At 37.9% G+C, this 233,284-nt stretch overlaps 2 protein-coding genes across 4 annotated transcripts; both read right to left on the bottom strand.

Annotated features, from left to right (window-relative positions):
• Positions 1-21,270: 21,270 nt before the first annotated feature.
• Positions 21,271-137,022, bottom strand: ITGA8 (integrin subunit alpha 8). The gene is made up of 30 exons (XM_027695673.1): positions 136,838-137,022; positions 136,496-136,620; positions 125,284-125,384; positions 122,721-122,844; positions 120,438-120,499; positions 119,406-119,451; positions 118,319-118,444; positions 117,162-117,206; positions 115,207-115,250; positions 114,179-114,235; positions 113,940-113,992; positions 108,303-108,508; positions 105,971-106,162; positions 95,326-95,371; positions 93,298-93,405; positions 87,406-87,461; positions 86,716-86,870; positions 85,442-85,579; positions 84,912-84,979; positions 83,793-83,940; positions 78,435-78,527; positions 71,675-71,754; positions 68,569-68,649; positions 62,827-62,932; positions 60,865-61,023; positions 55,796-55,921; positions 52,452-52,565; positions 32,464-32,565; positions 24,252-24,374; positions 21,271-22,995 (listed from the first exon to the last, which is right to left on the bottom strand). The coding sequence occupies exons 1-30, from the start codon at positions 137,020-137,022 to the stop codon at positions 22,909-22,911; spliced, it is 3,156 nt and encodes a 1,051-aa protein (XP_027551474.1). The 3' UTR covers positions 21,271-22,908.
• Positions 137,023-142,139: 5,117 nt separating this feature from the next.
• MINDY3 (MINDY lysine 48 deubiquitinase 3) lies at positions 142,140-195,116 on the bottom strand. Of its 3 annotated transcripts, XM_027695624.1 has the most exons (16): positions 194,950-195,080; positions 188,392-188,490; positions 186,670-186,749; positions 184,699-184,756; positions 184,085-184,258; positions 180,456-180,507; positions 178,436-178,550; positions 177,948-178,021; positions 177,419-177,498; positions 172,010-172,080; positions 170,731-170,811; positions 153,343-153,415; positions 152,460-152,532; positions 147,334-147,421; positions 144,070-144,141; positions 142,140-143,192 (listed from the first exon to the last, which is right to left on the bottom strand). In XM_027695624.1, the coding sequence occupies exons 1-16, from the start codon at positions 195,044-195,046 to the stop codon at positions 143,043-143,045; spliced, it is 1,437 nt and encodes a 478-aa protein (XP_027551425.1). In that variant the 5' UTR covers positions 195,047-195,080; the 3' UTR covers positions 142,140-143,042. The 3 variants fall into 3 exon arrangements, with proteins under 3 accessions (XP_027551425.1, XP_027551426.1, XP_027551427.1); XM_027695625.1 differs by lacking the exon at positions 188,392-188,490 and having other exon boundaries at positions 194,950-195,116; XM_027695626.1 differs by lacking the exons at positions 188,392-188,490; positions 194,950-195,080 and adding an exon at positions 186,848-186,941.
• Positions 195,117-233,284: the final 38,168 nt, after the last annotated feature.

Genomic DNA, 233,284 nt, shown 5'->3' with positions numbered 1-233,284 from the left:
GGGGCGGGCGCCCGAGGGCAGCGCAGCGCCCTCATGTCCCCTGTCACTGGGCGGCCTGGGCCCGCAGAGCTCCCCCGGGGCGGTGCAGGCTCCCCCTGCCCGGGGGTGGGCGCAGCCCGGGCCTGGCGGCAAAATGTAGGCAGAGGCGGGGCCCTGGAGGGCACCAAGGACAGCTCTGGGCCTCAGGGCAGGCATCCCATTTTGTTGGTTCTGGTTTAAAGATAAAAGCAAATTCTTAGGTCTCACCGAATCCATTTAGAAATTATTTTATAGCTTAACATAGAACGTTCGTGGAATTGTCAAGGTTGAAAGGGACCTTTAAGGTCATTTCCCCTCTTTCAATTTGTACCCATCACTCCACATCCTATCACTACAGGGGGAAGTGCTCTAGTCCTCTTATCAACTTCGTGGCCCTCCTCTGGACTTGCTCCAACAGTTGCATACCCTTCTTATGTTAGGAACACACTTCTGTGGGTTTTTTGCCCTCCTCTGCATTTTATATCTCACTCCAACTTTCTTGCATTTTTTATTTCTACTCTCAAAGCAAACAGAGAACGTGCTTTCTTCTGTTTTGTGTGCACTCTCCAGATATCGTTCCAAGTATTTTTATTTACTTTTTTTAAAATTCTGCATATTTCATCTGTTTCTTATTCAGAGTGAAAACAAATACTTGAATATTATGTCAGTTCCTCTCAACTCTGCTGTTTGACTGTGATTACACAGCACTATCCGAAACATCCTTGAGACAGTGAAGTGGCTCAAAAGTGCTGTTTACAGCCCCTGACAGAGGCCCCGTTCCTCTTACAGTCCCATTTCCACAGCTGATTAAATCAAACACAGCATAAAATGGAGGTTGGGGTCATTTGTGCTACCATCCTGGTCAAACTATATGTGGTCCAGAGTTAGAGAATTCTAACTTTCTGGATATTGTAGTCTCCTCCGAGAGCGAGTTGAGAGACCCACTAGTCCTGGGCAGCTGGCTACAGCTGACAGCTTGGTTTGTGGCCAAAGCTGTTGTTCAGCTTTTTATTTTAAATGTAACATTTAAATATTATACATAAATATTTAATAATTATTTTTTTGCCCCTGAAACTTCTTGAAATGTCACAAACAGGTAGAAATGAGATCATGTGTTGCTTGCTATTTCTAATCTTTAGGCAGTTCTGCTGAGTGTTTACTTTAAGCTGGGCCAAGGAAGCACTGACTGGCACATTGTGCCTGAGGCTATGCCAACCTTTGTGGAAGACAGCATCATCTAAAGAAGAAAGCTTCAAACTTTCTGTAACTGAGATTACCTTTGTGTGAATTAAAATATTTTTATTTATACTACCTACCTGCCGTGAGTTACATCATCAAGAGGTACTAAATCAGAGTAAACGTTTAGAAATATCAAGTTCCGGTGTTTCAATTCTGATTTTTTTCTCTCTTTCACAACAATCATAGTATCAATTAGAGAATCCTGAGAGTTGTCCCTTGAAAGAAATCTGAAATTTCCTACAGTTAGGAAGAGTTTTCTACTTATGTTTTACATTGGAATATCATGTTATATTTGCTGTCTTTTTATGGTGAGACTGTACAGGTGACTGGAGAGCGAGTAGGACTAAACCTTGAGAAGCAAGCTGAAAGCAGGTGAGTCAAAAGAATAGCCTTGAAGAGATGAAACTTTAATTAAAAATATTAAGACCTTTTCTTCTTTTTCCAACTTAATATTGGCATGTGATTAACTCAGCAATGTGTGATGCTGATGTATTTGATGACCTTGCAAAGAAGGTGTATCCATTTCCTATGTTTGACTGGAGTCATGGGGCCTTATAGTGAACAATATGGGACTGTAACACAGACCAAGTGCTGGGAGGTGGGTGTGTGCATTAGGTGTGTCATGGTGTCACACTACTGTGATGGTGCAACTTCCAGACAGGAGCTGGCTCCTCTCTTGCCAGCTCAGAGTGCAGGCAGAAAAAACACGTGCACTCCACTGCCCAAAGTCTCTCCAATTTCCCTGAAGGTAAGCAAATGCATTATCACACAGAACATACAGATTGCCCTGTGCATTCTGGTTCACATTTGTGCGAAAGGTACGAATTTCCATATATTCCGGGTTCATCAAAAACAACAAATCTGCAGAGTTTACTAGCTGAAGCTCAGCTTCTAAAATAGACCATCTTGCTGCTGATTTGCTGGAGTTCATATGCATTTTCCTTCTCCTGTAGTGTTTGGGGAACTGGTACTTCACTTGTTTGAAGAGGCTATTTAGGAACTGAGCGACAGTGCTAAGATGATATGAAGCCATTTTTTTCTTTTGTGCTGGGTGCAATGCAGCGTATGGGTTATGCCATCTTGTGCAATGCACGACCGCATATTAATATACACAGAAACAAGCTGAACTGGATTTCAGTTCCCCACACTCCCATCTGAGAAACACAAATGAAGCCCAACAGAACATGATTTTACCCTCCTGACTATACCAATAACCATCCCACATCCTCTAGAAAGTTCTTTCAGAGTGCATTTATAGGATAAAGTTTTCCCACTAAAAATTGCTGCAGGAATATTCTTATTCATCAAAACAAGAAATCAAGTGGCTGCTGCTTCTTGAAAAACATGAAGACATTGTTGTGAACATTGCTCTAGTATTTACAGGGGGAAGAAAAAATAGCAGCCTTTTAGAGAGATTTAACTCAAATCATCAAGAGCAGCAGTGTTGCCTCCAGCCTAAAGCCAATGTCGTTTTTGATCCTAAGCCTTGCAATCTGAAGCTATCCTGTGGTTCTGCAGTTGTGTTTGTTTTGGAAGATACACAACAAATAACAAGAGGAAGGATACATGAGTTAGCACAGAAAGCTACAGGGAAAGTGGTTGCAGCTCCAAGGAGGGGGGAACTTTGTGCATGTGGCCTCTGAAAACCAAAAAAATGTCTGTAGATAATATTTGCTTTTTCTACACTTCCTTGGGCAAACAAAAATAAAGGGCAGAGGGAAATGATGTTTTTTTAAAACTATAGCCCTTGGCTACTGCAGATCAGATACTGTTTTAGTCATTTGATCTACTGAGGAGGAGAGCAGAAAGTTTTAGCCTCAAACTCCTAATGAAGGTTGTAGAGCAGACAGGAAATCCACACTGTAAATGGGAATCTGCTGTAAGCTAGTTGAAATGTTGAAGTTCTGTTCTGGGAGAGAAAAAATATTAGCCATCTGAATTTGCTTCCATCTCAATAGGATGAAAAGTTAGAATTCATACTCCCCCATATACCAAGTATTCCCCAAAGTTGAGTTCTGGAAATACCAAAGTGGCGTTATCAGAACATTTCATTTGAGTGAAGTCACAGCATTTTGTCTTGATAAAGTCAGCAGACTTTGTTTCAGCTTTTGATCTGGAAGTTCTTTGACACAGAGAATGATGAAAGCTTGTTCTTTGGAGGATGTGTTGCTCCCTGAAAAATCCCATGAATTGTTTTTGCAAGCAAGCTGAGGCAGGAGGAGTTAATTGGAATCTAACTCTGCAATGATGAGCAGCTTCATAGTAATCCAAAAGCCACTAAAGCATTCTAGTAAGGGTCAGTATTAAGAGTGGCAGCTGCTTGAAAATCCTTAGTGCTGGCAAGGAGATCAGTAATGGCATTTTATATGTATATATCTACATATATCTATATAGCTATATATATGTCTCTCTATATCTTTTTTTCTGCTATAATATCATGAAGTCTATTGAAAAACTGATATTTTTTCAGTTGCATTTTAAATAAGCATAATTAAGGTCAAAGAAAGCTAGTACCTGGGCAGTTAAATGTGACTAGTCACTCGTTTTAAGTTGTAACTAGCAGTTGTTATCCTGAGGTCAACTCCTTTAGAAAATGCCAGTATAGCCTTGCCAAGCAGCCAACAGCCAGGGCTGTGGGAAGAAAATAAAAGTGTTACAAGAAATAATGATGAAAATATTACAAGTAGATTAAATGTTCATCAGTGGGAAGAAGGTGAGAAAGAGGCCTCAAGGGAATTATAAAGACAGCAAGCTAAGGAACCTGCAAGCAAGGAAGAGCAGGATTCTGACTAAGAACAAGTGAAAGCCCATTACCTTAGCCCAAGAAGTCATCACTGCTAACTTTCATGAAAATAAAATCAGAAGCAGATCCAAATATTCACTAATTATTAAAGAGATGATTTAAAAAAGGTTGTGTGACTAAGTGCAAGTGAAATTTCACAGGTGAGTGGGTAAGGGAGAGAGGGACTATTTGCCACAGCTGATAAAAACAAAGTGCACAGAACAAGCAGAAAAAGAAGATTGAGGACAACAGTGAATAACTGCAATCGAGCTCTTAGTGGAAACAGATTAATTTCATGTTCTACAAGGGAAAGACATGAAATATGTACTCTATTATCTGATCTGATACTGAGAGGAGGGCAGTTATTTTAAAGGAGATTCATATGGTTGATAGGGAGGAAGGAAATAAGGACAAGTTTAAATTAAGACATGGGAAACCAGGGAGGAACAAAACAACAAACGCTGTCAAGGAGATGGACTGGATGACCTTGCAGGTCTTCTCAATCACATGCTTGCTGGACTGCTTATGAAGAGAGCAGGGTCTCAGTAGCAGATATTTAAGATATCACGTTAGTAGTCAACTTCGGCAGACTTGTCCAGCTACAAAGAATCTGCTTTTCTGCAACCTCTTTGTAGTTTTAGAGTAATGAAGTTACCAAAATGCAGCTCTGAGTTTCATCAAATCATCTCTTTAAAATACTGGCAATGAGCAGAGGTGCAGCTTTTCTTTTCTTATTGTCTAAGTGTGGTGGTATCTGAGTTGTAAATAATTTTGGTGTTTTTCCAGCTACTTTGCATGCTTTTGGCATAACAGGCATTACTGCTGGAAAACAGAGCTGCACTTCACCCCCTAATTTCCTTCTCTGTTGGGCAACCCTCTTACTCAAGCCCCAGAACCTGCACAAGAAGAATTTTAGAATCCCCCTTCAGGGAGGGTAGGTGGCCAGAAGGACCCTTAGCCAACTATTTCTGTCTTTTATTTTCATGCAAAGGCCAAAGTGTTTCAGTACAGTGGGAAATAGTCTTATTAAAATTCATGTCCAGCTCTGCACATGTGTGGACTAATCAAAAGTAAAGCAAGTGCTTGTTCTCTCTCACCTGCATTAGCACCAGCCGGAGCAAAGGGTGATTCCATCTCATAGCACGTGGTCTCCCTCCCTTTAGAGGGAAGATAAACTGTTACGAATAGACAGATTGGGTCAGAGGCTTTCAATAGCCCCTATTGAAAGCCGACAGAGAGTGCAGCTCCCAGACTGAAATTCACTGAGGTGTAGAAGGATGCAAAGCAAACCATGCACTTCTAGGACTATATACTCTGAAAGCTGTGCTCTCCACCATGGTGTAAGGCCAATGCCAGCACCAACATCTTGCACAGTGAAAGCATATGTAGGACGTCAGTTGACATTGGCACTGCTGTGTGTTATTAATGATAACGGTACCTGTAGTTACTGATACCATCCTCTGCAGTTTTCTCTGGTTCTACTACCATCATCATCATCATCATCAAAGAATTGAGTACCAGGTATGTCTTCTAATGAAGGAAATACAGGAAGTGGTCAACCACTGAAGGACAACAGGACTGTAGTGTCAGTTTCCTGCAGGAGCCTGTCCCTGTTTTAGTTTAAACAACAGACCTTGATGATATGGAAGTTGTTTTTCCAGAACCCTTTGGAGAGAGGGGTTCTGTACTAACAAACTCCAGACAACCACTCCAGGCAATGTTTACTAGTTCTGTGGTGCATTGACTTGCTGGTCAGTGTTTGTAAACTTCAGTCAGTTCCTCTTGGGTCTCTGAAAAGCTGCTGCAGCCCTCCAGTGGTGCAGTTGACACCCAGCTCCTCCAGTCTGTCCCTTGCTGGGACAAATCTCAGTAGCAAACTAATTTGAAACACCAGGATCAACTATCAGAGAATTTGTGAGCAAGGTGGAGGCACAGGCTAATCAGTCTATTGCAGACAGTTTGTCCAGCTTTAGCTTTATAAACAGTATGCACTCTGCTTCCTACCACTGTGTGAGGGTGTGGGAGACAATGTGTACAAACAGAACTGGAAAAGCCCTTGATATATACTGTCTTGTAATTGAGTATGTCCTAGAGAGGGAAAGAATAAACATTAGCAAACAATTCTGACTTTCTCCTAACCTTTGCAATGAAATCATCCTATAATTTATGGCTTGATTTTTTAAATTACTTTTTATTGGATGAACAAGCTCATGTGTGCATAAAAGTTCATCAGTCAAGAACATATATATATATATATATGCACACATAAGTCTTAAGGATAGGAAAAACAGGCTCCTTCTTTTTATTTTATTTTAACCACAAAAAAAAGCAGAAAGTCATGAAGAATACCTTGTGTATGAGTTGGAATTCAGACAAAAGTGGAAAAAACCTGCTCTTTTTGTGTTTTATGGCAGTCTGGTATCTTTTTAAAGATATGTTTTTTGTGTCAGCACTCAGCAGATTTTAGGTGAGATAAACTGCCCATTCTTTTCTTTCTGCCTCCTTTTTTTCCACCATAGCATCTGAGACCTTAAAACTGGAAAAAAAAACCCTGCAAAAAAACCCCCTTGTGATTTATCAGCCCTAATTGTCTTGCAGTGGGGTTTCAGAGAGGAGATCATTAGCACACCCAGACATAAGGCAGATGTTCCAGTGATGACATGTCAGCAGAAGGAGTGCGTTTCTCTTTTGCCTCCTCCCTCTTTCTTATTCCTTATCTAATCTCATTCCCCTCAACACATTTGTCATTTATATCGGTGTGATGTTTGCTGGTGGGAGTGGAGGGGCGGGAGCAGCTCTCGCAGCTGTGAATCCAGCCCATGCCTGGCCGTGGCACATCAGCGCACAGCATAGTGTGGATCAGGATGTTAGCAAGGATTAATAAGACTGCTGTGGATACACTGGCGAGTGGCTTTGTTTATGTGTCACACCTGAGAAAACCATTCCACCACAGTTAGTAAACATCTCAGCTGCTGTCCTGGCTTCATGTCCCAGCCCTTTCCATGAGGCCGTTCATTCGCAGGCTGCCTGGGTGGAAAAGGCTCAGAACAATTCAGTTTCTGCAGCACATTTATTTAAGCAAAGTATTATTTATGAAGATTTTCCATTAAAAAAATAGATGTCCTCTGGCATCAGGGAAAGCAATAAAGGCTCTAAATTATGTTCTCAATCCAGAATTAATCTGGGTGAGTGGACAAGGGAGTAAAGAAAGGAAGAAACTTGAACTTCAATTTATAAAGAAGCATTTTTCCCCCAGCTGCCTGGCAGTTTATGTTGAGTAGTGTAGAAACTAGGGCACCTCTGAGTTTGTAAAGGTAAAGAATAAAAAATTGTGATTATACCTAGAATTTTAAAACATTTTCTTTAAGAAAAAACTCCAAGGAACAGAAAAGATGAGATAGATCCCAAAAACCATCTTGATAAGAAATATTTCCCAAAGAAAAATCAATGGAAACCCAGCCAAATCAGGATCCTTAGAGCATGGTTATATATAAAATCCTTCTCCTTTCCCCCTTAAACCTACGCTGCATGCAAGGTTTATTTTATTCTTGTCATGGTAAATAATTACATGGCTGCTTTCCATTTTAGGAGTAAAGGCCAAACTTTAAGTATGATTGCACCAGTTTTGTGTCAGTATATCTGTATGCACAGTTATAACACTTAACACATTTACAACAGAAATGTCATACAGAGGCATGCTATCTTTCACTACATTTTGCGTGTTTCTAATATGAGGAAGCCAGAAATGGGATAAGCTAAAATGTTTATCAACTTCCAGTTTTCAATTTCCCTTTCCTTGTTCATTTAGAAAGCTGTGGAAGGCTTTGAGAAGAGCAGCTGCTTTCCCACACCAGTCAAGATATCCACAAAGACATACTCATCCTTTTTCTTCCAACCCCTACCACATGTGGAGAGAAGAAAGGTTTTGGTAGCAGCTCTGACTTTTTGATGACAAAGGGATGCAATTTTCTTTTCAGTGCTCCTGAGTCTTTTATAGCTTTTATAGTATTACCATTAAAATCAGTGCCTCCAAACAGGAATTCTCTGTTACATTTGACTAACAAGTCCAAAATTAACTTTTTGTAGCATAAATGCTCACATGCTTTTCCTGCTCCCTCTGCACACCACACCACCTCCCTGAATTATTTTCCTCAGAACACTCTCAGCATTGGTTTCAGAACAATGCATTTCCCATCTAAATGCATTTCTTTAAAGCAGAAGAGACAGCTATAAACTCAGGGCTCAGACATGACTGATTTGGGCAGGGGAACCAATCTCCTGCTAGACAAGGAAACAGGGTTGTCTTTATCACTGGGACTGACTAAAACTGTCACTGTCAGTGGTACATGTTTTCTAAATGTGGATAAAATGTAGTGATTTGTCCCTTCCTTGCTGAATGTCACCTCAGTAGGTCAAGAAAAGATTCTGCATTAACTGTCAGGGTTAAGTTAGTACCTCAAAAGGAGGTTGACATGGAACAGTTCCATCTGGAATAAATCCTGTAGTTTCCTGAATAACTCTGTATTCTCTACGGCTAATGGCTCTGGCTTCACATTAGTGTGGTAATAATGCAGTGCAGGTAACATATTTTTTTGGTCTATCAAGAAACATTGATGGCAAATCTGTTCTTGTGTACCTGTATCTCAAAAATCAAACTATAAATGTGTTTGATAAAAGCTGCAGCAGTGATGAAAGGCAGAGTTCTTTAAAACATTTGATTTTGTAGGGTTCTTTGGCTGCAAAGTAGCTTCAATTAGAATCAGCGTGGCTCAGATTGAGTGGATTACCAACTAAATAGACAATATATGACAAATTATAATTTGGAAGCAGGACAACATTGGCAATGAAGTGTCTTCAATGAGTGGGTATATTTCTAGAGGTATCCAGTTCTGCTCCTGTGTTATTTGAAGTTTTTTATCAATAATTCCATAGGAAACACAAGCATTACTGTAATATTTATATAAAATATTGATATAACATTGATACCAAACTCCCTGTTCAAAAGTAAAGTGTAAGAAGAGGAAGTAACTGCTATGTGCTGAAGTAAAATAAATCTGGACTGCAATTGAGACATGAATTTTCAATAATGAGGACAGCTAAATAGCTGGCAAATCAGAATATCTCTCAGATGAATTTAACAATTAATTCTTGCATAACTGGATGCTCAGGAGATGCAAATAAGCACTCAAGCATGAAGAATGGTAAAATCTGAGGTACAGCATAGTCTTTAGATTCATCATGATGGACTGTCAGCCCCGTGCTTTCAATAGGGACCACTGGATTTGTTCCAAGATTGAGCAAGGAGATCTCCATGTCTCTCTGCAAGCTTTTCCACAGTGATTTTCACTGTTTTCCAACATAATTTCTCCTCTACATCCATTCTCGTGACACATATAACTACCAGGAATAGTTGCTGGAGATGCCAGTCAAGCACACATGGAAATGTTTGTAAAGTCAGTTGCTAGATGTACTACAGATGTTGCTTGTTTGGAACACTGGTAGCTGTTCTGCTCATAGTTCTTTTCAAAAATACACTAAACATCATCGTGAATAGCAAATTCTTTTTTTAATCAATACTTTCACTTTGGCGTAGTTTTGTTCTGTATTAGAAAATTCAGAAAGGAAAGAAAAAGCGACTGCAGAGAGAAGCTAGAATATCTCAGGCAAAAAAGGGAAGATCCACAATGGGGAATGGTAGTTTTTGTTCTCCACTGAATGGCATTTTTAAAAACAAGTAGAATTCAACATTTCTCACAGAACCTTGTCCTGACTCTGGCATGCTGGGGAAAAGCAAAACAAGAAGAATGTGCAGGATATTGTATATTATAAACACTCTATGCCTTACGAATGGATAAAAATAAATCCCTCACTCTAGATGTTACTGCCTCATAGTTTGTTTTATTATCTTCACTGATTTTCATTATTCCAAAATTAGTTTGTATATGAACCAACAAACTTATAAACTCTGTGTAAAAAAATTAAGAGGCAATAGTTTTACAGATACCACATGACTTTAAAATAGCTTTGTAAATTTTGCTTAAATAAATATTAATGGTTTCAAAAATTGAGCCTTCTTAAGTATCTGGGTGAGTTTCTTCTTTTAAAAACTGATTTAAAAAATAAAAGCATATGCAGATAAAACTTGAATTTCAGAACAAGAAATCAAGTTTTTGTTTAAAAACAATTTAATGACAAACTACATCAGCTTGGAAAGGGAGTGGTTTTGAACTGCATATCGTTCACCTGTGTGAAAGAAAAAAAGACAACCCCAACTCTTGAGAAATGAAGTCAGAGGGAAATCCTAGACATGCAAGAGATGTGGGCTGGATCCTCTCTATATATACTTCCCCATCACTAATTTACACTGAAAAAAAGCATTTTCCTTTCTTCATTCCACATGCTCCTCGAAATTTGGAGTTGAGCTTGAAGGTGGAAGATGTCACCCTCCAACCTAATACCTGTAACAGGTGAATGAAGCTGTGAGGCTGTGGTGGACTTGGTGCCGCTGATCTCAGAGTTAAAATCCGGGCAAAGGGTCTTTACCTCTGCCAACACCCCCAATGCCAGCTGACTTCAGTGGGGTCTGCAAGCACTCAGCTTGTCAGAAATATGTACCAAAAAGTATCAGAATTAGCCAATTATAAAATTTGCTGCTACTATTATGGCTGTGGCTTATTGTAATTAGTTTCAACACAGGCAGAGTTTCTGATGCTGAGATGCTCCTGATGGTGTCCATGAGGCTGAGTGGGTAGCACTGCTATAAATCACCACCCGTGCTCTCAGTAGGGATGCTGTTGGCATCCCTCACTGGAATTTGCACTGGGGCTATGCTCTGAACAGCAGCAGCCTGTATCTGTACTTCCCAAGATGAGGAAAGAAATGGCTTTGTGGAAGGAACTTCCGCATTACAGGCATTCCAGTTGTTCCTTTGAGCCACAGCCATAACTCTTTCCAGATGTAACCCTTCACTTCTCCCTCTTTACAAGTTTATTTTCCTTGTAAGGAAGAAAAACATGGAAAAGATTTTTGGTTGGTGTAAACCAAACTGAGATGTACTGAATGTAAAGAATGAAAGAAGGCTTTATAGAACATCTGACAACAGCCAGTGAGCTGAGTCACACACACAAAGCCATGGAAGTGCTAAACCCCATCAGATGCTTCTGTCTAGGTGAAATTCATCTTCTTGCCTAATATTGTATGGGAAAGGAGCATGCATGTGCTGGTGCAAACACAGGAAGGGAAATCTTTGCCTAAATTTATGGCTTGAGCAAGGAACTTTGTGGCCTCTGTAGCTCCTGCTGCAAACTCTGGGCCGGACTGAAATCTGAAGGTTCTGGACACATCCTGCTTGGGAGGATTTTATCACAGCAAACATGTATGTAGAAGGCTATGGCGGCTCCACAGCTCTCATGCTTCTCTGTAGTTTCTCTCCAGAGTAGGAAGAAGGTACACAGTGAAAGCACTCAATTTTCACGCTTCTTAAATATTCTTCTGTTGAGAGTATGGTGATAATTCTGAATTTCAGTTAAAGTTTTGGGCATAGGCATATACCCTTCCAGTCTTTGTGTGAAGAACACTTCCTGCTTTTCATGTCTGGAGGGTCACAGCAGCTGAACCTCTTCCTAGGCATGATGAAAGAGTTCCCCAGCCTGGGAGCCCTGTCTGACACTATGACTAAGGGCAGGAATGAGGGGATCACAGCTGGGTGCTATTTTGGCCTTTTTGGTGAGTAACAGCATCGTGGTAAAAGCTGAAGTGCTGATCAAGGTGCTCTGTCTTTTAACGGAAATCCCTAGCCTGTGCTCTCCTCCCAGAGGAACTGTGGATGGACCTGCCCAAACATGCTCACAGCTGTGCTGTTCACCACAGAACCAACTGTGGAGAGACAGGAGTTGCAGGAAAGAAGTGTAGTCCCCAAAAGAACTTTGGGGTTTTTTGGACTTTAGTCTACTGGATGGAGAAATCACAGCAGCAGTCTCAAATCATTCAGATAGTGTTTCACCACCCCATTGTATTGACTCCGCTGATGTGGTGGTGTGCTGTCTGCCCCTATTGATGAAACAAAAAAATATGGGTTTATTTTTCCTGAACAAGCTTAAAGCACGGCTCGTCAAGGGACCTTCAGGCAGCTTTTTTCTGATGTTGAAGGTAATCTGATGAGCCTACCATATTTGTAAGTTTAAAATCAAATCCCATCGGCAAATTGCAGATTTAAAACCGAAGTAATTTCTGATGCCAGCAACCCTGGGCATCTCCTCTGTGCTGCCAAATGTGGCATCATACCATTAACTTTTTCTTCACCCAGAAGCCCTCCTGAAGCTGTCAGTTTGCAGAGTGGGCCTGATGCACAGAGCTGCAGCCCACTAAGACAACAGTGTAAGAACAGAAAACGTGAAAACCTTCACTTATCAGTGACACCAAAATTCATCTTTGAGGAATGCCAGGAAAATAAGGTAAGGACATGGGAGCAAGTGAAGACCTTCTGTTGAAGCACAGTGTGCACCTGAATTCCACTGCAAAACATCTCAGTGTGGAGCCTGCTGTTTTGGTAAGTGTGAGATACAGTAGTTCTCTTCCAAGGACCGTCTGAACTACTGATTCAATAATTCACATTTGAAAGAAAACTCTGCACACACAGATGCAGTAGGCAGGGACTATTCCATATTTTATGTCAACACATAGATATCCTACAGAGCATTGGTGTTTTTTTTCCTTCCCCTCACTTCTCTCTTTTTTGGTCTGGTTTATGTTTAGATTGTTATTAAAAACACGTGAGAGTATCACAAACATGAATTTGGCTGCCAAAACTTAGGTTCCTAAAGCCATATGTAGGTATCTAGAGCGGCTGGTTTTCAGACATGAGGCTTCAGAGCATGGCAGAGCAAGGCATTGATATACAAATACAGGTGCTTGTTGTAAGTGATCAAGTTTGAAAAATTTTGCCTGGTATATTCAGGAAATTTAACATGAAAATGGTGAATCTCTGAGCATCTGACAAATTAAATGCTTAAATGATCCACAGAATGTGGAAAGGTTGTAAACCTTCCAAGACATTCACTGGGGATCTCAAACAACATAGTTGGAATTCCAGACTTCTTCAAGTTCATTTATTGACAAGGGTCCACATTTAGACTAATTGTTAGCAAACCTAAGGCTGATTTAAGAGGAATTTAGGAGCCTTACTCAACAAAGTAATTTGGACCACATACCATTTGGGGCAGCAGTCTGTGGAAGTATCCAGCAGTGCTGCTTCTGCTGCTGTTTGTAGATGCTCACGCTTTACTGCACATACTCAGAAGTGTCTCAGCATGAGCACTTCATTGCCAGAGCTTTTGCAACTGGTGCAGAATAACTTAAAGTTTGTGGGAGGCCCAAAGCCACTGAGCCTGTTTAGATGATGCCACACATGGGCAGGCTCAAGAAAGGACCAAAGGAGAAAGGGACACTCCGCATATAACAGCCTCTTGGCTACTCTGCTCAATCACAAAGCAGTGCAAGTGAATGCTAGAAGTTATTCAACCTTTCAGGATCTGAACAACCTGTATTTTTCAGAAGAGCATAACTGTGTGATGGACATGTCTGGAAAGAGATATATGCTTCATCCCTCTCATGGTATTAGTGTCTTTGATGCAGAAAGGGATACTGGACATCCGTGAACCACAGGAGAGCAAGCGTCCTTCTGGCACTTAGGGAGAGGGGACCATCCTAGTCCATGCTTTGGGCCTGTTTGTGCATTTTTGTAATACAGACGATGCAAACTGCTCACTACTGTGGGCACAGATCACAACTTTCCAGTCCCAGAATATCACTCCATTTGGGTGACTGCAGCCAGAGACCCCCACTACTTCTACCTGCAGCTCTGTAGTCCCACTGCACCGTGGGCTGCTGTGAACTGCAGCACAGCTGAGAGCAGAGCAGGCAACACAGGGCTGAGATGAGGTCTGCACAGACTTTGGCTGCTTGTCTACCCTACCTTGCACACCAGTGCTCTTCTGAAAAGTGGCTTTGAGACAGCACCCAGTGCCTCAGCCCTCAGCATTGCAGGAAAAAAAGCCCAAGTTGGTGCGTGCTGTTTCCTCCTTGGCACCAGACTCGAATGTTGCTGGATGGGCTCAAGGGAGTTGCTGAAGAGTAAACCCACAGCTGTCACTTCTACTGGCTGTGTAAGACATTGGAGTAACTAGGAGAGATGCCCTGGATTGCCTTGATGGGCCAGATGGCTTCTATTTAGGTATTACGATGCCCAATTTAGGAATCCAGAATAGGAAGTCTGCTTATGGCCCTGGCATGCTATGACCATTGCTTATTATGCTGTTCATAATTGTGTCATTGTTTCCGTATGGTTCTGTTTTATCACATCCATCTGCTGCTCCATATTTTATATTTGAAGTGCAGGCTTTTGCTCAATGCTTAGCACATAGTACAAGCATGCCAACACCCCAATCCTGCACTTCCCCCACTGGTCCTGGTGGAAGCCTTTAAGAGTTGAATGAAGCAGTTAAGACAGTAGATCGTATGGAAAAATGTTTCATTACTCCTTAGAGCACCAGCATTCAAGGTGTTTGTCTGCTGGTGTCTGCTATTTAGTGTAGCAAAAATTCAGGACTTGGAGGGCAAATTGAGAGATTGATTCTTTGACCAGTTTTTTAAGCTGTAGACATCCACGGAGTATGTTTTCATGAAAGCTTTACATGTCATCTTTACATCTGTGACACAAGCCAGGCAAATCAAGGAACTGCATTGTTAACACACAGGCTCCACTGCCACCCTCTTCTACTCATGGTGGTTTCATGGCAGCTTTGGATGCCAATATGAAGTGATCCGCCTGGGTTTCACAGAAGGCCATGCCTAGGCCAAGATTTTCAAGTGTTATAGTTTCTGACTGCTCAGCTTCAGGCAGGTCTGATTTTTTGGAGGGCACCTAGGGACTCAATGCTCTTTAACGACTCCTTAATTGATTCAACACACCAGCTTGCCTGTTGCTCAGGGACACATATTTTCATTCCTCCAAAGCCTCTTCCATGATCAGATTCATGGTTGCTTGTGTATTTGTATTCCCATTCTCTGCTGTGCATCCCTTCAGTTACAGAAACAAAGAAGGTGGTGCAGTAGAGCAAAGGCAAGGCTCTACATTTCTAAGTTGTTGCTGAAAAGCTCCAGAGTAATTCGTGAGAAGTTCTTCATGTGACATGTAATTCCTAGATAATTCTATGTTCAAAAGAAATACCAGCTTCATCCTTTTAGTGTTCATGGATCCAAAGCTGAAAAGAGAATTATTTTATATTAATAGTTCTTCCCACCTGAATTGTTCTACACAGCAGCTTGGAAAACTATTATTTATATGACATTTCAGTGGCTTTATATGTACTGGATTGATGATAATGGAATATGCACACTTTTTCTGCAGGCCTGGGGTGAATAAATGGCTCCAATCACAGTACCCACTACTACTTTCCTCAGCAGTTTGGTTTTACTTTATTCTACCAGTTATAACCAGTGCCTCTAATAAAGCAAGCATAAGCTGCTAAAAAATAACCCTATATGGTTTCATGGGTCTGTGGGGAAAGAACAGGAGCAGTCACATGCTTCTCCAATACAGGCACTTGAACTTGCACCTGGTCCATGGATGCTGATGTTACTCGGTACTGATATGGCATTTTAAGTTTGCTTCAGCCTTGGAGAAATAGGAGAGTCCTGGTTTCCACCTGAGGAGTTTATTATTTACAAGATGTACCTGGCACTGTTCTTTGGTGGTCCCACTGCAGATGACAAAGCAAGGAATGAAGTGCTTTGCCCAAACTTACGTGAAGTTTTTGGACAATCCAACTGCCCAAGTTCAGCCCAGCACCCAACCACAAGGCCATCCCTTCCCTCCCATGTCCCTGATGTACAGTGGCAACAAGCTGGAGAGCCTGGGGTGGTGATGAGGAAGATATTATAAAGATACAAGGTACATGGGGAGATTTGGGGACTGGTCCTGCCTTAGCAGCCAAGAGGAACAGGCAGAGCTCAACTAAGAAAAGATCACTGGGAGAGGTTGTTTTGAGAGGTGGTCTGCAAGGAATGGGCCAGGGCATTGTTCTGGGAATTGGGGGATCAGTCCAGAAAGAAAAATGGGTCACAAGACAGTACATGGAGCAATAAGAGCAGACCAGAGAGATGGTTTACCTTTGAGAAGGCATATGGGTGTGTGAAACAGCAGGATATGCGTGACTTGGGGATGCCATCCCCGATGTGTTCTTGGGTACCTGTGATGAAATGGCAATTAGAAGCTGCTCCTCATGTATCCATTCCATAGCCCTGTGAGAAGCACATAGTTGTTGTATCCTCTCTGACTGGACTGAGCTCAGCCCAAGCCTCCCTGGAGAGGAGGCAGGGAGTAGCCATGGGGTGAGACCAGTCTTTGGGAGACCTGTGGTGCCCATCACAGTGCCAAAAAGCAGCTGGTGAAGTCAGAAGTGGGGAGAGAGAGGGAGAGCTGGGGAGCTGGTGCCACTGTGGTGGTGGTGGGGATTTACACCTGGAAGCGCAAGGAGGATCTGCGAGGCAGCTGGAGGGTAGACAAGTCAGCAGCCTGCAGGAGGGAGCAAGGTAGGAAGATGAAGAGAGTGCAGGGAGGAAAAAGGGAGGCCAAGCACAGAGCCTCTCAGTCCTATGGCAGCTGAGGAAGCCCCTCTTCATGCCAGTCTGGGGAAATGCTGTATGCTGGAGTCAGTCTGCATCTTTCCAGGCACTGCTCCTCCTTGGTGCCACCTCCCTTTCTCCTGCAAACCTGCCCAGAAAGCTCACCATCTCTTTCTGAGCGTCCTTGCAAAAGACAACTCACAGTTTTTTCCTGCACTTCATTCCCACTCTCCAGATAAAGCATTTTTGAGATAATAAAATGAGCTCAACACGATCCACCTAAGATCAGTATATATTTGATACAACATACCAGCTGTAGTGATGACACTGAGAAGTCCACAACATGTTATGCAAGAAGTTTTTCTCTTAAAGACATTGCAGTGAATCAATGTAGTGGAAACCTAATGGCTTCACACAGATGTTGTTTGCTTAAAATGGCTGGAGGGTCAAGTTCAGGCTTACTTTGTTCTACTAAATTACAGAACAAAGACTTGGCTGGTTGCTTAGTGAAATAATCTGTAATAGATACCACAGGACTGATTTTTTGTGTATATATGGGCATTAGAAAAGTGGGGTGGAGACTAAACATGCCTTACCCTCAAAATCAAGTAGAATAGATTCTCACCAGTCATATGGGAATCAGTGAAAAGTTGCAGACATGTTCACGAGATGGGAGATATCCTCAGCATTTTAAACAAGAAGCAGATGCAGAGGAGATGGCATTGATTATCTGTGATTCAAACCCGTTGATAGTGGAGGAGCCAATGGATCAAATAATATTAAATAAGCTGCACCCAACAGAGGCAATCAAGATGCTCCAGAAATCTTTGAGGCAAAAGGAATATGTCCAAAGGACTGAAAACTGTTATGGTGTCAGCATTTTCCCTTCTTGTGGGAGTAACTGCCCTGTCTGATCTGTTAGCAAGTATCTCGTTACATTAAACACAAATATCACTGTTTATAATGTCTAAGTGCTTCATTAGTACCGTAATATATTAAATGTAGAATTAAAGAAAGAGTAAACCTAGAAAATATCAAGCAAGACACTCATTACAGCCAAAATTAAATAGGACTGTCATCTTCACTACATCAATTAACTTTTCAATTCCATTGCTGACTTAGTTGTGCCTCCTTCATCTGTTACTTCAGTTCAACTACTTAAAACTGTATATAAGGACTGAAGCTTCCTACATGTATGTAGAAGCTTCTTAGTGTATGTAGCAACAATTGATAAATAAAAAAAATCCCACTTAAATACCACTTTATTCCTCGGGTCTGCTGGGTAAGCCAGACATAGACAGAAAGTTTCCACAAAAGATTCAGTTTTTACTGGTTTGAAAGAAATGTCTTTCTATTACCTTCGGATAGCACAGTCTGTACTACTGCAGTGAAAGCTGTCACACAGACTCAGCAAATACAGAAGTCATTCTGAAACAGTAATGAAGCCAAAATCTGGAAGAAATTCAAGTGTCATGTCTTTACACCTCCTTCCCTCTCTCAAAGTCAATGAATATGGCCCTTCATTTAAGAATGAGAGAGATTCACAGTTAACTCAATAGTCCTGTCACAGCTGTAGATATTTTTTCTTTTCGTTATCTAATTACTAGGGAAATGGTCTTCTTTAAACTTTGCATGAGCAATGAATCATTTGGCCATGGTGAAAAAAAAATATTATTGTACTAGATCATTAGTCTCATTATTTTCTGGGGTCAAAACTTCTCATATCCTGTAGCTGAGTGTTATTTCCAAGCCATCCATTCTAGTAATCAACCTTCTTGTTGTTTCTGATCTACTCTGTGATAACATCTATGTGTTTAAAGGTTTGATTTCTCCTCTAGAGCCTCCTACTCCTTCTCTCTGTCATTTATAGTTAATGCAGTATCCTGCAGCCTCCTTAACTGCTTGATATCAAGTCCCTTGTGCCCAGACACCTTGTGTTTATGCTTGTACCCGTGGCGCTTGAAGGACAGGACTTCCGTGGTGTCATGTTCTCCTCAAGAAAAAAAAATCTTTCCTGATTTTAGGCACTGAAAAAATTTAGTCTTTGTCCTTCTCCACAGGGAAGTTTCTTCCTGGCGCACCAAGTCAAACTGTGAATGCTTCATCCTACCGCTGGTTTAATTGTGCCATTTACCCATGCTCTGCCTGTTCTCATAAACAGGGCACATAGGAGGGGATGACTGTTGGATCCTTAAAAATAAAATCTTGGTTTTCTTGTAGTTGGCATAGGAGTAGTTGTTACAAAAAAGCTATAACATTCTTAGAAGTCTCAGCAGACATCTGAGATAACTCCTGATGCCTCTTCTGTGCCTAAAATGGAAAAAGATTAATCCAGATCTAAGCCTGTGTCTCCTGTGAGACTTCACTGAAGTTCACTTTACAAATCTTTACTGAACCACAGAACAATACACAACTGAATGAAATGTGGTGCATTGGTTAAGTAGAGAAACATGTTGAAAACAAATGAAACCATCTGAAAAGTGAGTTGAACAATTATTTCCATTCTTCTTTTCTAAAAATCACTGTGTACAGTAGCATAGCATCTTGAATAGTTAAGTACCCCTCAAATACAACACACGGGCAAAACAAGACCAGTCCTTCAATATTAAAAGCATTCCTGCTGTGTCACATCATGGCGCCTGCACGAGCTGAATTCAAGACTTTTTATTGTCAAGAGGCACTACCATTACACTACATTTTAATACGGATCTTTGCCAACAATCATAAATAAAACACACACTCATAAAAAATTCCTAAATGCAGTGTGTCAGATGGTATTTCATTAAAAAAAACCCCTTGCTGCAATGTAGTGGAATACTGTAGGCCATGGCTGGTTGGGGTTTTCTTTCCCCTTTGTATGCTTAGGTGTTTTGTTGGTTCCAAAAGGCTTTTTAGGTAATGTATGCCGTGCCTACCAGAAGATCCTTCATGCTAATGAATGAGAAATTCACAGCTAAAAGGCAGAGAGAATCAGTGCCATTTTCAAGAGCTGTCTAATGTGGGAAACCTGCAAAAGCTGTCAGCAGAACATAGAAAAAACTGTAAACGAGTTACAGAATGGTGACAACAAAAAATTAACCTGTGGTAAAATGAAAACTGTATTTGCTAAATACCTTTAAAGATTAAATATGTAAGTGAAAACATATTCAAATGTACTGATCCCTGTTATGTAAATTCTGAAATTTTCATGAAACAGAAAATGCCACTTGACACTAGATACAGTCTGTTGCATGGATTAAATAACCCGACAGCCTTTCTCAAACTCAGCAAGAAGCACATGAAATAAAAGACGAATGTCTTTGTGTTTACTAGAGTGCTGTGGTGGTCATAGCAATGAGGAGTTTTAAAAGACTTTAATTTTTAAAGTAACCTTCTGCTTTTCCTGCTCTCTGGACTTCTGCTGTGTTCCCAGCCATCAGCAGCTCACCACATACACTGAGAAGCGTAAGGCTGAAGTACCAGTACACAAAGCTGCATTTAGTAACTCATTACAAGGCTGACGTCACTGAAACAAAAGTTCAGTCACGTAGGGATGTGGCAGAGGTTATCATGCAGCACATTACTAATATACTGGGGGGAAAGATTATGTCAACTGCTTGCTAGTGTCCACATCCAGGATGCAATCTCCCCAGGGAATAAACACTCTTGGCAAGCACTGAAACTCAGAAATCTTCACAAAGCTGTTTGCAATTTGCAGCCAAAGCTATCCACAAATGCTGGGAATAAAGACTACAGTCCTTGACAGCACACAGCTCCAGACATTTCCATTGGGGAAGTTTAATCTACAAGGATGTAGAAATATAAAACAAAGTATTGCTCAAAGTAACTGTTTGTCAGATCATGTGCCTCTAATTTGGTTTCCAGTGACATTACACAGCTGCAGCCAATGGATTCCAGCCAGGCTCAACAGTCACTGAGGTTCTTTATTGTTTAAATTTAGTATCTGAACACGTTTTGTCCATCATTAAAATGGAGAGTAATTGTTCAAAAGTGAACTATAGATGTTACAACTGCAAAGAACTTATTAGGTCACCTAGTCCCATCCTCAGAGCAATGTAGGATTGAAAACACATTGCAACAAATGCTGAACAGAGCTATGTTTGTTTTCATTTTTGTTCCAATCCTTTTTTTCTTTATTGTAATCATTATCACTATATCCAAAAGTTTAAAAAACAAACACAAATGCCAGTGTAAACATGCTTCAGGTATATAAGTAATATAAAGTATTGCACATACAAAAGTCCTATGTTCGGTATCTCCTTATGGTGCTATCTCATCAGAGTAAGAGTTGTGCAGATGATGTGATTGCAATGAGCTAGCTAATCTTATTTCAGAAGCTGCTACACACAACAGTTAAATATTTACAAAAGCTAGAAGCTCACTGTCTTTCATGGAAGGACAATTTTGCCTGGAATGCATGGGATACAGAGGTGTGCAAATATGAGATAGGCTTGCTTTGTGGTGATATTTGTCGGTTGATCTCTCTAACCTACAAGGGGTCAGCTCAAACCCATTTAGGTGAAGGAGTCTGTTTAATGGTTTTCTGGAGGACTGGGAAGTGGTCAGGCCTCCCCAACCTTAGAAAACGGAGGTTCTTGCTTACTGTAAAATCTCGTGTCAGACTGACAGAAGTGACAATGTTTCATGGCTGCTCCTGTCCTGAAGTATTAGGAAGCAGAAGGGCAGTTTTCTAAAAGTGGCAGAATGGATGAGGCCATTTGCCAATTGAGAAGCTGAGATAGAAAGGAAAGAAGAGGAGCTCAGGAGAAGGCAAGTGTGGTGTAGATTTCAGAAAATGAACAATTCCTCATGAAGTTTACACAATGTAGTTAATTTCACACTCACAGGCAGCACTGGAAGACTCAAGCTTTCAGGTACAAATTTGCACATATCAGAGCTTAAAGCTCATATTGAGATAAGGACCATTTGCAGATAGAACAGAAATAATGAAACATTTCTTCTTCAGAACCCTTAACCGCGAAAAAAAAAATCGATCCTAAATGTATTTTTTTACTCTTTACCTCAAAATATTTTCCCTCTTTTTATGTTCATGTTTGGTTGGCTGGCATCCTCTTTTTCTGCATAAATACAAATTCTGCCCACCTTCCCTGCAAGACTTTGCTTAAGAAATAATTATATTCAGCCCTAAATTTTGCTGAAGTCATCACTTTAGAGATGCTGTCAGCTTGTAGACTGTAACATAAAAAAAGGCAAAGATTTCAAGTTACAATTGTGAGTAGCCATTTTAAGAGGCAATTTCAACAAAGTAACAGAGCAATGGAAAAGAAAATTTACCCCAGCCCCAAACCCCCTAAGACTTCACAACATCACCAGTGTGGCTGTGATAACTTAAAACAGTCTTTCAGAAATGACTGTATCCTGTGTTGTCTGTACAGCAAGATAAGAACAGGGTACCTCATCCCCTGCTCTATGTTGTGCATGGATTTAGTTATCTGGGTGGGATACTGCCAGCTCTGGGCTGAAAGAGATACAACATGTAGCTGTTTGTCATATGTCTCATCTCGTAAAGCGTTGCATAAATCTTCTGCTTTGCAAAACTCCTTGTAGCCAAGAAAGTTGTGTTCTGTGTATACAATGGGCTTACTTTTCTATTTACATGTAAAGTAAGGACATGATTTCTACTTTTTTTTACTTTCCTCTCTCAAAATCTATGTTGATTATTATTACAGATACTTATTCCAAAAAGGTGGAAAAATAAATAATTGTGCCCCATCTATAAAGTTTTTTATAGACTACCTTTGTTTTTCAGAAGTACTGTCACAGTACTGATACATTGCTTGTCTCCCTGAGCAATAATTTCATAAAAGTTCTTATTCTTAGGGAGGTTTCAAAGGTATTCCGTATGATACAGTAGCATTCAGAAGGTTTGTCCTGGTCCATCTGCTAGACAAAACAGCAATGAAGGCATTCTCTCCTTGAGAGATTTGGGCTTGTTCTGGAACCATCTCAGTATACCACACGTGTTCACAGGCATCTGCTGAAACGTAGACTGACTGGAATTGGGATAAACATTCTGTTCAGGTGCGAATAGGCAGTGATAAAGCTGCTTTCTTTGGCAAGGATGGCTGTCATGTGGCACGTTAACAGAACATTGCATAGATCAGATTAAGACACCATGTCACTTGCAGGTACAAAGGAAGGCTGGTGGAAGGAATCCTCCATTTAATCCTCATTGTGTTTCTAGTCTCAGGCAGGATTCTGACTTTAACTGTCGCTCTCTTCCTTTATGCATCAGTAGTCTTGTTATTTGTCAGCTGTTGCCTGTCAGCCATGTCATCTTGAGGTGGTCTAGCTCTGTCAAAGAATCCACACTGCAGAAAACAATCAACAGAAACAAAGGTGTCATGCTAAGACAACCACAGGAAGACTCAGCTGCAGTTTGATTCTTCACTCAGTCAACCTGAAAGGTCAGACACAACCTATGGCAGGCAGATAGACTGTGAAGATATTGCATTTTTATTCAAACCATTCCCTATGAAAAATTAGTTCTATGTACAAGGCATTGACTTCCAAAGTATAGCTTTAAAAATTCAAATTATATGAAAGATGTCTTTGCAGGAGATGTAAAGTTGGTCTGAATGCTGATACGGACTGATGCTAATGAGAAAATTGCTAATTTCAGTTCAGCAAGATGCTCATTCAGAAAAGGTATTTAGATTGACAAGCAGTAACAATAACAGAGGTGGAATGTGTGTTGGGAAATGTGCACAGGACAGTATTGTAAGCTAGGCTAAAGATCACTAAAGATGAGATCCTCTCACCTAACTTTAACTGCAAAAAAGTTACCCTTCTAGTCACCAGGTTGAATGTTCACATGAGGTCAAAGAAAGGTACTGCTGAAATTTGTCTCATCCTTGCATGTTTTAGACATAGCTTTTTGCTGCTGTTACCTGACTAGATGAATTTGGGAAGTTAGCAGAGACTGCACACCTAACCATAACCTTTAGGCTGCTAAAGACAGATGAGCCATATTCTAACTTAAGGAATTATTTTGAAGTTATTTTTTAATGTGAAATGAGAGGATGGCCAAAAGCTACACTGGCTCCCTGTAATAAAGCAGTTTCCAGTAACTTGTCTTAAAACTTGTGAAGGGAGTGTAACAACAACACAGAAACAGAAAACTTTAAAGCCAGAAGATATGATATACTAATATAAACTGAAATCTTCTAAAAATTAATTCTCAGAGCTGGGAATGTTGTTCCATGCTGACAAAAACTGGAAATCCCTGAATTATTCAGAGAAAACAAAAGTTAGAGTAACTTCTTTTTGAACCTAAACATCCTGAGAAAGAGGATCATAGGTCTTGGGAAACAGAGCCAAGCTCTGTATGCCCATTTATAACCAGACTTCAGTAATAAAGGAGGACTTTGAAAACAAGTTCCCTGCAAAAAGGTCAGTGACACTAGCATGTCAGAAATGCCAAAACAAAAAACCCACATGTATTGTTGCTTTTGCTCCAAACTGCTAAAGATTACACAATTCCAGCCTTTCTTTATCTTCTCTTCTAGTATCTTCCAGTATCTTTCAGGGTTTTTTAGGCAACAGTAACAGTAATAATACAGCATACCTTCCATAAAGCTAGGGTCAGCAGCGCTAGTACTAGTAGTCCAAGAAGTATGGCTAGTATTATAACCCATAAAGGGATTTCAAAGGAGACATTTGGGGTGGACCAAATAACAGATGTTCTGATCTGAAATGAAAAGAATACATTAAATGAATAAAAGTGAAGCAAGGAAAGCAAATCTGACAGTAGAATACAAAGGTTAAAAGCATTCACTTCAACAGCATTTTGCAGAATAGAAATGCACATTCCCTGAAATTCTCCCATGTTGGCTTCTTTTACTGTAAGTTCCTTTCCACTTGTTCATGGTAACTTTTAGAAATGGAATTCACACATACACAAAATTCATGTCATATCAGACAAACAAACCATTTTCCCTTAATACAGCGTAGCAAAAAATACCCTTCTGAGCAGATGCTTCAAGAATATTCAAGGAGCAAAGTTCTGCTCACATCCATGCTGGCACAGCCTAGGCCAGTGTAACTGAATTACACCGAACTATTCTGAAACAATGGTTGACTTCGGCCCAAACTCGTAATTCAAACCACAGTAGATACCAGTTACATTTTTTTAATTTAATTTCTGCTGACATACCAGTATACATTTTATCCGATGATTTGCATTTCAGCTAAGCAGTCCAAAAATGAAACTCAAGTAGCAGTTTATTGTCCTTGTGATAAAGCCTAATGCACTGAAAGATTTGATGTTCCTTAAGCCAAGCATACAGATTATTACCTAAGTGGGAAATAAGCATAAAATGCACTCTTTCCTTGTAGGAGGCTCTAGAAAGCAGCAGGTGCTAACATGAGTTATCAAAGGTTTTAACTGACTTGGCAAAATTCTCTCTTTAGACCTTCATGTGGACAAAGAGTAATAATAATCTTCCTGTTTTCCCCTTCTGGGGCCCTCCACGCTCTCGTCCTCACTCTCCCTTCCATATCTTTTACCAAATGTATTTTATGCTCTCAGACTCTGCTTGGAAGGCTCCTTGTCAATCTCACTGAATGTTTGCTCTGTCTCTACTTCTCCCAAGTGGGAAGGAATGAATTTGAGCTTTCCTTAGCTCTTTGGTCTTGAATATGTCCCTTCAATCTCAGTTTATTTTCTCAAATTTTCCTCTTTGTTGTTAGTCTAGGAAGTTATTTCTCTCTCAGGTTTTCTGTTGGACTTCTCTCATCTACTCCTAGTCTCCCTTAAACAGGGTAAGTATGTGATAGATGGAAGTTATTTTCTTTATGACATGATGAAATCAGTTACACAAACTCTCAAATGATCTTCCTCTTCAGTGCTCAAGGTACAGCTGGGAAATCTACTTTTCTTGGCTATTGCCCAGTCTCTGAGCTGCAGTCATCGCAAATTCTCTTTTTTTTTTTTTTTTTTTTTTTTACTGGTTGATGCACCCAAAATTTAACATAACACTGTTTTCTAATTTGTTCATTCATGGAACAGCAGCCTAAGTTTGAAGACTGGACACAACTCTCTAATTTAGCTCAAAACTGATTCCATTCCTGTGCCTCTCACTCCTCTCCCTGTAGATGGCCAATTTCAGTTTTTCTGCGACATCCAGCCCTTTCCTCTCTTCCTCTTTCTTTTGCTAGACTTTTCGTTCTGCAAGCACCAGTAGATCTGTCTCTAAGCTACTGTCATGCTTAATTGGAAGACACTTTGGAATAGTCCTTTGCACTCTGCAGCCAACTGCTCCATCCTCTGACATGATGTTTGCAAAGATGGCAGTCTGGTGAGCGTTACTGATGTACATGTTTTTTTATAGTATTCCTCATCGTTATGGGGAACAGAAATTAGTGACAACTTTATATGTAGGATACCACTTGCCTTCTACCAAAGCTTACCCTGAGAGTTACACAGAAAATTCCAAGACACTGCTGAGTCCTTCTGCTGTCAGCACTTTAACATTGGCCTGTACCCTGAGGATGAAGTGCTTGCAGTGCTGGCCATACCATCATGGATGTAACAAACACACTCACCTAACATGCATCTCTGGACCAGCTGTAAATACTTATTAGTATAAAATGTTTCAAAAGAATTGCATATACAAAGAATAAATGTTAGCTAATTAAACCAAGAAAAAATTATTTCAACACATGAAATCCCACCCCTGTGTCCCAACAGATATCCTGCTGGTGTGATCAAGTGATCAACTATGCCACTGTAGGAACACAGTTCCCTTCCCCAGCCTGTTCTTTGGGTCACTTCTTAACCACTGCAGAACTCCATAGGCTCTCTGTATCGTTAGATTCAGCAAGAGCAGTGCTCATTTAATAAGGACAAAATGTTTTTGAATAGCTCTACTTGTGGCTCAGAGTGGCATTTAAATACAAGGGCAGAGAAAATGAGAAAAAGGTCATCTGAACTGTCTGCAGAGATTCCTCCCAGAGGAAAGCCAGTTAGGGAAAATGATGAATGCAAGTAAGAGGTTAACTGGCCAGGGAAAACAGAAGGGATGCAGTTATGATGGGCTGCATGAAGCCTGTAGAAAGTAATGAGCTCAGCTGTACCAGGAAGAAAGCATCTCCCTTCTACTGCTTGAAAATTCTCATGAATGGTGTCCTGAAGCAAGCCTTGAAGGCCTGATCACATACAGCACAAGAGCTGGGAAGTGCTGATGAAAATTTATGGGCTCTAAGACAGCAAAACCAGATTCATTAAAAAACCCCAACTCATCCGTGCTGTGCACTTACTCTGTTGGTAAACTCTGAGGTACCACATGGAGGAAGTTACAAATTTTAATTATGGTTTGGAAGGAACCTGACATTGTCAACATACAGATTACATATCTTAACATTGTTGTGAAGCTGGAGCAGTAAAGCGATAGACCAGTTACCAAAACCATCTTAACAAATATTTGTAAAACAACAGCAAAAAGCAAACCCCAGCAGTACTTTTTGTCCTCTCAAGTTTGACAAAGTGACTCCATTTTACAGCAAGATCAAACCTGAGGGAAGATGCAAAGATTTTATTTCATCATTTCTGGTACTGATAGCTTCAGCCAAAGTCTTCTGAAATTGTTCATCCTGAATGTGGAAATTATCAGAATGGGCAAGTACTTCGTGGAAGAGGTTTTGGTTTACATATTTCTTCAGATAGTATTTGACTGAATCACTCCTGTCTCCTTGGGTACCAAGTCTACTCTCATCCAATCTAGGGGAACTACTTCAGCTCCACAGGTGCTCTCAGACAGGAGTGAAGTAAACTGCTGCCTGGTGTTTGAATATTTCACAGGACTACTTACTGATAGCACAGCAACAAGACTCATGTGCACCAGTTCACTGTTCAAAATTAGGTAGAGTCAATCCAGACTTCAAAGCCTGATTGAGATACTGCTGAAATCAAAGGAAACAGCCTCTTTCATCAGGGTCGGTGGATTTCATTAGGTTTTGGACAAAGCTGATAGCAGTGTATGCAGCTACAAGTATCTCTGCTGCCATTCCATGTCTTCTTTTATGTGCCACATCCTAGAGGTTTGCTGTATTTGTGTGTTGTTTTCTTTCCTCTTAGGCTACGAAAACAATAAGGGGAGTTAGCTCTTATGATAGCTATAGAGCACCTATCAGCATGGATCCAGATAAGAACATGTGGATCTTCCTGAGGATGCTAACCAATTATGAGTGCTGCAGTAGCACTCAGCCTTGCTTGTCCTGCCTGCATTCTGAATCCTTTCTCCCTTCTCCCTTCTTCCTTCTGTTGCTCTGCCTTTGCAGATAGTCGAGTGAAATTTGCAGTGTAATTTCAGTAGCTCAGCTGGAGCCTGACAAATATTGAAACATAAACAAGAAACTGTAATCTTATAGAAGTGCAGAGCATCATGTTTATAATCCTTAGATTATCAGCAATGAGCCAAACAGACAGCAGAAATTAGGTCTATCTTGTGTCAGGTAGAATGCTGCTGCAAAGCTGCCACATCTCTCTGCTCTTTTAGCCTGAGTGGGGCCAATGCTAATGAAGTATTTGCCTGCTAAAATCTTGAAACCATCCTGTCACACCCCTACCCTTTTTCCATGAATCCTTCTTTGTCTTAGGTTTTGAAAGTAAGGAAGGGTTGTGCTAAGTGCTTGAGATTTATTTCCTGAGCAGTGTATTATTTGTAGACATCAGTCTCACTCCTGCCTATATACCAGTAGAATACGCAGCCCCTGGGCTGCCCCCTTTAAACTCTACACAAAGACTTGCAAGGCTACTAATGCAATTGCTGGTGAACAGTTTGACAGGACAAGTCCTGAACACCCACAGAGTTGAGGCAGAAGCTGGAGGGGAATTAAAAAACAAAGCATCCCTTCAGTTTTGCCTGCTGTGTTTCACCATTTCCACAGAAGACTGTCCCTCCTCCACCCCACGCTGTCCACAACAGTATTACATATGATTTTGATTAAAGACAAGTCTGCATTATTCAGCTTGGATTTCTGAAGTTCTTCTCCATGTGGTAGGTTTAGTACTGCAGGATCAGAGCCAGAGAATTTTTTTAAGGGAGATTTATATGTTTTCATCTAAGGTGGCCAATGTGAAGAAGTGGAATTTTTACACAAGTGTAGCATATTGGCATTGTACTTCAGATGCATGTTGGCTTTCCTCTCTATTCAGGACAAGATTTTCTTATGCTGAACACTGAAAACAGTGCTTGCTTCTCTGTCAGGAGGATGAAAAGCACAGCTCACACACTTCAGAGGAGCCATCTGACTTTTGGTCTTCCATACTGCTGAATGTCTCACACCCTTTCGTATGGAAAGGGTGCCAAAGAATGCCATCTGGCTCAGGCACTGAGATGAGGGTTAAGCCAACCCAAGAGTTATGGACAGAGCCTTTGTTTGCAACTGGAAATAAAATCCACACACGGATGCTCTCTGATAGTCTTAACTTCAGAATCCCTGTTGTGGTTCCATGAAAGTCACTTGTTGGTCGTCAAAGTGTTTCTATAGGGGCTTTTCTTTTCTTTTTTTTTTTAAATGTGACATGCTTAAGCACATTGTAAGTAGATAAAATAATAAGTTTTTTGCTGCTGGTTTTTGTACATTTTGAATTATGCTTCTGATTTTGGTGCTACTCAGTGCCTTAAAATTGTCTTTGATTCCTTTGGAAGGCAGCACAAGGCAGAGAAGAACATATGTGGTAAGCTGCTGGTTCAATGGCAGTCCCTTGTGGAAAGATAGGAATTAAGTTTCACTGGTGCAAACATCCAGCATCTATAGTCAGAATTCAGTGCAAGCTAGTGGGATTGTCACAAAGCTATTCTTTTCTCTCTGGTCCTTTAAAAGACACACTTTAAAATATAAAAATAACTTCTCCATAATTTATTCTGCTACTTTAAGAAACAGTAGCTAAATTGATTATTATTCTAATGCTACTACTTTTACTGCCCATGATGACCTTTCTCTAGTCTTCAGCAAGTTTGGTTACAGAGGCTGAGAAACAGGAATTCCTGTGTACTCCTACATGACCCAAGCCAGCCTTTGCAGCATGATGTTCTTATATGCTCTGAAAAAAATATCAAAATAGAATGTAAAAGCTCCCTTGAGCTTGGAGTCATAATTAATATTGAAATTTATGTTTACACTTTACAAATGTTTATACAAATATATTTCATAAGGAATATAAGCATGTCTAAAATGAAAGTACTATCACTGTATAAAAGCTAAAAAAGGAGGTATAAGCCTTAGTCTGAAACAAGTTTTACTCACTGTAGGACACTAGTCAAACAATTTACATTAAAGCATCCCCCCTGAAGATCCTATCAAATATTTAAGAAAAGCAATTATATTTTATTAAACTCCCAAACTGGCTCAAGAATCATAAAACAAAATAGAACAAATTGCTGCTTATTGTAACTCAGTACTTCTTGTAATAAAAAGTACTTTCAAGTTCCCCATGAAATTCATCAAGTAAGATAGTATCATTTACCATAACAATACTTCTAAGAAAAAATGACAATTTTCTCTTGAATGATAGAACTGTTAGCAAGAAAATCCATTCAGTTGTATAATATATAGCTGCAATTCCCAGCATATGAAAATTAATAGACATACTATTATTGATGTCAGTGGATTCTGGTTTAAGCTCCACTAAATTTCATGCCAATTTTCCATTTGATGCATTTTCACTCTAATGTTTTACTATAAAAGATTAAGATTTTCTTACATTTATATAACCTTTCACACACCTTTGTATCATGGCCCTCTCTCTGTTCGAGATAAAGACCTACATTCCATGACGATGGAAATAAAGACTTCAGTGCTGCACATATGACTACATGACTCCGCAGATTATTGAGTATGGGATTATTCATGCCATTAAAACTAAAAATAAATATCAACTTGCATAATTGGAACATGGCATTGTATGAGTTAAATGAAGGACATATGCTCTGTTCTTTTAACTACATTATCTTCTCTATATAAACTTTAAAGTGTTAGCTGATTATTAGATACATACTTTTGACAATTAATTTTGAAATATTAAAATCTTTATTCCTCTTCCATCCTTTCACTGTCTAAAAGAAAACTGTAAACTTCCAAATAAATCTTTGGAAACTTTTAAAACACAACTAGTGATCTTTTTCAGAAGGAGCAAAAATATTAAGCTTTGCCCAACTTTAAGCAAATATTTCTTCTTGCAAGTGGAACATCAAAGAACTGGTGCATATAACACATCAAGCTGTAGAGCTGGCAAGTATCCACTGCCATCTCCACATACGAAACGACATAAAAGCACTATCATTTTTCAACATTTTACAGTTGCCATTACAGGCATTTTGCTGTAAATCATCTGCAGCAAATAACAAGCATTATACTGGCTGGAGTAAGAGAATAAAATGCTTATCTGATCATTTGGTAGATCATCTGACACTTGCTGAGAACAGCAGGCTATCACCTGGGATAAAGCACTTCAGTCCAGATGAAGGTACCACTACCAACAGAATTCTGCATAACATGTGTTTCTGGTATGGAACACATGCTGCAAGAAAATAAAAAGAGCCTGAGTATATCTGTCAGCTTGGAGCCTTTGAACCTTTCTGGATGAATACTGCATTAAGCACCAAATCTCTGTGGTGAAATCATGGTTCTCCTGATGATGGAGGTTGTAGTCACTGTGCGTACAGGACCAAGATTTTACCTTGTGTCTTGCTAGAGCACGTATCAACCATGTAATCTGTGCATATTCAAAAAACAACTTTATACCTTGTATCCTCTAAAATACACTCAAAGTAAGCTATAAAGTGTTTTATTCTGTTTTCCATATAAGAAAATATTTTGCCCCTACAACCACATCTCAACAGACCAGTATGATGTATTTTCACCATGATTTAACTTGGAAAAGTTTGAAAGGAGCTTCAAAAAAGAAGGACTGTAACTGATAAATCTTCAAAGAGATAAGAACAATAAGCCTTACAGTTTCAGATTACTCATAATAGATCCAATTTTTGCACTCATATTTTACTTGTTTCTACCAGTAATGACAAAATAGAGCGAATTTTAACCATGGTATTAGATACCATAAGGAGCAAATTCCTTTAAAGTTCTCCCAAAAGTCAATGCTTTGTCACAAGAAAACAATTAAATCAAACTTATGCCTCCAAGGTTAATTTTTCATATAGTAATTGAGGGCCATACAAATCTCAGTCTGCAAATAAGGCAAGTACTTTAGCACCTATCTATCACATCAGTTGGTAAACTCATATCTTGCACTTGATGTGCTGTGAGGTTGAAACCCTAGAGAGGTATGCAAACCTTTCTGAAAATCAGAGTATCAAAGAAGCTTAATACAGATAGGAGAGAAATTGCTGTAGATAATCCATATGCTTGTGTGAGAGAACTGCTGATTGGGAGAAGAGTGAGATCTTTAAACCTGACAGAAACATGATTTTGGATTTTGCACAAAAATCTCCTCCAGACTTATTTTACCCCAAACAAAGTAACTAGACACTTGCTTTCACAGTTCTGTTGTTTTCTTCTGGGTGAAAAATCCATCCTGATTGCAATAAAGCAGTCTGTACATTAGTGCAGCAAGAAGTTATTTAAAAATGTAATCAGTATCATATATCACCACCTTCCACAGGAAGCAATAAAGGTATTTCCTTTAGATATTATTTCAGGAATTTACACTAGAAACACAGGAAAGACCAATTTTCATCTCCAAAAACTTTCACAGCTGTGATCAGAATGACCAAATACATGTACTTCACACAAAGATATAATTTTCAGTTACTTACTGCTATGCTTCCTGTGGGGAGCTTTGCTGGTTGCACCTTGTATGGCATGCTCTTAACTTCGAAGGAAACATTGGAAGAAAGACTATAGAGATCATTCTTTCTCTGGAATTATAGAACAAAAGAAATTATTAAAAACCATGCTGATATTTAAAAGCATTAAAAAAAATAAGCAGAGAAAAAATACAGAGCACTGATTTCCTAAGGCAAAGATGGTTTCTTTTGGTAAAGAATGTAGGAACACTGGGACTTGTACATGTCCATGGGATAAATACAGCACAGAGCTGCAACACAAAGGCCACATGTTCAAATGGGGAAGAAGGGTTAGATATGCAGAAAGACACATACAGTTGTCTCTCTTATATCTCTCTGAAATAGGTGAGTTAGAAGCATGGGCCCAGTTGATGGGGTGTCCATGTTTTAAAACCTTGGCTCTGCTCACCAAGCCCGACAACCGACATGCGTATCTTGAGAAAATTTCCTGGCCTACATTGAGACCAGGTTGGTAGAGCTTCCTGATAGCATCAAAGAAGTGGCTGTGCCTTCCCATCAAAGAACAATAGGAACAAGCATCTTTGCACTTCATTTACACAGGGTCACAGGATCACAGAATCACAGAATAGTTTGGGTTGGAAGGGACCTCTGGAGATCATCTAGTCCAAATTGTCTGCCAAGGCAGGGTCACCTAGAGCAGGTTACTATTAGAATGTGATTCATTTCCTATTGCAGTAGAGCTCAAAAAACCCCACTCACCTTGCTTGTTTACTAAATTGTACCACTGTGAGAGGAATGTATAGCAGCCAGTGTTTAATTGGCTGCCTAGTAAAATATTTATATAGCTGTCATTAAGCACTTCAACAAACCCAAAGATGCAAAGATGAAACAAAATGCATCTCTCTGTCAGTTCTCTGTGTTTCATTTATACTTCCTTATATTTATAAAACATTATTAGATTAGATTCGATTAGGCATTACCTTACCTAGTTTACAATGACTAAAAACTGTTACATCATGTATCTCATGCAGTGATTTAATTAGTGCTTTCACCTCATTTGGTGCCAGGTAGGCAGTGACACACTACACCTGACCAATTGTGAGTCTCATTGTGTTGTTCTTACCTTGACAATAACCTCCCACTCTGTGAAAACTGCCTTAAATGATAGTTGAGTGCTGGTATGTCTGCTGGAAAAATACCTGCCAGTATTTGCTATAAACTGACTTAAGCTCTGATATGTGGAAAGTGCATATCCCTTAAAGGAATGGTTACAACATTTACTGCAATGGATACAAATATTTTCCACACCCATGTTTTGAATCCCATTGAGCTCTTGGCATCATCAGTATCTAACTGGAGCTAGTTTTGAAGGCTATATCCATCAGGTATCAAGTAAATCTTTCAGACAGAAGATCCTGCACTTAGAACATCCTCTTTTTCTTTGTTTTTTCCCAAGGAAGGATGGCTGAATAGTTAACCATTCTCTTCTGGTAGTCAACAGATCTAATTTCATCTCTGCAACTGATTTTTTGGGTGGCACTATTATCTTGTATATCTCTTCTCATGTAAATTTGGGGTACTGATATGGATCTGCTTCGAAAGTGCTTTGATATTCACTGAAAAGCATTAGACAGTTAAGTGCTAATATGGTCAATGGAATCCAGATGGCTAGGAGTTATGGTTGTTAATATATCTCTTTTCTATCTCATTATTATTATTATTAAAACTATTATGTTCCATTTTTGCTACCTATATCAATTCTTTCTTAAATATGATGACCAGATCTGAACAGAAAGACAGAGCCTTGTTAGTAAAGCAATCTCTCATTTTGTCACCAGATTCTTATCGTATTTGGAACATTGCTGTCACTTCCTAAATGCCCTTCTGCAAAACTCTTTCTCCTTCCTTCTATTTCTCACACATTTAGGAGTTCTGTTTCATTGAGAAGATTTGGTTTCTATATGATTACTCAACATCTTTTCCTCCCTGGTGTTTTCTCTGATATTCTCTCTTGCATCAAAGGCATAAACCCTCCCTAAGAATTGCTTTTCCCCTTTCAGCTGTCTTGCTGTTTTTTCAGCTGAGGTAAGAAGATCCCTTGATAATCTGGGCTACTATTTCTTCCCTTCACTGATGGAGAAAGGTTTGTTTGTGAAAATGACCTGAAAGAAGCATAATCTAAACCTGGGAGTCAACTTGGATGAAGTTGGATGACCATGGCCCAACTCAAAGTTTTCACAGAACTCCTGTGGTTTGAGAGCACATCTGGAGATTGTCTACTCCAAGTACAAACTCAGAGCAGAGTCAACTAGAGCAATATACTTAGGACTACATCCAGTTGGGTTCTGAATACCTCCACAAATGGAGACTCCACAAACTCAAGAAACAACCTTTTCCAATATTTGACTACCCTCGCAGTAAAAAGTGTTTTTTCTTATGTTTAAATGGAATTTCCTGTATTTCAGTTTGTGCTTCTTTCCTGTTACTGGATATCATTGGAAAGAGCCTGCCCTGTTATTGATGATTGGTTAGAATCGCGAGGGCATATGAACATGACTAAAGCTATGGATGAGCTGCTAAAGTATAAGATGCAGTCCGACTAGGCCCATGAGAAAGTCTGAGATAACAGGGCCATGAGAAAGCAGCAATGACCTTGTGTATTCTAACTTGGGCTGAAAAACAGGAGCTTGGAATTTGAAAAACAAAAGCACTTAACAAGCCACCTGTGTAAACAATGGAAAGCAGTTGGGATGATATCACCTATTAGTCAAGTGCCAATTAGGAGCCTAATCTCTGTAATATGTAAGAGCCTATTATGCAGTGTATATTAAGTTGCTTTCTATCCTCAATAAACGGAGTTTTTGGATCCTTACATTAAGTTTCCAGAGCTTTCCTCGCCGACAAATTTGGCGCCCGAACAGGGACCAAGGGGGGGTCCCTAGAAGCCAAGTCGGGCTTCTGGGCTGGAATCAAGTCGGATTCCGAAAGAACCAAGTCGGGTTCTCGTGGCCGCGGTCGGACGAGTAACTTCGGTCGGTCTTGTCGTGCAGCGCAAGTAGGCGAAAGGGTTGGACGAAAAAGAGCTCAACTTGCCGCCACCAGACGCCTCCTTTTTCGGGGATTTTGGACGGCGAAAGAGTTACGCTCCGCGTCCCACGTTGCGAAAAGAGCTCAAACCTGCCGCTGCCGAAAGCCTCTCGTTCGGGGATTTTGGACGGCGAAGGGATTAAGTTCCGCGCTTCCGGCAACGAAATTGTTGGACCCAGCGCCCGGGAAACTCCTGAAGAAGGGGACCCGCCGACAAAGCCGCAAAGTCTCGTGGAAAGGCTGCACAGCGTGGTAACGCGTGGTTTAGGTAATGGAGAGGCAGGCGGCACTTTCATTACTCCAATGCTTTCTGGGAAAGCGGGGAGTTAAAGGGTTAGATTTAAAAAAGGATTTACCGGAATTGCTTAAGGTGGGGTTTGCGAAAGGGTGTTTTGCGGACCCCAATACGGTCTTTGATGAAAGTGAATGGAAACGGTACGGGGATAAGTTGTGGGAGGATTTACTGAATGACGATAAAGTGGCTAAAAAGTTGGGCAAGCAGTGGCAGGCTGTTTCTAATGCTTTGCAACAACATAAAGCCGAACAGCAGGCTGCTCGAGCTGCTGCACAGCGTTTGGGAGACATCGGCAATCCTTTTGCTGAGTCTCCGTGCCCGCTGCCTCCCTCGACTAATGTTATACATATCCCGCCTGACTCCCAGAGGCAGGCTTTTATTACTCCCACTGCCCCTTCCCTAGAATTCCCTAGCCCGTCCCCTGAGTCCCAGCAGATCTCGTCTACCGGGGCTGCGTCACCCCCCTCACCCGATACATCAAATAATGTCGCGATAGAGCGACGAAAGCTCTGGCAAGGCATTGCCGCAGACGCTTTGCAAGCGGGAGACAAAGAAGCGGCAGAGGTTTTAACTAATGCCTTCCCGGTAGTTTATACTCCGGCACGGGAAGGTGGTTGGGTAGCGACTATCACTGCCCTCGATTGGAAATTGTTGTCGCAATTGCGTGCTACCGTTAGTGACAGTGGAATCCAGGGCGAGCCTGCCCGACAAATGTTGAATTATATTTGGGGTAGCAACTTGCTTTTGCCAGCAGACATTAAGAGTATTATGAAGTTGGTTCTTTCACAGCACCAGCAAATGCTTCATAATGCACACTGGCAAGCACTTTGCCAGGAATCTGTAGCGATTCAGAGACCGGCAGATGACCCTTTGAACGGGGTTACGCTGGACGAATTGATGGGTTTGGGACCGTACACCAGGTTGGAGGCACAAACGTTGATAGGGCCCGATAAGATCAGGGAATCTATGCGCCTAGCCCGTCTCGCTCTAGATCAGATCAAAGCTCCGGGAGGAATTCCGTCATATATGGGGATCAAGCAGGGAAGAGAAGAACCTTTTGGATCTTTCGTAGACAGAGTTGCTAATGCCATTCAGTCAGCAGGGGTTCCTGAATATATGTACGGAGCGCTGCTAAAACAGTGTGCGCTGCAGAACTGTAATTCTACAGCTCGCAGTGTCATTGTCACACTCCCGGGTAATTGGTCAATTGAGGAGCTATTAGAGCGAATGGCGCACGTACCCCAGGGGCCTAATGCCATGTTAGTGAACGCAGTTAGGGAGCTGGGTGAAGGCTTAAAGGAGCAGGCGAAGGCTACTAGCTCTCAGGTTTTAGCCGCGCTTGCACCCTTACAAGCTCCGTCCGGAGCCACGCAGCGAAATAGAACAGCACAAAGACGATGCTTTCGGTGTGGAGCGTACGGACACATGCGAAGAGAGTGCCAGGCCGGTCCGGTGTGGTGTCCTCGTTGTCAGCAAAATACGCATGTTCCTGCTATGTGCTGGCGTGGATCGGGAAACGGGAAAGCCAGCGCGAAGGGGTCCCGCGCCAAGACACAAGTGACGGCTCCAACCACTCACAGCTTCCCGGCTCAGACTTCGCACTGCGACCCGCAACCAGAGGGAGTCTCGGCTTGGACCTGGCGACCACAATAGACTGCACCCTCATAGATCAGCGTCCTCAAAAGCTACCGACAGGAGTGTACGGACCAGTGTTAATTGATGGCAAACCGGTGGGGGCTTTGCTAATCGGTCGGTCCTCGGCCACAATGGCTGGATTAACTGTTTTAGTAGGACTGATTGACGCCGATTACACTGGAGAAATATTGATTATGGTAAACACACTATTTCCACCTTTGCATATCCCAGCAAAATCCCGTATAGCACAACTAATACCACTACCTCAAATCACATCTGGACTATCGGACAAGCCCGAACGTGGAGATCAGGGCTTCGGATCTACTGGTGCATCGGCTTTGTTAACAATAGACCTGGCCAGACGACCACGAAAAGCCATCCAGCTGCAGTGGAACTCGCAAACTGCACATTTAATTGCTCTTCTGGATACGGGAGCTGACGTCAGTATTGTTGCAGCTCGCCGGTGGCCCACATCGTGGCCTTTAGAGAACGCAGGAGCAACAGTTGCAGGTGTGGGTGGACTGACTCTGGCAAAAAGGTCCCCTCCGATAACAATCGTGTTAGATGGAATGACTGTGAACTGTAGCGTGTCTATTCTCCCCCTGCCCGATGGAGTACAAGCATTGATAGGGAGAGACATTCTTGCACAGATGGGGATAGTTCTGACCAACGAACCAAGATCCCCTTTAGCATGACGGCCATTGCCTGGACTTTCCCGATCCCACTCCAATGGAAGACAGAAACGCCGGTGTGGGTAGAGCAATGGCCCTTAAAAAGGGAAAGTCTTCTACAGGCACATGCACTGGTTTCGGAGCAATTACAACAAGGACATTTACGTTTGTCAACAAGCCCGTGGAATACTCCTATTTTTGTGATTAAAAAGAAATCTGGGAAATATAGGCTTCTGCATGATTTACGTGCAGTAAATGCCCAGATGCATACGATGGGGGCATTACAACCAGGACTGCCAAATCCAGCTATGATCCCACGAAATTGGTTTCTGTTAATAATCGATCTTAAAGACTGCTTCTTCACTATTGCATTACATGAACAGGATCGTCAGCGTTTTGCATTCACTGTTCCTGCTATAAACAAAGAAGGACCAGCACAACGTTATGAGTGGACAGTGTTGCCCCAGGGAATGAAGAATTCTCCGACGCTTTGTCAGCTCTATGTGGATGCTGCATTACAGCCAATCAGAAAATCATGGCCCTCGACAGTAATTTACCACTACGTAGACGATTTATTGTTTGCCCAGCCGACTAACTTTACAAAAAATCAGAAACAGCAGTTGGTTAGTCAGTTGCAACAGCAAGGCTTAGTCATAGCCACTGAGAAAATTCAAGAATCCAGTCCCTGGCATTATTTAGGCTGGCAAATCACAGACTCTGTCATTCGACCTCAGAAATTGTCCATCAGTATAGAGATTGCCACCTTGCACGATGCTCAGAGACTCTTAGGGGATTTACAGTGGTTGCGTCCAGTAGTGGGAATACCTAATGAGTGGCTAGAACCCCTCAGACCGCTATTAAAAGGTACAGATCCTTCAGCAGCAGTGACTGTCACCCCGGAACAGCGAAACATCTTGCATCAGATTGCAGCCAGTATTGCTGATCGTGTCACACACCGACGGATAGAGGGTGTACCTGTCGACCTTACTATCTTGGCAGGAGAAAAGCATTTTATGGGAGCCCTCACGCAGCAAAAAATAAAAACGGGGGACAATCAAAAGCAGCTTGCAACATCGACTGAGGGGCAACAGATCGTGTTAGAATGGCTGACAACATCATTGCAACCACGCAGAACAGTCCAAGAAAGGATTCGGACTTTAGCAGACCTCATCAGAAAAGGCAGAAACCGGATTGTGCAAGCGACCGGGTCAGAACCACATGAGATTCAAGTGCCGATAAAACAGGAGGACTTGGACTGGTATTTAGTCCATTCTCCTGAGCTGCAAGGAGCGCTACTCGTGTCAGATGCCGTCATTAACATCCGTCCTTTGCAGTCACCGACGCTAGCCTGGATGACTAATCAGGCGTGGCTGCAAGTTCCAAAGCGATCTACAACACCGCTCCAGAATGCAATCACCGTATTCACCGACGCTGGAAGGAGATCGCAACGTGCCGTAGCCACCTGGAGGCACGAAGGGCGATGGCATCAACACTTCCTAGATGCGCAGTTAAAGGACTCTTTGCAAACATTAGAGCTTGCAGCTGTTGTGTGGGCATTGTCTCACTGGCTAGATCAAGCACTTAATGTGGTGACAGACTCGATGTATGTTGCAGGAGTGGCTAATCGAATTGAAGATGCTAGCATTAGGGAAGTTAAGAATGCCAGACTCATGCAACTATTACAGCAGCTTCACAAAGCAATTGCTTGCCGGTCAGCCAAATATGCTGTGTTGCATATCAGAAGCCATCAATGGAACATAGGGCTGGGAGAAGGAAATGCTAGAGCAGATCGTCTAGTATCAACAGTAACAGAAGCTCCTATATCTCCCTTCCTTAGAGCACGTGAGGCTCATGCTATATATCATCAAAATGCAAAAGGCCTCAGTCACTCATATGGACTGTCAATCGAGGATGCCAGAGCAATAGTGAAAGCATGCCCTATATGCAGTCAGCAAAATAAAGGAGTAGGCCTCGGAGTGGGAGTTAATCCCAAAGGACTAAAAGCTAATGAACTGTGGCAAATGGATGTCACACATGTTCCTGCTTTTGGTCGATTGAAATACATGCATGTGTCCATAGACACCTACAGTCACTTTGTATGGGCTACGCTGCAACCAGGAGAAAAAGTCCAAGATGTGAAACGTCATCTAACAAATTGTTTTGCTGTTATGGGAGTCCCTAAGACATTAAAGACAGACAATGGACCTGCCTATGCTAGCAGGATTCTGGGACAATTCTTGCAGCAGTGGGACATAAAACATGTCACGGGCATAGCTCATTCGCCTACTGGACAAGCTATAGTGGAGCGAATGAATGGAACAATTAAAAGCTATCTCGAAAAGTATAATGACATCAGGGATGCCCGAGAGAGAGTTAGCAAAACTCTTTTTGTCCTTAACCATTTGTGTATTTTCGGAGATGATTCAGTACCTCCTGTTGTCAAACATAATCAGAAGGAGCAGGTGTCAAAAGGACCACCCATGAGGGTTCACTATCGGAATCCTAAAACTGGGATGTGGGAAGGTCCGGCAGAAGTCATCTTTATAGGTCGAGGCTACTTCTGTGTATCTACTTCTACAGGTACCCTGTGGGTTCCCAGTCGTTGGGTCAAGCCAGCGATTGAGAGCCCTGGAGGACGAGGAGGAAAAACACCTGCGGTGCCTGCAGCCTCACCTGACCTTGAACCACCACCTCCAGCCTCTTCAACATCTGATTCCCCTGCACCTGCTGACGAAAGAGACACTGGGACAGCATCTGAATTGACTGAATAACTGTACACAAAAGAACTGCAGGACTTACGTGCCCAGACTTGATTTACTGTTTTGTATTCTAGCAAAGATGTTAAGATTTCTGTCTATTTTATTGCACGGATATAAAATAAGTTTTCTTCTTTTCACAGCTGTGATTGGCAGTGTTGAGACCCTTCATACCATTAACCCTCAGAAAAACATGTGGGTCACCTGGGCAAATCAAACAGGACAATCATCCTTTTGTTTGTCTTTAGCATCTGCCTCAGATCCTTTTCGTACTTGTTTATTTGGTCTGCCTTTTAACTCGGTGTATAAATTGAATTTAGTGTTTGCTGGATGGGTATCATCATCATGTAGAAATGAAATAGCTATCTCTAATACATCTGCGTGCCTTATAAAAGCTCTTAATATCTCTTTACCCCAGAGTCCCCAAGAGTTAGACTTAATGGGATCACTGTCTGTACGTAATACAAGTCAAAATGGGACTCAAACCTGTTTTATGCTGGGAACATTTCATTCTAGGATAGGTGCACATCAAAGCCACGATTTATCTAGATGGACTAATGTCACTTCACGTACCCCAGGGTTTAATTATAAAAATGTAGGAGACTATTGTGGCACTAACAATACTAACAACCAAGGCCTTGGGGCGTATGGAGCTGAAGTCAAACCTTCCTCACCAGGTATTTGGGCTAACAACACTGCACGCGCCTTACCACCAGGTGTATTTCTTATTTGTGGTGACAGAGCTTGGCCTGGCATTCCTGTACGTGCCTTCGGAGGACCTTGTTATATAGGGTCACTTACGCTGCTATCCCCATCCTTTTTACAGCTTCTTAATCTAACCTCATTACGCAGACAAAAGAGAAGCTTAAAACAACTTTCCTCAGATTGTGATGACAGAGTAGAACTATGGGGCAAAACAGCTAGTGTTTTTGGATCTATTATCCCAGGTATAGGCACGGCACAGGCACTAACATCTATTCGCAAACTTGCATGCTGGGCTGTCAAACAATCAAATGTCACCACCCGAGTAATAACAGAACTTGCACAAGACGTTAGTAGTTTACGTCATGCTGTCCTACAAAATCGAGCTGCTATTGATTTTCTGTTGTTAGCACAGGGCCATGGCTGTAAGGACTTTGAAGGTATGTGCTGCTTTAATCTTTCAGATCACAGTAACTCCATACATAAACAACTACAGTGGTTAACAGATCACACAAGGAAAGTGACAGTAGCAACTAGTCCTATAGACTCATGGCTTCAATCTATCTTTGGTTCTATATCTGAATGGGCTCTAAGTTATGTTAAAGAAGGCCTACGATGGCTATTGACAGTTATTGTAATTTTAGTGATAGTTCGTGTTGCCTTTTCCTGTATTACTAGACGTGTGAAAACTACAACAAAGAAAGCATTATTGCGCCAAAATAAAAACGGGGGAATTATTGATGATTGGTTAGAATCGCGAGGGCATATGAACATGACTAAAGCTATGGATGAGCTGCTAAAGTATAAGATGCAGTCCGACTAGGCCCATGAGAAAGTCTGAGATAACAGGGCCATGAGAAAGCAGCAATGACCTTGTGTATTCTAACTTGGGCTGAAAAACAGGAGCTTGGAATTTGAAAAACAAAAGCACTTAACAAGCCACCTGTGTAAACAATGGAAAGCAGTTGGGATGATATCACCTATTAGTCAAGTGCCAATTAGGAGCCTAATCTCTGTAATATGTAAGAGCCTATTATGCAGTGTATATTAAGTTGCTTTCTATCCTCAATAAACGGAGTTTTTGGATCCTTACATTAAGTTTCCAGAGCTTTCCTCGCCGACACCCTGTCTTCCTTACTCCTTCCTAACAGATGTTTATACATACTGATGAGATCCTACCTGAGCATTCTTTTCTCCAGACTGAACACTCCCATCTCTCTCAGCCTTTCCTTATATATCGAATGCTCCAAGCCCTTAACCATCTTTGTGGCCATTGGCTCCAGTATGCCCATGTTTCACTTGTCCCAGGGAGCCCAGGACTAGACTCCAGATGTGTCTCACCAGTGCTGAGTGGAGAGAAAGAATCACCTCCCTTGACCTGCTGGCAATGCTCTTTCCGTTGCAGTCCAAGAGGCTGTTGACTTACTTTGCTGCAAGGGCACACACGGTGGGCCACACATGTTCAACTTTGTGTCTAGCAGGACTCTCAGATCCTTTGTTAGAACACAGCCTTCCAGCAGGTTGGCCCCCAGCCTGCACTGGCGCATAGGGTTATTCCTCCTGTGGTATAGCACTTTGCATTTCCCTTCGTCACTCTTCATGAAATTCCTGCCGACTCACTTCTCCCACCGGTTGAGGTTCCTCTGAAGGGCAGTACAAACAACTGCTGTATCAAAGACTCTTTGCACTTTTCTATCATCTCCAAACTTGCTGAAAGTGTACTCTGTCCCATTATCCAAGTCATTAATGATGTTAAACAGTATTGGCCCCAGTATTGATCCCTGGGGTATACCACTGTTGACAGAATGACAGCTGGACTTCATGCTGCTGATCAAACGCTTGAAGTTCAGTCAGTTTTGAATCCACCTCTCTTCACTCATTTTGACAGTGTCAAAAACCTTGCTAAATTTGAGATAAAAACCAATGACTTCTCTTGCCTTGTCCACCAAGATGAACCTCATTTTTCTTATTGAAGACTATCAGGTTTGTCAAGCATGATTTCCCTTTCGTAAATCCACATTGACAACTCCCAATCACCTTCTTGAGCTTCAGATGTCTGCAAATGGCTTCCAGGGCTTTTTTCTCCATCCCCTTCTCAAGGATTGAAATGAAGCTGACTGGCCTGTAGTCCTCTGAATCCTCCTTCTTGAAGATAGATGTGACATTTGCTTTCTTCCAGTCCTCAGGAACTTCCCCCAATCACTATGATTTTTCAAAGATAATTGAGAGAGGTCTCACATTGCCATTATACCTCCTTCAGCACTTGTAGGTGTATTCCATCAGGTTCCTTGGACTTTTGTATGTCCAATTTGTTTAAATGTCCCCCTGATCTGATATTCCTCCATTGAAGATAAATGTTGATGGCTACAGGTTTCTTCTCTGGTTGCAGAGGCCTCGAATTACTGTATGCAGATTTTACCAGTAAAGACCAAAGCGATGGAGGCATTAAGTAACTCAGCCTTTTCCATGTCCTATTCAGCAGAAGACCCATTTTTTCCCTAGTCTTCTTTTGGCTGCTGATATAGAAGGCTCCTTAATGCCCTTTAAACCCCTTACTAGGCTCAGCTCCTGGTGGGTTTTATCTTCCTAACTCTGTCCATGCATGCTCAGAGACTGTATCTATATTCCTTATCCAGCCCCTGCACCGGGTTAACTGACTCTGCTTACACCTCCTTTATGTTTCATAGAATCATAAAGATTGGAAAAGACCTCCAAGATTGAGTCAAGCCTTTAGTCAATGACCACCTTTTTACGTTTGATTTTTACCATGTCAGGATGGACAGTTCATGAGTTAAAGGAGGTGATGGTGATCCTGGAGAGTCACTAGTTCTTCTGGACTCCTCTTTTTTTCCGGGATCATCTCCCACAGAGTTCTCCCAAGCAGATACCTGAAAAGGCTTCAGGCTGCTCTCCTGAGGTCCAGGGTCTGGTATTTGCCTTGTCCATTCTGTCTTCTTTTTAAAAACTACTTTTCTCTGCAAATATGTGAGTGTTTACTGGTGATATAAAGCCAGCACATTTATTGCCTTCTGGAACTCATTTGGCTATGCCATAATTTTGTTCTTTTAAAATATTGAGAGCAGTGGAATGGTTATTATCAGAATATTCAACCTCTCCTCGGGGCTTAAACTAGGAAAGAGTAACATGAAAAAACTGTCTCAAATGACTACATAGGGATAGTCAAATCAGCTCTTTAACACAGATGGCATCTAATGAAAGGGAACTACCTTTTCTATCAACAGTGTTTGAAATAAAAAATTAGACTTTGTAAATAAATACTTTTATACACTTTCATGGTGCTGAACATTTATGAGATGATATTCAGAAAAATAATTTTTCCTTATCACATTAATTATTTTCCATTTTCAGCCTCAGGCCATTCTTCATCTTTTATTCTTCAGCACTAGACTTCTCACACAAAGTTCCAGCATGTTTATGTGGTTGTGCAACAATTCGCATTCAGAAAAAAAGTCTGAAAAAAGCTTTATGTTTTCAATTCTAAGCAACTGATATTAAGTAGGATTCTGGATATGATTTGTATGGTTTATAAATGTAATCTGTAATGGGGAGAGCAGAATATGTTATATTATTAAAGAAGTAGGCATTAGATATTCAGCCTGATTGGCTTAGGTACAGTAAAGGCATTAACTCTCTTGAAACTTCATATAAAGGAAACACAGCATTCATAGAAAAATAAATCCTTTCACCTACTAGACATGGTTTATTTAATTTTCAGCTTATATCAGCAATAAGAACATCAGAGTAAGGTACTTCCTGTGGATTAATGGTTGGCTGGGGTTAATAAGCCTGGGTGTGATCACAGCTATCAACTCGGCTCAACCCTTGATTAGGCTCCTGAAAATGCTGGAATACAGGAATGAAGAATAAAAAAGACTAGAGAGCATTTTTCTGCATTTAAAGACTTATGCGTTTGTGCAAAGGGCTTCCAAACAATGACTGTGGTCAACATCAGTTGCAAACAGGATTCTTACTTATACCAACACCTTGGATATACAGGCAGCTGTCTTTCCTACAGCCTTGTTTATAATTCTCAAGCCAATTGTAAGAAACAGCATTTCTTTACCATATCATTTTTTAAATAGCATATGTTTAAATATTCAGTGTTTACTGGAAGCAGCAGGACCTGTGGTTTGAAATTCAAGCTGAGGACTTATGGCTCAGAGGAAGGGGAAGAAAGAATTTGGTATTTGTGTCTGTGCCTAATGACCAACAGTAGGGAGTCCAGCCCTAGTACACTGACCTTTTGAGGTTCCCCTTGTGTTAGAACAAGCAGAGCCTGCTCTTGTACACGTCGCTGAGACAGTAGTTTGCAATATTCTGGAAAGCAGGCAAAGCATGGCCATTCCCTCTGTTGCCTGGGTGGTAGATCCTGCTGGTGTATCTATTAAGGCTTCTCTCTCCCTACATGCTTTTGTTTTACAAATAGATTTTTGAACTGAAGCCTTTGTTTTCTTAAAAGTTTTGAGACAAAAAAGCAGCCAGAAATGAAGGAAAATGTTCCCAATAAATATTCAGTTCAGTGTTTCCCTAAGTACAATTGGGACAGAAATTACGTGAGAAGTGCTGGAAAATCTTCGACAAATCGAAGGACAGTTTTCCAGGTTCCAGTGGAATGCTGGTGCTTTCTGCAGGAAGCTCAAGTACAGACCTGAAGTCCCCCCAAAGTATCTTTAAGGCATGTGGTCATCCTGGTCAGAGAGCAGACTGAAATGCAGGAACAAATCTGGCTCACAGGGAGCTGGACTGAGGGTAGATGAAACAAAACCTTTAGCAGCTTAAAGTCTGACAGATCATTACTGTTCTGCAGGTTTGAAGAGTTCAGCTACTGGAGAGACTCCCCAGAATGATTCTGTTCCATTGCCTCTATGCAGAATTGTTTAACCTCACAGAATTTTTTTTCTGGTTAGATGTAGTCCAGTGAAGCACCCCTAACTGAAGGGCACATACTTTCTCCATGGCAGGCTACGTGTTGTGGTGGAATTTTCCCCCCAAGCACTTATGTCTATTGCATACGGAGTTCAGTGCTGTTACAACAATATTGGTCATACTTGATTAAAACTTGTTTCCCTTTGTGTCTGCTGGAGTATGGCACACTTTAAAGACAAAGGGGTAAGCAATACCTTTTAAATATATGCTTTGGGAATTCATTAGCTTGCTTTCTTTGACTGATACCTTCAAAAATCTGAACTACTGCCATTAGAGTAGCTTACATAAATGCTGAGAGTAGAGGTCATATAACTACCTGTTCTTGTATTAATCTGTTTAAAAATGTGTGTATGACTCTGCACATGGTCAAAAAGTATTTGTGCTATTTGTAGCAAGAGGGTATGCCCACACAAATGTATCTGTGACCAAAGACAAAATTCTGAAAATCAACACATCTTCCTCTCAATCATTAACTTTGTACACTTCACATATTATATCTTTTATATTCATTTAAACAGATTATGTTAAATTATAATAGAGACAGATATTTTCTTGTGATTCCAGAAGACTTCAGTATACAGATTATAATGGTTATTTATTTAAGATGCTTATTTCTTCATAAACCTAACATTACCTATACTTTAGCACATCTAGCAAAGGTCTCATGTTCTGCTCTTGTTAACAGTTAAAATATTTTAAATAACAATGACTGAAAACAAAACTAGCCCACACCCAAAAAACTTTCAGTTAGTTCAGCCCCATGCAAATGTCTCTTTCTTTGTAGCCTTCCTTCCACATAAACAATGAAATCCACTATAATATAGTATTTTTGGCCACACACAGTTTTGTTTTTTACTTATTCTGTTTTTTCAAATAACAACAGTTGTTTGACGTAAAGGAAAATTTTGTTGACGACTTCCTCCTTTTGTTTTTATATGGCTCGAAGGGCAGTGCATCAAATTTTTGGCTTTTAATTCTCAGTCTGAATTAAAACAATCTACTTAAACTCCCATATATGGCTTAGATATCTCAATGAATGAGGGAACAAGATGTCTCTCTCACTAACTTCTCTGCTTCCCCACTTCAATCCATGGACAGAGAATTTAGGTTGGCTGCAGAATTATTCTTTGAAAACACTAAGCAATCTTCCTTTGACTGAGATGTTTTCCACTGGGCACAGAAATAGGTTCTGTTCTGGGGGATACTGAGGATAGAATTATTGTTCCTTGGGGTCATATCCCACTTATAGGTGGAATAATCGCTCCCATAGTAAAGATGAGAGGAAGAGAAGTGATTGAATAAAGGATCTCATACAAGAGCTGGATCTCTCAGACCATCTCCGCCAATTCACTTCTGTTATGAGTTCCAAGTCTCTACCAACAACATGTGCTGCACAGTCTGTGTGGCCCCACCGCACAGGCTATGTGCATTCTGCCTCCAATGGCCTTTGTGCAGCTAAACTGAATCCTTGTCCCACAAACATTGCCTGGCCTAAAGAACTTCTATCACACTGAAGAATCTCTGAGTTCACCAGTAATAAAATGCAGAGATTCTCAACAAGATTTCTCATCATGGAAATACAATTAGAGCATTCACTCTAACAGTGACGACAGCTCCAGGTCCCAGGCAATGAAGGCAAAGGTGGATGAGAGGACTGGAAGGACTTGTAGCTGATGGTCCAAAATAACAAGGTATTGTATCAGGCTTTTCCTCATTTTCTATACCTTTCCAGACGTCTCAATTTCTTTTCATGTTCCTGCAGAAGTGTAACTTCAGCAGAAGGGAACACCATCATTTTTTAAAGCAGGCCTCTCAAGCTGAAGAGAAATTAATTTTGAGTCTTCTAGTCATGAATTCTCTAATCACTAGACTGCCAGCTCTAGCTTCTCACACAGAATATTGAATAAAAAAAGTCCTCCTTAAGTCTTTCAACTAGTTCCACAGGTACCTCCTAAGTAGTCTTTGGATTCTGTGTTCTGAGAGGGTGGGCATATTCGCACTTAATCCTGATTTGGGTGCCTAGTCCCCTGATAAGGGATAGCTGTCATGCATCACCCTGATGATTAGATCAAGTCAATTTATCTGAGGTACCTCATTGCCTGCATGTGCTGAATAGGGAGCCTAGGTATTTAGTTTCAGGTTTTAGATACCAGTCTGAGGCCAGGCACTTAAGCTATTAAAGTTCGTGCAGTCAGGAGGGCCAAATTCACATATCTAGAACTGTCTAAAAGTCAAGAGAGAAACAATACAATTATATTCAATAACATTAAAAGAAGATAAAATAAACTTGAAACCTCTTGGGAACTTCACACACCCTCTGTGGTTTTTTTACATAACTGTCTCCCCAAGCTCTCCCAGAAAGAGATTTGTATCATTGTAAGGTATTTTCAGTACAGGCTGAAATAATAGCTAAAAATGAGCTGAGTTCCAAATCCCACAGTGTTAGAAGTTCCAAAGAGCTTGGAGCCTGAAGGATGTCAAAAATCAGACAGATGGTACAGATTCATCACTTAGAAATTCATTTTCAAAACAGATGTTTTACTAGACAACTCCCAAGTCTTATATTAAAAAATACCCACCAGAGTTCAAAGAATGCTGGGCCAGATCCCCTCAGGTCTCCCTCTGATGACTCAGAAATATCATGATTAGACAAATGGGGACATAATGGAGCCCCATCAGAACACAACGTAACATAACCATGTAAGGTTGTTTCTCTTTTGCACGAATCAGGCTATTATTTGCTCGATCAGCAAGTCTGAATCCAAAAGTCAGCTTTACTAGAGGGTTCATATTTACAGCCAGGCTTTGAAGTTAATCCAAAAAAGTCTGTGATTCTTCTTGCCCTTTGCACAATGTCTGTCTCTATCTTTGCTGGTTGGTTGGGAAATTTGGGCTGCTTTATTTACTCAAACATGTCTAATCATTGCACGTCATTTAACTGTTATTTGTTATGGGAGTTTGGGTTTTAAGGTGACAGATTACAACTGTCAAGAGACAAGGGGTCAGCTGTTGTCAGTTAAACTAAGTGGAAGAGGAAGGAGTCACTCAATACATGACAGATATTTTGTGGCAACAAAATATACAGGCTGATCCATATAACTTTGATGAAAAACATGAATTATTTCATCCTAGCATAAATCAATCACTTTCAATAAAATCCTTCTCAGGTTTGCATTAACATGTCTATAAGAAGAAAATACATCATGACAGTGTGTTCTTGGCTTTAATGAGCACAAACAATTTCTTCTGCAGATCATCATGTCTTCATTTAGATTATAACACAGTTGAGGAATGTTGTATGTCACCATTATCCTGCTTTCTTTGGCATATGAAAATTTTGTACATTAATTGCATGTGCAAAAGAGGTTGGGATGTTGCTGTAGAGACTTTCCTCTAAGCTTCTTTACAAAACCATGACTGTGAGGTTCAGTGTGGCCCTTGAACAGTCCTTCCCGGTTCACAATCACCACATCCTGATTATTTTGACTGCATTTTAATCCTCAATTTGAATCTGCAGATTTCAGCCTAAGTAACAACAGTTGTTTTTTAAATATACTTCAGTTTACTTCTGGAATAACTTCAGGAACTACAAGTTTGCAGACTTACTAGGAGCAGATTGTGTCCTTTTTAGGAAACTGTGCTCTACAGTCTTTTATGGTGATGGCTGTATAACTGTTAATTTTAAAAGGAGCTGTGAAAATGGGAACTGTTTTGAGGCAAGTGGGAGGAAGGCAACCAGACCCTAGGACACTATTTACTGCCTCTCTCTCAGCTTGCATGTGAAGCAGGGATCATGTTATTCCAGCAGCTATTTAGACATAAATGGGAGGATACAACAATTCTCTGGGGACTACCTTTTCCTACTTAGGAAAAAATCCTGTTGCTTTAAGTGAAGTTTTCTGAGTCTTTATAAGACTTGCAAGTTACTATTCAAAGGAAACAGAAATATTAACAGAGAAAAGGTAAAATCACCACCCATAAAAGCCTTGTTTGATACCAAGGGTATGTAAGGCCAGTGGAGTAAGCAGATGTTCTTGTAGGAGTGTTTCGCATGAGGTCTCTGCACCCCGGGAGTGTACAGGATGGCTCATCCTTGCCCCTGCCCACAGGCTGGTGTAAGGTTCCACCTCTGCCTGGAGCTCACTGAGTGAAGGGAGGTACAGGCATAGCAAGCAGGATTTATCAAGGAGCAAGGAGAAACTAAAGGGACTGCAGTGCTGGCATTGCCTGGTGTGTTTGCGCACACCCATGTCCCAAGGCCCAGCTTTGACCATTCTCCCCTATACAGATCAGAAAGAGAGCAGAAAAGACGTTTCAAATCAGCTGGATAATGCACCTTCTGAAGATACCTTTCTGTCTTGTCACTGTCTACAGTCAGGCAACCAGTTTTGGCATCTAACTTTCAGATTACTAAAATTATGTGAGGTGAGTCCCACTGCTCCTGCTTTAAACTGCCACTGAATTTCATGCAATTATCCTTGTTCTGAACCGAAGTCAAGCTAACGAAGGTTACATCCAAGAAAAAGATTCTGTTTTTAGTAGGAATCATTAAGAAAAGGAGATTTCATGTCTTCTGTAGCTAGCTTGATCCAACTGTTACATATCTTCTGTCACAGCCAAAAACTCAGAGAAAACTCTGTTTCTCATTACAATTGTTTAGCTTTAATCTCTTACAGTTATTTCTTGTTATATACTAAACTGGACTTAAAAAAATCTTTATGAGGTTAATTCCCATTGAAATAGCTGTAAATAGCCTAGAAAATTGGCATCTAAGGATCTGTGCACAAGGTCTCATTTATGAGTTTGTTTTTTCACAAGACCTTGCTTTTGCCCCTTATGGAGTTAGATTTCACCAGCAGAATCATGAAGAGAAAGACTTGACTGGATTGGGAATAGGTCAGGTTCAGTTCCCAATAAGGTAGCTAGCTAAAGGAGCTAAGCTTTATCTTTTACTTGGTAAAAAAAATTATGAAGGTTCACTGTGTTATTGCTTGCACAATGCAGTGCTCAAAATTGTCACACATTGTTCCAGTCAAAGATAATATCTCTGCTCGTCTCTGTGTGTTAGGAACACTGAACTAGTGCAGTTAAGTTCTTACCTGAACTTAACAGGGACTAGCCAGTGTGCGACTGTCAGTCTCTTAGTGGAATTAGAAAAACTGGAATAAAATTCCTGTCCTATTTTCCAACAGATACATTTTTCCTATCACTGCAGAGATGCTTGCATACTGGCATTTTCCATGCAAAATTTTGTAAGACCTTTGCAAAAGCTTGCACCAGAAGATGTCCATCCCAGTTCTCAGATTTGGAAGGACAGAGAGACATTCAAGATGTCATGCTTTTGCATTTGAACCAGAGTATGCCCTTTTGCCACACTTTTTCCATGGTCTGCACTGTCCCTTCTCTTTAGTAACAAGACACAGATTGTCACTGTGTGAGTGTTGTATATCACATGAGTTTGATACATATTACTCTTCCCTAGATTAACAGAGAATGAATAACAATGAATTTTTAAGATGGACACAGTGTACTGGACATAGTGTATGCTGTTTGGCTCCAAGAAAAAATTTCCACTGGGAAAGATGTTACGAATACAGAGCATATCATGGCGACCTAAGAGATTATTGATTTGGGCCAGTCCAGGAAAGGTGTTTAAAATAATCTTGGGATTTCCAGGTAGGATTCAGGACATAAATTTGAGAGGGAGTGCTAGGGAAAAAAGAAAAGTAAGCAGCATGCATACAACCTGGATAGGAACCAGTGAGATGTTACCTTCAAAGAAATTGGTAGCAAAAAGCATTTGCATTTGACCCATTTAATTTAATAATTTATATTTTTAAATATCTGGTCAAATAAAATATACAGGGGTCTTTGTGTATAGACAGAGAGTTTTGTGTGTATTACCTCCAGGAATGTTTGTGCCCAGAGCCGGGACCTGATTTTTAGCGCGGCACTCTTTCCTCTTTCCAGTTGTCCCACAGTGCATGAAATTAGGACACACTTCACATTTGTACAGTTCTGTGCACAAAATAAACGGAAGTCATACTCATGCTTTGAAAATGTATAAAATCATAAGTAAGCAAAACCAAATCAACTTTCCCTTAAAGAGCTAAGTAGTCTGAAATCATTAATTTCATGTAATATACATGAGTCATCGTGAGAACTGTAAACCAAAGGGGAGATCCTTTTTGCGTCGCCAATGGGTAAAACCACCTATCTGTAATAATGAAGATAAAAGTAAAAATTTTCAATAATATCTGCTCCAAAGAACTCTTAAGATGTCCAAGTATTTACCAATCCTTTGAATCATGTGCTTTGTCTTCACCTACCAGTCATTTTATGATTTCAACACTTTTTTTCTGCTCTTATCCATGAAAAAGTGTTTATTTATGTTCCTAAATATTTTCTAAATCTCCTGATTTTCCCATTGATATTTTCATTATAGCAGCCAGAACATTTGCTGAGATTCATTAGTTGCTTTACTTCAAACTTATTGTCCACGAAACATTCCTGATGAGCAGTGATTCTGGCTCGTATACAGAGTGGAAAGCAAAAGCCAAGCAATGCAACTCAAAACTATACACTCTTAAAGTCTGCCAGAAAAACGTTACAAAAAAGGTTAAAAGCTGACTGGAAGCCACTGAAGGGAATGAGCAGAGTCTTGTGGGGTAACCACAGAAGTTCAGTGCGTAGAAAGGGAGAAAGATCTCAAAGAAAAATGATTAAATGTGTGTACAAAAAATTAAAAATGTTTTATATATACCAATGGGTTTTATCTGAAAAGTTTTTGTTTAATTCAGGAGGAAGGCTGAGGTTTTAATTGATTCCTATTTTTATAACAAAGCAGAGAATCCCTCCCATGACAGAAGGCCTTGTGACCTCAAATGCAAAGCTAAGTTTTCACAAAGCTAAGTATATTCCCTAGTGAGAGTGAGAATGCACTACCAATGCCCATATTTCAGGAAATGAGATGATGATGTATGGAACCGATCTGAAAACACCCTTAAGGAATACTCTATCTTTATAGACAGCTTTCCCACAAATATCTATCTTATTGCAGGATAAGCAGAAGCTGTATGCTTAATTGCTGTCTTCTATATCTGCCTGAAAATGAAACTGTAAACTCTGGAACTTGCAGCTATAAACTTTTTTTTTTAAATGAATAATTTAAAGTATTTGTTTATTTGGCCTTAAATATCCTCCAACCAGATTTATTTATGTTGTAGGAAGGAGAAGAGCTGTTTTCATTAATCATAGTGGCCAAAAACACATACTAACAAAATAAATCATTAGTATGCAAAAAGTCTACTTTTGGCTGACATTTTAAGACCTGAACACATATTTCTGTTTTTTTAAGTAATGCATTTAGCCTGTAGTGATTTTCAGAACAATGTAACATTAGAACTAATGGAAGAGAAATCAAATGTTTAATAAACAGTATGAATAGAATAAGAGGTTCTCAGAACATTTTGTCTCTCTGTGAAAATGCTTTGATGAAAATAACAGAACTTCTAAAGAAAAATATAAATTTTAACAAATAATTATCTTTGGCCAATCAGTCTTTTCCAAGAGCAGCATTCATTTTTCATGTATACTTCTAAGGTGTCAAATAAAAAAAATTTTTTTTTGCATCCGTAGCATGTAATGCTGAAGGCACACAGAATTGGAACACCTTCTAACTAAACTAATGACATTGCTGTTCTATGCCCATCTTGAAAAAGTCCTGTTATATATCCAGTGGTAAGCACTATACCCAATCCTATCCTAATTTGTGCTGATCAAAAGCATATTGTAGTAGAAGACTGCTCATCAAAGTGCCAATTTCACATTATTAAGTACTCAGCTAAATATATTTGATCTGTCTACATCAAGCAGCTGAAAATTCTCTGCTTCATATTTTAAGTTGCAGGCACAGTGCATACTTCAGAGCTTTGTTAACCACTTCCAGTTGCTTCAATAATTTTTATGTTCGCAGCCTATGGGCCTAATCACTAAGAAAGATAACTGATAATTAAGGTATTACTGGAGAATAGATTATGTGTTCTGTGATATTGACTGGCAAGTCTTCGAAAGCCCAGGCATTTTTCCTTCAGCCCCAGTGGAATCAGATTCTTTCCAGGGTATTGGGTTGATGAAAGAATGACAGAGTTATTATTGTTTAAAATGAGTTCATCTGTGATTTTGTTCTTAACAACATTATGGTATTTATTACTTTCAGATTCTATCTTCTTCCTGTTACAAAAATTGCCAAATTAACTTTCAGAAGCACTCTAATTATTCTATTACTCCAGAAGACTTAGGTCTGTGAGGTTCTTTTCTTCCTACCAAAATTCTAGTCATGTCAAGGAATTCAAACATGAGCTTGCAGTAAAGAGCTTAATAAGAGACTGGAAAACATGAAAGAAACTCTGCCTGAGGTTCATAAAAATAGATGGAAAGCACGGACTGCATGAATCCTTCGACTGACCTTAAGGTCACCAAGTTTGAATGCTGCCTCTAGGCAAGGGGAGCTGATACCTACAATGCTGAAGTATGCTAAGGATGGGACTTTGAATACAGGAATGGGAAAAAAAACTTCTCAAAATACAGCCAAGTCTAAATACTCAGGTACCAGACTGACTAATTAAAACTATTTACCTGGGAGAGAGAGTATTCCTCTTGCTCCAGCATTGTCTGGATTGTTAAAAATGCAGTGACCTGTCCCATTTGCCTTGCTTGTGGTACTGTAAAGGGAGAGAGTCTCACCTTCCCATGTGTATGTAAGTAGTTACTGGGGGGAACAAATATACTGCAAACTATTTATCTGTCAGAACTGTTATTTTACATGAAAATGTTAAAGCGTGAGCTACTCCTTAGGAAAGAGCCAGAATGCTAGGAGTCAAGTTAAGAAGAGGAGACCTACTTTTCAGAAGTAAGAACCTGAAATTTATTTTGTGGATGAAAGCCTCATTCTCTAAATCAGTGATTAAATTCCCTGTGATAAGTGTGCATGACCACAGAGGTTTGTCTGCAAACAGCCTGGAGTAAGACAGCCAAGAATTTGGCATGCTTGATCTCTAACATAAAAATCTGTCAAACAAATTCTCTAACCTGGGGAATGGTGATATGTAATAAACAGCATTTAAAATTGAGAGGTTAAAATTGCTTAGAAAAATATTTAAAAGTTTGTAAATAAATTGCCGTCAAATCAACAGCCACCTTGATACACTGCATGCACAGTCTCAGTTTATAGTTTCTAGACAGCTCACCAATACTTTTGCAGAGTTTTTCCTGTGAGGTTCTGCCACTGCAACATCCCTTCTTCTGATGTAATGAGAAATTGTGGAATTATACAAAAAAGCAGCAAGTTCAGGAGTGTCTTGTGGAATAGCAAACTGCAAAGAGAAAAAATGTGAATAATAATGACATGCTTATGGAATATATAACAGATTTGTTCCCTCTCAGAGGTCTTGAATTTTGGATTAACACTGTTTATTCAATTTAACAGCACAACCATGAGAATATACTATCTTCAACTAGGAGCACAATGAGTAATAGCACAGCAAGATATTGCTCATTTAGAGGAATTACAGTAGATAACTTTTTTCCACTTTTTACTGATGTCAATTTCATTGTTTTACTTAATTTTATTAGACTCTTGGGGCCAGATTCTGATATATATGACAGGATAAATTCCAAGTTATCACCCAGAAATCTGATCATCAGTTCAGATAACAATCTGCCTATTGAAATATAATGATTTTACCAATTTTAGAAGCTAGAAAAAAAAAAGGAAATCTTACTTCAAACAACATAATTTTTGATCATTATTTGTTACAGATCTCTTTTCTTCAGCTTTATATTTACAGATTTTTATTCTCCAATTAAAACCTACTTTTTTTTTTGTTGGCAATTTGTCTTTAATTTCTACACAGAGCATTTATGGCTTCTTTCATGAAGCCTCAAACAACTCCTGGGAAACAGAGGGAAAGATAAATTTCAATTCATGACAATCTAATCATGTAAAATCACAATAAGATAGATGTGGAAGTTTGCAGTAAGATTTCAATAGGAACTCACCTAAACATAGCCAAGACTATTTCTTAAGGATCTCAGATTATCAAGAGTTACATCACATCCTTCTTATCAGTTCCTTTAACCTTGGAACACAAAATATCTTAAACAAATTCCTAAAGAAAATGTTTGTAATTGTAATAAATGTTGTAGCACTAAAGGGAAGAGAAGAGCTGTAAACACACAAAACCTTCCACACATTAATGCCGTGTAGTATTAGATTTGGAAAATTTGTACCTTTCATCTCATTAAAATTATAATGCTAAAAATGGATCTTTTCTGACATTGTCTGAGATCTTCAGTCAAAGGCATTCTAAAAAGTGAAAGATACTATAATTCATTAACAGATGAAAACCCATTAAGCAAAAGTAAGAATCCTCTTTTTTCTGTTGTTTAATGAGGTTAACATTGTCTATTTGCAATAAGGGAACACTTAAGTAGCTAGTATATCTCTGCTTTTCAGTGTGGTAATGTGGGAATTCTCCTTCCAGGATTCTTTCACCAGCATATATAGGCTTCCTCAACAATGAAAAATTTAAAAAACACAATATAATGATATGCCTGTGTAGAAGCCCACAACATATGATCAGAACTGATGTATATGTAGATCCATTTGAACACAAGATGATTTTCATATTTACTTTTTTTTCATATATCCTAGTGTGTTATCATCTTCAGTAATGAATTATTACGGCAAAGGTTTGAAAACAGCTCTCTGTGGTTAAGAGAAAACATACCTGTCTCCTGAAACAATTTAAAATCAGAATTTCTACAGTGGCCTAGATGTTCAGGTTAAAGATATTATTTTATCCTTCTTGAGCCAATAGCATGGAATTGTACAACTCTTTGGCTATTTTATATAGCACACTATATCTTATATGGACTATCACTCCCTCCCTTTAACTACAACAGACTGTCTCAGTTTCCCCATCATGGAAAACTGTACTGCTTTCTTATCCTGAGCCTTATGACTTTGAGCAGGTTTACAGACCTCCCCCGTTTTTCACTTTTCATTTCAAAGCACTGTTTAGTTTTTCTCTTTTTCTAGCCAGGCAATACCCTCTGCTGCAATGTGTAACTCCATCAGAAATGTTCTGGAAGAGGACTTTAAGTAGAAGCTACGGTACAAGAGGTGTCAGTGACCATTGAAGAGCAATGCATTGGATGGTATTATTTTGTTCCGAGACCAAGACTTACACACTATAATAACAATTTTGCGGCATAAGGAGGCAGTGGCTCTGGGAGAGGTTAGCTCCTGCCAGTCATGCTGGTGGATGTACCTTGCCCATGTGGTGGATTTTAACTGCTATTTCACTGCTTCCCTGACAGGTGCCTCACTCATGGTACTTCAGTGCTCAGCTATTGAGAATGTGCCATGTGTGTCACCTTGTATAGTCTACCATAGCTGGAAACCCATGGAAGCTGGAAGCCTCCATTATACTTGTGGTATTAATAGGTATAGGTTTCATAAAATTGCTTTTCGCCATCAGTCTGGGACTAAAAAACCAACTCATCAGGAATACTGGCTCAGGCCATCTAGCCGAGCCCTCTTCTCACCTCAGCTGCCTTTAGGAAAAGTAAGAACAGGGCATACATACACAATACTCTCCTAGTAACTTTCAGCTCCCAAATGTTTTCTGCTTGGGGACTTACTTATTAGTATGAAGTTTTTATTAATTTACTAATCTTCACTGGACTTCTCTTCTGTGAATTTGTTCAGTTTCCTCTTAAAATCACGTAAACTTTTAACCATGACTAATTCCCTTTGTCCACAAGTTCCAGACACTTAAGATCTGTCATCATGAACTACCACTTCCTTTTGCTTGTTTTGAATCTGGCTCTCCAGGCTTCATTAAGTATTCTAGTTCCTGTGCAGGAATGGGCAGAGGACAGTAAATCCACAGCCATGCTCTTCCCACCACTACTCATTTTGTGGATCATATTTGTGCATAGTCACCTCCTTTCTAGATTGATGCATCCTACTGTACTGAGTTCTTCTGCAACGGGATTCATTCCATATCTTTGATAAGTACTTTTGCTCCTTTTTACACCTTTTTCAGGATTCATAATTTTATTATCCTTTCAAATCCCTTGCTGCCTTCAGAGAAAGCTAAGCTACAGAAAGGGAAAAGTCCCCAGACAAGAGTCTTCCCATGTGTGCATAGGTTTGATTCATTTTTGTGGATGAAACAAAAAAGCACACAGGAAACTTTTTTTACAAGACGAGAAATTCAGCAATGGGGAGGAATACACTTCTTTGACTGAAACTGAACAATCTAAGTAATTTCAAAGGGGAAATGCCCGAGTGCCCTAAGTGAGCTAGCTTCAGAAATCTAAGAGAAAGCAGGCACATAACATCCTCAGCCTTATTTGGAAATCTGAGCCAAGCATCTTGCTGTTTATACAAAACCTGAAGGAAGCTGTCTCTGCATCCCCTTCCCATATGAAGCATTACATATTTAAAACCTGATTGGTGTATTCATGCTGTTCGGTGCTTTGAAAAACTGAAGTAACAAAAGGATATTTAAATTCTTGAAATAATGATTGTGAATCTAAAGCCATATTCTGCTAAAACAGATGGACCATTATTACAGGAAAATTTCTCACAAGCGTCACAAGAATTTAGTGTTGTTTATGTAACATATGCAATCATTATCAAGTAGGAGAAGCAAGAGCAAACTAAAAAACAAACAAACAAACAAACAAAACAAAACCAAAAAACCCCACCAAAAAACATTGCCTGAAAATGTCCTTAAGAACTGTGGCAGTATTCTACCCAGCTTCTTAATTCAAAACTGAAACAGAACACAGTGGCTAGGGAGGGAGGATGCTGAATTTCTTTACTCCTTTTCTTGTACTTGCAACCTGATCTGAGCAGTGAGATTGAGACGCTATGCTTGCAAACATAAATGCAGCACCTCAGCTTCTTCTTTCTTGCCACTTTGAAAAACATGTGGAAATGAGGTAGAAAAGATAAATTAAAAAAAATTCTGTTTCCAAACTTCTTGTGCTTTGGGTATAAAAGGCAAACATTTCCTGTCCTCTGTTTCCTATCACTCATATCTCCTCTAGAGAGCTAAATAAAATGGTGGAATCCTAATCCCTCTCTGGTTTCCTAGGTGAAACACAAAAAGCTAGCCATAATGTATTTGGTATACATAAGTTTTTCTTTATTCTTTTAAGTATGTATTGTTGTTCTCTGTCCTTAAGCTAAAGATTTGACTTGTAGCTGCTGTGGTTATGAGCAATCCCCATCACTAGAATGATGTCTCCACTTTCATCCGTTATATCGAACTCAAACCCCTCCCCATATGCAAAAGACGTAAAGCACTTTTAGCACTTGGAATGCAGCTCTCCCTGTAAGATGTTTAACAGGCTACTGGTTAAACTTGAAAAATGTTATTTACTTCAGAAATGTCTGGCATCAGTTATGCTTAATAAATTGGATACCTTGTTTTTGATGGGATAACATGTAGAGCTGTGTTTTGCTTAATCTTCTGACTTTGAGCCAAAGTCAGGGGGATCTGCCATCACAAACATAGATCATAAAACAGGAAATTGTCCAAGCAGCCAGGGATCAGGTTAGAAAACTAAAGCCCTGACAGAATTAAATCTGGCAAGGAACATCCAGGGCAATAAGAAAACCTTCTATGTGTACATCGATGAGCAAAGGAAGATAGGGAAAAATTTAAGCCCTCTTCAGAAAGAAATATGAGACCTGGTTACCCAGGATGGGGAGGAGGCTTAGGCGATCAATGCCTTTCAGTCCCAGTTTTCATCGGCAAGTGCTCCAGCCATGCTGCCCAAGTCACAGAAGGGAAAGGCAGGGACTGGGAGAATAAGAACTGCCTGCTGTAGGAGAAGGTCAGGTTCGAGAACATCTAAGAAGTCTGAAAGTGCAGAAGTCCATGAGACCTGATGAGACACATCCACAGATCCTGAGGGAATTGGTGAATTCATTAGCTAAGCGATTATACATATTTAAGAAGTTGTGGCAGTCTGGTGATGTTCTCACTGACTGGAAAAGGGGAAACATAACCCCCTTTTATAAAAAGGGAAAAAAGGAGACCAAACATATACCATACAACACAACTGTCACACTAGAAACATTATAGATTCATCTATATCTTGCTTCTTACCCAGGAAAATGATCTTAGGGTCTCTGTTAAAAATTCCCCAAAAGCTCCATCCCACCGTGAAGTGTAGGCAAAAAATAAAAAAAAATCAAGCATGTTACAGGCAGAGATAGAAATGAAATACTTACCTTTATTTGCATTGTATTAATGGGAGAGCTTGTTTGACAGTGCAATGGTCCATGTGTCTGAACGTGAAGAATATAAAGAAGAAATTCTTCTTGACTGGACACAGGCCAACCGACATGGAGAACTGTATTGTTGATGGTACTTGGTCCTATATTGTGCAGCTATCAAAGAAATATCATCAGCACATTCCAAGGCAGTAAATAAAACAACAATCACAGCAAAAACCACTTAGGTATTTTCAAATTCTTAGTGTCCACAGCCATGGAATATTCTGGAAAGAATGTATAGATTATTAACATCGCTTTATTGATGGAGAATCTCTGGCAGGTAGGGGATGAGGACCTCTGCACATTAGTCATAAAGCCAGTGGCAAATCTGGGAGAACAGCATTTTCTGTCAGTCTGTATTCAAGAAATCCAAACCTTTTCTCATTTTATCCTACATATGAAGAGTTGAAATTACCTAAAAAAAAAAACCCAACACAAAACACACTAGCAAAAAACCACTAAAGAACTATGAACAATTAACCATAACAGATCATACTTGAAAATAGTAGCCAAAACTTCAGAATACAAAAGAATCATGTTTCAGGGCACAGGAATAGAAGGTACAGTAGAACTTCCACTTCTCTGGTTAAGAACTCCATTTTCAATACTTGTCAATTCAAATTTCCTCAAAAGAAGAAAAGGAACAAGTTTTCCTAAGGTGACATGCCAGGACACTATTTTTTCTTGGAAAAAGAGCAAAGTTAGAAATAATAAAATTTTAAAAATCTGGGCTATTAAAATAGTTTCCTTATATCACTTTACAATTTGAAAATATCTGATGATCACAGAAAGTCTGGACATGTGTTATCACTGGGCACGAAAATCTAAAGAAGCTGAACACCATGGAGATTTATGCAAAGTTTCTAGAGATGTGATAACCTCCTTTTTTTAAATGTGTAGAATTTTTGTGACTGATGAACTTTATTTAGAACTAAATAAAACCCATTTTCAATCTTACATCTTCTAGGAGGGTGTTTGGCCTTTTTTATGCTTTGCTGATATAAACCATGAAAGTGGTTTCCTAAATAAGTGTAACTAATCACTGTAACTATTTTAATAAATTTGAAGCCACATATATAGTTTCATAAACAATCCAAATGCTTGAGACAGGAAGATTTGTTAGGGATTTCTCAGTTTAGAGAAATGTGTTAAGATGAGGAATTCACAAATGATAACTTGTATTTTACAGTCTGATTCATTACAGTTTAGTATGTCATGCAAATTGTAATCTTACATTGCTGATTAAGCTCAGTTGCTTATATTTTCTTGAGGGCTGGTTTGTGAATTATAACCACATGTGAAGCACTCTGTTTTACCCTCTCGAATAAAGGTCATTTATCAGATTCTAAGGATGGCCTGTATTCCATGTAGTTTACTCAATGCCCTTTTTCTATGCTGAACTCTTCTCTTTTAATTGACAAATCATCCAAAGGAAAAGATCAACAACAATAAAAGGTAGAAACATGTGTTCTTGAAATATTAAGGGTTATTTTCAACAGACCATTTTCTGAGCAATGAGGTAACAAGTTACATGTATGCCTACAATTTTTTCTCAGTTAGCTAAATGTCAAAGGAAAAATTTTTTCCTGTGCACAGCACTCACAGTTTCTAATGAGAAGGTATTTGACATCGATTAGAATGAACTTTTAAGCACTGTTTTTAATTCTTGTCAAACACCCAAAATGTTTATAAATCCCTTAAATATCAAAGACAGACTCCTAACATAAACCAACATCTGCTCCACTCACATGAACAGATAATGGGGTTGTGAATTCCCAGATTAAATTTAGGTCATGTGCTAAAGTCAGAATATTTACATTTGTGGCTTTATCTTGCTGTAGATAAAGAAATTAAACCAAATTCATTAGGATTTCAATGGGGGCAGTGATGTCCTGTGGCAACATATATAATTTTTACCTCATAAATGTGTTCTACTAAAGGACCAACTTCTTCTTCTTTTGTAGGTTCATCTTTGGGTTCCCAGTTGTGAAGTGGCAAAATAATTGTTGGGGGGTGAGACACTCTGTAATATACAAAACAGGTTAAAAGAGTAATTGTTACCAGTGACTGACTGTGTCACTTTTAGAAAAAAACTAAGACCAAAACTGAGCTCTCAAGGGCTTGTTATTTGGGCACATTAATTAGAGTTAGGTGAGGTGAACACTACATTGCTTTCATAGAGTACTATCCAGTCCTTACAGATGACTGGGGGTGTGCATTTATTTTCATACTTCCTCTGATGGATGGTCCTTTCCAGACAAGAGAGTAACTCTGTTGGGAGAGAGGACACCAGTCCCTTGGGTATTTACATCATTCTCACTGATATTCAGATATCTGAATACATTATCCAAAAAACTGGAGTAATGATGCATAAATAAATGTATTTTCTCATTCCCATTTAAAGCCTGTAGATGTTTAAAGCTATGCATCTTTCTTCCCTGCGTAACATTTTTAGGTATTTAACTTTTCTGATTATAAATTTCTATAACCTCTGTTCTTATTCCTTTAAAAAACCTTGTAAAGTAGTCTATCTCATTTTACAGGTGGGAAACTGAGATACTGTGACTTCCATGAAGTCATATTGGAAATTGGTGTATTGAGAAACTGAACTCAGAACTAGAGCCTGAAATAGTGCTCCAGGCTTTCCAACTGCTTTGCAAATGAAGCGACAGCTAAGGCATTCCCTGAAATCCTGTTGCAACTGGCAACATGTGAATAAAGCATAAATGAAGAAAACAGTGACTTAATATTTGATATCTTTCTTTCGGTCTGCTATTTTATCTTTCCTTCTCTATCCGATTGCAAGAAAGTAGTTATCTGTTAACATTTCTATTTGAATCACAAACATTTTACTTCCAATAAAAATTGGAAGTTCCTTGTACAGATCCCATTCAGATGCCAACTTAACCTCACTCAGGTGTTCAGAAGTTGCGGTATCAGAATCCAAGAATTTCTTTCAGCATGGTAGGTGAGTTCTGGCTCAGATATCTGTCATCTGCTAGTACTGCAAGTAGATCTTGGTGCTAAAATGGTATTACCCTTTCTTTGCAAGGGTGAACTCTCACTCAGTTTTGCTGGTTTACAGAGTCATAGAATAATAGAACCATAGAATCATAGAACCAGCAGGGTTAGAAAAGACCTCCAAGATCATCAAGTCCAGTCCTTGATCCACTACCACCACGGTTACTAGACCATGGCACTAAGTGCCACATCCAGTCTCATCTTAAAAACCTCCAGGGACGGAGAATCCACCACCTCCCTGGGCACCCCATTCCAATGCCTGATTACCCTCTCTGTAAAGAATTTCTTCCTAACTGCTAACCTAAACCTCCCCTGGCACAGTTTAAGACCATGCCCTCTTGTCTTACTGATAGTTGTCTGGGAAAAGAGACCAACTCCCACCTGGCTACAACCTCCTTTCAGGTAGTTGTAGAGAGTGATGAGATCTCCCCTGAGCCTCCTCTTCTCCAGGCTTTAGCTTAAAAGCCATACAATTTCAATGCTTGTTCTGCCCAAGCAGGAAGTTTGCTGACATAAGACTGTTAAAAAAAATCACTAAGGACTTTTTTTAGAATATAACATTTGAATAAAATGATGGACATCTAGGCACTGAAGTTAATCAAGGGGCACTGCTGCAGATTGCCCCTTGAAGAAGAGATTATTGGATGGTTCTGTTGCAAATGCTGACAAAATACTTTAGGAAGAAACAAACTGTTCTTGCTTACAGTTCTTACATCACATACAAAGAATGAAATGTCTGAAAGAAAGTTTCCTACAGCATACAGTTTCTCAAAGCAGCAAGGAAACCCAGAGAACAATTTAATATCATCCAGTTAAAGTACAACTCTTTGTGAAATTTAGGGTATCCTAAACAGTTCCTCAGACTTCAAAAGGCCAGCAGTTTGTACTAACAAGTATGCCAGAGGACAAATTCACAAGCTAACCCAAATAATAAAGGAAATCAAACATATTTATTAAAAAAGACACTTCAGAATAGGTACTGAGCCTAACTTGCTTTATTTCACAAATGGTCCTGTTTCCAATATGAATTTTAATTATTGATCGTTGTTGGAGAATAGGAACTTTCCTGTGTTGATACAACAGCCAAGACACATAGACCCCCAAGCTACAGCAAAAATTTGCAAATCAGAAACTGTACACAGACAAAAAGAAGCAGGCATGGTTTCAAAAACTACTGGTTTCTATTGCAGTCCCTGGGAAGTGTTTTTCTTATCCACAGAATTATTAAATTCAGAGTGTAAATGTAGACATTCAATTAAAATTGTTCTAAAATATAAAAGGACGTTTATTTTAGCAGATTTCAAAGTTATTTTGAGAACTTCTGCTATTGACATAAAAGTAGAAACACCAGGTCAAATGAAAAAGAAATCCTTTCTTTTGACTATTTTATTTTGCATTTAACTGAGAATATTTTTAACATTTGAATGATTTGTTAGGCAAGGATTTTTCCTAGACTTTTGTGTGACAATTATCAGTCAAACAAGAGCATTGAAAAATAAGATAAACAAAGTATGGTCTACAGAAAAGGCTTATGTGGGATATACAATAAGAATTCTGCCAGCTGCAAATCCTCCTAATCCAAATGACTTCCTTCCTGAATTCCTCATTCCTCTGGTGCTTTTTCAGCAGTGGGAGATAACAATTACAATACTAAAACTCTTACATTTTTATAGAAAAAAAAGATAAGCAAAATAATCAAATCTCAGTTATCAAAGCAACTGCTCATTGAACTATCTACGGAGTTATCTTAATTTTCTTTAGAAGAGGATATTGGAGAAGATTTCTTCCTTTTTCAGAGAGGAAGTATTTTCATGGTTCCACTGTACAGGTACACATGCATGTATGCATATTCAAAATTTCCTAACTCTTTACTTTTCCTCAGTAAAATGTACAACATATCCAGTTCCACTTCATGCAACTTTGTGCAGAGCAGTAGAGAAACCAATGCAAGATATTTTCCTGTCCAAAAGTGGACATAGTCTGTTTTATTTTTATCTAGGAAATAGTGAGCAATTCCCCTTGGAACTGCATGTTTTAGCATCTCTGAGTAATTAGCAAAATCTGTGAACAAAGCACTTTGTACATGCATGCTATAGCTAAGAAAATGAAAAGACTTAAGAGGAAAGAAACTGGAAGTCATTCAATTAAGTAATTCCTCTGTCTTTAATGACCTTTTTCTTAGCATTGCAGGCAGCAATTCAAGACTCTTTTTCTGCTTGTTGCCAAGCCCTTAAAAACCGAGGATGTTTTGGTCATTTTCGGTCTATTTACCTGTTACAGAACTTTTCATTAAAAGGAACACACTATGGTACAGAGAGAACATGTTGGAGGCAAAAAGTGTCCAGAAAGTTTGCGAAGAAAAAATGGTTTGAAAAATTTTTCTATGAAAGTGACAAGAAACCTCACTAAAAAAACAGAATCCACAGCACTGGAAGCAACCCTTACTGAGAAGTCCTGTGTGTGTAACCACAACTGTTCCGCTGATACACTGAGACTCCAGCCAGCCTGTAACCTGGGTGTTCACCCATGGCAACATCTGAGCTGCTGGCTCCCAACATTTTCTCACACATCTGTAGCCCATTAAATAACACCTTTGATTTTTATTTCCTCAGCCTCTACTTCTCTTTCTGTGTTCCCCTCATTTTGTATTTTTCACCTCTCTTCCTATCCAGCTCATTTCCTTAGGTCACCAGTAAATACAGAAAATGAAATAATATTCTCACTTCTGTTCTTATTAAACATGTTGTCTTTCAACTGCTCCTTTTCAAAGTTCAATCATTAACATATATCCACACAGTCTTTGAGTGCCAGTCCTTTTTTCCACCTAACTCTAGTTTTAGGATTAGTTTTCTTTACCTGGAATAAACTTACAAAACATGATGAAAAATACTTTTAAAATCTCACTGATTTAGCTTGAATATTAGAGCAGAAAACATGGTCTCTGTGATCTGCACAATTATTTGACTTATTGCTGGCACTACATAGTTATATTGTCTTAAAAGAGGTAACAATAAATAGTTTTTATAAATACATACATTTTTATTTGTTTGCACCTAAGGTAGCCCCTTGAGGTGCATTGTATAAGAGACATCTAGCCCTCTAGCATCAGCCAAGCCTCATGGCCTGACTATGGAAATGAAGCTGGGCCATGAAGTTCCTGTTTTCCCCTTGCAGAGCTGATAATGGTTAAGGTCTTGATCTGTACTTTGGAAGAGGAGATGTAGGAGATCTAATATCTCAGCCAAAAAAGCATTTGGGGCAATTATGTGCTTTAAAAGAGTATCCCGCCAAATTCCTCTGGGATACCAAGGATAGAAGTCTAGTTCCAAGATTTTACAGGGTAGTCTGATATTCTTATAGAATTATATAATTTTTTTAGGTTGAAAAAAAATCTTGAAGATCATCAGGTCCAACCATAAAATTAGTACTATCATGTCCACCACTAAATCAGGTCCCTCAGTGCAACATCTACACAGCTTTTTAACACCTCTAGGAACGATGATTGAACCACTTCCCTTGGCAGCCTCTTCCAATGCTTGACAATCCTTTCTGTGAACAAAATTTTCTTAATATCCAACCTAAACCTCCCCTGGTGCAACCTGAGGCTGTTTCATCTCATCTGATCTCTTGTTACTTGGGAGAGGAGACTGATCCCCACCTGGCCACAACCTCCTGTCAGATAGTTGTCTCCTGAGCCTCCTTTTCTGCAGACTAAACAACTTCAGCTCCCTCATCCACTCACAAGACTTGTGCTCCAGACCCTTCACATACTTTGCTGCCCTTCTCTGGACACGCCTCTGTATCTCAATGTCCTTCTGGTAGTGAGAGGCCCAAAAAATGATCCCAGTATTTGAGGTGTGGCCTGACCAGTGCCGAGTACAGGAGGAAAATTAATGCCCTAGTCTTGCTGGCCATGCTATGTCTGATACAGGCCAGGATGCCATTGACCTTCTTGGTCACCTGGGCACAGTGCTGGATCATGTTCAACTGGCAATTATCAACTAATTGCATTTTATAGTTTCCAAAACCAAGCTGTATCTGAAAATAGAGATAGAAATAATAATCTTTTTCATATCTTGTGCCTGTTTAGTTTTGGTATCCTTTGTGTCAGTGGATACGCACTTGCTTCGGGCAGAAATGAAAGAATCCTACAGTAGTAGCTGGTTGACTTGTTGTCATAACTCATTCCTTACTCATCCTTTCTCCAAAGGTCTCACTCTGATCCCTATTGGTATATGCCTTGCCATAATGTGTTTCACATTTCCAGTCCCAAAAACAGTAGATTCTGCTTTAGTATTCAGCATTAAATGTCCAAGTGGTTGCACAAGCAGAACTAAACATATGAAGAGGCATTTTGTACTAGTAACATCCATACACAATTTGAATGCCCATTTAAAATGTTGGCTCTGAGTAGTGTTACTACAATGTGAGATTGTACAGGTTGCTGTATTTGCACAGAAACTACGGAAGTCCTTAGTAGCTCCATCCTGCAAGGCTTGCAGGGGTGAGACTCAGGTGTACGAGGTGGATAAGGTATTTGCAATTATAACATGGCAAATGATTCACCACATGGGATTATGCAGAAAGATTCAATAAGAAAGTAGTTATCATAATGAGTTGAAATAGTTGAATACTTACCCTCTGATCTGTACTTGAGCCACAGCACTGACATTGATATGGAGGTTAACTAAATTGCTGGTAGGATTTATCTTGTTAGAGCTGGAAAAGATATGTACAAGTGTTAACAAAGGTTATTTATCAGAAGTCTAGATTGTTACAGATACAGCACTGAATATCACAAGGTCCCAATTAGGATGCAATGCCATTGGACATGTTACAGCATGGGCTTCCCATTGCCACTCTTTAGTCTCGCAGGACACTGGTATTTAAGTTTGATATTACTTGAGCTCATCACATGCTTAATAATATAATCAACTCAAGCTTCCTTTACAGAATCCTATGATGAATATGATGATACAAACTTATGCAGCTCAGAATATCATGTAAATTCCCTTGTTCAAGTTGGCTATCTGTCTGGATAGAAGTATCTTAATAAAATCCAAGTTTGTTTCATGCACTGGAAAAAGACAGTGTTAACAAACAAGACAGGCTTTTAATAAAAAAAATTGGTTTTATGGCTCTCCAAACTTGTGACTTCTGCATGACAGAGTCTTTGAGGAAAAAGAACACAGATTGACTGTTTCTTTACTTTTCTTATTTTCTTCCCTCCCCTCCCCTATTCAGAGAGTGTTTACACTCTTAATCCCACTAACCAGTGAAAACAGATCCCTATGTTTAAAGTCTAGTGCTCTCACTCACTTTATTGTCTGTCCTTATTGCAAATCCTTAGTAATAAAGGTAGTTACTCTTACTTCAAAAGACCATTCCTATGACTATAGCGCACTTACGTAAAGGATGGTTTTCAGGTTCAAATCCATAAAGACAGAGAAAATAAGTAGACAGAATTTATTTAATACTAAGTTTGGATGGTTTTTTTCAAGCAAGTGTGTACTTCCTTGCTTCATGAAGACTAATTTTCTACTGCTGTCACAATTTGCTGTTATCACATCTGGGTAGCATCAGTCAAATGGAAACATTCAGAGGAGGCCAGCATTCCCAGTGACTGACTCTTGAGAATTAAAGTGCAATACTGCTTTGATCCAGGCTTTCTGCTTACAGATTTCTAAAATTAAGAGCAGCTCTAATTTGTTTGTAAACTAATGCAGATTCACCTCAAACATTATTTGAACTTTTATTGTGATCCTCTATAGCCATTGTTTCAAGTACAAAAGTAAAGAAATTGCTAAAGGTATAAAAATTACTAAACCACTACTTTGTTAGAATAAGCTGGTCTCTGATTTGTATAATGGCCTCACTTTCCATGGAGCTAAAATACAAATTTTGAGCATATATATATATATATATATATATGGTATTTAAATCTTGGTCATGATTTATGGTATTTTTTTAGAGAAGAAAATAGTTTAAATAAAAGTGCCAGGACATATCCCTTTCTAAGGAGTATATAATTGTCTAGTAAAGTCCACATCAGAAAAGGAATCAGATTTCAAGACACTACTCAGACTCTTGCTTGTTTACTATAAGTAATGAACTTCAGTCTTGCAAACCAAAATATTTATTTTCCACTTGATGTTTTGAAGTAAAGGAGAGGTCTCTCTTTTGAATAAATTAGACTAGGACACAAATTCAAATGTGTTCTTCCTTTTCCTTCCCTTTAGATAATTTCCTCTTTCTGCCTCACGAATTTCTGTTCTCTTCTCCTTTCAGGATTCTTTTACCTGTTCACTAAGGACACAGAAATGCTCAAACTGTAGTGCTGCTTGAGAAAGAATGTACCAAGCAGTGAGTTTTAAGTGTAGGGTACAATCCCCATGCAAGATGTTTTACTCTTTCTTTTGGTTTTAAAGTAGCTGGGTGCTCTTCAGCACTATCATACCAGTTTCTGAAAATCTTTGATTTTGGTAGCCCAACAGATTTCCTCCCTTTTCATTTTAGTGACCCACGCTCATGGAAGAAGCATGAGATCCTGTTTTCTCCTGAAGTTCAGACTTATTCCTCAGTAAATTCATGTCACTTTTTCTATAACAGTGACTTACCCTCAACTCTTATCACCTAGACAGATTTAGCTATCCAAAAAGCTCTGAGCCTCCCCAATTTCGTAGCATGAAAAAGGTTTAGAGGCATGAGCCATACCCATCTAAAACTGTATTGCTTGCACTAAGAAGTGACCAGTGACACAGACAGGGGTCCTACAAGTTATTTGCTGTATCTCTCTCTGGAGTAGCCCATGTCCAGGTTTGCATGATTTCCAGCTCACCAGCTAGATCTCTGGGAGAGGTCTGAGGCCTGACTGAGCACCTCATTGACTTCTGTGGCATTGCTGTGCCCTTCCAAATTTCTGCATGCCCTTTCCTTCAAGGGTTACATTAGGGAAACATGACTTAAATATTTTAAATGTCTCAGTTATTTACCATAATGAACATGATCAAGGCCCTCATTAAAGGCCAGACATTAGCATTTAAGTCTGTGTGTGTGGGGCAGAGAGGGTAGGAACTCCAGCATGTATTTGATGAGAACAGATGAAGCAGAAGCCCTGCCACCTACAGAAAAAGTCCCAGGTTTGTTCTTGCTTTTATCCTAACCCAGCATGCCCTGTGCTTTTTTGTCCCTGTGGAAGAAGTACTGGTCAGCATAAAACAGAAGATTCTCCAGCAGTATGTGAGGCCCACAAGGGAGCTGAGGGAGGAAAGTAATGGAAAAATGACAGAGGTTCATCAAACTGAAGCAGTTCTTTCTCTTCATGCCTGCAAATCCGTTGAGCAGATTTTAACTGCTCTCCTTTTATTTTCTAAATTGCTGTGAAGAAGAGGCATGTCTTTTTTCTAAATTTCATAGCTGATATGTTTGTACATATACAACTTTGTTACAAAGTTATCACCGTTCATTAATTTGGAAGTGGAAAACAAGGTAAAATTTTGGCAAAACTGCAGAAGATCCTTGGATTACTGACCAAAGTCAATTAATCTGAATTTTAAAGAAATGATTTGGCTAAAAGCTAGCAAGGTTCCAACTTCACAAATCCTCCTGAAGTAAGCTACCACAGGAAAGCCCATGAAATTTTTACTGACACTCAAGAGTTAGAGTGACCTTCTTATATATTAATGTTTATGTATCAACAGAAATTAATAATTTAAATAACCATGTTCTTGATAAAATATCTAACCTTTTTATTTGCAGCTCAAAACTGATGCTGGACTCTGCATTTTCAAAATGCTGAACAGAAAATCGAATGCCTGTGGAGAACTGAGGAAGAAACAAAACAGCAGGTTATTAAAAATGGTTGATCTCCCAGATCAATAAAGCAGTACTGTTCAACATTGCATTTCACAGACATACTGGATACCATCCTGTATATGTGTATGTGACCAGATGGAAAACTTGGCTGGACAGAGGAAAGATCAGAGGAACAGAGATGCATACTCCCAAGAAAACAGTGGTGGGTCCTTCGTCATCCAGACAGTCTTCGCTTTACTTTGCTGAGCCAAAAGAAAATAATGGCTGTCTGGCACCTCTCATCCCTGCCTCCATCCATGCACGCCTTTGTCCAAGTCTCCAGGGCTTCCTGCTCCCCACCTTGTCTCTGCAACTGTGACCTATGAGATGCATGCTTTAGGTGTTGTGGGGCTGACTGATCACCTAAGGCTAAATTAGCAGCAGTTTTAATTTAATTTGATTTGGTTTTATTGCAGTTCTGTTAAGAGGAATACAGATTCAAAGTTACACTTGCAATTTAGTTTGCCACAACTTGCAGTGTGTGAGCAGAGGAGATAGAGGGTAAAACACACAGCTCCCAAAACTGAAGGAGATAAGCGCTTCCACTGGTGCTCCCCTGTGTTTCTGCAGACGTGGCTTCCTCCCTTTGACAATTTCCATTTGCTTCTCACTCCCCGTCTACCTCTCCTATGGCTAATGGTAGAATTTTGTGTCAGATAACATGCATATTGTGCTTTAATTTTTTTAAAAAGGATGGTTACATATAGACATATCCTCCATGTGGAGAAACAATCTCCCTGAGAAATTCATCAAAAGGCATTAGGAAATGAGGACATCATTCTCTCATTTCTGCCGATATCTGACTAGATTATGGGGGGGGGCAAAAGAAAAGGAAAAAAAAGTTGTCTGCTTGGCATAATTTCCTTAAAATACTTGAGGGAACCTTGTCAGCAACAGGACAGGACACAACAATGTAGGATTTTGTGTTTGGGACTTACATTCAACATCACTGAAAAGGAGGAATTTTCCTCTGTGGATGTCATTTCATATGTTTCAGTGATTCTTCTTCTTTCTTCATTTGCAGGGGTGCAACACTGAATCTTAATCCATCTCCAGAACAAGACTTAACCTAACATGTTTCAACTACTACTTTCAGCTGGCCTATGCTGAAAGCAATATTGTCATCATAAAGGAAATGGCAAGTTCAAATCTTTGAATTCTGATTATTTTAATGTCACAGTTATAGTTGATCTCTCTCTTTGGAAGCAGAATCTTTCAGATGAAAAGACAGTGCTCATTAAATTACTCAGAAGTTGAAAACTGACTTGGAATAGAGGTGTAAGCTCTTTATAAGGTCTCTTTTTGGAGATGATGTTAACAACTGTATTGAAATTCCATTCACCTTTAAAATATAATGACTTTCTTTAGTCTTTTAGACAAAAATATCCAAATATTCAATTCACCATTTCTCTTACTGTTTTTACTAACCAGTCTAAATAAATTTATTTCCACTTACAGAAGAAAAAAGATATGATGAACCAAAGATAAAATTTTCATCAGACAGAGCAGACATGAACTGTAGTTTTGATGATCTATTACTCCCCTGAGGCTTAATCCCCTATTTAATGGTGAAACACACTCCTACTGTACAACTCTAATAAGCTGCAGATGTTGCCTTTGTATTGTTGTATGACTTTGTTAATGTCAAGTAACCCTTGACACTGCTACTAATAATGGGGCAATGCCCTTGCTGAAAACCCACTGAGGCTAAAGCAGTTTAATTTGCTTGAACTTGTAGCTTAGCAATCACTCAACCTCCTTATTTTACTAGGACATAAATTTTATCAGAATAGTTTAATTTTATTTAAAATTTTCCAAGTGAAGTTAGTTTCATTAAAATTGCAATTTTTCCATGTTTGTAACATCATGTATCTTTGAAATACATGACATTCCTGCTATTAGTGATCAGCCTTAATCTGTTACCATGTTTGACAGGATTTAGAAGTATGCTGGGAGACAGAGGGAAATCTTTTTTTAAAGTGTCTTACAGTGCATAAGAAAGATAAAACCTCTGTGCTCTTGAAGAATTAGTTTGATACATATCAAGAAACAGGCAAGATCTTCCAAGCCTCCAGTCTTCTAATCTTATTACTATTAATTTCTGTTAACTTCCTGATTTTTCTACCAGAATTTTTAATAAAACCTATATTTCACTTGCTAACACCACTGAACAGGCATTAGGAAGCTTGCTGGTCTGATCCATTTAAGAGTCATAAATAAGTACATTGAGCACTCTTTGCCAGTGAGATGGTATCAGCCATTTAATTTGCATTCTGGGTCATGTGGTATTCTGATTTTCCTTACCTTTTTATATTCTTTTTTACTTTTTCTTCTTTTTTTAACCTCAATGATATTACTGAAAAGGTTGAGTATTTTTTTGTGGTCAGTAAACAGTTTTAAGGACACAGATGACAATAATGCATCTTGAAGATGCAAAATGTCAGTCAACCCTGTAGTCCACTATAGTAATATCCCATGGGTTACATCACAAAATCCCAACATAACCCTCATACCCAAAAGTTGATCTTAAAGAGTTCAAGAATTCTAGGATTTCAGGGTGCCGAAAAGCCATGACAGTGACTCAATAGTTAAGAACTTTAGGAATGTTCGATTTTGACCTTACCCTTCCTTTCCACTCACAACTTTCACAAAGAGTCCCTTTCTGACTGAGTATTTTGAGAATAACTGATCTCCTGCCAGAGCAGAATTGTTTTGCAAAATTGGAAATAGATCAGAGTAACCTTTTGTGATTTATGCAATTTGTAAAAAGGGCTGGTATTTTGCTTTTGGAAGTACATTTGCCATCATAAATATGTTTGGACTGAAAAAGCAAAAGTCCTTTCACCTTTCCTGAGTGTCCAGGAGAGCTGGTTTCAAAGACAAAATTCGGATTAAAGATTTCACTCACTATAATCAAACAATTTACCCATCTGTCTTTGTAATGCTCTATCTTCGCATGCCTCAATTTTAAAGGGTTGGATTACTTTGTTATAAACCATAACATCCTTAAATATATTATAAGCTCTGTTGTTTTATTCTGCTACTTCTAAGTCACTCTTTACAAAGTATTTTGCTTAACAATATTTGGTAACAGCAAATCATAAATGGCAACCCTAGAATTGATTCTGAAGAAGAGAAGGATCAGTTACATTGTGAAAATTCATAAGGACACAGGTGAGAGTAGTACTGCTTTAATAGCCACCAAAGGGCATTCCTGAAGTCTTCACACTGCTAGCATTTTGAGTCAAGGATGATGTGGAAACATGGCTTTGCATTCAAAGGGAGGAGTGTGAGGGTCTGCAGTCTAACATGTGAGAGTCTCTTGTGTTTAGTCTTCCTTTTCTCTTCCAAACCCAAGGGGTTTTATGCTCTCCTGCCTTTCTTCACTGCATCCTGATCATCCACAAGATTCTTGTCTACTTCCATCTGTATCTTGAGAATTTGCTTCTGCCTTGAGACTAACTGGGAAACCACTAAGCAGGTAACTAAAATTGCTGGTTTCTCGATACAAGAGACTACAGAATCAGAATTACAGAATATGCTGAGTTGGAAGGGACCCACAAGGATCATCGAATCCAACTCCTGCACAGGAGTCACATCCAAGAGTCACACCATGTGCCTGAAAGTATTGTCCAAACTCTTCTTCAACTCTCTCAGGCTTGGTGCTGTGAACCACTTTCCTGGGGAGCCTGTTCCCTGTTTGGGAATCCTTGGATTCCCAAAAATCCTCTAGGTGAAGAACCTCTTTCTAATATCCAACCTAAACCTCCCCTAACACAACTTCAGGCCATTCCCTTAGGTCCTGTCACTGGTCACCACAGAGGAGAGATCAGTGCCTGTCCCTTCTCTTCCCCTCATGAGGAAGCTATAACTGCAATGAAGTCTCCCCTCAGTCTCCTCTTCTCCAGGCTGAACAGACCAAGTGACCTCAGCTGCTCCTCATATAGTTTCCCCTCCAGACCTTTCACCATCTTCATCCAAAGGCCCTCCTTTGGACACTCTAACAGCTTAATGTCTTTTTTATATTGCAGAGACTAAAACCGCACACAATATTTGAGGTGAGGCCACCACAGTGCAGAGCAGAGCAGGACAATCCCCTCCCTCGCCCGGCTGGCGACGCTTTGCCTGATGCCCCCAGGACATGGTTGGCCCTCCTGGCTGCCAGGGCACTGCTGACTCGTATCCAGCTTGTCATCAACCAGGATCCCCAGATCCCTTTCTGTAGCACTGCCTTCTAGCATCTCATTCCCCAGTCTGTACGTACACCTGGGGTTGTCCCATTCCACATGCAGAATCTGGCACCTTCCCTTGTTGAACTTCCTATGGTTGGTGATTGCCCAGTCCTCTAATTTGTTGAGGTCTCTCTGCAGGGCCTTCCTGCCTCTGAGGGAGTCAACAGCTCCTCCCAGTTTTGTGTCATCTACACACTTGCTTAGTATCCCTTTCAGTCCTGCATCCAAGTAATTTATGAAGATGTTGAAGAGCACAGTGACCAAGATGGAGCCTTGCAGAACTCCACTAGTGCCAGGTCAGCAGTCTGATATTACTCCATTCACTATTACCCCCTGTGCTCAATCTGTGAGCCAATTGCTCACCCATCACAAGATGTGTTTATCCAGCTGTGTGCTGGACATTTTGTCCAGAAGGATCCTGTGAGAGACAATATCGAAAGCTTTACTGAAATCCAAAAATGTTACATTAACTGTCTTCCCTTGGTCAACTGGGTGGGTTACCTTGTCTTGGAAGGAAATCAGGTTAGACTAGTAGGACTTTTCTCTCATGAAGCCGTGCTGGCTGTGACCAGTGGCTGCGCTGTCTTTCATACTTCCCAAAATAATCTTCTCCATAACTTTACCAGGTGCTGAAGGGAAACTGACAGGCCTGTAGTTACTGGGGTTCTCCTTCTTCCCCTTCTTGGAAATCAAGACAACATTCTCCACCTTCCAGTCAGCTGGGACCTCTCCAGCTTCCAAAGACTGCTCAAAAATCCTTGAGAGCGGTTTGCGATGACATCAGCAGCTCTTTGAGGATTCTTGGATGAATTCCCATTTTCATTTGACTTGACTTGGAATTTATCCAGTGCTTTGGCCCATCATTGCCTCCCATAATCCCATTATAAAAATTCCATTCCTCAGAAATGTTTTCAATTATTCTTACCCTTAAGGAGTTTCATTCAGTAGAATAAAACAAAACCTTCAAAATCTTTTATCCCTCTTGTCTATGTCCTTCCCAGAAAATGTTTGCAGTATTCTCTTCAGACTTCTAGTTCACAGTGGTTCTATGGAGAAAGAAACTCACCAGGAAGATTCCTCTTCCCAGGAGGTCCATTACCAAGAGTCCAATTTTCAGTGATTTCCAGCTCCTTGTAATCCCAAAGAGTCCCTGGGACTGTTTGTTACCATGCAAGCAGATGACTGTATGAAACACCTGTTTGCATTCACTTTCAGTTCTGTGGCTGATCTGAGGCTATCCCTAGGATCCAAACAAACTTATTCTAGTCCCAGTCTCCCATGGGGAGTATGACTCTTTTGGTTCTTTTATCGAGGGTCAGACATGAACTGCTTCAAGATCATAAGAGACCAGGAAAGATCTCCTCTGTAGAGAGTCTGAAGAGTGAAATACTGATCTTCTGCAGGACAAACCTTAACTTTGTAGGAATTTTGAAAATACTTAGGAAATTTGCTTTGGTTTCTTTTGCAAAGCCACAGGCCCAATATGAAATTCAAGCAGTGGTAGTTTTCAGTCAAAAACTGTTGTTTATTCCTGATATATGTTCATGTTGCTGACCACTTCATTTTTATTAGGACAGTTTTTTATCTAGATATAAATGTTTGGATTATTTGCTTTGAGTTAAATATTCGTAACATCTACAAATTTATAAGAAACACTAAATTCCTCTGCAAGAGCATCCATGGCTGAACATTCCTGAGTTTAACACTTCTGGGATTTCACAGACTGTTTTGTCATGAAATAGGGACAAAGGATGAAAATTGTGGAAAGGGTAGTTCTTTTTTATCTCCAAACCTATTTTTAATTCTTACCTACTGTCCATCATTAGTCATTATTCAGTTCCACTTTTGCCTAAAAACAAGGCTACCAACATTCCATGTTATGTGTAGTCTGATTAATGAAAGGCTGTCTTAGGAAAATCTTTAGATTTACAATAATAACTTGAAGTCAAACTTTATTCCAACCCCATTTTCCTGGATATAAATTGTGATATAAACAGATAAGACAATCCTTATGCACTGAAGATAAGAATCAGGCTAAAGAAGTTGTCATTTACTATACATATCTTAAGTAAAGGGAATACTAAAAAAGAAAAATAAACAGATCACATTACAGATTGGGATTCTCTTCTCATTATACTAGTGTAACTTCTGTGACTTAAACTGAGTCACTCATTTTCTTTACAATAAATGAAACAAAACACAGGTTCTAGCATAATTAATCTTTTAGAAAAACAAATTATTAGTTCTTCAGAAGCACAGTTCTGCCTCTTATTACACCAACAATTTCCTGTCCAACTAAATAATTTGGTTTACGTGCTGCTTATTGGGACTCCTTCTGCCAATTGAATAGATTTCCATTTGTTCCCCTTTAAAATTCAATTAGATAAAAATCAGTAAATGCATCTGGTTTTCCCTTACATTTGCGCCAGCCACCATGGGGTTCCCAAGATCACAAACCACCATTCTAGTTTCATTTTCCATCTTGTAATCACAGCTCAATACACGCAGTGCCTGCAACAAAAGGACACCAATATGGAGGTCAGAGATCACAGTGAAATGTATCCAGTTGGGAAAGTGATGCCTTTTTGACTGTGACATTTCTTTTGATTTCGGACACCTGCTCAGTGCACTATCAAAACATTTACTTGCTTATTGTCAGAAAACAGGGGAAAACTGATGCCAGGGAAAACCGAACAGGATAGTTTCCCAGAACCTTAAGAATCAGGATGAGATCACTCTATGTCTAGTTTTAACATACTGGTCTGTTTTTGTGAATCATTCCTATAGCCATAATGACTCAACAGAGAAAAATGAGCAGCAAACCTAGGTGAGGAAAAAGGTCTCATGCTAATTGAAACAGTTGTGTTATCCATCACCAGAAGTCTCTATAGTGAATTTCTGGCATTGGCAGAACTTTATAATGGATCAAGTCTAGACCCTTATTTTCCAATCTATGTTAAAATACTTAGAACATTAAATATTGTTGTAAAAACATAAGCTGTTATCTGTGTTTATAAATTGGCAACAAAGGAGATAGGTTTTCACATTATCAGATATTAAGGTTTTTGTTCTTTATAGCAATCTTTATCACTAGTAGTGTCATCTGTAAACAAAACAGACTCTATAAAAGGAGGAACAGCTATAGAATAGTGCAAATTAGGAGATACAGAATAAGACAAAGCAACAAAATGTGGGTGGTTTTTTTTCTGTTTTCCTCTTTGACATATTCAATAAAAGAAGGTATTTCCATAAAAGTGTAGAAATAAACAAGCTTTGTAAAAGCAGGATCCAGCAAGTTACACTACATTTCCTCTCATCTGTGATTTTCATGGATGAAGCAGTATGTGTAAGTTATATAAAAAGACCTGGGAAATCTCCAGACTACTGACTACCAATTTGTCTTATCTGTAAAAGCCAGCATGGACACGCTGTCCTCATCATTTCCTGAATTTAAAAGAAAAGATAGGGCATGTCCTAAACAGAGCCCATATGAAGCATGCCCTCAACACACACCTCATTGTACACTGACACTTTTACAGTTTGCTAGGAGGAAACAAATTTGGTTACACAGCATGTCCAGTTCACTAATAGCCTTCCCAAGCCTCTCTAGGGTTGGGAGGGAAGGATTTTTACACTCTTTCCAGCTGGTTAATTAGAGGTGGGAAGCAACACGTGGGGGAAGAGAGGGTGTTAACACAGTTGAAATCAAACTTGTCTGGAAAACTATTCATTTTAGCTTGATGTGTGGGTTTATAGTTTTGCTTTTGCTGGGCAAGAAGAGTTGAAATTGAGGTCTAAATGTTATAAAATAAATATTCATCGATATAAGACATTTGGCAGTTTCTTTAAAAATGCTGTATCATAGACCTGCACAGAGTAAATTAGCCCTTATCACACATTTTTTTTGTCCCTCTAAGGCTGAGAAAATAGGGGAGTTTTGTGAGTAGGTTTTCTGCAGTTTGCATGGTATGCTCTTAAGACAGAAAATGATTAATGGTACAGAATTTATATGACCAGCACCACAAAAGCTAATTTGTGCAGCATAAAGATGTGACAAAGGGTCAAGTCTGGTAGAATTCCTTCAATAATGAGATTTACTGCCTTCATTTTTGCACTGATCACCTTTTTGAGGTGGCTAAATACAAAACAGGAAAATTAAAACCAGGCAGGAAGCAAGTAAGCTCAGAGACTTGTACACCTACTATTGTCAGTATCAGTGGGTTCATATGTAACTCAGCCAGATGGAAGTGTTTGCCACAAAACCCTTCTACCTGCCAGTGGTAGCAATTTATATTTTTATAGCAACACATGGTTTTTTTGGCAGTCTTGAGCAGAAATAAAACCCCAACAATTAACACGTGTGCTCCCAGGGTGCTTTTTAACTAGAAAATGATTGGATGCTTTAAGTAATCCAGGCAGTCTACAAACTTGAAACTTTTTGGTGGTCATAGTGATGAGTTACTAATTGATGCCAGAATAGTTAAGCACAACAGGCTGAAGAGTAAAACACCTCCTCTCCTTCCTTGATCATCACATTCCAATTTTATTTTCTGAAGAGAAGTGGATGGATTAGGTACCAGGTGCTGGAATTTAGCTTCTCTTCTAGTCAATGTATAAAGAAGTAGTGTTTGTCCTCATAAGGCTCAAATCACATCTCATCTAGCCAGCCATTATGTACTTATTCTAAGAATTTTCAGGTAATATAAGAAGGTTTCAGGTATTTTTTTTTTATTTTATGAGTGTCATGCTTTAGTTCAGAAAGAAAGTGGCTCAGACCTTATCCATTGCAATATGTATCTGATGTGAACCCACCATTCCGCAGTTTCCAGCCTGAGCAGAGACAGTTCTGCCAAAATACATAATGTTTTTTGGTGTGGAACAAATATCTATTAGGGCTTTGCATTTGCCTAATTTACTTCTAGTTGCATGAGGTAATATAATGTAGTTATACGTTTTTCATTGCAGCTAATTCTAGTAACTCCACACCTTATCCATATGAACAGTTATTACAAGCCAATTGGTTTCCAGTAACTACTAAAGCTGTAGTAATTTATTCATTTACCTCTGGACCTTCTAAGTGTTTCCACAATACAACTAACAAACAACACATTTGATTTCATTGTAAGTCATTCTACTTCAATAATCAGCTTCTGCCTGAAGGAAGTGTCAGCATCTTCAGGAAACAATGAAGCTCCAAAATCACATCCTTGACCTCAAACTTTAAGATTATGTACATTCACTTGCCACTCCACTTTCATATGATCACATATATCCCTGCAAAATGTTACTCATTTTGGTACAGTTGCACAGTCCGTGTACAATATTCTACAGAATCAGTCCTGAGATAACAAGGTAATGACAATTAGCTTGTTACAGGTCAAACACTGTATCGCATAAAGCTGAACACAGGAGGTAGAAGGCAAGTGAATTTTCAGTTGTTGTTGACTTCAACAGCTTCTGAGCGTAATTCAAATGATATAGAATAGCCCAAAAAGTAGTTGAAATAAAAAAAAAAAAAGCAGGTTGGACAGGAAACACTTAAGGGATAAATGTGTTTCTCTATTAGGTAGACTAAATCCAGAGTAGCCCCACAATTAAGTGGACAAATATCCTCTATGAGTATCATAGAGGAAATTATTTGATTCTAAAGATTTTTCAGTTCATCAGAAATGTATCAAGTGATTTATTCAGCTGATTACATTTCATATATTCTGGTCTCAACTATCTGTTTTGCTGGCTGAGGTGAATATTATCTCTGCCTTAACACCAGGAATCTGCAGTTCGGAGAAAAACAGCTACACAGATGACTGTAAACACAGTAGAACCAAAAGTCAATGAAATGTTAGAGGTAGAGCTTTAAGAGCATGATTGCAACAGGCTCTACCACAAATCCACCTGTCTGCTGAAATTACTCTGTATTAAATTAAGTGCAAAGCAGAGAGGAACAATCACTTCCCTGACTGGCTGGCGAAGCTTTGCCTAATGCCTGGGCTTTTATAATTTTCTATTCGAAAGAAAAAGAATGTTAGCACTCTTTCCTAACCCATTCTAGCTTCTCTTTATTCTTCCAAAGTGCCAGAATATTTCATGCCTTTTTTCCTTCCTTTCTCCATAAGTCTATCCTGCTGACGCTATAAAATTCAAATTTTCCTAAAATAATATAAAGCCCTTAATGATCTCTCTCCAGTCCAAATCATAGAATGGTTTCATTTGGAAGGGGCCTTAAAGATCACCTAGTTTCAACTACTCTGCCGTAGACAGGGACACCTTCCACTAGACCAGGTTGCTCCATCCAACCTGAGCTTAAACACTTCTAGGGATGGGTCATCCACAGCTTCTCCAGGCAACCTGTTCCAGTGTCTCACCACCCTCACAGTAAAGAATTTTTCCCAATATCTAATCTAAACCTACTCTCAGTTTAAAATAATTCACCCTTGTCCTGTCACTACGTGCTCTTGTAAAAACTCTCTATCTTTCTAGTAGACTCCCTCTTGGTACTGGAAAGCTACAATTAGGTCATCCTTCTCTTTTCCAGAAGTCTGTACAAACCCAGTTCTCTCAGCCTTTCCTCACAGGAGAGGTGCTCCATCCCTCTAATCAGACGGTGGCTTTCTCTGGACTTGCTCCAACAGGTCAATGTCCTTCCAGTGCTGAGGACCTCAGAACTGGATGCAGTGCTCCAGGTGGGATCTCACCAGAGCAGAGTAGAGGGGCTGAGTCACCTCCCTCGATCAGCCGCCCACACTGCTTTTGATGTAGCCCAGGACACGGTTGGCTCTGGCTGCAAGTGTGTGTTGCCGGCTCATGTCCAGCCTCTCGTCCACCACCACCCCCAAGTCCCTCAAATGATAGACATGTGCCAATATGTGCTGTGAGTTTTGGATTAAGTGCCTCCCCTGACATCCTTTGTGATGTCCAAAAGAGCAGCTGAATATTCCTAAAGAGCAACAAATGAAAAATGTAACCATGTGTAGTATATCAAAGAGAACTTTTGTTTTGTAAATCACAGTCAAAAGAATCAGACGCTTTGCTAAGAGAACAAAAGAATAGGCAATAGAAAAAGGCTGGTTTCTTTAACATATGCTTCTGAGATGTGAAGTTGCAGAGAATTTCCATATTGTCATCTTCAATGACATCATTACCTCTTGTAATTTTTTTTCAAATTAGATTAAAAGCCCATTAATAAAGTCACTGACAGAAGGAGAATAAGGAAATACCTTGTAAGTTACTTTCAGCTTCCTTAAAAACATTTACCTTTAGAAAGGAAATTAACTTGCTTTCTCCCACTCTCACCCTTGAGGCCCTTCTGAACATTCCAGGCACTAACAGAAAAAAGCAGGCTCATGTTGCAACAGCTTGGGAGATTTATGTGCAGATGAGGTGATTCAGACTTGCTGTCCAACAGAGAATACATGAACACTCTGCTTGTTTGCAGGATAGTGTTTCATCTTTGCTCTTAAAAAACAAACAGACCCCAAAAGGAAACACTGCATGTTCAGTACAGCTCAGCAGGACTTCAGTCAACATTAGTCCTTCTGTGAACACTGGCACATTTTGCATTATGACTGCGTTTTTGGCCCATCCATAACATAAAATAATTGGTGACAAAGGAAAACAACTTTGTCAAGTTTATACTGCAGTTAATGTTCAACTATTGAGGATAGCAGACTGAGGATAGCACCCCTAATAATGGTAAAACACTGCTGTGCTGGGAGCATGAGACAGTAGTGTCCAAGTTTCTGCTTTATTATTGCTAATATTTTGATTTTCATTTACCTTATTGTTGCGTTCAACGCCAGTGTAATCTGCTTCAGGCGGAATCTTTATATGTAACTCAGCTTCATAGGCTCCTTCCCCATCATTCCTTGGATTTATTATGAGCATGACACAGTTTTCTTCTCCAATTATTAGCTGATCTGTATCTCTGTATAGAAAATACTACTTGTCAGGAGTTAGAACACGCACAATTTTTATTTACATATGAATAAGGCAGAAGGACATTTTGCTCTCCTAACATCTGTTCTGGAAAATATTCTGTGAAACATAATAAAACATTTTCCATAAGAAATGACCCCATGGAAAAGTATGCCAGCACCTGTGTAGAAAAGAGGTAAAGAGAAAACACTACCGTGGACAAACAAAGCAGACTACCACAGAACTTCTCAGTTACTGGTATAAAATTTCAGAGTCTGACTAGTTTCTAACCAGTAAGAAGTATCTAGTGGAGTAATTACTTGCCACAAGGGTGCCATAAGCATTGTTTCAGCAGGGTATAAAGGTGGTAGTTTTTCTGTCATGTCCATTGTAAAATGAACAATGACAAAAATTCTTCTGAGATCTGCAACAGTGCTGTGCCCTTTCCTTTTACAGGAATGATGGACTGATTTTGATGGCACAGAGTCAGATAACTGTCAGAGGTTCCCATTTTTCCTGCTTAGCCTACTTCTCCCCCCACACGAGAAATTGTTGCCAAGTTTTGAAATCTTTTTAGTCTGAAATTCATTTACTTTACTTTATACTCTCACTGTATACTGAGTTCAGGAGGATTGTGCCCCAAGTTCAAAGTCACTGGCACACTGAAATAAAAAAATTTGAAACCTCCTATGAACAACAATTTGCATTATCTCTTGGCATTCAGAGAACTAGAACCACCTCTAATGAACACCTGCAAAGTCTGTTTTCTGGGACAACCATTAAACACCATAAATGTGATTTGTAAGTGTATATTTCTCCATTTCTTGGTTTTCTAGATGAACTGGATGCACAAATTAAAATCTGGAAAATTATTAGCTCTAGCAAACAACAGAACCGTGTTCTGCATACTTCATTCTGTTACAGCAGTTAGCAGTGTTTGGACTTCCTTATTCACAGCATCATTTATTTTATTTAACTTACGGCATAGCAGAAAGTTGCAAGTCAGGAATGCACAAGTTGTCCTCTCCACAGTCAACTAGAATGTAAGCCTGTATTATTGCAAAATAAAAAAATGGTAATACAGTTTGTACATGCCTCAAAGTCCAAATCACTTCCTTAAAAATCACTAATCTAAGTGTCTAAAATATCCCTAGCGCTGACTTCATGAGTTAATTCTCTGTCTCCTTTCTGTAAGTTCCTTTCCACATGGTAGTTGGAGACTAGACTGTCAACTACATCCTTAGCAGAACAGTATCATCTTTCAGGCCTTTTCCCACACTAACTTGGCTTACGTATTCTAGAAGGCAATCATAACTACGAGCACAACAAAGTTTTGGAAATACTTTAAAAGCCTGTCGGTTCTATATTTATATTCAATTTACGTTTTGAATTAATTAAATCCTTGCTGTGTAATTTCTGGCCATAATTCTCTGTTTTAAGGAAAATGACACACAGCATTTGTAAATGCTTTCACGTTTATATACAGAAAATGTGGCATGCAAAATTCGTACCTGCTCTGTTAATGAGCTTTTCTGGTAATAGTTCAGTATTGGCTTCACAGTCAAACTATCTTCAAAACTGGATTCATCCAAACTATAATTGAAGTTTATATTAATGGGAGATAATTTATCTCTAAATTCTGTTTCATCCTGTGAGTGACATAATAAAAAACAATGGTTTAATACAATTATTTCAGATTAGTATGGCATGTCAACAGTTTCAGACTTCAGTCTTTACTGAATGTAAAGACATGGTTCTTTGAGAGCTGCTGGCCAAATTCTGGCTGCATGAAGTGTTATTAGGAAAGTAAAGTGACTCAGCAGTGACTGGAATGCCCAGAACACATTGCCTCCACAGCCCCTTCTGGAAGAAGCTGGCTTAGCTTAGTAGACTCAGAAATTTTTCAAAGCCATTAGCCTAAAATGAAGCTGTTTAAAAGAGACACACAGAACCAACTCCTATCAGCTGCTGCCCACCTTCCTTCTGAAATGGAGGTAGGACGTGTGGATTTGTGGAGGTAATACTGGTGGTTTGTACCATAACCAAGAATTTATGTGAGTTAGCAATGGTAAAACTCAAAAACTTAATTGCCTAGGTACTTCCTTACATAGTGCTTGAAACTTCTCCACCTCAACTCCCACTGCATTTTTTGGACCAGACTTGGAATCTACTTCAATTGCATGAGGTAATTCCAGCTGCAACTGAGTAACCATTGACCCTTTCTTCTTTACAACTTCAGATCCATGGTTTTATTTTTTCTAAAAGCATTTTTAAATACCTTCAAAATATTTTTTAAAATATATGAATTTTAGGCCAATATTTCTAGTGAGGCTCCTTTGAAATATCTGTTGCAACTGAATTGGCATGACATCTAACATGACTAGCTGACTATCCCACTGTGAGTACTAAAAAATAAAGGGATACTGAAAATGGACAGTAATCTTGCATTTTTGTATCAGGAGATGCAGTATTTGATCAAAATTTCCAGAAGACCATGAAATTAATGTATTTTTACAAAGAAAAACTGTACAGTCTTCAAAAGAAGTCTTTATTTTATACTTATATTGAAAAAAGATCAGCCAAAGATTTATATAGGGAATTTTTTTCAAGGTAGCAGTATGTTCTGGACATTCTGGACATACAAATAAGGCCTATCTTATCTCACATTTCTGTAATTTCGGAAATTGTTCTTCCTTTTCTAGTGGCTACTTTTTTTACTAGTATCTTTAGATCCCTCGTATTACTCAAAAGATGATGACAGTCCAAAATATTTTAAACTACTTACTCTGAGATAAACAAGGAAGTCCTGGCAATGGAGCTGTTTCTGTCTTTCTATCACAATGGAGAAGTAATGATGTGACTGATGGTAGTCAAAGAAAAGGGTCCTCTTAACAGCTCCTTTCTGTTTCAATGAATCTAATTGCAATTCACCTTTCAGCACTAAAGGATACAAACAAATCAAACATTTATTGATTTAATATAGAAACAGAAAGTACTAGTCAATTAGTTATTATTGTATTATAATATTATAGTATTATAACATAGTATTACAATTGATTAATCTAACAAAGTCTTCCAAGGAAAACCAATACATGCTTTAAGTGCCTGTCTCTTTAGCAGCCAACTAGTTTTTGATGCAAAGTATGGAAGATGTGTAATTTAAGCTTTCTGATTACACTGACAGGTCATACGTGTACAGGACTTCTATTGCTTTAAAGTAGTTTTTTTTCAAAACAGAACATTCTCCAACAAGGTACATTCTTGGTTTTATTTGGAAAATGGCTTAATCTGAATCAAAAATCCTTTAACTCAGTAATAGAAGCTTTGTGTCATATATATACATATACATTTTTTTTAAGTGCATTTTCTTGCCTTGGGAGGATCTCATTCCTATCATCCTTCAAAGTGTAAGAAAAAACTACACCTGAAATGGAGCAGGATACAGTAAATTATATGAATAGAAAACATTTCTTACCTATCTTATGTGAAATACTTTGACCTTCAAAATCTGCGCAGAGTCTTACAGTAAAGCTACATATAAAAGAGTAGAAGTAATTATTAGGAGAAAGAAAACTCCCCTAGGAATCAGCAGTTCCCAAGTCATATCTTTAAGTTGTATTTTAGTTTTCTTAAAAAGATGTTATTGAGATCTGTATTTAGCTACCTATTATATTAATTAAGTTAGCAAGTCTCCTAGGCTTCGGTAACCACAGAAGAGCCTCTGAGTATCTTCCTGGCAAAAGTATGGAGAAGAGCCTCTGTTACCAGTATTTCTTGAGACATCCTACAGAGATTACCCTTCTAATATTATTGCAAAAGTTGGGTTCTTTATGCTGACTTTCAGCAAACCACCTTTGTAAGATGCTGTCTGCAGAAGTCCTTCTGGTTCATCACGGTCAAATCAGAAAAATCTTTGAGCATGTAGTCAATACTCAAGCTGTTTTCTAGCAAATCAAAAAATACACAGGATAACAATGTGTTTCACTGGCATTATTATAATATTGTTGCTATTTCAAGAGGTTAAATAAAAAAAATTTGCATTAGCCATTGCTCTTCATCTCCTCACTATTGTTATGCTATATACTAATGTCCCCATGCAGTGGATGCAAAACCAGTAACATAACCTTTAAAATAACCTGTAATCACATTCTAATTGCATGTTTGCTTCCTCTGACAAACGTAATGGAACTGTGCCACATCTGGGATACATGTCACTCTCATGAGCTTAATAAACACTTTTTTATCATGGGGTTAAAAAAAGGCATTTATTCTTGAGGAAACAACGTCGACATGCCACTAAACTACTAAACTGTAGCTTTCAAATGACAATCCAGTCCATGCAGAAATTGCAAATTCAGTCATATTCCTACTTCTTTACAGAAGGATGAGTTAACACATGAAGAACCAATTATTTCCTAATACATAAGGACAAAATAACAACATTGAGGAAAGCTTGTGCAATTGCACAAATAAAATTTGGAAATCAGGTTTCACAGGCCAGTCTTGTATGTCAGAGCATAAGTGTATTTTCTCAAATGCAGACTCAAGAAAAATATACTCAGTGATCTTGATTTGGAGAAGGTAAATAATTTTTGCACTACCATGTCTGAAAAAAGGTTGGGTTAAAACATCCAGGTTGGAATGCTTTACTTGTTCAACAGAACAATTTCAGTGTACATTTTATTTACTACAATGAACAGAATAGTTCATCATACATATTTGAAAACTGAAGTCATATTCTTAAGTGTTATTGAAAGAGTCAAGATTTACTCCTTTGGCTCCAGGCAGAGCATGTCAAAAAGGGAATGGCAGTGCAAAAGAGCAAATACGTGAAGTGAATAATCTCCCAGATTCTGGCCACACAAGAGGCAATGCTATGGCTTTAGCAGAATTCTGCCACACATTTGTGATTTTATTATTTAGTTCAGAAACTGTTCTAAAGACATCAAAGATTTCAATCACAAACCCAGATGAATTTAGACATCCTCATCACTTCGACAGGAAGATGCTGTGGAGAGGCTGAGGGATGCTTCAGCTTCAAGAAAAAGAAAAGCAGGGGCAAAGACCACAAAAGAGGACAGCAGTCTAAAGGATTTATGGAGATTCAAGATCTGAGTCCTAGACACAGTAAGAAATAAAATAGCTGAGCTTTTGTGCTTTCTCATAGGAACAATCAACCAAACAATGCAATTAACAATCAAAGGAAGAAAATTTCAGCGGATAAGAAACAGCTGGGAAATAGTCCATCATCCTAAGGCATATGAATTTTTTATGTGCTATCAATCTTGTCTCTCCAAACAGATCCCCACATCACATTTATTCTGTGCTGAGTCTATCATCACTATAAGCTCACGGTTTGAATATTATTTGACTGTAGTTACAAAAGCAAGGAATTACGAGATCATTTGTCATTGTCGAAAATTTCTTTAGCACACAGGTTTGCAGATGGAGAGAAAGAATGGATAATGCTTTATCAGAAAGGCCATTTAAACTTTAATGCTAGGGACTTCCATTCTGTTTGAGGATGATACCCATCCTGCAAGGTCACAAACCTCTACAGAAGAAGGCAGAGACTGTTATTGTCTACTGATAAATGACCTTTAAACAAACTGTTTCCTCTTTGAGGTATAATATGTAAAAGCAAGTCAATATATTTTTATTATGATGTTCTAATACTTGCCCTGCTTTTAGATTTTGCTATGCCAAAGTCTAAAACAGTGACCAACATAGAGCTTTAATGCCGAAGGTATCCCATGGCTAAGCTACACCATGTGGGCAGGCCATGGTAACACTAGGGCTGCTGGATAGCTCAAAAGACTGCCTTTTGGATGTCTCCAGGGCTACTGAAACTAATACCTGGCTCAGAGATCTCCCACACAGCAATGCAGCTGTGTTGGTAGCAACTGTCACTACCTGCCTCTTTCCTTCTGAGAGCTGACTCTCCATCTTCTGACTCTGGGCCACATGCCTTTGCTTTCTGACCCATGGAGTCGGGACGGCCAACAGTCTATGGAAAATCTCACACAAATCCATCTCAACAATGGTCCTTAGGTCCATATCCATGGGGTACCAATCACATCCTGTTTCAAATTAGGTCAATGGGAAAAGAAAATACTAGCAACAGAAAGGAGCCAAATTAGAAAAATAGTCTGATCTATGCAGTTAGGATAGGCTGAAATATTATTATATTTGGATTTTACATTTTCCATAGGCATTTTGTATTCAGGTTTTTTTTAAGTGTATGTAGAAATGTCTCATTTACTGAATCTAGCTGACCCAAGATTATAAATGTTTTATTACTACTCTAATAGTAGTACATTTGGAGATTAAAAAATGACAATTTTTTCAGAGTATTTTTAATAGTAGGAACTTGAAGATCAGAAATTTTAAACAGCCTACCTCTGGTTTAATGGGTTTGGAGAAAATGGATAGCTGGGTTGCCTAAAGAAGCCTACAAAGAGCATCTCAAATCAGACATCCAAACCCAAAAAGTGCTTACAAATAAAAAATATATTCTACAACTTGACTATTTATAATGATTGGACACTTCTGTGCTACTTTTGGTAAGTCAGGTAACTTCTCCAACCTCTTGCTCCTCTAGGAATTGGACATAACAATATTTACCTTAAATTAGTGCAAAGTGAGTAAATAACAGTTTCAGGTACAATTTAAGCACAAAGTAGCAATAAGGTAGCCAGGGGATTATTGGACCTCAAATAGTAATAAAAATACCAATGCATGGGTAAACTAGACATCTCAATAGCTAGAACCCAGTCTTGGACATAATAAATCACATGATGCGGAAACAGCGTTTGAAAACTTAAAATGTTTGGTTTATTTACCCCTTTTTACAGATATTAACTTGCATCTCTCACATTTTGGAAAAAAAAAAGGTCTTTTTCCCATATTCTTTAATAACTTCAAAGTTGCAGAATTTGTTCCAGATTTGCTAGTTTTGGGAACATAGAAACAGTGCCACTTTACACACAGCAAAGAATGAATTATATGCTTCTACAAGTTCAGGACAAGTCCCTTAGGGCTGTGTATAAAAATGACTTTTTGTGCATGTTTCCTCTGTGCTTCAGCTTTTCAATCATGGCAAAAATAATATTTTCCTAATACTTGGAAATGTACAATAATCCACATTATTCACACACACACTTCCTGGAACTTTTCTGGTAGGAGGTTTCCTTTCATTTTAACTTTGCAGTGTCAGTCAGTAGACTTTTTATACAAGTTGCGCAGCTGACTAAGAGATACACAAATTCATCCCATGGGACTGAGGAATTCTTTGCTTATTGGAGTTTCCCTACTAATTGTTTTAATATGTACAATACAAGCTTATATCAACTAAGGAGAAAAATTACAGCTTGGAAAATAGCAGCTGCTCTTCAGTCATTTTGTAATACAAACTAAATCTTTAGGGAACAGTATTTTAGAATTAAGCAGACAGAAATTAAATTATGCTCCTATTAAAGCTCTTGTAGATATGAACCAAACATCTTCTGGCTTACTGTAGCAGAGAAATTAAAAGTAATGAAAAAAATATGCTACAGGAGTATTCGTTTTTTACTCCCTTTTTTAAAAAATACCTCACAGCAGGAGTATTTTTTTTAAAGAGATATTTTTATCTATTCCTCTTGTGCAAAAAATCACCCTTTTTCTTTCAATACTCTCTTGGTAAATGTTATGGTTCCAAAATCTTTCTCAGTATGACATTAAGCATTTTTTAAAAGTCTTAAAACCTGAAGTTGTGAAAAAAACATAATTTCGATCAATGAACATGCTTCAGCCAAGTGTTGATATTTTAAATTCCTTATTACATTAACTATTAACACAAAAGGTACTTAAAAAATTAGGGTGGATCTTGATCTCTCCTATTCCATGTCTTGTCCTTAATCTTGATCCTATTCCATAAAGGCCAAAGCTTTGCGAAGTTCTGGGACTGTGTAGTTCTACCAAGTGCCTTCTACATTGCTCTGTAGATGGGCAATTTTCTACACTGGGTGTAGAAATGAAGAACATTATGACAAATACGAGAAGTCCTATAAAGTGTAAAAGAAAAGTGCAAGAGTGAAAATCTCTTGACAGCCCCATCCCAGACACATTGAAAGCCCACATATATAGGGGTTTAAGTGTACCAGAGTTTAGTTTCTTTATGGCTTTTAAATGAACTGCTTCTGGTCATGATTATTTTTTATGGTTCATATTTATCAATGTATTCTAAAGACTCTTTTGCTGACTTTTACATTTGAGATGATTTTCGGAACTCATCTCCTATAAAGAACATCTCCAGTGTGAGGAATCCCTCTGACCATCTCTGGTTTAAAAGCAGTGAAAAAATCTGCAGTCATGTATTTTCTGGAGTCCTCCTTTACACTTTAATATTGTTTTCATCCAGCCCACGTCCTGGCAGACTTTCTGTTTCTAATGTTTCTATGTCTGAGAAATCTGTTCCTCAGAGTCTCTTTGGCAAGATGTACTACTATTTTATATTCAACATGCACATGTTTATGCTCTGTTTTGATTTTAGCTTCCTCATTTGTTATCGTTTCCACTTTTAAACAGTATCTTTTTTTTGTATTTGTATTTGTAATAGCCTCTTTTATCAACTGTTCTGAGGTCCTTTCTAAGCGACCTTTTTCTAGTGCAGTAAACGTGCCTTTATGTGGTATTATGTGCTATTAGATAGCCTTCAACTGTCCTGCAAGCATTTTATATTTGTAACTGATCTTAAATTGTTTTAATTAGCTTCAAGTTTCTTAATGTTCTTTTTCTTTTTAAAGTTAAATGCTACTGTGGTGAAAGGTTTCTCTTTTAAAGATAGATGAAACATTGTCCTGCGTGGTGCACTAAAAAAAAGCTTTCCTCTGACCAAAACCAACCAGAAAGAACATCCTGTGAACTTCTCTCAGAATTGTCAGCCAGATATATTCTCTCTTCCACAAAGGACCAAGATCTGTCTTTCTCCATCAGAAAATGGTGAGCCCACAAGGCCTGCATCATTTTTACTGTTACATTTTCTCAACAAAGGTATGTTTTTTCACACATCAGTGCTTATGTGTTTCATCCATTTTAGCTGTTTTATCTTGCATATAATTTTGCAGCTTGACCATAGGAGAAGCTAAGCAGAAGGAGACTCAGTATATCAAAGGACTTAACTTTTAGCTATGACACAGTTTGACAATCTGTGAAGTATTGGAAGATATAAAAAAGAACTCTACATAGGAGGTTTTTTGTCGTGCTCAGAGCATGTTTGAACATTTTGAACTTTGAACATGTTCAAAAAAAGCTGCAATAAAAGTTATTAATAAGAAGTTATTTGAGAAAGGGGATAAGGATGGTTTCTGAGTAATCATGAACTTACCAGGCCACTAAAAGCTGAGAGTCAGGGAGCTGACAAGTTTTGTTGTCTGGATTCACAATCATAGGGTTCAGAATAAGATAAGCATTCACTGTAACAACAGGTCTGGCTCTGGGGGACAGAAATAAGGTTCACTGCACACAGAAAGAGCACATAAGTACCTAAGTTGAAGCAGAGAAAACACTTAATTGAGGTGGCCACAAAGAAGCCAGAAATGCAGGGTTACTTGGGAGAATGCATTATTTCAATGCTTCTCCTACCCAAAAGAATTTTTTTTTTTTTTTGGTTCAGAAGCTGTGATACGTCCTACTGAGATTTTGACAGTTCCTCATGAAAAAAATCACAGGTAACACATCACTGAAACAGTATCCTATAGTTAACCAATAGATGTGTCCCAGGACTAAAGTACATCAGATGCATTTCATCACATTGGGTTTTCACAAAGGGACAGAGCCTGCCTTTTTGGGATTTACAGCAGTCCTTTGGACATTTGTTTTGTACTCTCTCCACTAACAGTGACATATTCAGACTTGCTAGCTCTGTTTAAGATTCTTAAAAAAAAATAAAAATAATTTGGTTAAAGTAGAAGTTGATGTAGGATATCCTGAGTAAACAATGAAGTAAACTCTGTCTGATATTTCTTGAGAAAATTGGCTTTGTAAATCAGGAATAATCATCAGTAAATTCTGCTGAGTACATGGATATATAGTTGTGGTAATGGGAACCACCCCTCTGAAACTGTTATGAAGTAATGAGATAATCTATAAGCACAAGTAATTTAGAAGAGAAATGAAAACAAGTAAGGGTCCAGATTCTGTTTTTTTTAAGGCAGAAGTACTATTTTACAGTAACTTACATAATTCTGGCTAACTCAGCTTATTACAAAATTACTTTCTTCATATTTTAATACACATTTGAGCTTTTATGATTACTTATCTATATTACTTCAGCAAGACACTGAAAAATAAAATTACTCTCTTCATTTTTGTGCAACATGGAAAACCTTTTTTTCTAGCAAATTTTGGTTAACAATATTCTATTTCACCAAAATGACAGATTGCATATTTGCTACGCTCTGGCCAGGAAATGGCCACCTGCTATTCACTGTCTTAAACTAAATAGAACAGATTTTATTGTTATTGAAAATACACAGTGGATCTAATTCTCCAATGTTTCACACCCTGTGCAGTCATTCATGGCACGGCAAAGTGATGCACTGCAAAGTATTTGCATGATTCTTTAACAGGGAGGTAGGAAAATCAGGTCTATTCACTGCATTCTACAGTGTTAGTTGAAATGAGCTAACATTCCTGTTTTACAAAATTCTTATGCTTTCACAAGCATTCAGTTGAGAAGTAGAACATGCCTTCTCTCCAACAGAGAGAACACAGACAACATGAAGACAGGAATCAAGAAACATGACTACTTGGTTGTAGCAATGGATGGTGAATATTTAAATGTGAACAATAAGCCTGGCTGGACAAAGAGAGCAGTAACAGATTTTTGTTTATGTACTTGGTTTAGTTTTAAATTATAACTCTAATTAAAAAGTGCATTTAGTGGAATTCCATAGTCAGTAAGAAGTTTTTGTTTTGTAAAATGGAATCTTGTGCAATTTTTTTAAACTGAGGCTAAAAGGAGCAGTCTTTATTTTCAATAAATAGTTCATCTCAACATATATGACCACTGAAGAATCAGAGTCACTTTGAAATTTCTTACTAGCATCATTACCTCTAAAAAGAAATTAATTTTCAATTCTATGCCTTTTAATTTTTTTATTTAAAATTAACTGAGGAGTCAAACATTCCAGAAGCTTCTTAAGCTACGACTAAGTATGGAAATTTTCCACTGAAAATTACAAGTTCTGAGCATGAGAAAAAGCATTTGTTTCTCACAAGATGTTTAATTTATCATCTCTAATGATCTGCTTTTACGTATTGCAACAGGGAAACACAGGAATCTGAAATTTGTTTATTTGCAAATCTCTCACCAAAGCTGTAAAATATAAAATCCATTGTATTTACCACATACCTGTAAACAACGGCTTTCCCAGCTCCAAATGCACCCACAATTAAATCTGGAAAAAACAATGGCTTCAGAAGAGATATATAGATGTCTCTCACACATTTTTTCCTGCCTAAATTAGATTATTTACATTAAAAATGCAGTAACATAAAACAAGTACAATATTCCTTTCCATGCAATTTTTTTCAGAAGTGTACCTGAAAGAAAGCATTTCACATTGTCAGAGATCGCCTCAGAAATGTCTCGGTTGTACCCAGTAAGTGCCAATCTATTTAATCCAAGGTCACCCAATCCACAATCTCGCTTCTCTCCAACTTGTATCTCAAAGAGATGCAAACCAATTTCTTCTCACTTTCATACAAGTCATGTTGAAAATTTATGATGTTCCTTCCTCATAATCCTTCCCATCCTGCTTTGTGTTTTAAGTAATTTGTTCATTAATTTAAGCATTACATCTCTGTGCACATAAAGACAATTCAAGGTCAGAGGATGGTTATTTTCAGAGTTTCTAATATTTCCAGTATTGCAGCAGCGTGTACTAAGGCTTACAACAGTTACCCATCTAAAGCCGTCTTTTTCCCCAACAGTCACCACTCCAAACAGATGAAGTCAACAACCCAAATGCTATACTGGGACTTGGGCACTTCTTTGTTAGTGGTCATTGGCTTGGGTTTGGGAATCTACAGTGTGAGAAATAAAGAATCGGTTTTATTACAAGCAAATGAATTTAGCAAATCACTAACATAAGAGTTTTTCTTTACTAACCTATAGGGCCTATCGCGGAGCTGTAAGACGCCGGATTCAGCCTGGAACCGGTGTCAGGGAAACATGCGAACGGGAATAGGGAACTGTAAATGAATATTGGTAAGGAAACCCCTTATACCACATGGCTGGTCCTGGAAGCTGCCATGCTGCTGGACACTCCACCTCCCAGCACGACACAGCCAACCAGAAAGAGGGGAACGCCTCTTCTATGACGTAAACGGGGTTGAACCTTAAGAATGTTTAAAAAGCGGGACTTTTGAATTGAAGGGGGTGTTCCTGGGAATCCTGCGTGCCTAGGACACCCAACACGTGTTGTAATTTTTCCTTTTCGTTTTATTCCTTTTGTTTTGCAAACTTTTGCCGTCTTTCTAAATTCAATAAATGAGATTTTTCTCACATACAGGACCAAATATTTCCTCTTTTTGCCTCGAGCCCTCACACAGGGTTCCCCAGAAAGATGCAGACTGGTTTGCTGGATCCATTCAGGCCTGCTGGAGAAAAACTGGAGCCAAGCAGTGACTTAAAAAGATCAACTTTCCTGCTGCCTCTGACTTTGTAAAGAGCTTTGTTTGATTTTCAAAGCCCCCAGATGTCCATCTGGGCACTCTTTTCACTCCACTGTTGTTACTATTCGATTTAATTGACACGTGTCCAATTCTGTACACTGAGTTTTACAACAGACCTTGCAGTGGTACAGACTGGAAACCTAAATGGATTTAAATAAGTTAATTAAACCAGTACTCAGGGTTGTAAACAAACCCTTATTTGCTGCTTTTATAGTTTTAGCACTGGTTTGCTTAAGAAGCCCAGGAGTAATCGAGCATGATGCAAATACAAAGCTTTGATGTTAATTAGCTGGATGGGTTTGATCCAGGGCTGGCAGCATGTTTTCTAGTGCTCCTTTGTCTTTCAGATGGCCAGGATTTCACAAGTTTAAACAAGTACTTCACATGGGCATCAGCTGGTCCTACACTGAATTCCACTGAATAATGTACTAATAGGAGAAGGCATGGACAGTTTACGGGTCTGATCCTCTTTTTGTACAACATTTACATTTTTCTAGTTTCATTGGCCTTAGAGAAATATGCTTCAGGGTCAGGAACACTTTAAATAGCAGAAGAAAATGAGTGTTGTTTTTAACTCCTTTTTGGGACATTTATGTGTTCTTTTAATTAGTAGCTTTTTTAGACAACTTGCACACAGTACCAAAATCTAAAGATGTTTAAATAAACAACTATTTGAGACAAAGCCATTGTCATAAAGGCTAGAGTTCACAGAGCTTAATCCTGAAACAAGTGTCTTTGGCATGTATTTAACTGATGTCAAAGGGCACAAAGCTAAGCAATCCTAATGCTTACTTCAAATTTTACTTTGCTCTGAAGAGAAGGGTTCCAAGATGCCCTCTGGTGAATCCATTTTCTGAGATAAAATTATCATAAAAAGTTAAGGAGATGGCACTGAAAGGCACACTGGAATTTGTAAGCTGGTCTATTTACCTGCACCTTCTGCCATGTGGCTTTTCCAGACCTGAAACACCATGTGATAAAGAGCAGAAACTTGCCATGATGCTCCCTAGATCTTCAACCAAATGAAGTAGGAAGATCAACAAGGTCTTACTTCCAGTCTCAATTAATATATTCATTTATTAACTTGAGAAAATTCTTTGATACCCTGTTATTTTTAAAGGACATCTCCATTACCTGTGAGAGACACAGGCTCAGGAAGGAACATGCATCGTGCTCAGCACCCTAGATTTGGTTTGAGTTTGTCCAGCAACCCTAAGAGAAATTGCCAAGGCATGGTATCTCATCTTGCTTCATGGGGGACAGTGACCAAGGAAAACTGCCATGAAACTGGCACTCACCTCACTTCTGAGAAACATAAAAATGAAACGACAGCTGGGTCACCTCACTAATGCAACTCTATCAGGATAGACAGGAAAACATTACTTTGGGGAATCAGAATGATTTGCCGACAGCTTTAGATATAACTTTGTGTAGTCTGTCAGTTTAACTGGACAGTATAAAAAGGGACCGGAAAATAATTAGTATTATACTCTATCTGAGTACGGGTGCTAATAGAAATTTCATAAGAGTGAGAAAACTGCCTAGCTGCAAACCCTGTTAAAAAATCTTTGTGAGCCTTTTTGCTTTTTATTTTCCTCAGCAGATCAGCTGCCAAAAAGGCCAATGATCATGTTTCTATTTGTTTTCTAGGATTTCAGCGTCCATTATGACCCCAAATCTCAGTAGGAAAGGTCCAGAATAAAATTTCCTTTAAATGGCCATCACTTCAGACTTGACCATAGTAAAAAACACAGGACCGTCCAGTTTAGCCAGCTTTACTCAAGAATTTCAGGTAAATACTACAAACAGCCAGCAAACAAAACAGAGTCACTTTCTTCCAATCCTACCATTCTCAACTGCCTTGATCCTACTCTGTTTTTCAGTCATTCTGGTAGCAGGTCTGTAAGTATACCACCTAAGGCTAATTCATATCAACACTTCTCCCTTTTGTCTGAATGAGTCTCTTTTATAATACAACTATATTAATTATTATATTACAAATAAATCCCAAACAGAGCAGTTAGTGTACCATCACCTCAGTAAAACACTCTTTATTGGGATCAATGGCTTTACTCTTATATTATAGTGGGCCCAGTACGGTGATTTCTTTAAGTATCTCGAAGAATTTTAGAAAAGCACACCTATAAATTACACGGATATTAATTTGCCATAAAATGAACAAATTTATAGGAAAATCTTAGGTTCTCTCTACAGTTTTGATTGATTACTCATGTGAAAACATAATTAACTGGTAGAAGCAGTTCAGCTTTTCTGCATTTGCTGGCAAAACCCAAGCCGTTGTTCTGGCTCCCACACACAGCAGTCTGCTCTTGGCAGAGCAGACGCAGCTTCTCATTGATTTAATTTGTTTGTCTTCCACAAAGCTCCTGGACCAACTTCATAATTTAATCATGACTAGATTCCGATTTGTGATATTTTTGGCACAATGCCTATTGTTCACAAAAAAATTTATGAATCTGAAGAACCCTTGCCTCTAAGAAAGAAACTTGAGGATTTTCTTCCTGCTGTTTGAGTTAATGTACTCAGCAGATGGAGCTGTTAAATACTCCTATTTTAATAAGATTAAACTGGATTACTGAAGCTCTGAGGAAATTTTGTCTGATTATCACACTTCTTTCCTTCTCAAAATGTTTCTAGAGTAATCTGTTTACATTAACTACATGATATTCTTAAGCTAATAACGGATTCCAAAATAAAAAGGCATGAAGATGCCCTACCCATTTCCCTTTGCTGACAAAGGCTTGACTAAAAAGAGCAACCAAAAGAACAGGCCAACAACTGTGTTTGAACTAAAGCAGAACACCTTGAAGATGAAGCTTCAGTGGCACTGACTCCAGAATGACTCTCTAAATTACTAAGGAAAAGTTACACAAACATCTAAACAGCTAGGGAGCAGAAACAATAGTGCATAATTTATTTGAGCAATTAACTAATTAACTAATCAACAGCCTTTGAACAATGATTTCATCCAGAGCATTGTTCTGAATCCACCCACACGGTTAAAAGAAACTGGATAAATCATCCTGGTTCACAAACACATTTGAAGAAACCACAGTCTGCGGGAGGATAGGCCACAAGAAGAAAGTAAGTTTAATGAGTAAGTTTTTCATTATAAACTATTTGCTCAGCTATAATCAGCCATCAAGTGACTGAACATATGCTGAAATGTGAGGGTGGAAACCTTACAGCCTCCAAATGCCTGAACTGTGCACAGATAGATGAACCAGCTGGAAGTGCGGCACCATCACCTAGATAATCACAGGCTCCAAGCACTCAGTGGGGACTAGCTTTGAACGGATGCCCAGAAGCCAAAAGAAACAAATTTCTTTCCCATTAAAGAGATTTATGGATTTCTTTGGTTTCTATGAAAATTGAACTATGCTAATAGAAAAAGACAAAATTATAAATAAAATAAACTATAATGCAAAATGCATGCCTTTGCTTCATTCCCTGCTCCAGGCCTTGATGACACACATAAAACTCAGGATGGAGCAAAGGGGCCCTAAAAGTCCCAGAATTACAGGAGAGTGGAAGCTGTCTTGGAAAATTACCATCATGGGGTTCAGATGTCCCAGAGGAGAAGGGAGCCAGGAAGATTGTGCTGAGGCAGGAATTTCATAATACCTTTATGCAAACCTTGAAGAGCTCTGTCACAGAGAATCCCATGGTTATATAAAGTGTGTTACGGGCCTCGCCAGTACGACCTCAGACACAGCACAGTGATGCTTTGCCATATCCTAACCTCAGCACTGAAAACAGCAGCACAGAATCTCATGCAGAATTCCAACTATCACTGTATTTGCACTTAACTGATGGAAAAAGCCAATCTTTTGCACTTTTTCACTCCATTCATCTCCCTTTTTTTAAATCCCATTTATTCTTTTTACATGACTGACAATCCAGAGTAATGGTGTTAAGTTAGTATTTACTATGGAAGCAGAAGTGAGATCAGATCCCCTTCTTTGAATGTGACCTTAAAACATGAGCTGTCAGAAAACAGTAAAATGGATCGTCTGTTGAAAGATGTTACAATTATGTCAGTGTTAGTAAATTAGTGGCAGAGAATGTGCCTGTGTGCTGTACCTTTACTGCCTGCAGTGGTATCATTAGAATGGCCCTAAAGCAGTTGGCCTATGCCAATTATTAGTCTCCAAAAGGCAGCACTGTTTTGGCAAAAAAGTGAGTTTGATAGTATGGACAAGAAGTGTTCAGTGACAGTTCAGAACCAAAGACAGCATATTTCATTTACTAGTGTAGATGGATTATTTGGGCTTTACCTTTTAATTCTTACGTGACTACAAAGATGGGGGCATCCATCCATTAATTGCCACCATCACCACTGTTTGGCACTGCAATCCTTCTAGGTGGGGAAGAATACTCTATTTGGGGCTGAAGGTGATGAACACCAACACAGAGAGAGGGCAGCTGCAGCTGCATGTCTTTAGAACTGTTAGGATGATCAGCACAGCTTTCTGCCTCTGCTGCTTCCCAGGGTTGAAAGTTTCCCACTATCTCCAAGCCTGCAAAGCAGTGACTACCATGTTATCACCCCTGTCTGTGTTGATAAAGGAACAGATTTGTGCACATAACATCTGGAGTGTCTGTAAGTATGACACAATTTACAGAACTCCTTCCCTGGAAAGCTGTGGAGATGTACACCAAAAGTTGTGCTTAGTAACAAAAACTCAGTCTTCCCTGTTGAAAGGCTAGAAAAATCTCCATATTTTCACAATGCTGAGAGTAGAGGTCTGTTACTGTTGCAGTGGTAACATCTGTGCCAGGACAGCTGAAGACAGATGGTCATTACACTGACAGGACTGCTAATGAGAGGGAATTCAGCCCTGTCTGCATGCTGACCCTACCAGAGAAGGTTCCATTTTAAGGTACGATGTTGAACAGGTAGTCATTCAACTGTCTGTATCCTGTGCTTTGTACAGTGAGTGGCTACACAATGAAATTAAAGTCAGGGCATGAACTTGAGCACTGTGTTGGGACTGTCCATATTTTTGTATTGTTAGTACAGATTCAGCTGTGATTTTAGCATGTGCAAGCTAGTACTCTTCCAGATAGTAGCCAGGAAAGGTCTGAAGAATAGCCTGGGCCAAAGACCTTTCCCAAAAGGCAGTTTGGGTATGGTCATCCTGTTCCAGTGGGTAGGAGATTTCATCTGAACAGTGAGTTGTGCTGCGCCATGTAACCTCAAGGCCAGACCACAGTTCCCAGCTCACTTAATTTTCTTGTACAAACATAATTACTGATACCAAGGAAAAATACTTGGGACTGCTGTTTTGTCAAGCACTAATTCTGATTTTCTTCTCAGTAGGGAAGATACAACCTTTTTTTATGTCGGTTAAGTCTGAAATCCAGGTCAATGGTAAAATCTTTACTAGAAGCAATCTTTTACTCAGATATAAGTCACATATTACTAACTGTTCTTTACATATGAAGAAGAGGCAGCAGTGGTGGCAAGACTGAACCATCACCTGGTACAGCAGGATGGTTGTGCCATTTTCCATTGCACAAGGAACAACTAAATAAATTAGGGTTCCTTTCATAGGATTGGTAAAACACATGGCTGAGGGAGGAAATATGGCAGAAATATGTAAAATAACAGTACACTAAAGAATTGTTTACTATCTCTTCACTATCAGAACTACGGCACATCCACAGAAACTGTCCAATGGAATGTTCAAGACTTGAATGGGACACAGTGTTTGTCTTCACAAAACATTCTGCAAGGTGTGGGGTTCCTTGACGCATGTTGCATGTGTCATAAGTTTACATGAGTTCTACAGCTGACTGGTCAAATTAATGGAAGAAAAGCCTGTCAAGGGCTACTAAATTTGGATATACCACCTCTGATTCGGAGCCACCTTGCTCCTCTGGTTGATTAGTGCTGGATGAATATTCTGGGAAATATCACAATAACTGTATGTTTCCCTGGATATCTGTTGTTGGCCACTGCTGGAAACATGCTACAGTGCTAGACAGATCTTTCATCTGTATAAATATGGCTGTATTATGTTCTTTCCTGCCCGCTCTCCTACTCCACCATTAAACCTGTCCGTGGTCTGTTTTCTCCCATATTTATTATACAACTGGGCTCACAGGGGACGAGAGATTCTTCCTCTTCTTTTCCTAAATAAGAGCAAGAAGTAGGAAGGGGACTCTCTTCTTTTGCTGGCCAGGCATTGCAGGAAGAGAAGGAAGGAGAAACCACTCCATCCACAGGAAAGCTGGAGGATATGAACAGCACTGTGTACTAGAGATCCTTCATCTGTTCCCTCTTTTCTTCTCTGTCCCTGAGCTTATACCGGAATTTGGGTGAAGAGAGAAAGATATCACCTCCTGTACCAAATGGCTGCTGTTCTCCAGAAGGCTAACAGGTTAAAATCAGACTGAACTCCAAGCCAAGAGGGGCTTTAACCTTTGTCCAATGGGAGAAAAATTAGACTGTGGTCCACCCTCACTTTTTAGGAACTGTATTTATTCCTCAACTTGTAATCGAAGAGCACTGGTTCATGGGCTCAATACAGTGATCCCAGGATGAATGTCAGTAGTTGTGACAAGAAGCCATATAAATATGTGGTATCTTCTGGCCTCCAGGTCAGTGACCTGGTCCAAAACCATGAATACATGATCTGAACTAATGAAGGTCTGAACCTCTAAAAGCTCTGAAAATGTTACACAGTGCATTAAAAATGAAATGGAAGATTAACTCCCATATCTCAGCCTCTCACTTCCTAGCAGACATATGCCTGGCTCATGAACAATGTGAGGCACAAGGGCTAGAGTAAATTATACAAGAACAGTTACAATTATACAAGTCAGTCCTGAACACTTGAACTCTAGCTGTGGAAGAGCTAAATGCTTGGAGAATCTCACCTTAGGCAGTGGCAATACATGTTTATGCCTGCAGCCAGACGTTACAGCTGGCTCTCATTTCCCAGTCTATAGGGTCAGAACTTCTGAGAGTGATGTGTCAGCATAATTTGGTTTTATTACATTGTTCTTCTTATAAAATAGAAACATTAAAAAGCTTTAATTAAAATTTTTATTATATTTTTCCCTAATATTTCAAAATCCTCTTTGAATTACAGGCACAAACTGTAAGTAGTTTGGGAAGCATGGAATTAAAGGCTAGTTTTCTAGACCTTCTATAGTCAGCAAGACTCAGTTTCTCTAAAATAAAACTTACTTCTTATGCCTTCCAACTTCAGTACCTCACTTCCTCCTTGTACAAGGGTTGCCCTTCAGCATTTCCATCAGGAGGTAAAGAAGAAAAGCTCTTTGACACAAGAAGGATTACTTATTTCATTGCCTAGCATGTTTGTTCTGTGCTCCCATTTCCCCATATTATTTCCTTTCTTTTTTATCCCTTTTTCCCATAGGAAGGCTATTTTTGTGCTAGTACTGTACCATGTTTGTGCTATTTTTACAGCTCTGTTTTGGTGCTTCAAGACTTTGTGAATTAAGGAAGAGGTGGTTGACTGACAGCAAGGGCTTTTTCTTCTCATTTTCTGAGAGATCCTCCCCAGTACTCTGCACTGCTCATCCAGATATTCAGCTGAGGGATGGAGGGGAAAACTAGTTACAGTAAATGCAGGGTGGTGGATTTTTACTTTTTTTTTTGAAAATGAGTAATTCGTGTAATAAAACCAAACCATCTAACACACAGTGAGCTAACACCACAATGTCAAATACTGGTAGTAGGATGCATGGTGGAGCCAACAATGACAAGTAGAGTAATTCCAAGAAATCTCACAACTATAGTAGTTCCTCAGTACATATTTGGAAGATCAAGACTCATTACCCAAACTTTCCACAAGTTAGCTGAAAAGATGCTCCATATAAAGTATGCTAATACAGTAGTGAGATTTCTACTCCACTTTCTTCCCTATGTGAGTCAAAGAATCTCTCCCTTCCCTCTATCTTTTCAATCTTAGAAATGTCAGGAATGCCATATCCTGTTTTCTTTGGTTTTGCTGGGGGGCCTTGTGGGTGCTTGAGGAGATGTTTAAATGCTGAAACTTTAATAAAGAGCTCTGTTGTCCAAAAGAACCTCATTAGTCATGGACAATGAAAGACTATTAATAGCAACATCAACAATATGCATACAAAAAGTCAAAACAGCATTTAAAAACCCTTTCTTCTCTCAAATGCTAAAGATCCTCTTACTGCAGTCTTGTGATAGCCTCACTTTATTACTCTGTGGTCAGCTTTTCTGTTTGTAAAACTGTGATTTCTATTGTAAACACCCCTTCCCAGAAATTCCCTTCTGCTTTTGGAAAGGCACCCTTTTCAAGGCTTTTACAATTCATCACAAAAAGGTAAAGAGATCCCATTTTTGTCCTTTTGAAAAATTTTTTCTTTTGAAATAATACAACTTTTAAGAACTTTAGCCTTGAAATAACCCAAGCTAACAAAAGTGATTTCACAGTAAGTCAGGGAAGTGCAGACTATTTACTGTGGATGAATCTTTCACAATAACAAAATATGGCGTTTTACTGCACACCCTTGCTAAGGCTTCTGAACTGTGATGAAAAGAAACAGAACGTATTTGCTTCCAGAGGAGAGAGAGTAAATACAAGTACACTCACACTCAGACTACTTAAGTGCTAGAAAAAAATTTCTTTAAAAAATAAATACTTCCCTGTGAAACTTAACTTATCAAGTTACAAACTTGACAAATGTAAATACCTACTTTATTAGATAAGCTAATAAGGAAGAATCAAAGCTAACCTAAAAATGAGGAGTCCATGTAGCAAAATGAAAACAGAGACAGAAAGGTCCAAATAAAGTATTTACCTTTAAGCAATTCGTATTCTCTCTGCTTTTTTGTAGTGCAATCCAAGCCATTAACTATATACAGTTCAGTGTCTCTTCTGACAGCAAAAAATAACTTAGCAACACAACCAAGTCGATCCCTTATTTTACAATACAACATGTTTTTAATTAAGAAAGAATGCCAGGATGAAGGAGACCTTACAAGTTCAATAAGCTGAGAGCTTTCAATTTTTGGAAGTGGGGGGAAAGGGTTAAGCTTTTTATTGTAAACTTCACATGTTTTATGTTAATACAACTATTTAAGCCCTTTCTTGACTTTCTGATCATGTCTTTTGACAGGAAAGGGAGTGTTTGTTTTTGTCTGATTTTAACTCTCAGGAAAGCAAACAAGAACTGTCCAAAAATGTCTGTCCTTTATTCTGACCTCTGCCTTCCAAAAGGAGCAGTGTAGGCATGATGCATTTTCCAGAGAATGGAAGTATAAAATTCCATTTCTAATGGAAAAATCTTACCTGGATAATCATTCTTGTCTACATCTGAGTCTCCCCTTAGAGTGAAGCCAAATCCCGAAGGCATGGACTGTGAGGCCCAGGCTCCATTGAGAACCTGCGAAGGGTTAGTGTTTAACCCATTACTGTATCCATTGTAAATGAGAACTTTCCCTCTTCTGTCTTCTCCTGCAAATGGTGCACCAATAGCAATGTCTGCAGTGCAAAAAAAAAAAAAAGAAAAAAGAAAAAAAAAAAAAGAATGGGCACAATTAAAAATTGTGGGAAAACTGACACAAACGGCTTCTGCTACAAACATGCAAGATCTTCAACATTCTGTACTTCTAGTTTTAAGGCAAATATTCAAAAATGTTTGCAGTGTCTTTTCTGTGTCAAAGTTTCATGACAAAAGCTTATAAAAGAATCCTTTGAAGATGTTATTGAATTATACTAAATAGCCAGTCCACACTGGATTCCTCTACATATTTCCAGGGCAGTTAACTAGCTTTAATAAACCAAGATTTAATGAATGCCTGCTTCTACTTTAATATTTTTAAACGGGTACAAATTTTCCTTGATTTCCTCTATCACCTAATTAAAAAGGAACAGCTGTTAGATAAAACTAATTTTCTTTTTCCAGATAAAATATTCTACATAGACAAAAAAATTCCACCCCTTAAATATGCAATGCTTTAGTATACAAAAGAGAGCAATGGAATATCATGTTTTCATTTATACCAAGCCATCATCTTATTGAGAAATAAGAATACTTCCAAGTCAGGAATATACAGGAGGGTTTGGGCACTGTGCAATTAAACACTTCAGTCCTTAAAAATGAGGTGCCATATCCAAGAAGCAGAACTCACAGCACTCTTCTTATTTCCTATGCATGGGATATGGAGACAGTCATGTTCTAGACTGAGATTCAACAGCCACACTATCGGAGCTAGCCAATAGAAAACACCCAAGGATACACATCTACAACTCTAATTTTTAGGTTCTGATGTAGAAGCTGATGCTGAACTTCTTTATTAAACTTAAATTGAGCACCTGGAATCTGTAGCTTCACTGTAAAGGCAGAAATGCACCAGTGCTCTATAACTGGCATCTTCAGTTATGAAGCAGAAGACTTTGGCTCAAGATTCTTCTTAGTCTTCACACAGTGACAGAGAAAAACAGCAGTTTCTCCTGCCTGCCTTATCTGAATTCTGGAGAGCAGACCAACATTCCCTGCCCAGAGTAGCTGAGGGCATCTGCTATTGCTCACAGGTAGAAAACAGGAAGTCTCCACCATGGGGTTCAGCTGTCTGAACTCCACCGTGGGATTCCAGGACAAGCCAGTGAGAGTATTTGCAGCAGTCACAATCCAATGGCTTCTACCCACAGGATGGCTTTCGTATTTTGTGCAGTCTGAATCCCAATACAATCCTATGACTCCCAACATGACTTTTTCCTTGCACAGCAGCCACACAATGAGGACCTTGCCCTAGAATCTAGTGGCTAGAACACTGTGAAAAAACACCCTCAAGTTATGAAGGAGCAAAATCCATTAATTTTTCCTATGTGGGCCAACTATCTTAAAGGCTACTGTGCAAAATAGCTCCTCTAGGAAAAACTTCTTGCTGTTTTAGACGCAGAGATTTCTGCTTTGAAGGTCTCTAACACCCTGAAAATAAGTAAGGAAATGCATGCAGGGAAAACCAAGGTGCTACTGACCATGTCTAGGAGGCTAACTCAAGGTGTTCAAGGCATTCCAGCCATCTCAGGTGATTAGGTAGTTACTTGTACTGTTTTCTCGAATGTAGGCTGCCAGTTAACTTACATGAACATTTTGTTGTGTGCATGCGCTATAAGCATTTGAAAAAAGGACCCATTATGCAAGTGTTTCTTTTGGTGCCTAAGTACCAATGGAAGGTTGATTCCAAAATACTACTTCTGTACTTGTCCAATTCTTTCATTGTTGACAAAATGCTCCATGTGCTGAGCCTCATTCAATTCTCAAACTCTTCCCAGCATTTGTGAACTCTGCTTTTAAACAAGTGCAAACAGCTTAACTAAGTAAATAAATGTAATTATAGTCATAAACCAAAAAATAATATTTTTATTCAAATGAACTCACTAATATTTAGTAAAAATAGCACCATAGTCAATATGACTGCCCTCTTATTGGGAAGCTTTTCATGATTTGGTTTTCAATATCAATTTCATTAACATTAGTGTAAATTCTCATGACCTTCAAAGGCTGTTACAAGTTAAAAAGCCTTTTTCAGCCACTGCACAGACACTTCATATTCACTGCTTAGCCATTTTTAATTTCAACGTTATACAGGGATATACTACATTACATACAAATTACCATTATATCCATCTTGATTGAGGTCTCCAAGGTGTGTGATTGCACTGCCAAATCTACCAAACACTTCCACGCCTGTCAGAATTTGAGGATCTCTGAAGAGGAATGCGCTTTCTTGCAGGTACAGATAAACTTGCCCAACTTCTTTAGGCTTGCTCTCGAATTCTCGTTCCATAAAGAGAGGGGCACCAACTAAGATATCATCTAAACTGCAACAGTCAAACAAAAAGCAGTGTCACTGAGAGATTCAGTGCAAACAACACACTTTAGGCATTTGCTAAAGAGGAAGCTGATAATTATCATTGTCATATTCTAACTGAGGTAAGAAGGCAATTCTAGATTTCTAGTCCAAACACTTGTTAAAAAAGCATGGTCAATTAGGGAAGGCTGCCCACAGCTATGCCAAGTCCAGTTCTGAATATCTCCATAGATGGAGACTCCACAACCTCTCTGGGCAACTGCTTCCAGTGTTTGATCACCATCACAGCAAAAGAAATTATTTTTAGATTTAAACAGAATTTCTTGCACTTCAATTTATACTCACAATAGACACTGAAAACTTATACTTTGCACTTAACAATCCTGAAGTCAGCAATTTAACTAATGGGGAATCTGTGTTACTAGAACAAATTCTGTAGATCTGTTCTGCCAACAGCGCTAGTGAGAGACAAATCTTAGAATAAAATCTAGTTTCTGCAACTTATACATCAGTAAGTGAACAATAGAAAAAAAATCCCTGCCACTTTATAGCCAATTTTTGAGTAATATACATGAAATACAAGGAGAGTATCAATTAACAGAGAATGCCTCATCACTAATTCCAATAAAAGTTGGGAGACAAAGCCACAGCTTTATTTCTGAAAACTCTTCTGTTCAATATTAGGCACATGAATAGTTGCACAGCTCACATAATTTGCTATATGGAGTTTTAAAGAGAAAGGACATCATCAAATCACAAAAATATGATACTTAAAGGGAAAATAACAGAAAATTTCTGTCCATTTTGTTACTCCATATCAGTCAAAGAATACAAACTAATTAAATATAAACAATATTTTGCATGTTGTTGTTTTAAGTAGGCATGTTTCAAAACATGTTATCAATATTTATTTAGTGGGAAAACAAGACATAAAGAGTGAAGAATAAAATCAGTGAGACTGATAGATACATAACAAGCATAAGTATTTTTAATGGATAATTCTGAGATATTAAATGAGAGTATAAAACTGCTGAAGGCTTCTCAAGCCCATGCAAACTAATAAAATAATTCCCATTACATTCAGTGGACATTGATGATCTGTATTAACTAATACTATTTGATACCAAAATTTTTAATTTGGAAAAGCATTTTCTCTTGCTCTAATATGAAACTTTGTTCAAACTTTGTAAAACTCATAGAAAAACTTTTATTCCCAATTAATCTTATTCCCAATACCAACATTTTCCCGAGGATTTACCTATTAGTAAGCCAATTTAGTAAAATTGCACTACATTGTTTTTCCCAATCCTGGTAAAAAAAAAAAATCTGTATGATTTAGATCAGCTACTACTTTACCAGAAGTATATATTATGATTCTAAGATATATACTACAGAATTTAGCACAGAATATCTCATCTAGAAGCCTTTTAATCACATTGTAGAACATACACATTTTATAAGATATGACAAAGTACTTCTAGAAATGTTATTTTTTATTAAGTTTTATAGAATGCTTCCATAAAGGAAACTGTATTTCAAAATGTCATGTCACTTTGATACAGCTGTTCTTTTTTTATGTTGGATTTTTACCCTAAGGCAAGAATAACTAAAAAAGGAAGGAAGCAGATGCTGACTTGACATCTGTGGTGGGAATTTTCCTTTCACACCAAACATCAAAAGTCCTCCTCTACTAATGGAAGATGTTTGTGCTTGGGACAGAATATCAGCTGAAATGAAACAATAGCATGAAACAATAGCAATAACAAAACCCAATCACAAATACTATTTTTAAAATAACTTATTTTATGTATGCCATGAACTGAAAACATTACACAGTAGCATTATCAGCAATTACTATTGTATTACATTGCAGTCCACATATTCCCAGTAAATTGGGACTCCATGGAGGTATGTGCTTTATAAACCATAAAGTAAAAGATGAGCTTGGCTCCTATGAATATTCTACAAACTAACAATGGTAAGACTAAGGGAAGATTTTTTCAGAGGTGGTAAGGAACCAAATCATTGAATCTGAAAGCTCCCAGTACATTGATGTAAAATATATAGATACCCAGGTAACTTTATAGTTCATAGAGCAATATCCAGAGTGCCTAAAATGGTGAAAAGAGAGATAGACTATCTATCATGGCCTAAAATTCTCTAAGCAGAAGCCTAACCCAGAACACAAGATCCACCAGCTGAGACAGAAAACAAGCAGACAGGAGTTGGAGCTTGTTGTGCAGAGAGCACAGCATCTCAGCTAGAAGGGCACAGTGCTGGGTTATTTTTCTAGGAAAATTTGTACTTTGCTAAAATAAATGACAATGACTGTAAAAAATGCATGAATAGTCCAGGGAGCAGGGATCAGAACCCAATAGATAAGATGGCTCATCATCTGATGTACTGAGGGAAAGATGGAAAGAAGGCAGACCTATTTCTAAACTGGTTATGGGCAGCAGAGCTCCCTGGAACACCCGCAGGAGTTGGTTTGCCTTCCCTCCAGGTCTTCTCATGTACCACCCCTACCAAAGCCTTCCTTTCCTTATTCTCTTGATTTTTCTTGATTTTCCATTCTCTGCCAGTGCTGAACTCTGTAGGTCAAGGCGAGCTGCTTCAGCAAGTCCTCTGCAAGATGGAATTCTCCCTCAGGCAATTCTAGGGGTTTGTGTTTAGAGTTCGGGGTTTTTTTGAGCTAACACAGAACTGTACTGTAGCTAAAAAGGAAGGATTTGTCAGCTACCCAACTCTCCCTAATCCTCATTTACTTATTTCTCGTTCCTCTCCAAGTAGATAAAATGAGCAAGGAATTGCTTCTTACCATTCTTTGGTCAGTTTTGCCTCCCAGCTTCTACAGTTTAATTATTTCGATAACAAGCAGCCAAGGAGGTGTGTGTGGGGGGGTGTACTTGTGTTCTAAGTACCTATGTGATCAGTATTATGCATTTTTGTTGGTGAAGGAGGGTATTTCAATTGGTCTTTTAAACTGGAGGAGTTTATGTTTACAAAATTGAGAGTTTTGAGCCAAATTCAGGTTGATGTGATTCCTTTTAAAAAGTATAAGAGTAAAGCAAAAGCAAAAGCCCTTGGACAACCATGAAGTGCTGTTCAGTTTGCAGTGGTATTTTGAAGTGGTTCATTGGATTTATTTCATTACTGCATTAAGATGCTACAGTTAACATAAATTATATATTATTTTTTGTTCCACCACAGAAAGGTAACCAGCCAGTATGACTTCCCTTCTGATAAAAAAAAAAATCTTTAAAAAGCACAAAGCTGACCACCTGCTGAGACTGTATGCCATTCCTTTGTATCCTGCCGAGTAATAAAAAGCAGGAGTATGGGAAATGTCAAGAGGTCAAAGTATAACTATGGAAAGCTTTGATATAGGCCAAATAAAAAAAACCAGTAAACAGTTTATTTCACTATTTTTATTGGACTGTTTCAGCCTAAATTGAAAGTGTTCTCTTTTTCCCTCTTTACTAGGAATGTAGCCTGTGAGTTGACAGCAAAGCTTGATTTGTTAAGTTTCATTGTGGATTTCTCATTATTAGCAGGAGACAACTAAACAGTAGTTCAAACAGTATCCTCAATTTCCCTGTCCTGCCTGCAATCCTGATGTGGTACAGATAAAACTGCAAGAGTCACCATAGCGTACCTGCAGAACTGCTGGAGTAGAAGGTATACAGAAGGCTTTTTTTCCTAGGATGAGCCTAATCTTTGAGCTACAGCAAAGCGCCATTCCTATTAATTTTTTATTAATCTTTTCAGCAAATAATTAGGTTTCTCATACTGATAAGGCTATCACTACCTTCTTACATTTAGCTGCAAAAAGCCTAAGTGCATTTGAAGTGCTAATTTCCCTCTTGCCTTTTTTTTTCTCTCTTTTACTCTTCAGATAAATATTTCAATTGACAATATGTGCAAACCACAAAGACAGACTACATATCTAATCAGACATGTTTATCAAGTAGAGCTTTTTGTGTTTTGTTTTCTGTGGGATGTTTGGATCTCAGGAAGAGTCATTAGATTTCTTTTAAGATATAGACTGGGAGACCACACAGGCCTCAACAACAGTTTGATTATATTATTGACATAAACTGTGGTTTTAGAGGTATACAGAAAATATGAGACCTGGCAAGCAACCCTACGGTTAACAGGAAATAACCTGCCAAGAAATAGTTTGGTTCAGTGAGAAGTTAAATAGCAAGTTCCCTGGAAGTCTAATGAGTGTCTATTGAAACTTAGATTAATGTTTCTCCACCCTTTCACATTCGTAATACATTAGTAGGACAAAATTAATCCTGACTCTCTATACAGTCACAAAAATACGAATTTTCAAAAGCTGTGGTACTACGAAAATTTGATCTCAGAAACTTGAAAGATTTGAGTACAATGAACCCACCACTGAAACTGCTGAAACTTCTGGTTTTTTGTTGTTTTCTTTTGTAACTGCAATAAGATTTTACGACCTTTTTACTTTTCTCTTTTCTTGTATCCCTCACTCTTTAAAGGGTCGCTAGTCAATGATGGGAAGCAATGATTTAGCCCAGAAAAATTATTTAATGCTCTATATTTAAGAACCTATTAAGAAATGATCACAAGAAAAAAATATGAGGTAGACACATCTGAGACACTTTGCAATAGACAAGAGTATGCCACATCTCTAAATTACAGTCCTGGCTCACATTTGTGCAGCCTACCAAGACTCTGAGCTTTAGGGATCTTTACCTTTTTGCTAAAAAGCCACTATCAATATTACCTCACTAAAGTCCTAATCTTCTGAAATACTTAATCAAACTTTACATGAGTTGAAAGTTAACAAATGTTTTGTTCAACAGGGCCTGAAATACCCAAGTGTCTGAGGCATGACCCTGGGAGCTGAGCAGTGTTCTCCCTCAGACACGCAGAATGCCTGCCATAACAGCTATGGGACATAGATACTTGTTAGTCCTTGGGATGATAAAAATGGATGGCCAAACAACAGGTGCTGGAATGAGGAATGAGGAGCTGATGATACTGGAAAGCTTTTAAAATTGAGAAGTGAAGCTATGGATGGCGCACATGTGAGAAGACTTACCTGCTTTTGAGAATGGGAGAATGAACTTTTCACTTTCACCTATCTCTTCCCTGTTGTAGCTAGTGCTGGTTATTCATTGTTTTCCTACCGGGATCTGTTTCCTAAGACTTTGGACATTCCCACTCTTACACACTCCTATGAATAAATATTCCAAAAGACAAACTCACCCAAACTAGGCCTGCAAATACTTGTGCCACTGTGATTACACAAAAATAAGCCTATGTGAACAATTAAAATTAGAAAAGCAGAGAAGCCAAGAAAAGCATTTTGAGGTATGAAGCACCTGAAAACCTGCATTTATTAATAAATATCAGGCATTGCTTCTATGAATGTTCAGTGGAGCTGAATATATTTGGTAACCTACCCATCATTGTTAACATCAGATACTGCAACTGTGTACCCAAAATAAGACGCCATCTGGAAATAAAAAACAACAGATAGGCTTTCATATCAGATATTAATTTTAAAATGTTTTTACTGATAATCCCCTTTGTTTTTATGGTCATTAATACCAAAAATTATTTTATATATTCTTGAAACTATGTTAATGAAACTATATCCTCTAGAGATATAATATTTCATCATGTAGTTGCTTGACATTACCTGTTCACCAGTGAAGTTCTGGATAAAGGTCAAGTCTGAAGAATTAATAATTGAGACCTGGTAACAGAAAAATATGGAAAGTTTCAAGCACACATGGAGATGCTACAACACGACATCAATGCAAAACAATTTGACACACTGCAGGATGGTCCAAGTGGCCAAGAAGAAACAATTATTTTCTATATCACTATGGTTTTCCTGTATGATCTTGAACAAATCACTAAGATTTTATGACTCAGGTTCCCCATGAATAAAATAAGGAAAAGACTACTTCCCTTCTTTACTAATCACTGAACAGCAACAAATCACAAGACTATCAGCTAATCAGTAACTAGGCACAAAAACATGAACTTAAAACATAAAGAAATATATACATACATACATAAATACATATATACATATACACCTTTCTTCTGAAAATTTTTAAGAGCAAGTTCCAGAGATACAAGGAATTCTGGGTCCACAAAACTAGAGAATACGTCTGTGACTGGGATCTCTTTTCCCAATCAGGTTAATTGTGAAACTTTTTTCCTATGAGGTAAAAGTTGTATCCACAAATGTGTATTGTTTTCTCCCTTCACTTCTAACTTCCTATCATGATTCTTTGCATCTGGTATGCAGTGTATATACTTTCAGCACTGAAAGTAAACAGTGGGTATGAATAATCTGAACTTGGACTCCTTTCCACTGCAGACACAGCCTTGGACATGAAATGTGCTAACCTAAGGGTAAACTTAGGTCTGATAACACTAGGTGAGTATAGAGATACTAGTCACACTCTAAGCATTCTTGTAATTGCCTACTGAAAACAGACTTTGGAAGGTACTAAGTGCTTACCATTCAAAGCCTAAACCAGTAAGGCATTTCAACCCAGCCAGGTAAGACTGAGGGTGAAAGTCAGTGACAGTTTTCTCTGATTTAAAAGTGTTTTATTAAAGAGACAGAAAATATAATGTAGCTTTTAACCTTTCAAATAGTCTAATTGCTTTCTCACTATAAAAAGGAAAAAATGAGGGTCCAGTACATACATAGCCAAAGTTCTGTGCTCCCCTCGGGACTCCAGCAACCAGCTCTGAAAGGATAAATGATCAACAGTAAACTGGTTATGCTATCTGAGTGGTGCATGCAACATGCATCCTGTGCCACTTAAACCTTCGATATCTATCTATCTATCTATCTATCTATCTATCTATCTATCTCAAACCCCTAAGGATTTTGATTTGTGATATGTATCAGATCTGTAAATCACTTCAAGACATTAATTAATAAGATTTTAACATTCATTCAGTGCATCTACTTGCATAAAAAGTTACACCTTGACTTTTGAACACACTCATCCATAGGTCTCCTTCTGCCTAGCATTACTTAGCATAGCACAGCATAATAAAACTTTTGGTACAATTCAGCTTGCTACCTGACAGCTGTGGATTGCTGGAACCAGAATTAGTCCTAGCATCCCATACTAGAGTACAGAAGCTGAAAACAACTGTCCTTACAAATACTTCTTTTTGTTTTGGCTACACAACAATCTGTCTCATCCGTTATTTCGCTTGATGCCATGGAAGTGTTTGACAAGTTCTGCACAGGCTGTCTAAAAGTGTTACCAGGAAGTTTTTGTGAGCAGCACTGGAGACATCCATTGAACAAGAACATGAAACATTGGACCAACCTGCCTTCTATGAGTAAATCTGCTCAATGGCGAAATTTTAAACAGCTAGTAGAAAAAACAGGTAAAAAAATCAGAAGGCAAAAGCCAAGTCACAGCCTGCAGCCTTATTGTCTAAACTTTCCCTCATTAGGATATCCATGTCAGAAGACAGCTGAAGGAATTTCAGTTAGAGCACCGCAGACATCCATATTGATCTATCATTCCTCTATTCCTCTCTGGGTTTATATATTTCCCTGTGATTGAACGTGTTTGGTCAAGGGGAAACAGAAGTAATAAAGAAGGACTGAACAGGACGCTGGCTCGTGTCAGCCAACTATGCAATTTTCTGTGCCAGTCATTCACATGACTTACTGATTCAGGAGTCATCCATTATAAAACTTTGAGTATGCATTAAAAAAAACAAGAAAAAAAATGCGGCCTTCCATTACCAGGGATATATCATTTCACATATCATAGTGTTTGGCTCAAAATTGTGTCTTTTTTTACTTATTTTTTTAAACACTTCTTAGCACAGGACAGGCAATTCTAACTTCAGAGGGATTAAGCAGCAGTAGTTCTGGAGAGCTGGGTTCATTTGTGGAAATGTACCATATCTCTATTGGCTTTGTGAGTCTGGACCACATAGCTGCTCACCTGCTCAAGAAAGGAATACTTAAGGAATACTTTCTGACTGTCGGCCTTACACAAGAAACACAGCTCTTCAGGTATGAAACACAAGGGATCACAGTTATTTTTAGCTAACTACATGTTTTTAAATCCTTTACAATATCAGAACATCTGAAAATAGCTAAATCATGAGCAAATTTCTATTTATAAATTATTATTTTTAACATACTTTACTAAACACACAGCTGTGACAGGAGCTTTTCTTCTAAACTGGATCCAACTTGCAGAGACATAGGGAAAATACTGTTCAATTTCTAAAACACAAGCAAAACTTACTTTGCAACTTAAAAATTAGACCATGTTCAGCTTGGTTATAGTTCTCCTGCCACGACACTTCATGTTATGAGTTCAGCACATCAAACTGGCTAAATTAAGTGAGACTGAATGGCTCCATCTACAATGTTGTCACAGCACTAACTTCTGACCACATGCATGAGCATGATACCATAAAAACAGATTCAGATTTTTGTGTACATACATTCTATTTTGTTATGCTACACTGTCTAAGGAAATATTTGCCTTACAGACAGCTTAAATCTCACCAGTGTTTCAAATGTATAATAGGTATGTTCCTGCGTAGAGACCCAAAACCAGGAATTTAATAGGTGCACGGCCGTATGGTTTTCATTCAACTACATAGCTTCTTACCTTGTTCAGAATCACCAGTAAATTCCCCAGCAGCTACTGAGTATCCTGTTTAAAGATAAATTAAAAAAAAAAAACTTGATAAATAATTTCTTTCAAAAAATATGCAAGGCCAATCAAATTTGTATGTTCAGGTGATCATCTGAATGCAAATTTTCTATCATTAGTATACTAAAACTGTGGGGAAAAAAGGAAAATTTTTAATCACATAATTATGACTAAATTAATGGAACGTCTGAATGTATAATAAATTGATCCCTCTTCTCCAAAAATGAGCTTCTAAATCATCAATAATTTATCTGAAAAAAACAGCAGGTCCTATGTGTTTTACCCTGACACCTGTTGACACAATTTAGGTCTTCATTACTGTACTATAATGTGTGAGTGTCCTGATTGAGCTTTATATGGAAGATAGATTTCCACAGATGCAGTGAAGCACCTCTTGGAGCGTTAGTAAAACTGTGAGGTAGTTGCTATTGTCACAGTAAAGACTTTTGGACCGTATCAGGGAGTGTAATTTCAAATCCATGAGCAGGGGTGAAAGGATGCATCTTTGCCTTCCAATTCCACTGACTCTTTTCTATAACTATGTGAAGAAAAACCTGCCTTACATGAAGAGACATGTGAATATCATGAAAATTCTTGAGATCAGTACTAATATAAGGTAGATAAGGAGCCTTTTTCCTATTTATTACACAATATCTTCAAACTGACTTTTATTATTGCTTACTTCAATTGTATCTTTTAAATACCAGTAAGAATAAATTAGGTATGTGTGCAGTACTGTACAAAATACCGCAGAACTGAATTTTCTTTTATCTATTAAAAATTAAAGTAGTCTTTAATTAGTTTAAGTTCAATCCATCATCTTGGAATGAAAAAAAATTTGTATTTCTGATCAATTATTTAAGATCAAATAATAAGAACCCTAATAAGTCATTTAAGATCTCAACCCTCAAACCCTGTTGCTCTGCATAATTTTAAGAATGTTAATAATCTCACTGAAGTTACCAGCAAACTACTGGTTTGCTATTGTGCTTTAGGCAAAACATGTTGAAACCCTCTCACAATTGTGACAGTAGTAATTTAGGGCTTGTTTTCATATACATATGACTTATGCTTTTAGAACATATTGCTATCTTATATAAAGCTTAGCTTACCCATGTAATTGTCATCATATGAGGGTGGTGCCACTCCTGTTTGTTTCTCTCCTGCCAGTTTCCTCAGAATATCCTTGAAGGAATAATTTGCAATGATGTCCGCAATACTTGCAGTGATTACCTGACCTGGATTCAAACAGCTTCATAAATAAAAGGAGCATAAAAGAGAGCCAGATTCCACAAAACAGGGCTTGCAGAAGATCAGAACAGAGTTGAAGGGATAATACAACATGGATGCAAAGAATAGATACCTTCTCTCAATCTTTGTCCATTATTACTCTGAAAGTCTCAAGAGTACACATAAATCCATACAAGAAGGCATTGAATTTCTATTGAACCATCACAAAAACATCTCCAGATCCATTTCAATGTGCTGATTCAAACTAAAGTCACTGCACCGCATGAATGCAGTAGACCAAGGGAAGCAATTTCTCAAGGGAGAATTCAGAGCTATGAATTCCCTACCGTAACAATCAATTAGGTCTTCCTTCTTTAAAGACAATGCAAAAACACACATCAAAGAGGCTGAAAACGGGCAAGTTGGGAGGCAGAGGCTGGGAATCAGCTATATCATACCCGTCAAAACAGGTTAAAACAAAAATAACCTTTTAACCCTTTACCAAAACAACTTTAGGTTTTATCTACATGAGAAACTACATCTTGGAAACGACAGTGATGCCACAAATGAACTTCAAATATATGCAGATAATTCTAAATGGTTGTGCTCAGCAACAAACAGTAACAAAAACTTTTTTAAAAGTACATTTGCTGTATAAATACTAGGTATTTTTAAATCTGCATTATTTCTAGGGAAAAATTAAATTTATTAATTAAATTACAAGTATGCTTAAATGCCAACATAAAAATAGTTATTTGTATTTGTTTCACTTGCTATATAACCTACATCCTGAATTTTCCCTGACTTATTTTTATGCTCAGTTGCTTGTTAAGCATTTCTTCTGATTTACATTTGTTGAAAATAAGATCAGGGACCGGTTATCTTAAACCGACAAAACAATGGAAATCTAGAACAACAATACTTTCTGCTTCACTTCTTAGATCAAGTTACCCAGCCAGATGAACATACCTTGCCAATAAAAACTACCGGGCCCGCCTACGATCAGGTCTCCATTCTACAAAAAGCAGAATTGAATAAAATTACACAACAAAAGAACATCACAAAAGTAAGCATGCATGGGTTAAAACTATTTAAATGACCAAAATAATATCAGAATCATGATAGAGGAGAATAGCCATGTTCAAGGAAAGCATGTACATGGATGTACAGAAAAATCCAGAGTTAAAAAATGTTAAGATTACCCTGTGCAACTTGAATGAAAGATGTAATTTTTTTACTGCTAACACAGCACTCTAAGAATTGCTGCTTATTTATACCAAAACACAGTTATCATAAAAGAGGGTCTTTATATTCAATGAAGCAACAGTAATGTTTTATAGAGAAGTATACTTTTGTCTACCCTACAAGGAGGTCTTAGCCCCATAGCTATTAATAATGTAAATAAAAATGCAGCTGCAGAACACTGAAAACAATGACAATGGTCAAAGTTATGTGAGGCCCTGGTGCTGTAATAATGGCACAGATAATAACAATAGCTGCAAAGTTTATCCTTTGTCCCACAATATTGGTATTAAGAAAAACTAGTTCTTTCCCTTAAACAGTTTAACAGCCACATGAATGGTCTTACTCAATGACTACTCTGCCTCCAAAAGCATCATTATACAAGCTGTTTAAACTTCTTAAAACTAGCTGGTGCCTGCCCATTACTTTCTGAAAGTCAAGTCCATGTAAAGCATTGTAAGTGGGACAGACTGAGATCGAAGCACATACAATTGTTTGCCTAATTATCTGTTAAGATAGACTGAGCAGAGTTAGATTGGAGTGCTGCAAAGAGATAAACAGGTGCTGATTGAGTATTTCTTTTATTAATGAAACCAAATGTTTGGAACTTGAAAAGGAGGAAAGACCTTGCAACAACTTAACAAAACTTTCCATATGCAACAGCATGGGGATAAACTCATGATCACTGAGGCAGCGTTTGAACACTAGAGATATATGACAACTACATTTGGTCAAAATACTTCAGAAGCAGAATCTCACCTTGTAAAAATCTAAGCTGAAACCTGCTTGACAAAAGCCTTGTCCTTCAGGATCTGCATTGCCTGCAATTATGAAGGTAGAAGCATTTTATTGATTTCCCAGTGCATGTGGAAGATAGCATACACACCTCTGGAGCTATAAGGCTGTAAATGCAAATCTCTCAAAATATGTGAAAATATGTATTCTTTTTGAGAAGAGGCAGAGCAAATCAAGACCTTCTACAGTACCCTGAACATGCAGCCCCTTGTGAAGATTTTGAAAAATAGGACCTGCTACTTGGGACTTTCTCCCCTCACTGCCAAGGAAGGACCCTTGCAACAGCTATCAGGGAATAAGTTTGAATTTGGCTGGAGATGAAAAAGTAAACAATAAGAAATTGTAGAATGTTCATCACAGTCTGATCTGCTATAAATACAAAAGTGTTTACTAAGGCATTCTCAGAAAATGTTGACATAGTAGATGGGTCAGGATGGGTCAATATACAGACAACATCCAGCTTATCTGTACTATGGCATGGGACACATGTCCTTTGCAAGGGTCAGCCCTTTAACTGATGCACATTTGCTCAATGAGGACTGAAGTGTAATATAATTTTGGATGCACATTTGTACGGGCAAAACCAATCTTCCTGCTTCTTTCTACTCTTACTTCTAGTCTACAAATCCTTATGTTATTGTACAAAGTGTGCTGGCATGCATTTTAGGGCAATTCTGTCTGTGCCAGAATGCTGAAAGACTGCAGGAATGGTCACTTGAACTCTGTCTTCAAAAGACATAAGCCTTTGTCAAAGCCCCAGTGAGACATTAGAAGTACATGATGCAGATCTTATGATCACTATTTCTTACAGATTCAGCTTTCTTCTCCACCTGTCCATCCAGGGACAAGGATTAAGCTTTAAAGGAAGATGTAGCACAACTCTGTTTAGTGCTATACCTCAATATGGGAAGAGGAAAACCAGAGAGCGATGTGATATCTCATGTCACTATTGGTGTGCAGATTTCTGATAGACCACAGAAAGCATTATTGGGCTACATTATCACACATCTGTCAGATGTCTCAAAATCCAGCTACAAGATCTGATGCTATCTTTAGATCTCCACAGGAAAGAGACCTTTTAATTATGCCTACTTTTTCTGCAAAATGCCTGTTGCATTCTTGGCAAAATAATCCATGAGAAAGTTTATGGCAGGAGCACAGTTTGCAGCAGAGGAACAGTTAAAAAGTGTGATTTCAAATTAGCCCATGTGCACACAGCAAGAACGTTATCCATAATAGCACAATCTCTTACAAGGGGTCTCATGACAAGGAACTACATTCAGACTCCCTGTGTTATCAGCTGGTGCACACAACTTGAAGGAGCTACTCATCAGTGAGACTGAACACTGCCACAGTTTTGCTGTGAAGGGATAGGTAAGCCCATCATATTTGGTATCTTACACATGCTACCTTTAGAAAAAGTAACTGAAAGAAAATTCTCTGATTTGTACTGTAGAAATTGCCATAGATTCAGCTCAAACCAAAGCTCAGTAAAGTCATCGGATATTTCATATTGCTTTTAATGATATGGAGCACTGAGGTAATGAGGGTATTAATAACCATCATAAACAATTAGTCATAGGGTGCTGAATGAGATGAATGACTGATACAATCTAATGTGTGGTATTTTCTCCAGGTTTCTAGGTAACTGAATGTGGTTCTAAATATACATGCAGTTTTTCCCTATTCCCCAAGAAGCAAGGCCCCGGGATGGCTACTGCATCCTCGGAACAGGACAGAGAAGTGTGTGTAGCAGCAGTGCTAATTTGCATGCCTTTCTTCCATGCTGAAAGTTCTTCACAAATGAGCTATTGTGGATGGTATTGGCATGAATGGTGATACAGGCTTGTGTGTTTCTGTGCAGGGTCTGGTCTTCAAATGATGATCTTGTGATGAGAGATTTATACTCAGCATGAGTAGGAATAATTGGTTTAAAATGCTGTCTGGTTCTTATCTAGATCTGTCTTATCTGGCTGCATTTTAAAGCCATTCAAATTGAACCAATTATAGCTCATCACTATAACTGCACGCAATTTACTTAATTTCTCCTCTTTCAATTAATTATACAATAAAGCATCCAATTACAGGGATATAATTTAATGTTGATTTTTCTTTACACTCTCATTTAATGCAATAACATCATATAGCAACCTTCATTCAACTAAGACTGTGTGAAGACTGAAAGGATGAAAACATTAAGCACAATATCAGTTCCTTCAACAAAGGATTGCTCATATTAACACTTACTGTTACGACAAGGTGAATATTCTGCATAAGCACTGAAGTTCTGAATTGCTACATAGCAGGTGCCAACAGGGTCCTTCTCAGGGCTATCTTTAAGGGTTCTCCAATGATACAAAGGAGCACAAGCCTATCAAAGTAGAAACAATGTCACACATACCTTTCACACGCTCACACATCTGGCAAATGCAGTTTTTAATAAACTGTGTACAACGATTCTCTCTGGTACTGAATCATTCATACAGCAATGATCACAAGACATTGACAGAAGAAAATGCAGGACCACTGCTTCAGATAATTTCATTATTACCTGAAAAGCACACTGATTTTTTACTTACAGCCCTTGGCAGGCAAAATCTGTGAGGGATTAAAAGGCACATTTAAGCATGCTACAAGTATGCTCTAAGCCTGCTCTACAAGTAATATCTTTGTTCTATTACTGCTCATTGCACAGGACTTGATTCTGTAGCTTAAGATGCAAATCACATATATGTGGCTTAAGGCAATCCCAGTTCTGTCCTGGTATGTCTTAAGATAGAAGGTATTGCAGCACAACTACTCTACTCCACTTAGCAGAAGGAGATTTGTCAGGGTGTTGTGTCATAGTATCTATGACAATCATCAGATTGTCTTCCTTCTTATAAATCCCTGGTTCGAATCTTTGTAGATATGATACAGCTATAATGCATTCAAAAGTCTGAGTAAACAGTTTTTTGCTACATAAGTTTTGGCTAGAGAACTAATATTTAATCTGTGTTACAGTAGTAAGGATAAATGATATACAAGTTGTGTAGAGAGAGGTATCTTTTTTGGAGGTAATCCAGATAATTAGAAAAATAAAAATAATAAACTATCAGGTCTGCAAGTCATGCTTCAGGGGGTCCTGTGCCCTAAAACGTTTCACTTCCTGGGAGGGTGAAGACACTACCTCTCCCTACAACCTTGCCTCTGCAAGATACAAATAAATTCTTCATTCATGTCCTACCTTGTCCTACTTTTCCAACGAGAAATCTGTCTGCCTCTGGAAAAGTATTGCTATTATTTACACTACTGTATAAGCCTTCGATCTGCAATCAGTTCCAGCTGGATGAATCACTGTGCTACTCAGAGCTTGCCATAAAAGTCAGGGCTTCTGGAGCAATCGCTTAAGGAACAGATACTCTTAACATGCCCCTGCCTAGAAAACCTTACATATTAAAACAGAGAGTAAAACTGGAGGCAGGAAAGAGGAGTAAGTGTCATGTGTGGGTGATTTTAGGTCCATTTGATAGTTGTAGCTTTAAAAAGTTCCTGACAGTTTGATGTCATTTTCTTTTTCTCTCCTTTCAGCCTACCAAGATTAACAGACAAGGTTTTCGAGCTTTGCTGTCCAAATTTTTGCCTGAAAAGTGTTGATTCTATCTCCATTTCATTCGGAGAAGAGTTATCAGAAATAAAACAGTGTTGTTGGTACAGAGACAGCACATCAGACTGTCTCAGGTGATGAGGTTTTCTGCTCACTTAATTAAGACTTAGCAAATGCTGGTAAAGAAGTACTTTATTTTGATTGGTGAACTGTTGTACTAAAATGAAATATCTTCAGCTATTTCTATAATTTTTTAGAATTTTTATGTTTACTTAGCTCTATAACAGAATAGGGTGATGTTTTATTCATTATCTGTTTTATGTCAAAATCCTTCCACGAGGTTAACCACAAGGCATACGATACAAGGGAAAGCATTTCCTTTTGATACTTCCTCCCTTATGACTACTTTTTAAAGTAATAATTGGAAGTTTTAAGCAAATCCAAAACCAAATTATTGTTTTTGTAATAGTCAAAACTAATAACACTAATGAACAAACTAATTTTTCTTATCACAATTACTTCAATGCCATTATCAATAAGTGCATAAATTGGAAATATAAAATCTCTGTGTATAAGATGCATCATCACCACTTTACTAAGCAATAAAAATACTTGCTCACTGCTAAGGGCCTCTATCAATACAGGAAAAATGTTCAGGGAAACTGGAAACCAGACATTATAGTTTGACAGCCATCTTGTTTAGAGCGTTATTTTGATGACTTTTTTCATGACTATGACATAGCTGCTGAAAACAATGTAAATGTGACAAAAGAGATCAGTGCTTTCTCTTACTAACTGAACTTCAGCAGAGGTTCTTGGCTTTCATTACATTTCATTACATTGCAATACATATAATTTCTTTATATTCTGTACTTAACATTCCAAATATACCTTCGTAATACAAAACATTTTATAGCATAGAGCTATCAGTAACTTTGTATCTCTAAAGTATGTCCACTATCTGTTTAAAAAAATATCATCATTGACTTCCATAACAATATGGCATTCTGCTGTTTTCATATGGCAGCAGAATCATCTTCACTCGATCAGTTCAACCTGATTCTTTAAGTTGCTTTCATTTTCTGAATTATATACATCATCTGTTTTATAATTCATGCATAATCAAAGTTATTTCCACAATATACACATAGAGAGTTATTAAAGATACACATTTGAGAAAAATAAATGTTATCTCCAAATGAATACTAAATGCATAAGACTTACCACAACTTTTTCTTTATGAGCTTTGACTGTTGCTCCAAACCACTGATTTGTCTTAAACTCAATAGGTTCCCTGGTGCCATTGACTTTAATTTTCCTGTTGTCTGACAGAGGAAGAAGCAGTATATTGACAGTTTATTTTTAAAAAAGTATTACCCTGTGAGTTACAGACACAAATGAACAGACTAATGGATATGTTACACTGCATCCACTGCCATCATCCAACCTGTTTAATAGGAAATGGACATCCTAGTATCATTTAAGCTTTTCACTGGTCAGTGGAAAACAGCCTAAATTCACATGTGAATATTCAAAATAATTACACTTAAATTTTAGAAAAAAATACACAGGACTGCAATAAGAAATGCTGTGTTTTCCCCCGACAAAAAACTCCAAAACAAACTAAAAAACAAACCAAAAGGAGACAAAAAACCCCCACTTTACCTGGAATTTATGATGAGGAATGAAAAAGAATCTACAAAAATAGATGAAAAGCCCTAAAAAGTTTTTCAGATGTAGTAGAAACTTTCCATGAAAAAAGCATGTTCCATAATTAGTTTTTGTCAAACAAATGACATTTCTCAGCATGCTTATTCAAAGTCCAACACTACAGATAGCAAACGACTTAGTTTTTAACAGAATTACATGTGCACACAGTGTCACAAGAGACAGCTTCTTAATGTTGCTTTATATACACTCTTGCAGATGTCAGCATAAGAGAAGCCATCTGGGCAAAGATTCAGGACAATTATAATGCATTTCAGGTTTTAATAAAAAGCAGACATCCCTTCCTTTCGCCCTCAGTTTTCTGAAGTAAACTGATTTCCCATATGTTCATGAGCCATGCTCTTCCCTTACCAGTCATTCCTAATGAACTTTATACATAAGCAGGGCATTACTCCTTCCCTCTTGTATCTGCATTCTCTTATGTTTGTTTCTGGTTCTTATCAGAAGGGATTTCAGAAGAATCAATCATTTTATTCACTCTAAGTGAAAATAAAGCCATATACTGTCTACCTTGGAATGTTAGAAAAAAAATAGTGTCATATTATAGTCTATGGATTTATACACATTTTTAAATAACAGAAAAAATGCAGCCAACACTTAAAAAAGCCAACATTCATTGGGATTTCCGCAACAGGAATATAGGAGATACCTGAATGCTTTTCTAGGACGTTAGATTGCAAGTGACTTCAGTTCACAGTAACCTCATAAACATAAACATAAACTCAATTAGGAAGAAAAATGCATCATATTTGGAGAAAAAGGGTATTCTCTCTCTGTATTTTTTTCTAATAAACATGAAGGAAAGTTGAGTGAGAATGAATCTTTTAAAGTTTGAAAGTCTCTGAGGAAACATTTTCCTTCATACAAGTATTTGTTTCTGTGGTGCGCCAATTACAGGAGCTACTATGGAAGTCCATGCTTAGCAAGAAAAGAGAAATAAATTTCAGGAATATTTAGATCTTAAAAATTCAGGAAGTAAAATTTAAAATTATTCTAAAAATATTAATTTAAAAACACATTTTATTTAAGTTAGGCCTAAACTCATGTGAAGTGTGAGAGACAGCGTATCTGACACACCACGTTTTAAGAGCTGCCAACTTCTACCTTGTTGTTGACAATAATTCTTTTGATTAATTTTTCCAGTGAAGTCAGACCCTTTCAAATTTTAAAGGTTTCTCTTTTCTTTTTTTAACGCTCCAGCAGATCTGAACACGATCAATGTCCACAGATGAGGTCTTGATAGAAACAAAGGTTTTGAAGCTTGAAAATCAGCCATGGCCAGTTTACGGCAGCCAACCCTACCCTGGCTCTGAGGATAGTCATAACCAGTATTCTAATTTGAATGGAGCTTACATTTTCAATCAAAACAACATACTTGTCTACTGGCAAAGTATACCAACATTTGAAAAAAAGTTAAATTTTAAAACAAGGACAACCGTTCAAAGGATTTATAAAACCACAGCTGAATTCACCAGTAAATCTGCAAGAACCATAGACAGATACACACACACTCCCACCCCGTTTAGTGGCCTATGGTGTAGTAGGAAGCTTTTGTCATGTGGCATGGGATTTTCATTATAAAATTATTAGCAAAATATCATAGACAAACAAATTAATAAATAGTTTTTTCCCTAGATAATCTCTTCTGATAGAAATTTTCTAATCACTTTCGTTTGTCATCCTTGCTGGAGCTATGGATTCATATTCCCAGTTTCTAAGGTTGTGCCTTAAAATACAGTTCAGTCTTTTGTATGTAAAAACCAGTCAGTATTTCAGATTTCTGTAAACCATTTACTGCTTTCTCTATAATTTTATCAAAATGAAGCTATATACACAACTAACTTGTCTGAATACACATGAGCTGTCATTACTGTGCCGTACTATAATTGTCCATTTCTGAACTAGCCATCCACTTACATCTCAGGACATGACCTAGGCTAGTTCTTCTCCTAAAGCAAATACCTGAGCAGGTCAGAAGAATCATGGCATAAAAGTACTTTTTTTTTTTTAACCAATTGTAGATAACCGTGGATGACCAGCTTAGATTAGACTCAGATAAAAACTATTCATTTACCCATATAAATCCCACTTCAACTACAAAAATAAAAAAATCTGTCTTTGGTACATTCCTCGAAACAGTGTTACCTAGGCATTGCAAAAAGTAGCATGTCTGTATCCTGACAACACCTTTATATGACGGAGAAATATCTTTCCTTGTGCTATTTATGGGGATCTGAGGTCCACGGGCTATGTCTATACTGTACCTTACCCACAGACTAAGCTATATTTCTGTGAACAGCAAAAACTTGGCTTGCATTCAGGTTGTGTTCCAATGTCATCTTCTCTTCTGGAAGAGAACGCCTGGCCCCATTTAGGAAGGAGTCCAGGCTATCTTGTATCACGATATGTGACACTAATGCAAGGATAGCTGGAATACAAGGCAGCAGCTGGGCTGGGCACACAACGCCTGAGCCTGTCCACGAAGCAGTCCAGGGAAAGCCTGAGTACCAGCTGGACTGCTTCAGAGCCAGCCCAGGATCTGTTCCAGATGGTCAACAGTCTGGATGATTCGCAAATTTGGCTTGAAATGCAGCTCTGGAGTCACTCATAATTGTACTGCCTAAGACTGTAACACAGACTAAGGCCGAGACAACCAGGAGTATGCAAAGAGCAGAGAGACTTATAAATAGGAATTTAGGTGCGAGGGCATCCTTAAACTGCATTTCAGCAACCCAAAGGACCTTATTTTCTACTGCAGGAGCCATGAATCCTATACATGGTACTTTCCCACAATCTAGCTTCAGAAGCATCTCTGGAGATAGTGAAACATGATTCTTAAAACCAATGTTCCTTCACCCAGTCTTTTAGTCTTGAGGTGCCTAAAGGCTACCAGAGGGAAAAGGGGCCCTTTACATTGCCAAAGCAGTAGCTGGACAAGTAGAAAAATTTGACTTTAGACAGTAAAAAGCAAACCCATGTTAAGAGTAACAGTACAGGGATCATTTGCAGGAATTAAATCCTGAACATGGAGCAAGTGTTAATGCAAATCCATTATTTGCACACATTAGACTAAATTTGGTGCTTTCTCTGGGGATTGGTCTCCTCTCAGTCACTGAGTCAGCACATTATAAACAGTTTAATAAGCATGAATCAAGCATTATTCTTACAAATATTTCTTTTTTTGTACTAATCAAGATCTGCATAAGAAACAGATGTATTTGCAAACACTGGTAGTGGCTTACTGTGATTCATCCAGATCTTGAATACAATAAGTAAAAAATGCATCATCTTTGAAAATATTCAAATGAACAAAAGCAAATCAAGGTGGTGATGGGTCAAAGGTTGAACTTGAGGATTTCAGAGGTCTTTTCCAACCTAAATGATTCTGTGAAAATATTTTAATCCAACTTAACACAGGAAAACAATGTTTCTAATCAAAGCAACAAATCTGTCTATGCAATAAACCTGCAACTCTTTCAAGTAAGTTCTCACCATTCAGGAATTTTGAAAAGTATTATCTTTACTTGCTTTAGGTGTATTTGCCTGTATGTACTAGATAAACACAAATGGCTGTTAATCAGGCAGCTGCAGCAGGTTCAGTCATACTCTTCCTCAAATCTGTACCTACATCCAGGATGGCAAATCCCTTTCAAATACCTGTTTTGAAATATGTGTGTACGTACCTATGCACATTCATACATACAAAAACATAGATACCATAAAATGAAATATATATATTTCATATATTTTTACATAATTATATATATACACAGTAGAGGTGAATAATCACCTCAATCTGTCCATATTTACATAAAATGGGAATACAAACATATAAAACCAACAAACATTTATATAAATTTACACAGGTAAAGGAAAAGGAATATCCCTCTGAAACAGAGTCAACACCTGGAATGCTATGTACAGTTTTGAGACACCAGTAGAAGACTTGGCTTGGAGGCTGTGGCATCTCAACCCTTGGGTGGTTTCAGACGTTGACTACACAAGGCTCTGAGTAACCTCATTTAACTTTGAAATCAGATCTGCAGCATCATAAGGGTTCCGGTTTATAGAAGGGAAGAGGGAGAGGGAAGGGTTTGATCTGGTTTGATCCCATATTCTAGAAGTGAGGGAAAAGAGGGAATCATGTCAACCCTATTACCAGTGATATCTTTTTCATATCACTACAATAAAAGAGTCCAATGATACCATCCATTACAAAGCAGAGGTAACTCAGTAACCTTCACAGGGTCATTGATATTAGACCCTCACCAGAGGGACAGAATTCAAATGCAAATCCAAACACTATGTATGGTCTAGGGAACCAAGCCAAGCAATTGTTTTTAATTGATGCTGAGGGGAAAAAAGGACTCCATGGTGTTTAGAGACAGTAAGGGTATGCAAAATGTTTGCATGATGACAAGAGTTGCTTCCATTTTTAGATTTATCTGGTTCTGCAAACATCTATTTAATTCCTAGTCTTTACTGTGACTTAGCTGCTATTCATATGAGCTATTTTAATTTGATAGATCGTATCTAGAGAGCTTTATTTGGACTTTCATTCCATGAATAAAAAAAAAAAGTATCATCAAACCCAATAGGATTTTTTTTCCCTAAGTAAAATCTGATCAAAACCAAATTAAGACCTCAGGGCTTGAACTAACATAGCTAAGAGTATTTTTTCCCCTTCTTTAGATAAGGCTGAGACTTACAAAAGAAACTCATGAGAGTCTATTATAAATCGGAATGCTACAAGTGAACCATGAGGCTACAGATAAGGTCTTACTGGCATAGTGGACTGAGAAGTGTCAATGTTTAAAAGTACAACAAAGTTCTCCCTCAGCAATTTCTCTTGAGATGCAAATTCTTTTTTTATAACGGGATTCTAAGTTTTCCCCAGAATCTTACCATCTCCTCAGCTAATGATTTTTTCATGTAACTAAACCTCTTGAGTCCCACAATACATCTTTTCCTTATACAGTACCTGGGTTCTGTTACAATCAGCTCAACTGCTGGCCAGATTAGCTCATGTTTTTTATCAACTGCACGCTTGGGCAGAACTGATTTACATCCCCCTCCCCTGCTCCTCTTCAGAGGCTGTTCAGATTTTCTCCAGCCAGTTTAGAAAAATATAACCTATTTTACTAAAACTGGTAAAGTTTGCAAAGACAACACCTCAGTGAGTTCTGGAAACTCAGAGGAAGTAGGATCTAAAATTCTGCCTTCGGGAGCTAATTTAAAACATAAGAACTTGATGCACTCTGTTACGTATTATAACTACAAGTGACCATTATAAGGAGTTTCTGAAATCTGAACTAGTAGCTTTTTACCAGATTTCAAAGGCAATAGTGCATTTTAGGGGCTATTTAAGTTTGCTTCTGGCTGCAAGAGGTTTTGAATGGTTCAGAAGTTCCCCAGTTAATCAAGTGGGCAGAAAGTTTCCTTCATATTGCTCTCCTGCTACCTCTCCTGGTGGCTGACTGGAAGAGCACACAGCTCAAACAAAGTCTTGGTAATTCTACCTCAATGCTAAAGCAGAAAAACTCATTGTAAACCTTGCTTCATACAGGCGAAACTGAAAAGAACTTAGCTTTGTGTAGGTAAGAGAGGAAAGACAGATCACAAGCCTTTAATATGATGCCAACGCTTGTTTCCCTGTCCTCTCATTGAGTTTCAAAGAGTATCACAGCTGTACACTGCAATACGGCCAGACAGCTTTACAAAATAGGGAAACAAGGGAGAAGAGTCTCTGCCCTTCAGTCCATATCTCCTGAAGTAAGTGGATACTAAAAACCCTTCCATTATACTTTACCTCAGCTACCTGCTGCAATGGAGCAGGTTAAAGCACCCGTTTGCTCTCAGGGGCAGCTTCTTCCCAGAGTCTTGACCCCGGAGAACAGACTTATGGAGCTTTAAAGAACTGCAAACATGGGACTGTAGAGTCAGTGCTGTATCAATAGCAGGAAACACAGAGTTCCTGCTAAAGCCCCTTCTTGGCTGGAGGCCATGTCACTGGCAAACCCATATGGGAATGTCCAGTTACATGACTTGCTTATGGATGGGTTGGCTCAAATCCTACAGCATGTCAAAACCTTATCCTCCTTCCCTCCTCTGCCCCTCTGTTGCATTTCAGGAACTATATTTCAGCAATAGGACTAATTATTGATGCAATTAAATCATCTCATTGCTTTGGAAATCTCTGGATTAGCTACTACGAAGAACAGAGATATGTTCATTGTGACCTGAGAAATTAGTGACAATCTGGGACAACTACTTGTAGAACAATTTCAGTTAGGTGGTATGATTTTTTGGAATGGCTGCAGATACTCCTGCACCTCTATTAACTTCAATTAAACCGTCTTCTCAGCAAAATAGTTTAGCCCATATGCATTTCCACATTAACACAAGTTATGCAGCTCCCCAGAGCACTCAATTAGCTTGGGCTTCCTGGCATATGCACAGGGCCACAGAGATGATTTCAGGAGTACTCTTGATTTTGAATATCATTGCTGGTATTAAGGTGCCCAGACTCATCAGTCTGTGTTTGACAGATAGAACATGGCACTCAGAAGTAATGACACATTTTCTAAAGTTTTTTTGATATCTTTGATTGTGAATTGGGTGAACACTGTGTGTTCCTGTTGGGTATACGTTATTCAATGCAATGTCTACTCCCTCATGTGATCTTAGTTTCTGAGGAGAAAAAAAAGAGCAAGAGGGCTTCACAAACCATAAGGATTTTTCTTTTGTCATTTAAACCTTATATGAGCCAGAAAAAAAAAATTTAGGACTGAGTGCCACAGTCTTTGCGGTGACAGGGAGGCAGGTTGTACCTTGCCAATGACTCTGGGTGCAACCTTTGTGGTGTCACATCCCTGATCTACACTGGGACATGGCAGTTGTCTCACACCAATGTCAGGATGTCAGGTTCAGTTAGGCTTAGCATTCGTGTTCTCCCTTCAGGACTCCATGGCATATAGGATATGGAATAAGGTTCTTTAAACTAACACTTTAGTTATTTTAATAATAATAATAGCAACAACGACAATATAAATAAAACTCCTCAACAAAACAGCCTTTACAGGACCAAAGACCATCCTATCTCACCGCATAACATCATAAAATTAACCTAAGCACAACTAAATTTTTCACAAAGGTGTCTGTTACTTACTTGGTTCCCTGATATCACTTCTTGAAAAAATGCCCCCCCGTCTAAGGCAATATATACTTTAGAAACCCAACACATTATTTTTTTTCTTCTTTCCCTTCCCTCACTCATGAGCTTGTTCTTGTTCACTGTTGCCTCTTAACAAGCCTTAAATATTGGTGAAGAGAGATTTTGCTCTTTCTTAGTTTGTTATACTTTACAGCTCCATAACAAAGCATATCTACCCTTTCATTACATAAACACCTCAATATCTGTAAAACACAGGATAACTATAAATTAGTACAAAGTAACCCCACATCTGTAACACCATGATATTTGAAAATGTCCAGAATCTTGACTTAAACCATCACATGTTACTAGTCAGTGTTCTCACTATTTTCATTTAGTAGGACAGAGATATTGTGGTAATATAAATAATGTCAAAGTATATGCAAAAAAATGAACCTTTCTTGAAATTAGGTCTACTGGTCTTGTGGAAACAGTGAAATAATCTGTACAGCCACACATTTCTTATCAATTAGATGCCCACTTACACACTTATTTGCGGCAGTAGAAGTATGAACACAACTTGCATTGAATGTAACATACTTGAGCTTCATTTGTGCATCCAGTCTGCAGAAATGGAAGACATGCTCATATGTAATTTAAGCCAGTGGTTGAAAATTTCTTGGACTGAATCTTTTGAATTTTTATGTTATAGTGGAAATCTCACAGTTTCTGTTACATGAAGCAATTTCACATCTCTAACGTTGGATACAGTATATATCTGCTTTACTTTTACAAATTCTTTAGAAGTCCTCCATTGAACTCTTGGCTGAAAAATACTGATTTAACAAATTCTTTATCTACTTGTTGGTTCACACTGCCTTTTAAGTGTTACATTATACTCTCCCTTTCTTTCTAGTTCCACTCAGTTTTTATGTCTGACCTTAATTTAGAATGCTTCCAATTATTCAGCAATTTTGTTTCTTTTATTGTGCTTAGTGAATCTAACTGAAAGAGCTGATATTATTTAGAGTAAAAAAAAAAGTACTTAAAAATAGAAGCTTTGTATAAAAATGCATCAAAGTGAAATCTTCCAGCCTTGTATCAGCCTCTGTCATTTTTCTGTTTTGTTTCAGAAAACATTCCCAAAGCTTTAAAAGACTTTTAAAGATCTCCTATGAGGCATGAAGCATTAATCATTAATCATTAAAATTAAATCTGCTAGAGCTGAATTTTCAGTCTTCTAACAACTTCTGGGTGTTTCTGTTTTGGAAGAAAGAATTATCTTGTGGTTCAGGAACAGGAGGAAGAAGAAAAAATCTCGAGTCAGTTATCAGTATTATCACCAACTTCCTGTATGATCTTTGACAACCCAGACTGACTCTTTTCTGTCTACTAGAATAAATATTAAAATGGAAAATAAATATGAAATGGGAATAGTAACATTTATGAGTGATGTTGTAGGGAAAACACACAGTGAGTAGAAGATGCCTGTACAAGAAAGGGCCATGAACTGAAAACACTCTCCACATTTACTAAGGACAAAGTCCCACTAGACATACAATGGTTAAAAGCTTCAAAAGGAACTGTGTGTCACAGACTATTTGAAATAGTTTAATCTAGGATAGAGCTCATGTGGACTATATGTCTGCTTGGGGGAAAAGTGGAAAAAAGGAAAACTTGCTCCTGTAAATAGTGGATTTTGGAGAGAAAAAAAATTACATGAAAACACATCTATACATCAGCAAAACCTGTCATCTAAGGCCTACTGGAGATGGCCTTTCTGTTGTTGGCAATGAAGAATAGGGGTTGGTACAAGCTATGCAAACCTTCCTGGGGTCCCCGTCTGTAAAGGCAGTTGGACACTGCTGAATTTTGTGAAATGACACCTTAACTGCCCTTAGAACTGGAATTAGACAGCCAATGACAACTCTGCTAAACCTGTCTATGTTGCTGTCCCTTCTCTAAGGACCATGCACTTTTATCTACACAATGGGCTCCTTCTGGCTTAACTTCAGCTGCCTACAAGTCAGGATTGTATCTAGAGGACACAAACAGCCATCTCTGGAAGACTGAATGAACCATGCTTTGGAGATTTCAAGCTGAATAGTTGTGTGATACAGTCCAAAGCCTTACTGATGTACTTACTCATCAGTCTGGTTGTGCTTTTATTCAAAACATAGTATCTGCAAAAGGACATCTCTGTCAAGAGTATAGAGTTGTCCTGAGTTTCCCACAGGAAAGTTAGATGTCCTCATATGTTTCATCAATAGGTTTACATTCATTTTTCAAAAATGCCCCTTTGAAAACGCGACAGAGTTTTCATTTGGTCTGTAAGTTTTCTATTCAAACCTGCAATTCGTTTGTATAGATAAAACATTCCACTTCTGTTACATGAACTATCTAATCACAGATGGAAATACATGAATATTTTCTCTATTTCCTGGTTTTATTTAAAATATGTACACTCAGGGCATATTACAATAAAAATAATGCATGCATACTGTCTGTGCACATTTACATTTATATATATTACAATATGCTGTACATAGTTTCATATGCCCAAGTAACCATATACACATACAGGAACTACCACTTACTCTGTTTTGAAGAATTCCCGGTGTGATTGGACAGTCATCCTGATCAGAGTTCCTAGACACTAACATAGTAATAGGATGTGGGTGGCTGGAGCTGAGAGGGGTAAAGAACTGCACTGCTTACTTGCTACATTTAAGTAAGCTCCTCTTATTTAACTTGTGCTCTCAGAAAAAAACAGAGTTGTATTGTGTTTCTATTTCAATAAACCACAAATATTAATATTAAATATAACCTAAAGAATACCAACTCTCACTGAACGGTCAAACTGTCAAAGTCTGCCTAAATAAAGGAATCAGTTTTAAAGTCTCTGCAAACACTAGGTTTAAATTATTTTCAAGACCTATAAAGAGACAACAGAAAACATAAACAGCCTGAATTGTTTAAAACGTGTGTTCCCTCCAATTAAATAAGAAACATCTGTCTTGGGATTTTGGAAGTGGATATCATCTATCCACACTGTGCCTAAATGGGTTTGCATCTAGCTTCCAGTGTTCTGAAATAAAATTCCTGCTTTCTGAAAAGAATTAAATAAGCATGCCACATGAGGTCCTTCATCCATCTGAAGAGCCGGAAAGCCCCTTGCTGAAAATAACAGCAAAGACTAGAAATCCTGTTATTTCCAAGACTCAGAGAAGTGTGAGACATGGGTTTTGGGGCTTTGCCTTCTGAACACTCAAAACTATTTTCAAAAGGAGGAATCTAACACAAATACCTTTCATTAAAGAAAAAGAAAAAAGGAAAAAGAAAGGGCAGTTATTAAGATGAACTACGTGTCGATCCTGGAGGTCATACTCCTATTATTTCCCTGGGGACCATGAAGCCCTTCCCTACAAGCGCACATGCATTCGGACCCCCAGGAGGGAGATTTCTCCAGCCAAGTGCAGATCCTCGGATCAAAGCGATCCAAGTGAAGGAATCGCGGCACAGCGAGCGCTGCGCTGGGACCAGCCGGTCACTTACTGGTGTTGTCGAAGGGGATCTGCCGGCAGCGGGCGGCGGGCCAGGCGCAGTAGTACACCGCTCCTCCTTCCACGATGTCGGGCTGCGTGGTGTTGGCTTTGGGGGCTCCCACCAGGACACTGACCCTGCCAAACAAACCGGCAGGTCACCGGGGCGATCGGGACCGGCGGGTGGTGGGTGCTGTCACCCCGTGGCCGGGACGCCACCGTTCGCCCACCGCCTTCCCAAAGGCGCCTTCCCAAAGGCTCCTTCCCAAAGCGCCCCCCGAGCCCGTGAGCCCCCCGGCCCCGGCCGGGCAGGGCGGCCGGCCCGGACCCCGCCACCCCCGGCGGCGGCACTCACGTGCTGGGGTCGGGGATGTAGAAGTCCACCGAGTACCCGAAGTAGCTGCCCGGCGGACCGCTGTACACCGTCCGCTTCTCCTCGTCCAGGTTGAAGGCCACCAGCGCCGGCGTCCACAGCAGCGCTGACAAGAGGAGCAGCGGGCGCTGCCGGCGGCGGGGCCGCCCGCTGCTGAGACGCAGCATCCTCGCCGGCTCTCGCTGGCAGAGCGGAGCGGAGAGGAGCTGGGGAGTGCGGAGCGGAGCCGGGCAGTGCGGAGTTGAGCGGGACAGAGCGGATCGGCGCGGTCCGGCTGCCGCGGTGCGCGGGCGGGGGCGGCGCGGGAGGCTCGGCCCCGCTCGGCCCCGCTCACCCTCCGCGGGGGACGCGCGCTCGGGCTCCCCCTGGCGGCCCGCACCAGGCGCCCGCCCGGCAGCCCCGGGGCAGCTGCTTCGCCCTCAGGCGACGGAGTGAGGGCTGGTGGCTTCCAGTCGAGTTTCTCTGGACCTCTAGCATTGTCAAGAGTTTCAACTCTTGAGTTTAAACAAGTATCAGAGCCCGATACTTGAAAATCCCTTTTGGGAAACTGGAGTGCGTTGAAAAAAGCCGTAGACCTTCATCAGACTGTTATGCCCGGCATGGCTGTTATGAAACAAACCAAACAACCACAACAATGAAAAAAACCCTTCTAACCGCTGGAAAGGTGTCAAGCCGGTCACATCGTTTTGAACGCACTAGAAAACGCATTCCTCTCAAGTTTCTCCGTGGGTGCCCGCCTGGCTACGTAAAGCTTTAAAAAGCTGAAGGGGGCACCTCACATCGGAGGAAAGCCTTGCACTGCTGCGAGCCTTTAGCACCGCTCCGTGCAGGAGCAGGTGTCATGCCTCTTTTGCCGCAGAAATAACCAATACTACTGCATAGCACGTGGCATATAATGGCACTTTTAGAAAGCTCCTCTTGTGATTTCTTCATAAAAGTAATTAAAACAGATGAGGTTGTATAACTCCTGTCCTGAATTGTTCTGCCCCCTGCAAGCCCCACAACAGAGTTTTAACTGGTTAAGAATGTACCAAAAAAAAAAAAAAATCCCTGACTGCCTGAAATGCTCCCTTCCCTTACAAAGCTAAATGGGGTGTCACATCCACATCTTGAGGGGACAGCATAATTTGTATTTTTTCTGGCCAACTCAAAGCTAGGAAGAAAAGGAGAAACATTTTATTTTCCATGTAATCAACTTTTACAAGGAAAAAAGAATTGTTTTTCACCATTTAAAACACAGATGTGTCCAAAACAATATCAGAGAAAGATCAGAAGTATACAGAACCCATTTATAAACATGTTACAGTAGAGTATACCTATGAAAGCAGCTGAGAGTAGTTTTGTTGTAAGGTTCTGGTTTCTTCTGTGTTTGTTTTATTTTAAGTGCTTTATGGCAAGATTGTTCAGATAAGACTAACATTCCTTTTCACAAAAATAGAACTGTGTGTTTATTTCCAGCATTAACTGTGTGACCCTTAGCTGTCCCTACAGGCTTGTAATATTCCTTAATTCTACTTGTCTTACATTTATACAAAAATTACTTTTGCCATTGGAGTGAAACATCACCATTGATGCTATTGCACTCTTTTACATTGAACAAGTATCTCTTAGAGATCTAAGTACCAGTAATAAATTCAGAAGGACCTCAAACACTTGTAGGACTAAAACCTACTCTTAAAAATCATGCAACTTCAAGGCAACTGAAGAAATTTAAAAGTTGTGTTGCCTTATGCTAATAATAATGCCTTGTTATTTTTCAGCACAACAACAGTCAGTTACAGGGCTGAGTGTCTCAAAGGAAGTTTCTGAGGCTTGGAGCACTGCTCAGATTGCACTCCAGACCTGTGGCATTCAGGAGTGAGAAGGCAGCACATTCTGGTACTGTACCCATCTCGTACAGATATATCCAAAACAGAGTTAAAGTTCAGTAAGGAGCACAATAGGAAATAGGTGAGTATTCTCACAGGTGAAAAGTCAAAGGGGCATAGTTAGAAAAATATGCCATCCTGGTTGGTTTGAGCTAAAAGAGGAAAAAAGTGCTTCAAGTGGCTAAAAGTACTAAAACTCGAATGGAGGGCAGCGCAGAACGAAAAGAAGGAAATATCTTTCAAGATCCTGTTACCTCTAAAATATTAACATAGAGCAGTCTCCCTCCCCTTTCCCCTTTTTTCCTTTTTTCCCCTCTCCCTTCATCTAAAGAAGAGATATATTAGTGTTGGATATTCTAAATCAAAGAGAGAAATAAAAAGAACAGTATTTTTTGTTTTTTAAGGATTTGCAGCGTTTCTCTAAATAACCTGGACCTGTTCTGATCACTGGAACCTTATTCCACAACTTGGTTTCCTCAGACTTTAGAAATGTTTGGACTGGACACTGATCTGCACTACTTAAGGGGTAAGCAACTGCTCCAGCTATTGGTAGACTGAAGTTCAGACTTCAGCATACCTGTGGCCTAAAAGATACATTAATTGCTTTGAATATCAAACTAAAAAGTCTTAATAGGCTCTAGAACCAGACTTGAAGACAGAACAGGAAGCTTTTTAATGACCATTTAGCTAAGAGTCCAGAAGTCATTATCTAACTTACAGAATAACTGGAAAGTCAGATGTGGGACCGAATAATTTATGCAGAGAAATGTAAGATTCATGGTGTGGATTTCTACAGCTTAGATTATGTGCAGTTGGTGAAGTTAATATGTCATTATGATCTTTCCAATCTTAAAAACATATCAGTCAAATCTTCTATGAAAATTTTTGCTCAAGCAAAACTTAAACATTAATATTTCATAGAAGACTCTATTATCAGAGCTTTAATGCTTTTTATGCCATTATTTAGGAACGTTCCTGCTAGCAGAGGAAGAGCAAGAATTTCAAAGAATCATATGGGTTTTTAAGATAAATCTTATCAAAATTAATGACAATTTTCCTGTTAAATCTTTTCAAAACATGGCAATACAGAAGCGGAAGTGTCCAAATTCCATAAAAAAACTTACCTTTTTTTTCAGTTGTTTCCTAGTTTTGTCTCTGTAGGCTGATGCCATTACAAAAAGACAGTATTTTGTACTTATTATCCTGTCTTAAAGCAAGAGGATAAAACAAGGATGTGACCATGCTCTACAAACAGAAGGAGCTTGTGGGATCCGAATTCAGGATGACATGCCAACAGAAGATGTTCAGCTTTCTGTTTTGAACCTTACCTTTGTGAACAACGTCCCAGTTAAAAATCGTTGCAAAGTAATTCATATGTGAAAAGCATTGAAGCTAATTTTAGAGAGAGCAGACTATATCTTCTATCAATCAAAGCATACAGACTGGAAAATTTTTTTTCAAGAGATCTTTTCTTTGCCCTAAACTCATACTCACAGGAGAGAATAAAAAAGTATACAGATGGACCAGATAAGCAGAAATTTTAACTATCTGAAGGATAAAAACTATCCAGAAACCAAAATGCCCAGCCAGTATTTAAGTGATCCCCTGCTTTAAAGGGTTCTTTGTGTGGACTATAACAAGGGTATTTGGATTTGGCTGCTTACCTTGAACAGTTCAGGCTTTAACAAAGCAAACACGTAATTGTTAGCCTTCAGCCTTCAAATATAACTCACCTAGGCTAATATGATGCACTGAAAGTAGTCTTTCCATTATTTATTTACATAATTTATTTAGAGTATCTTGACTGTGAACCTCAGTATACATTGAAGTGGGAATAATTTCTTTTACCATTTAGACAGCAGTTGACCCCAGGACCCTTTTTTCCCCCCCTCATCATTTTATTATGAAAGTGAATTTAAAGTGAAGAGCTACCAACATGTATCTGAACAACTTTCTGCCTCTAAAGGCTTTGAGACATGGGAGGAAGAACCCAGTGTTCCAGACCACCTGTCCAACGTCCTGCTAACTGTACCATGTTGCCAGCTGGGACACCAGTTGTTTCCCAGAAGATACTGATCTTTCCTCTAAAACTGAACCACTGTGCAATATGAAAAAAAATCATCCACCTAGAGTATTAATCGAAATGTAATTTAGTTCATGTGCTTTCTTACATTTAGCACAATCAATTTGCTCTGATTAGTTAAGGCATGTATTTAATCCCATGGAATGCTCTGGTTTTATTTATTTTATTTATCGACTAGGCCTCAGTTGCAAACTGCAATATATACACATGCACATACGTAGCACCTGGAGCACATCAACCTCTGAAAATTACGTAGGTTTCTGGTCATTTTTCAATGAAAACAAATCTAAATTACCAGACATTAATATCCCACATATTATATAAGTCTGCCGTTTAAATAAGCACACTCTTATGGGACAAAGGTGAATTTTCATAAAGGCAGAAGCTCTCCCATCTTGCTTATCAGGGAAGAAAGGATAGAAAAGTTCACTTGGCAGAGGCTCTCAGATTAGCTGGTTAGCCACTATAGTCCAAAAATAAGAAGCCAGGCCTCCAACAACTAGGCAGTATGAAGGAAAAGGGATACAGGAGGAAGGGGTCTTATACCACACCATCATCAGCTAAATTTCTCTGGAGTATAGCAGAAGTTTTAATCCAGAGTAATGCTTATATATAGATCTCACATCACCTGGGCTTCTAATTTTTTTTTCCTGTGAGACAGAACATAAATTTTATCTGACAGTGGACTAGAGAAAAAAGGATGTTTATTCTAACAATCAAGCTATGATTAAGTGCAAACTCTGGTGTGAAATGCTCTTGCACAAGCCAAGACAGACAACAGAATTCAGGAGAAAGAGCAAGAAAAGTGAATTTTCACATTCCAAGGCATCAGTAGAAGCCTGCCTAAAGACATTTATCTTAAATGTGCAAAACCACTTAAAGGGAACACCTATCAAGTTGAGTATTTACTGAAAAGCAAAGTTTCACACTTGCCAAGCAGATTATCTTCATTTATTATCCATACTTTTGAGTAGTACTACCACTGTTGCACAAGCCTTTTCACATCAGGCCCACACCACAACACAGGAAACTTGTGTTCAAAGTAAGTCCTAAGATGAATTAAGGAATCTTCTCAAATTATTGTTATTTGCAAAGGTATTATTTTTTTCAGAAAAAGAAATCTGAAAAAAAGTTAAGATACTCTGCTGTCAGTTTACATTAAATAATGGTCATGGTAATTTCTGAAGTTAGGAAATTACCTTTTGGTGTGGGTTTTTTCCTGCCCCCCCGAGATGTCTTCACATTGAAAGCTGACATTTCTAAACCTGTGGTACCTTTTCATAATCTCAGAGATGCAGCAAACAAGTCCAATTAAACCAAACTTTAAATAATATATGATTCAAGGAAAAGATTTTATTTTAGGGCTAAGAAGTTGATAATAAATAAAGGAATATAATAATGTAATACCAGATGTTCTCATGCACTTAACACATACAGTAACGCTGGCTTACACTGCTGTCTGGACAAATTAAGAGGTATTTGGCAATATTATAAGTTTGAATAGTTTATAGAACAAGAAATTCTTTCTGCTGTTTTTACATTTCTTTTATACAAATTCAAATAAATATTAATACATCTATTTTTTTCTCAGAATTTCTCTTCACTTTTAACATGCCCAATAACTAAGCCACAGTAATGTACAACTGCCAAGAAAGAGTATTTAGAATTATACTTATTCCTAAAAATGTATCATATTTATGTCACATTGTGCAAGCTCTTTAGGTAAAATTAGATTTTAGGAAAAACTGCAGAAAATTTAAACTCATTAAAACATATCCAGTGCAAAGGCCAGTCTAGTCCACATATTATGGTACTGTAATGTAAGCTAGTATAAATTAAATAATAAAACATGCCTATATGATTCTGAGAAAGCTGAATATGTTTTATGTTTTGAAGATCTGGCATCTAATATGCAGATTCTGCAATATCAGAATTTTTCAAATCTTCATGAGATGGCAAATGGTAAGACTTTATAAGAAGGCTTTTTTTTTTTAGGATAACTCACATTAACAGTACTACAGTGGCCAAAAAAGACAAACTATTATAATAGAAATAAATCTGATTAAAAAATTAAATATTCCAATTAACACTGAAAAAGTGTTTGTAATCATTATTTACAATTCATCAATGATACCAGTGTATAACTCCACACAAAGTATACCACTTCCAAGCAAATACCAACTCCTGCATCCCCATTCGAGGATCCAATTGCAGTATGTTCTTTATGGGCAACATATCAGTTTAGAGAAGGAGATCGATCTGTGGTCCAGAGCAGTTCTATATATGGCCATTTGGTTTGCAAGCAGCGTTTCACAGGAGTGTCGTCGGTCTGTAGCATTGGTTCTTCAAATCCCATAACAACTGCTGTGCCTTCTACATACATGACCTGTCAAAATAAACCCCATCATGTCAGCCTGGTTAGAAACTCTTAGATAAGGTGACTCTTTTCATCACGTTAGGAGAAGAGTTGTTACAACACACATTTTTTCTTACTACAAAAATAAATCTGTAAAGTTTTACATATTTTTTTTTAATGAAATGGAAGTTTGAAATTGAAAACCCTTAATCTTTGAATGCTTCTGCCTACATTTTGGGGCATGAAACTGCTGGAAATTTCACAGGAGTAATTTTAAGGACTTAACTAAAGCTATTCCAAAGACTGACTATATACATTTTCTCAAAGAGTCTTTTTTACTTGAAGTAATTTTTTTTCTTATGTCTACTAATGCCTCACAATCTTTTACCCTCAATTCTACTTCAGGAACTAACTTAGAAGCAGTCATGGTGTGTCACATATACCCCTCCTTTTACGAAAGCTGAAAATGAAATAAGTAATTTTTGTCCTCCCACTAAGTGGCTCCAAAAAATACTGATTTTTGATGCAAGTCTGGACTACTAAAATATTTCACAGAAAATTCCAAACATCTTAATTTAGATGTAGGGTTACTTATAGAAGTTTCACTTTGTGTATATTACGTCTCCATTGTCCCTTACAGTTCAGATCCCCTTCTGACAGATAAGTGCCCTTTTCAAAACACAGAGCTTAGAGATGTGGTCTGGCCAAGTGATATGCTAGCTCAAGTATACTAGCTCAAACATCATCAAGGGTACAAAGCAGTTCCCAATTCCAAATGCATCATTTTGGAAGAAAATTATCAAAATAACAGCTTTGTAAAAAGTCTGTTTCAAGTTAGAGTATTTTGCCTATAACTATATTCAGTTTTGCACAGCAACTGTTATTAGGGCTTAATTGTAAATCTTACCTTTTCATTGTAGTTAGATTGCTTCAGTCCATTGTAGTGGTAAACAGTGAATGACTCTGAAACCCTGGAGTCCTAGTAGAAAGAAGACAGTTAATTTCATGGGACATATACATTGTGCCTTGAGTCTCCTCTCTTTACAACTAGACAGATGCATTCAAGCAGGAAGACTCAAGGAAACTGTAAAATAGTACAGTTTCTTTTCGGTAGCAATGTTGAAAATTTTGTTAATTTCACCTTTCTCATCAGAAATAAAAAGAACAGATGTCAGTAAACCAAAGGGTAATGGCCCCAAGGGCAACTCTGAACTTCAACTTCAGTACTGACCATGCAGAAGCTGTCCTGATTTTTCATGTCAGATACCTTATGCAGTAGTCATGTTCACATATATTTACGACTGTTTCAATGAAGTTTTTTACTAAGGACCAGATCCAATCTCTGGCCCTCCATTTGAGAGCAAAAAAGTAATTTAAACCCATGCTTGCTTGAGTAAACTGATTTTGAAGTCACCCGTTCAGCCAAGGTCTAACAGCAAATGTACTGCAGTTGTCGACCTAATGTTTTAGTCCTAAAATGACTGAAAAGCTTTGGATTTAACTGCATCAGGAACCACAAACCACGGGTAGTATAATCTCTTTTATGCCTACTGGACCAGGCTTCAAACAAAAGCTTATCCCTTTTTTAAGCACATGGAGGTAAAGGCTGGAATGAGAATAGATCTGCTCAGGTTACAGTACATCCATCAGATTACAAAAAGGCCTCATTCATTTTTCTATTCTTGAATGATTCACAAACTATCAGTGTATGGGTCTCTCAAAGCAACTCGTTATTCAGTGGAGGGAGGGTAGTAAAAGGAAGGTTAAGTGGTAACTCTGCTTACAGAAGTTGCTTCACAGAGGTAAGTAAAATTAAGCTTTGCTAGGAGGCAAAGAGGACACTTATTCTTTTCACCAAGGAAGTTATGCTCACCCTGAAGGAAAAGAAATGCTGTTTTCCAGTTCCTGTCCCATGGATATTAAGAATTTTGTGCAGTTATTGTTTCCCCCCAAAAAAGGCTACTGAGGAATCCAGGAATCCCCCTTTCCAGGTGACTGCCCTAAGCAGTAAAGAGTCAGGCTTGCTCTCTCAGGAATAGCTGAACAGCTTTGAATAAATTTCTTCTAAGCCAGCAGCTTTGAGAACGAAAGCTGAGATACCTTCCTGCTTTTGAGGTGGAGTATAGTACTTTCTAGGAGAGTAAGAATAAGGTTTTGGATATTCTCAACAAAGAAGGAATTGAATCTGGATCTCCTGAGCACTAGCTACATGGTCAAATATTGTATAAAGGGGAACATAGCTACATGGTCAAATATTGTATAAAGGGGAACACAACTATTCCAATCATAACTGGTATCTGCTGTTTACTCACAGCATTTTAAAGAAACATATTAATTTCACTTTCAGAAGGAATTCTGAACAAGGTGTCAATATGGGTAAGGGCTACTGCTACCTGATCCACAGAGCACAGAAGGACTAGAGAACACATCTATGCCCTCAGCATGCAGAAACGAGAACTGGCAGGTTCCAGTCCAAAACACGCTGATGGTTCGAACTGTACACTTAAGGCAGTAACACTTTCCATATTTTGTGCTGGAGCCAGCAAAGGTTTAACAGCACAGGTAAAACTAGTGGGAAATCACATAAAGCAGGGAATTAGCACTTGACAGACAGGCATTGACATGGGAGCTCCAACCACACAGCAGGTAAAGAGTTGCCCCACCAACTCGCTAGCTAGTGGACAGTTTAGGCACAATTATGGAGGATGTGCTTGGCTTTCTCAACTTCGTTCTAAGCATCTGAGGCCTAAAATTAAGGAGTGGAGTTTTCCAGATTTGCAAGTGTAATATAATTTTTAGAACTAAACTATATTTAATTGTACATATATTTCCACTTCTGGATAAACAAATGAAAGAAACAAGAAACAGCTGGTAAATATACAATGCAGATATAATTCTAAAAGTCCAGAGTAAATGAACACTAACTCCTTCTCTTTCCTCTGGGTGATGAATAACCTCTTAAAGATATGCTCAGTCCCTACCATCTTTGGCAGCGCAGTTCTAGTGTCTTCTAAATGACCAGACTGTTTCATAGTACAGAATGCTACACCCAAACAGTGCTATACAACCTTCAACAAAAAGAGTCTTGCTGCAGGCATTTAAAAAAATACTAGTTCCACATTTCCTGGGTTGTAAAAATTAGGTCACATAGTTTCAATGACACGTTAGGCTACAAAAGCCTCCAAAGAAGTACTTCTCTCAGGAGCATTTGCATGGCCATGGAACAAGCCTCCATAAACCTGCATAGAGAGCTCTTATTCCGACCAGCTCCCTCTTCTGGTTTACCATATATCTGTATGAAGATGCTCCTTGTGGCAGGACGGAGGCAGCGTAAGGGTAGGAAAATGTGATCCAGGGCAAACGGAGAAGAGGAATAATAGAATCATAGAATATGCTGAGTTGGAAGGGACCCATCAGGATCATCGAGTCCAACTCCTGGCACCGTGCAGGACACCCCAAGAATCGCACCATGTGCCTGAGAACATTGTTCTTCTTGAACTCTGTCAGGCTTGGTGCTGTAACCACTTCCCCAGTGGCCTGTTCCACTGCCCACCCACCCTCTGGGACAGCAGTGCTAGGTTAAGACGTGTCTCAGTGGTGGTGCTGTCTTAATGATTGTATGACACACAGAATTTGAAAATAATTTTTGATTACCCTGGCAGATAACTGACTTCCACATATGCTAAACATAAGTCTATCATTACTTTTTGTTAAACTGTCACCAACTTCACATTATTAGAGACACACATAAAAATAGTTATAAATATGTTTGTAACCTTTTTCCATTTGCTAGCAACATTTGTAATATTGATTATTGCAAACATTGAGGTCATTTATTCTCAGAAAAAACAAACTCAGATGAACTTTCTGAGTAGGAAACCAGTTCAATTTCACATGCAAAATGATTATGTATTTCTTGAAGATAAATTTAGAACTTGTCACTATAATGGAGTTTCCTTCCAGTGTAAAGCTGACAAAATCATGGCCATGTTATGCAAAACAGAAGTCTACCATTTTTTGTGTAATAGAGAAGTTTTTTGCTGGTCAGCTGTGTCAAAGGAATGGAATACTTATTAAAAATAACTCTTGTGATATTGATTAAAGTGTTTAATGAATCTCAAAGACAAACAGAAGAGACAATGCTCTTCAACAATAAAACTATATTGATTACCTGCTCAGGGAAAAATTCTTGCAGAAAGGGACCCAGCAATATGATGCCCAGTCCTTCTGGGTCTAATTTGGTCTTCATGAGGTTTACACTAAGACAAAAACATTGAATATAAAAGTATGAGTAAGACACTTTTATTCTTGTATGACTAAGTTATGCTGTGCTACCACAGTACTTACTACCAAGTATAGCAATACTATTCTATTTTTAATCATGACAACTGCACCAGAATGGCATGCAAGTTGCCAAAACATGTTTATTTTTAAATAGAAGTAATCTGTTATTTTAAATTAAATAAGTGATAATTCTGAAGGACCGCCATATTTGGTAAAATAATTTGAAACCCATATAATCTAAAACCAGGTTTACAGCCCAAAAGGCATTTTGCTGTCTTGTAAGCATTCTTTAAAGATACAAAAACCAGTCATCTTTCAAAAACAGCTCTGTAACTGCCAAACAACCTGTTTTTAAACAGAGATTTGAAAAACTTCCAAGATTTTCTAAGAACACTGAAATAAATTCAAATTTACCAAATACATTTCATATTTACATCGCATACTTGATATCAAAGAAGCCAGAACCAACAAACAATGGAAATACTAACAATATTAATTTGAAAGCCTTACTACACAACTATGGCATAATTCCAGGTCCCTACAAATGAATATCAATTATAACTCTATATTTCTATTTAAGCAATATATTTCTACAGGCATGAGATCACATCTATTTGCATCTACCCGGCCTTTTGCCTAAGTTACAAGTTGTACCGTACACAAGAACGTCCTCACTGGGTCAAACCAACAGAGCGCCTTGCCCAGTGTCCTTTTTCTGACACTGGTCAGTAGTGGGTGCTTACGACAGAGTACAACAGGGCAAACATACATCCTTAGTTTACCCTCCCCATTTCCAGCAGTCTGCTGCTCAAAGACATCTTCAGTGACAGGCAGTATCTAAAACACAAAGATATATATTTTTCTTTCCATGCACGTGCCTAATTGGCTATGAACCCATATATACTTCTGGCACTTATTAAACTCCACTCAGAAAATTCAAATTGAGCTGTAGATTATGGAAATAAGTATCTTCTCTGTTTTGAACCTGTCGCCTGATAATTCAGTTTGACACCTCTTTTTTTTGTATTGTGTGAAGCAAGTAACAATCATTCCCTATTTACTGTGCCAATGGTTGTCTATCTTTTCCATGTCAAACAGTCCTAACCTAGTTTTTCCTTGTACTAATGGCACTCTGTACCTTCAATAAGCCTTGTTGCCTTCCTGATACTCATCTACAATATTCTTTTTTTAAGATGGAGTGAAACGTCAGGCATGTATATAATGGCATAATTCCTAGAAATCCCACTCCGTATGTCTGTCTATCACAATCAATTTAAACCTAAGATCTGTTTCCTGACCAGTAATATCTAGTTCACAGACCAACAATGTGTATGTAAAATCAAGATTGTTGCTCAGGGGATAAAAAAATTTACATTTACTGTACTGAGACTTCTCTGTTACTGTACCTTCTAGTAACTTCTACTGCTCTCACATATATTTTTTTTTAACATCTTGAACACTTTTGTATCAGCAGCAAACTATCATACAAATCCCTACTGTCATATCCTCACTGATGCCACAATAAACTTCACAGACCTAACACAAAGTCCTGTAAAATTCCTCTAATGATCTCCCTCCACTATGAAAAATTATTTTTTTCTTTGATTAATTCTTTATCTACAAAAAAAACTTCCTTCCTATTCCATGTTTACACATGAAATATTTACATGTGAATTTTCCCCAGACTGGCCTTCTAATCTTTTTCTAAGTGCTATTCTCCATTTGTCACTTCTTATTCTGATATTGTTTGGTACCAGCAGAGTTCACAGTGGTATGTAACCTAAAATAGTTCAGCAATTTCATTCTGATGTTTCTTCAGGATTTTGGTTTTTTTACTGTCTTGACATTTCAGAATCTTAATTACTCTGACTACCCATGAAAAGGCTGAAGTGTGGAAACCTCTTTGTAATCTTCCCCAATGAGGATGCGAATGGCTCCCTAGCATCTTCCCCAGGGAATATGAAGAACTCACTACACTTGTCTAACTAACTTTGTATACTTTTACACACTGGGGATCATCTATCTGAACTACAGACTTCTTGCAAGTCTCCTGGTTCTCATTGACTCATTTGAATACTATTAGTTTTTATAACTTTATTATTTTATAACTTTGCAGATTAGTCTTCAGAAGATTTTTAACTCTGCTTTACTTTGTATTTCACACTTAACATTTTATAAATCCAGATTCTTCCCTATTTTTTCCATGTAGGCACTACATTTTCCTTTCAGAAGACACACTTAGCTTCTCATAGATCCCTCTTTTACCACGTCGGTCTCTAACTGCCAAAAGGTGCCTTTTGCTGGGGGCTGCAGGCAGAAGGTATAATTTATAAAGTCTTTTTGATTTTGTGTGGAAGTATTTTATCCTTTAGACAACCACTTATGTGTCTTCATTTTCAAGTAACTTCCTTTCTTGGTCCTACCACAGCACTAGTAGTAAATGATTTGGCTTATTTTTGTTTCTCCCTCAATACACACAGAATACATTATGCAAATCTTAAGAGAGTGGCTCTGTTAAGGTCCTTGGAAGAGGAATTTTAAAATCCATAAAACCAAACGTGATATCCTATAAACTGTTAATTTAATATCTTAAAAAAATTTACTACTCAAGTGAAACTGCAACTGAGGATTTGCAAGATACTGGACTTCAATACTTCTATTCCTCATTCTCACTGCTCTCAAAGTACAAAATTTTGGATGTTTCAGTGGCTGTCTGAAACCTGCTCAAATTCTTGAAATGCTGTAACAGTTGTAAAAACATTTGTGTTTGGAAACAGAACCATGGCAGATCATTTTGAAAATGCACTTAAAATCATGTAATAAAATTAAAGCAAGCTATATACTCACTGATGAAATACAAGAACTGTTTAAAAATACAGAATCATTCTAAGATTTTAAGTGTGGTCAGTGTACAAAATTCAATCAATTAAGCAGGAGGGAAGATTTAATAAACTTTGACTGTGATATGTTTCAGCTGAGGCTTTTTCATTCAGCAAATCGCTGATGCTGTTCAGTGTTACTGGTATTACAGCAGAGCTACAAACACGCGTGTTTGTGCCTCAGTCTCCTCAGGCACCTGAACTGAACAGGTTACGAATGTTGGGGTGATGATACCGATGGCCTTCGTACTCTTCTGGCTGGGAAGTGTGTGGGGACAAAAGCCTCCACTATTGGTCAAATAGAGAGACAGGGCAAAATGTTTTAAACAAGCTAAACCTAGATTGACAGATGTACTGAAATCGGGGCCCTGAAGAGCATCGAATGATTTTTAGAAACAAAAAGGCAAAACAAGACAGCTGGATTCTCAGATTATTTACTAAAAGACTAGAAAATTTTACTAAAATCCCATGCAATGGCATTCAGTTTTGAATAATTCACCCTGTTAATTCACATCTGCTCTACAGAGTTTTCCCCTCTATAGTTCTAAAATTCTAAGCAGGTCTGACCATATACATCCTGAGATTCTGAGAAGCTTAACACCTTGAATTAGACTATCAGAAATGTAAATAGTATACTTAGAGGCAAGGACTTTAATTTTATTTTAAAACAAAAAAAACCCTCAAAAACAATCAGAAAAGCTTGTATGGAATTTGAAATATGTGATTTATACTTGTGTTCCACATTAAATAGACAGGACATTTAGGACCAGAACAGAGTAGGTCCTCAAGACAGTAATATTAGGCAATATATTTATTTGAGAGGAGATGATTCAAGGCTGCATATTTCATGGTTTGATCATGGCTTTTCAATATAGCTATATTCATATCAAGTATCAATATTCTGACTGAGTCTTCCTATGTCAATTTATATTTGATATACTATGCACAATAAAATAGGACAGGTCTATGCCACAAATAACCTAAAAGCCAAACAGCCAAATGGAAACAATGCTAAATGAGGAAAGAGGGTGTTTTTAAGATTTATTGAGACAGCTGAACAAAAAGGCCAAAAGAAAGCTTTTCAGACCTATTAAACCATGGCTTTTTTCTTTCCCTCCCTTAAAAAAAAAATCTTCTGCAGATTTCACCACTTATTGTCATAATATGAATGTGAACCTTTTGTCTTGTACTTCCTTTTGGTTTAGTTTCATGGTATCTCTTTATTTCAATTTTCACTTCTATCCTCCAGAGAACAGCTCAGTAAACTTCATTATACTTTAACATTTGAAAGGAGAGAAAATGGCATCAATCACATTTCAGATGGCTGTGTTAAGTAAACTTGCAGTCTCCACAGCCATTCTGCAGAACAAATGGTTTAGTCCCAACTAAACTAGGCCACCTGTTTACAAAAGGGCAGAAGCATCATTTGTAGCAGTAAAAAAGTTCAAGTACGTAACTCATCTTTCTGGGTTAAGCATTTAGTGGCAAAATGTGGTAAGTTTTGACACCAAAAGATAGCTGTTGTTACTTAATGTTAGTCCTGTCTGTCCACATTAGATTCAAAATAAGTTACCTTTTTAATTTGAGAGTTTTAACTCTAATCCTAGGAATCAATGTGTCATTTCCGGAAACAAATTAAAATTATAAACACCACAAGGTCCTGAATGGTGGTGGAAACAGAAGTGTAACTGAAACAGTTTCAGCTACAAACTCTGTAGACAGATCCAATGGTAATATAATGCAAATCTGCCTCTGAATACCTTGATTGTTTGGCTCTCCTGTCACACAGTTTCACCCTCATTAACATACAGAAATATATTCATGACTATCTCCTCAATATATAGTAATGCAATAGGTCTGAGGGGTTTTTTTGGCTTCTAGTTATCACTACCAAAGTTAGAGATATCTTAATTTTCATTCCTCCTATTTAATTTAAAGCTGACTTAAACACTTCAAAATAACATTCTGTTCCCAGAATGCAAGATAGGAAGAAAAAAATCTGAATTAGGGAAAAAAAAAAAATCAACCTGAAATGATAATAAATATATGGTTAACTGAAGCCAGAAAAAAGGCCTAAATTATAATTAATGTGGTTAATTGATATTTCTGTATATTTAAATTTTATTATACTTACTATTCAGGATCTGAAACAAGGTCCAGAGCCTTCATTACATCTTTTAGCAGAGTGTCTGGTATAAAACCATTATCTGAAGAAACAGCAAAGATTCTTGTGAGGAAAAGAAACAAAATGCTTTCCAGGAGTAAAAATTTCAATCAAAAATACAAATATTACGTATTACATTTACATCTGTAAAATTTGCAACCAAATGGTGCGGTTCTAGAGGGAACACAGTTTTCAAACACTTCTCTCCCACTTTATTTGACCCAATAGAGTGCAATACAGAAACTGTGGGTTTATCATTCATATACTCAGAAGCTTAATACCTGCTAAGAATTCAATCTTGTATAGTAATCTTCACCTCCACTGAGTACCTAGGTATAATAACTGTACATTTTTTCCCTTTTGATTAGATAAAATAGTACCTGAATGTCAGATATCCTCTGTTTTCCAAACCATGAGAAAATTCTCGGTGTATGTCATACACATTCAAGAACAAAATCTCATGAAGAATGAATCGTATCAGATCAGTTGTGTTATGAAAGTGTAATAAAGGAGAAATCAAATTATATTTAACTTTATGCTAATTACAAAGAACATTACAAGATTAAAAAACATATGTTTAAGAACTCTAATTTCTATTGCACAACTTCCCTTACTTTAGAAGTCTCAGAGAATTTCTTCATAGTATCATGGAATGGTTTGGGCTGGAAGGGATCTTAAAGATCATTTAGTTCCAACCCCTGCCATGGGCACCTTCCACTAGACCACGGTGCTCGATGTCACTTCTAGATTGACTACTGTATTGGACATTTCTTAAGCACTCAGCATTTCATTCCTCTCTTAATGAGTACATTTCTATTAAAAATCTTATTTCAGCAAGAAGTACAGCCCTTACCCTCAGGGTCATACGTCTGGAAAACCCTTCTAGCTTGTTCTGAAGGTGCTTCAGGAGCAACAAGGGCCATATCCTATGGAGGGGGGGGAAAGAAGAAAACCTTCAGAATATTCTTACTTCAGATACAGATTACTAAGAAGACTTTTAGCCATACTACACCTGATTGGAACCTAAATTAATGAAAATTTAAATACAACAGGAAAAAAAATTAAGGTAATTTGGCATTTTGCTGGTAGTGAAATAAAATGATCAAGAAGTATGCTAAAAATTATGTCACAAACTTCTAGACAAATTTTATGCAAGTCTTTTCATGCAGATGTTGTAGCGCAAAAGCTAATTGGAAACTACAATTCCCATCATCCTGTACTCGAGAGCCCCAAGTGAAAAAGCATATGGAAGAAACTAATTTAGGAGGAATGCCTTCATCCTGCTAATCCCTCCTGGTGAGAACAACTTTAAAATTCCTTGCTTTGCATACTGAAAATAGAAACACTAGATTTTTATATTAATTCAATGTCATAATAATGTAATTTTAAAGATCCATAAATATTACTTATTTGGAACAAAACCACTATTTAATGAAAAGTTTTCCAGTGATTTTACAAATTAATAACTAGAACATCTACAGAAAACCAATACTTGTATCCAATACAGTGTATCTTCAAGTTTACATATGTGCTAAATTTCTTTAAAGTACTTTCAGATAAAAAGACCATTAGTTTCATGATGTCAGATGATGCATGACGTTGTGCAGTTGTTGACCACGCACCCTGTCATAATGGGTAAAACTTATGTGATTATATAAGCTACATACATAGACTGTAAAATTTCATAATATGTGATCAACTCAAATAATTTAGAATACAAAACATACTAAGCAGGAGCAGATTTCACTATCACAGTGTATTAAAGTAAACTAATGCAAATAGTTCCCAGTTTATAATTGATATCATAGCATATAGAGCTTATTAACAACAAAATGATCAGCAATTTTAATATTCAGGATTTAACTCTAAAGAAGGGATATTTTAATGGTAGGTTCTTATTCATGAATTAGCAGCTCATGGAGCCAATGTAACAAGAGAGAACTATTAAAATTGCCAATGGCATGGAAAGATATAACTCAAAGTAACTTCCAACTGCACATACAATTTCTAATGTAAACTCCATATTTTTACTTTGGTTTATGAATATGCAGATCTTTCCATACAATCCTAATGCAATATAAGAATAAAGACTATCATTTGGGTTGTCTACCCTCCCTGCAAATTATCTTGTTAATAAAGTACTTTCCACAGTGTCATGTGATGCAAAATGGATTTTTTAAAGTAAGTTTTCTGCAACTACCAACAATTTTTTTTGTGTATATTTCCATCGGCATTTTAATTTTCCAGGTCCTCCAGGTCCTTAGTTATTTCAGTTTACATATGTGTACACAGGAAAAACTTCAGAGATGAAGTCACTGAATGCATTGCTCGATACTGAAAACTCTGTGTCTTTCAACTGAACTTTTAAATACGGTACAGTATCCAAGTTATTACATATTACCACTTTTTGTTCATTAAATGTGATTTACTGATGTTCTAAGCAAGTAGTTTCAGAAGGAAACTTAGAAAAGTTACCTGCCTTGGAGAGATGACCAAAAAGCCCACTCCTCCTCTTATCTGCAAAATAATTCTAACTTTTCACTGAGACTGTTGTCTTATAAAAAGTTAAAAATGCAAGATTTCAATTTTTTATATACAAATCCCATACAACCTCTAACTTAGCATATCATTCATTCCCACTGTTCAGAAACCTTTGAAAGTTCAATTAGTCCATATATTTGTATCCAGGGGGGAAAAAATACCATAGCTCCTTCATGTAATAAAGCTGAAAACGTGACAAACATCTAACAAAAACATAGTTCAGCTGCCCAAGCTGATATTTCACCATATGTGCCAAAATATATTCCCCATCCCAGCCCTATGTATTGTATTTTGATGTAACCCATGCATTGAAAGTTCCATATAAGGGTATCCCATGAACAGTTAATTACAATAATTATTTCCAATACTAAGTACAACATGTCCCAAAAATCATGTTTCACTCGTTGGCTTTTGTGATACACAAACAAGTCATTTTATATTACTTTGAAAAGTTATTCTCATCAGTAGTACCAGTTATTTTAAGATCCCATGTTTACCCTTAGAGGCAAAAAATATTCTTCATAAGTTTTAGTGAAAACATACCAGAAGTTTTCATTGTACAAACCAAAAGCAGAACATAATGGCTAAGCCACACAGAAATCCTGGCTATGAATTTTTACAAAGATTGTACCCTGAAAGACCTGTATAACAAAATCAGCCCTCATACTCACTGCTTTACAGTTCTACACTACCACTGTTAAGTGATACGTGGAAGAATTACATATTGCAGTACTTTCTTCTTAAAAATTTGCCTAGAGACAATACAGAAACACTTATTATTTATCAACTTTTTAACTTGCTATATTTTAATCAGATCTGGAGGACCGAAGTTTATTTATTCCAGTCTTGTATTACAGAGAAAACTGTATTTTTCAGTGCTATAATCAGTGGCTTTTAAGGCATCAACTTTTCCAAAATGGTTTCCTAAGAAAACAAGGTTGATGGGATCTCTGTAACTGATTCCCATCTCTCCAGCTGACTTTTGAATCCATTGCCAATTTTGGTTTTACAGAGGAAATGGAGTCTCACAACTGGTTGTTGAAACTGGATGCCAGGCAGGGCATCTCACTGTGGAGCTGGTTCAAAAAGAAATTTGATTTTATATATCAGTAAGGTTCCTTTGGAGATTATCTTTTGAAAGAGCAAAGACACTTAACACAATCCTACTGATGTACTAGGTAATGTATCATTATAATTTGGATGCATAAGTCTTTCACACATGATCAGAATGCATTTCAAACTGGATAATGCTCTGAAACAAGAATGTGAAGCTTCAGTTCCTCCTGTGGCTGTAATCTTTCATTTGCAATGAATCTCCACATCCTATGTCAGTATCCTGGAGGACACAGAAGTTTCTTCTTTTTAAAGGTGAGAGAATCCTGCTCCCGAGCCAGAATAGAGGAAATGTTCTTTACAGCCTGAGATAGAACAACCTGCTTAACTGAGAATAGACTTGAATGCAGCTTTACGTGGAGGCAAGGAGCAGAAGTGCCATATGTATCACCACACATACAAATGAGGTTATGTGTCCTAAAGGTGTCAGATACTGTTTTACTTGTAGAGACTGGCTAAGAAGTAAACCAAAGAGTAAAATTTAACATAGGCTGGCATCAGTTCACAAGTGGGAAAGCTATCATCACTACAGAAGTAAAAAGAGGTTCAAAGTCTTGCAGTGATATAAAACCTAGTTGTTGATTCTCATTAAGATGGAGAAGGTTAAATAGAACTTGGGCATTGCTTTAAATTAAATAACAGCTTTATCACAGGTCTTCCTAGGAGATAATTATCAAATCAAGGAAAGGAGAGTCCTTAAGACATGAAACAGGAGGCCATTATTACCATCATATTAAGAACCGAACAGGTATGGGAAGGCCATAGATCTTGTTTCCTCTCAGGCACCACTGAATAGGTATTGAGATTGCTGAGGCATGAAGTTACTTCTTCTAAAAATACTCACCAACATTCTACTGTCAATTTAGGCAGACTATTGTAAAAGGTCTGTCTGGAAAGGGACAGGGTTGCAGAATTATGCCATGGCAACAAAGCAATTGAAATCCTAGAGTCATAACCTGCAAAGTCTGTCCTAAGGCATTTGATGTTATTTGACATAAAGGTAGTCTGAAGGAGTGCAAGTCTGGCTCTGAACAGGCAGACTGCCAATGAAGACTAGTACAAAACTCCCATTTGTTTTCAGGGAAGATCATTTGCACCAATAGTTTGGACAGTCACTGGCCCATGGTTGTAGCAGTGATGGGAGTATCCTGTACAGACTGCTTGCAATTATTTTTTTGTGCTGGCCAGTGGAATATGAGATTACTCTGCTGCATATTATCTTCTATGAGAGAACGCATTAAAAAAATGACAAACAACTGGAACACAGCCAAAGAATACTTGAAGGAGTATCAGATTTCCCCCCCTTGAGAGCTGTATATAGAGGAACTGAAGGAAAGGTCCTTGACTCATCTGTCAGTATACAAGAACTCTGCAGCCACTTCAGAAAGGCACGTGTTAAATGTCATATACTGTATCCTCCTCAGCCTTGAAGAAGGGCTATGAGTCTATCCGGGATTCAGAAAATGCCAAAAGAAAATCCTTTCCGTGAATGAGAGAGAAAAGAGGCACAAAAGGAATTATGCCACCCCTAAAGTAGCTGAGTTCTTATCAGGGGTCAGAAAATAAAATACAGGCCTTGTAATTCAGACCAGTAAAAGATAACACAGTTTATCTCAAGTGTTCACCAAGGATAGATGTCGTGGGAGGAGAAACATTCATGGGAAGCAGTTTGTTGCACCACGGTAGTTAAAAAGAAGCAAACTGGCACCAGTTGATGCTGTCTGGTAAGAGTGAAAGGACTGCATTTACTTGACAGGACCTGCAGTACCTTGCTGAGAACAGAAGAGAGTTCTCAATAGGGCAGAATGAAATGCTACATGTGGACTATTTCTTCAAATCCTTTTTCACCTTCATCCATACTACCCTGACAGAAAAGAGAGCCTACTTGATCCAAAGGTGAGGTGAGGCTGAGGAGAAAAAGCAAACACAAGCCATAGAGCAAGAATTAATAACAGGAATCTGAAGATCTGTCAGCCTACCCATTTGGAAATCTGGGCTTTTAACATACACTCAAGTTATAGAAACCACAATATATCCTCCATTCCTGTGGGAGAGGATGGTTTAATGAGACTGCCTACAAAAAAATTCACAGCAGTGCAGTTTTTAAAAAATAAGACAAACTCAAAGTACAGTGAATATGTGTTAACAGTTATATTGCCAAAGATGGTGGTGGTTTAGTTTAAAACATTACAAGAAGGCAATAATTCACTTGTTGACCCATTAAAAAAATAAGAGCTTCTTCAACATGTTCCTTGCTTTGACAGACATATTACAAGACATTATTGTAAATCAATAAAGATTAGGTAGTCTTTTTCTTAGTTAGTAGCTTGTTTTGCTCAGCAATACAGAACGAGGTCTTTGTTTTGGTAGCAAAAATATATTACTGGAATTATAGACAAGGAGTCAGCAAATTTGAGTTTACTGGAATTCTTATCTAATTATTAAATTACATACTACCCTCCAATCACAAAGTCTCAAAGTCTAATCTGAAAGGAGCTTTTCAAATTATCTGTTGCCTAAAAGGAATCAAGCTGGAAGTGGGCAAATTCCATGTTTTACAACTTCCAAAACCTTCACAATATTATTCCCTCAGTATTAACTTTAGCTTCTATTATCATGTTACCTTTTTTCTATGTAAAAAATTTAATATCTGTATTTTATACTATTTTTAAATCTAATATTATTTCAGCCTATAGACACAAGCTGATTGCTATACAATCCGTGGTATTAACATACTAGTTCTATTTGGCAATTACAATAAGGATGTGGGAAATGAACAACTATGTCAGGAACATTTGATAGTGAAGTTTAAAGCCAGTGAAGATTTACTGCAGAAATTCAAATCTTCCTAAATACAGTTCTCACAGTACTAAAAGCTGCACTTAATGTTGGAAACCAGCTTACAGTGCTCAGTTTCCCACTTAAACCACGTAATTCTCTCTTGGCATGATGAAAACCCTCTGGTTTGCTTTAATCCAGAAATGATGAAATGTTTTTGAAAACAGACCAGATTATTATTTTATAACTCAAAAAAGACAAAAGTGTTTCTAAAGGACAGCTATTAGCCTGGTTAATTATTCTAACAGTAATATTTTATGTCTTTATGTGTGAAATGTATGAGCTCTATGAAGCAATGAAGAAAGCAATATATTCATAATGTCATGTAATCCACTGTAATTTAGTACTGCTAAGTAGCATTTTGTGAAGTTTTTATATGTACGTGTGTTGATACATGTATGGAGAAAATACTAAATACTCACAAACATCACAGTTTCACATATTATTAAAACAGTGTTGCCTTTGAGTTTCATATTTGAATGTGGTATTTCAGGTACCTAATTCCAGCACCAGCAGAATAGAGCAATTAGCTTCTATGAAAAACAGTATCATTCTTTTAATTAATACAAAAATGGTGATTTTTTTCATTAAAGTTGTATTATACAATAAAGCCCATCTCACTTAACACCAATTACGAGCTTTCTTAACTACACGTAGGCAGTGACTGAACTTTTTTTCTAAGTACACCTGCACTGTTTCAGTATTTCCATATCTAAGTGTCTTATCTATGTCTTTGACTGACAACTTTGGCACCACTCTGTAACATAAAGCAGCTATTTTTAAAGTACATATATAAATGTATAAGCGTATAAGGATACTGTAAACAATCCACTGGTAAAAGAAAATGGCATTGGACTACCCATAACACAAATTACAAAGAGAAAACAGATTTCATACTCTTACATGAAACAAAGCAATACTGGAAAAAATGCACTTGAATATTGAAATGAGGTTACTACAGTCTTAGAAACAAACAAACATATTATTCAGATGTGACTTCCAATGTTATATAAGTGGAGAAGTAAAGATAGAAAATGAAGGCAAAGTCTTAAATATCACTAGATGTGCTTCAGCTTTGCTAGGAAGAGTTCAAAACTTCCTCCACCATAGACAATCCTTGTCCCCCTCTTTTTTTGGTATATTTTTCCTCCTTCCATGTTTAGACTTTCAATTCTTTCATTCACATATATCCTAACGTGAAAGTAGAGCTGCCTTATCAAAAGAGGTAAAGATGTTATTCTGTATACAAAAATGTTGCTATTGCTGTGAAAAGAGTCAATAAAGGGATGAAAAACTTATTTTTTAATACTTCTTAAAAAGTGGTTAGAAATTGATTACTAAAGTTCTTTGTGTTTGTACTTGTAAAAGATTAAATAAGATGCTGTATATGGATTCACCCTGATGTTCCCAGGGATTCAACAGCTCTCACATGCATTAAGGTTGTGTGGTTCAAACATCAGCTACAAACCAAACTGATTTAGGTTCCTGCTGTTCATAAAATTATCCTAAGTATCATGACACTGATTCGCTATACAAGTTCAGTCTGTCATGTCACGCATTTCTTAGGCAGTTTGTGAGTTTTGCAAAAGGCAGAACTTGGCATATGGCTTCAGAACAGGACCACAAGAGTTACTATTTTAAAGTATATTTTTATTATTGAAGCATATGGTATGTTGGCAGTCTCATTTACTGTTTCTAGTTCCCTGCATCTATCCCAGTAGGGTTTGGGAACATGGGAATAAAGCAGGCTGAACAAAGAATAAAAAAATATGTCAGCCTCCACTTCCAAGGACACATGGTGCCCTGCTCAAAAAGAACATCTGGTCTTCAGACATTTTGGAGAAAAAATATGCAGAGAGACAGAAAATGGCCACAAAATAATTTCCCTGTTGTTTAGCCCAAGAACACTTCACTTAAAAATATCTTTAATAGGCATTCAATAACTATATTTAAAACTCTATTTTCAAAGTTCTGCAATACATTAATGCCTTCAGGACATCTTTTTTTTTTTCAGGAAGAAAAACTGTAAGGGAAAGAAAGAATCTGAGGAATCAATCTAGAACATGTATTTATAATGTGTGCACAGATTAACAGCCACTCACGGAGATTAATTTTTTCAAACAGGAGACACAACAGGCAGATAATCAGTTCACATGCTGGAACTGCTGTTTGGTAACATAGTGAATACTAGAGTCCCAGTTCTAAGTCTTAATAAAAATGGGAAAAATAGTATTCCCAGTATCATTATCTGGTAATAAAAATCTGCAGTTAGCAGGCTGCAATTAAAAGGTAAGATAAAATAAAAAGGAAGATGGCTTGTAGAGCAAAGACTCTGCAGGCTGACTGGTGTGAGCCTGGCACTATCAAGGTTTATGACATCTACCTACTACCTCATCTAAAGGTACATGGAATATTCATTCTACTTGCCTATAAAGTCTCTTCATTGTGATACTATAAGCATATTAAATTAGGTAACTTGGAAGAAAATGGTTTAGATTTTAGGGCTCTTATAAAAAATTCTGTGTGGAAATGACTCAGTAACATTTCTCTTTTAAAATTCCATTTCTGAAATGGTTCCATGAAAATAATCCTGACCACAAATACACTATTTGCTGTCCTAAATTCATTTATTTACTGACCTGCATTGGTTTAGAAACTTTGACATCTATGCATACAAACATTTGTTAAAATAAAAAAAAAAACAAAAAAAGGAAACAAAACTCAGCTTTTTTCCCCTTCTCCATTTGCTGAGATTGCATCTTATGACTAGAACAGCATCTTTGACCTCTGCCTTATCTCCTTCATAAATACACCATCATGCCAAAGCCTTATATGAACACTGGAGCATACCATTGCATTTATGGAATTTCTGGAAAGGAGTGTTCTACTCCATAAAACTAACACCCTTCTTTCCATTCTTCACTTGTTGCTATATTAACTATTAGGCTAATGTCTTCTTCCTAACTGTTTGTGTACCATTCAATGACTTGTAAAGTAGCGGGAAATGAAAATGCACTAAATTTATCAAAGTCAAAGCTTTTGGTCTAAGACTTTAGGAGGCCTTTGAGGGAATCAATGAGAAGTTTATGCCTCTCCCCTCCACATACTCACAAATACTGAACAAACTACAAATTCGTTAGGATGTAATAATACCTCCTCCACTATCCAGAGGGCTCAAATAAAAAGGACAGTATTATTATTTGAGGGAAATTTGAGAAGTATCCTAACACATGTAGAAAGCTAAAGTGTAGTGTAAAATAATTCTGAACACTGAAAAGCCAAGACATAAACATCCAAACAAGCAAAGGGCTTACGAAGAAGAGCTTTATTTTTCAGGCCAAGATCTACTGTGAACTAACCATTAACTCATTCACTATCAGACACTGGAAGGATTCCAAGTTGTGCCTTGTAATATTCCATAACAATGACCCACTGAAGGAAGGTCATTGTAAAACAATTATGCAAAGACATATCTATAAACAATACCTAATTTCAGAACATTACCAGCACACTGCAATAGCTACAAACATAACACGTGCCAAATGCAGAATCAAGTGGTAAATGTTAATGCATTAAGTGAGGTGGATATGCTTGGTGCCCCAGCAGGAATAAAAAAAGTAACATAACATTCAAGAGGACATTATATTACAAAAGTTGTTTTTAAGGATACTTCAGGTGAGTTCTCTATGGATGGCTGCATCCTACTGCCTTGCTACCACAGCAACAGCAGAAACAATACTTTGCTATTTTATGTAGCTGAAAATAAAATAATTGTGTCAGAATTAAGTGAGACTTGTACCTGGAAAGGTGAAGGCACCTGACTAGTGGAAAAACCAAATGATGGAGGAAAAAGCCATCAGTATTCTGTTTTTCACTTGATTTGGAATTACAAATAACATTTTTTTAATACAACATTTCTTTAAATATCAATTTGATTGATATTTAAATACTATAATACTATTAAAAACTCTTATCAATTTATTAATTGTTTTTTAACAATGAGCCAGTATGTCTTTCCTCCAGATTTCAAAAACAGAATATCTACCCGTCATGTGATGACTCAGGCCCAATGTCTTCGCTACTGTATCAAATATAGCTGGAACCAACATTGTTTTCACACCTAAAAGGGATACAGAATGATACAAGTTCTCAGCCTTTGTTTCTATGCAATACTTTTACTTTCAGAGTTTACTTGATACAGTGCCTTATAAATTATAAAATTGCATTTAGCAATTTCTTTGATATATTTACTATTTGCAAGCCACTCTGCATAGTCTACCAAAAAGAATGAAACAACTAAAATGTATTTCTTTAAATATCAGTCTTTCACTTGATAGGCTAACATACATGCAAACTAGATGTTGTTCATACCCTACTCCTTCCAGAAATAGGAGGCTGCAACTCCTTCTAGATGCTAATAAGTACTCCTATGGGGTAGGACCCAATCTGTTACCTTTCAATTCCCAATTTCAGTTTACATATGAAAATCATACATTCTAATATGAAGAAAAAGCAAAAATATTCCTCAGGACAGCGCTATGAACGGGGAGTAAGTGATCCAACATTTCCATACCGCTCTGTGCCTTTTTCACAACATGTGCTTTACACACTCACCTACAAGCTATTCAACTGAAAAAAGAGCCAGCTAGTTGACAAGTTATTGTCAAAATACTGTCTCATGGAGATGACTGTACATTAGTCTCAAATATGTTCCCATACTATCTTTAAAAATCAGACAAGAGTTTGGTTTTCAACCAACTGATGCATATTCAGCAAGGGGAAGGTCAACAGAGCACACACTTGGAAGGGAACTAGGAAGCTGGAAAAGTGAATTGATAGATGACCTCTAGAATCACTTTTCATCCTAACTGTATTTAAAACAGGCTTAAAATGATTAAGGAGACTCTAAAAATCTCCTAAAAATGTTTAATGTGATATTCATGGTCATTACTTAGGCATATTTGCTTTCTAAGTTTTCCAATTCAGAAGTGCTCCTACAACATATTAAACTGAGAGCTGAGCAGTTTGTAGGTAATTCCTTAATTTTTTCACTTGTGGATCTAGAAAAGGTTCTTGCATTGCACTGGCTTTCTAGCCTTCCTTCTTTCACGCTTCCTTCCTTCCTTCATTTCAAAGGATATTTCATGCAACAAGTGGTAGTGTTTTATTTTGAATTTTTATAACCTAAATTTTGGAGGGTAAAAAGTTCCTACTGGAACTGCTAGAACTACTCCCAGCACCCCATTTTACAAGTTTTCATCTAGGCTTTGAAACTGTGTGCCCTGAGTCAGTACAAAGGTGTTCTCATCTACCTGAGCACATAACAGTATCAAAATGTGTAACATTTCAGGATGAATTCTTTTCAGTGACACAAAAATTGGAACAACTCAAACAAACACATGACAAGTGGTATCCAAACAGACTTACTCTCAGCTACTTCATATATAAAAAATGAACCTCCCTCTCTGAAAGAAAACAGATGGATGAGAAGTTTTTTCCCAAAAGGAAGTAATCTGCTTATTTGCTTAGGGGCACATACAATTACATTTCATGGTCTGTACCAGCCAACCATGAAAAATGCCCTTGAATGATCATTGTGAAAGCTGTATATAATGGGATGAAAGTTAAAAATTTTCTAAAACTTTAGAGAACATATAGATATGACTAAATAGCTGAAATTAGTCAGACAATTGGGGTAAACACAGCAAATAAAACTCTTTTAGGAAGGTAAATCCCAAATAATTGGTTGGATTAACATGCAGAGTCTTGTGTCTCTCAGTTTGATGATCTCTACACTACAATTTCTTTGTCTAAGAACAAACAATGCAGAACTTCATGACTCAGTTACCTCTTTATGATCTGAGCACCAAGTCCTCATAATTGCTACTCATTATTACGGGATGCACAGCACTTCTGACAAGACCAATACAATCTGGACCTAATTCCTAAATGTTCTTGCTTCAGAGTTTTGCCACAAATTGTCAAAATGCCCATCACTGCCCAAAGATTCATTTCTCTATTGTTCAAAGACATCGAGTTTTTTACCCAACCTCAGGAACTGGAAGACCACTAAGTGCTCTCTAATACTTTTTACATGTAATTTCCTCAACATCTACAGGTATACAATTGTACTCCAGTCTCGATAAAAGTCAGCCATGAGATCTTAGATTCCATGGTTATGGCTTGCTCTTCCTAGCTCAATATTTTTAGCTACTATACTAGGCTAAAACCTAAATAAAATCTCTACATCTAGATCTCTACTTCAAGGTCTCTTTATAACTGTGTGACAGGAACTCATATCCCACTCCATCCTTCTAATACCTGAAACATCCAAAAATCCTGAGCAACTAGAGTCCTGCCTGACTCTGGAAGAAAGAGTGACCACTGACCCTAAAACCTGAAAATCTAAGTCAGGTCCACTAAAAATCTTGGAAACTTAAGTATGGCCTCTTGACTCTCTGATTTAAGATGTAACAATGTATGTCATCATCACAGTGTTTCCAGCATTAGAACATTATTTGGCCTCTCTAATATGCATTATTGAATTTCTTATGGCACAGTGATCTATGAGCCCTACTCCTTAGCTCTGCAGATCAGCCCCACCTGCCTACCAGAGACATAAACCTCAATCTTCCCACTCAACCTTTCTGTTATCCTCCACATATCTCTGCTCTTCTTGGAAGTTGAATTCTCCAAGACACTTTGGAGGCCTGAGTGGATGCCAGGGAGGTGGCAAAACCAGAATTAGTTCTTTATCTCTTGGACTGGAGAGGGCACACCTGGGTCCTCACAATCTTTTTCCTCTTTCCCTAACTTTGTGCAAGACGTGAAAAAGAATATGTTCTGTACAAAGCTGGTATAGCCACTCAGAGGAGCTTTGCTTTCTCCACTATTTAAAAATTCTTTTAGTAAAGCTGAAGTACAGACCATCAAAAACTACAAGCATACAGGGAGATCTGGTATTTCCTAGCAGCTATCAGACTTGGCTACTCGTTCAAACAACATGAGAAACAGGAAAATAAAAGGAAACAAATATTTCTTCCAAGCAAAGTCAAAAATCATATGATGGCTAGAGTTTCTCATGAAAGCCACCTCCACTTAAAACCAAAAGTACATTTCTAATTAAAAAAAAAAAAAAAAGAAATACAGACTTCATAAGAAATTACAATACTCCAGATTTGTTACCTTCAGAGAAGATAAAACCACAATGACTTTGGATAAATTGATATCATGAACTGGTTTCATTAGAAACAAATATGCCACCACACACTGCTGCATCACATATAGTCTCTTTTACTACAATGAAAAGTGTAGACAAAATCTGGAAGTTACTTGATCATGCTGGTGTGAAAATCACTTACATGAATGAAAAAAGCACAAATTCTCCCACAGAAAACCTCCCAAACAATCCATAAAGAAACTGTCCAGAAGTGCCTGTTCATAAAAATAACCACCTGGAGCAGGAACAATTTCCTTGTAAGTAAAATTGGAGTAGACCCACAAAGAGCAGAAAAAGTTAAGCTCTGTGAGCTCACAAAGCTAGAATAGGGTAGATACCTTTCAGAAGTATTTTGAGGTGCCCTTGCCAACTGTGATTCTTCATGTCTAGAAATGCTACAATGCCATAACTGAAAATGGATAGCCAATTCTGTTGTGGCCTGTGTGCTCCAAACCCTTGACACAAACTAAGGGAATTTTTTTAAAACTTACACAGCTGAAGTGTCCCCACGGACAGTTTCAATCACCATACATTCATTCCATGCTCTTTTTTCACTTTCAAAGAGCCTGAAATCAAACTTCCAGACCGTTTGGGTTTGCATGTCAGCAGATAGTATTTAGAAAGCAGCTGTCAACCTGCTGTTGGTCTTCCTATTGTTTGCACTGGAATATTTTCTTACTATATTTTGCATAACATTTCAACCTGTTGGTATTCTTTTATAAAGTGTCTGACCACACTTGGAAATTCCTTAAAGTTCTGAATAGTCTCAGCTTGTCATAACTTCCTATGTTATGTGTATCATAAAAATAATTAAGAACTGCCCATACAGCATTTCATCAAAAATATCACAGCTTTAAACAGAGTTGCCCCACTTCTCACTCCTCTTCCCTACAATAAAGAAGACAAAAAAATAAAAAAACCCTGTAGTCTTAAAGCTGATTTTTAGAGGACATAAATGTCTGCCTTTGTACCATCTGTCTCAGCGTGTCAGACTGAAAGCTATCTTGTTTGCTTTTCTTGCACTGAGGCCATTTGAAAGTTTCCCTATTCACCGAAAGGAAGGGAGGGCAGGGAGAGGTAGAAATGATGGCTGCTTTGATTTAGTTGCCTATGAAGAATCTACATACTCACCTTTACAGGGAAACTCTACCTTGTTGCAAAATGCAGAGTCCATGACCGCTAAGAGTAAGAGCCATGCTAATTTTTTCAAAAAATGTTACATTGGACTGATGAGCATTAAGCAACTTTCTGACTTTACACACACACAGCTGTAATTGAAAGAAAATATGATTGTACTAGTTACTTAATAATTAATTACTAATTAATTCATTGCTAGGATTTGTCTGCCCTCCCAACTATTGATGTTTTTCCTGCTCTATTATGACACATATAAGTATTAGAGTTCTGAAGAACTACTTAGGTAATACAGATGTTCACCTGGCCTTTGACTTCATAACATACTCATCAGCAGAACATGCTGTAGTACTTTCGGCCAAGACAGTCAATCTTAGAAATTAATACATGGAAGATGTGAGGTTTCATTTCAGATGTTTCCAGATTCTATTTTCTTTCCAAAAGATCTAACTACAAAAAATTATTTGGCTGATGACAGGTCAACTAAGTGCCAGGTAGCAAAACTAATTATATTCTCTTCAATAAAATGTGCTTCAGTCAAAATTGCACTTTTAAGGAAGAAATTATTTCTTATTATTTCTCTCTACATCTAATTCTTTGTAGTAAAATGAGGCTAATAACTCTGGTATGTATGAAATGCTATGACAACCAAGATATGGAGATGAAGACCATGCAGATAGAATAAAACTTATTCTTTTAGTAACAGAAGAAACTGCGGACCCACTGCAGACTTCTGTTAAAACTAGGACATGACTCAGCTGTCTCCATTTAAGGCTATTTCATGCAGCAACAGTTGCAAGAGAACTTAAGCCAAATTACATACTTTAGTTAATTTTTTTTTTTTCACTTTAAGCTGTGTGACCTTCAGCCCAAAGATACTGTGCTTCATTTTGTTCATTTATTACAATCCATTGAAAATACAGAAAGTTTTAGAATGGCAGCTGTGAATAGATTTAATTATTTTAGAAAGTATGACTGAAAAACATTTCTCACAGTCACAGCTACAGAGGAATGGTCCACGTTTAGAGTAGTGCAAATATATTCTGGCATTCAGCAATAGATGTCTACAGTATTTAAATCAAAATGTTCCAAGACAGAAAAGGCGGTTTATCATTCATTCCACTGGTAGGAGAACAATGTTTATCATTCATCAAATGTAAAAAAATCTGATTATTAAAGAACAGCAGCCAGCTTTTTTAAGTAGGGTAGTATGCAGAATTTGAGTAAAACCTTTTGCTTGTTAAACCTCCATGCTCATGAAAAGTCCCTGGGATAGCAGTGAAGATCGTCCTATTCCCTCATTTTCCTATGCTACTTGTCCATAGTGACAGCAGCCTAGGAAGATTGCTGTTTCTAGATTTCTAGACCCAATTACTCAGCTAATGACAAAAGTGACTACTATTATGCTTAATAATTGCCTAACATTCTTCTACTTAAGCATAAGGGGTTAGGCTCCTGTAAAACATACACAGCTTGAAAAAATTTAAGTTAAAAAAAAAAAAAGCTTTATCAGCACTGGTTTCGACTCCACAGTTCATTTTTCTCTTTCCATTCTGAAAATTTCTTTCTCATGTAATCAAACTCGCCATCAAACTAGAAGCTACATCCTCAGTATCAAACACCATCTACACAACTACACACGCTATTTTAACATCTTGCTGACTAGCCAATGGCAATTAATTCAAGTTTCTTCCTGTAATTTTTGGCATGTAGCTTCAATTGATACAATAATGGATTGTCAACATGATTCATATTTCCACTATAGTCAACGTCTCTGCTCCACCTGAAATGCTCAACAACCACTACTTTAGAAAGGGTGAGGTCAGACATAAATTCAAGGACTCAAGAGCTTTTACACATCTTCAGCTCCTGCTTTGTTTAATAATAACAAAAAAAAACCCCTAGGGAATTCTTTGCCAAGACCGTGTCAATTCCTTATTCTGCTTTTTAGTTCCTAAAATACTAACCACAAGCTAAAGTTTTCCACAGCCTAAGCAGAGTTCAGTGAACAAAGGAAAACCAATCAGAGACACCAGATATTGATACCCAGTTACTTTAAACCCAGCAAACAGCCCTCAACATCCTAAAAGAAAGCATTAGAAATGGATTTCTACCTGGAAATGGCCACTCTAGACAGTAAACATTAGGTGTAATAACATTTGTGACAGTACACTACACTGGTATAACAGAGTGATTATACCTATTTGCATCAGACTGCTGCCTATATGACAGGGTACTGACTTTTCCATTCAGAAAAACTATGGAAAAATTTCAAAATTGAAATAAAAAAGCTTTCCTGGGAAAGAATATCTGGGGAGAGAGCAAAGCAGAAAACAGGCATTCAAAGGAGTATAAGGATTTTTCTGTTTCCATGTAGTGGGGAAGAAACAGTATTTATCAGACACTAGGGATTCAGAATTTGCAAAACACAGTCAATGTGCAACACTGGCTAACTAATTTTAAGGATTTTTTTAAAATTTAAGTTTAAATTTAAGTTTTAATTTAAAGTAAATGAATAATACTTCACAGAAGCTTCCAATGCATTGTGGGGGTTTATTTGTTTTTTAGTAAGAAAAATCTTAGCATTAGTGTTGTCTTTTTAAAGATTAGGCAAAAGTTTTACTTAAGGAAATTCAACAGCTCAAGAATTTATAGCTTTATCTTTGTCATATGTTTTAGTATCTATTTTTAAGATTTATACCTAAAATATTAATTAATTTTTAAGGTATTAAGTACAGGGAAGTTAATTCCTAATAAGTACTAATAAATACACTAGTAAGTACCATTCACAATTTCAATAAAATTTTTAATCAGAAACAAGTGTTCTATAAAAATAAAATGTAGGGAAAACAACTTGCAGTTGTCCAATAAAGAAACAGAATTTGTCTCCCTGGAAAATCTGGTCTAAGATTTTAAACTGAGAGGTACTCTCAAAAGGATGTCTCACAGATTACATACCTGACAGTGTAAATATAAGGAAATATCACAACAGTCCTGATATCTATTTTTAATCTAGAACAACCAACTGTCGTTATAGATTAAAAATTGTGTTAGGAGGATTAAACTACTAAAGTCACCTACACTAACTACTTGCTTTTTATATTTCTCTTGTACTGTAGAAATTTAAGATAGTACTTACCCCAAGCATGGTGTTCTAAAGCACACTCTACCCTCAGCCCAATAAATTAAGCTAAAACCAAAAGACTTCACTGAAATTTATGAGGTATCGCTAAATTATGTGAACAACTCTACCTTCAAGGGAAGGCTTAATTGAAAGGTTTGGTGACTGTATTTTTACATTAAAGCCACATGAAACTCACATGGTAGCAAGATTTGTACTTTGAATTTATGTGGTGTTTATCTGCCCGAGGTTACCAAAATCCACATCTAACATACCTTGGCAAAGAAGACTGTGAGGTGCGTTTCACTGCCAAGTATCCAAATAGGAAATTTTGGAGACTTCAAATAGGAGCCAACCTAAAAAGGCACAACAAAATCAGAAACACAAAGCAAACCCAGAAAAGTCACCTAGTTAGTGACCAAGGTAATGAAAATTCAGTTACTGGAATCACAACTGCTCTGACAACTAATATAATATGTTCAATAAAATGACATAACTGTGTAAAATACTTAGGTTCTAATTTTGATCACTGATTGCTGTTTGACTTGGAAAACAACATAGCTTAGGATAACTAACATAGCTGAGGATATATAAGACAGCAGTGAGACTGTGGTATCAATGATATCCCTCACTTCAACCTTGGAGACATGCTCCGAACACTGCACACTACTCCTGTGCTTAGCAATACTATAATCGGATGCTAAATGAGGTAGAAGTCCACTTGACTTATGAGCTGGTTTTGGATGAATCAATTCAGAATTGACATTTATTTAATAAATGAAGGGACAGCTAGTTACAGTCAATACACCAACGTTCTGCCAACTACATTAACCTCTTTAACCCTGAGCTAAGCTAAAGGAATTCAATATAGATTGAAAAGACAGCAAAGAACAACCAAAAAGGCTTTTGAAATAAAGAGTATTAACACTGTTTCAAAAGCAGCCTTTGCTTTCCCTATTGAACTGTCTTTATCTCAACCCATGAGTTTTCTACCTTTTACCCTTCTGATTCTCTCCCTGATCCCACTGGTGGGGCAGTGTGTGAGTGGGTGCATGGCGCTTGGCTGCTGGCTGGGGTTAAACCACAACAGTAAGGCACAAAATTTCTCAAGTAATAACCTGAAATCAAGAGATTCTGTGTCACAACAGGAAGAAACAATATGGACTAGGGTGTCCATCAGTTACTTTCAGATGTTCAGAGATAAACACATTCACAACAGCAAGCCACTTTGGGACCTCACAGTTTTATAACCATCTACATAACTTTCATTAAGAGTTATTTCAGTAAAAACATAAGCTGCTAACTAGCTATAATAAATGAGTACAATAAAGTTCTAATTTAAGTAGCATCAAACAACATTTACTCAATAAGACGCATTTAACAATTTTATTATATTTCTACTATTTTAATATATTGGTCTCAGTTTTAATTTGACCATAATTTGAAAGTTAAGATCTCAAATTGTACATAGTAAAGCTTTCAGTAAAACTGTTAAAAAAAGCCCACAACACCTTAATGAAATAAAATTTTTAAATTATGTAGAAAACAGCTTACCTTACAATATCTCAGAGATTCCATCAATGTCAAAAAGCCTACTGTTGCCTGTTTGTGTATGCCAAGAAGTTCTGTTCAAAACAAAACACAATATTTATTCAAGAAAAATCTGCAAATCCTATTTTAACCCATTTTTTCTTACTTTTAAAATTAGTCAAGTAATAACTTTAAGGCATGCACTTTTAGTAACAATGGCAAATCATTAAGGTACAACCAAAATTATAAAGGTTTAATAATTTCCCTCTATAAAGTAAGAGCCAAACTCATGGTTTTAAAAGCTTACTGTTGATAGCCTCTTTCTCTAGTAGGAGATGAAGTACTTTCAACTTACACCACAATTATTGTCAGAAAAACCTAAGAAAAACAGCTATCTTGGAGAGGAAAAAATCCCATATATATGCACATATGTATTTTTCTTCCTCCCTCCCTCTTTTTCTTAAGAGTTCCTTGGCCATATTTATCTAAACATTTCACATTCTGAGTAATAAAACACAATTTTGCAAAAAATAGTTTCATTAGTAGGAAAACTAATTTGATTTTCTGTACTGACTTCCACTTAATGCATCATAGAGCTCTCAAACACACACACAGCTGTCAGGAATAGCTCAAATATTTATGTACTACTGATTGAAAGAGCACTTACAGAGCCTTATTTGAGGTTCTCTAATAAAGAACGAGAAAGTACTTCAAAATTCAAGCTTTGAAACGAATTATAAGGATTTGGAAGAATGTCTGGGCTTACATATACATCATCTCAACAGTTCCAAGTACTGTCTGCTTGGAATAGCTCTGCTAGGTCCCTAAACACTGCCTGAACAAGAGCAACACATACCTGGAAACATACATCCTGATCAATTTAACAAGATCTGGATTTCCTTTTTTTCCAGTGAACACTGACTTTCGCATTTGAAAGTTCCCTCTAAAACACTAAGTTGCAACTATATTTTTTAACATTGATCATTCATGTATAACAGCATAGAACTATGAAGTCCTTATCCATGAGCTAAAGCCTCAGGACAATAGCAAGTGTAAGAAACCGTTCTAAATCTTAAAAAATTCTGGACTGGAAGAAATCAACTCTGCATTTCATTGTAACTCACAGCACTAGGCATGGTATGCCATGCTCCCTTCACCAACTCCAAGCTTATTGAATTTTGCAACAGTGCAGAACAATTATTATAGTAGTGGTTTAACTTTTCCCTCTATTGTTAAGTGAAAAAAAATTCATCCAACTCTGAAAATCAAAATCCAAAAAACTTACAAACTTGTTCACAACCTTTGTGGTCTGGAAGCACAACTCCTTTCTTAGAGTGTTGGCTATACATATTAAAAGGCTCTTGCAGTGCAAAATTCTTTGATCGGAAACTTTCATGGATTATCTTCAAATTTGCTTGGAATTAAAACATTCAGGGGTGCACAAAAATACTTTGCAGAACCCCATTATCTCACTGACTTATAGGTGTGTTGCTATAAATTGCCATACACTGAAGCAATTCATCCTTTGAGCCGAGAGCAAGAGGAGCTATAGCCCAACTAAAAAAAAAATAGTGAAGGATCCTTCAAAGTAGTGAATAGCTATCATACAGAAATAGTACATTTATATGTGCAGTGACAGGAAACAAGTGGCAAAAGTAAGCAATAGTATGTTTAAGAAATAATTTTACACATCACATATATTTCTTAAAAATATCACATGTATTTCTCTAAAACAAAAATCAATGTAAGGTTCAGTCTGCTAAACAAAGGCTTCAGGTTTAGGAGCCAATGCTTGGAACAGAAGACTAAAGCCACATATAAACAGTATTTAATATTCAGAAAATTACTAAAAAAAATTCTATGATTCTATTATCACATACTTTGTTCCCCGACAAATAACTACATGAGAACTCTGACTGATAAGGAGAGATATGGGATTCTGGGTACAACAGTAGCCACAGAGTGTGAATATCCTGAATAGCTAGTAGTTCAATCGACTGTGTGTCTGGAAGCTACTAGGCTAACTTCAGCTTGTGGTCATTGGTGTCTACTCATGCCTCCTTCAGAATTAGCCAACGGAGAAGACAGAGACAAAAGCAAAAATCACTTTTGATGACTTACGAGCAAAAAAAAAGGAAGACTAGCTGTCCTAAATCAAAGTTCATCCTGTGAATATCCTCACCCCACAAAGAGAAAAGACCTCTGGAAGAGATCTGATAACACCACAGATCATCTAAGAAAATCAGTAAGTATGCACCTTGCAAGAAAGTTAGTTTCTCTTTTCTGGAAAAGCATTTTACAAAGTACTCAAATTTTTAAACAGACAGAAAACCGGAGCCTTTAAAAAAAGTCAGGCCCAAACTACGGATGGTTTATCAGTCAACCTAAGGATGTGAGGATTCTGGTACGAACCGCACCAGCACATCGCCACCCAGTGGCGACACCAAACACCACAAACGCCCGGTACTGCTTGGGAAAAGCAGTTACAGCCTCATCTGAACTCACAGGAAATTGATACACTGCACATAAGAATGACAGTCCTGAAAAAAGCAGAAAAAATCTACTTCCCCATATCTTCCCACTGTGGATATTTGTGGCAGGAGAAGCGACTATAATAAGAAGAAAGGTTTAAAGGGGAATATGTAGATAGTCAAAGAAGAGGTATTTTTACCACTGGTGGCCAAGAACAATTCCAGCTAATAACTCCTACTGTATTTGGAAAATATGCAATAGTGTAAAAGTCAGAGGTCTAAGTACAGTCTGCAAACTACCTGGTAATTCCTCAAGTTTGCAATTCAGTATGTTCTTTGTCACTGCTAAAATTACTGACAGTACCTTTAAAGTGGTTTATAAACTATTTTAATGATTTACTATTAATTAAAAACTGCTTATCTAAACAGCTAAATAAGAGGTCAAGTGACTTCAGATAACTTGTGAATAAAACAGTCACCAAACATATTCAGTCCTTGTTATTTTGACATCTGCAACTCTTCCAGATGAGAAACTCACAGCACTGGTCTGAAAAAAGCTGAAGGTTACAAAGAGACATAAAATACAAAAGAAACGATGGAAGAAAAAAAGATGACAAAAAGGATTGTTAGATGCATCCAAAATTTAGTCTTGTCTAAGAAGTTGTGAACAGTACTGGCTGCTCCTTCTTTTTGACAGACTTGATAGATCTCTTGATCACTTGATAACAGATATGATTACAGACTTAAGACAGTGAATAAGCTGGCTTTGACTATAATTATTCCAAGGGCTTGAAGAAAATGGAGAGCTCCCAATAGTAAAGTCCAATTACTTGACTGGTCAAAAACTAACAGGTCACATAACACCAGATCCTCAAGAAGTACTAAAGATCATTTTCTGCTCCCCCCAAAAAGAGACAGATGTTTCTACGGGAATTCTGCTTCTGGATTTTTAGGGTAGAATTGACTGAGAATCTAAATGTGGAATATTACTGTGTGCAAAATGAGTTCAACATTCTCAGAAAAAGAAAGAATTCCAACTTGAAGAACTATGGAATAAGGCCTACCAGAAAGATAATCTGAAAGACAAACAAGGGAATGAACTCACAGGTTTCATAAACAATTTACTGAATTGCAGAAGAGAAAATTATCCGAATGTAAAGGAAAGCTGCAAGAACAATTCAGATTGATTGATCATAATCTAAAAATTCAGAATGATAAATAATAATCTAACTATCAAAAACAGGAAATTAAAAATACTTAAGAGAACACACAGGTAAAACCCAGAAGGCTAATGACAACAAATTTCAGTTAGAAATAGGGGGGATAAGTGACAACAATGTTTTATACATGCAGCAGGAATCAAGGTAGGAACTGAGTGAGAAAACACAAAATGAAATGAGATAAAGAAAACACAAATATTGAAAGCCATCTCTGCTTTAATTAACAAAAAGGTATATGATATACCTTTATATACTCAAGATGAGTAATGATAATGCCGTTAGCCATAAAAAAAAGAATAAAATTTGCTAAAAAACTGCAAATAAGACAGGTCTGTTCAAGTTTGCAGATCTTAATGAAATTCATTATATAATACTCAAATAGCTAAACAAAGTCAGTCTCTGAAGCACTAATGATTACCTTACATATCAAAGATACAGGAATTGTCAGAAAACTAGAAAAGGGAAAACTGGGTCCTTACCCTAGCAAAAACAACATAAAAAGCTAGAGGAGTAACCCACAAGAAAGGATGATTTTAAGCTCTAAACGGTTAGTAATCAATTTGCATTACTAGGAAGAACAAAAAAAACCCAACAAAACAAAACCAATCAAACAAAAAAAAGCTGCCACTATTGGCTCATCAATAATACACTGCAATAATCCATTCTGAATGCCCTGGTAAGAAGTCCACCAAATAGAAAAAATGTTAGATACAATACTCAAATGACATTCTATATATCTAAAAACACAGGTTGTAGGGAATCATAACCAAGCGCAAGTCTAAAATGTCTCAAAGGAGATTATACTACTCATTCATTGTCAAACCAGAGCATTTCACTTCAAGTCTTTAATGGATCTGTTTTGAATCTCAGTTCAAGTCAGTATTTTCAGTGATGACTCAGATGATGGAAAATCATTGTAAAAACATGCTGAGATGTACTTTGAAGAGACTGAGATGTCTCTTTGAAGAGAGGGAAGATACAAACACACAATTCAAACTCTTCCTGCTTTCAGATGACCTCTTTGTAAGATGAAATGTGAAAAATCAAAAGGCCCCTAAATCATCTTGGTGAGCCTCCATAGAACTCACTCCATGATGTCAATGTCTTTCCTGTACTGGGGAGCCCAGAGGTCACCACTCAGAGGTTGTCCCATAAGTGCCAGAGGGAAAGAACCACTGCTTCCCTCCAGATGCAGTCTACCCTCCTCCCAGTGCAGCCCATGATGCAGCTGCCCCTCTTTGCCAGAAGGGGCACACTGGTGACTGTGCAACTCACAGCCCACAAAGGACTTCGGGTCCTTTCCCACAAAGCTGCTTCCTAGCCACACAATGCTGCTCTGTCCTGTTACATGGGCATATTCCATCCCAGATGCAGGACTTGGGGTGAATTTCATGATGTGCCTGTCAGTCCACTTCTCTAGTCTGATGTGGCTGCTCTGAATAGTGGCCCTGTCCCCAGTACTTTGGCCAACCTTCCCAACTTGCAGAGACTGCACTCCCTTCCATCATCCAGGTCAGCAGGTACCCTATAATTTCAACTTTTAGCTGACAATCCTTTATTTCCTGATACTAACATGAGAAATTTCATGCAAGGATGTTTTATTTCCATATGAGGTCTGCTTAAATCAAAGGGTAGTAAGCAAAGAGACTATCAAAACAGAAATGGAGCATACTCCAAATCAGTAGGTCAGCGTCTCATAGTATGTAAAAACTACAAACAAGCATAAACTAGAATCAACTTACTCATTCCTGAACATTCTCTGTCTCCATCCCACACATTAGAAACAGCGTGTCCCGTCAACAGCAAGTTAATCAAACTTTGGCTATATAACAGAAAGAAATTATATAAGAAATTAAAAGGGATGTATAATTTATTTCTGAAAATGTGTTTATATTTAACAAATGAAAAAATTATTGCATTACCCAGCTAAGCATTTTGGAACTATTTTCCATTAGTTAGCATGTGTTTGTAATTCAGCAACACTAATTATCATCCATTTTTCAACTAAAAACTTCATATAAAAATGTGGCCCTGAATTTGAGAATTATTCCTCTGAAATTCAGCAATAACAGAAGCATTTCCTCACAACTGATGCACTAAATGGAGTTCGCAGTGAAAAAGGCACACAATTTTCAGTGTGGCTTTTAGTTAAAGTTATAATTGAATCTGTGTCATGTCAGTGATTTTCCAAAAGAATGATCAGTTAGAAAACCATAAAAAATTAGCCCACAAAGCTATTTTAAGTGGTAGCTACCATATTTTGCAGCTTACCTTCCATGACCATAAACAGGATCTATCAATGGCTCAGTTGCATCTTCAATTTCGTTTTTTATGTTTTCAATACCCTGCAGAAAAATTACAAATATTTTTTCTATCTGAAGGAACAAATTAAAATATTTATACAACAACAGAATTCAATAGTAAAACATTAGGAGGCTGATGTTCTTATACGAATTGATAACTAAATGGGCAGCTTTCTCTTGATATATAAGAGAAGGATGTTTCCAAAACATGTAATTCTCTCAGATCAGACCAGGAAAAAACAAATCCAAAACCCAAAAAGCAAAGGACTGAGTTTTTCAAGTGTTCAGGCTGGAAATGTACAGCAATATGGGCGAAGATACCATTCCATACATTTATCTAGATTTGACTTAGTTTATCAGTTTATTGTTCACCTTTTACAGAAAAAGGGTTCCAATTAAATTTCCTCTTAAAGAAATAGAAAAACTCACACAAAAAATATCAAACAACCCACAAACCTTTGTCAGTATTACAGAATACAGAAAGAGCAATACTCCAAATCTGTTTGTCCATGCTGAATATTGATCCCAAACAGCATCCTTCAGTTCAGGGAAGCTTTTGAATGCTCGTTTGCTAAAGATAAAAAAACCAACAAACAAACAAACAAACAGCAGAAAAGAAGAATGTATTTAGATGAAGCATTAGAATAGTGTCACAAAGCTCAAACAAGAACTACTAATGCCTAATATGAAAATATCCAAGTCATAGTAGATCTGCTGTTATATACAGAATGACAGAGCAGCTGTTCTGAAGTTACTGTAACTGTCATAGAGCCATTAGTATTTACCCATCAGAAGATGATAAATAATTCCGGAGCAATATGCAAAAATGAATGTGGGTTTTTTATGCAAACACTAACCATGAAGACACATTTACTTGTCAAAAAGCTGGGTGGCTTGAATCAGTAATTCTACAAAACACTGTTACTGAAATTGCAAATAGACTGTATGTCACCAAAATAACATTTGCATTATGTGTTCTGAAAGACACTCAGCCCATAAACAGTAGAGAAAAAAACCCCTTCTACTTAACCAGGTAAAACTATCTTCCAGGCTTTTGAAGAAATTATTACATTTCCCATCAGAATTTAACTTTGTTAGACTCTAGCTTTGGAAAAAGCAAAATGTTCACAACCATAAGTGGTACATTAACATTTGAGACACTATCTGGTTGCGAAATATGGTGGCTGCCCGGATGACAAGCTAACACCACGTGATCACATGTTTGAAAGGAATAAAAGTAAAATAAAAACAGAGGAAAGGAAGATATCCATCAAGATTCCAGTGAAGCAATTCACTTTCTATTTCTTGGGATATTTTGAGCTAAATACTGCTTTTAAGAACACAGACATTAGTTTTTATTAATTTGAACTAGATCATACTCTTTGCTTATCTTACACAAACTTAGATATATTATTTTCTTTTTGATTTCTTGCACTTTTAGTAAGTTTTGTTTACAAAAGAAACAAACGTCTGCAAAAATATAACCACAGATAGGTTTACTCTGGCTAATACTTGAGATTTTTAAACTACCTTTCTGCATCAGTGGAGTATACACAGCATATAAGGTACACAAGGCAAAGCCAGTTCTGTAATCCATTGCTCTGCTTGCTCTAAAAGCAAATGCCAGAGCATTCATTTCCAGTGAGAAATACAGAAAAATTAAGTGGGTATCACAAGTCTAAAGACTGAAGGAGTGAGTAGGAGGGAGAGGGAGGGCAGGAAATTAGTGTTTTGATAAGGTTAAAAAAAATTTATATTCTCCTCTTTCTCCTTTCCTTATAGGGCAATGGGTTTAAAAAATAAATTATAATTACTAATGATACGATAAGCAACGGTAATTTCAGTTCTAGTTAGCAACATTTTCCATCTCGGGTGTTTTTTGGAATTCTATTGCTCTTTATTTCCTCTTTGGGAATTTATTTGTCCACTGTGAAAATAAAAAGCTGTTACCTTTAAAGATAAACTCACTAGAACTGTGAGCTCTCTATTTACACCCCAAAAAGAAAATTTTTAAAGTGTGAGTCTTGTATATGAAATAGTTTTACAAAAGTTTCTTATGGTATCTCAAATCAAGAAAAATACTAGATGATTTTTTTTTTAGTACATATATCACAAATATTTGAGATAGAAACACCTAAAAACATGGTACATAAATATAGAGAATTAACATCTTTAACTTAAATGTGAACCTTGATTGGCTGTGTTCATATACTTGAAACGCAGAAGCTATCTGGCCAATATTGCACATTATATTGCTCCAGTTTTATTTTAAAGCCCAATACTTACGCTTAAAATAATATTCCATTTCAAATGGCAAAATGCAAAGATAAACCACCAAAACCCCCAATCAAAACTTGAAATCCAAGTTTAACCTGAAGTTTAACACACTAAGTTCCTCAACATACCCCTTTCAGGCCTGTGAATATTAGTGTAACTTCAAAATATTGTATTTTAAATGTTCCAACATATTACTTACTGAATTAATGCATGAAATCGCTCAAAGCCAAGCTCTTCGACAGCCAAGGCAGCTATACACAAGAGACACTTTTCAGCACTACACATGGCAAAAAAATGACACAAGATACACACAGCAAGCTAGTATACTTTCAAGCTCTAATTATATTTTTAATCCTCCCTTGACATTTAACTGATTAGTATAAACTAATTTACTGCAACATTAAGATTCCAGCATACAAATTAGTGAGAACATTTCTATTTCGACTAATCAATTTATTAAAAGCACTAAGCCACTGGAGTGTATAGCCTTGGAAATATTTGTCAAATACTAAGCTGTTGATTTTGTACAAAACGTGGCTGTTACCAAGTCACCAAGCATATGCATACTAAGATATAATTTTGCAGGTCAACAAGAAGTATTTCTTCCTAAAAAAGCAAGCATAATTATTTGGATCATTTTATTAATGTAGGTAAGCTGTATTTTTTCTTCAAATATACATTTCTGTTACTAAAATTTAGTAGGCTCCTTTCCCTTTAGTGTTCATTATTACAAATGAGTAGAATTATTCTATACAGTGTCACACATTTTGTTTTTAAACAAATTCCATTTTCTTTTAATAATAAACAGCCTTTCAAATAAGTGTTGTGCCCAAGAAAGAAAAAAAATACAGCATTAGTGTCTTCCCAAGTTCAACACAGGCTTTATACCTTTCTTTTATCTTTTCTTTACCTTTCTGCTAGTAGAACAATACACCAAACAGATCTGCTTTCTGATAGAGGCCACTTTATGCTGAATATTTAAACAATGTCTGATCATCTAGCTACTGAATTTGACTGCATATAATTTAGTTAAGACCTGAAGCCATTAGGGCTAATACTACTGATCAAATATTACCACAAGATTCCAGAAAGGGCTTTTTATGCCCATTCCAATTGTATTTTGAAAGAGGTATTTGATTTGCCTACGTGCAAATAAAACTGATTCTCCAGCAATAGAATACTTTAATTTTCTACTTCAGAAATATGGCAGCAGCAGTCTTAAGAGTGTTAGTTTTTATCTGTTGAAAAACTACAAGGAATTGATAAAATTTGGTTACCAACAGCAAAACTAGACTTAAAAAAATGTATTTTTAAGACATTTTTAAAAAACATGAAACAATGAATCCAGATTGCAGAAAATGCTGCAGAAACTAAACCTGCTTCAAGAACATATGTTTTTGTAAGCAGAAAGTTAGAGGGACTACATCATATAAAGCAATTTTGAACCTGGGAACTTGCACTACTAAAGTCAACACATGGCCAACAAGTCACTGCTATACACCACAAAAGCAGATGAAAAATGCTATTGCATTCAGTAAGTGTGCTCGAATCCGCCTTTTGTTCACACAGCAGGATGACAGGCAGTTTCATTCTGTTACTAAAGAACAGAGTGAAATGGTAAAAGAATTACTATTTGAAATAAAGGGAAAGAAGTAGAAATTCTAAAGAGAAGTGTAGCTATACATAACCCAAACAATGCTAAATAGAGACAATACTTAGTGGAAAGAAAAAGAACTAACAGCAAGAGAACATGAGATGTATGAGAAATTCATCTGTATAGAAACTCTTTAAAATTATACTTTATCATGCTGTGTCTAACCATATTTCATGGGTTTATTATAAATATATCCCCATAATTAATTCCCAAATAGCAGTAGCCTGCCATATGGAACTGTATCTGTAATACTCCCTACCCCCCAACTCATCTCTTAAGTCCTACCAACTATGACAATGCCAGTTTCTATTTTTATTGAGAACAGTAGCCAAGCAAGAAATAAATTTATTCTTTTGCACTAGTAGTTACACAACTCTGCATTAGTAACAATATCTTCTCCTCCACATCTTCGTCCCACGCCTAACCAGGTTAAGAAGCTGGTTTACAGTTAAATAGCAGGACAGAAGAGGAGAAAAAAAGCCCAAACCTAACAAATGTGTCTTAAATCAGTAAGTGTATTGCATTATACGTATAGAAAAAATACAGTTTGAACTATAGAGTACATACAAGAGGGATATTCAGTGTCTAGCAAGGAATGTAGAATAGGAACAATGAAAGAGATTAATGTTGTCCATGACACAAGCACACTGTTAGTGGTAAATGCATCCTGCTCCTCCTAAGCACATTCCATGATATTAAAGACAAGTCAGGCAGAACTTGAAGACTTGTACAGAAGCATGAAAAAAGTAGTTATGCAATAGAATGGATTAGTTCACAAGTGTCAGTGTTGACAGTTCTAACGGAGTGTGTATTTAAAAAGACTTTCTGTTGAACATTTTCTACAGTTAAACATCTTTAGGAATAAGGCAACACATTAAAAAGCACGACAGTAAGAACCTATAGACAACTAGGCTCTGCTTCACTTTCTCTTCAAAGGAAACTTCATAATATCAGCAAGAGTTTCAGACACAATCGGAAAAACCACAGAAATTAGGAATTTGAGAGTTACAACTGCCTTATCTTGCAAAGGAAGATTCTTCTTTTTTACAGAAGAGTTGCAGATACAATTTTCTGTATAATACTTTTTCTTACTTAAAAAAATGCTCAGTTTGGAACACTTAAGTGCTGATATTCTGTTTTTTCAATTAAGTAAGATTTTTATTCTTATTGTTTGGGCCTTCTAAAGCACATGGAGCATTTGCTAGAAGCAGATGAAGACGACTTGTAACATAAAGAGCTCCAGCACTACTAATTGCTATAGCTAGCTGCACACGTATAAATCTATTTGTACAATTCTTACTTTGTAGTTATGCCACAAACTGCTGAATAACATATTCCTTCCATCAAAAGATGGCACCTCTATAGGCATGGTCTCATGTGAAGAGTTTTTCATACTTCTTAAGGGACACATTGGGGACAAAAACTAAAAGAAAAAGAAGCTTATCTTTTAACACATTAGATCTCTCCCATTAAAAGGTTAATAAATACATGTCTCTCTGATCATATGTGCACAGACAAACTTTCCATGTCACTGGCTCTGCAGCAGTTAGATATGACTGGATGTTGTATCTTAGTGCAACAGATGATGTTCCCTATATCCTTAACGCCAGTAACTAATGAAGGAATCAAGACGTTTGCAAAAAGCAGGCAAGTGAAAAATTCTAACCTACAGAAAAATTCTGAAAATCTACTAGGTGAATTAAGCAGTTTGGTACTGCACAGGACCAAACAAATGGAAAAAGGCTACTTCTCCATAACAGGGGATCCAAAATATTTTAGAACAGATAAAGCACTGCAGAATTTCCTACAAAAGCTCCTCTGAAATAAAGCAACAAGTGACAAGTTAAAGTGTTATTCCTGTGTTAGGAAGCACGGATGTTTCAAAATGAAAAATACATCAGGTGCCAAAAAACTACAAAACAAAATTGAAAAGATTATGGAAATTGCTGAAATTCAAAAGAAACATGTATGTTAGAACTTCAGTGATGGATACCACATTGCTCTCAATAAAAAAGGATCAATGTCTCTAATTACAAGAGAAAAAATCTGTCTGTCGCTAACGGAATTACAAAGGCAAAAACCCCATCTGTGAATTAATGAAAAGCAGTGGTCTCTCAAAAACTATGTAATAATTCACTAAGTGACGGGTAATTGAGTATAGAAATACATCTTACAAGGTTGTTCCTCTTGACGACTAGATTCTGCAGGACTTTCAGAAATACTAGCAGTTTCTTCAGTTGTTTTTCCTCTTATCCATGTTGCCAGACAGTATGACTCAGAATTATCAGAGCAAGCCATTTCCAAAATATCACATAATGTATGACAGAGAAGGTTCTTCTGCTCCTCTTCTGAAAGATCAGAAACCTACTTGAGTTCAATTGCTGATAACCAGTGTCGTATATAAGATTCTAGTATCTTTTTCATACATTAATGCTACCTAAATAATGGAGTTTAATAACAAGATAAAAGCAATAATGTTAACTGCTCTTTGACCATACTGGACCAAAGAATTAAAAAGTTGTCTTTAGAAAAATGTGGTTTTATATGATTTCTAATCCATTCTCTTTTTTAATAATAGATTTCAATTTAATATTTATAAAATGCAGAAGTATTATGAACAAGCACAGAGCTCACAAATGGGAATTTAGAAGCATTTACTATACATATGACATGGGAGCACACTTAAACAAAAAGAAAGTGTCGAATATTTTAAATTCTTTGTACTAAGACATACTTTACAAATAAATAAAATGAAAAAATAAAGGGGGGAGGAAAGAGGTCTCAGTACCTGAACAGTCTCTCCAAGTAGACTTTTCACTGGTAAAAAGCCTCTTCAAAAGGAATGCCTTTGTTATCAAAGAATAAAATAATATTAAAATACAAAACACCAACTTTTACATTATGTCACAAACTCTACACCAAAGCATTTTTGCATGTTATTAGAAGGGTTTCAAGCCACTCATCGTTCAGTATGAGACCATGAGCCTGCACTGTTTATTGACTTTTCCCAATCAAACCAGCTACAAATGTGGCCTCATAACATTCAACACTGTTGAGTTTGAACCTTCAGTACACCTCCAATGCACAGAATGCATATTGACACAAACACCTCCACACTCGCAGGACTGCAGTAATGGAGACACAGATGTATTTCAGTACAACTGACCAGTAGTACAAGACATCCCTAGTTACTCAGACAAAACCCTTTAGTAGTTAACAATCCCACCTCTTTTAAACCATTGCGAGTCATAACTTGCTGATCAGGATAAAGAAAACCTATGCATCTCCATATCCCTGCTTTGTTTTTCCATCAACACTAATGCTGCGATTAAAAAAAAGATATGCTCTAAGTTATAGAGAAGGAATAATGAAAGAACAAACTTTGGGAAGCAGAGTCTTAGTCTTTCTAATTACTTTATTAGATGCCATTTCAGTATTCACAGTACCTCAAAAACAGCTGGTTCAACTTTCACTTCTTTCCTGACACACTCACCGTTTTCCCATCAAAGATCTTTTGCACACCTTTTTAGTAATTCACAGCAGCAGCAGGCACTGCAAGATCTGTTTGATCCTTTCCTCCTTCCCTAGCTGGAACTCAGTTCACTTTTAATCATGCTTTAATCACTTGATTTCAAGGAAGTTGAACTATACATAAATCTGAAAAAAACACTGTCTATAAGAACATTTGATATGGTAAAGACTCGGCATTGTCTTCAAGGAGCTGACTGGTCCTATTCTTTACTCTCTCCACTCCCCACAAATAAAAGACTTTTAAGTCTAACATCAGAGACCAGACACTCTGCATCTGGTTTTAAGACCACAGAACTAGACAGAGCCATACTATGGAGTGTAATTCATAAAATAATTTTTTTAATTGATTGTTTGCCACTTAAACAAGCAGTGCTCCTTCCTGTAGTACAAGTTTTTTGGTGGGACCAGTGTTTAGAGTGTCTTGAAGTAGCCATAACAGAGGTTATATGACAAATCGCATTATACACACCAGAGGTGCAAACAATTCCACAGCGTCAGTTGTCTGACCCAGATACTTCCAGTTCAGGATCAGATTCACTCTGCTACATTACTTCAATATGTCCCCTATCATTGGACAAGGCCTCCAATCAGACTGAGACATACCTGCAGAATTTGAATTGTCTTTAAGAGAAGTCAAGAGTAAGTTACCAGAAAAAGTAATCTGGCCCATGACTCAATACCTGCCTGTCTCTGCAGGGTGCTCCTGGGAGAATAAAGAGCAGTCACAGTTAGACAAACTGCTCTATAGGTCAATTATTCTGCTAGGGCTTTGAAAGTATAACATTTCCCCTTTTATTACACAGCAAACCTTGTTAGGTTTGAAAATCAACTACTTCAAGTATTTCTAATACAGTTTGCTAAAGCAGTCATTGTGACACTGATACTTCCCTTCAAGGCAGGGAGTTCAAGAGATGAGAAGGGATGAGGATTACTTTTATATCTGATCTTTTCCTTCTCCTCTGTATTCTGCATTCCCCACTTTGAAGTTACTTTTGCTTGGATCAACCTGCTCCACTTCCTCAAACAAATGTCCTTCTGCAAAATTATGGCTCAAAATCAGCCCATGTCCATCTCTGCCTTTTTACAGAGTTCTTTGTTTCCTCCACATTTCAGTTATCAAATCAAAATACAGTTAACCCTCATTTTTTCATATTTATTTTAATTTCAAATATATAAAGAATAAATTCTGGTCTAATTTTAAACCATTCCTATAATAAAGGTATCTTACCTGTACAGGTGCTATCACTGCACAAGGGCCACCTTCAAATTGTTCTAATGCAGTTGACTCAGAGTCACTAAAGACAAATCCTGCCAAATGAAAAAAGATTATATTTAGTGAAATATGTAAATAAGAACACGTGTATGTATATTCCTTCCCTAACAGAAATGACACCTGATTTATTCACCTTTAAAGATGACGTAAGTTTTTGTTTCCCTGATAATGCAACAGAATATGGTTAAACTATCTGAAGAAAAAAAAGTCATGAGTCAGGTGAAAAGGACAGAAATTAATTATTTATCTCAGTGATTAAATCATAACCACCAAGCACCAACAGCTAGGGTTTTAAACAAAAGAATTTCTATTTAAATCATGGGTTTAATTTTATGATAGTGTACTTTTTATCAATACATTAAAATCTGTTTGTGATAATATTTTGTTTCACATCTGTAAAAAAAATACATCTTTGAACCCTCACTGAACATGCATAATACATTTCTATTCCCTATGAAGGGCACACTACGCCTCCCACTGATCTCATTTTTGGCCTATCAGTGTGTCTTATTAAGACTGAAATATATAACAAATATTTTCTTGTAACCACTGAATCAAGCCCCTTAATGGTACTCTTTCACAGAAGATACACTAGTTTTATTGAGAGGTAACATCACCTATTTTCCCTCTCTATCTTTAATGTATTTGTATTTCAGAATTATCTTACAGTCACATAATAAAGCAAATGCCATAGGAATTAAAGCAAAATTGTTCTGTTACCATCTTGCCCTTAAACTTGTCTTTAAGATATGGTGATTCATTGCTTTCATTTATCATGGATAAATGCACATACATGGACAATTAACTTGATGAAGCTGATACATGGACACTTACAGTGAGTGATATTTTGCATTATTCTTGTAAGTGCTGAGAAGATTGTGCCAAAGTGACTCTAGTTCAATGTAATCTGGAAACCATGCAACTGTAGTCAGCAACCAACGAGCAAGTGGGGGCAGGCAAAAATACACATGCATCTTTTCACAGACAGTGTCAGTCTCAGCAGAAAAAATATTCAATGCCTGTTTCCCACAGTTTCTCCTTTTCCCAATTCTGTATCATTACATGCTGCCATATGAAAAGCATCTCTAATCCCTGGATATGAATTTGAGCTGGGGAAATGCATCTCCCCCCACACTACAGCATGACAGGTACATCACCAAAGTGGCAAGAGAGAACTACTGCACATTTTGTAGGCCACATTTCATCACAGAAATGGAAGTTGTTTCACAACAATGTGAATTTTTTTATTCTAAAAAGGATCATTGTAGCCATGGGGTTTCCCCTGTATTTGACAGAAGGCTCCAGGTCTGTTTTTAACCACATGTGCAAATGTGCATTACAAAGATGTATTTTATATCCAAAACCCAGATGCACGTCAAGCCTACATACATAGATCTAGCTTCACCTAATGTAGCAACAAAGCTTCATTAATTCATACTTAAGAAAAGTTTGCAGTAGTGTCATTTCACTCCTCCGTTAACATGCCCAAATAAGAAATATCACCAGTCCTTTAAACTTTCTGAATTAGTTTGTGCAGGCTTAGCATACTAAAAGGTAAGTCCTCCTCTACTTTGAAGCATTACTGCATGCCATCTAAACACACTGCAACAATAAGACTTTTTTAGTTGTTTTAATGATTCAGTCACTGCAGAAAAACAACATACTTGGATGTGGTATCATTAAACCACACTTTAGAAATCTTCACATTCTTCAGGCTTCTTACAGAAATCATGAACTTTCTCAGTTTAACCCTGCCCTCTTTTTCAAAATTGCTTCCTAAAAATAAAGAACATTGAGCATGATCCACCAGAATGAATACAAATTTGAGACAGACAAGGCAAAGCTGATACTACATAGAATTTGATAGAATACAACCACAGAAAAAATAATACTTGAAGAAACACTTTATTTCTATTTACTTAAATGCTGTTTAATGCTTAATAAACATAAAGGTTCTAGAAGTTTTAAGAAGCTTAAAGAAAAGTAGGCTTCAGACAGTATGGTCATGCTCTCTTTTAAAAAAGTTCTACAAAATATGAAGTCAGCTCAGATAAAATTTCAGAAACCAGCAGTCTGAAGTCCAGTTGGATTCAAGTCTACCTCAGCCTGCAATGACACCTACTTACCTTTTTAACCCTCCACAACAGTCACATCTTGGGCAATCTCTGTAAATATTCATCAATTCCACATTCTTCCTTATGATTTGTAAGAATAGCCTGGCCACTCTTTAAGCTACCAACTAAGATGAACATCTCTGATCCAGATTAATTTCTACTTACTCTCACTCTTAACCAGTCATATCTATCTTACAGCTCTTTTCACTCAAGATAAAATTTCATGAAGAAAAGAGATGTAATGCAGTCAAAATAATATTCTTTAATTAATTTGTCTGCCTTTTATCCATAAGTGCAATTATCATCATTTACCTGTAAAAACATAAATAGTACCATTACCATTCATCTTCTGTGTCATTTATAACATTATTAAATGCTCCACTGACACAAATTTTCAACATCACTACTGCTCTACTGCATTTGGGGCAGAAGGGGGAGGGAGTAGATCTAGATTCATGTTAGTAATCAGCGCATTGTCCAACATTTTGAGCTATGACATTCCCAAATCTGTCTTTATATCTTTACATCACAAAAAGATTTATTCTCCTTATTTCCCCCAAATATAGCATTTACCAAGGCCTATGTTTCTTTCTCACACCTAATTCTCAGCTCTTTTATGTACAGTTTGCCAAAATTAACCTACGACTTAGTTACCTACTCTTGTCCTTCATCTAATACGCCACATCATGGTCCAAAGCACTACAAAAACCATTCATTCTTCTATTATGACTACTCCACCACTTTTCTGCATCTTTTTATTATTAGCCTATTTCTAAAATTATTTTTTCCTCCCGAGACACCTTAGACATTAATAACACATTTCATAGAGGATGCTGTGTATATTCAGTATTTTCACTCTGTGCAAGAACCAACTCTAACTAAATAAAAGACAAGGGAATAGCACAGAGCATGCAACACCAACCACATTAGAAAAACCCCTGCTCTCTCTCTGATCCAATCTAGCTACGAAGATGTTGTGCTATTAATTTTTTGTCCTGTTCTCTGCTGAGCTGGCCTCTCACCATGGAACTCTAATTTTTTCTCTCTTTTGGGATACAAGAACTGCCTGACAGAAACACTAGAATAACCCATTATTACCCAAGCATGAAGTTTACAACATATCTTAATGTTTCACCCTTTTTTCAGAGCTGGGTGGAGAATCATAGAGACATTTTGCTTATGGCTTTGGTGTTCCAAGTGTGTCTTTACAGTAAAATAAAACTTCTGAAATTTTCTGTAGGAAAAAAAACCCTCAACAAACCAAACAACTTCTTCCCACACACAAAAAGAAAGGAGCACTTACTAGAGTAATACTACAACAAAAATCCACTTTATGGGTTATGGATAAAGAGCCAGGAAGCCTTGGAAGGGTTTGAGGAAAATATCCAAATCACCTAGTAAGCTACTACTCAACTGGGTAACAAGGTGCCAGAAAACAAGGTAAGATTTCAATGTGTCTTCCTTTGTTAACACCTTTGAAAAAAAACCAACCACAAACCAAAACAGCTACAGAATACTGATACTACAGAATTCAGATACTTCTGAAAACTTCTGAATCTGTATCCTGGTAAGAGCCTTCTATGTGAGCACTCATCTAGGTCTTTCATTTTCTTTAAGGCTGTCAGCCTTATCCAGAGTAAGGAATGGACTCACCAGCACCATATCCTTTCTTAAAGTAAGGACAATAGCTTCCAGCTACTCCTTTTTGGGCCCTGGCAGCAGAAGAGAGTTTCAGGTTCACTAATTATTCAGATAATTGTATTACAGGGCATTTCAAATTCTTACTGCTCTATGTATATTCCAACTACATTGGCCACCATGCCCACTAGCCAGAAAATACAACCTTCTTAGCAACTTAACTTACATGTTCACATCTCATTTTTTTCACAGTGAATGTTATCTCCTATTCTCCTTCCAGTTTAACAGTGCTGAAAGGGCTGTTACACATGACACAATCCCTAAAAAACCCCCATATTTCCACTCTAAAGCCTAACTTTTCATTCAGCAAGCTTCACATGAGGTTTGCATTCTTCGGAATGAATTTATCAAGACAACTCTGCATTATGGAAGTATGAAATAAACATTTAAATGTCATATATAACAGAAAGGGATTGGACAATCTGTCTAAAACAGCAAGATGTGGTTATTTTTTCTGTAAAGACAGTATCACTATCCCAAAACCAATACCTCACTCCAAGGAAGGAAAGAAGAAAAAAGCCTACAAGTATAAAACTGAAAACAAAAACTTCCCTGGAGAAGGCTGTTAGGTAGCTTGCCCCTGCTGTTTTTCCACAAACTACTGTTGTCTCACATTTACTAATAGTGCAGTCTGTGTTACCGGAACATTCTGCCTCCTACTGTCAAGTACTACCTACTTCTATTTAAACAGAAGCTCAAAGTCAGTAATCATCAGTACTTTTGTGCTTGAAGACCTCAGTATTTTTCCCCATGATGTGCAAATTCCTGGAAGCAGGTTTGGCATCTAACTTCTTACCTAATTTAGACAGATGCCTTAAAAGCTGTTCACAAACCATGACTTGAAGACCACTCACAAAGGCTTCCTTTGCTAAGTGTGACCAGCATCAGTAAAGCACAGGCTTCAAAAGCAGTTCCACCAAGAGATCTGAAGAGGAAATACTTATGGCAAACAAGCAGCAGCAAGTAGGCAAAGCTGGGCCAACAGGTGTAATCACTTCCTCCAGCTGTCTGCACAATCCACACTTGTCTATACCCTAACAGTGAATATTAAATGAAAAATGCTTTTTTCCTCTTTGTGATTAACTGATTGCACTGAGTAATACGGAACTTGAAGAGATGGAAAGCACACAAATACAAATATTCCACAAATGACAGTCATCAAAACATTAAGAAAATTACATAGATACCAACAACCAAATGAATTAAACATTACTAAATTAAACTCAGAGGAGCACTTTCAAATTGCTACTTCTACTTAAGACTTTGAAGAACAGCAAGTGTATTCTTTTTGCTCAAAATGTATCTGCTTGTCTGGTAAAAATATTATTTCCTAGTAGCACTACCGTGATCATAGTCTAACAATATTACAAGTCAAATGACTTAAAAACATTACAGGATGCAGCTTCTAAACTACCCATGTCATAAAAGCCCATCTGGTGATGTTTGGTCAGAAAGAAGAGTTCCAGGCATGTAAAAAAAAGGAAACCTGGAAAGAATGGGAGAGAAAAAAGGAAGCCTGGAAAGAAGGCAAGAGAAGAAAAGGAAAGTTTCAGCCCACTCACCCAGCTTTCAACCTGGAAACTGGAAGAGCATCCAGATAAAATGGACATTTTTACATTGTACATCACCCATATATACACAAACTGTACTATTAAAACCTTCACACCATGCTTTTGCAGATAAATGGTTGTTTTAAAAAGACTGTCCCATACTTTTCTTTCCAAAGGCCAGTGAGACACAGCTTATGCAATTCTGAAAGGATACTGTGCTCAAACCTGCCAGACATTCATATTATAGAGTCGTGATGCCTTGGGGCTTATCTGAAGAGCAGCTTTATGAATGGAATTTGTTTCTTGGATCAATGAAGATCCTAACATGGGTATATTTCTTTAGGGTTCAGTGCTCCTACTAACTCCTTCCTTCGTATCTATGCCAGGAAGCACCCAAGAGCAGACTGAAGCTTTGCACTACATTCCTGTGTCTGCTTTGAGGATTCTGGTAAACAGACTCCACAAGGTTCAAACTGCAAATTCTGCTGCAATCATAAAGAAAAAAAATTCTATAAAGAAACCCCCCACAAAAAACCTCACAACAAGTGCAACAGCAAATTTGCAGCCATGCCTTTGTTAAGTCAGGAATAAAAACAATATACCTAAAGTTGTCAATGCAGCAAACTGAGGGAATTACTGTTGCTAACTTCCAACAGCACATGCACATGAGTTGGGTCAGTTCTGTTTAACTGCCTGCAGATCAGACCATCTTCAGTCCTGACCAAATGAGGTCATGGAGTTTGATGCACGAGGGGGATTCCTGGAACACTGCTGTCTTCACTGAGAAACTCACTGGTTTGAGCCTTATATTCCTCAACACCCTCCCTACTCTCTACTTTTCTTTCCAAATTAAAATCACAGTTCCCAATTTCCAAAGAGTTTGAGAAAGGATCAGACAACACCTACCAAGTATCTGAAATAATTACACTACATTTGAAAAAAATAAAAACAGACACAAAAAAACCCCAACACCAAACTAGTTGTTTGATGCTTTCTGCACATATTATGTGAAAACGAGGGCCTATCTTTTAAACTTTGAAGTCTTTGTAAATAATACAGCTTGATATTTTTATTCGTGGTTTTCATCTATTAAATCTTCATGAGTCACTGTTGACATGACTGCTTTGCAGTAAGTAAATGCTACAGAACTTTTTCAACTGCATAGAAACAGAAAGTTGGGTAAAAGTATTATGCTGCTACACAAGTGACTCAAACTGACTGTTCTGACTCTCAGTACAAGACCTCCAAACGCCGCACTCATTGTTATTGGGTTTTGCTACACAAAATTTATTATTTTCTATATCCTAAGGAGGATATAGAGAAGGTAACAGATACACTACACAGTATAGTCACAGGACTTTCTCTAAAGACAGATAGGAAGTAACAGCTCCATTGCAGAAGCCACTAAGAACACCAGAGACCATTTCCATTAATCCTTCACTGGATCACAAGTGTGGGGGATTATAACACACCTTTCAATAAATTTTGAAACTGCTAAAACTTTTCATACAAATTATCTTCAAAACATCAATTGTGGCAATCCAACATTACCAGTTAAATAAATAATTAAGCTTTTTAATACCAATTCTTCTTTTCTGACTTTGCACAAACCTTGTACTGAAACAGCAACATTACTAAAACCTAAAAGAGATATTTCAGAAAGTAATTATATTTCAATAATCAGTTCATTATGAAAAGTAATGGCTTTACTATGCCTGCTTAAATTCTAGATCTTGGAAGAAATTTGGCATTTTCCCCCCAGATATTATCACTGAATTATCTGAACACAGATAAACCTAGGGAAAAAAATATGAGTTTGGTAATACAGTGTCCTGTGATGAGGAGTAGCTGTGCAGCTCCCAAATCAACACCACACATGCATCTACTGAAACTGTGTAGATGACAATACTCATCACCAAAAAAAAACCCAAAAAAAGGCAAAAAAAAGAGCAAGGAACAGAAAACACCTAGAAACTTCTGTTTCAACCAACTTTACCCTGAGACCTGAATGCAATTTTTTTTCTTTTAATCTGTAAATTCCACTATCACTTGTGAATCTTCTCCAGGAATTAGTGGTTTTTTCAGGAACATCATAATCATTACTAGAACTCTTCAAAGCCCACAGTCAGTAATAGAGAAGGCTATTATTCCCTTCTTTTAGTCAGGACAGGTTCACAGACTGATTTCTTACATATAATTTTTATAGGCAAGCCTCCATATTACACCTTGCAATTGTAGTTTTAAGAGAACACCGTAAGTCTCCATCAAGAAGAAACAATGCATAGGCTGTGTAATTTAAATATTAAAAAAAACCCTTACAAATACCCCAGGTCCCATTTCTTGCCACATCCTAAAGACATCCTTGCCACCTGTTTCCTTGGCCAAAGAACCCGTTTGAAAAAAAAATCTGTGGGCCTCTGTCCCAAGCCTGCCCCCACTTTTGCTAAGTCTATTTGTGACTCACATATTCTTAGCAAAACAAACAAAAACCAACGAAAACCAAAGCAGAACTTAAGCTCGTGTTTCCACAAGCTATGTAAAATCACGGCATGAGACGAATTACCCAAGAAATGTATTTCCTTTTTTTACTCAATTTTAAGTTCCCTTGGAGATTTGTGGCTAAAGACGAGCGAGCTGCGAAAAAACAGAATAATTATTTAGCAAGTGAAGCTGCCGCATCGTTTTTTTGGGGTGGGCCACACGCCGAGGTGACACAGGAACACGAGCAGTGCCCGGGGCACGGCGTTCCTGAGGACACGGACACGGAGCCACGGGCGGACCCCGCGAGGGCGGCGGGGGAGCCGCGGGTGTGACCCGGCGGGCGGGCCCCGGGGCAGCGGGAGGGCCGGGCGGGGCACGGCGCACGCAGGTACCTTGCGCCCAGCGGCAGAAGATGGTGTCGGCCAGCCCGCGGGGCCCGGTCTTCTTGCCCCACACCAGGTGGACGAGCTCCTGGCCCGCCTCGGACATGGCGGGGCGGCGACGGCCGCGGGGCCGGGCGGGCGCGGCGGCTCCGGCGGCTGCGGCGGCCCCTGCGCAGGGCAGGGAGGGGCGGAGCCGCGCGCGCGGGGCGGGGCCGGGGCGGCCCTTCCGCTTCCCCAGCAGCCCCCGCTGCTTCCGCGGGCCTGGGAGCGAGCGGCGGCCGCGAAAGGGGAGGTTGTGATTAAGCATTGCCCCTGACAAAACCGGGGCAAAGGTGGGCTCTTAGGAAAGAGCCTTTCGAGGGGAAGGTTCCCCGGGTGAGACGATTGTGTGTCCGCACTTGGAATTCTTCGTGAGGCGTGCAGCCGAAATTGAGCTGCGGTGTTGTGCCCACCCACCTCACAGAATCGCGGAATCGTTAGGGTTGGAAGGGATCTCTGGACATAGAATCCTAGAGTCATCAAGGCTCGAAAAGACTTTTATTATCATCAAGTCCAACCATAAGCCCAGCACTACCACTGTAACCCTTAAACCACTAAACCACATCACTCAGCGCCACATCCAGACGCCTCTTAAACACTTCCAGGGACGGTGACTCCACCACCTTCCTGGGCAACATATTCCAATGCCTGACGACCCTAACAGTGAAAATTTTTTTCTAATACCTAATCTGAATCTCCCCTGTGATGATCTTCATGTCATGTATTCCAAGGCAGGGTCACCTAGAGCAGGTGACAGGAATGCATCCAGGTGGGTTTTGAGTGCCTCCAGAGAGGGAGGCTCCACAAACTCCTTGGGCAGCCTGTTCCAGTACTCTACTACCCTCAATGTACAGAAGTTGTTCCTCGAGTTGAAGCAGAACCTCTTGTTCAGTTTATGGCCACTGCTCCTCGTCGTATTGCTGGACACCACCAAAAAGAGGCTGTCACCGTCCTCTTCACATGCTCTTGAAGTATTTATATGCATTAATGAGATCCCCTCTCAAAGTCTTCTCTAGGCTAAACAGGTCCAGCTCCCTTAGTCTTGCCTCATAAGAGGTGCTTCAACCCCTTAATCATTTTTGTGGCCCTCCTCTGGACCCTCTCCAATAGTTCCTTGTCTTTCATCATACAATTAGTGCTTTTATGGAGATTGAGCACATACTGAGGCAATCATCCTGAATTAAGTATGAGAGCAGCCAATATCAAGGGTGTTTATAAGTTTTCTGACATGTCATACCACAAATTCATCAGAAGGTGGGGCTGTTGTACTTCTGATTTTTAAACGTTTTCAATTACGTGTACAATTAAGCATTTTTAAAAATAATTTCTAAGAAGTCATCACTTTCCTTCAATATTGATTAACAGAATGGATCCGGACTTGCATAACTAATGCAATTATAAGGACACTTTTTGATTTTTAGCATAAAGAAAGAACTCTGAAACAACGGGAAGGAATTTATTTAGAATTAAAGGCATCATAACAGCAAAATCATGGTCTTTACATGCTATAATAAAGGCCATCATGGTGCTAGTTTTTTGTGCATATCGAATCAATAGTGCAGTAAAATACAAATTTTTTTTTAGTACTTTAAGTTTAATACTGGGTATACCAGACTTGAAATTGTAAATATTCTGTGAGCAAGAAGAAAATAACAAAGTACGTTTATTTTAAAGTGTGGTGTTGTATATACATTTGAAATATTCCAGAGAAGTACATATCAAAATGGTGTGATGGTGCAAGTCTAAGTCAGCTAGCTCAACAAAGTTCAAACTATCCATTGATAGGAAGGCTTTATCAGGTGGAGGAAAGAAGTGCAAGTTTTAGCCCATCTCTTCAAGTTCCTGGGCTTGTTCTAAGGAAGCAAATTTGCATTGTCATGGATACTCAGTGTGCAATCTGAAAAACAATTCAGTAAACAAGTGGAGAATGGAGAGAAGGCACTGTAAAACAAGGATGCTGAACCTACAATTGGATGACACCCACTGCTGTATGGCAGAGGAGTTGTGTGGCACCACCCAGAGGAACCAAAAGTCTGGAAAAGCTCCTCCTCCACTTCCATCTCTGATGCATTGAATCATCAGTTCCAGAAAAACATTGTGTGTGTCCAGAGAAAGGCAACAAAGCTGGTGAAAGGTTTAGAGAGTAAGTCATGTGAAGAGCAGCTAGAGGAGCTGGGGTTGTTTAGCCTGGAGAAAAGGAGACTGAGGGGAGATCTTGTCACTCTCGACAATGACCTGAAAGGAGGTTGTAACTAGGTGGGGTCCGGCCTCTTCTCCCAGGCAAATGGTGACAGAACAAGAAGACATACTCTAAAGCTGCACCAGGGAAGGTTCAGGTTGGACATCAAGAAGAATTTCTTTGCGGAAAGGGTTGTCAAGCGTTGGAACGGACTGCCCAGGGAGGTGGTGAAGTCACCATCCCTAGAGGTGTTCAAGAAATGACTGAACGTGGCACTTAGTGCTACAGTCTAGTTGACACAGTGGTGATCAGTCCAAGTTTGATGATCTTGGAGGCCTTTTCCAACCTAAATGATTCTATGACTCTATGATGATTGTGGAAAGCAAGTTAATTAGAATGAGAGTGCCCTTTGATTTCATGGGTGCAAACAGGTATCCACAATGAAACAGATGTAAGTAAAAGCTCAGTCACAACCTGGAGAGCTGTGAGCAAGAAGAGGTCCTGCAGTTTAATGCACTCTAAATTAAAGTGCAACAGTTTTACTTTCTCATCATAGAGTGGAAGAATGCTTATCAGCTGCAAATCTGTGAATACAGACCTGCAGGTGAGCTAGCAGCTAACACTCCTGTAAAGTCACAATATAAAATTAGATCTATATTTCTACCCTGAATTATAATGATGAATAGCCGCATTTTGGTGCAGTAGCAGTATTTTTGTGTAGCAGTGGCAGGGTTGAATCTAATGCCTTGTGTTGTGTAAAAATGCTTTCACCAGCAACTGATGTATAACTAATATTGCTAATTTGCTCCATATAACTTCATATGAGAAAACACTTCTTCAGAGTTAGTCACAATACTGACAAAAGCAAAGACAGTAATGAGAGATGCAAGATATAAAGTGATTTGACCCATCTTGATTTGGCTGGCATACAGCACACAGAGTTCAGTATAGAAAAATAAAAAGTAATGAATCTAGGAACATGGGAGCAATTTTGGGGATGCGTGCCAATTGGAACAATCTGCCGTGTACTGGTTAGGAAAAGCATTAGGACATTATTTTGGAAATACCACAAAATAGCACTCACTAATACAAATGGCAAAAGGCAAACTGTACAGTCAGCTGTAGCAAGAACCACCAAATCCAAGCAAATAAGGCTGTGGATAACATCAGTTATGCTTTTTGATCTCTCACTGTCCATGTTTTAAGTGTTGGGCATTCATCAATTAGTGATATGTTGCATGTGCGTACCAAAGATTTGGACAGGAAGATTTGTGTGTGAATTTATGTAGGCAGTTGAGTTGCAGTTAGTGAGGAGGAAACTAAAAAGAAGGATTAGGAGAAAGTATAAGCTCACTTGTGTCTAATACCAGGTTGACATCTATGCTGTATTTCAGAAATAAATGCAAGTGGATTGGAGTCAGAACTCTGAACAAAGAGAGTGCAAATCTGCATACAAATACATGAAAATAGTATTTTCTAGAATGATGAAACTGGTCTTTAAATCTTGTTTCTGTGGACTGTGGGATGTACAAACTGTACCATAAAGTCAGGCCTTCATGGAAGATAAACATGAGATTTATCTGCATATTGGGTATTTAACTCCTTAAAATATTTAGAGGTATGCAAATCAAAAAAGATTCAAAATTACTGCTCTACGGCATTGTTTGGTTATATTCTGAGTAGTATGCATAGATTTTTAACTACTTTTTCAAATAGTTTCTATTACATGCATTTTTCCTTTTTTTTTTTTTTAAATGTTAGACTGCCACCATGTGGTTGGTTTGGTGATTTAACGTGCGCTTTTAAAAAAACATGCAAGGTGTTTTTTCTTTTAAACATTATGCACTTTGTGTGTGTGTGTGTGTGTGTGTGTGAAATGATGTTAATTTCCTCTGCAGGCTGGTGTGGTAGGGCTGAGGTTTTAGGAAAACATAGCAGCTGCTGTTGTCTCCCTTCTAATCTCTAATCCAATTTCACTCAGATTAGCTTGATTCTGTTGGTTGCAGTATGCAACATCTTAGAACACTTCTCCAGTAGACAGAAGGAGAAGGTAAAGAACATAAGCATATACTCTGTATGTGTGCAATCCCTTTAGGTTTACTTAATTTATATTTTAAGCGTTAAGTCTCTTCATGAGAAAAGTTTTTGGGTTAATTGAGAATTATGGGTTTACTGCTATGAACTGTTGACAGACAGCAGCACAAGTTATAGACGTTGTATATGTTTGCCAGACAAATCTCAGTAAAGTTCATCTACACTGAAATAGCTTTGCCTTACTTGTCTTTAAAAGTACTGGCCTGAGGGGCAGGAAAAACATTAATAAATGCAAGGCTACTTAGTCTGTACAGTTCCAAAGGGAAAAACAGTGGTGGTGTGTTACTAAATTGTTCTGAGGAGGTAGACATGATTCTTAAAATTAAAGTTTTCTCCAGTTCCCTTTTCTGTTTACTCCTATCTTTTAATTATATCATCCTGTCCCTCTGTCCCCTTACCCCAACAAAACAAAAATCAAACTATCAAGTCTATAGAGAAAAAATGTTATTAAGAATTTGAAACATTGTAGTGGACAAGAAAAGGCTGTTGAACCAAATCATAAAAGTGTTTAGTTGTCTACCTGTTGTTTGGATGTCTATTTACTACTGATGTGAATGTATCTGGACTTTGTTTATAGTGCAACATGACGTGTTATATACCTATTTGCTCTCAGGGTGATCTCTGAGAAGAAATTTTAATATCAAAAGTCATACTCAAAATTCCATTGTGTGTACATTTGTGTCTGGGGAATAAAGAATGTCACCAGCTTACAAAGTGCTGATTACTCCGTCCCTTGCAGCAGAGGTAACTTCTGGACTGTGGCTGACATTGATTTTTCCAGATAGTTCTTGGTTAAGAGATAAAGATGATTGTAGTAGCAGTGATGGCAAAGTGAGATGCTGATCCCTGTTGTTTGCTTAGGTTGGACAGTGAGGCACTATGTAGAAGAGACACGAACATGGTGTCATGCTCGTCTGCTTAATGTCCCCATTCTGAATTGGGATAGCTCTGCAGGGTTTTTTGTCTGGCAAAGGAAAAGACCCTGCAATCCAGAGAATGGGCAGAGTAAGTTTCTTTCTGCCAGCAGGAAGGGAAACTGGGGAACAAAAATTAAATTCTTCAGCTGTCAAGGGACATACTATGGCCCTGACACTTGCATGGTCCCTTTTGTCTCTCCTTAGGCCTCCTTATTTAAGAAGAGGGTAAAAATTATATTTTGACCTGTGTATCAGCACCAGATTTTCTGAGAAGTTAGAGTCCAAGTCTAAGAAACAGAAAGCTCTCGTGTCTCATTTTCTGTTTTGAAATGATGAATTAGTGCTGAATTTGGAAAAGTTCTTAGGTGACTGACTCCTACTGAAATTATAGAAAAGAGAAAATGGGCAATTTCTTGGTAGATATTTGCCCTCAGAATCTGTTGATGAGACTAAACAAGCTAGTGATTGTCCTGTGCATGTGAATGTTTGGGATTGACATCCATGTGGAATGGGAAGGAATTTCTGGAGAATCACAGCTTTCTGTGATAGCCCATATAGCAAGGTGAAAAGGAGTTATTTCTTGTGTATATAAGTTATATATATGTGTCTTAATACTATAGACAATAGATTTGTTTCAGGTAAGCTGTTTAAAACTGCTGGAGCTTAAACTCCATCATTTGCAGAAACACCAATGAACAAATACCCTTGTATTCGTAGTACAAAATACATCAGAAGATAACAATTCTACTCACTGTTGCATTTCATTTAAGATTCATAAGTGTGTGGTAAAAAAAGTATGACAGAAGATGGACTATTCTAGAAACAGTCATTTATTCACTTTTTGCAAGTTACCATGGCATTTTCACATTTTTTAAAGACAAGAGTTGTCTTCTCTCTTCCAAAGTATACTGAGGTTTTCTATTATTTTCAAATAAAATGATCTTACAGAGAGAGGTAAATTTAAATATCTATTATTTTTATATGGTCAGTCAGTGTGTGGCTCACAGCAAACATCTTTGGATTATGGACTGCAAATTTTTTTAAGAAAAATTAAAAAAAAAGGCATTGTAATTAGGAAGAAAAAGCCTGTAATTATTAAGACTATTAGGAGTATGATTAAATTAAGACTGTCAAGTTTTAGTACAGTGATGCTAATACTATATCTCTGGCATTATTAGTAAGAAGTGACTCAGACAAGCTCAGTACAACATGAATGGGCTAATAACTTACTGTGCTGTCATTACCCTCTGGTTAATTGCAGAGTTTACCCAGCAATGACAATACACAGAAGAAAACATAAGAGGTATGTAGAGTAATGAATTTTACTTATGTGAACTACATTTCAAACTAAAAAGTTATTTGATGCAAAAGACTGAATTGTTTGATTTCAATAAAGATGAATTGAAATATATTAATTGCATTGAAATGTTAAAAGAATTAAGTATGCATAATTTAGTCAATATTGAACAGGAAAGTTCCAATCTTCTAAAAGGACTGGTTTCCTGTAGAAAGTGCCATCAAAGTACTTAGACTAGCTTTACTTCTCATCTTGGAGAGATTGAAAAAAAGTTGGTTTTGGTGGGGAAGTTTTGTTTCCAAGCAGGTAATGTGTTGGAAAATGCAGAATGATGAGGTAGTTCAGATTGCTGATAGAAGAAAACAAAGATACTCAGAAAGTGGTCTGTACTAGAGGGGCAGGAACCTCCCTCTCTAAGGAGGATCAAAACAATTTAAGTGTCTTGCTCCCTAAATTCTTTTTCTTACTCTTACAAGTTTTCTATTTCAAACTCCTCTTTTCTAAAAGCCTAACACACTGGTTCTCATCTCCTTTACATCCACAATACTTATGTTTAATGATACTTGCCTTTTTATAATTTTCTGTCCTTAACCATTTTTTGGTCTCCTAAACATTAATCTAAATGTTACTGCTTTTTTTATTCTTGCAACATTCTATTTCTTCCTGTATGACATTTTGTCTCTCAGCCTCTTTTCGCAGAGGTAGCTGAAAATCATATCTACTTTCATACTGATACCTTTTCTGCAAGTCTGTGAGTTCCTTGGGCCTGTGACACATTTGTGTCTGCAATGCAATCTGCAAAAGTATCACATACTTGTGACATTTTAAGAACACATAAGTAAGAATGCAAGGATCAAATTCAAAGGAAGCAACCATGTTGGGAACAATTATTTTTTCAGAGGAGATGCTGGGCAGTACTGAGAAAAGCACCCATCAGATGGGAAACCTCAGGGAAAAGGATGTCATGAGTAACCTCAGAATTAAGTTGAGGTGGGTCTTTTCTTTCATGAGAAGATGAATTCCTACTTCCTCTCTATGGAATGTTGTCATCACACCAAAATAAATAATAGGATTTTATACTTCATTGTATTTATATATAGCTCATTTGTATCAGCTGTATATGAGTGCATCATGCACTCAAGCTCAGCCTTTGGAAGAATGCAACCAGTGGTTGCTTCAGATCATTGAAATTAACTGGTTTACCGTATTTGAATGAAAATTCTTTGCCCAATAGAGGGTGTTGTAGTTCTTAGAATAGCTAGAATACTGCTACTTAGTCTAACTAAATTCAGTGAAAAAAAACCCCTTGGTGCATTCCTGTGGTTAAGAAATTAAGGGTCAGGGAGTTTTGCTGATTTATAGCAGCTGAACATCTGCTTTGGAACACACAAAGGGAAGGATTCAAATTTACAGTTTCCCACAACAACCATGACTTGTGTCTGTTTTACAAACTGTTGGCATTTTTACTGACAGCTTTTATTCTTGAACATGTAAACCGTTTTAGGGTTTGGTTTGAGGTTTGTTTTTTTTTCTCTTCTTGCTTCCCTCCTTCTTCTTTGAAAGATACTAAGTAGCTTTAGGTATTACATATGCTTAGAAAAAATATATGAACTCCTAAAAATCAAGGCTAAAAAGAAAACTCATTCAGCACAACATTGGGACTGCTGCTAACACTGCTGGTACAAAAAAATAATCAGCAGATAAATCTTAAATATTATGGCAATTTTCATCTTAAGGTGGCTGGCTGTAGAAAACAGAGGAGACAGTCAGATATTCGAACATCTTGTCACTTGAGTCACTAGAAATGGTTGAAGTTTAAATGCTTGTTATTAACTTGTATGAAACTGGTAGCATCAGAGCCTGTTCTGCAATTTGACATATGGTACATCCTTGCATAGTGTTATACAGAACTTAGCATTGCTTGCAGTGTGTATGGATGAGTTTCAAAATCCATTTGTCTCTTCTCATATTTCACTAATTTTTTTGTTTTAAAAATCTTCATAAGCAGTTAGCGTGAATATACTTTCAGCAATATCACATATATACAGAGAAGTCCCAGTGAAGCTTTCCTCTCCTCTTTCTGTGATAGCTTCATTCTGGAGCAGTGTAGCTGAAAACAAAACTCAGGAGCTCATCAGGAGATGTGAATGTAAGTTAGTCCTATGATGAATTGCATGACAGCATAGAAACATTTTTGCCTTGGAACCTTTTTCATATGACATTGAAAAGAACTGTGGCTTAGCACGGCAAAATTTTCAACAAGCTTTATGTATTTTAGTGAAGAAATACATTCATTTCAGTCAATAAGTGATGAGGATGTATACCCTAGGAATCTTGCACTTCTGAGCTTCCATTATTGTTGCATTTGCATGAGAAGTTGCCACACTGTCAGAGCAAATTAAAATCCTAACTCCTTTTTTTGAATTTGGGGGAGCATCATGTTTGCAATGAGCAGAACCCTTGGGAACAGAGAAGTTTCCCAACAAAATTTCAGAAGAAAATGCAAGGCCAGCAAGGAACTGATTACGGCTTCCCAGATTTCTGGATTTTTATTTTCTAATTTACACCAGTTGGAAACAGTTGCTGAGCAACTCCTTCCTGTGTACTCTGGCTGCTTCTCATCTGTGATAACTTTCTTTAGGTTACCTATATGTCCTCTGTGCTATGTGGTCTGGGAGGGTCATCTGCCTTCTATTTTGTGTTGAGATGACTGGCTAAGCCCATAAAGTAGAGCAGCGAATGTTGTATACCTTGAATGTAGCAAGGCCTTTTAGCATTGTATCTAGTGTTTTTACACCCAAACTGGTTTACATGGACTGGATAAATAGACAGTAAGATGGGTGGAAAATTATCTGAACCATTGAGCTCCAAGGGTAGTGATCACTGGTACAGAGCTGGTCATGAGTGGCTTGACCCAGAAATTGATGCCAACCATGCTTGTTCTCAGTAACAACTTGGATGACTGGATCAAGTGCATCCCTTGCCAGTTTGGAGATATATGTGTTGGGAAGGATGTTCAGTACACTGAAGTGCAGGGTTGCTGTTTGAGGAACTTTGTCAGGCTCCAGAAATGGGCTGTCAGGAACCACATGAAAATCGCCAAAGGCAAATACAAAGTTCTGCATCTGAGATGGAATATGCCCATGTAACAGGACAGAGCAGCATTGTGTGGCTAGGAAGCAGCTTTGTAGGAAAGGACCCGAAGTCCTTTGTGGGCAGTGAGTTGCACAGTCACCAGTGTGCCTTTCTGGCAAAGAAGGGCAGCTGCATCGTGGGCTGTACTGGGAGGAGGGTAGACAGCATCTGGAGGGAAATGGTGTTTTTTTCCTTCTATCTGGCACTTGTGGCATGACCTCAAAAGTGATGTGTCCAGTTTTGGGCTCCCCAACACAGAAAAGACATAGACATAGTGGAGCGAGTGCATCAGAGGGACATTTTGATGTTATGGGGGCTCTAGCACATGATGTACAAGGAGAGACTGAGAGACATGTTCCGTCCTTCTCCCGGGCAACCAGCAATAGGACAAGAGGGCACAGTCTTAAGCTGTGCCAGGGGAGGTTTAGGTTGGACATTAGGAAGAAGTTCTTTACGGAGACAGTGATTTGGCATTGGAATGGGCTGCCCAGGGAGGTGGTGGAGTCGTCGTCCCTGGAGGTATTTAAGAATAAACTGGATGTGCCACTTCGTGCCATGGTCTAGTAGACAAGCTGGTGATGGGTCAAAGGTTGGACTCGATGATCTCAGAGGTCTTTTCCAACCTAGTTGATTCAGTGATTCTGTGATTCTGTCCTAAGAAGAAAAAGCTAATGCTGTGGGGGAGAATCTTACTGCTCTATGACTACCTCACAGGAGAGTGTTGAGGAGACAGAGGAGCATTCTTCTCAGAGGAGCACAGTGGAAGGACAAGAGGCTGTGACCAGATGTTAGAGCATGGGCAACCCATCTCAGTGCAAGTGGAAAACCTTTGCCCTGAGAGTATGCTGCAACAGGTTGCTGTTATACTTGTGGAATATCTATTCAAGGAGATACTTTGTGCTGGTTTAAAAGTTTAAATGAAATGAACACGACTTGAGAGATTGCAAGTCAGAGTTAAAATTCACTAAAAAATATTACAATAAATAAAATGATACAGAGAAAACTGGTTTTAACCCGTAAATATAGATGTATAAACCCAGCACTCTGGGACAAGAACAGAATAATGTTTGTTAGCCCCTGTGCTGAGAACCATGTGGCCCCCCTGAGTGCAAAGTGAAAGGAAAGGGAACTTGTTGGTTCAGATGATGGTGGCAGTTCTGTTGAGGTAATAATTGCAGTCTTGTCGAGAGTGGCAGTCACAGTCCCATGGAAGTTCTGGTCCTCCTCTGGATCTGACGAGTGGTACCAGAAGTCCCAAAACCTGAAGATGATATTATGCTCAGGTTCAGGTGGGAATGTCCAGTACCTCCCCCAGGGCAGAGAATTTCACAGCGATTGGTTGTGGGATATTTTTGGAACCTTTGATGGTCCAGGTTGTTGCAGCTGCCTATTATGACAGTCCATTACGGCCCATTAGCAGAGATGAGCCCTCAGGCTGGGCATGAAGGTGCAAATGCCTCCCCAGAGGGAAGTTATCACAGCTGAGTCATTGGTGTGAAGACAAAGAAACATTCCTCTGCCTCGCAGGTTTCTTTAACGCCCAGCTTACAGCCTGAGGTGTCAGGTGTGCCCTGGTCACCTGCTGAAAACGATCCATTATTAACAGTCCATCAGAAATTACACAGAGGGCGTAGAATACACAGTTTTGGTTATGCCCACATAGTGATAAACTTGTCCTGGCCCCTGTAACTAGGACATACTTGACACTTGACTAGCCACTGTCTTCAGCGTATGGATCTAAATAGCCTACACTGAGTAGGACGTTGGTGTGTTTTCCGATGGTTCCTTCCAAATGACCTGATTCTGTCTAAGGGATTCATTACATGGTAGTCATTGAATGCATATGAACTGATGCCACTAAGAGACGTCCATCTCTCTTCATTCCTATTCTTGAAGTGGAAAGTACAGGTCAATGGAGGTTTGTTTTTCAGGGGACAATATAAAAATGAAACAACTAAAATGAAAAAAGAAGAAATGAATTGTGAATTTTCGTTGGTATAGTATGTTACTTGAGTCTTAGAAGTGAATGAACAGTATTATATGTATTTCATCTTCTCTATGTCTTTTTGATATTTAATTTCATAACTTCTTTTCTTCTCATAAGAAATTTCTAGTAATTGGATTCACTTTCATGTTGGAGATAATCACGTCATGTAACTTTACACACACCACTAGTGATCCATCTGAAGCTTAGACTTTTTGCTTCTACCTGTCTGTTGGGTTTTTTCTGTAGCTTCTGATTCCCAGGCTAATTGTAATTATGATGACAAAGATGATGATGTGTATTCCTACTGCTGGGAGAAGTTTACTAGTATTTTTTGAAGTCTCATCTTCAGTGGAGAGGTGAAGTAATTTCATTGAAGCTAAGTTCTCTAGAGTCAGCAACTACACACCGAGATATATACAGTTGTATATCTGAAGTGCTTTGATTAACAGCTCAACAGTTTCCTACTTGAACTGAAGCCTCCTGGTGCTTTCCCACCCCATTACTACCTAGAAAATTTAAAGGCTTTGAGATTTCCCCCATTGGCAGTCCAGTATTTGAAAGCTTAAAAGAGAAAGGTTTGTATGCAGGTAGTAATTAGTTATGGGATCATCTTTGTTCTCTCAGGCCAATGGTCCAGAGAGGAAAAGCACCAAGACAAAACCAGTGTGCAACGTATACTCAAGTCTAAAGTCTGATTTCAGATAGGCTGACTGTTGCATGTTAGTAATGGATCTGTTTCTAGCCTTTCTTGGTTTTCTCTCTTGTAATGGTTTCCTCCCTGCCAAAGTTATTTATTTATTTATAGTATCCAATAATTTTATTCAGAAATAAATGGTAAATGGTAGTTACAGAGACATTATAGTCTCAGTCTGGGGTTAAATACACAGACAGTTCTGGGTGAAGTTGTATAAATCATAAGCGTGTACTCCATCAGCTTCCATTTTTATACACATAAGATGAGGCATTAGGAACAGTTTTTACCTTGTAAAATGAAGAAAGGGAAACAATAAGAATTTATTGCACCCCATAAACAAAAGAAAAGAAAGGGAATAGAATTTAAGAAATAATGTGCTAACTCAAAACAATCCAGAGATTAATATTAAATATATACACTATATATCCAAAGTAATTCAGTGTAATAAATAACATGGAAAGAATATTGTAAATCATAAGACCTAGTTTAGTTTCCTCATATTGTTGTTTTATGTAAGATCAACCAGGCCTTATAGGAAAACACGGAATGTAATTTTGCAGTGCACTCTTTTGAACTGTGTTTATGTAAGTAAAGACTGAAATAATAATGTGTCAAATGTTTCCCATATTACCAAATGTTATAGCAACCTTGCTGTTTACATATAGATTCTGCTATAGCTGGGTCTTTTGCTGTCTTAATAGTCATGGTCTGCAGTATTTTGTTTCCCTTCTTGACTCTGTGTTTTGATATGTCAAAATTATTATTTTAGATTACTAAACAGAGTTAGGATTCAGTGGAAAAATTTGTTATTGACTTGTTGGAAACTAAGTGAGGTCTGTAAGCATTGTCTCCTGCAGTATGATTTTGGAGTATTTTCAATAGACATCTTACTTACATTTTTACCAGCAAGTTTTTAATAAACATGAAAATATATTATCCTCTTACATATAACTGTAATGAAATACAGTAATGTCAATTTTCTGATCAGAACCTTAAGGCCAAAAAGGCCCAAATTTGGATGGATTTTTAACAAATGGTTTTTAAGGGCTGTCATTTTTCTGCACTTACCTATGACTTGTCAACAAAACTGTGTTATAGAGCATAATTCAAGAACCAAAGCAAAACAGCTTTCACAGGGGAAGCTATTTAAAATTATATATTCACTTTTTTTAATAATCACACAAATACTGGTATTAGTTCCCTAGATAGAAGATGGTCTCTTTCCTTTTTCTGAATAAATTGTATAAAAATCTTGCTTGGGATGGTGTTGGAAATATTTTGATGTTGGGTGCCAAGTACATCATAAAAGTCATGTTCAATATCTGCCCAAATTTCTGTTAGTTTGAAACTTAGCACAAATGCTGGTGCCAGACCTCCAACTTTGTGTTAGCTTAAGAGTCCGGCAGAGTTTTGCCAGATGGTCTTCCAGCCGCTCACCTGGAACACTGAAGGCAATAGAAAGTCTGCTTGGTCTTTTGAGATATAAATCCTGTTCTCCATATCTCAGTATGGATTCCCAGTACTGAATGCTGTCTTCATCTATGGAGGTTTTGGATAAAAATCCTTCTTCAGAATCATGAACAGTTGAAAAAATGGGAGAGAGAGATCAGTTTTATTTTGCACCTAAAGGTGACTGAAAAGCTTCGCCAAAATAATCCCCCACATGATATGTTCAGCTCCAACTAGAGCACTCAAAAGCTTCTCTAAGCCATATTGCTATGGTAGGCCCAAAGGAAAAACTTGAAGATCGGTCACCCAAGACCCTGAAGTGGTAAATAATTGCCAATATCGGGTTTCAAGATGAAAAAAGCAATAAGCTACTCAGTACTAGTTTCCTTAAATATTTATGTCTTCTTAAGCTAACTTCCTTAGATATTTGATTCATATATGTTTCTAATGCAGAAATGGATAAAGAGTGTAGGAGTCCACTGAAAAATACAATCCTCATCACACTTCATTTTTCTAAGTTCCTTACTAACTGTGAGAGAAACTGTTATGAAACTGTGAAAGGGAAAAAAACTATTAAAATGTGAGTTCTTCCCGTGGGAAAAGCTCCAGCTTGGGTCCCTTCCATGAGGTGCAGTCTTTCAGGAATAGGCTGCACTAGTGTGGGTCCCACATGGGGTCACAGGTCCTGCCAGCAAACCTGCTCTAGCATGAGCTCCTGCCTCCACTGGGCCGCAAGTCCTGCCAGCTGCCTGCTCCAGCGTGGGCTTCTCATGGGGTCACAGACTCCTTCAGTCATCCACCTGCTCTGACATGGGGTCCACCACCGGCAGCAGGTGGATCTCTGCTCCAGCACCTGGAGCACCTCCTCCTGCTACTCACTGCCCTTGGCATCTGAGTTGTTTTTTATCACATATTCTCACTCGTCTCTCCTGGCAACTGTTGTTTTGCAGCACTTTTTTCCCCCTTCTTAAATCTGTTATCCCAGAGGCACTACTGCCATTACCAATAGACTTGGCCCTGGCCATTTTACTGGCGTTGGATTTGTCAGACATGGGGGAAACTTCTGGCAGATTCTCACAGTAGCCACTCCTGTAGCCCCCCCATTACCAAAACCTTGTCACACAAACCCAATACATAGAGTTATGTCAATGTATTCTGTAAATGTTTTTAAATGTGTTATTTGTTCTGGAGGTCATGCGCTTTTTTTCATTTTTTTCTCAACCAGTCTTAAGTGTGATTTAGGGTTAAAAAGGCATTCCTCACCCCAGCCTGTAAAGAATCTGTGAAGCAGGACCATTGGACATCATAACAAGTGCCCTGGATGCCTGGCACATCCTCCGCAGTGTCTGAAGTTTTCAGACTTGTTCCCTTTGTTCCCTCTGCAGCAAACAGGCAGAAAGTAAGCACCACAGATGTTGGGAGAAGCAGAAATCTTTTACAGTAACACTGAAGGGTCTCTGACATGCAATAAAGTACTGCTGTGCAAGCCAGAAGGTAAATATAATCATCAGTGTGTCTTAATTCCGTTTTTTAGAGCTTGAATTCCTAAAGCAAACAAAGCATATATAATTATTCTTTTGACCTGTCTGTGCATCTTTCCTTCCAGCTATCCCTAAAAATTTTGAATCCTAAAACTAATTTCAAACAATATGGACAGGGTGGATCTGAGATCCTAAAGGTAATGAATTTTGAAATGTTTTGTGAAAATTGGTATTTGGATAGCTAATATCTATGTCATTGAGGAAAAGACAAAAAAACCTTATATGTGTAAGTACACGTGGAACTGGTAACATGTGCTGAAACAGAAACTGGCTGATCAGTCACCATGTGTATGATAACAGACAGCTATTGCACCTTTTGCCCAGAGAGACAGCTGGGACAACAGCAGGAGCTGTGGCAGCAAGCTTTGTGAGGGGTGTAGTATGCAAAATGTTGGGAGAAAAGGGCTGATTAACTCTGTTGTTCATGAAAAAATAGTTATGTTGTATAATTCTTGTTAAATTTCAAAGTAAAATGTTTATTATCCTAGTTGAAAATATTGATAGAAACAAACTAATAGATTTATTCCTTGTTTTGTAATTAATTTTAACTAATATATTGTAGTTAGACATATATTTTTGTTTTCAACAACTTTTAAAAATATGAGGCTTCCAGTGGGGTCCTGACCTAGTCAAGTAAGCACTTTTAAAAAAATAGAAAGACAGCTTCTTTTACTTGTTCACAAGACATATGTTATCTTCCTTAAGAAATTCATATACTTTCTTAAAGGTGCCATTTTTAATCTGGAAAAATGAGGTCTTTTTTTTCAAATCTGTGCAAACAATGAAACTTACTTCAAACATGACTACAGTTCTCTGTTTTGCACAACAATTATTTTAACAGAAACTTCTTAGATCAAGCATTAGTACCTAATTTAGCTCTGTCACTCGCAGTACTATAAACCATGTAATGTTATATTCTAGATCTTTGGTAGATTTTGCGTCAATTTGCAGGATGTATTTGTCTAGAATAAAGTTATAGAAATTTAGTGCAACCTGTTTATAAATTTTCTTACTATTGAAAAAAAAAAGAAGAAAAAAATCAAGGTGTTCTGCTATTGCTATTCAAGTGATTAAGTAATTTACACTGTAGAGATCCATTTCCAAACTTAAGCCCTCAAACAAACCCATTATTTTGCAACACTGGGAGAGTATGTACAGCTCCTGGCTTTGTTCTATTTTGATGAAATGTGTCATTGATAAAAGAGAGTTCAAGCTTCCCTAAACCAATTAAAATGTTTTTGCCTCAGGTGGTAAATAAAAGCACATGATAGAACTAAAGCAGACTGGGAGAGTGGTAATCAGTACAGTAGTTCAGTATTGAACAATATTGAACACTGTAACAATAACACATAATAAATCATTTTGAAAGGTACATTGGATATATTTTTTTCAAGGACAAATAAAGTATACTCAGAAGGATCAAAATGACACCTTAGCTATTTTTATGCTCTGTTTTAGAAATTATTGACAGTTTCTTTTTAAAGTAGCTCTAGCTTGCTTGACTGCAAAATGTTTATGAGGATACCTTTGGGTACGGATCAGCTAGATGTAAATATGTTTTACTGCAAGCTTTTTTCTTGGAAACATCATGCAACTGTAATGTTTCATTTTTAAGAGCACTGTCTTGATTTTTATACATTAAATATCTTGATCTTATGTGAAATGTGTTCAACCCACTTATTCTTATATCACACAAGCCAATGGTAGAGCTCAGCCTCTGTTGTTGCTGTTGTTGCTCTATCTTTATAGAAGAGATTCACTTAAAAAAAAATATATTTATTAGGAGGAAATTATTTTTGTCTTTTCATAAGTATGTCACTGTGGAGCTACAAGCTGTGCAATATACAGTGTTTCTATTTAAGAAGAAGCTAGAATGGGATAAAATCCCTCTTTCCTTTTGGAAAATTTCCCCTTAGACTACAGGAATTTGATTGCTCTTTACTGTCACAAGTTTATCATAAAATGCCAGGCTAACCAGGTAAAAATATAATTGGGATGCTGAAGGTAAATTCTGGAGGACTCCAGATTAGCTAAGAACTTGTTGAAGTTGACATGGAGTTATTTACTATGTCAGTACACCCGGAGGTCCTGTGGGAAATGTTTTTGATTTGGGTTAAGCTCTCAGTGTGCAGCAGTCTTCATCAGAAGGCAACACACATGCTGGAAATGGAAGTGAAAGTGAGTTTGATTAGCTTTTGCTACTGCTTTGCAAAGCTAAGACCAATTTTTCTCTCCTTCCCAAAGGACAGTCAAGGTCAAGGACAGTAAATAGCCTTTAAAAGAGGATTTTGAAGAAGTTCTTGGTGAAGCACTGTCCTGTGTGGGATACCTTCTGCTATTATGCATTAGTTGACCTCTCAAGATAAAGATTTGCCTTCACAGGAAGAGCAGCAACAAAAATATAATACATATCATCTGCAGCTTTAAAATGTGCAAGATAATACCCTTTTTTAAATTTTTCTTCCTTTTTTTTTCAGTGCCACTGCTTGGGGACCTAAAAAGGGACAAAAGTTTCAGTATTCTGTGCATTGCATTAACAAATATAGGAGACAAGCCTTGTCCCAGAGAGTTTGCTAGAAAATTGCTACATCACGTGAAATGCATCAAAAGACAGCAAATGTGATAGATCCAAGAAACAGTAAAGTGAGAATTTTTTTGCATTAAAATATAAGACTTTTAGATTTATTAAATTCTATCTGTATTTTAGCGTAATCTGTAGTGCCTTTTGCATTTTTTTCTTTTTATATCTCTGTTTTTTCTACAGACAATGTAGAAATTGATCAAGTGATGAAAGAGAATGCCCAAATCATAGAAATTAAAAGTCTTGTTTCATCATTGTTATTCTCCAGTCATCTGGTCTCATTGTAATGGAACTCCATGACAGCAAAGCCATTACTGCCTTCCTGTGTCTATTCCAAATCCTCAAGATCGTTAACGGATTTCTACTATTGCTTCCATATTTTTCCAGACTTTGAATATCTTTGTTCTAGATTATCCTGAGAAACTGTTCTTTATACCTTCAAATATCTGTGGCCATCCTTCAAAACTTCATGCAAGGTTTCATTTCTCATACCACTACTAGTGGCCACCAAGCACATGTACAATGTATTCCTGTGGGTCCTCTCCAATGAAGCATGAGGAAAAAATATTGCTGTGTTCTAAGCAGTTACACAAATGTGCAGTCCTAAAAAGATATAAAACTTACCCAAGATTTATTGTACTGTGCCATATTTAATGTACATTTCTTTCAGTAGCACTCTTAGCTTCTCTGTCACCACTGTTCACTTCCAGCCATTTGCCCTGTTGTGTGCCTCCCCCACTGCTGTGCCAATGGGCCCAGTAGTGTGGTTCCCACTGGTAAGCCTGGTCAGGAAACTAATAAAGGCTGCAATTTGAATTTTTTTTTAGGTTATTTTTAGGATATCATCTGTCTCTACAGCACCAGCAGGTGATTTACTATTTCAGATGCTATTCTGATCTTCCACAAACCGTTTTGCATAAAGTGGTTTCTTGCAGCTTATTCCAACTGTATTTTGTTCACTAAGAACTGGAAAGATAAACAGCCCAAATCACAAAGATTCACAATTAAAGTGCCAAATACATGTACATATTAAAAATATTGAATCGGTGTGATTTTCTTCAATGCTTTGCAGTGTAGCTATTCTTATTTAAGGATGATGATCTTAATTGTGCTGTGTTTTCCATTTTGCTTTGAGAAGACTGAAGAAATATTGCTGCTCTTACCATAATGTATGCACTTGAGAAAACCCCAAAAAAGCATGTTTGTTAGGTACTCCAGGCAATAGCTGAACATTGATGCAGCTACTTTGGCCATCCCACATTTTGCATCGAAAGCTAGGAAACAGAAAGTCAGTCCCAAAGTGGTATTAAAAGTGCACCCTAGTGAGTCCACTAGCAGGTATTAAACACCTAACCATAGCTCGCTGTCTCCAGATCTTGTTGTTGCTCAAAGAGCCACCCCATGTAGCTAAGCTTTGGATCCTTCCTCTTTGACCACACTCTCCAACTACTTCATTGTTTTGTTGTACATAGAATCATAGAATGGTTTGGGCTGGAAGTGATTGTTAAAAGGCATCTAGTCCACCTCCCCTTCAATGTGCAGGTACATCTTCAACTAGATCATGTTGCTCAGAGCTCTCTCCAACCTGACCTTGAATGTTTCCAGGGATGGGGCATCTACCACTGCTCTGGTCAACATGTTTCACCACCTTCATTGTGCAACGTTTATTCCTTATGTCTAGTTTGCATCTACCCTCTTTTAGCTTGAAACAATTAGCCCACATCCTATTGCGAAGGCCTTGTTAAAAAGTTTGTCCTCATCTTTCTTATAGGCCCCCTTTAGGTGCTGGAAGGCTGCTATAATGTCTCCCCAGAGTCTTCTTTTCTCCAGGCTGAACAACTTCAACTCCCTTAGTCTGTCTTCACAGCAGAGCTGCTCCAGCCCATTGATCATCTTACTGGCCCTCATCTGGACCCACTTCAACAGGTCCATGTCTTTCCTGTGTTGATGATCCCAGAGCTGGATGCAGCACTCCAGATGGGGTCTCATCAGAGCAGAGGGACAGAATCACCTACCTCGACCTGCTGGACGCAATTCTGGTGATGCAGCCCAGGGTACGATTGGCTGCAAGCACACATTGCTGGCTCATGTCCCGCCTCTCATCCACCAATACCCTAAAATCCTTCTCAGCCACGCTGCTCTCAGTTCCTTCATCTCCCAGCCTGTATTGATACTGGAGGTTGTCTCAACCCAGGTACAGGACCTTGTACTTTTTCGTGGTGAACAAAGTGAGGTTCCCACAGACCCACTTCCTGAGCTTATTCAGGTCCCTTTGGATGGGATCTTGTCCTTCAGGTGTGTCAACTGCACCACACAGCTTGGCGTCGCCTGCAAATTTGCTGAGGGTGCACTTGATCTCATTGTCTATATCCCTGACAAAGGTATTAGACGCTACTGTTCACTCGATTCTCATGTTTTACAGAGCAGAAATGAGTTCTGAGTTGGAAACAGGGTAGCTCACTACCATCTTCCTGATTTCACTCTTTTCAATATTTGTCAAATCCCTAGCAGTTTTAGAGCAGCTGAGTCTCTTTGTGGATTTGGCTTCTGAAGAAATATGTTTCCAACTTGAGATATCTAAAACATTCCTATACGTAATGAAGAATGGAAAATGACCATGAAGTTTCACGTGCTTGTGGAATCCCTTCTCAAAAATCTTTATAAAAATACATTTTTAAGAGCAGTCTAGATGTCTCTTTGCATGTTCTTCACTACATTGTGTGATTGTTATGATGCTGATATCTTCACTTTTTCTGCTCCCCATCCTGCTTTTGCTCTGACCAGACCTACTTATCTCCTTCTGACCAAACTGCTTATTTGGCACATAAGTGAAGAAGATGTATGAACAGTACTGGAAAGAATACTCCCATATCTTTTTTTTTGGCTTGAGAAATTGGTCAATGAGATATTTCTTCTAGGAGAAGTTGTTGAGGGAGTCAGGTGTCTTGGAATCATCCTTTTTTTTTTAGAAAAGAGTGCTCGAAATGACAGGAATTATAAGCCTCTTTCAGATAGCACTCAGCATAACTCTTGCTGGGCTTTTTTTAGGGCTATAATCGCAGTGCTGTTCGGTGCATAGTGTTGATTTATTGATTCTTTCTCTTCATGTCTTTGAATTGCACAAAACGGTATTCTGCAAAAATCCCTCCACCCGCATAATTGATGTGCCTTTGTTTGGCTGTCATACGTGCTTGCTCCTAAGTTGATGTAACTATTGCTTCTCATTATGTAGTTCCATGAAGGAGTTCAATGGCATCTTACAGCTCACTTTTTCTGCCTACTCAGAAAGTACTCAAATGACCAAAGTGCAGCCCTTTCTAGAATGGATATTAATCTAAGTACATAGTGCACAGTAAGGTACATGGTTTGTGTGATGTGTTTAAATGTTTTAGAGTAACCTAATTTTAACAGAAATGTCTGATACAAAACTGATAGAGTGCTATGGTTGGAGAAAATAGGAAATAATGGAAAAATTATGTGAAAGATGTAAAATAATGTAGCTTTTGTTTTTAAGTGGAAGGTAAGGAGAATAAACAAAGAGGAGAGGCCCATGCCCTTTGGAGATTCTAGCAGGTATTAGTTCAGACCTACTGAATGAAGGGACCAAGATACTTGGGGTTAAGTGACCTGAAAAAGTCTCACACGTGAGTTTGTAAGTAGACTATCATGCTCATTGTAACTTATTCCAACTGAGAGGGGAATAGGTGAAAAATCAAGTTTATACACTTGTCAGCTATTAAACTAATTGCTACATCATCTTGGTTCCTGTCTTTGTAATAAAAATTAAATCTTTTTAAATTTTGAGCATTTTGAAGCCACTTGCCTTTGCCATCACCTTTCATAATTTTTGCCATTGTCGTTTAATTTTTAATTGTATTTTCCAACAATTCACCAGGAAAGTGTCCTTAAATACCTGAATTTGTTGCATTGCTAAGTGCAATGTATCCTTTTAAGCTTTGTTAGTGTCACGCAAAAGATGTCACCTGGGAAAACATAGCTACTCAAGAATTATTTCATGGTGGGGTCTTTCTCCCTCAAGTCATATTATCTTGAGAGCAATAACCAGAATAGCCTGATTGGATAGAACAGTTCTTGCATTTCATTACAGAACTTTTACTCTGAGACTTTTCTACTTCCCTTTTTTCACAGAACAGTGTTATTTATCAAGTGGAGTGTAATGAGATGAAAAATGTTAAATATTATTAGGATGTTTTCTTCATCCACTTTTAAGTCCATGTTCCACAAACCCAAGAAACAATAGGAGTATCTCTCTGGCTCTAACCAGTGATTTTGGATCTCAAAACAACAGACATTGACATAAGCACAACTCTTTTTTTCCTCTGTAGAAAACTATAATGAACTTAACACTGGACTCAAGTATCGTATATAAGCTCAGTTTATTAAAATAGTCAATAGCTTGAACAAAAACAGTAGCAACAAAAAACACCTAGAAGAAATGGGAAACACATGGCTATGCCATTCCCCAAAATTAACATAAATTGACTTTTTTTTTTTTTACCATTTGCCAGGAATGTCAGGAGTATTAAATATCAAGAGATTTTAGGAACAAAGAAAATTGGTGTGATCATTTTGTATGTGTGGTAACAACAGTAACATAGAACTATGCTGTTTTCAATTAACAGTGGAGCAATACTGAAATATATTTCATTAACACACAGGTAAAAGGACTTTGCTGTTAATCAGAATGAATAGCTGCATTCAACACAGAGCTGCTACAGATCTTTAAATTGCTTTTGCCTTGCTGCATGGATATAGCTGAACATAGTTTAATACATTTTTTACATGATGTAATTTTGTCTAGCTCATACAATGTCAGAGTAATAATAATGATATTCTAATATTAATGCAAGCACAAGATATACATATTGATGAATAATGGTCATATGTTTTTGGATCTCCTTGCCAAGTCATATTAAAATGACAAATAATTGCCATTGCTTCAGAGAAATGGTACAGGCTCTGTAGTCAAAAAGCACATTAGGGACCCACAGGGTCCATTTGTTATCCTTTGTCAGGAAAACATGGTTCTTTAATGAAAGTGAGTGAAAGGACACTGATTGAGGACGGTGACACTAAACCTCTTTCTCAATAGGAGCCATGACATGAGTATTAATAAGCAGATTGAAAGGTTAAGACTCAGCTTTGAAACTCTGGAAGCACAGTAGAATCTGAAATAACTCCCCCCTCATAATATGGGGAAAACCACAGTGTAAAATGCATTGTATAAGCCTTCTGGCCACAGGAGGATAGAGCAGATGGAAATTGGTTCCCAGACAATTCAGGCGAATGCCATTTAAAATCTTAACCCAAATATATTTTTGTTAAAGTCTTGCTTTTAATTCTGTCTTGATAAATGATCCTTTTCCTTTTCATTACCCCCTCCCTCTTTGCTCCCAGTACTATAAAAACGCTAACAAAATCAACCCGGGCATTTCCTGAGCATTGGTGAGAGCAGCTGAGAAAGCAAGGGCACAAAGATGAGGCCCAAGTTAAGTATAAAACAGTCACCTAGAGCAATGCATTTAGTAAGAATTCAACATATATGTTATTGGGAGAATGAAGGAATATCCATATAATAAAAGACTTTTGAATGCATAATGCGTTATGGTAATCACTTATTAATTGCTAAAAACCCAGAGGAGCCAGTCAGGGTCATGGAAGAGTCTGAAACAGGCAGTTCCTGATCCTGCTGAGCTCTGTATGTGCATGTAGTTCTTCTGGAGTCAGTGATGTGTGCAAGAGCAATACAGATGTGTGTGTCTCTGCAGGATAATGGCTGGAGCTGCTGTGTCTTTATTGATAAGGTTTTTCCTCTGAAACTCTGTATGATCTTCACAAACTCTGTATGATCACAATCTCTGACCACCTTTGCAGGTTTATGTTCTTTCTTATGTTCACTTTTCTATGCACAAAATATATCCTTCAGGAATTTGATGGGTTTGCTGTTATAGTAAAAAACCCCATAATACTAAAATATCAGTTTTTCCATGCCAGTAGCAAAACTGGGAAAAATGCCCAAAGTTTAGAGGTGTTTGAATCCAGTGACTGCCTCTGTTCATCACAGAGATAAAGTGGGATGGGATGTTCACAATTAGATTTTAGTATATTCAAGCAAGGGTAGAAGACTCTAATTGAATATCTCACCTCCTAAAGATCTGACAAAATGGCAAACCATTGCACACATTGAAAAAATGCATTTAAATTCAGATTTAAATGTATTTAATAGGTTGCAATAATACCAGATGAATATCTTTAAGAAAGGCTAATAATCATGTGATTGAAGTCTACACCAGAAAATTCAGAGGGCCTAGGGCTATTTTCTGATGAAGAAGCCAGCAGAATAGCATAACCCATGTCCATATTATTAAGTGCCTTTAGTCTTCCAGCAATTTGCCTCCATGCGTGCGCAGATTGACACTCTGTGCCAGCTTTTGTAAATTGTGCTTAGGAGTCGACTGAGACAGCTAAGTTGGCACAGGGGAAAATCATACCATGGACTTTTCTAATAATTGCATGATGGAGGACTTTCACTGCACACTGCTGATGTTTTGTTTAATGGTGTATCTGTAGAGATCAGACTGATTTCTTCAATAAACAATCATTGAATCAATACAAGTTGATGGTTTATATTCAATGTAGGGGAACAATGGAGATTTTAAGGGTGAGATGGCTACAAAAAATAACCAAAGAGGTGACTGTAATATTTTTTTATTAAATATAAAGAAAATGTGACAGCAATTTGCATTGATCTGGTCATTGGAGAGCAATAGCAACATTTTCTGTCAAGTGAGGGGTCACCATCTTTTGGAAATAACGGAGGAAAAAGAATATATATGTGTGTACTGGTGAAATGATGAAAATTCTCAGCCAATTTCTGGCTACTTTCCTCATCAGCTGCACTGCATGTATGAAGCTCTCTCTTGGACCTCACTGTTAATTCCTTCCTAGGGAAAATCCAAGTGTGTTATTAGTAAGAAGGTGTAGCTTACTCCCAGGACTGTTTCTCATACAGAGCTAGGGAGAGCTCAAACCTATGTGGCACTGTGTAACCATCCAAATCTGTTTAAGCAAACCCATTACCTCTCATATATCACCCATCTCCAAACAGTGTCCTTGGTTTAACATTACTCTGGCATACTCAGTTTCCCTTTATTTTGGGCACTTTAACTGGAAAGCCACAAGAGAATCAGTATTAATTCTTAGGGCCACAGGAGTATCATACAGATACCACAGGGGATCCGGATCAAGTGCTGTGCAATTTAGGCATGGCTGGTGGTCACTAGAAAAGGACTGCAAGCAGTGTGGGCATGAGTAATTCGGTATCATTTGTTGCTGTGACCTCTGCTGTAGCCTGTAGAAGGTGCTTTAAACACAGTCTTAGTTGGTCAAAGGATAACTGAAATGGGTTGGATGCAGGACTGTGAGAAGTAAAGAGTCTTAGGATATATCAGGTGAAATGTTTCCAAGACAGAAGGAAACGTGAATGCCATTTTATAAGGCCTTAAGTGAGATCTCATCTGGAGTACTGATCAATTCTGCTCACTTATATGCAATAAAGCTGAGTAAAGTCGAAACAATTGCAAAGAAAAGCTTCCTGGATGATCAAGGAGCTGGAGATCATAGCTGGGTTTTATTAGTCTTGCAAAAAGTAAGCTGGAAGAGAATGTGATTGCTTTAATTACATCAGGAAGGGGACACGAGGAATTGAGAATTGCTTAAACTCAAGGGCAATGTTGACTCAAATGAGTATAGATGAGTAAACACGACTAAATAAATTTAGGCTAAAATATAAAGAAATATTGCAACCTTTAAGAAAGAGAGTTTGTGCAAATCTTGTGTGTAGTGTTGTGGTTTAACCCTAGCCAGCAACCAAGCCCCACACAGCCACTCGCTCACTCCACCACCAGTAGGATCAGGGAGAGGATTGGAAGGGTAAAAGCAAGAAAACTTGTGGGTTGAGATAAAGACTTTAATAGGGAGAGAGAAAGCCATGCATGCAAGCAAAACAAAACAAGGAATTAATTCACAGCTTCCCACGGACAGGCAGGTGTTCAGCCATCGCCCGGAGAACAGGGCCCTGTCACACGTAACTGCTACTTGGGAAGACAAACGTTGTTACTTCAAATGTCCCTTCTTTTTCCTTCTTCACCCCACATTATATACTGAGCATGATGTCATATGGTATGGAATATCCCTTTGGTCACCTGCCCCAGCTGTGTCACCTCCCAGTCTCCCATGCACTACCAATTTTCTTGCCAGTGTGGCAGTAAAAAAGCAAAAAAGGCCTTGGCTGTGTGTAAGCCCTGCTCAGCAATAACAAAAACATCTCTATATTATCAACTCTGTGTTCAGCAAAAATCCAAAACGTAGTCCCATACCAGCCACTGTGAAGAAAATTAATTCTATCCCAGGCAAAACCAGCATAGTTGGATGTGGAGACAAGACACCTAGTTTCTCAGGTGGATCTTGAGGAATGTAGGAAAGGAATTATATGATTGATGGTTCAGAGATCATTGCATGATTATCTATTTAATCTATGCCAAATACTGTAGAAATATTGCTCATAAAAAGCATTCCAGTGTTATAGTTTCTTAGTTGCTCTTTTAACCTGTAAGGATTTAAATAATTTTAATTCTTGAAATTTTTTATGATGTTTACATTGAACAAAGTATCTATGTGATTTTGGGGTCTAGCTGTATCAAGTACAGAATAAAATACAGATACCTGTACCTTAACTGAAAAATTGGTTATGTACACTCAGAAATGCCTCACTGATGGATGTATATGTTGTGCATTTTCATATAAATATTGTGTCACGCAATTTGAACTTTGCAAATTTTGAAAATGTAGCCCTTTATATGTCAGTTGTTTGAATGGAGTATCTGCTACCTGAAGTTTTTTAAGGTTATTCTTTTGTTTTGCTTCATTTCTGATCTGTGGTAAGGCTTGTTCTGGCAATGACAGGAGGGACAAATTGTTCATAGATCTTGTGTGCCATTCCTGATGCAGTACATTTTCACTACTGTAGTTCTCATGTGCAGTGTTAGAAGTAGTTGAATGAAAAGACAGAACGCCAATACCTTGGTAAATAATGGACTTATTTTTCTTGCTGATAGTCTGATCTTTCTGGAGCTCCCTCCCAGAGTCCCAGACCCTAATAGGACTGGCCTCCACAATTCAGTAATGGGCTTGCGTTTTGACTAGCTTTGTTTTTTCATGGAGAGAGTCAGTTTTGAAGAAATTTAAGAAATCATAGTGCAGGATCTGAGGCTGGTTATATGGCATTGAAATTCACTGCAAAACACTTTTTACATTTTCTTATACTGTAATAATATGTACTTTTACAATTTTCCTTTAAAAATAAGTTATCTTTTAGTATATTCTTTTATGATTTTCCTTTAAAAACCAAGAGTTATCTTTACAGCTGTGAGATAAACTCATTCAATGGTGACTTCAATTCAGTCTTCAAATAGACAATAGCAGATACCACACACATTCACAATACTGGTTTCATATCAGTTTTATATGTACAGGAATAATAGATGTGCAAAATGTGTATTTAAATGTGTTATAAAATTCATTGTTATAGCAAAACATGTCAAAAATTGCTGCCATTGAAAGGAATTAGATAGAAATGTATCCATGATTCCCTTTTCATATCTGAGGTATAAAGAACATTCTTTTCACTAGTTAGGCAGTCAGTGTTTAACAACACCAATTGTTCCCGTTTGTCCTTATGGCCCTTCATGTAGTCAGTGCCTGCTATTATATTTATCCGAAATAGCAGCCTGACTTGTGATAGCTGTATTCAGCCATTTATTATTCACAGTTTATCAGAGTGGGAGTTAAAGACAGATTGCTGTAGTTTTACATTTTTCCTGGAGGTTGGGCAAAAATATTTCTTAGCTTAACCAACACAGAGTCCCACTATGGGAGATGCCATCACCTCGTAAACTGCGGGTCCTGTAACCAGACACCCGCTGTTGCTTCACTGCAGCCTGGGAAATTCTCTGTCAACTGAAGAGATAACACCATATGCATACCCATACACTGGTTATCGTTTTGGATATCATGTTCTATGGTGGCTGTAAAATTTTGTTGCCCTGGAAAAACAGAAATAGATAAAGCTACAGACAGAGGCTGTTCTTAACTAAGCACTGCTAGCTTCCATTGAATTTTGTGGATGGGCAGTGCTTTGACCTTAGGGAACCACCTTAATGAACTTTATAACAAATAATTAACATGTGTTTAAAGCAGAACTGTGTTACTCTTGTAGTGGAGAGCCAGCGAAGCTTTCTGTGTGATTAGAGTTGGAAAGCTTCAGTTTGTAAATAAACAGATTATTAGTACTTCCAAAACCTATTTTCCCAATGTTATTTTAATGGCTTAATTTTTGCACTAACTAGACAGTGTGGTTTAAAATTCATATAAAAGTTTTTTTTAGTGAGAAAAATGCAAAAAGTCAAAATCAAGACAATACATTTGAATACAGAATCATAATATTTTTCTAATAAGATTAATCACATAAATTCATTAAAATACCATTTTCTTACAGCTTTGTTTAGTGGAGAAACATGGCTCAACAGTTTCTGAGTAATACTTAGTTTCTCAGAGTTGTTAAGGTATCCAAATCACTTTGAAATTTTGGGAATATAAGCCTTAGTTTAAATGTGAAAAGAACTGAACAGACAAATTTTCCCATGTTTACCTCCATCTGCTTTAATCTTGCCGTGTCCGAAATGAAGCTGCTTATGTGCATAAAGTAAAGCTTGTACCTAGATTATATTCTTGCCTGATCAGGATCAGAATCTAGAATTTTTACATGAAGTCAAATGCTTTTGGACTCTCATCTTGTTCCTATCTAAGATATGTTTTTTCCCTTTATTTGCAGAAGGAGTAGAATTAAATGCAAATATTCTACACTGCTTTGAAGTAATTTTCAAGACAGTGTAAAAATGAAGAAAACATAGACTTTTTTTTTACAAAAAACATTGATTCAGGTACATAACTGGGACAAACCTAGTGGTTTTTTGGGCAAATTTTGAGTGAATGTAGAAGTCAACAACTATCTCTACTTGCCAATATAAAGAGAATCCCTTGAGCTTGTCTACAGAACCTGCTCCCATACACAGTCTTTGCTCCAAGTTGGAGAATGCTCTGCATGGGAAGATAATGAAGGTGCCGGCTAGGCTCGATGGAAATGAATAATTAAAGAAACTTATAAATTATATTGCCATCAAATGCTGGAGGATATGGTCCTGCTGCCAAATAACTGGTTCTCATATGTCTGAAGCATTTTTCAGAAGGTGTTAAGTATGAATATTGGATGCATAATTAGGCTTTCTTGAAGGTACATTACTACATTAGAGGTAGATTGTGCAATAATTTCTATTATCCCACATTACCTATAGTTTGATTGAGCAGTTGTATCTCTGCTTGTATTTCTGCATCTCTAGTTGATATTTTTATTTTAGAAAATGGAAGATTATAATAACTCTCTACATGCAGCATGCCTTTTTTTTAATCTACATTTTATTCCCTTTACATTTTTTCCTTCCCCCTTTAATTTAATGGAAACCATACACAGAAGCCAGACAGATAAATGTACTGAAACCTTGTTAGCATTTAATCTCTTTTTAGATAAATGAAAATATTTCTGTCTATGGTACTGGAGCCTTGTCCAACAGTCATCTGAGGAACTTGCTCATCCATTTTTCACAGTGTGTCCATTATTATCAGTTGCTGAAGACTGTGATCCAGAATATTCGTTCCTGATGAAAACAATAGAATTAAGCCACAGGGCTTCAGAAAATTGCTTTCATATTCAAGCAGTGCTACACATATACAGACACCTTGTTGATGATTTTCCTGCCCCGAAGAAAATATATTGCTGCTGCCAGAAACCTGTCTTTTGGCACTTTGTCACTTACAAGTGATGATAGAATTGCAACAAAGAGACTTCTTTTTAATCTCATAGGTCATCGTTTGTACTCTGGACAGTCTTCCCTTTGTCCTCACATTTAGTTTAGATAAGGTGGAAAAATACTTTTAGTTGCCCCTAAACTTATCTTAAAAATACAAAATTCGAAAAGTCAACCTCAATGTACCCTCAAATTTTTAACATGACAACTTTTTTCTTCATGTTTCTCATTTAGATCAAAAGCTCTGTGTGCATTTTAAATATATATTTCTTAGGCAGCTGAATTGTAGGCAGGCTTTTTGAGTTATAGATTTACATCAAACTATAAACCTTTAGAGAGACATTTAATCCCTTTAATTTTGTGAAATGCCAAGAATCATATGATAATTGTATTACTGAAATTATATTATATCCATTTTTTTGTGAAACTCCCAGAAACATGTGATAATTGTATTACTGAAATTATATTATATCCATTTGTTACTGCTAAACATTTAAGCATAATTTGTTATCTGGTCCAGCAATTCAAAGTTGCAGAAATCTGATGATGGATAGAAAGACAAAAAATATTGAATAAATCCATGTATATGTTGAATATTTTGAAGATAGACTTTCACGCCATTTGAATGAACAACAATTTATCTGGCTACATTCATTTTTTTCTTACATTTTCTCCATTTTCTGGGAGATTTTTTTCTCATCTTTATCATCTCTTTCTTCAGCTTTATACCTCAATGAAACCCCAAACCTGTCTGTGACATAAAAAGTCTACTGCCAAGGGATTTTGATGAAGCATATGCAGTATTTAGTCTCCTGTCTATTTTCTCTTGCAGTTTGAGTCTCTTCCAATTGGAGATATGAAAAGAGCAAAAGGAAAAGAGGCTTAAAATCTCCTGAAAAGAGCAACAGAAGAAGGTACTCTTTCAGTGTGCTAAGCAGAGGCTGTGGAGGCATCACAAATTCCATAAGATGAAGGGAGAGTCGGGTCCTGTAATCCCCATTGCACACAATGGCTTGAAGAGTGTGTCCAAAGGAAGAGAGAGACAGAAATACAAGGTTTGCTGATAGGAGTACAACGTCCGGAAGCCTAAGACTTTCCCGGTTTCTCCTATGAGAAAGCCAAGCATTCAGAAATACAGAAATGAATACTTAGGTGCCTAAAAAACCTAAAAGGCCAAACCCTCTATGAGCGTCCAGGAGATACAAGACTCATCACTCCAGATGAAAAGATTCTTGTGTTCAAACCAATCACTACGAAGGATAATAGACAAATTACTCATTTACGCTGATTTGAGTCCTGCAAATAGAAGTATCCGGGGCCTCTTGCCTGTGTCACTTTCCTTCGTCTCCTAAAATCACTGGAGATTTACCAATATAAACCAGCAAAAGCAGAAATAGTTACAATAAGCATTCTTGCTTCCTTGTGGAATTCTTCACAATGTGGGCTTAACCTGAAGATAATGAATCAACATTGTCTAGTTAGATTGTACTGCTTGACAACCTGTACAATCAATAAAGATGCAAGCTTAAATAGCTAAGCTCAGAAAATTTTTTTTCACTAGGTAAACTTGCCTTCTAGTTTTACTAAATATTCTTTTTCATTCTTATATTTGCTCTCTTAATTTTATTTTTTAATAGGTGCTTATAGAGTAAATACATCCAGACACCTATTTCTTGTTCAGCACTTACACCGTCTTTAAAACTAGTAACTTGAAAAAGAAATGGCTTATAGTAGAAACAGATATCCTGTCTAACTGCAGTGCTTTAGAATACTAATGCATAAGTGTCCAACCTAAGTTTCACAGCCAAAGAAACAGTCTATGGTAAGGAACAATATTTTGAAAGAATTATTAGGCCTGAGATGTTTGGACTTTGGATGCAAAATACAATTCCTCAAAAAAAAAAAGTGTAAATGTTGTTCAAAGTAATTTCTCAGTATGATATTGTATTGCAAATAATTGTATAAGTGATGGGACGATGGTCTTTAAAGTTTACTCTCGAACTCTTTTATTACATAAGTCACCTCTTCCTGACTTTGTGCTGATCACATAAGATTTTGCACGTGTATCATGAAAATGTATGTGCTTCCATTTAAGAAATAAATTAAATAAGTCAAGAGCAAGGCAATTTCTTCAATGACAGACTATAAAAAAGAAGCAGAAAAATGTGGAAAAAAACCCACAAAAGAAAATTATGAAAAGCATGAGCAGTTTTAAGACTCTGAAATTATTTTTGCACTTCACAGCATCCAGTGGTAGTTTCTGAACTTATATTTGAAAGATATGTTTATACCAGGAGCTTAATTCTGTACTCAGATACAAGCTGAGTAATTTTGTAATAATTAGGTTTTTTGTAATAAAATTAGCTACACTCTTGCTGTGCTTATACAGGGTTACTGGTGTGCCCCTGGCGCACTCAGCAGCATGAATTCATGCCTGTGGTCTGCTGTTTGGCTTTGGGTGCCCTAATATAAAAATCTGCTCTGACAAAAAGGGACAATGCACAGCAGCTGTCCTGATTCAAACAGTACTTTATACATGAACATTGAATTGAACTGTCGCTCAGTTAAAAGATTCCTGGATGAGACTTTTTATGGCCAAATGCAGGAGGAGCTGTGCTGAACCAGCATAGGTGGCTGAAGCTGAGGCTTCATCTTGTCCTGCATGAGGAACAAGACACATCTGCCTCCCCGTGATTTAGCTGGGATAAATGTGAGCATACTGTGAGAGTGGTAAAGGGTATAACAGAGACAGCAATGTCAACGTAATTGTAAAAAAAATTCCCCATGGGTTTATAAAACACTTTTAAAAATCAACATATAGTTCAGGATTTAGCAATGATTTTGCTGTCTGGTATTTTGTCTGTATGTAGTTGTTAATGGTTTTATTCAGTTTTATTTATTTCTGCAGCAATCCTCTAGTATTTAATTATCTCTCTCTATTCTGTTATTTTTTTGTTTAGTGAAGCAAAGCTTCTCTATTACAATCTTGAATCTCCACACTTGGGATGACTGTGGTAACCCTGGCAACCTTGCTGGCAGGGTGGGCTGCAGCTCTAGCACCTCTGGCTGAGCGAAGCCGAGTCCTTTCCCTAAGCCCTGCAAAGAGCTGCCTCCTGAGCTGCAGTGTCACCACTGCTGACATGTCACCTGCTCTTTTGGTGTTGAGGGTGATAGGGTGCTATCACATAGTTCATCAAGACAGGTGGCAGGGCTGAACCTAAATGTGCTTTGTCACCTTTTGAGATTTTGTCATTTTTACTCATACTGGAAAACATAAGGCAAAATCTTTTAAGTTATTTTTAATTCTCTATTTGAGTAAACAGTTCTGTGTTTGCTGTAGACAAAAAAATTTTTGAAAAAGAAAAAATTTTCTATCCTATTCTATAGGCTCCTCAAGTACTCACTCTGTTAGCATAATCCATAACTTATTAACATAATCTATATTAAATTCTCTGGTATCATCTATTAAATTATACATCTATAGGACTTGTGAAATTAGTATGCACCATAGAAATCTTAACTGATTTTTTTTTAGATATTTCCCAAGAATCTTTCTTCACATTTCAGATATGTATACTTGAAAAACTTTGGGAAGGAAATTTTGGACTGATAGGCATAAAATATGGGCTGTCCCTCTCTTGAGAGATGTTGACAGTTGCTGTGGCTTCAAGAAGGCACACTCTACGTGATTAAAATTTTCCAAATAGAACTACTGTAAATTTTTAAATCATAAATTCTCCATCCTCTGATTCAGACAATCCTGCTAAATGTTCCACATCTTCTCTCCAGTATCTTTCTAGTTTACAGCATGCTTCAGTTTTGTTGCTTTTCAAGGTCCTAACTTTAGTCTGTTCATGTTTCTGAGAGCCAATTTAGTAGCCTTTTTTATCTAGGTATTTTTATCTGGTATTTCTCAAAAGAATTCCTTCCAGATGGTTCCAAAACAACTGAGCATTCAGAAGAATAAATGTTGTTTGTAGAATATCTTAAACTTTTGAAACAGATTATTTTTATGGATGTTAGTGACTTAGTTTACTCTTCATTAAAGTCCCAGGGGATAAAAATTTGCTTTTAGTTTTAGTCTTCAAAATTCAGCATATGAAATACAATGATTTATTGATAGTAGTTGATAGGCTTTTTGTGACAATTGAATTGAAATTGATTTATGACAAAAGATTAATGTATAATTTTTTCTTGACCTATGGTTGTATATGGGAAACACTGAAGCGATAGACTTACTGTTCAAATTTCTATTGTACAAGACTGTTCTATAGGACAAAACAGGAATGAGCAAGGGGCAAGAAGGACTAGACTCAAAGTTACAGTTTGAATTAGTGTTGAGACTGGGACTGAGGCCTGAGATGTTTATTTTACTCCTCAATCCTCTGAGACCTTGTCTGTGTTGGTTTAAGAGCTTTGTGAGTGCTGCTGGTATAGCAGTGTCTGTAGAGTTGTGGATAGTATTATAAGTTTGTTAGATTTGCTTCATGTTTGAATTCTGCTTATCTCCTATAGTGGGAATGAGAGCTGAGGCGCACAGGGTCCTACACTTTGTGTGCCTGTTGAGTGTGGGGTTTTGTAGTAATGTTAAAGATGGGTTTGGATGTAGATTAGTAATGGAAAGTAGTTGGAGCTTAGTTAATTTGGGCGTGTGGAATGCGCAAATCATAGAATCATAGTGTTATAGAATCATAGAATGGCTTGGGTTGGAAGGGACCTTAAAAATCATCTAGTTCCAACAGCCTTGCCATGGGGAGGGATAGCATCCACTATATCCGGTTGCCCAGGGCTCCCACCAACCTGGCCTTGAAGACTTCCAGGGATGGGACATCCACAGCTTCTCTAGTCAATTTATTGCAGTGCCTCACCACAGTCTGAGGAAAGAATTTCTTCCTAACATCTAATCTAAATCTAGTTTAAAACTGTTCCCCTTTGTCCTATCACTATCTGCCCATGTAAATCCTCATTCTTGCAGGTTTTTTTAAATTTTTCATGAATTTATCCTGTACCAAGGTTCAGCAGGTTGCAGTTCAGGCCGCCTGCACTCCAGGCCAACTTGGAGACCATACCGCCAGTGGCTTTGAAGGGGCCCTTCGGAGGTCTGCAGAGGAGACTCAGGCATGAATCCCTTCTCAAGTTTATTGTTAGGCACAATGCTGTAAAGTCAGTGGATGGCTCCTAGCCATGTTGGGCCACATGAAGCCAAATCTGATTGAGGCAGGGTGTGGATTTTATCTTTACAAAAAAGAGAACTTTGGTTCTGTGTGAACTGTTAGACAAGTGGCTTGATATTGTTATTGATATTGATACTGCACACAGATTTAACTGAGGACTGATGAGAAAATGGTGGTTACTATTTCACTCTATTCTGAGATATGTAACAGAGGCCAAGTAGAGTTAGGTCACAGGCAGGCAGAGGTCCAGCACATGTTGATTTTATTGCTCAGTCTCTGGAGGTTCTCACAGTCTATCATAAACACTCTTTTCCAGCTATGAAAATGACTGTTGGAAAACTGTAAGCTGGGACAGCTTCACTGGCTAACCTGTGAATTTGGCAAGATAGAGAAATAAACTGAGCACCTCAGGCACTGTTCTAATTCTTTTTGCCAGCCTTTTTCCTAATGTTAACAATAATCCTTAATAGCACTTGAGACACCTCTCCCCTGGCCAAAATCAAGCATAACTGGTTTTCCATTTCACATCCATTGCCATCCTATTTCTTCAGGTGTTAAGTTTCATACAGAAGTAATAAGAAAAAAGTCAGTTCCTGATGTCTATGGCACTAATCAAACTCCACCTTTAGAGCTAGTAGCAACAAAGGATAAAAAAAGTACTCCTTGCTTTGGCCCAAGTCCTTTTCCTGAGTCCTTGTTCTTCTAAGATCATGTAGCAAAAGTAATAATTTATCATCTACATTTTTGTAAATCTAATCAGAGCCCTTCCTAGTGCTAACCATTATCCAGACACAGTTAATGGGAACAGAAATTGTTCCCAAACTGCAATTGATTTGAACATCAAGTTGTATAAATTAGCATGTTTCTGTGACCCTGACCTCAACTTAGTCCTAACCCTGAACTTAAAAACAGTCTGGGACACTTGCCATATAAACTGTTTGTTTTCCTCCCACTGTCAGTTTTCTTCCTAGTTCTTTGGTCTTGAGGGAACACTTTCTTTTATAATCGCACCCCCAACCCCAATCGTAGCAATTCCACCTTTACTGTTAAAGTACAATGCAGATCAAAGCAGTCTCTGCAACTTTAATAAACTCTCAGGCACTAACTGTCATGCTTTACTCATAGTGAGTTTAAAATACAGGGGTTTTTTTTCTGTGTTTTATTCACTTCTAGGCCCTACTTCTCAAATATTGCATAATGAGAGACTCGAATAGGGCTTTGCTTCACATTATAAAATGCATACGTAGATAATGACAAGTGATGGCATATAGTAGAGCAGCAGCTTTCCTAGAGATAACAGTAGGATTACAGATAAATGTAATCAGGGAATGTTTAAACTCCAAAATGCTTCACAGTTAGAAACTCCTAGAAAAAAATAGTCAGGGTGAAGCAAAAACAATAAATAAATAAATATTATTGGCATTCTAGTTTTATAAATTTCATAATGGTTTCTTTTCAGGAACCTTCAATTCTCACTATTTCAGTATGAGAATAGGAAAGTTCATATGTCAGTATTACATCTGTAAAACTGTAGTATCACTAATTCCTACATTAAGTTTAGTTTTCCTGTCAAAGATGACAATCATTCCATCTTCGATCATTGAAGCATCAGGACACTTTAGTATTAGGACAGAAACCCCTTGCAGTAGCCTGTTTACAAGTAATTTGTCTTCTTAATAGTCTCTTGAAAAATTGGTGACAAGATTTGGTAACAGATTGTCATTCGGGGCATAATGTACTGTCTGTAGCTTGCCAGTTTCTACAAACACCGAAGTGGGGAGATCCATTATGCTGGTACATCTCTAGGTCTTTCAAAGCAGCAGTGCAAAGCACACTGTACCGGGCACATCCGTTCTCTTGTACAAAAACCTGCAGCACAGTCAGCCATGGGAAAAAAACCAGCAAAACTCTTAGATCTTTTACGCATTAATGCGTAGGGAGTTCGTCATGAGGTGATACTTTTAGAACACAAACTGTGATATACAGTCATTGCTTTGAAATGTTAGAGAATAAGTAGGGAGGAAAAATATAAATATCCACTGTCTTGAGGTGCCAGAAGGCATGAAAAATCACCATCCGATAAATCTTGTTGGGTTAAAAAATGAGTTCCTGGCACCTGTAGGACTGAATACACAGGATTACCTGATTTATGGGAGTTATGAAGTTACATGGTGCCACTTGAGAAGCCCAAGGCAGGGAGCTGTTCAGGTGGGAGGATAAATAGTGATTATATTTGATTTTCAATACTAAGATAGAAAGGAAGAAAAAGTTCCAGCAAGCCTCAATCACTCTTTGAGATCCTGTTCTGGAAATATCTTTCTACCAGATACAATGGCATTAGGGCAGCTTCCAGCACCCAATCAGGGTGGTCCTTCACTGAAAAAAAGTAATAGCCAAAACCCAAATCCTTAGTGGAGATGTGGATTTTCAAGCAGGCAAATTAGGGGCAGCTTTTTCTTCTACAATATTGGACTGTTTAGATCATGGAAGTGGAGAAGAGTTCTCCAAACCCACAACTGGGCAGCTGAACAAGGGAAGAATTAGTTTTTAGATTTTGAATGTGGATAACCGTGATTGATAAAGGATTATTTCAGATTTGGCCAAATCTTGCTTGTATTACTCTTGAAAATAGTTCTAGTATCTAATGAATGGAGTAGTATGGAAATGGTTGTCAATGCAAGTAACTTGATATTCAAAATAACTGTGCAAAAGAGTGAGCACTTTTCTTATTATGGTTTTTTTGTGACTATTTCTCCACTTTCTTTATGACACTATTAGCACGAAGCAGTAAGTAGATCAGTCTTTTTTCAAAGCAGACATGCCTGGTGTATCAGTAATTGAGAGAAAACTATGTAAAGATTAAGGCTTATTTACCAGAAAGAAGCAACATCGTAGTCTGCTTAAACTTAGGCACCTAAACAAAAAAGCTGAGTTGTAGGAGATGCTAAGTGCTTGAAACTTTCCATAACTCCAGTGGGAATGCTGGAAATAACCAATAAGGGAAAACACAATCGCTTCTGTTTAGATTCCTAGCTTTAGGTAACAAGATTTGGTTTTTTTCTTTTTCATTTTTCCCACCTCCCAGAACTGATATAGTTTAAGAGCCTTTGATTGAAAATATGAATCATTTATACAAAGCTATTGATAGTACCTCTACTTCAGGTTCTTTCTCATCAGTATCAACTGAGGGTTTCAATTTCTCTAAAACTCCAGTTCTTTGTCTTTGTCAGACATAAATTGCAGATGCCATAATTTCTCTCAAAACATTTTCCCTTCCCTTCCCTTCCCTTCCCTTCCCTTCCCTTCCCTTCCCTT

The sequence above is a fragment of the Neopelma chrysocephalum genome, unplaced genomic scaffold (genome assembly GCF_003984885.1).
Source record: "Neopelma chrysocephalum unplaced genomic scaffold, ASM398488v2 Primary Assembly neopelma1_102, whole genome shotgun sequence".
NCBI classification, from domain to species: domain Eukaryota; kingdom Metazoa; phylum Chordata; class Aves; order Passeriformes; family Pipridae; genus Neopelma; species Neopelma chrysocephalum.
This window is presented reverse-complemented; position numbering and strand designations above follow the sequence as displayed.

Excerpts from the sequence above, each read along its gene's own strand:
- ITGA8 (XM_027695673.1), bottom strand. The coding sequence starts at position 137,022 with ATGCTGCGTCTCAGCAGCGGGCGGCCCCGCCGCCGGCAGCGCCCGCTG. Across the intron at positions 95,372-105,970 it reads AGACAAGAATGATTATCCAG|ATTTAATTGTGGGTGCATTT; the intron begins GTAAGATTTTTC and ends TGTTTTTTCCAG. Across the intron at positions 87,462-93,297 it reads TCTCAGCTTTTAGTGGCCTG|CTTTACTGTAAGACTCTGCG; the intron begins GTAAGTTCATGA and ends TTTTATATGTAG.
- MINDY3 (XM_027695624.1), bottom strand. The coding sequence starts at position 195,046 with ATGTCCGAGGCGGGCCAGGAGCTCGTCCACCTGGTGTGGGGCAAGAAG. Across the intron at positions 172,081-177,418 it reads CAGAGAATGTTCAGGAATGA|AACTTCTTGGCATACACAAA; the intron begins GTAAGTTGATTC and ends TGTTTTGAACAG. Across the intron at positions 170,812-172,009 it reads AATCTCTGAGATATTGTAAG|GTTGGCTCCTATTTGAAGTC; the intron begins GTAAGCTGTTTT and ends GTGCCTTTTTAG.